We start from the raw sequence: 288,358 nt of genomic DNA on the forward strand, positions 1-288,358 counted from the left end.
GCACTTTTGAGGAACCGCAGCCAGTCAAAATTAATGCTGAGCCCTCCACCGTGACAGGCCGTGGTGTTCTCCTTCAGTGTCAGAATTAAAACCAAGGTGAGGGAGTAGCGCCCGCTCGCCCAAACTGTATAACGGGCTTTCTTGAAAGCAGCTACGGCGTCTATCATAGCCCCAGTGTTGCTTTGGCGTATTAAACATCGTGAATGAATCATTCAAGTAAATAACGTCAAAATTTTCCATCCGTGTCTACGAACACTTGCTGCAATAGTTCTAGCCCCTCCTTCGCTTCGCTCGCTCTATTTTTCGCTGACCCCGTACAAGGCAACAACGAAGCCGTTTCTGGCGATGCCCCCAAAGGGGTCCCAGCATCTCGTTTTCTTCATCGAACCTTCTCTGCCGAAAGCAATCGTCCGCAAGTATCCAAAACGGCGCCACAGTTTCTTTTGTGTGTTTTTGTGTGTTTGTTTTCGGTTCCCATCCCGTCAATGCTGTCGAAGGAATTTGGAGCAGCCAGCGGCCGGTCCCGGCTAAAGACGCACGTCGAACGAACGATGAAGAAGAAGGGGACAGGGAATGGGACGAGGGGGTGGAGTTTAGAATTCAGATCAAAGCTTTGCGAAGAAACAACAGAACTTCACCCCTCCCCCTATCCCTTGCGTGTCAAAGCAGTGAGAAGGAAATGAAAAATGTTTGCAGATACAGAAATACGGCGCCGCGCAACGCTACCCACAGAAGCGAAGTAGCTGGCGGGCGCGACGACGACGCAATGCTGTTGAGAGCACCGAAAGAAACAAATACAAGCCAATAAAAGTTGACTCAGGCTCAGGACGACGACGTGCAGCAGCTCCGATGGAGGAGGAGAAGGAGGAGGGAAGACGCCTAGAAAGAAACAAATGGAGGTCTTAAAAAGAAGCAAGAAAGATGCGAAAGAAAGCTGCGAACGGGTGTGCGAGGGTGAAACCGGTCTTCCTACCTCCTTCTCCCCGCACACACACCGTCCTGTCGGCCGGCTTCTGGCTTGCCCTGCTCGCTACCGCCCACCCCCTTGCAGCCGACCTTCCCCCCCCCTTCCCCCCCGGCATGGACGCGAAGGCGCCCGGAGGAATCTTTCTGGAGAACTAGTCAGGAACCGGCTAGCGGGTGAGACGCCCGGAGAGAGAGGCCGCAGCGGCAGCAGCGGCAGCAACCGACGACCGGCCCTGTCTGTGTTGCGACGAGCGGTTCTGGAAGCCGCGGCGGCGTTGGAGGCATTTGGCTGGTCTTCTGCAACCCGACGAAGCCATACAGCTGCAAACCCAAGCGACGACCAACGGCGTGGCTGCTTTGTTTTGACGCTTGCACCCCCCAAAAAACCGCATGCCCCTCGTGCCGACGAGGTGGTGTCAGGCGGACCGCGCGACTGGTCACTGACCAGTTGTAGAGCCTCCTGGAGTTGTCCCCGTCCTACCGGAAGGTCGCCATCGCTTGAAGAGGCGCACAGGCGCGAAGCGCTGTGGATCACTTCTGCCACCCGTCCCCTCAAAACGTCGTCTGCTCCGAACCGCAAGACGGCGCTTTCTTTTTTTCTTTATTTTTCTCGATGACCGTTTCTGGGCCGCTTCCGAGTGTGCGACGAGTCTTCCATAGCGTCAGTGAGTGAACAAGGTTGAGACACGTTACGCGCACGCACGTGATCTGTTTTCGTGTTCCTTCGAATTTAGAGGTGGGTGTGTGTGCGCGCGTGTATGGTGTCGGTGTGACGTGTGACTTCGATCTCCAGCCTACACTTCGCGAAACCACCGTCGCTGCTTGCATCGCCGTGTGGGGGCAGTAGAACCGTAGGATTTTCGGAACTCTGGTTGCCTCGTGATTCCGTCCGCGCTTCTCCAGTTGTTGCGGGCTGGTCGTGAAAACCTCGTTCTACCCTTTGTTTGTTTATTTTGTTATCGTACCTATATACCTATTCTGTGATAGCGACGTGAACCCTGCTTGCACGCCCACCCCCGTCACCCCCCCTTAGGCCTCATCGGTCATGGGGTCCACAGCGGGATTCAAGCTCGCGGCCGCGGGACAACCGCGGTCTCGCTGGTTCTCGATAGCTTCGGCGCTGGTGGTGTTGTCCATCGCGTCCACGGACGCCTGGCCCGCCCTGGATTCGACCACTCTGGATTCCAACGGCAGTGACGCGGCTGACGCGGCGGTCGTCCGCGGTGCCACAGGTCTACCCCTGGTCTGTGCTTGCGGAGCGGACGTGGCCAAGTGTCCGGCCGGAAGGACGGCCAAGACTCCCAGTCGCTGTCCTCCGTGCGGTCTAGTGTGTGCCCGACAGACCGGGGAAGCCTGTTCGGTCGACGAACCATGCGCCAAGGATTTCGGCCTGTCCTGCGACCCCGTCTCCTTCACTTGCAAAGGTAAGTGAGGAGCGTTGTCATCTTTTCATTTCATCGTTTAACCCTATTTGGCTTGCGTCACAACCAACGGTTGCTCTATGCGCCTGCGTACAGCCTCCGCCATGGCTGCCTGCAACGCTGTGTAACTTTGTGCTGCAAATAAAGGAAGCGCCAATCTCTAAGCGTACTCTAGATTCAAGATACGGTGCCCTAGAATGTGCGGTTTCGAGATTCGCTTGGCCTGTTCCCTAGGCACATACCTTCGAAACCGCAAGTCTGTCATCGAGTATTCGTTCAGCATCACAGCGTTTTATCGCGATCTAGACAGGAATGACGGGGGCTGTATGCATGCAGGAGCAGCCGACTTGATATCTGTGACTATAATCGAGTATGATTCTCAGTTGATCAGATTTAGTGCAGGTCCTGCGGAACATTTTGTGACCTGATGTTATACTATCAGGCCAGGAGGTAACGCGAACGTTTTATTTATGCGTACACGGCAACGTGCAGCCTTTACATGTTCTCTCCTATACACGGACGCCAGCAGCAGGCTTTATGGTGCACGTTCAGACGTTAAGGGCGCATGCGTGATACACGCATGAGAAACAATTTACCGGTGTATGTGACGTCAGTGCGACTCACGCCGGACCAATATTACATGTTCCATGTAGAGACCTTTTTCATGCTTGCAAACAAGCTTTGCAGAAGACTTTCGGTTAAGCCCACTGGAACAACGCAAGTTACAGTAGCCTATATATTTACATAACCCTCCAGCTTGCATCAGTTTTGCTAAGAAGTTGGAATGTTCTACAAGTGCATTTTATTATTCAGTGCGACAAAAAAGCCCATACATGAGGTCGACACATGCTGCACTTTCTTTATATCTGAATACATCAAGAACATGTGCCTACAGTAAACTATGCGCGAAATACTTCCGTTTTCTTGGCTAACTTGACTGTCAGAAATGCATGACCGGAAGTTTTCTGGGGTCATATGAATGGACTGCTGCCACAGCGTAGACAAAAAAGGGTCGATAGACGCAGCACTCGAAAGGTGGCGATCTATATCCTTTCTCCATCGCATCCTTCCTGCCGTAGTCCACGCGCGTACCCGGTATTTCGATATCTCAGTGTTTATGTAGGCGAGGCGTCGCTGTTATGCCGCCATAAGCAAAGCCGACAGCACGCCACATTCCACGTTTTTAATATGACATCCCCATGCTTGATGTCCGCGGGCAAGATTTATTTAGCACGGTTAATCTGCTCGTGCAAACCTGAGTGGAGCACGTTGCCCCGGTGCGTTATTTTTGATCCTGTGAACGAAAGCGTTAAGATTTGACAACGGAAAATATGTACTGGGAGAACGACGTGGTAACTGCATGGACCGTTATCTATATCCAGCAAACCGAAACGCGTAGTGTGCAAATTGACGCTTGGTTGTGGTTTCCAATGGCATCGTATACCGACGCTCGTTGCATTATGACATCGTCAGTGGCATCATGCGTGTAGCAGTGTGCGGGGGGAACACCTATGTTATAGAGGGTTTGCACTGACGCCATCGTGACCGCCATTTCTGAGGCACTTACAGGAGCTGCGCGAACAAGAAACGTGACAGGGCGACAGGCGCCTCTTGCGCCGAGCGACAAATTTCTAACAGCGGTAATCAGGAAATACAATGCGCGCGCCAAAAAAAAAAGAAAAAGAAAAAGCAAAACAATGTCGGCGTAATAGTGCGGCGCCCTGACGTCATCGTGACCGCCATTCTCGGGCGCTAGCACGGCGGGAAGCTGCGTCCGTGACGTCACGTAAGAATGAATCTGTACGGAAGCATGGTGCAATGATGTGTCTATGAAATTCCAGACGTAAAGTCGACGTCACGTATCATTTTCTTGGCGAGTACACGCATACTTGCAACAGATCGCGTGACTCTGATATAAGTGCTCGGTGCACAGCTTCACCCTTGTTGGGGATCTCGGATGATGCACGCTTTGTCGTCGTTATATTTCGTGCGATACGCGGGTTTCACGTCGCGATATGCAGACCTTGCCGTTCACGAATCAAGGTTTCGTCAAAGACGGTTATCTTGGCGCAGGCGTATGGCGCGATATTGGTTTGGTAAACAAGATAGACTACACTTTAAGTCTATTATTCCATGGCGCAGTTACGAAATCGGTTTTCCCTTTGCCCAAGCTATGTGTACACGTACACGCATTTTCAAAGATGCATAACCCTACTCAGCCTGTTCGCAGTTAAACTCGGGTTTGCAACTTGCGCCCGGCAGGCTTACTTCGGGGAGCGCTGAAACTATGCGGACTGTTGCGCAAGTAACTTGTGTTGCCACTTAAATTCCAGGATACAAAATTGACAATAACTTCAGCAGCGAACGAGTCATCAGTGGGTGGTAATGACAGCTGTCATCGTCGCCTGTGATCAACCACAGCCTCCTTTCAGGATAAGAGAAATAGAAAAAGAAGATCCAATGGCGAGAAATTCAGTCTATAAAGCATAACCTGTCGAAGGCATTGTCAGTATCACGGCGTGACCTTTTGAAGCGCAAAATCCACGCATCCTAACTATATTTATCGGCGCACTGTTATTTTCTTCTATTTATTGTCTGCTATTTACCTTGATATTATCGACGTACATTAGTATCAGAGGCTATCGAACACGATGTGACTTACTTACAATTTTTAAGCACTTATATTCTTAAGACTGCTTTTGTTGCTTGTATATTCATTTATAATGTCTCAAGAACATATGCGATCCACTGCATTTGCATGCTGGCATGCATGGTAACATGATTCAGTTTTTTTTAGCTTTTCATAGCTGGTTCACAACACAGTTCTTTCGCTGCGACTATAGAAATCAGGGTGGTGTTAGCTACCGAAATGCGCTACGTCTTATTTTGGGCTTGTGAAGGTATGCACTCAGGTGGGCGTTTTTGGTGCGCGATTTTCGTATGCATTTAGATAAAATCAACGCCCTCGTCCAAACAACGTAAGTAATGTATAAAAGCTAGTAGTACGTGCTTCCCATACCCTAGACCCGTATCGCATTAAAATTGACTTCCTCGAGGGCTGATTGGAATTCCAAGATCTTTAGCAAGAACGGCGAGTGGAAGACGTAGTATTTGTAACGGGATTCTCTCTCTACCCCTCCCCCTATCCCACTTCATATCTTGGGCTGCCACCGTTATCTCAACAAGTCGAGCGTCACCGCTGTGGTGATGACAGGGCGTGAACGCCGTGCTCATTTCGTGAAATCGAAACTATACTTCAGATGCCATTCCTTTTGACTAACAACAACTAGAAGCAGAAGTCAAACGAACAGTATTCCTCTCAAATATGGAAAGTCTGGCGCTGTCCCCACGGCCAGCAGTTCTGGCCTTCTGACAAAAAGAAAGAAAGAAATAAAGAAAGAGAGAAAGGCATTGCAGCCATACATTTTTTCTTCCTTTTTCTCTCCTCCCCCCACCTTTCTTTTTCTTTTTTTGCTAAAACGAGGTATAGTCCCGGAGCAAGCGGTTACTAAAAGCGAGGTTCGCCAACGGATTGCAAAGGCGTGTTCGGACGGAGTCCAGAAGTTATAGTTAGAATGGCTGACCCCAACGGGTCCTGCAATGTATCACCGGCGAAGCAGAACCCCTTTCAGCGCCAACTCGTTCGTCTAATTCCGTCCGCCGGTTAGGTTAAGCTTGGCAGCCGTGGGCAGCGCAGTTGTATGTAGGAGCCTTGCATTAGCAGTCGCACATACTCAAGAACGTGTTGCGTCCACACACGGACGCAACCCTCCAAAAGTCAACGAAGCGCTGCGCAGACACGTCCAACTGACGAGGTGCGCGACATTCTGGCGGCTAGCGGACCAGCTACAATTCGCCCTCTTGTTTCTCGAGGATGGGATAATTGCGAGCTGTCAAATGGTCCGGGTCGGCACGCGCGTAGGGCGAGCCTCGCGGTTAGCGCAATCAGCCCTTCCTTATCGGTGTGTTGCGTGCCATCTCTCCGTGTGCTTCTGTGTGTGTTTCTGCGACCGTGTGCATGTGTCTGCGTCTGCGTGCCTGTGTTCCACACGTGAAAACAGCGCATGAGACGCCGACTATAGTAAGCAGACGACACAATAGCCGGTGTCTTCTGAGCAGACAGCACTGTCGGAAGAGAGCAGATGACGGAAACTCCTGCTTACTCCTCTGTGTCTTCTCTGTTGTTTTCAAGTACGGAAATTGTCAATTTCAATTGTCCGAATTATGCGTACGGTCCCACGTGAGCCGTAAACACACAAGCACTGGCAGTCAGACGTTGGCTTCGGCTACGGTTGATTAGGTGCAGTGCTCAAAAAAGACAAAAAAAACAAAACAGAAAACACCGACTAGTGAGGAGACGACACAACTTCTGAGCAGAGAAATGTGTAGAGTAGACGACACAAAAGTCGGTGCCTACCGACTTTTGTATTGTCTGCTCACTTGTCGGTGTCTCCTTCGCTGTTATCAAGTATAAAGCGCAGGTAAAAGACACGCACATACACAACACAAGCACAAATGCATGGCCGCAGACACACACCACTCAGAGACTTGGGCGATAGCAGGTTAGGTTGAATGCTTGAAAGAGAAAACAAAGCGGCAGAAAACACCGACTAGTTAGTAGACGACACAATCATCAGCGTCTCAGTAGACGACACCCACGGACGAGTGAGCAGACGACGCACCCGTCTGCTCAGTCGTCCGCGTCTTCTGCGCTCTTTTTCAACTATGGAACGCAACCAACAATAGCCCGAGCCAACACCTTACTGTCATTCCCTGTGTGCGTACGACTCACGTGCCACGTTGCATAGTGCAGACGATTGTTCTTGTGTAGCGGGCGTGTTCGCACTTCCGCGTGTTGTCGTATACACGTCGTGGGCTTGTCGAAGCGTTGGGCGTGTGTACAGCCTTGAGACGACGACTAGGACGCGGAATTCCTACATGGAAACCGCGAAGCCAGCCGGATAAGCGAGCTATGCGAAGCAAAGCGCCTTCGTGAGGGTGTGTGACGACGACGCCAACTATAGGCTGGTTAGGTGACCGTTCCGAGCTCGGTAGGTTGGGTAGGCCGGGTGGAGGAAGCTTGAAGCACTCCGTTTCCGGCTACCCAATCACACTTCTGGGCGTGAAGAAGCGGCTCAACAATTCGTGGCACACCACTCGCGACAAAAGAACTATACAGTCAAACCTCAATATAACGAACGCGATTATAAAAATTGTTGGATATAACGAAATAAATATAAAAGCATTCCTCGCCGATATCAGAGTGGAACGAAGTATGTGCTTATAGTGAATGTCGGTTATAACGAAGGTAATTTCGTGTCGGGCGCGACTTCTTATAGCAAACTCCCAGTGTTGATACCACGAGTAAGGGTTCTGAAATATTTTAAACGTTAAAGCACAAAAGCAAAATGCAATACACAATGCAATGCACTGCTTAGAGATGAATCAATATAAGAAGTGCACGTTCCACAATTTCCATGACAGATTCGGTGAATGAGAGCTATAAAGCATAGACACACACAAAGAAATCTCGCTCGTCATGCAAGTCATTTCGCGGAAAGCACTGGTTGCCTTCGCCCAAAGAAATACGAAACCACATTTACATTTCCTTGGCGTAAGACGATAATTCTGTTTTTGAATTAGCGTGCAGGTGACGTCATTACTAGTCACAGTGGTGGCGGTACGCTAGCTAACAAGCTCTCCTGACCGGACACCTGCACTTCGCTCTTGCGTCCTTTCCGATACCTGTTTTGTAGCCTTACCTAACGTGACTTAGCGCGCATTCCATATATGTAATCTGCTACATTTCGATATGAACACCATAGTTTAACCTGTCAGCCCTTAGCCACGTGTGATAAAAAGGTTTTAGCCGCGGTAAAGAGGTTCCTTCCAGTGGGCACGAATCATTCTTTATTGCCGAGTTAGAGTTGTAAACTTGATATTTGTGCTTCTTGAATTTTCGCAATATTCAAAGGTATTTCTAAAAAAGAAACATACAGTGCATAAATCGAAAACCAGCTCTTTTATGGTTGCTATATCATAACTTTCTCTAAAGCAACAAGTCTCATCAAAATTGAAAAACAGAACAGAAAAACGATTTCTGTTGCCATGCGTTCAGATAGGTTGTGGTGGAGGATTGCGTAGATATTCGTAGCTGCTCTCTGTTCGAAAACAGTCTGTAAGCGTGCTTCATCTCACAGGTCGCTTTCTTTCGTGATTGCTCATAAGAACGCAGACATACGTGCGGTGGTTTGCCGAAGTGATTTGTCTTGCGACCGAGCCAGCGCGCCGAGGGTTTTCACCGAAAGACGTCGAACTGAAGGACACTCACGCCGTAGGTTCCGGTTTGCCCGGATCGCGCATATCAAACTCTCCATAACGTCGCGAAGACGGCCTTTCTTTCTTTCTTTCTTTTTTTCTTTCTTTCTTTCTTTCTTTCTTTCTTTCTTTCTTTCTTTCTTTCCTTCTCTTTCATTTGTTTGAACTTTTTTTTTTAATACCGCAAGACATACCGGTAAGGTAGCGGCCGACGGCAACCGTATATGTCGAGATGTACATGCACGGCGTTCTGGACGTATGTATTATATTCACTCGCGCGTGATGGATCGGTGGTGCTTCGGTTGCAACAATTGGGCGATTAGTGGAGTGCGCCTGCATTATGCTTGCTGTAGTAGTCTATACGGTGTGTTGCAAGATTGAACGGATAGAGTTGTCTATACAGAAAATATTAACTAGAGGTAACCCTGGCGCGAGGTGCCGCTGCTGCGCCTTTGGGGGCACGTTAGAAGACCAGGGGCGGTCAAACTTCATTCGGAGCATCACCGCCACTGCGTCCTTGATAAACCATTCTGCGGTTCTGGGTCTTAACGTCTCACGAGTGCTAAAGAGAGAGAGAGAGAGAGAGAGAGAGAGAGAGAAAGATTGTTTGAGCTGTGCTAATAAACTTTTTTCTGTAAAGCGAAAAAAAAAAGCAAGAGCAAGAAAAACCGCCACAGTGGCGTTGATACGCTAGAAAAAGAGGCAAACGCGAAAGACAGATGGCGGCGCTGTCTGCTCTGGCCTAGACAATTTGCTTTTTTTGTCGGTAAAAATGAACTGCATTGTATACTGAAAAAGCCAAAGACTTAACTTAGAGAAAGTTTGAGGAACATTTACTGAGCCACGACGGCTCGCACGTGAAATAATATATACATATTACTTTGGTATCCATGACGCTACGCTCGTATCCACGCTGACGTACCTGCCCTGGGGAGTCGGCGCGAAGTTTGAAAAATGAAACTTCAGTCTTCCTTTTCCGTCATACATTTCAACCCATTGACGCGAGATTTGTGTTCTTCGAAAACACTTTGTTCGATGTAAACTGATTTATTGCTTATCCTTAATGCACCTTTAAATACAGTTTCAATCTAAAGTTACTATCTACGGGAGCTGTGAACATGACGGTTCGGATAGCGTGGGAATGTTGTGTATATTACATGGATTTGTCTAAGCTCCGGCCTACTTGTTCGAATGGATGGGTGATTTTGCAAAAAGATAAACTTCGGCAAAATATTGCGTCATAAATGCAATAATTCGCAGTGAATATGAATGTGCGCAGCGACTTACAATAAACCTTTATGTGTTTAGAAATACGATTCCTTTCAAATTTAGAAAAAAAGTAGACAAACGGTAGGTAACGGCGACAAGGGCATCTGACGCCACAAACGTGAATGTTAGACAAGTACACGCGCTCTAGTCAACATTACCATGCGTTCCCTCTAGTAAATGTTGTAGAAAACTATGTAATACATTCTCTCAAGTGTCGCGCGTCGATGGTACTTCGATTGAAGTCCATAGACAAAACAAAACCACTGTGCTGAAATATATTTAAGGTAATATTAACTAGCGAGTAAGCGAGGAAATTGATTCCGCCGTGTTGTCCAATGCCGCCATGCCTGGAAAGGGTCCTCCAAAGACCGGTGAGCGAATTAGAGGCAGCCAAGCTAGCAAACTCAATGATTTGATGGAATCTGCCTCCGCAAGAGTAAGTCGCCTTATGTTACACACTTTTATACTATCCCCGCTAAGGGGAAATCTGGCGCTGAATTCGTTCAACCTCTAAATGATCGTATAACTTCGATTGCTGCAAGAAGCATGGGCGATTAGAGGAGCGCACCCAACTTGCTGTATACGATATGTTGCAAGTCGGATGCATGTCTTAAGCAATGTTGGTTTGTGTAAGCTCCGTTCGCTTGAGATAGTTATTGCCCTGTTCTGTTGGGTCGCGAATATAAGTGGATAGTACAGTGATGCACAGGATGATATAGAACGAGCTAAATGCTGGGGCTAGAGAGGCATATTGCGTCAGTATTATGGACGTAAGAAATTGGTGATGTGTTGCACCTGGACGTCTTCGCATGCCTCGATGGGTACAGTTTACATGGTTGTGGTATCATTGTTCTTGTTTGGTTGAGCAGTTGTAAACTTGATGTTTAAGTTTTTTGTTTTTCTTTATAATTTTGCGATTTGCGACAATTTTTGTAGAAGAAATTATAGCCTGAATAAAGAAATCTGCTTTCTACAGTCGGTATATTTAATCTTCATTCATTTAAATGCGACGAAGCTCATCAAAATCGGTGATGATGGATACCGAACAAAACGATTCCTACGCTCTCAAGTTCTCCTCTCTGGCTCATCTCTAGTTTAAGTTCTCCTCTCTGGCTGTGGCTATATCAGTATAAGCTGGCGCTTATACTCATATAGATGGCGTCTTTGGCAGTCAGCTATTTAAATATTTGAATCGCACTGCAGAGATCACCTGAAGGAAGCAGGAAGGAGAAACCATCGTGCACTGTCAAACCGCCCATGGCTTCTTTTGGCAACGCGGAAAACCTGCACTAGTGTACAAAGACGGTGCTTGTGGCCGGTTATACCCGTCTGTCAGTGTCTTTAAATCCGTGCAGACGACGCGGAAACCGTCTGTCCCAAGCTGAAGCAGACGACTCGTCGTTGGGGGAAGTGAGATGTATAACTGGGATACCGTTGCACAGTGTGCTACGTTTCCTAGCGCTCGCTCAGTGCTAGGTGACACATTTTGAATTATGGAATGATCAAACAGGAGACGTTGCCACCTCGATGTGACGGCGACGGCTGTTTGTCCCTGGAAGAGAGACATAAGAAGAGTATTAGCTTAAGTTTTATTTACGTATATAGACTTTATGTAGTCAAAAGCACGAAGTTAAAAGAAGGGAAGGCGGTCTGCAAGAAAGCTGTAGGTCCGTTGTCTTTTTGAATTAATTCTTATAAACGATACATTTAAAATGGTATGCTGATTGCGAGTTTGCAGGTTCGAATCACGGCAGTGGAGAAGATCGAATAGAGGCACAATGCAAAAAACGTTCGTGTACCGATCATTGAGGCATGTTAAACAACCCGCGAACAAAATTAAAAGCTTTCCACTATGGCCTCTTGGATAACGCCTCTGTTGGTTCGGAGTATTGACAATCAATCAATGCATCAATCAATCGGGTCTATGGTCCGGGTTGGACTGTTAATTTCATGAGGTGCTTTACAAGCGAGGGAAAAAATCTTCGCGCTTTCAAGGTGCATATTTCCGAGGTCCTTAATATAGCGTAAGTGCAAGGCCAGTGTGGTGTCTGGAATTCAGTTACCCGGGAACTTTCTTGCGTAAGAACCAAAGGGAGAAATCGGGGAAAAGAAATATGTACTTACGCGTAACGGCGCCGGTCCCTACCTCGAGATCACAATCGGAGTCACGTTCACTGGATCGCGCTTCAAGCGCCAGGGGCCCTATTGCAAGCACGCCTCTTTGCGAAAGGCCGAGCTGGCACATTCCTGTACTTTTACTGCGGCAAGGTCGGCGCGTTTCGAAGGGGCCCCGCCGTGGTTTTCAAGCTCGCAAGGCCAAGTCCACGCGTTGCACTCTTTCGAACATTCCCCACCTATCCTGTGGTCTGCAGCGTTACATCCTGATACTTCCGTAAAAGGGACACTGAATATAAAAATAAGTCAAGCTGTAATAGTAACTTCAACTTATGCAATATAGAAAGGAGATAGAGAGAAAAAGAGAAAAATAACTCTTGCCGTGAGAGGATCGAGGCTGTGTAAGCTATAGATAATGACGCAAAAACGAAAACGAAGAACTGCAGGGTGGTGACTCCGCCTGGAGGTTTCCGCACCGTTTGTCGTGACGTCATGTATTTTGACGGGCCTATAGTACCTCCTGCTACTTCAAAATGCACCGTTTTTCCTATGCCACGTTTGATGGGGATCTCAGTGCGCTGATTTAAGCGTGGGAAACTTACTGCGCAGCCTATAGTGATAGTTCTGATAGGCTGGAGCGAGTTTTCCCAGTTGCAGATAATTCGGGACGCCAATTACCAATTAAGTTTTACTCCATGGTCTCCATGGTCAGAAAGTATTCTCCATGGTCAGAAATAAAGGGGAGCAGGTTGTTCTAATTTGTCCTCATGTAGAACTGCGTTTGGGTATTAGAAGGTAAATAGATGGTTTGCTTTGACGTCATCGTGGCCGCCATCTTGGGGTACTAGCACGTCGGTAAGCTGTGCGAACCAGAAACACGAGTGCATGTCAGGCGCATCTTGCGCCGAGTAATAAACCGAAAACGGTGATGATCCGATGAAAAAAAAAGTGGCCACCGTCAAAAAGCAAAACAATGTACGCTTGATAATATAATGCACTATTGTCATCGTGATCGCGATGTTTGGCTACTGTAGCCCGATGAGAAGAGCGTCCGTGAGGTCGTGTGAAAACTACGCTCAAAGAAAAGTTCGCTTCTTGGGAGGCTTACGTTGTCCCAGCACAACGATAACCGCCATCTGTTTTTCCAGCATTTCCTTTCTTTAACTTGATACGGTGGAAGCTTGGGCGAGTTGGTGATTCAGGACTGAAGGAAGAACACAACATAGGCTCTGACCTCAACTGATCTTTATTTGCGAAATCGCCAGAGCTATATACGTCTGCAGAAGTAATGAAAAACAACTTTTGGAATTATGTCACACATGAACCCCTATTGCATCGCAGCCAGATACTTGATTTCGTTTTTGGTGAGGGCAATAGACGGCTTGCCGATGCAAAGGCCACCCAGCCGCTGTGTATTATCAAGCCTCTATGGTTTCACGTGTAAGCTGTTCTCGGTGTGCGGAGATTACGATGCAGTTTTCCAATTCAGGATCACAAGGGCAGTCTCCGCAATGAATGCCAAGATGATCTTGCATGGCGGTGTAAACACTGTAAAAAATGCTCTTTCAATCGCTCTTTAACGCGTAGTCTCCTTGCGCAGACCTCCCGCCTAATATATGCTGGGTACCCCGAGGTTTTGTTAGTTTCAGTAGCAGAAAAGGTATTAAAGAAAATCAAGTTGGGAGTCAAAGCAGCAGCTGACTACGCTGCCAGAGACAATAAGCAAGTCGCAGTGCTCCCTTACTTGCACAAGATATAGCACAGCTTGAAGATAGGCAGTGAAGTAGATGTTAGTTTTTTTTTTTTTTCTGCCTCGGAAAAATTATCAGAGCTTTGTGGGCGTGCGAATGCTCATGCCACACGATGAAATATTTGCACTACTAACCGTAGGAAGCGGTTTGGAGCATGCACCCACGATGTGGTTTACATGATTCCCCCGACTTGCGGAAAGAAATACGTTGGCCAAACAGGCAGATGTTTAAATGCGCGATTGAAAGAGCATTTTTCACCATGTTTACATCGCCGTGCAAGGTCATCTTGGCATTCACTGCAGAGGCTGCTTTGTGACCCTGAACTTGAAAACTGAGTCCTAATCTCCAAACACCGAGAACAGCTTACACGTGAAATATTACAGACTGACAAGATAGAGCGGCTGGGTGACCTTTGCATCAGCAAACCGGCTTGTCTGTTGCCCTAACCAAAAACGAAATCAAGTATCTGGCTGTGATGCAATAGGGGTTCATGTGTGACATAATGCAAGTTGTTTTTTTTTTCATTACTTTTGCTCATGTATACAGCTCTGGCGATTTCGCAAATAAAGATCAGTTGAAGTCAGCGCCTGTGTTGTGTTCTTCCTTCAGTCCTCGTCTTTTGCGCTGTGCACACATATCGACTTCTAGCGCGAAGTGAAACACGGACACAGAAAGGAGCACTTCGCGCTAGAAGCCAAAATCATGCTACCGTACCAACTCGCCCAACTGTCTATCCTTTTGTATCGACTTTCTCTGCGGGCGTGGTACCTTCACGCCACGAAAGGTATGCGCGATATAAGCGTGACAGAGCATTCTTGAGAGGAAAGTAGATAAGCGCTTGGTTTAAAGAAACGAAGCATACCAGCAAGACTGGCGATGACTATCCTTTGGATGCGAGATTAAATGTACCTAGATATCTCAAGGTCGGTGCGCTCTCCTTTACGAGGTCACGTTACTAGGTCCTACCGACATAGGATCTAATGGGAACGCTGCCACGCAAGTCGCTGTCAGTTCGACGTCACCGCTTTCGTCACGCCGAGCTTGGCAATGTAAATTTGGTCCCATCATGTAGCATGACGTCATAAAGCCGAGTGCGCAGTCCTTGTCATATTTGGGTGGCGTTGACAAGATACGCTTAAAAGGGTGTCAACTTGTTAGATTGTATCTGTTGTTTATCGGTAGCCATGCAACGTCAAGGAAGCAGCGAAAAAAAAAAGAAAGCGAGGAAACGACACAGTCGTGAGAAGACAACGCACAGGGCAAACTATTTTCTTGTTGCGTCTCGACATTAGTGCACCAATTTTTTTTTTTTTTTAAGTCGGATGACAGAACAATTCTATTGCATCATGCACTCTGTCTATGCCAGGCAGTCCTCTGCATCAGCTGGACTACTTGAAGAGGCGGACGTTACTTGCACGACTAATCATTGTCACGTTGACTAATCAACAAAGGTTTACTAATCAACGACGTAACCACTCACATTGAGCTATATCGGGGACGGAAGGCATTATTCAAGCAGAAATACCGTGTCGGGCATCGCTTTCGAGAAGTAGGTCCTCAAGGTCTTTGGCGAAATACATTGATGTCCAAGAAAACACACGCTGACATTGCGTTTTCTACAATGGAATTGGGATTGTTACGAGGTCTTGTTGTCGCACTTATGTTCATCTTGTTCTAACGTTCGTTTTGATCTTCCGATCTTGTTGTTATATGCCCATCTTGTTCTCTTCTTATCATTGTTTCTCTTCTTACATTACGTTGACCTTGTCCTTGTTGCTCTCCTTTGTTCTCGTAGATCTTGTGACGTTCTTCTTGTGTTCTTGTTCTAATGTTCATTTTGTTCTTGCTTTCTGGTTGTTCATTTATAGCTTTTTCTACACTGGGAATGGGCGCGGATTGTAAAAAAGAAAAGGGAACACGTTCGTGTACCGTGCCTGAAATGCTCGTTCCCTAGATAGTTTAATTTACCCTAGAACTCACGTATTTAAAAATAAAGAAAAGACTTCTTTTTTTTCTGGTATCGATCGTAAAGATCCCGGATTGAGATATTACTGGGATCTTTCGAAAGCGCTCTCAGGCGAATTAAACTTCCTGGAATCCGCATGCTTTCTTGTACGTGACGCTGTACGTCTCGCGTAGAACTGCGCAGACGCTGCGTTTGTGATGAAGACTTGCTCCTTTTTTTCTGTACCTTTGTCATTCATTTCTGCTGCTGCTAAAGCTGTAGATGTGGGGAATAATTTTTGTTTTGCGGAATTTTTAATGACCGCCTGTGGCTGATAGTATTATCCCTGCCATCGAGCTATTCTAATAGGTGGACTTTGCTAGCACGAGAAATCGAAACACGCATTCAACCAATTAACTTCTTAATTATTTACTTTACTGCACACATTGCAATTTACGAATTGTAACCTGTGAGTTTGCAAGACGATACATCCACTTGAAATGCAGCTCCGCCATGACGCGTACTAGTTTCGAGGTATTGTTTCTCCCCAAAGTGTGGGACGAAATACGTAGTTGTTCCAGTTACTTTTGTGCTTCAATGCACAAAAGAGCGTTTTGCTAAAAAAAAAATGCGAACCAACAGTGTATTTTTGCGGTGAGTTTGATGGCGCATATCTCGTAACTGGTGTCATTCTGGAAATTTGTCTCCAAGTGGATGCGACTGACAATCTCAACCGGCTACAATTGGTAAATTGCAATGTGTGCCGTAAAGTAATTAAGAATTTCATTAGTAAATTTCTGTGAATTCTTTGAGTATGTATTTCGATTTCTCGTGCAAGTCCGCCGTGCTGAGCAATCCAGCTCAAGGACTAGAAGTACGTTATCTGCACCAGGAGATTTAAAAAAAAAATTATAAACGTAGAAGTCATCGCACCCTTACACATCGTCACCCGTATACAGCTGTTACGAAGCCTATATATTTCGCTTATGTTCATCTTGTTCTTGTGACGTTTATCGTATGTTCGTCTCGTTCCTGTGGTCTTGTTCTAGCGTTCATCTTGCTCATGCATTCTTGCTGCTCTTCTTTCGGCGTCTTATTCCTCGCTCTTTAGGGACGCCTGCTGCTTCAGTCTCGTCACTTCTGGTGCCTTCTTTCGTTCTTAGTTTTAGTTTCTCTTTGTTTATTTGTTTCACTGCACGACTTTTCTATGCCACCCGTAAAGATTGCGTCAACCTCATTGCAACATGCCGTGGCCTATCGTGCGGTCGACGGCAGTTTTACTGCGTTCGTAACAGCTTTTTAAGTCGAAGCGTGCGGTGCGTCCTTATCAAGACTCGGCGGAAGAGGTTGCGTGTGCGTGCAGTTCTTGACTTGCGGTAGGCGAAAGGGTCGCGTCTTCGGACGTCGTGTCGGATCCATTATCTGTTATTATCTGCGTCGGTGCGGCGCATTTAATTAAGAGTGACGTTTGGAGGCGAGAAAGGTTAGACTTTTGAAAGCCATAACACTTATTTTATTTTTGCCGCGAGGCTAATTATGCGCTATCTCAGTGGTTACGCCCAGCAATTTTGTGATGCACGAAGCGGCGAGGCGATTCCGGCCAGTGAAATCTGAAACTGGTCTTTTGGAAAGCGGACGCCATTTCACTACATGCATGCAGCTGTGAAGTGGCGGCTCGTTATACGGATACCATAAAAGGCAGCTATAAGAAAAGAAGGAATAGTGCTTGAAACTTAAGTGTATGTCTTAAGTGTAAGTGTATGTCTTAAGTGTATCCTGATTAGAAGTGCAACACTGTCAGTTTACGGGGGAAAAAAGGAGGCTGGAAAATAAACAGTAACAAATTAACACCCTTTGCTTACTGATTGCGTCAACGTGAGGCTACAGTTATACGGGTTGTTTGTCTGAAATGATTACTGCCTTTATCATTGCATAAGTTGGGGACGCCAGTGGATTAGGTGGTATGATGAGATTAAGAAATTTGCAGGTATATAGGCCGGAGTTGGCTGGCTCAGCACAGCCCCAGCACAGGGTAGCCAGCCGGTACTTACACTGGCTAACCTCCCTGTCTTTCCTCCCCTTTGTCTCCTCCTCCTCCTCAAGACAGGGATACCTGTGCATCACTCGGAGATTCCTTCTTTCTGAAGTGCTTAGAAGAGAGAGAGATAGCAAAGAGAGGAAAGACAGGGAGGTCAACCAGACGAGCGTCCGGTTTTCTACCTTACACTGGGGTGAGGGAACGGTGGAAAGAAAGGAGAAAAGAAGGAAGTGATGACTGTGTGTGCAGTGAAGCACCGTGACACCAAAGTGGAGTTCCGTAGCTGGTGATTTGCGTTGATGACATCTGGGACGATCAAAGAGAAGTGCTCAAGAGTTCCGTGATAAAATTACTAGGCGAAACTCTGGCGCCGCGTGTGTGCGTTGATCTACCACGTGAGCAGCGTATTGATGTTTTATTTTCTTGTTTAATCCTGCATTCAGAGGTTACCGTGCCGCCATTTATAAAGGTTCCTCTTTTTTTTTTTTTCCTTCTAGATTCCCGAACATTCACTAATTTTCGAAATGCACGAATGCAATTAGTGTCTGCGCACGCGAATAATTGTAAATTTTTGCGTTTAAGTATATTCTATTGTTGAAATTGAGGGTGAATAAAGTTTAGACAAATTCATGGGCCACGCCTCATTCCCGTGGTGAGTTGTTGTTCTGCACAATGTCAAATTCTGCCGTATTTCCCGGGTAATGGCTGCTCATTGAGCCGTGTTGAGCAGCCCTCTGCGGCAATCAGAGCTGAGAAGCTGGCGAATTCGACAATATGGCGGAACTTGACAATGTTTCCAATAGCATTCCTCGCTGAACCGTCATAAACGTCATACTGGCAGCTTGCGTAGGCACTATAGATCCAGATTTACTTCCAGTGATTTGTGTAAGAAACTGTATGCGGCAGTGGACATGAAATATCATAATGATGACATTGCTACTGATGATGATTATGATGATGATGATTTATACTGTCAAGGCTTCCCCGATCGTGTTCTGTCGCATCAACATGCCGCACAATGTGCCGAGTTTTGCAGCTCCCATAGTGGACTCGCCTTTTCCCTCTTCCCGTATACAGTACTTTTTGGGCCCATTCTTGAAGTGCGCTGCCGAATTGAGTTCAGGCTAAAACGCTATTAAAGTCTGATCGCCTGCCGTCGATTCTCGCTGCAACAGCGTGACCGACTAGCTACCGAAGGAGCGTCGAATATCCCGTGTTGCGAGCATACGGCTCGACATTCAGACTTTCTCCCCTCATCTATCCATACAAGAAGGAGCGACGGAGAAAAAGTGGAGGGGGGTTGGCGTCGCGAAGTGACATCCAGCAGCCTTTATATAAACGCTCTGAGAGGACGCGATATCCGGCTGCCGTGTCGGCAGCACACGCGCTATATGTGCGGAAGCGAGCTGGCTTCTTCGTCGCGCGCTTCCAACGAGCGACGCACAGTAGTGTACACATCCATACGCAGACAGACGACGTTCTTCTGGTACATCAAAGCGTGCCCTCTCGCTTCGTCGTCGTCTGTCTCGGATCAGCCTTGTCGTCTGTTCTTTCTCTACAGCGCTCTTTCACGACGAAGGTCGTAAGCTTGTAGGCTTGTCCGAAGTTACGGCGAACGACAGTTCCTTCTTGGCCACGACACTTGTGCGCGGAAAGAGAGTTCCACCGCGATGCTTTTGTTAGTACAGAGTGCCCGCTCGAGATGGACGTCTTGACTGCCTGTCGTGTGTGTACGTATGACAAGCGGCTTTTTCGCTGTCCTCTCTAGCAGACGACCGACGCGGAACCCTCGACTGTCTCGCGCGTCTTCGAAATGGCCGTCGCGTGCTTGCTGGCTTGTCCTTGCTGCGCGCTTCTCGAGTTGTCATTCCAAGCGAGTGGGATAGTCGCTGCACCTCGTCGGTTGTCATGGTACACTTGCGTGCGTTTCTTAGGGCGACTGTGTAAGCAAGTGTCGGGCGATTAGGTGACGCGTGGAGTCACGTGATTGACTCTCTATATATGGTGGCTATGTCGCGGCACTTCGCTGCGGTGGTACTGCTGGACGTGTACGTTTGCAGGCGGTTTTGGCTTTACTTGATTTGGTATCGGAATTTGTAGCGAACCACTGACATCGACAGTAGGACAGCCAATTATAGTTTTTTTTTTTTACAATAATAGGGGAAAATATGGCGCCATCGTCTCTGCGAGCTTTTCACAGAAAGGTTGGGGGAGGGAGGGGCTCCTTGCTGAGGGAATAACGAGCTATGAACGTTTCCACTTGGCTTGAGGCTAAAGACTCGTCACATCCGAGAAAATTAATGTTCGATTAAACCTCTTTATTAATAACTAAATGAATAAAATAGACCGATGAATGCACACAACGTCAGGGCCTAGGTATGAAATGATTCATTCCTTAAAGATGTGTTGCTCGTTATAAAACCAAGGGGACTAGAGCAGATGAGATGGCCGTTCGATGTGCACCTGTATGTACAGGCCTCGTCGTCTGCGTAATTCGACACCCCTCTAGTATAGCTGCACGAAGCCGGCTCTCCGAGAAAGAAGCCAATCCGAAGCCCGCGCCTGTCGCCAAATTCCTCGTCGTCACCGTCATCATAATCATGCGCTCACTCTCTTCCTTCCGTCGTCACTCTGTGGCGGACGGATTCCTTAGCAAAGATGGTAAGACGAGGCAAGGAAAAACTTTATTATACTTTTTACATTCTTTTTTTGTGTGCGGGGTTGCTGAGAGATGTATGGGGGGAGGGGGGGGGGCAGTCGACGCAGCCGAGTGGGGACGAAGACATGTGTTCGTCGTTATACTATAGCATAAACGTGCCCCCCCCCCGCATCTCGAACGCCGCATCGCTTTGCGAAGGAGTCATTTGCACCAAACCCCCGCCGGCGAGCAACACACGGACCAGCCGTGCGACCCCTTCATCATGCAACAGCCGCGGCATCAGTGGCCAGGTAGTAAGCCCTCCTCTTATAAAGAGTGCGGCTTAGACGGTGGCTGCGAGCAATTTGGTCCTCCGGACACATGGCGCATTATAAGAGAGAGAGAGAAAGTGAATGCGTGTGCGTGTGTGGTGTTTGCCGCTGGTGTCTGTTTCATACCCCCTCCCCCGACATTCTCGAGACCACCGCCTGTACCCTCCGAACCACTTCCTTTACCTGCTATAGTAGATGCCTGGAGCCACCTCTGGTATCTCCTTCACCTTCCCTGCAACACTCCCTGCCGAGAAAACAAAAAAAACAAATAATTAAACAAATAATAAAGACAATGGCCCCGGGGGCGAAGTTCTGTGCACGGCGTCTCGCCCGTGGCGAAGAGCGTTGCAAGATGCTCCCTCCTCCGTCAATCGGCAGAAAGGGGAGAGATGCATGAGAGAGTGAGAGAGCGAAAGAAAAACAGAGAGAGATACGGTCATTTTTCTTTTCTCTTTCCGTTCTCTTCTAGTCTCGCAAATTAACATTCCGCACGCCTATGCAGAAAGGAAACGCTTACCCCTCTCCCTTACTGCCCTCTCTCCAGCCTTACCTACCTTGTTCGCTCTCGAAATAAACAGGAGATAAAAGGGAAAGCAACAAGTTAGCGTCTGTATAGCAAAGTATAGCGGCGTGGTTTGCGTGGTGTTGGACCAACGCTGGGAGAGAGGGGGAGAGGGACAGGTGTTTCGCGTTTTAGAAACGCCCGATGATACAACCTGCCGGCGAAGGAGTCGCCGTGGCATCGCCGTGGCCCGCGTTTGTGGTGGTTCTGTTCGTTGTTCTTGCATACTTTCTTTTTTCTTAAGCCTTGCGCCTTCTGCTACCGTGCCGCGTTTTTCTTTTTCCCTTTTTTTTACGCTATGGCGCGTTCCTGCGGATGGCGTTTTCGGTGTTCGTGAACGCCCCTTTTGTCCACGAACGCAACAGATAGAGAAAGGGCGAGAGAGAGAGGTACGTCGTTTTTTCTTTTTTTTGCTACTTTTCCTTTTCTCTTTGTTTTAGGTTTTGGCTCTACAAATCGCATGCCAGCATATGTCGAGTTGAGAGCTCCGGGGCGAGGGTGTACTAGCTGAGAAAGCGAATGTGGGCGAGGTGATCAAAAATTAGCAGCAGCCGCCGCAGGGTCCAGACGACAACAGAGAGTCGTTAGGAACGAAAACGAAACAAAACTTGAGACATTAAAATTGGCTCCAGCGTAAGCGGTACACGTGTAGACGAAATAAAGTACCGCGAACACGTCTGTACGCGCGGCGCTATCTTGGGAAGGAAAATGCACTAGAAAGGGAAGAGGAGGGGTAAGAGGCGCCCTCTGGCGATGCAAAAAGTGCACTGACTTCGTAACGACGGTCTACAAAGCGGCCGGTAGGGGGGGGGGAGGGTCGAGCGAGGCATTTAGGAAAGCCCGCGTGTCGATACCCCCCTCGCTCCCCCCGCCCGCCTTCCACATACTTGCTCCTTTTTTTCTGTCTTGCTTGGGTTGGCTTCGGTTGGCTCCGCTTGGCTTCTGGTCGTTGGTCAAGTACTTCGTTTACTAGCCCGAGGGCGTATCGAACAGCAACTTCTGCGCGCGCTTACGTAGCCCCTCATCGACGTGCGGAGAGACGGCCATCCACGAAAGCTACAGAACGCGTTCTCTCCCCCCTCCCCCCCCCCCCTCCCAAACCCTTAGTCATGTCCGGCGTGTATCAGACACCACACCTTTTGTGGTGCGCTTATGTAAAAGCGTCCTCCCGAGTTCACCTTCGTTTGATCGTCATCGGATCGCGCGGGGCGGTGAGATAGGGGAAGGGGGGACGGTGAGGGGGGACGTCGTTCTTAATTCTACACTTGGAAGCGCGTCGCAAGCTCCTATTATAAATAGACGCCGGGGGCTTCTTTCGGCTGGAAGCGCACTTGCTTAAGTAAAGAGCGTCGGTTCCCCCGGAACGCCGCAGTGCAAGTCATCGACGACGGTGATCATTTCGCTCCTGTGGCTTGTCTCGGGAGGGGCTACTCTGGACTCCTCCTAAATGGGCGCACGTGAACATCGGCGTGGCAGGGGCTGACGTGGAGCAGGACATTCTGTTGGGTTTTGCCTGTCAGTTATTTTTTTTTTTCATTCCTTCCGTCGTCGTTTTGTAATTTCGGACGTCCTCAGGTTATGTGTGCTTCTGTGTTTGTGTGTGTGCGTGCGTGTGTGTGTCGTGAACACTGAGTGCTCCGACGAGTAAGCGAGGTTGTGATAACAGGTTTTTTTTTTCCTACTCGGATGAAACGAAACAAAAAGAATGACAACCTGCGCGCGTCATTTTTTTTTCGGTGGTGTCGGTGGGCCCTTGTCTCGTCGCTATAATGGTCGCCGCTCTGTCCGGGTTTTCTTTTCCGTCGAAGCGTGGGAAATGTGCCCAAAAGGCGTGCGTGTGTATCACGAGAAACAAAATGTATAGATCAGAGGCAGAAATGCAACGGAACAAAGTCGGGCCCTAGCATGTTTCGAAAGGGTCAAAGATCGCTGCCTGGTTGAGTTCATGTCGAGAGTCTTCAACACAGAAGACAAATACGAAAGAAAGGAAAGAAACGTGTTATGCGTATCAAGCGGACATGTCGGAATCTTCGTGAAACAAAGGCGTTCGCGAAGCGCTTACTTAAGTGCTTCAATGTATTTACTGCCACGCGTACGACTGTCTTTATTGTCATTCGTGCAACGTATACGCTCACGTAAACGTTTGTTTACGCAAACTACTGGTCAAAATTTTTTGTGTCGCAATGTTCACCTGTCCACGCGCTATATACATAGTGTTCAAAGTGTAAGCCGAAGTGCAAAGCGCAGGTCCTGCGAATTGCACTGCGAAACGCATATAGACACAGCAGTGACTCGAGGACGAACTCGTTGTTTGTCGAGAGAGAGAAAAAAAACGATGGTGAAGAATGCCTAGAGAAGTTCGACGCGAAAAACCGAGATAATAATGTTAACCATAATTACTTTTCCCGTCTCATTCCTGCGTTATGGAAGCTGGAGTGCACTCCCACGCGTGATTTAGCGCCAGCGTGCTACACGTGAAGAAGGACATGCGTCTATTCGACAAGGCAGCAGCCACTGTCAGGAAATTACACCGCACTTCGCTAAGGAAGCTTCGCAGGAAAAAAAGAAAGACAGAAACGAAATTGGCGGCTCGTCTGCGTGATTCGCAGCAGATGGCGAGAAATATCGCAGGCGCAGTAGTGCTACATCAGTACACATGGCATATAGGCTATAGCGGCGGCCTCACAGCCATATACCGTAGGGTCATCCTCCGGTTCGGAGCTACGGCTCGAAACTAGGCTACGGCTCGGTGGCTCTGTGGCGTCCTGATGCCGAGCACGGGGTCGCAGCTGGGATTCCCTGCCGTGGCGGGGCCACAGAGACGACGAGAAATACAGGAATTGCGACAGACACCACAATGAGGCGGCTCTGCGCGGATCGTGTCGTTCCGAGCGACAGAAGACGTCAGTGTACAGTTTCACGGTGTCTCGAGAGACTGCAGGTCGGGGAGGGCGGATAACATATGCGTAACAGTGTCTGCAACGACGATTGTCATTTAAACGTGAACGAAGAATCCGAGTACTTGGCAAACGTCGCAGCAGGCATATTCGAAACGACGACGATTGGAAACAATGCGGTGGGTCCGCGGTTGTGCGAACGCCTCATAAAAAAAAAAAAAAAAAGAGAGAGAAGGACGGCATACGAAAGAAACTGTAAATGTCCAGCTAGCCAGCAGCTTTCACCGTCTTCGCGACGATGAAGACGACGACCAGGACGAGGACGACGACAAGGGCGGGCGTCGCACTGTCGCGCCGCGACTCGCATCAGCAACACAAAAGGACGCCGGTGTCCTCACGGTCGTTTGTCGTCGTCGTCGTCTCGAGAGGCGTCCTTCTCTCAAAGGACGCTGGCTACATATTCTAAAGCGCTGGGAAAGGCACCGAATGCCTGCCGAACGATTTGCAACGGGACAGAGCCTATAGACCACAACATTGGTCGGCGAGCGCAAAGTAGCACTGCACTGCTTACAATACATTCCACGAGAGCCACACACGTAGAGAACGCGCCCGAAAAAAGCAAAAAAAAAAAAAGTTAGCCGAGCGTGATCGCAGGTTCTTTGTTGCACGCTCGCCCACCTCTCTTTCACGGTGTGCGGCCTGTCCTTTGAGGGACGTCTTTGTTGTAACCACTGTCTGAAACTCGTGGGCCTTACGCATCATTTCGCAGTAACGTAAAATTTGAGTGTAATTTCGTAGGAGATTTCGAAGGCTTGTCACGTAGCTTATTCTGCGGTGTCCTGATCATCCCACACGGTGGCGCTTTATACATGTGTGAACCAGTGTGAACGGCTGCTCTGTGGAGGCTGCGGCGAGAAGCTGCCGCGCCGCTGTACGTGCGTTCGCTGCAAAGTAACAAATCAGCCCTGGCAGACGCCCGTGTTCCTTCGTCGTGCGGGCACATCTGTTGTAGTGCTCTTCGCTGTAGAGGTGTTCGCAATACACGTGGCAGGTGGGAATAATTCGGCCGGGGCATTGGAAATCCTTCGTTATACAGGTCATTTCGTTGTAGAGGTGTTTGTCTGTATTTGCATAACGCTGCATCTACTGCGGGACTTAGGGCGATTATTGCACTATACAAGCATGTCGCTTCTTGTTTTCCTCACCTTCCGTCGCACTGCTGTCCCCTATCTATCTATCTATCTATCTATCTATCTATCTATCTATCTATCTATCTATCTATCTATCTATCTATCTATCTATCTATCTATCTATCTATCTATCTATCTATCTATCTATCTATCTATTTGTTTATCTGTTTATCTATCTATTTATCTGTTTATCTGTTTATCTATCTATCTGTTTATCTATCTATCTGTTTATTTATTTATTTATCTGTTTATTTATTTATTTATCTGTCTATCTATCTATCTTTCTATCTGTGTCTATCTAATATATATCTTTATCTATCTAATATATATTCTTATAGGACGACTCGGTAGTGCCGCGTACTTTCTGGGAGTCGACTTGGTTTGCTGATTGAAAAAAAAAAAGAACGGTTGAAGAAAACCGAAGTTACGAAGTTATAGCTGGCGAACGACGTAGCGTGAGATAGTCCCAGGAGAAGAACGGACGCATACGGATTCCTGTAGCGCGGCGGGACCGCCGTGCGGCGTGTGTATGGTTCGCGCCGTTCCGCGCCGTGAAGTCGGCCGTGCCTCACGGCTCGCTCTCCACGCCTCGACGACGACGTGTTCGCTCGACCACCTGTGTCGCAACTGAGCGTTGCGTGCAGTATAACGCGGCGTAGCGAAACATCAGATGTTAGACAAACGCGGGACAGTGTCAGCGAGACGGCAATTAGCGAACGCGACGATTGTTTTCTCAGGGAGCGTGTATGTATACACACGTGGTGACGCGGGCTGGCTACCGCATGCGAAAGTTGACGGTGCGAGCCTTGTCTATCCGTTGTCCGCCATTTTCTTTTTCTCCTTTTTTTTTGGCACGTGCAGTATAGAGTAATTATTTTAAATTATAAGGCTCCGTGAACTTCCGGGACATGTACAATGCACACAACTGTGACCGCGTTGTGGCTGTGATCAAAAGCGTGTGCGGTATTATTAGGCTGAGCGTAAACGCAAGGGCAATTGCAGGGGCACTAATAAAGCAACAGTAAAGTTAGTTTAGGTGGGCGTGGTATTGGGAAGAATTACCGTTGCTTCCTTGAGGAGATTCGGAAAACAGTATACCTGCTAGTCCTTGAAGTAATCACATGGGGAATGACTCTCCGTCCCCTCCCAGTTACTCCCCAGAAGGACATATGGTTGTGGCAAGTCAGCTGCTCCCCAAAAGGATTAATATTCACACCCCTTTTATTCCGATTTCATTCACTAAACATTGAAAAGTGGTATCTAGCGAATAATATAAAGGGTAAACTTGCCTGTGTATTTCTAATATCGCGCGTAAACCAGAGCTGCAGTTACGTCGGCGCGACGTCACAAATTCCAAATACTTTATTTTTTTTTTTTTTCGCGTATTCGGGCCGTATTTTCGCAGGAAAGGTTCTAGAACCTTGTTAGGATCCATAGGCTATAGCCCATCAACTCACCAGTTCACCGACTCACTCCACGATGATTTCACGGACGTGGAATGGGCGGAACAGTGTGTGAGTGAGCAACAAAACAAAACAAAACAAAAAAGGCCAGATCGGACTCGGCTGTGAACGGGAATAAGCGCCGATGAGTTTTGAGCATAGACGCGAGTACGAAGAAGAGTGAGCACCGGGTAGCGGGAGTAGCAGCGAAGCGTCAGCGGTCCGTGATTTCTGGTGGACGTTAGAACGAACTTGAGCGACTGTCGGCGAGCGTCACTAGACGCAAGTTACGAATGTGATTGAGTGCTGGTGAGCGTGAGTTAACGAGAGGTAACACGCGTGGCTTGTTCAGTGTGCCTCTATACTTTGCGGTTGTGTCCTTGCGCTACGTCGTGTCACTGAGTTTAACGTGAGTACGGACAGTAGTGAGTGATAGTAAATGTGGACGAAAGCGAGCATGCTCGATTTCATGCACATTTACTTTGCTGTCGTGCGTTGGCGGGAATGTGTGGGTCCGAGCGTGCGAGCATAAATGAGTGCCGATGATTGTCGGTGCACGTTATCATGAGTGTGTATATTTCTATGGCTCTGGTCGCCTCTTTTGGCTAACGAGGACTACTGCCGTGGTCAATGTATACATCCCCTATCACATTTACTTACAGCGAAGATGTATGTACCTAGAGAACTGCCGAAAAGCATTCAAAACACCCAAACCTGTGCAACTGTTGACATTATCTAATGCAGAGAGTGCCGTAAGCTTGCCGAACATGTTACGAGTAGGCTTGGCGTTCGCTCAGTGCTATATACCTACACTTTATTGGCCGCGGTCACAGCCTGGAGTGCGAAATGCCTGATACTATAGAGTACGCGCCTTGCTGTACAAAGACAAATCACTGGTAGAACCTTTGTGCGAGTTCATTGACCAACTTTTGTCTGGAAAGGTTCTACTGGTACTTTGGCCGGACACTGTCGTGGGCGGGATCGCCTAAAGACTCTAATCAAATTCCTGTGAGAGAGTGGTCTGGATTTAAGGCTTTGAAGAGTCTTCGCTTGTTGAGATTCATTAACCACTATTTTCGTCCTAATCATCAACACTCCTTTTTGTCTCTCTCTTTATACTCACGTTTCCCTTTCCCTACGCTGAGCAGCAAGTCACAACTTTGATTCAGGCCGACCACTCAGCTTTTCTATAACTCTAAATCTCTCTCTCTCCCTTTCTCTCTCTCTCTCTCTCTCGACATTCGCCCCTAAATGTGAAAATTTGACCCTCCATAAAAAAAAAAAGACTAACAAGAAGGCTTAGCACCGCTTATACTGTCTTATGCGAATAGCGCATTTCGAGTGCGATGTTTCCTCCCGTCTCCTACAAACCAGCGATTTCGTGCACACTCTATCCATTTCGCGTACTCTCTACACCGCCTCGGGTTTCCCGTTAGCCAAACCACCAAAGTTGGTGAAGTCCGCCTGTAATGTTATAAAACGAATGCGTGACGGATGGCCGGATCGACCCCTCTGTCTTCTATTGCAGCCCTCGGGTTCTAAACATCACATCCCGACCGCACGCGAGCTTCTCGCGTGCCAAAGCCGCTCGTCGAAACACCTCGCGCGCGTGTCACGTGTCAGTTCCTCGCATTCTGTCCTCGTGGCAGCTAGCGCTTTGAAACGTTATGTTAGATTGCACTGCCTTCTGGATCGATTGGCTCGTACTTTCAATCGGATGCCACCAGTGTTGGCGATGTCCGCGTAAATTGTTATCGCGGTAATTTAATGATTGATTGATTGATTGATCGATTGGCTCGCACTTTCTATCAGATGCCACCAGTGTTGGCGTGCAAATTGTTATCGCGTTAAAGATTCCCGCGTTTTGAGCGTGTACGCGAGCGCGCGTATGCTTTGCGGTTTCCCGCGCGTTTCCATGACAACGGTACACGTCGCACTGCTCCCGTCGCGCGCGAAAGAGTCGTCGCCCCGCGCAGGCTGCCTCGAAAGAGGTTTGACGGAAACTAATGATCACGCGAGGTGTACTTGCAGCGACACTGAGTACAGACAGCTTATCGCCCACCGGATGCGTCTCATTCACCCGACGCATTCTCGGGCGACGATGCAAGGGGAAGCGCTTTAAGAAAAAAGTCGGCGAGCACTTTTATGTGCCGAGGCGACGCGCTTCGCTGGAACGGCGCCAAATGACTCGACTTGCGGTGTGTACGCCGCGACACATTAAATGTGCTGTGTAAGCAGGCCACTGCGTGTATAGCTGTATAAACGGGTTTTGGCGAACGCCGCTGTATAGCACTACACAGTAATGCACTACACAGTAAAAAAAAAAAAAAAAAGCGCCTTTTCAAGGTGCACTGAAACGTAATTTACACCCCTAAAAGCAAAAATGGTGAAAATTTATCTTTAACTCTTACCCTTGCACCCAGAAATGGTGTGTTGGTGTGACTTATAGACCGATTTACACCCGTTTTTCGCTTTCAAATGTGTAAATTATTGAACAGTGTGCTTCAGTTTTTTAAATGCAATTTTTATTTTACAGACGCGTAAGTAGTTTCCTAGACTGGTTGGAAACTTCAACCTGCGGGATGTCTCTTTCTACGTTTTCGAATAAAAGTAACGTGCTACGTGTCTTAAGTCCAAATATGCATCAGTTTTTGAGTAACCTGCTGCACAGTTGATAGGTAAAATTGTGCGTAGCTGAAGAGTAACAGTGTTGGAAATCTTGTGGTTCTTTTTCCAGCGTCGAATACGGCGGCATCGCCTGTTGTCTTTTGCCAGCGAGCAGAACCGTACCTTTCCTTGGCTATCTGTAAACAGCAAGATTCATCAAACACCAGATTGTCTAAGACCTGTGTACCTCATTTTTTTTACCGGAGGTTTCCACGAGGGCACATTTGGTATATATGGCCGCGTTCCGTCGAACACGAGGTCGCTCGTTCGACTCCCTTGCGCGGCGGCCGCATCTTGATCGGGGGGGGGGGGGGGGGGCGAAATGCAAGAATGCTAGCCAGGTTAGTTTTAGGCGGCCGTTACAGATAGCCAGGTGTGGTCGAAATTATTCCATAACTCTTTGACACGCTGTTCTAGTTACAGGAAGTTAAGGCTACACTCAAGATAAATGAAGGTTGAACTTTATCAGTAAATTACCCTTCTACAATACTTAAAAAGAAGGAAGAAAGAAAAACTGGTGGCGACGCTGCCTTGAATTTCTCGCAGCAGCTCGCCGTGACGTCACCACTTTGGTCGCTGTCTACTCAGACCTGGTCAACTTTTTTCGCTCATAGGTATGCCGATGAGACTCATTCGTATTCGAACAGAACCAGAGATAACTTAGAAAGTTTAGAAAACCCAACGTTCACAGCGCCACAACGACCGAATTACCAGTGCACCTCAAAATTGTGTGGACACAGCTATCCTATATGCGCCTACGTGGTTGTCTCGTGTCTCGTTCCTACGTCCGTTTTATTTGGCGCCTTCGTTGTAGTTATCCTATATATTCGCCCATGTTTATGGAGCAAAGCAAGACTGAGTAGAATAAAAGAGAGAAAGAGAGAGAGAGAAAGAAAAAAAATAATGAATGAAAGATGTCGAGGCTGCGTTGCCCAGCGGTCGAGGGCGAGAAGTCAGCGGCACTTAGCATACGATGATTGGAATTGCGTTCGCACCCGGGCTATATATACACACACGCTCACTCTCTGTCGCGGCCTTCAGCGCCCCCCTCGTTGGGTGACCTTGCGCCCCCTCTCCCCCGAAGGTTAGGGCACGCAACCCGCCACCTTCGCGAAATGGCTTGCTCTGTACGTCGTGCATTGCAAGGGGCCACGAGGTGCAGTAATGTTTATACTTTTCTACGGAGGAACAGGATCAAGGTAGCTGGTTATAAATCTACACACTTTGTGAACACCTTCCTCCTCATTATTTGTAATCAAGAGATAGATAGATAGATAGATAGATAGATAGATAGATAGATAGATAGATAGATAGATAGATAGATAGATAGATAGATCTTGACATATGAAGATGTGTACATATCTAGACTAATGTATAGATGTGTAGACTAATGTATATATATATATATATATATATATATATATATATATATATAGACTAATGTCTAGATGTTTAGGTATCTAGAATAATGTCTAGAGGTTTAGGTATCTAGATTAATGTCTAGATGGTTGAATGGACATATAGAGTAAGAAGTAAACTCTATTTGAAAACGGCTATTTGCGCGAGCCGTCGGCATTTTTACCGCGTTGTCATGCAACACTTCGAAGTTCGGAAATTGCCTAGAAAAAACTGAGGACGACGTTCCTGACATGGTATGGGGTTTATAACTGTTCATTTTATTGATCCATTTCATTGATTGGTTAAAGGGATTTAGCGTTCCAAGACGAATAAGGAATAAGGATTTTTAACGTGACCCCGATGCGCGGGTCACGGGCGTTTTTGCATTTCATCCCCCATCTAAATGCGGCCCGGATTCGATCCCGCGACCTCGTGCTTGGCAGCGCAACACCATAGCCGCTAAGCCACCGCGGCGGGTGGCATTCAATCCCTGTCACCATTTGTTTATGCGACTGGCATCCTTGAATAGTATTGCACGTGCGCCATCTTTGACATGAGCCATGCCCTCTTGTCCATGCTCAGTGAGATATATATCGGATGGATGGATGGAAATGCTTTACTGACAGCCCTGAGATACGCGATTATCGCGCTCCCACGGTGGGACGGGCAGGCCGAGCCTGGCCGCCGCATGTAGGGGTATCAGGACGGCCCAGATTTGGATCCCGTAGTCCAGGCTTCGCAGTGAGGTATGCCATCTTGACTGGTCTGCTTGATATGTGCTTCGTAACGAGGGTCCTAGCCAGAGCATATGTTCTAAGATGGCTGAATCGCCGCACTAAGGGCAGGTAATGCTAGTATATGTGTCTGGATAGATCGGGTGTAATAATAAATATGGGTAGGGGTATATCCCCGTCTGCAAAAGTCTGAGAGTGATTGTCTGCGATTCGGTCAGTTCCTTGTGTGGGAGCGGGATAGACCCTCCTACTAAGGTAAAAGTGTTGAGTGACGTCGTTGTATACGTGGTGGGAGAATCTCTATTGTAGGTTATCGTGAGCTGGGGGGGGGGGGGGGGGGGATTTTCCATGGGTACGAAACGTGAGTCCTCGTGCCATGGAGTGGGCCAGCTCATTTATATAGAGGCCGTAGACAAATAACTTACGTAAGAGCTAGCATGCGGACTACAAGGTCACTGGAAAAAAAAAAAAATTACTCGTAGTTCTGACCTATACAAGCTGAAATTGACGAGTGAACTGGACAGTTCGCCGATATGCCGAGTTTGTTCTGCGTATCCTCAATTTCAATTTACTCATTAGAGAAGAAAATCGGCCTTATCATGATGTTGCACTAAAGCGGTAAGCGGGGCTAGTTAGTGGAAGTTACCGTGGATGTTACCAGTTCGTGTATTTTTTACTCAGGGGAGTAAAATATCTGTAGATGTAAGAATACAATTAGAATCACATTAGAATTAGAACGAAACACGCAAGCCTTACTTGTCGCTTACACGCGTGGTATTACACGTACCCGCCGTGTCGCAAGCAAAATGCCTCTAGTCTGAGCCCCCCTCCCTCCCCCTCCACCCCCACATATGTAGTTCAGCGCCCCCTTCTCCCTCCCGTTGCTCGTTGCGTTCGGGGCTCGCTCTCGCTGCCCGGCCGGGGCTGCGGCGCGGGGGCGGAGGTGTCGAAGGTCGCGGCACCCCCGGGGGTCGTGACCCCCTCGACCCGCGCCAGTGAGGAAGGAGTGGTGTACCGGGGCAGGGCTGACCTGCCGAGGGGAGGGGTCACGGTCGTGACAGCGCTTATCGCCAGGAATGCGTACTCGCGCGCGAGTGTTGCCCCCCCCCCCCCCTCCTTACCCTCCCCCCTCTCTACACCGGCCTGCGTGTTCTGGAATCGTTGTCCGGAGGGCCGAACTGCGGACGCCTGCGCTCGTGTTTCGTTGTGCCCATAGATCACGAACCGACGTCCTGCATGAACGAAGCGCCACCGGCTGGTGGTGGTGGTGGGGGGGGGGGGAGGACCCCTTGCCACGCGGTTCCCTACCCGGGCCTTCGTTCACAGAACGCGGAGGAATCGCCCGCGAGAGACGACGTACGGACGGTGGAACGACGACGACGGCGCCGATACGTAGCTCGTGCGTGGGGCCGATTTTCGGCGAACGAAATTTACTTGATCGGTGCTCCGTGTTTGTCGTCGCCGCAGCCGTTGCGCGATGGCATGCAGGCCCCGAGCAAAATAGGTGTGCGTGTGCCGCTCTATTTGGCAGGGGAGGGGGAGGGTGGGTACGGTGATGCATTGTTGTGGTTTTTGTCCACGTCATCTCCGTGCCTCTTTCTCGCTATATGCGCTTGCAGGTGATGCGTCTAGCGTGGTGTTCTGGTGTTTTTTAGTTCTTTTTTTGTAAGTTCAGGCTGGGCTGGCCGGCATGTCGAGTATCCTTGATAAGGCTTGTAGATCGCCATCCTGCCCGCACGCGAAATTATATAGGGGAGAGTTGTCCTTTTCCTTTTCGTGACTGCCTGGTACAGTCACGTTTATGAGCAAATGCCGAACTCTCGATGCTTGTATGTAGTGTAGATAACGCTTTTGTTGTTCGTATGTATAGGCACGGACGCGACTTTTCAAGTCTGTCTTGATAGGTGAGATGTGACTGCCGACACCCCCTCTGCTCGAACCGTTCTGTAGACAGGATGCAGGGAATGACGTCGAGAAGCTGCGGTGGCACTGCCGCGAATTTCTGTGCAGACACAAATGGATTTGCCTTATTCCGTGTCCTATAGCTGTGCTTATAGTTGTCCATTAATTTAGCTCTGCTCAGTTATGTGCTAGCCTCCTCTTTTGCCCAGATGGTAGAGCAATAACCCCGGAGAGACGCTGGGCCCCGGGTTAGAACTCCGGACCAGGATGAAGTTTTCTCGAACTGCGAAGCTTTATTTATGAGAAACTCGCATGTATGAGTTTCCTTTGTGGCTTTGTACTGCGGCTGAGTGAATGACAATTTTTTTCCCGCCCAGAAAGAAAAAAAGAGAAAAGAACGAAAGACTAGCGAAAGCCATCGACAAGGCTTATTGCGAAAATTTTCTCGGAAGGCAAAACGAGCAGACGTGGCCAAATTTTTTAACACTTGCTCGTCAAATTTTATTGCTGAAATCGGCCAATACACGAAGCAGAAGTGTCAACATAGCCATCTGCTCTGCTCTTCTTGCATGCATTATGTTTCCTTGCTCATTTATAAATATGAAGAGCTTGTTTACGCGCAGGACATCGTTTTCGATGCGTCTTCGACAAACAAATGTTGTGTAGTCTATGCGCGAACGATCTCCGCTGCCTGGTTGAAAACCTGGGTGAATTATGTCCCCTCTCTGCTTACCGCCTTCACAGTTAGGTCGGAATACTTTCAACACATATTTAGGAGCGAAATTCACTGTCATTTGGCTGAGGGTGTTGTTTCGAGACGCGCAGTTACAGAAAAGTAATGCGATTGAGTGATAAATGAGAGATGAACGCCGTTTCGTATTTCTTTCTTTTTTTTTGCGGTTTCGGCGGCACCAGATGTGCACGTGTATTGATTATAGCCTCCTCCTTCGGGCCCGCGTGTCTGGCCTGGCATCTTGAAGACGATCACTCACCGGTTTGTTCAACTCTTTAAATATACCAAAGACATGAAGCTTACCTTGTTTACGAACAAAAAAAAAATAATGTTGCCGCTGTGATCAGGATGAGACGAAAGATGAGTCATACCAAAGGTCAATAAACCTACTTATTTGATGCTTTCGGAAATGCTGCCAGCTAGCGCTACGGGCGTTTCCAGAACGATTGATTACCCTATAAAGGTATAAATTGACTTGAAATAAATACATACAATAATGACGTTCATGACAAGGTGTTTGTTTTCAACGACGCTTCGTTTAAGGCATGTTTCTTCCCTACTTTAGGTCTTCGTCATCCAAGATGCCTTTTATCGAGACGTTTACCATCGTAAAATGCAGCCATTTTCTTTTCTTGCTTGCCAGGTTCCTCGTCCATCAAGGTTCCTTCACATCAAAGCGCACTTGTTATTGATGCGGGCTGTCAGCGGCACTTTGCTCGGACGTCTTCCACAGCGCGTTCTTGCTTTTCGTACTCTAAAGAGCGTTCGAAACCGCACGCTCCATTTTCGGCTTTCCCTAATTCGTCGTCATTACGCACGACCTTGCGGTACCACCTGATCGATCAGTCTGGGTATCAGACCTCGCGTACTCGGCCACTGTATGTACACTCGGCAAAAAAACAAAAACAAAAAGTGCCGGAAACGTGACGTCAGAGTGATCCGCGAGATTGAGCACGCGGTAAAGCTGTGAGGCAACTCTCGACTAGATTGAGACAGTTTAGCCACGGCCACGTATACATACATATATGCCACGGGCGTTTGTCACGATTTGCCCTCCTTGACATAGCCATAGCCGCATAGCCTGTTGTAGCGTTCTCTTTTGTTTTTTTCCACATGAACTGCAAACTTTATCCACAAACACACACGCGCGCGCTCTACACAAACGTGGCACGGCGTTACTTGCCCCCTTTTGGTGACCTTCTGCATAGGGTGCGCACGCCAAGGTCAACCAGGGAGTGTGCACGTCATTTCGTATGCCCATACTTGGTAGTTTCTTGTCCTATGCTTAGCTTTGTTTACCCAAAGAGGCGTTCTTTCTTCTTTACTTAAAAAAAAAAAGTCTTGATGGAAACGAAGGTATAAGCTATATATGGCGGTATAAGTGGGGGCCTGGAAGTTTGGGGAGGGAGGCGGTAGGCTGGCAGAGAGACGGGGGTGTATAAATTTTTTCTTTGCCCAACCTTGACATTTATGCATTACTCCAGGCGTCGCCATCGCGTTGGAGCTGCGGGTGTACCTAGCGTTGGTGGTCGCTGCCTCGCAGGGCGTGGGTCACTTCTTTTTTTTTCAGAGATCGCTGACACGGGCTTGATGGATTGAGGTGAAACGCCCTCACTCCTTCCTTTCTACTGCGTGCCCTCGTTTTCTTTTTTTTTTTTCTGTCTTCTCGTGCTTCTTGTCGGTGCGATATGTGCGAGGCGTTTCTTGCAGGTTTCGTTCGTGGCTAGACTCTCCGAGCGAGACCTTGCTTTTCAAGGACAATAGGGTAAACGTAAATGCATCTGCTATGGTGACTAGTAAGAGACGGTTAGGATATCGGTGGAACAACAACAACAACAACAAAACGTAAAGTTTAACTGGCGGTGAAGCGAACTTATATGCTTATGCCAAGCGCATATTGAATGATCGAAATGTACCAAAAACGCAAATAACCTTGGTGGTATGTGCAATGAACCTGTTTTGAAACGAGTGGTGATATGGCAATGAGTTTTACTTATGATTGCGCTTGAAGGTATTACTATTGCATGGCTGGCAGTCTCTGTTATCGTAGAAATGTACTATTATGCGGTGCATTCAATGGCTTCGCACGGAGCCTACGCCAAGAAACATTTCTCCATTTTAGAAGTACTTTCCTTAGCGCATTTGAACGAGGCGTATTGTTCCCAAACACAGTACGGTTCAGACTTAAAGGGAACGCTCGGTTGGCATTGGGCCATCGATTACCGCTGATATATGCCATGAATTACTGCCAGGCTATATTTTTCTACTTAAAGGTGTTTGCAATGCTCCACGGCAGCCTATTTGCCCGATAAACTTGAAGAAATACAGCAGTTGTATTGGTTTTATAGCGCGCATTACGGGAACCCCGATATCCGATATGCGCCTTTCGCAGGTGGTAACTGCCAATATATCTGGCAGTATAGCGGTAAGTAATTAGATTCGGGGCAGGCGTTGCTTATCTCGGTGAAGCGGATTTCTTATCAGAAGCTCGGAATTTCGAAGCAGATCTTTCTTATTGGTTTTTATCGTGTGTGATCGTCTAGAATAATTCGCGATTTAATTGAAAGCTGCCGATTCGATTTAGTGAAAGCGCGCCTACATGTTGCGTGACTGCATATCGAACGCATTGGAATCTGTTCAAAACCTCTCCGGGCGTTCTTGATAGTCGGATCGGAAACGGAGGTTTGTGCGATAATGCCAAGTTACTCCGGCGTTCCTCAACGCGAACTTCTCTGTGGTTGCCACAGTTCCGAGCTTTTAAAGCGAAAGCTTTACTGGCCGCGAACTTTCGATTTCGCCGTGGCGGTGCTCCGAAAAGGCACACGACGTCACAACGTGCACTTCGCCGCGGATATTTCTCTCTCTCTCTCTCGCTGCCTAGTCATTACTGCGCATGCGTCACTAGTAGCACCGAGCCACAGGTGTTCAGCCGCTGTGCAGCGCCGCGCCTTTCCGCGGCCGCCGTTTAGTATGACGTCACACCGCGTTCCTCGTCGTTGCGCTCGCCTCCGCTCGATTCACCAGCTGTGTCGCATGTCTGATAAGATGTCGGAGGATTGAAAAGGAGAGCTCGCGTGTGCCGGAAGCACAATTCAGACGGCAGTATGGACGGCGACAATTCTGATAAGCAGGTGGGGGCCTGGAATCGACATCGGAACGAGATGAAGAGGAAACGGATCGCCCAGGAAACAGACGAACAGCGCGCCGAACGACTGGCTAAACGCCGCAACATAGCTAGACAACCAGACTAACCTGGACTTGCAATCAAGATTAACCAAGGCTAACCATGCTATGCCTTAGCTTTCGCTACGTATGTCCTGGCATAGCCGAGCTAAGCCACTGCCAGTTTTTTCTTTGGCTTCATTTATTTTCTTTATTTAACGATATATACTGTCAATATCGTGCGATCGTGGAAGAAAGGACACACTCTGAAGAGCACCGTATGATGTCACACACAAAATGAATGCTCGTACAGTACGCAGTTCATCGTGTATACGGAATAGGCAGGACAATTCTGAAACCCATATGCTTGAATAGTATACGTTAATATCCTCCTTGGTGTACCTAATAGTGCGCGATAGCCACCTAACACAACCTATTTGCCGTAACTACATATCTACAGTCAAATATGAAACAGAAACAAACTCGCTTACTGGAAAAAAAAAAAAAAAACTTTCATTTGCTATTTGGTATTAAAGTCTGGTATTTCATTTGATATTAAAGTCTGCCCTTCAACACTTCAAACGGCGTCATTTGCAAACTGCGTGTAGGCTAGGTTGTGTTACGATCTGTCCTAACAGAGCCTTTTCCCCTTCAACTGATCGTGTAGTACTTTTACTGGATACGATTTGTAAGAATGAATCCGTGTGCGGCCACATTGTCCGTAGGACGATCATCTGCAAGAGAGCGGGGAAGGATGCTATATAGCGTCTGTGGTGCATCTGTCTCTACCTGTGTGTGTCTGTATCCTTTCGTCTGTGTGCATGTACTTGTGTGTGTGTTTGTGCGTGCGTGTGTGATTGGAGGGGAGGGTTTGACGACCACGCGAGACAATATGGCCTCGCCGCCCGCCCCCCTTTCCCCCTCGGCGCTTACGTCGTCTCGCCTGTCGATGCTCCCGTCTCGTTCCCATTCGGCCCGATTGCACCTGCTGTTGCGTCTTCGCACGGAACAGTTAATACACTCGTGGCAGGTCGCTCGCCCGCCCCGACGAAGACGTCGTGACTCAACGAGGACGAGTTCCTTTTCTTCTCTCGCGTCGCCCGCGCTCTTTGTGTAACGGGCTCCCACGCGAATACTGCGTATAGCGTCGCCGGAAGAGGACTGAGTGAAGACCTTGCAGTTGCAAGAGCGTTATATGAAGGATGTTTTCAGCGGCGTACATGGCCCGCTGTACGTATAGCGTAGGCGTACGGGTCGGTCGGATGCCCCTTGTGCATGCACGCGGTGCCAATGACACGTGCACGCCCGCCCATTGTATATAAGGCGGCAAGATGTCTCCTCGGGGGGCAATTATACGGATTGCTCGGAGGACGTCACGCCAGCGACAGCTGCGAGGCCGTGTTGTAGATTACGGAGAGTAGGTGTGCCTTCAAAGCCCTTTCACGAATGTCAGCGCCCTGTGTACGCAGTGCGGTTTGAGGAACCTGTCGCGTCCGGAAGCTCGTTTGAAGTTTGTGCTCCGATGTCTGGGTTACTTTTAACTTCTACACGAGCCACCGGCGACGGTAAAATTGTTTGGCCCGTCGCTGCCACCGACTTTGTCAGCTTCCCAATCTTGTTCCGCTGGCAGTTCGGCGGCCTGTATCTCCGATCACGCTCTCGAGAGCTTTTTTTTGTTGTTGTTGTTGTCATCTAACAAAGGCCACCTGTTCGCCTTTCGTAAAGATTTCCTTTCCTTTCCACTGTACGACGGATGGAATGTTTTTGTTTACATTTCTCTAAGTACGCTGCTACGTACGCAAGTAATGCGCATCCAGGGCAAATATTCATGATTTGATTCGAATCCTTACAGAATGCGCGTGAAGGTACGATATTGCGTGCGAAAACGCCTCCCTTTGCCAAGAGGTCTCTTCTCTGAAGACTTCAAGTGGAGTCCCTTATAGTACGCTTACTGGCGAGAGATAGTTACTGCCATCGTTTCTCAGTTATTGAATTAGTTTGTTTTGCATTCAAGACGTTGAGAAGGTCAAAGAATGTTCGTTTTTTTTTTTATTAAAAGGGTGCAATATCCAACATTCTGGTGCTGAAGCTACAGTGACTTGAATCGAATCGAATGGAACCTAATCGACGCAATGAGTTGCAACTCTACTCATGGATAACTTTCTGCGGCAATGCAGGAAGAGCTACGAAGGCGTAGCGCATGCTTTACAGCGCTGCTGAAAACAGTTCCCCCGGTCTCGTTCGCGTTTAAGCTGTGGAACAGAAAACATAGACATCTTATTTGCTTCAGCGATCATGTTAGTCACTGCAACGCTCGGTGTTCAATTCGAATTTTATTTTCTTACTTCTCTCCCCCGCTTTGCCAAATGCTAATTATGCGAGTATAGCGAGCTCCACGCTGATTAAGTTTCTGCTTCGAGAAACCCGGGGGCAGTACTCTGGATCACACCATACTCTGGACGTTGTCAAAATCCAGCCATGTTTTCCATCTTGTTAGTTTTCATTGGGCCACAGGGCTGCTACGGGTCTCTCTGATTGGCCCAAACTACGTCATTGTAGAATTCGGCAAAACGGTGGAATTTGATTGTCCAAAATAACTTCGCGAAACAGAAAGCGCTGTCAAACTCTGCCGGACTACTTGGCGCAGACACACGTCTGCAGAAGAGCTCCGACCCCGTAGCTTCCCCTTCACTGCCGCAGAGAGAAAGTAGTCCGAGTCGCCATTTGCTCCGCAACGCAACGCTAGCAAAACTTAATTTTCATGTCTTCCGTCGAACGAGCACGTGCGCTTGACGTCCACTCCCAAAAAAGAAGTTTGAGAGACGTGCTTGTGCATACTATATCTACTGTCGGCGACTCGGAAAGTGTGGGCGTTGGTGGCGTTTGGCAGGCGTCGGCATGCACTGTTGCTGGAGGCAGCGGAGGGTGGAGAGTTTGTTGTACGTGGGTGTGCACGGGCCAGGAACGATCGGGCGGTACGGCGGGTATTCCTTTTTCTTTTGCGGCGGCGGTGCCTAAAACAAGACGTCGTCTGCTCGCGCCGTCTGTCCGGGGCATCTGCCGACTTGGCTTCGCTAGGCTTGGCTGCCTGCGTGCCCCCCTTGCAACTCTCCCTCTTTTGCGTTTCTCGCATTACGAATGAATGCCTTCGTTCTTGTTTCTGTTATTGCTAAGCGGCAGTAAAAACACTCGCACAGCGAAACCTTGGTGTTATTCCATCTTATTTCTTACCTCTTTGCTGTTCTGGCGTCTACCAACGCCCAGACTTCGTCGTCTGCGTCTTTTTGCACGAGGCACTGGGAGTGTTTGCATTTGCAGCGGACTTTATCTGACGCCCGTTTTGTTGTAGCGGCAAATAATTAGCATTTCTTTTTCTTCCTCTCTTCTTGAGCTTTTGTTTTCCTTGTCGTCCTCCTCAAGACGTCGCGCTGAGGTTTCACCATGAAACTTTAACATACGTGGGGCGGGGACGTTTGGCCTTTTATCTTTTTGACTATCAATCAGCCACTTTCCAGCCGAATGACTGAAAATTAGATTTTGAAGAAAACCCTTACTATAGCATGAATTTGGTTTCGGTTTTTAGCTGTCCTTACTTGCTTAGTATTTGCTACAACTCTTGTAATTCCTACAACTTTGGCGCTAGTGTCTGCGATAGTTGCAAGCATGACCATTCAGCCAGCACATAAATGGTTGATATAATAAACGAATATGCCTAAGCTGGGTCCTTCTGGCTTTAAGCAACTTTATGAAGTTTGCAAACTAATAATCCTTAGCAAAATATTGCTAAGGAATGCGACAGTTAGCAGTGAATATTTATGTCCTCAGACTTTTTGCTTTCATGAGCTTAAATAGATACGATAACTTGGAAATTCTTGAAAATATCAAGAGTACAAAAAGAATGCCTCAATATCGCACCGATGCGCGTGCCATTGCGATCTCGGAGGCTACGTTTATACAAGAATCCCCGCAGGTTGTCGCACTTAATCCTGAGCGTCCGCTTCGGCGTCTCTCGTAATCCCTGTGTTGCTTTCGGACGCAAGACTCTGTAAACACCGGAGCGCGGAAACGAGAACGATGCGCGGTTACGACAAAGTTGCTCTCCTTTTTGTTCCCATCGTTATGACCGTCTTCTCCACCCCTCACCTTCTCTACATAATCACAGCCGCTGCAGTTTCGCTTCTTCCGCGTGCGTTCCGTTTTGAGCGGCCATTGTTCCGAGTCCATCTGCTCGGATCGCACTGCCAGAAGATACACGTCTGCTGCCATCTGAGCCTTCTGTTCGAAGCAGACGAAGACAGCAACTTTTGTTGAGCCTTTCTGTTGGTCGAGCGACTTGTTCGTCTGCTCCGCTGTGACTCATTATTTCCGACGATTGGTTCAGTTTTGATCTTTCTGCTTTTTTAAACCGCGATCATATTCAGTTCTATACGCGTGCAAAAACCGGTGGCATGCCTCGGTAGTCGTCGACCGTAAAAAAGCGAGAACGGGGCTCCCTTTGTTTCCAAACCTTCTTTCTACGGTTCATGTGTCGCTGTGGGGTTCTTTATAAGCACGGAGAGAATCGCTTTATCTATATAGGGGATCAGGAAGTTTCCCAACCCTTTATCCTTCTCGCACCGAGCATTGCATTGTGGTTCTCTCGCGACTCTTCTCTTCTTTCTGTTTACTATGTGAATCCTTTTATACATTATAGACGTAGAAACAGAACCGCCGCCCCCTTTCTTCTTTGGGCTGGTCGCGTTTGGACCTGTTTCCGCGTTTCGCGTTTTGGTTTTTGTTCGCTTCTGTGAGACTCGAGCACGCCTAAGTGCGTGGAAAGCGAAAACGCCATAAGCCCTTTAAAGCTCCGCTCACCGCTTCATTGCACGCGGACAGGGTGTATTTCAACGGGTTACTGGGACGCTGCAATCTCGTGAAATTTGGTTGGAACTTCGACCGAGGCCTGCAATCGCGACAGTCGCGGTATGTGCGACGACTATTTACGGATGTGTTATTGGGAACAACGTACGCCTTTGGAGAAAACCTATATTACGGTGATGGTGTGCAGGGGAGTTCAACAACGGTTTTCGTGCAGCGATGGCAGCAATGTGTGGTGACGTGGTTTGTGTCGAGGGAGACACATACGGCAGTTTACAGGACGAAGGCGTCGCAGCACACACGAAAACACGTCGGGCATAGCGGACATTGTAAAAGTACAGAGCTCGGATATAATGAACGGTGTGAGAAGACTTGGTTATGCGAATGTATTACACCAGATATAGTGAACGTTCGGAAAGTTTTGAGTACATTTCGTGCAGATGGTAAGCCAGATCCATAATGGAACTCAAAGAGGTGTAAGAACGGCTTTGTGGCTTAGTAAGTATACAGGATCAAATGCCATCTCGTGGTACTCCTCTGTACGTCGTTCACAACGCTCTTAGGTAAGCAAAGCTGAAGTAACTTTTCCCTATAGTTACCGATATCTCTAGAGTTGGATGTTGTAGAAGTGGAAGAAATGGAAATGCCGCCTTTTACAGTTTAATACTGCAGCACAACTCTGGGTAAATCCGCAACACGGTAACAGTGATAGCCGGGGTACATTATCGGGTCCTCGTGTTATTCTTGCGTATTGTGTAGTAAACCTGCGATGGCCTTGCAACGACGATGAATTTACGTGCATCTTGTAAATATACGCACTTGAGCAGCTATTTGGGCGGGTAATCTCGTTTCGGTACATTTAATGCCTGCTACAGCATTTCGAGCGTTCGTCACCGTATTTTTACCTGTTGCACAAAGTGGTTCGGCCCGAAGTTACGCAGAAAACTAACGGAACTGTGGTTGTCGCCTAAAAATACATATATTTTTAGTTGGTCAGTGGACACATCTCTCGATACTTCACATATTCTCGAATATTATTCTGGTTTTGCTGGTTCTTCAGGCGTGGGCATCCATTTTAGTATTGAATATCTTACGCGATACTTACCTTCTTTCTTTATTAACCCTTACACACTGTCGCACATCATTTGTACGCCGCAACTTTCTAGAGCTTGTCCGGTGGCACTAAACAAAATCACCGTTTCAATAGCACAAAAGCCAACCGTAACCTCTCACCTCTCGAATGGAGCAACAAGCGACCGCCAATCGCAAAACGCCGCAATGTACATCCGTGGTGGTCTTTCGTGCCCGAACATGTTTTCCGGCGGTCCTTGGCCTTGGCCGTTTCTTTCTCGCGAAGCGCTCGACAGTACACAAAAGGTTCGTAGAAGACCCCAAGTAAACACAAAGAAAACCTAAGAAAATGGTAGACTGAATTATAGCAGTCATAGTGGTCAGTGACTGGCTGTCGCACAAAGCCAACAAGCACAAAAAGAAAGCGCCAAAAAACAACGCGTGTTGTCTATGTATATATTTCATTCATGTCTGTTTCGCGCTGTAGCCAATCCCAGGAACGAAACGTGGCCGAAAACAAAGCGGACAGAGAGAGCCGTCGGCGGTGACGCGCAACTCCGCCGTCGTCTGCAAGCAATGTCCGCTGCCGACGACGCCTGCAAGAGGGTTCGCGGTGACGCGTGTACGATGATGACCGCGGGTCATCTGCCGCTGTTGCTATCCCTTTAGTTTCGCCCGAGAGGCCGCGCTGCTGCACGGGTACCAGGAGCGGCGACGGAAAGAGCGGTGGTTATTACGCGCCCCAGGTCGTCCTCGCTGCTGCTGTTGTTACCAGGGCTGGCGTGGACGTTCTTCCGAGAACAACACAAAAGACGACGACGCCTCCACGACGGGCTGTCGTCTGCTATACGCTCTCTGGTCTTCGGCGTCCTCTCGTCTGCTCACCCGTGCCTTCTGAACTTCTGCAGCCACTTCTGCTAGTTCTTCTGCTCTTCCTACTCGTTTTTCCTTTTTTCTCGTCTGTTCTCTCCTCGTTCCCTCCTGTGAACGCCCCCAATTTTTCTCGCTCCCTTTTCGATGGAGCCCCTTGTGTTTATGTTTTTTCGTTTTCTTTTGTTTGTCTGTTTGCGTGTTTTCGTTTGTGTCCAGCGTGCTGGGGAAGGCCGTGGCTCGATCTTTTCGCTTCTCTGAAACGCTTCGGCGGAGGAATGCCTTCTATGCCTCTCTCCGGACGTATGTACACCTGCGCCCTCTGGCAGGGGAAGTGGGAGTGAACGACTGCGCCAAATTGAGGGTTGTATTTCCGCCGTGGCGAGGGGACAGGCGTAAGAAGCAGCCTCACTGTGGTGCGAGAGCCTTACGTATTGTTTCTTTTTTTGTTCCATCTTGTTTTCTAGATTCCTTTCTTTCTCTTTCCGTTGCGTGGGGTTTATTTCTGCCTCAGGTTGCGATGCTGTCCAACGTTGCGTTTGTTTGAGTTTTGACTTATTATCTTTCCTTCTTCTTCTTCGCGTATGACGTTACTGTGTGGGTCAGAGGCAACAGCGTTTTGTATTTTCTTCCTTTCTTTCCTGCTTTTGACGCCTACGCAGTGGGACGCTCCTTCTCTCGACCTCGGTGTCTCTGTTCACACATGCCTGCGTCGCGGTCCGCGTTACGCACCTGCTGTCTGCAGTATGTCGTCGGCGCGTTGTAGCGTGGCGTTATAGTTAGTGCGCAGGCGCATAAACGTTCTCCCGGGGAGGTACTTTTTTGTTTAGTTTTTTCTTTTCTCAGCAGTGAAGATTTTCTCTCTTGATGGTCTAATAATTCACCGTGTTATGTCCCCCTGCGCTCGCCATATGCTCCAGCGACTGTAGCGGCGCGACTTCGCGAGCTCTCGGTGAGGGTGTAATTGCGCAAGGACGCTCACACCGCGGCCACCGTTGCTGTAAGAATCGCGGGCTCGCGCGATATGTAAACTTCCACTCAGCATTGTAAACTTTCTCTTTTTAAGGCCACAGTGAATACGTTTTAGGCAAGTTTCATGAGCATATCGTTTGGTAATGTCGCTTGTATAAGCTTTCCCTCTTAAACGGTTGTTTTACCTTTTGGTGCATATTAAGAAACGCACTCATGTGCGTGTGGAATTTAACAAATTAGCGAAGCAACGAGTTAAACTGATTGTTACACGTAATGGTAAATCAGTAAAGACTGGTAAAGCCTTCCTTCGAACCCTTATCCGTGTTCATTTGGCGAGAAAGTGTTGGCCAATAGCGGTGCAAGCCGATATTTGATATCTACTTCTCGAATTTCGCACCTGTATGTAGTAAATCTAGAATGGCGATGCTCTTGTTCCCGTACTATATATACATTTAATCCATGAGATGTTTAGGTTCATGACAGGCGTCTTGGCAATATGTATATAGTGACTGTAAGATGTGCTGTGTCACTGCGATTATTTTGTCTCTCTTCTTTGGGGTACGAGAGGGTGTGATGTGAAGAGCATTTAAGTCCACGCCTACATGCTTGTTCTAGACTGCTGCAATAATTTATTGTAATGGTCTCGCCGACAACCACGTGCCTGCGCCGCGGGTGAGGCGTTGCGGATTGTGCTAAACTCAGTACTGGACGAAAAAAAAAATGAGTTGGCAAAAAGAAGAAAATATGAAAGTCGTACGAAAAGCCACGTTGCAAAATTGTCTCCCCACGTATTTCTCCTTATTCCGCTTTCAGGTAGCATCCAAGTTTTTCACGCACATAAATGTCCCCCGTCGTCTTTGCGGCTGCTGAAGTAGAAAACAAAAAGGAAATGCATGATCCGCGACGCCTAATATGACTTCGGGGAAGCTTAAAAGGCTCTTTAAAGAAAATACTGTGGCATTGTTACCCACCATCGGAATACATGACGCCTCATGCATCTTTTCCTTTTTTTTTCAAGGTTTCGAGGGCTTGTTGGCTAGATGCATACGAAGGGCTCATGAAATGTCCACAAGAGGCCTTGTAGGGCTCTCGCCAGGAATAAAGGCATACATCATATGGTGGTGCGTTAGACGTTATTTGACATGAGTTCCTGTTTAGAAAAAAAGTATATTTCTACTAAACACGATACGAACACTTTGAGTCAATATGACGGCACAATTCCACCAGGACGATAGCATATACAAAGTACGGAACATTGTATACACTGCAGGTTTTCAAGAAGGGTCCGAGTCCACGTGGCCTTACTAACATATATAACCGCATACATACCCACGGAAAGACAGTTACACATAAACTAGTTGTCGCGCTATATAACAGCTATGTTGAATATACACGGTGTACACAATGGTTATGTACAATCATGATGTGACTTCACATAGTTGTGTAGCGACGTTATGAGGTGTGTATATACAAAGATGATCATGCATACGAGAGCACACAGAAATCACATACATATTAAATACATTCAATGAATACTTTTGATGGCCCGGCTAAAAGAACCAGGCTGGTCGAAAATTTAGGCATTCGCGTCCATCAGCCACCGACAGGAAACAGCATGACCACTGCCGAAGGAACTCCTCTTCTACAAGAAAAAAACAACTGCTCTGACAGAAACGACAGTAGCTCGGAGCAGAGTCTCTCCAGAAGTGGAAACAGAGCGCTGCGACGATGTCCCGCATCAACTGCCTCGCACCGGTTACATCATAGACAAAATAAAGGCCCCCACAGCAGCGACCAGATGCAATAAAGTAGTTAACTGAAAGGCCACGCAAACCAGCACGCACGATCCTCCAAGATACCCTAGCAACGACGCATTCCAGCAGCACATGCTTGTTGAATTCTTGAAGAGCGCGATTGGGACACAGCGAAGATGGGAACGTGTCCCACCGCTCTAGTATGTCACGCATTGGCAGCACTTGCCGCTCTATATGCCACATGAAGTCGCGTAGGTTGCCAGGCAGAGGTGACGCCGTTATCGCAGCACACGACAAATTGCTGGAGCGTGCGCGGCGAGCTGGGCGAACTAGAGGAAGCAGTAAGGCCGACATTGTATCCACAACACGGTTTTCGAGAACGTCTACATCAGGACATATACGTGTTGTACGTGGCGATAAAATGACGCGGCCATAGAATAAAATGCGGGTGCGTTTAACACTTGTGGTCCGTGATTTAAGTGTACGCCCGGTAACATGTAGCGAATTTACGTGCCAAGGAAATAGCAAGCGAGTTCACGCGCTGGACACCGATCATGATGTAACAGACGGAGCAGAAATCGCAGGGCAAGCAGCCGGCAGCGGCCAGACACGGATGGGTACGCGAACCCACCGCGAGAGCGTGGTTGCCCAATCGCAGCGCGACAGACAAGTTCTGTGCTGCCGGACCAGAAGGGACTGCAAGGACCTAGTAACCCGTAATGGTGGCTGTACAACGCGACAAACGTACCACACGCGACCACAAAATACAGACCGTGCTAGGGGTAAATCACACTCTTGAACGTCCTCAATATTCCTCCTAGCATCTAGCAGAATCGAAAGCCACACAAAGTCACCCTTACCCCCGTATTCAGAAATGCGTCTTAACTTGAAGCCCATGCTTGACTTGATATGAATGACGCCTTATGCGAACGCGCCGAAGACGGTCATTGCGTTACTTCTGGTGCGTTGACGACAGGTGTCGGGCTTCGAATTAAGATGCATTTCTGCATACGGGGATACATAGATTGCCTGTAGCGCGAATGGAACCGAGCGTAACGTCTTTGTCACCTAGAGGCTACGTTACGCAGCCCCCAAACGTTCCCTGGCTGTCTGCAGGCTTTTCTGTCTAAATGCAACGTGAATTTTTCTCCGAAACAGGCTACACAAGTACATTTGCAAAAACGCCCGTAAATAGCCGGGACCTTTTTATTAAAAAAGATGAGAGGAAAAAAATTTGTCGTGATTTCAATACACATGTCTGAAACATGTCCCGCACCTTTGCACTGTAATTAGCATTGTGGCGTGTCGTGGCTTCCTAGGTTCGCCAACGTACCGCAGCCGCGGAAGCTATGATTGTTGAACTTCAGCTCGAGTTTCTGTGGCTGAACGCGGCAGTACAAAGTGAGATACCACCAGTTTTACGCACGTAAAAAAAAGAAAATGAAGTAAGAACCATACGCCTCCATTCCGGCCTGTCAAAATAGATGTACAGCGAAGCTGCATGGTGCGGACGTTAGACAAGTACGATCACCCCAACTGACGTCAGACGACGTTACAGAAGCACCACCACAATTTACAGAAGTCACATGCGCATGCTCATATGCGGAAGTGCAGCATGCATTCTCATTCTTCTGGGCCGTCCGCCACGCGCAAGTGCGTTACTGAACAAATTGAATTTCTCAAAGCTAAACGCGTCATAAAATTCGTAAAGTACGACTTACACACAGCCTGCAGACACGATAGCATCGGAGTGTAATCCAAATAGACGAGAAAACATAGTTCTGTTACGCGGAAATCCCAACACAAACCCCCTTCTTATGGGGGGGGGGGGGGGGGGGGGGTGAGGATGAGCACACCACGAGAAATCCCGGCAAACTAGACGCTAACAGCTTCGCTGTAAATGTGGACGGCGAAAATATGACTATACTCTAAAATTACCCGCCGTGGTTGCTTAGTGGCTATGGTGTCGGGCTGCTAAGCACGAGGTCTCGCGATTGAATCCCGGCTACGGCGGCCGAATTTCGATGGGGGCGAAAGCACCCGTGTATACTTAGATTAAAGTGCGCGTTAAAGAACCCCTGGTGGTCCAAATTATTCCGGAGCCCCCACTACGGCGTGCCTCACAATCAAGTCGTCGTTTTGACACGTATAGCGCCATAATTCTTTTTTTTTATTACTCTGATATAGCAGTTTCATGCAGCTGGGAGCCGCAGAAACGTGCTTTAGCGGCTTGTTTACCTCGCGACGTGCCAGATAACTGTTACTGGTCGCACGCTCAACGCCCCCGCGCCAGCAAATGGCTCACATATATATATATATACGTCACGGTGCAGGTGCTGCACTCCCCCTCCCTCTCTTTCCCTTCCCGTTCCCCCAGCGGACACGAAAACGAGGACATTACGTGGGGTGGAAGTGAGCCGGGCGGCCACTTCGTATTCGACTCGGAGGCCACTTATGCTTACTTATTCAATGAATTACACGTACGACCGCGCACCAACGCATATGCGGCGGCGAAATGGAAAAAAAAAAAAATGAAGACGAGAGATAACTGTGAGAGTGAGTGTGTGTGCGTACGATACGTTCGCGCATGCGCGCTGACCTTTCCGATCACACTCTCTCGTCCTGTACGTACATTACTCGCCGCGTGCCTGTCGACCGAGGAACCGGGATTTCTACGAGATGGCGTCATTTGCGGGCTTAGTGAACCGAGGGCAAGTGCGACGAAAAAAGAGAAGGTGGGGAAGGTGGTAGCAACGCCAGAAGTGTATGTGTGGCCCGCACGAATAAAGCCGGTCACTTTATGGGCAGGTGCTTTATTATAATGCGCATGCGCGCGAGAATTTAGGGAGCTGAAGATCAAGGGAATACTGATTTAGGTCGGATTCCTCAATTACGCTTCTGGGAAGCACAGCGGGCCAGCTCTGCAGCGCCATCCCGGAGAATTCGCATATAGGAAAAAAAAAAGCTGGTGGCGACGCCACCGTGAATTTTGCGCACTACCCACCCGTGACGTCACGAATTTAGGTGGCGCGTTCCTTACACGAGGTACTAATCTACCGATAAAAAAAATAGATGCAAAGCCTCAGACTAGCAAGCTTTCACGGCTTTCTCTGCATATAAATGGCCCGTGCAGCGGTGGCGTAGAGGTAGAACACCCGCCTCGCGTGCAAGAGGTCCGTGGTTCGAATCCCGGTGCCGGCAATTTTCCACCGGATTAAAAAAACAAAAAAAAAATCCGCGTGTTGATAAAATTGCACAAACAGGCCTGGAGTGTGGCCTGATCCCGGTGACCAGAACCGGTAACGCACTCCCTCACCAGAGCAGGATTGGCCACCCTGGTGCAGCACTTGGCCACAACCTCCTATATGAACACAACAATCAAACCCCGGCCCTCAGTCCCCAGCAGCTGCGAAGCTACTGACCACGGCGGCGGTCAGACCTGCGACGCTGCAGAGGGTGCTAAAAATCACTGGCTCCGGACAGGCCGCCATTGGAATATGAACCTGGCAACGTTTAACGCTAGAACGTTATCTAGTGAGGCGAGTCTAGCAGTGCTATTGGAGGAATTAGAGGGCAGCAAATGGGATATAATAGGGCTCAGTGAAGTTAGGAGGCCAAAAGAAGCATATACAGTGCTAAAAAGCGGGCACGTCCTGTGCTACCGCGGCCTAGAGGAAAGAAGAGAACTAGGAGTCGGATTCCTGATTAATAAGAATATAGCTGGTAACATACAGGAATTCTATAGCATTAACGAGAGGGTGGCAGGTCTTGTTGTTAAACTTAATAAGAGGTACAAAATGAAGATTGTACAGGTCTACGCCCCTACATCCAGTCATGATGACCAGGAAGTCGAATGCTTCTATGAAGACGTGGAATCGGCGATGGGTAGAGTGAAAACCAAATACACTATACTAATGGGCGACCTTAATGCCAAGGTAGGCAAGAAGCAGGCTGGAGACAAGGCAGTGGGGGAATATGGCATAGGCACTAGGAATAGCAGGGGGGAGTTATTAGTCGAGCTTGCGGAACAGAATAATATGAGGATAATGAATACTTTCTTCCGCAAGCGGGATAGCCGAAAGTGGACGTGGAGTAGCCCAAACGGCGAGACTAGAAATGAAATAGACCTCATACTCTGCGCTAACCCTGGCATCATACAAGATGTGGACGTGCTCGGCAAGGTGCGCTGCAGTGACCACAGGATGGTAAGAACTCGAATTAGCCTAGACCTGAGGAGGGAACGGAAGAAACTGGTACATAAGAAGCCGATCAATGAGTTAGCGGTAAGAGGGAAAATAGAGGAATTCCAGATCAAGCTACAGAACAGGTATTCGGCTTTAACTCAGGAAGAGGACCTTAGTGTTGAAGCAATGAACGACAATCTTGTGGGCATCATTAAGAAGTGTGCAATGGAAGTCGGTGGTAACTCGATTAGGCAGGATACCAGTAAACTATCGCAGGCGACGAAAGACCTGATCAAGAAACGCCAATGTATGAAAGCCTCTAACCCTACAGCTAGAATAGAACTGGCAGAACTTTCGAAGTTAATCAACAAGCGTAAGACAGCTGACATAAGGAAGTATAATATGGATAGAATTGAACATGCTCTCAGGAATGGCGGAAGCCTAAAAACAGTGAAGAAGAAACTAGGAATTGGCAAGAATCAGATGTATGCGTTAAGAGACAAAGCCGGCAATATCATTACTAATATGGATGAGATAGTTCAAGTGGCTGAGGAGTTCTATAGAGATTTATACAGTACCAGTGGCACCCACGACGATAATGGAAGAGAAAATAGTGTAGAGGAATTCGAAGTCCCAAAGGTAACGCCGGAAGAAGTAAAGAAAGCCTTGGGAGAAATGCAAAGGGGGAAGGCAGCTGGGGAGGATCAGGTAACAGCAGATTTGTTGAAGGATGGTGGGCAGATTGTTCTAGAGAAACTGGCCACCCTGTATACGCAATGCCTCATGACGTCGAGCGTACCGGAATCTTGGAAGAACGCTAACATAATCCTAATCCATAAGAAAGGGGACGCCAAAGACTTGAAAAATTATAGACCGATCAGCTTACTGTCCGTTGCCTACAAAATATTTACTAAGGTAATCGCAAATAGAATCAGGAACACCTTAGACTTCTGTCAAGCAAAGGACCAGGCAGGATTCCGTAAAGGCTACTCAACAATAGATCATATTCACACTATCAATCAGGTGATAGAGAAATGTGCGGAATATAACGAACCCTTATATATAGCTTTCATTGATTATGAGAAAGCGTTTGATTCTGTCGAAACCTCAGCAGTCATGGAGGCATTAAGGAATCAGGGTGTAGACGAGCCGTATGTAAAAATACTGAAAAATATCTATAGCGGCTCCACAGCCACCGTAGTCCTCCATAAAGAAAGCAACAAAATCCCAATAAAGAAAGGCGTCAGGCAGGGAGATACGATCTCTCCAATGCTATTCACAGCGTGTTTACAGGAGGTATTCAGAGATCTGGATTGGGAAGAATTGGGGATAAAAATTAATGGAGAATACCTTAGTAACTTGCGATTCGCTGATGATATTGCCTTGCTTAGTAACTCAGGGGACCAATTGCAATGCATGCTCACTGACCTGGAGAGGCAAAGCAGAAGAGTGGGTCTAAAAATTAATCTGCAGAAAACTAAAGTAATGTTTAACAGTCTCGGAAGGGAACAGCAGTTTACGATAGGTAGCGAGGCACTGGAAGTGGTAAGAGAATACATCTACTTAGGACAGGTAGTGACTGCTGATCCAGATCATGAGAGTGAAATAATCAGAAGAATAAGAATGGGCTGGGGTGCGTTTGGCAGGCATTCGCAGATCATGAACAGCAGGTTGCCATTATCCCTCAAGAGAAAAGTGTATAATAGCTGTGTCTTACCAGTACTCACGTACGGGGCAGAAACCTGGAGGCTGACGAAAAGGGTTCTACTCAAATTGAGGACGACGCAACGAGCTATGGAAAGAAGAATGATAGGTGTAACGTTAAGGGATAAGAAAAGAGCAGATTGGGTGAGGGAACAAACGCGAGTTAATGACATCTTAGTTGAAATCAAGAAAAAGAAATGGGCATGGGCAGGACATGTAATGAGGAGGGAAGATAACCGATGGTCATTAAGGGTTACGGACTGGATCCCAAGGGAAGGGAAGCGTAGCAGGGGGCGGCAGAAAGTTAGGTGGGCGGATGAGATTAAGAAGTTTGCAGGGACGGCATGGCCGCAATTAGTACATGACCGGGGTTGTTGGAGAAGTATGGGAGAGGCCTTTGCCCTGCAGTGGGCGTAACCAGGCTGATGATGATGATGATGAAATGGCCCAAACGGGTGCATGTACATTCGAATCCGTGACGTCACACTGGCCCACTCGCGCCGCGGTTTCCACGGGATGTTCGAGAAATTTTGCCGACTACAATAAGAAGACAGTGAAGCGCCAAGGTCTTCTCGACGTTTTTTCTGTCTGTCTTTCTTCTGTCCCTTTTCACGAAATGTACTTAGCGGCACAATAAAGTATACCTAGGATATCTAAGCACCAACTTGCCCAAAAAAGAAGTCCTTCCGAGATTAAGATGTTCCACACAGTTAGCACTCCTGCATTCTCTAGCAAGCGAAGTGGAATCGTGCGATATGTGCCTAAATCTGTACACTAAGTTCCACATTTTTAAAGGTAACCGGCGCTTTTACCTTATGGTTCGGTAAAGGACGACTACATTACGTTACAAAAAAAAAAAAGTACCAGTGACTCACGCCTAGCAACTGTCGGGGGCTTTTCAACAGCCATGGCGGCCAAAACGAAGTACGACCGGGGGAAGAGCCGTCACTGAGACCTCTGTTCCGCATATATTCGATATAGTAAATGGAACAACGTTGCAAACACGTTCCACTCGCTCACTTCAACACATGTGGAGCGGTATTAAGAGCGCAAGCTGAGAATGCAAGTCACCCGTACCTGCATTTTTCAGTCGCGAAACCTATATTTCTTTTTCTCGGTCTCCGCGTTCTCCCCGCTATGTCAGTGTATCGAGGTCGACAACAGCAGCAGCGCGTAGAAAGTACACGCAGCGGCGGCGGCGGTGGCGCCCTTTTACAGCTTCATCAACGTGACGAGACGCTGCAGTGTCTTCAGCGTGTTATTCAAGCCGACGCGTAACGCACGTGATTCCGCCTCGCGCGTTACTGTTGCGTCACACTCCCCGCGTCTGCGTCAGTGTCGCTACCGAGGCTGGCGAGAAACGTAGCGTATCTTTCTTTCTTTCTTTCTTTCTTTCTTTCTTCCTTTCTTTCTTTTATCGCCGCACGTGGTGGCAACGTTGACGCGATATACAAAAGATTCGTCGGCACGAAAACTCCCATCGTCGTGGTTGTTCGCAGCCTTTCTCGAGCACCGCTCTTCAGCCCTTGTCCGGCCGACGATGATGATGATGATGATGATGACCTCGAAGACAGTGTCGCGCATGCGTACTAATCGCGATTTCACCAGCAATCAGTGGGGGGGGGGGGGGGCACAGGCAGAAGGAAGGCGGAAAAATAAGTGTTGCTTGAGAAGTTTTCGTTTGCGTTAACATGAATGGAGGAAATGACCGCAATGGCAGATTCAGAAAGAAACTAATAATAATAATAATAATACTAATAATAATAATAATAATAGATTAAGGTCTTGTCGGCCGTCGTGAAGTATGAATACGCTGCCGAAGTTGTCGTTGTTCCATCATTCTGTGACTCAATTCACGGGGGGGGGGGGGGGGGGGCGAAAGGCGGTTGGAATGGCATTTGGGGCATTTGGTCAATAACTCGGGTTGGTCGAGAGCAAAATGACACTGAAAATTAAATTCCAGTTTCGGGTAGCTGAACGAAAAAAAAAAAATTAACGAGAAAAACGAAAACAACAAATTGAATCGGGGGGGGGGGGGGGGAAGTACTGACCATGACTGCTTCTGCAAAGGTTATGGATGCGTGCATATGCCATCCAGCCTCCCGTCTTTTCGTCTCCTCAAGAAGCGAGAGCCGGACAGACCAGTATTTCCCTTCTTTTTCGCTGCAGCGATTGCTGCTGCCGCCACGCGCTCCTTACGCGTTATGCGGCGTCGGCCCTCCTCCTCCCCCTTCCCCCTCCCCCCTCGACGCCACAGACGATACCGCTCTTGCCACCGCTCGCTCGGCGTCCGCGGCGAGATCTCGATTCGCGGCCTGCATGGCCTCACCGCGGCGCCTGCTGGATGGTATTGCCTCGAGCAGCCGAGACGCCAGCGCTTGGCCCACATACGAGCGGTATCCCGTTATAATGTGCCGAGGAGCCCGACGACTGTGTATCACGCGCTAGCGGACACGTACGCCGCGCGTTCTCGCGTGCGCGTGCGTTGGGTAGACGGGTGGGTGAGGCGAATTTGAATCTTCCGAGCGGGTAAGTCTCGGCGGGTTAATTCTTTCCACGCTCGGCGCGTGTCCGCACGTCTCGGCGGCATGTACAAGCACGGTGGCCCTTTGTGTAAAGCTGTAGGTATTTGCATGTTCTAAAGGTATAACTTGCGCTCTTTACCTTAAAAAAAGGATTGGTAAAGGAAAACTACATCGCGTTATAAAAGAGCAAAAGGCTAAGGATATAGCAACTTTCGGGGACTTCTCGCTTGCCATGATAGCCAAAATTAAGAAAGACAACTACTAAGATTATATATATATATATATATATATATATATATATATATATATATATATATATATATATATATATATATAGATAGATAGATAGATAGATAGATAGATAGATAGATAGATAGATAGATAGATAGATAGATAGATAGATAGAAACCTTTACGTAAAAGTGGGCAATATCTAATATTTTGAGGTTGTACCGGTGGTCTACCTTAAACGCTCAGTAAAGGAAGTATCGCATTACAAAAAAAGGCCGAAGGCTCACGCTAACAATTTCGGTAACATTCCCTGGCCATGACGATCTCCCCCTCCCCTCAAAACATCTTAACCTTTATGCAAAGGTGTACATTTTCATAATTTTTAAATATTACCTGCGTTCTTTACCTTAAAGATCTGATAAGGAAATGCAACAATGCAATATAAAAAAAACGCAAGATTCGAACAACCAACTTTAGGGAACATTTCCGAGGTCAAGTCTCCCTCTCCCCCCCCTAGAAAAGACACATTCCTGACAGCACAATGACGTGCGAGCTCTAGGGTTACGGCGCGAGATTCAATAGAGCCATGTTTTGCCTTCATTTACTTCAGTAATAATCAAGTTTCTTCCAGCAAACGAAAATAGCTTAGAACAACAACGATAACGACCACGGCGACAACGAAAGCAACAGCTTGGGCAGCAGCAACAAGAAGAACGTCATAAACACGAAAACAGTGTATAACCCACACCTCCCACCGACTTTATTTGCGCGAGAGATGAACCTCACGAGGAGCACCTCAACGAAATTACATTCACAACGAAGGGGCAGATGTAGCGGAAAAGAACACTCTAAGCTCTGTCACGACCCATTGGTGCCGCCATTGTTTATCTATCGTGCCGGCGCCACATTGCATACTCCCAACGAGTTAAACACGATTCTCCGGACGAGAAGTTCGAAGACAGCCGGTCTACTCCGGCATGCTGCAAAAGCGCGCGTCAGTAGGACAAAAGAACAACAAAAACAAAGACGATTGCTGCCTCTCGATTGCCCTGGAAATTGGCTCCGTGGACGGAGAAAAGTACGTCAGCATTCCACGCGGAGATGACGCGCGGTTCACGATCGCTTTCCACACTTTCTTTCCCACGCCTACAAAGCTCGGAAGAGCGCGTTAGTTCGAAGGGATTTCTGAATCGACGCGGGGATTCGCACACAATGCGCCCTCGAAACGGTTCGATCGACCGAGGCGAATAAAATGAGAACGCGACGGAGAAAGCAGGCTCTTGCGCGGAAGCACGCAAGCCTACCGCAGCGCCCCCTGTTCTTCGCTCCACAGTTCGCGCTCGTCGCCATTAGGCCTAGGAACGGCAACATCGGCGCGAGAACAGACGCCTACGGTGGCGGCGAGTCGATGCTGCTGGCTGCTGCAGAACCTTTTACACTGCCTCGAAGATGCGCGCTGTGACGAATCGGTAACAGAAGTTCTCGAGGACGAAATAATGCAGACAGACGTTCTCTTTTCATTTGTTTGTCGGCCCGTTTTTGAACTTTGTTGCGGTGGTGGCGCTGTCGGCAGTGGTACCTGTATACAGGCGCGAGCTTGACGAATCGGACGTGCACGGATGAGAACGATGAGTGAAAAGCTACGTCCAGTGGAGCGGTCGTCCCATCGGCGCTCGGACGTCATTAGGACGTCCGCGAGTTTGATGGATCGTCTGCGTGGGACAGCGTTTGCTGTTTGTATATTGTTTGGTTGCAGACGGCTCGCAAGCTTCTTGGTAGAGGAGCAGTGACAGTGAACTCGTTGGCCGTCCTACTGCGAAGCTCATTGGGCTTGCATGTATTACGTCTATAGCTCTACGCGGTTCTGCGAAGGCGAAGAATAAAGAAGTCGACTCTGCAAGTGAGAAACGTTCCGAAAAAAGAAAGGATTTTACTTTTCGAAACTTCCTTCTCAGAACGACCGGTATACGCCGTAAAATGAAACATCACACAAAAAACCCAACAGAATAATTCAAACAATAACAATACTTCTGTCCCTCCGTTTGGCGAACTTGCGGCGCAGGCTTGTGCGTTTCCGCCGCCATCGTTTCTGCAGTGAGGGCCACTGGGGAAACGGGCTGCCGTTGATTGCCCCCCCCCCTCCCCCTGTGTGAAAGTGGTGAAAGCGTGGGAACTTTGGGATGCAAAGAAGGAAACGCAATGTTTGCGCTTTCGCGGAAACGACAAGACGAAGTTGACGACGGAGTTTGAACAGGCCACAACACCACCACCCGCATTCCCGACTCCTCGCCTATCCCCCACAGTGTGTTTGCGCTATTTTTGAATGAAACCATCACCAACAGCAGCAACGCGCGAACTAATGGACCAACGAGAGCCAACTTCAGTGTACAATAATAGCTCGAGAATGTGACTATGGATAGCTGTACGTAATTCCGAAGTCGCTTTGGTGAAATAGCCTGGACGTTGCTGCCAGGTATGCAGCTGCACTAAACGCAACCCTTGACGACAGTCAAGTACTGCTACCGCTCCGTCTGTTATATTCGGAAATTTTTTTGCTCCGTCTGACTCGCATATCCACGGGCGCCGCGGTATTGCCCTGACTCGGGAGGTTGAGGTCGATGGCCTCTGAGTAGATACACGCAGAAAAATACCGTCTGATAGTTGTTTTCGTAGGGCTTTCGACAACCCATAAATACGTGCATCGTACAGTGCTATATGCCATTAGGTACACGCACGTCACCGGCAAGCGCGCTTCCATCGATGGATATCACATACGTCCATCTCCCTCCTCCGGCTGTAGCATTCCTCGAATTCCTTATAGGCCGGGCGCGTTCTTTTCTTTCGGTGCGTCCTATTGTTCACCCTTTCTTTTGTTTCCCCTACAGAATGCGAACGAACAAACCCACCAACCAAGCAACAAGCAAGACCAGGAACGAATATGACTCGCACTTTGTGACCCCGCGTATCCGCTGGACAGGTGAACGGACCTCTCCTTTCGCGAACAATGTGCAGCTCGGGGCAGGATATCGTGCGAGGCTTCCGTGTGGGCGCTTCGAGAACGCCGTGCGGCACGTCAGCCAGCTGTAGCCGCGGCCACGAGAGGCGGTGAACGGTAGCGCCATGCAGCGGCCCGTTCGTGAGTGAGTTCAAGGAGGAGGACCGTTCGGGTGTAGTAGAAGCCGGCGGAAGACGCCAGAGATGGAAGGGTAGCTAGGGGAGGGCGTTTATGGAATCGGCACGAGCTGCCGTAATACTGCACGATACGCGAAGAACGCGGGCCGTGTGCCGCGTGGTAGTAGCGTCCACAGTCTTCCGCAAGCCGTAGTACAAAGGACCCGAGCGTTTGCTTCTCGAAAGCTGTTCTCCCCTTTTTCTTTACTTGCGTTCCGTCAGAAGCTTCTGTGTTACGGCGGAGCCACGAACGGGACACGATGCAGCTTCCTCTTCGGCTGTGGAGATGCGCGAGATTGATTTTATTGTGTGGGTGCGTCGGAATTTGGGGGTCGTAATGTAGGTTTCTGCAGTCTAACAAATGGAACAAAGAAATCAGTGACGGGTTTAAACGGGCTTCGGGAAGTACCAACGGCACAGTTCAACTAGGTGAGTTATTTGGTTCATATCTGGTACGTTGTTGGTGCATCGTTCTGCCGTAGTCTGTGTATAAAGCATGGCACCAGTGTGTCACACGGAAATCGCACATCCTTTCTGAGTAGTGTTGTAAGCCCCGAAATGGAAATGCGCTGTCTAGACTTCGTTTGGCTCGTAATCTGCATTTGCCAGTGTGTTTCTGCTTTATTTTTCGTGCTTTTATAAGGTTTATAGCAGATTATATGACACTCTGATGGCTTACGCATACGCTCACATAGACAAAAAATAAACATCAACAAAGAAACAAACAAGAAACGAGTTGCATTCACAGTCAAGGTTTAGTGGAGTAGTCCTCCATGCACTATCGTAACATGGAATGGTCAAAATAGTCATGGCTCATTTCGAACGCAGTTCAGGGCACACAGCATAAACGTAGCATGGTACTTACTTGGCTATCTAAGTGAATGTATAGTATTTACACTTAGAGCCTCCCTTCGCCCCCCCCCCCCCCCCCCCCCGCCGACAAAAAAAAATAATGTAAGGGGGTGTTAGCATTTCGCCGCAGTTGTCTCACCAACCCAGGTGTTTAAATATAGCCCTTAGTAAAGTGACGGTTGTCTACGGGTCCAAGTTTATCCTCTGACGTTCCCGCTGCAGGTCTTGGTGACAGGTAGTAGCACGTGACAGGTCTTTGCAGTAGCACCTATGACGACTGCGAATCTTCCGAGAAAGAATATCCATACTGTGTCGCAAACACATGCCAACAGTCCGCGTTCGATGAGTCTGCTAAGTTCTTTCTATGATCACTAAGAGCCTGTGCTAAGTTCTAAGATCATCCCTGTGAGACTGCGCACTTTTCAAGGCTCATCCCGTTGAGTATGTGCGTAATTAGGATTATTCTTTCAGCCCTTGCTAGGCCTCCATGGCTACGGGTTCAAGTAAGAGTCAACTATGTCTGACTTGCACAATGATGTCAATAAGTTTCAAACTCATCAGGATGAGTCCGCGCTTCTTTGAAAACTTCATCGCGATGAGCACGCGCTTGTTACCAGGCTCGCTCGTATATACCGCAACTGATCCGCATTCTCGGTGCGAGATGCAGCCAATGGCCCCGTCACGACCGTCCAGAACTGACCGTCACGTTTTCCGATTCGTCCTCAAAGCCCCTCACCCCCCTCCCCCCGGCCCCTCTCTCTTTCATAATCTCGAACTCGGCACACAATGTCACTTTTGTTGTGTGCTTCCGCACGCACCGTGCACACGAAGACGACTAGTGGGAAGAGCGAGGCGCCAACGTGAAGAAGGAGGAGGAAGAATGGAGATCGGTTGTTGCTCGTCCTCACACGCATGCATGCGCATCGCGTTAGCTCTCGGGCGTGTTCTATTCAATTAGCGGTACGCCGACGTGGAGCGAGATGTATACACGGACGACCCGCATGGTCGGGGATCATCGCTTTCCTTATCGGCTTCTTCTTTTGCTTTGAGGACTCCCTTGAGGCACACTAAAGAGAAAGAAATACTTCCAGAAACGAATGTAAGTCGCTTCCTGCGGGAAGACCTGTAAGGCTCTGCAATGAGTCATCTTTAATCCACATGCTGAAGTCAGCACGTCGGACACTGCGGAGGCCAGGCCGTCTAAGCGAGGGTTCCCGGATATGCTGCGTGCTTGGGAAAGATCACTTTGTAACAGGTTGTGCACGTCGGTGCCTTGTGCCAGGTTCTACGGTTGGGAGCTGATGCCGTCGCCCTTGTATAGAAGCCTTTTCACTTCTTGGTGACGGTAGGGGGGGTGAAGGCAACTTTAGCCCGTATCCATCCTCAGGGAAACTTCCTCTACTCTTGTTAAGTTGCGGAGGAGGAAGAGAGGTACGAGGTACGAAAGAGAATAAGAGCACGTGCCCACTTTGGCTTGCCCTGTCAAGAGCAGAACGAGTCGGTATTATATATTCTCGCCGTTTTTTTTTAATTATCCGTTCTCTAATGTCTATGGTATTTTGTGTACTCTGCGAATGTAGGCACAAACAGGCGCAACTATAGATAGGGAGAGAGGAACATGAACGGACCCCAGCATAAGCGCTGGAATGACAACTGTACTGGATACGCGGCGTCCTTTATATGGTGTGTGCTTGCGGTGTAAGCCTCTGCAGAAGGGCTGGCGTTTCTTAAATCAAAAAGGCAGTTTGGCGTCGGGGCTTGTCCCATGGTCTATATTTCCTTGTTAAGGCGGACCTTTCTTCGCCGCTTCACCGGAGTTTGGGATTCGTCGTCGTTTCCTCCGCGGACCACTCGGTATGTTCTGCATGCTCTCTGGCTTAGTAGACAACTTGGCTCTTTGGGGCATATGCCATTGTGTATGATACCCATCCCTGGTCAATGCCCCGGAGAGGATATGTCATCTACGACAGAAGTGGAATAACAGCCTTAAATGCTCTTAGATATGCGTCGTACTTCTGTGTACCGTGCACCTCTCGTCAACATTCCTCTCTCAATAAATTTTTATACATCGCCCCCGTCCTAACGGCTACAGATGGGACGAATACAGGAGGTAAGGCCCAATCTCATGATTGAAACCATTAGTTGTCTTCGCCGTTGTTTAGCACTGAATTGAGGAAGTCCAGAGAGAGGAGCGTTCTCAAGCCGTTCTTCCCAAATGTGTTACTATGTAGACACGACATTCGACGGTCTGTGACCGCAGCTTACAGGCGCAAGAGAGGGCGATGCTGTTAAGGGGCTGGCGCGTTTCGGTAAGGGGCTGGCGCGTTTCGTGCAGCCAGCAGCGTCCATACACAAATCCGGGCGATTCCACTGGCGTATCCCAGACCACCATTGCGGCTGCCCAAGTCAGATTGCAGAAACACCCCTCCCCCCTTTCCCCTCCTGCAGGTCACACTATATATAGCTTAGTCAGATTTGGAGAAGCGTGTTGCCATCGCAAAATCGAGTGGTAGACAAACAGCCTTACACAACCAACCACGGCAAGCAAGAAGGCCTAACTCAGCCATTTTGCTTATCATTCTAAAAAGATACCGCTTACACTTGCGCACTGTTAGTTTTTCTGTCCCCGGCGTATTAAAATTGGAAGTTGTCCTTGTATCTGAGAGTTGCCTAAACACGCAGGAAAAAAAAAAAAAAAAATTCCTTACGGGTATTTTAAAGAGTTTCCGTTGTGTTCATGCAGCTTTAAATCATATAGTTTCTTTCAGGAAAGCTATCAAATTTTAGTCTAAGCAATTGTGTAAGGAGATTGTCGAGGCAACACGGCGTATATTAATTCGGTGTCCGTCTCTCCCATAGGAAACGACGATCGTTCGAAACTGGGCCAGTACGATGCCGGACTTCTTGCGCATTCCTTCGATATTCGTAGTGCGCGGCCCCATTAACGTGAGTGTATGTGAGGGCTGCCAAGAATCGCAAATGAACTTGCCGAATTACAAATGAATTACAAATGAACTTGCCGCATTCGTGCATACACGTCTGCTCCCGCAGGGCTTCGATCCCACGTATATATAGCTCGCTTCGCTCGCTCTTGGAAGTGTTCCAAATGTGCGTTCTTGTGGCCGCCGTAATTGAGTCCATTCTGTGTTTCTTTTTTCTCTCTTTATTCTTTTGCCCTTCTATGGGTTGCGGAAGTGTCAAACGAAAAATTTTAAACGACGCTAAAGGTGGTGTTGGTATTAATTACTTTGCGTCCACTCACCTCTCTCTCTCTCTCTCCGTTGTCCGGTGTCAGCTCTCGTGGGTGTGTTTGTGTGTGAGAGATGTCCACGTCACGCACAACTGGTTCGCACTCCTCGTTCTTATACGTTCACTCTTTACACTCCTCCGGTGTAGTGTATAGCCAAGCGGGTAAAATCTCGATGAACCGCCGTGGTTTGTCCACTCCTTCTCCCCTTCTCTCTCTCTCTCTTTCCGTATGAGACTGACGTATTTTGTGCCCGCACGAGCCTGCACTCGAAACTGTGTCGCCCGATAGCATAGTTGAAGGAACGGTTAGTGAGAATGGGTCACGGAGAGAGCAGTTCGTATGTACGGGGACAGGAGGCGTGGCAGGCGACAAACGTTCCTTCGAGGGACATTTGAGCGACGCGTTTCCCTTAAGAAAACGTCGTGTTATGCAACGACCATTACGCCTTGGGTGTACTAGAAGAAAAAAAAAAATCCACAGGCTGCATGCGACGCCTTATCGTGTCGAGGCCTTGTCGTTGCAACAGCGCCATAGCTGTACCAGTGCATAAGTAGGCGCTTGTCTGAAGCTCGCATTATACGTAGTCTTAGTCATCTACGTCGTCTTAGTTATAGTCTTATACGTCGCGTCTTTGATTTCCATTAGGCGCTTTAATATTTCTCTTAGTTAGGCTTTCTTTCTTGAAATGTGTCGCTTTTTCTTTTTGTAACCGTTTTACAGTTTGGCTATAGCGATCAACTATGAGGCGAAACGAATGCCAAGCTAATGAAAAATAAACAAACGCGCAACTCTGCGGAGCGAATAAATTACGCTCGCGCCGATAATTGCTCGATGCGAGAATGTTTTTTTCTCTTTCGCGTGGCAGCTGGCATGCGACGTATTATGTAACGCACTCGCTGTATCGTTTTTTTCCCCCGCAGGTAGATTTATCTTTTCCTTTATTTCCATTTATGTGATTTCCTATCGTCGGAGCCACGTTAGCTTGCCGCTCGCTCCTCTTGCGTTCGGCCAGTTTACATAAGAATGCAAGGGCATATATTTTTTTTTTTTTGCTCCGTCCCGGTCAACAAGTAAGAGTTCAATGAGAGAGAAGGGGATGGGGGGAGTGCTTAGGAGTGATAGGGAAAGAATGCGTTGTTCCAATGTGTCATTAGCGACCACCGCTGTGCGTATTTGACCCAGATAGCGTAGCGACACGCGCCAATTAGCGTTGCGAGATCTGCTGGCTGCTTGCTGCCCACTCCTGTGACTGTTGCTGATGTGCGTTTTTTCAAAGCGGCGCAAATTGTGTTTCTCCTCGTGGTGGATCGACGCGAGCGCCCTCGCGCGGCCAAAAAAAAAAAAAAAAAGTTCGCGACTAACCGTCTTGCAGCGGCGGCGGCGGTGGTGGCTCGACTGGTAAATTGCGGTTAATGTGGTTCGTAAACCCATGCAAGGTCTCCCGCGGATCCGGTACAGCTCGCGCGGCTACGCGCCTTTGAGGCGGCCATGCGCGCGGCCTTGCTTTGTTGGGGTCGCGCGCACGGACGGGGGGGTGTCTGCGGGAGGCAAAGCCGGGTCACGTGGTTATACGCGTGCCGCCTCTGGAATAATGGAGTGCGCGTTCTTTCTTTTTTTTTTTTTTTTTAAACGCTTCTCAATGCGCCATGTAACGCGTTAATATATGCGCTGATGCGGGCGCGTTAATTGAGAGGGTTATTATTACACGGGCAGACGACCACACTTGCTCAGGCCGAGCGACTATGATCCAGTTAACTGGGAATGGCGGCGTTGTATGTGGACTTGAAACTTTTGAGACTCGTGGTCTACGCGTCGGATCTGTTCCTTTCACGTTGGTAACCCGCCTATACAATTGATGGCGCTGTTAAGGTAATTAGGCTGTTACACATTGCACGTTCATCTCGCATTATATATATATATATGTGTGTGTGTGTGTGTTACGATGCTGTGTTTTCGATTTGATTCTTCCAATGCACGTTTGGGAAAAGCATTAGCGTGTGCGCTATAGCCGCCTGTTTGCTGCAGTCTTTGTGCCGTTTGGTGTCTGCAGATGCTGCATACGATTGTCCTACGTACAAAGGACATCTCGTCTTACTGCTTTGATCTCACGCTGTTGCAAACAAGCGCTAGGAATATGCGCGCATCCGTTTTGGACCGTTTGTGAGTACGCGGGTGAGTTATTCCTGAGGTCGGGTGGAAGGCGGGGAGGGTGCGCGGGAGGGGGGCAGTTGTTTATTTATATTTTCGGTAACCAGGCAATGCGCACAGAAGCGATAGGAGCGTCGAAACAATAAAGAAAAATACAACTAAGAGGTAAAATAGAAGCGCCGCCGATAAGAAAGTTTGCCTCACCTGCTTTTCGAGGTCTCTGGAGTTGGGAAGGAGTTATCGACTCTAACCACGACTACCCTGACGTGCCTTTTTAACGTTTACGTGCATCCTCACTACACCTGGTACCGCCTTGTATACGTCGAAGTCCTGCGCAAGAAAACTCACTTCCTCCAGTACCACGAAACGAAGGACGAGATAACGGACATTTCGGTGTTGCCAATACATTGCCGGTTCAGGTCGTATAGTAGTCTGTGTGCCAAGAAAACATATCCGCTCAAAAGAAAAAAAAGTAGAAGAAAACAGAAAACGTTGTCGCCATTAGACGCAGTAAGCACGGAATGGCTGGCCCGATATCTGTCCGAGGCGAGGTCATGCCAGTGGGTTTCCGTTCCTAGAAACGGGCCGTTCAAAGCAGCGGCCATCGCGCCCCTTGCACGAAAGGCTGTGCCTCGGTCGTCAACGGGTCTGCATACTTGATTTATCAATCGGCTCTCGTTCTTGCCGCTTGCGCTATGCGGAGATAAAAGGAAAAAAAGAAAAGAAAAGGAGAAGAACCTGTCCGGCTTCTTTGCGCAACCTGTGGTGTTCGTGCGTTACGTGAGGACTTTACACGTGCGTCAGGTTGGAAACTGCTCGCCGAGGCGCTCGTTCGAAAACGGAGAAGGGAGTCTTTATAAATAAATAAGTAAATAAATAAAGTTAGACCGCGACCGTTTGAAACGATGTGTCGCTATGGTATAAACAACCATTGTCGCCGTTGTGACCATGGCTGTCGCTTTCGCGGACTTGTCCGTTGTTGGGCCGCTCACCGTCCTTCTGGTTGGCACTGAAAGCTCTCCTTTGAGCGGCCGTCTGCACTATTTGTTTAGGGGTTCAACAACCCTACGCAGCATTTAGTTGCGGTCGCATCGTACAGTTTCTTAAAAGAACTACTAGAGAGCGCTATAGTAGCTCTACGTAGCTCTACAAAAAAAAAAAAAAATAAATAAAGTTCCCAATAGGGGTTCAGAAAGTTTGGTTAAGGGAATTGGTCGTGGGTTTTTATTTCCTTTTCTTTTTTTTTTAACATAGGCAAGACATTTGGCAATATAATAAGAGCTCGGTGGCGCAACGCATCGCCCCGTTCCAAAGGGGACGCTCATAGCGTCCATCCATCCATAAGGAGTGGACGCGGAATGGAAGAGGAGGTCGAGAAAGTTGGGAACCAACTACAGGGTAATTAAAAGTGTAAATGGACAACCACGGAGTCATGAAAAAGAAAGGGAGAGGAACAGGGAAGAGAAATTGGATGCAAAAGATGAAAAGAAAAAGGCCAAGGAGATTTATAAGAGAGAGAGAGAGCAAGGACAGGAAAGGCAGGAGGTCAACAAGACGAGCACCTGGAGCACATTTGGGATTGGGGAAAGGGAAATAGAAAGAGGAATAGGGAAATAGAGCAAGCACTGAGTGCGTGTGGGCGGATGCACATGGATGCACAGAAATCAGGAAGAGGAAAAATCCGTGCGATAACGGAAAGGACAGTGACTTGCTACTTGAGGTCGGAGCTGGCTGCCTGAGGACAAAAACGTACCAGGACAAGTATGCGATACAGGATGTGTGTTATTAAAAAAAAAAGCCAGAAATGACTCGGCATATCATATAACTGCGAGTCGGCCTAGTTGGAACAGATTAATCTTCAAAAAGCTTATTGTGCGCAAACAGGGACGAAAAATAGGAGCAACACAAGGACGAGTGATAAGCGCTCGTCCTTGTGTTGCTCCTATTCTTCGTCCCTGTTTGTTTGCGCACAAACAAACAGGGACCCTCAGAGAATGTCCACACTTCCAAAAGCGTCCGGAATAAAAAAAAAAAGAAAAAAACATGCAATGATTAACAGGTCAGCAGTCGAGATAAGTAAGAGACGATTATAGTATTGGGGGAACAAAATCAGGCAATAGATTGACAGAACCGGAATCATTGCAGGTGCAGGTAATGGTACAGTGATAGAGGCGCTGCATGCGACAGTGCTGCATGCGCGTCTGCGGCGTGGGAGAGTGAGAACATCGAACATTTATTGCGCCACTGTCATCGATTTCGGTCGGAAAGACAAACACAATCTGTCGCATTGCGACGACTGGACGATCGGTCATTGTCCGTGTAGACGCTACTTGAAGACCGTCCCCATCGCTCGTCGGCCCACAAAGCTATGAAGGCACTTTTGTAATTCTTGAGGGCGACTGGCCTATGTGAACGCCATTTTGAACGCCTATGTGAACGCCTATGTGAACGCGGAGGGCTCAGGCCCTCCGCGTGCGTGCGCGAGCTCACCGCGGCTTTGCTCCCCCTCCCCTTCCTCTCTCTATCTTATCTTTCTCTTCCCTCTTTCCCGTCCCCCGAGTAGGGTAGCCAACCAGGCGCGCATTTCTGGTTAACATCCCCCATTCTCTCTTTATTTCTTCCTCCTCCTCCTCCTCCTCCTCCTCCTCCTCCTCCTCCTCCACGGTAGTCGAACGATGACATCGCCCGAGTTGCCTCTATAGTCACTTTAGTAGGGAAACTCTACGGGTCGCCCTACGTGCGATCGCCGTTAAACTTTCAAGGTCGATGTGGTGTGGCACGAATTGCTGCAGGCCGAGAGATAAGCGAGGACATGCCCCCTTACGCAAGTCTTCTTATCGCGTACGCGCGCGCGTTTGCTTCGACAATATATAGCACGCGCGTTCGTTATACTTCGCGTGTAGTATATAATCCCACCCTTTGGGACGACTGCAGCCCCAGGCCGCTCGGGCCGGCGTTTGCAGCCGGCCGAAACGCGTCGCGCTGTATCTGGCGCGGTGGATCTGAGTCCGTGACTCGAATGCAGAATCGCTCGGGCGACCCAGCGCTTCCGGGAGTGGTACGCACACTCCGCGATGACCGCCGCGAGACGTCGCGGTTTGGGGTCCCCGCACTGAAAGCCCTGAGCGAGGGAAGTTTCCAGTTTTTTGACAGGACTGACATTGAATATTGGGTTGAAGGGTTAATACACAGAAGACGAAGATAATGATGAATAGACGAGCAAGGAAACGAGAGTTCGGGATCGCCGGTCAGCCTCTAGAGTCTGAAGGAGTACGTTTACTTAGGTTAACTAATCGCAGGGAACCCTGATCAGGAGAAGGAAATTCATAGAACAAAAATGGGTTGGATCGCATGCGGCAGACATTGTCAGCTCCTGACTGGAAGCTTACCGTTGTCATTGAAAAGGAAGGTGTACAATCAGTGCGTTTTGCCGGTGCTGACATATGGGGCAGAGACTTGAAGACTGACAAAGAAGCTTGAGAACAAGTTAAGGACTGCGCAGAGAGCGATGGAACGAAGAATGCTAGGCATAACATTAAGAGGCACAAAGAGAGCGGTTTGGATCAGAGAGCAAACGGGTATAGCCGATTTTCTAATTGACATGAAGAGAAAAAAAAAATGGAACTGGGCAGATCATGTAATACGCAGGTTTGATAACCGTTGGCCCATTAGGGTGACAGAATGGGTGCCAAGAGAAGGGAAACGCAGTCGAGGACGGCAGAAGACTAGGTCCAGCGATTAAATTAGGAAATTCGCGGGCGCTCGTTCGAATCGGATGGCGCAGGACAGGGGTAATTGGAGACCGCAGGGTCCGAATTACCCGTGTATTTTATGCCCCACTGCAGGCCTTCGTCCTGCAGTGGGGCATAAAATAGGCTGAAGAAGAAGAAGAAGACGATGATGATGGTGATGGTGATGATGATGATGATGATGATTCAGCGCAACGCTCGCGTTTATTCCATCAGCTTGTGTGATTCTTCCTATCGAAGCGATATACGTGCTTTCGTCGAATGCGGGCGTCAGGCGCACATATTGCTGCCCGAACGTGAAAGTTAATTAGCATCTGCCAGGTACGAAACGTATACCACTCGCACTTGTTGTGTCATCGTCGGGCTGGCCTTCCTGGCGAACGCTGACTTAGCGGCCATATATATGCGGACCACACCGCAGAGTTTTCCGGAAGCGATTCCTTCGGAGCACGCACAAAAAAAAAAAAAAAGAACCGGTTCTTCTGTCGAGTTCGCGCATTTCGTATGCTAAAAAAAAAAAAAGACACACACATGACCGCTCGCAGAGAATTTTTTGTTCAGAAATTTGTAGACATTATATGGGGGGGGGGGGGGGGGGCGCAGCGAACTCGGCCAGGCATGCCATTTCGAAGAAGCGATATCGTCTTTGCACGGGCACGTTATGGCACTAGCCCATCCAGATCGTCCTGGTCAGAGAAACGAGCCTCTCGATCGCAATACCGAACTTATAGCCCTATTTCTGCAATGTCCTTCACGAGGCCCAAAGGCTCTCATTTTTTCTCAAGCGATCAAAAGATGGTTGAGTAATGCGCAATTTTCTTTCTTCTTTTTTGGCCTATAAGGTCTCCGCGATGCCTTTTTCTAAGAAGTTTCTGAGATCAAACCATATGCAACCACTAATAAAACTCTTTCTTGTCGAATGCACATTGAGATACATTCCTTACCGCAGCGCTTTCACACACCGTCGCCACTTTGCTGTTATGGTATCTGCCGCACAAAGTAAATGTATCCCTTACGAGCCTATTGGCTCGCTTCAACTGAACGCTGAAATGAAAGTACATCACCTAGGAAGCCTACATGGGGATAGTATTCTGAAGAAACTCAACTACGCGGTAAAGCCTTTCGTATTGCTATAGTAACATTTCCTGGCTTGCTGCAGTTACGCTGGACTGACACATAGAAGGACCGACTGATGTAAGCAGCGCGGGTTATGGGTAACCAGGGTCGTAACAATCATAATCACTCATATTATTATCCCTTATTCTGTCAAAGGAGCAATGCCGTTTCCCATTGTCTGCCACAACCCCTGTACTTGGACAGCCGGCGCTGAGGACTGTAGCCGCAAATTTCAAGGTCTGCCACTTCAATGTATCCTCCTCTGCCGTCCTCAAATGCGTTCTCGATCATTCCCTTGGCTCCAGTCGCACTCAGGCCATTGATTAGTTGCTTTACGCATTGCGTAGACCTGTGGAACAACAACTTATTCGCAATCTCGACTGTACTGTGTGTTCCAGTTAATGTTAGCCAAGCGGTTAAAAAAATCAATCAAGCAAAAGAATTAAAAAGACGCGGTGCACGATACAATTATAAATCCTTCAGTGTTCGGTTGTCAGACCACTGACGACTTAACCGTCGTAATGTTCTTTTTTTTTCGTTGGTCAGTTTAACTAACGTTAGCTGGGACACCCCATATAGAATACCAGATTTGCACTAACCCTTCATCCCCTTCGCAGTGCAAGGTGGTTAGTAGGATTGCTCTCTCATTAACCTTACTGTCTTTTATTTGACTGCATTCCCTTTCTCCAACGCAACGGAACACTTAACCCACTAATGCGCACGGTGACTGTGTGCGCCGGGGCATAGTATGTGCGTTAGACTCGAGACGCCGGCACCGCATCGACCCTTCAATCCCGATGGCGAGGCCACTGGGCTAATGACAGGAAGAAGAAAGTCGTCCGCTCGTGCGGGACGCTCGGTTGAGATCAGTCACGCATAAAATAAATAAAAAAAGAGTATTAGAGGGCCGTTTGTCCCCATATGCAGTGCCGTGGGGGCCAACATCATAAAAGGCAAGGTATAACGCGCGAGAACTGTTAAGGAGGTCACAGTGCTGACCGGCGCAGCGACGGAATTAGCGCCCGCTTCCCCCCCTCCAGATGGCTTCTCGGCAGGTCCTCGTGGGAGGTGTCACCTCGATGCGACCGCTAGATATACAGCGCGGTTCCATACCCAGAGCACCCGCTTTCTGTGGCGGAATGACGCTAGAGGGCGAGCCGGAAGGAACGAAGGCTTGTGCGGGTGGGAGGCACGAAGGCGCCGGCTACTCTTTTTTTTCTTTTGCGGCTTGCGAAGATAAGAATGCTAGATAGATGGATGGGTGTGCTGAATGCGGCTCGCTTCAGTAGACGAGAAAGTGAAGGGGTGGAGGGTACTGAAGCTTGATGGCCTCGGGGGGGCGGGGGGGGGAGGGTTGCGATCCGGAAGAAAACTTAAAGTGAACGGTTTGCCAAGCCCGGAATACTTCTTTAGACCGTTACTGTAACGTGTCAAGGAATTGAAGCGTTGCATTGTTTCCAGGAACAGGGTACAGACATACTATTGCATGCACGCTGGAGACGTTTGCTTATGCACGCGCTCAAGCACGCTACTTAAGATGACAAGAGTGGTACTCCAGGAATCGAAACAATCGACCGAGGTTTCACATGTGGAGATCAAGACTTCAAGTGGTCAACAGTGGCCAAATAAGGAATGTCACAGCCTGGAGCCGGCGTTTCGACTAGAAACCTGTCTTCGCCGAAGTACTATAGGCTCCAGGCCGAGGCATCCCTTGTTCCCCCACTCCACGATCTCTCCATGTATAGGAGTGGCGTCACTCAGCTAAATAATTTACGGTCTCTTTATTTTTTTGTCTGGCGTATTCGATTACTGTTTCTCGGCAACTGCCTTGAAATGGGTTCTGGCTCTTCCATCTGGCCACTAAACACTTAAGGTACACGTCAAGCTATTACAACGCCAAGCTTCGCTGCAAACCTCACGTCTCGGTCACTGCCCTGAAACACTGCTCGATGTTTGTGTTTTGTAATAGCATACCACAAGCATCATTTTCAACTCTAGCGATTGCGCTTTGAGACTGGTGTACTGAAGCTGGTAAAGTGATAAAAAGAAAGTCTGTCCCTTGAAACACTTTTTCGTGCTCCTCTCCCGGAACAGTATACGAGAAAGGTTATACTCGCAGCTACGTTTCCCGCTCGAAATTAGTGTATCGAGCGTAGACGCCGAAAACGTCTGAAAAGAAAGTAAAATAAGATACCTTTCCAAACAAGATGTTAGATTAGCGTACTGTCGCAGCCGTTCTACATGGTTTAGTGTGGGCTTGCCATACGGGCCGGCTGGAGAGTTTGCCAGTGCAGCAAGGCTTGACGGAACAGCAAATCGACCGGGTAGAGTGAGAGAGAGAAAGAGAGAGAGAGAGAGAAAGAGAGACTCGTACATGTAACGGCGAGAGATAACGCCAGGCCGATTGTACCGCACATCTCTGACAGCCGCAGCGATCACGGCACAGTCCTGAAGAGACCCGGCGCTTCTATGGCTGGTTTCAAGCTGGTCCATCTCTCCATCTAGCGCTTCGCAACTCCGGAACACCGGTGGATGCCGGTCATTGTTCTCGGTCGAGTGCTGCGTGCTACCTTGACGCCGCTGCACAATGCTGTCGCATCGCGGAAGAGGCGGCGTTTTGCCCAACCGACATCGCGAAGCTCTTTGGGTCGACGCCAGCCAGCCAGCCAGCCAGGTCAGGACGACAACGAAAGTTAACGAGAGGCCACGCGGGGTCGAGAAGATCGTCGCAATCTGCCGGCAATCTTGCGCCGAGTGCCGGACTTGAACGTCTCCGTGTGTGTGTGTATGTGTCCCCCTCATCACTTCGTATATTTTGCCGGCGCAGTGAAGCGGTGGTTCGTATAAAGAACCGGCAGGTGAGGTGGATTGACCCGCTTGAGGAGTGACAACGAGCCGCTGCATGCAACTTGTTTCCTGCGCGTCTGGAATCCGGAACGGTGACATGGTGCCACAATTCTAGATTTTACGGATGCGCAGGAAACACACCCGCACACACACACACACACACACACAAAAAAGAAACAGTAAAGAGAAAGTTTTATTAACGTGGAAGATGTGAAAGGTGTGGTTGAATCCAAGTTCTGACCAGCTACTCGGCATGGGAGAAGGGCACTAATCAAACAGAGATAAAGGTACTGATTGTAAGGACGAAAAATGGTACGTGGTTTGCATGACTACGAACCGCGAAGTCTATTCGAAGCGAATTACAAATCGAAACTACTCTCGCGAAGGAATGTGCTGACAGGCTTCAGAACAACTCACCGCCCAAAGTCTGGCTGAGGTTTCAAGAGAAACTTTCGTGGGTTGACTGTAGAAAACAATTCATATCGTCGCTGTTCCCGGTATGCCACTGCTGCACGTTCTCTGTATGCCAGGCTACAGCTGACATCCGTTTATCAGCTATGGGCCAGAGCTTTACGATCGGCCGTTTTGTAATTATTTTGTAAACCTCTAAGGCGTATATGTAGAGGTCAACAAGCTGTTAAAGATCTCGACTCCCACGTTCTGCACACAAGTCGCTATTCTGAAATGTTCGCACAGTTGTATCGTGAGGAGGAGGTTTGGTAGTTTCCTAGTAGGGGACCTGCCAAGAAAAAGAACGGTATTGCTCTCAATCTAGCGATAGATCTTTGTCGCCAATCTCGCGGTTGATATTTCGTCATGTAGACTCTTTCTTTTGCCCTTTGTAGACACTGAAAAATGTGAGATGACAGCTCGACACAAAGGGCACGAGCATATAACACACACAAAGGCGTCGCCCTGTCACAACCTACCTGTGCTGCAAGACGTTTCGAATGACGCATCCCGAGAGTGTGTCGCCGCTGCATAGAGTGCACAATCGTGGCGAAAAGTGCACGCTGCGCATTCCAAGTGCGAAGCTTCTCAAAAGAACAGCGCCTCGTGAGTGGAGTGGTTCTCTGTTGCGGGGAACTCGACTGCACCGGCAAAAGAGAATGTGACAGTGTTTCGGCATAGGCAGCCCAGAAGAGACGTAACGTGTCGCGTTACGTCAGTCGCTAGATGTGTTACGTCAAGTGTGGGCGATGATTTTGTCCTCACGCGATCAACAACAACAAAAAGAAAGGCCGGGAAGAACAGCACAGACTTCATTTTCAAACAAAAGCGTGAAATGTCTCAGCCACTGAGCTTGCATAGAGCGGCCGAACCAATCTCTGAAAGCTGGCACCCGAAAGCAGTGCACAAGGGGAATAAACATGCGCGGTTACGTTAGAAGAAAAAAAAAAAAGAAGAAACTGCACTTCTTGTCTAACGGGAGAAGCAGAAGAATACGACAAGAGAGAGAGAGAGAGAGAACAGGCGGAAATTAGCCGACCTTCATTTTGAGACAAAACGTCGAAAGGAGACAGAACCATCTGCAGCAACGGCCCAACCTTCGTTCGACAGACAAAAATGGGGGATCGCGAGCTCTTCGCGGGTCGTTGCCTAAACAAACGCGCACGCAGGACAACAAACACGCAATCTTACGTTACGAAAGCGACAACAGTTCTTACGTCAGGGGAGAAGAACAAACTGAAGAACAAGCAGAAGATAACGCCACACGTTTCACACAAAAGCGTGCGAAAAAAAAAAAAAAAAAACTAACAGAAGTTCGGTGCCATGGACTGGCCATTCCATTCACTAGACAAAAGCGCAGAGAGGTTGCTACAGACTTCTACAAGCTCACGCTTCCGTTTCGGTTGTTGCGCCACTGCCCTGCGTCCTAGGCACTCGCAATCCATCCATAGACCGCAGCGCTCACGCGACGCTAGCTCATCGGTTGGGTCACGCTCGAGATAGCGGCGCACCATCGCCTCGGTCGGTGTGTACAGTCCGGGCGACCGTCAAGGACATTCGGACCGTGCCGCTAACGGTGCCTCAGGTGGGCGGGCGGGCGTGGAGGGGGAGAGATTGCGGGGAGTTCGGCGCGGAGCGGAACCGCGTGCGGTGCGGCGAAACCCGCTCGTTCGGCGGGCGTGAAAACAGTCTCATAAACCGGCGTCGCCCGGGTGATCGACTATACTGACGCAGCTGCTGATGCTATGCGGCGCTTCTCTTTAAAGGAGTAGTTGCGCGTATTTTAGAAGTTGTAGAAAATTTGCCGCGCGCAACCTGCACGTAGGAAACCTAGCGAGAAAGAAGGATGACGTTAAGGTAGAAAGGAAGGAAAACAAGAAGTGAAAGGTTTTCAGCACTCATTATTGAAGCATTTTTTTCTCTCTCTTGCCCTTCGGGAGTGTATACGTCCTAATGGCGAGACGTGTTTCTTTTGTTGTTGTTGTTGTTGTTGTGGCTTCTGTATTGATCCCGAGGCGGGCCGCGGAAGATCGCAATTGCTTCGACCACGAGCTCTGAAAAAAAGCTCGCGACGTAATGAGCCGAGAAAACGGCTGTCCCTGCGCACCTCGCCGCGTAATGGGCAACGGGTGCTTTCACGCGCGCTGCTAGCCCCCCCCCCCCCCCCCCCCCCCCCTCGCCCCCCATTGCGTGAGTGTTGCATGCCATCTCGACGAAAGGTGCAGAGGCCGCCGAAACGCATTACGCTGGACGCGGGCGCGGCCGCCATCAGCGAAGTCGACCTGATGACAAATCTGCTCTTTCTTTCTTTCGGGGTCACTCACTCCGTGCGTGAGCACCTCAGCCTCGATCATTGTACCACCTACTTTCTTGTACACCCACGTGGATACAGGAACGTGAGCGTGATCACCGCGTACGCTTTTGCCTCCTACGTTGAAGTGAGCAGATTACATTGGAAAACAATAGAAAACAAAAAAGTACGAGAATTGAGCGAAATATATTGGAAAGCAAGAGAACAAAAGGGACGAATGTACTCGGGAAGTGGGCGTGACGTACTACACCCCGTGTGTGACCTGTAGTTTCCTAATTGCTTTTTTTTTCTTTCGCTCCTGGTCGTAAATGTCACGTGGCCATCGGCACTGTACACACCACGCGCGAAATGCACGTTGAAAGGCACCACCTGTACAGCCCGACCCACTTTGAAGAAAAAGCACCCACCCACATTTGTCGTATAGGCCCAATGTCGCACCAACGTTTTCCAATGTTGTGGCGTTTAGAACCGATGTAGGGCCTACATTGGGCACCGCCTGCTTAGTTGCTATGTGCATCGTATAGCGTACAACCAATTTAGCAGGGCAGACGGTTGGGTGTAGTTGGCAGCGGCTCGTCTTTGGCTTGAGCAGCGGACACAGAAGACGAGAAATAATAAAAAAAACAGACGAGGACGCACCAATGAACTCGCAAGTGAAGTTTACTTAAAGTGAGGATTCATGTATAACCTTCAAAAAAGTTATTCTGCCACATGGGCTTTACTGAGTTTAATAAATGACACTCTGCTCATTGCAAGCCCAAGAGGCTGATAGATTGTGTCGGGTGTTCAACAAGCGATTACACCGTCCAAGTAAGTAAACTATCGACGCTCTCGTGTTCCACTGGGGCGCGAGTGTCAATCATCGTCGCTGTCCCGTTGATGCGTGGGTAACGAAGTTTCTGAGAGATTCCCGACAACGTGGACTTAATGTGACTGTTCATCTTCCTGAACAATGACTTTATTGGCCCATCACACACGCGACTACTGTTACTACTACTAATGACTGAATATATCTGCAGGCATTGAAGATATATAATTGGTTGATGCAGGAAAGCAGTGATTTGGTATGGCTGGTACAGACATTCGTTCTACCAGTGCACGTAAATATACTAAAATGTAGCCCTCGGCGAAGAAAACTATGGCATACACTTGACACGGGGCTTATCGGCGGAGCAATGCCAGGATCACCTTGCGAGGATAATTTCGCCTATAACTCATCCGCACACACAAAAAAGAAAAAAAAGAAACCATGTCACTTCATAGCTCGGTTGATGGAACCACACATTGTAGCACCGTTCTAAGCTTCGATACAGCCGGAGAGCAATGACGATCATTGAATGGAACAAATGGAGTCCCCCACGCACCGTGGTGCGAGGAACTGCGCTGTGCCCTCTCGAAAGTAATCGGTGGACGTGACAAGGCCCCACCGGCTTTTGTAGTTGGCAGCGTCTCACTCCTAGAATGAGCAGGTCCTGCTCTATCGCGGCTGTAACCGGCGTTCCGTAACCTTGTTCACGTCACACGCTACGACTGCAACAGCAGCAGCCTGGTGACAGATGGGCTCGTTTATCATTCTAGGTCACTGCAGCGCTGCACTCTTTCTCGAGCAGCCGTCTTGTTATACGAGAACTGTGGGTGCAGCACTTGAACGTCGCCAACTTCACTTTAGCCTAAACGAAGCCGAAGGTACGCAGTATGGTCTACTTTGAAGGAGAGCAAACAGTTGAGCATTCTGCCATCGATTATGGCTGACACGCGCCATAAAGACCGACAAAGTACGTTTTTTGTAGTGTGCAAGCATACGTCCAATGGATCAGAATGTCCAACGAGCGTGAACGTTCCAAGTCTGAACGTTCCAAGTCTGAACGTTCCAAGTCTGAACGTTCCAAGTCTGAACGTTCCAAGTCTGAACGTTCCAAGTCTGAACGTTCCAAGTCTGAACGTTCCAAGTCTGAACGTTCCGAGTCTGAACGTTCCGAGTCTGAACGTTTCGAGCCTGAATGTCCACTATTGAACATTCCGCCACATCGAACATCCAGGCCGCAAGCGCGGAAGAATATGAAATAGCGTCCATTCCACAAGGGCTGCCACGGGGCTTTTGCAAGCCCCCGGGCGTTTTCCGTGCAAGCGGCACGCTGTGGTCCTCCAGATTCCTGGGACAAAGTGCGACGGGTCGTCGGCGGGAAGCCCTCCGGTGTTGCGCTCGTTGTGTGACCCGGCAGTAGGGGGGTAGGAGGGGGAGGAACGCGGTCACTTTTCCCTTCTTCCAGCACCGCGCCATCATCGCGTGAGACGGACAACTCTCCTCGAAAGGTTCCTCCTCCGGCGGCCGTGCCGGGCCTGGCCTGGCCGGGCCTGGCCTGGCCGGTCCTGGCCCGCGGTGTAATGAGGTTTCCCAGGAGGGGCCCACGGCAAACCGTCCCTCCGCCGGACGGTGGAAGCGATCTGCCGGGAATGCTGCGCGCGTACGCCTGTGTGTGTTTGTATGCTTGTTCGCGTAATAACGCGCATTTTGTCATCGTCCCTGCGCCTCGCCGCTTCAGATGCTGCCTGGTGCGGCCCGGCCTGCGCCGAGCCCGATGATGGCGGCCCTTTCGTTGCCGCTGCCGCCGGCGGTGAAATCGTCGCGCGGGGTCATCGTGCCGTGGCTTTCTCCACGTCCGAACGATGAGCCGACCTGTCCTTCTTTTTGTCTTTTTCTGTCAGCCCCGGCGGGCGTAAAAGTTATCTGCCATAGCCCGGCAGGTCATCGTCTTCTACGGCAACAAAACCCTAGCGGTGGCAACAACAAAAGTTGATGTGAACAGCAGTCGCTGAGTCTTGAACGTGTTGCCCCTTTTTCGATGGCCCAGTGGCTGTGATGTTGTGCAGCTATGCATGCGTAGTCACAGACTGGTTTCGCAGCAGTGCACTCCTCGCAACGGAATAATTTAGATGAGAAAGAGGGAGGGAGAAAAAGTGCGCAGAAACGCTCGCACGCTGAAACTTATAGCGTGTCGCTAGCACATATAGGAAGACGGCAGTGTGGATTGGCTTGCGTCCAAATAATTTGATATTAAGAGGAAGGCACTGAAGTTGGCCAGGTCATGCAAAGCGTGGGAGAGGTAACCGAGGCTCTGTTAGACCAGCAGCAGCAGGCGGAAGAAAGAGGTAAATGTGTAGTTATAGCAGAGCATCAGGTTTAGAGACCATATCAGTAAATAACCAGACATCACTTTTCTTTTTTTTTTCTGATTACGTCGGACACGTATACACATCCGATCGAAATATCAGCGGGATCAGTTTTTTTCGGGCATCCCGCTTAAGCAAGCAAATGGGGCCCCTATTTTTAACAACGCCTGTACGTAATTTCGATAGCTTTCCGCGTTGAAAAATTCGCACCCCCTCCTTCCTTCCCCTTGTATCTTTCTTTTTCCAATGAAATTGTTTTTTCTGTCCACATTTACTGACAAGTAAACGGTATGGTAGCAGCGACATGTAACATGAAAAGCACATGACATAATCTTTCAGCCACGATATCGCTGCCAAAACCTCGTGTCACTTATTTCGGTGCGCGTACAAGTTGTCAGAAATAAAGTTTTTCTTCAAATACGTGGGTCTTCTCTCATCGCAATCTGTACTCGCTGTCGTGTACAATAACTTCTTTTACAGCCTTTTAAGAGTAAGGGTCGTATGTCGTGGGATAAAAACCGGTACCCTTAAGGGTGCCAAACAGTATATTTACTGCGTGGCGCATCTCTGGGCTTGTCCCGGTCTCGGCGTCTTCCCGGCACCCGACGGGTTCTGATGAGTGTCGACACCGCGCCGCGCCTGCGGGGGGGGGGGGGGGGTTAACGCCAGTTCACGGACGACCTGGCCGGGCGACTTCCTCTCTCGGTGTCATCCGGAGTGAACAGCGACTCCCAGTGCGTTTCCGTGGGCCCTCTTTCTTGCTTGTCCGGTTCTGTTTCTGCCCGCTTGCCGTTCCTCGCGCGCGCGCACCCAAAAATAAAATGCGAATCCGAAACAAGCTATGCGTATACAAACACCAGCACAACTGGCGTGCGGATCTTCTCAGACTGAGTGTACGTGCGTGTGTGCGTGGCAGGGAGAGGGCTGTGTATGTCTGTGGGTGTGGGGTGGGGGTAGGGGGGAGCTAGCACACTGATGATGTCGCGAGAAGTTTTTAAATTGGGCGGCTCGTCGCAGAGCTCGAGTTAACGTTGCTCGACGCGGTTGACCCCGGCTGCTCCCTGCGTGGTGTTGGAGCGGCGACCTCTCTGTGGCTCGGCGAGACATTTTTGCTTCTGAGAAAGTTCCTTTGTTGTATCCCGTCGTGACCGACGTTTCTGCGTGTGTGTGTTTATATAGAAGCATGGAGTGTCTCTGTGCTCCGCTGCCGAGTTGCCTTCGCGCTTCCTGCGCGTTGCGTTTTTATGTCAAGCAAGTATTACTCTTGTCTGCAGTCCGTGCCAGAGGTAGAACGCGAGTCGGCAATTTAGACGGAGCCAGCATTAAGCCAACGTTATCCGATGTAGGGGGCGGGCGTGAGTCAGCATTTGGGGCTTCATTGGCAGTGCTTCTTATGGCAGAAACATATAGCGTGCGCTTTAAATTCATGAATTTTAGCACAGGTCAACACCTGCGTGTTCGAGCAATAGCTGATTTTAGATGAAGAAATAACACTCTTTCAAGGGTACGCACCCTGGACATCTGTACACGTGTCACGGCAAACGCGCATTACAACCGACGAAGAAGTTAGGATTAGTATGTATCGTTTACGGCCGACGTGCGTCGGTGAAAACTGTGGTTGTTTTTATATATCATCGTTACATTCTTTCTTTGTTGTTACTTCGGTAGTTTGCCTTGCGGCATAAAACGAGGGAAGCCTGCTTTAAGTACATGACTAGTTATGTTCAACCAATTTCATCAATGATCTATGGTGTGGACTGTAGGTCCACAGACGGTGCACATGTGGGCGCCTTTACGGTAGCCTCACTTTTGACAGGTAGTGGCGCCTTGGTGATAGCAGCATATCCCTCCAGTAATGCAGGTTAGGAGAACAGGCCAATCGCAGATAACCTCCTCGCCGTCACTGCTGTTCCTCTCACTGCCGTTTGACAAAAGCTTAAAAGGTTACATCTCAAATGCAGTTCCTATCTACACGGTGAACCTTCATTGTGGGCAGGCTTGACTAACCTGCATCGGCATTTTTTTTCATTCCATCTCATGAAATAAGAGAGTTGTGGTCGTGAATCGAGCCAGCGTTAGCAGTAGAAAAAAAAACGAATCGCAATAAATGAAAAAAAAAAAAAAAATACGAACCGACGGTTAAGGATACGAGAAAATTCAGACAATGAGACCGACAACGAAATAGACGATTATGATCATTAGGCACGCAGTACACCAGGAAGCACGTACACCAGGAAGCAGACGAACGAACGGACTACAGAGATTAAAGAGGGCGACGGTACAGCATCAAAACATTTGATTACAAAATAGCGAATATCATTCGTCGACCGCTTCTTGCAGGCCGTTTATTCGAATGACGCCAAGCCTATACACACACGGAACGAGTACACACGAATATAGCGTAAGCGCCCACGATATCGGGTGGAAGTGGTCGTTATGGCTCCTGTGGCAGCTGGGCGGCCCTGCCCAGACTTTGTAAGGGCGGGGGAGGGGGGTGCGCGAGTCTGAGTGGCGCGCCACCTTTCAGAAGGTCCGCGTTTTGGTGCATCCCGGAAGTTTCCTTTCTTTCGTTCTTTCTTTTTATTTATCGTTACTATTTTTCGCAATCTCTCCACCGCGATTACCGCAGCCCAAGCGTTTAGTCGAGAGACGGATGGAGGCCCATCGCTCATCCAGGTGTCGCCACCTTCGTTACCGAGATGGGCGTTGCCCGCAGAGTGATCAGTCTGTCATGGACGGCGTTTCTTGCGGGTAGCCTCGGGGTGGGTTGGTTGGGAAGGAAATTAACAGATAGACCACGGAAGTTACCCCCGCAATGCTGATTCTTACTGCGGCTTCTGGCCGAAATGATGTTGGATGTTCTTCTTTTCATCTTCTTCTTCTTCTTCTGACTGCAAGCATAGGCTATGTGTTGCACTGGCAACAGCTTCTGCACTTCGGAAGGACGCTTATAACTACTACATCGTTTTTCTCGGGGCTTGGGGTCATCGCCCTCTTCGCGTGTTCCGCGCGGATCCTCAATCTTCTCATTCAATCTCGCAGTCGGGCTGCGTCTGTGCACTTATTTGTGGGGAAGTGAAAGTTATTTCTCGAATTTCTTTCGGTTGTTTGAGGAGACCTTCGTGCTAGCCACAAACCTTCTACGAATGAGATATTCTGTATATGTATTGTCACTTAGCCGGAGGTTGTTTATCAAACATCGAGTAAGATGTGTGTTCGATACTGTGACTGGATTAACTTCTAATGATGGTGCTTTTAGAAAAATTTTTCAATGGCAGTGACTGCGGAAGGTGGTCTATTTTATTGCTTCACGCATTTGACTTCTCTGTACTTGTATGGTCTAGTTTAGGCGGTCTATCCGGAACCTGTGTCTAATCGCTCAAGCTCCAGAACGGGCCCTTTTCATGGTTGTGTGTGTGTGTCGTTCTTATTCAATCAAATGACAGCACACATTTCCGAGAACTGTAGTTCTCCCCTGAAAGTGCATGAGTTCTTTTGAACGTCCTTTATTGCATGAAGATTGGTTCATTGGGCATGTTATAAATACGCCCAATGACCTAGATATGCCAAATTATTCATAATTTTTCTTGTGTATAATGACACCAAATAAAGTAAAACGAGGACAGAAAAAAAGTAAACACGGGGAACACAGGTTTCACCTGACGGTCCCCGTATGGGCCTAGCCAGGTGACGTTGAGTTTACTCGCGTCTATTGTGGACCAAATGAAGTTGTCTCACTCACTCACTCACTCGCTCGCTCGCTCACTCACTCACTCACTCACTCACTCACTCACTCACTCACTCACTCACTCACTCACTCACTCACTCACTCACTCACTCACTCACTCACTCACTCACTCACTCACTCACTCACTCACTCACTCACTCACTCACTCACTCACTCACTCACTCACTCACTCACTCACTCACTCACTCACTCACTCACTCACTCACTCACTCACTCACTCACTCACTCACTCACTCACTCACTCACTCACTCACTCACTCACTCACTCACTCACTCACTCACTCACTCGGAACTCAAGCGAAGGCGTTCAATTCAAGCTTTACTCAAAAACAGAACACATAGTGACACATGGTCATACTATTGATCAGTCCTGTTTCCATTCACGAACAATACTAAAAAAAAATACTTTTCCTGCAGCGCATTTTGACGGATGACTGATGCACCTGTATTTTTTTTCTTTGTGAATACACGAAGCCTCAATGATGTTTCGTGCTGTCTGGTCACGACGACTAGTTAAAAACGTGAGCCCGGAGCAACGCGGGCGCGCGCAGCCACACTTCTTGTACCGCGGCGCCGCGTGTGATTGAGGCTTACTGCGCAGGCACGATTCGGGCTCCTTCAATCACCTATTTACTGCAGTAACCAGTCACGTGCGATGTAGGCATTACCACAGGACGACGTCCGATCGTATACGCAACCTCAATGGCGCAGCAATGGCCTGTGAACTGCGACCCACTCAACAACGAACCTTTCTTTTTTAAGTCTTTTTAAGGCCTCCGCCTTTTATTCTAACGTTTTCCAAATGTTATGTGGGGAATGCAATTTCACGTATCGGTGATTCTTGAATCGTTCAGCGATGGCGCCCCGCAGTCGTCGTCATCGTTGTTGTTGGATGGACGGGGCAATGTGTCGAGTTTGCGGTGGGCACGCAAGAATGCGACCGTTGACTCGGAACCAACGCCACGTCCTCCCCATACAAAGTTCTGTATTCTCGCCAAGCAAACAGGCCGGAAGACACATCAGGCATGAACGGCGTGTCCCGCCCCTATCTCCCGCTCCTATACACATACCGGCGTCATCTGACCTCGAGTCACAGATCTCTGCTGACCCGTTCGAAGCAGCAGCAGCACTGCCTTAGCTGTCCATTCCTCGTTGTGCTTTATCTAGCGCACATTCCTTTCGGTCTATACGTTCTTCTGCCACGTCTTAGGATTCCGGCGGCACTTGTGTAATTTTCAAGGAAGAAGACACGAGAGAGAGAGAGAGAAAAAAAAAGACGTCTCTGGAATGGAAGCCACGTGAATGAAGGAAAACGAAACAAGCAAAAAGAACGCATGGCTCTGTAAACAGGCCGGTTCCCGAGTTGTTTTCTTCTGGGCGCGTTTTTCGGGGGTAGGGAGGACGAAAAACTCCCATCAAGCCAGATGGACCGAATCTTCACGAGAGCCGCTTTGATTCAGGTTCTTCCGGGATGTTTGTGTGTGTGTGTGTTGCGTTTCCTTGGTTCTGCTCTGCCCCTCTTGCGCAATACCTACGCAATAGGGCTTACATTTCTATATTTGCTCTCTATCAGGTGGTTTACTATTGCAATAGAACGCTGCACGTTCAAGAATGGCTTTTTTTTTTAAAGAATGAATAGGCAAATCGTAACGTTCCTATATGCTTGTGAATGAAACAGTGATTATGACGCAGTGAATCAGTTTTCGCGAATGTGCAATGACAGTTTAAGTGAATAAAAGATCATCATCATCATCATCATCATCATCATCATCATCTTTTATGTCCACTGCAAGGCGAAGGCCTCTCCCAGCTCAGAAACACACAGCTGTGAAAACGGTTCGTTCTGAACTTTGCGCGCTTTCGCGACTTCTTGATTGCGTTTATTAGTCACAAATAGTAATTAATCATTCACGACGTCACGCCAACTAGTGCCACGGAACTTCGAAGAAACTCACCAAGCCTCTCGCTCTTGCGTCGTTCCCGAGCTTAACCTGCAGCTTCCTCAGCAGACGACAAGGGCTTTGCTATTGCAGAAGGAAATCGCTATTTACTATAAGACAGCTTAGCGTAGCTTACTGTTAGCTTTCCAACGACGTCCCCTTCGTGCGGTTTCGAAAGCAGCCCTGGATTCGCATTGCCTTCCGAGTTCTTTGTTAGCCGTAGTTTGTTTCACACGGCAAAAAAGAAAAAAAAATTGCATGCAGTTACCCTGCGTGCCTCCTTGACAACTTTCTCCGCGTTCCCGAATTTCGCGCTTAGCCGAGCGGACAATGCAAACAATGCTCGCGCGAATGAACCGCTTCGTTGCGCTTCCACTGCGAAGAAAAAAAAAAAAAAAAAGCCCCCAGGGAAACGCGTGCTTGCGTGCGCGCGCATAAAGCCGCGCGTGGGACAGTAGTACACTTCTCGGTCGCACACGCATGAAGATGAAGTGCATGTCTTTCTGCTTGGGTGATTGTGGAAGTGTTCCAGAGCCTGTAATTTACCACCCACTATCTCTCTTTTTTTCTTTCGTTAAGCGAGTTGAGTTGCTTTGTTTGCAGTAAATTTGAAGTAGCAGCGTCTGAAGTAGTGTGCCTGCCAAGTTTATCTCGCACATTATAGGAAGAAACGTGTACGTGCTTTCTTGCGTTGCTGAAAAGAAACAAAAAAAAGAAATAATGGTTGTATTGAGAAAAAGACACCGCCGGCGTCACCACCACCATAGGGTAGGCTCGACAGCAGCAACACATATTTCTCTCTCTCTCTCTCTCTCTCTCTCTCTCTCTCTCTCTCTATATATATATATATATATATATATATGAACAACTGAAACAACTACCGCCAGAATCGCACGAACCGAAGCTAGCAATCACGCGGATAACACCAGCAAAAACTACGTGAACAGTAATAGACGGAAGCTATGACAGAAGGGGCCACGAACACCAGCGCAAACTTCAGCAACCACACTCATCGACATTTGTTATGCAACCATATGTACAGCGACCACTCAAGCAAAACGTCAATAACCACAGAAACAAACAATAAAAAAAACGCTTTACTATGTCATACTAAGAAACTTTCCCAGAGCTTAGAGTTCTTAGCTGTCACGTGAACTTGTGAAGCTGCGTAAACTAAAGAAAAAAAAGAGCAGCAGTGTGGTACATTTTAACAAACTCGCATCTTCTTTCTAACTGCTTTTTTAAAATAAAGCAGTCCAAGTCTGTGAGTGGACTAAGCCAACAAAACACCGCCTCTTCGTCTGCGTCGCCGTTATGAAAGAATGTCTGCACGTTGTAACTGGCTGCTTGATTGTTTCCGACGAAATTACGCCTCGTCGTCTGCATGCTAATTTCTGTCCACTTACAAGCCCCCCATTGTTCAGCTACCTGGCACAGTGTTTACTTTGTTGCTTTGCCCAGGTGTCTTTTTTTCCACACGCCCAAGCTTCGCAGTCTTCGCGTCTTTGTCCCCTGTGCTTTCCCCACTTCTTAGTTTCTCGTGTTGTACTTTCTCTCCTCTATACACATCTCGGCCTTCTCTCCTATATGACCCGACTTTCTCTCTTCCGCACTTCCTACTTTCTCTCCGACCGTAATGCAATTGTGGCCCCTTTCGTCCTCTTTGATCCCACCATGTAACGTGCGTATTTACAGTGTGAATCACACTTGTGTAGAGCGGGGTCGAGCGACAGGCTGCGGGCTGCCCGAGCGTAAGCAACAGCTGTAGCTATAGCGGTGGCTTCTGGGTTCCAGACCCGCTTGTTCTTTGGTGCTTGTACCGACAATGAGGCATGATCATGCGTGGTCCTATCGCGGCGTCGGTGACCGAATCGACCGATCGACCACTCCGGACAAGTGTAGCTTACGTACGTATACTTTACGAAGTATCAGGATCGAAATTCACGGAATGCGGGCTACGCGATAAAGTCCAATGTCTGATCAGCTTTAGCTTGAAGCCACTAAAACAGTACAACCCTGTGTCAGCAATTTTATAGGTATACGCACGTACAACAATTGAAATCCGGGCTGCTTGCCTATGGCTCATGATATACTCTGCTTTTTTCTCAAATTCCGCGTCCCGCAAAGTTTTGGCTCTGCCTGTTGTATCCGTATGTGTGGTTTTGCATTCTGCTATACTATCACCCATATCACTTGCTTTTAATGCCTTATGCTAATCTGGCGACTTCTTGATGTATGCATGATCCGTACTTTTCCACAGACTTCGGCAAACATTTTTTTGTTTTGATGCGCAGTTATTTTGGTTTCTTATCCGTCGCTTTATTTTTGTACTTGTTTCAAATGATGGTGCTAATCATTTTAAGTGATGCAATACGTATGAGCAAAGTAAGCTTCCGCGTGACGTACAATAAATGAATATACGTTTCATGCACTTATATTCTAGAAATGATGTGAAGTGACACTGAAACCTTAAATTCTGTTCAGACCATTGAGGTAAATATTTGAATTATGGGACTGAATACACGTAGATGTTACGCCAGGAGATCGGTCAAAAACAACGAATGATCCTATCTCCCACGGTTGCATGAACGAAGTGTCCAATCGCACCATTTGTGTAACTAAACTGACTTCATTTCTCCAACGTTTCGTACAGTCGACCAAAAAACTTTACGGATCAAAAGACTTATCAAAAAGCTGAATCTCCACAGCCTCATAATACAGCCTGGTATTCCCATTTCCAAGCTTTACTGGTGTATGTGAACAACATTGTGATGAATGGTTTTATTGGCAACTTTTAAAAGCTGTTCGTATATTTAGCATCTTCTGAGACCCCGTGGTCCGTAAACGTTTTTGGTCGACTGTACATGCCCATAGCCATTTTTATATTGCTGTCTGCGTCTGGCTGCTGGTATGTATACTTTGCAATTTGTTCTCGAATGGCATGTCACTTCGTACTCGACACAGTTGCTGTCGCTTCGATTTTCCAACCTGTCTTGCATGCGGGTCCTTGGCCCGTTTGATCAGTCACAAAACATACGAAAAGCAGCAACACTAATAAAAAGAAAGAAAGAATGGCAAATGTAGATCGATAGAACTGAACAGCTTCTCTACATAGCTTCAGTACTGTTTTGTTAGGACTAACCATTGTGGGCGGCTGTCAGTTCGCGAAGAAAGACCATTCCTTGGCTCGCTTTGTTTTACTTTTGCTGCTTCCTCGCGCGAGCGTCGAGTTGGATTCCTTTTGGCGGTGCAGGACAGCCCGTCGTTTAGAGACTTCAGAAGGTATTTCTGTACGCGTTTGCGGTCGTTAAGGCCAACAATAGCTTCTTTTGTTCCGGGAGTTCGTGAGACAGGTGCCACCGGACTACATGTTACGGGGCTGTCCCGGTGTGTCTCACAAGTGATCACGTGCTCGGGTACGCCGGCCGAGAAAAGGGGTTGAAGAAAGAATGCAACCTGCCCGGCTCTAAGTATAGAATGACATTTCCCAGCGCACCCTCTTGTTTTCAGTTCACTCCACCAGCCATTGAGTTAAGTGTTCCTGTCGGGGGGGGGGTTCAATGTGCTGACACGTATTTTCGAAGCTCTATATAGAACGACTAACCGCACGTAGAGCAGCAGCAATGCAGGTAGTTAAACAGTCGTAACATATTTCAAACGTAAGTGGATACAGTGAGGGGCCCTCCCTCACTATAATCGCTACACTATAGCGACGGGTCAACAGCGGCCGATAGAGAACCTGTGTATATAGCACCTCTTCCCGTTCGTGATTTCGCGAAGTTGGGTCGCCCTGTCGGTCCCTCGGGGCAAGATTTTCACTTGAACACCTTTCCAACGCAAAAAGAAAGCTTGTTATGAAGAATCTTATTCACAGTGTCCTCCCTGCCCCATTGTATCGGTTAATGTTCCAAAATGGCGTGGCCGAGACATGCTGAAAAGGATTGCCTGTTGAAACGCGGCTAGAGGAAAAAGTTGTCTAGGCGGTCATGGGGAAGAAGGTGCTTTCTGTGTAACAAAGCAGAAACTATTGAACATGTTTTCATTAATTCGGATATTGCCATTTACTCTCTGGACATACTACAGCGAACTTCACAGATAGACCCACCCCTCAAGCCACATGGCATTCGCTTATCTTTTTTTTTTGCCACCTGAACATGATATACAACAATCGGACGTTATTATATGTGTATTCTTTACTCGAGCTGCATGTAGTATGGCGTAGTCTGTTAGCATATAGACACTGTGATGATAAAGACCTATCTGTGCGCGAATACTTTGTGAAAATAGTTGTGAAAGTATAAGTGTGAATAAGACGATTGACTGGCGACGAAGATGCGATGTTAGTATTCGATTCTTTAACACGTATAAAACGAGTGTAAATCTTTGATCGCAATCACTTATTTAGACTTGTAGCCAAGGAGGAAATAAACAAAAAAGCGTCGTGAACTGTTGCTCGCGTGGCTGTTCTCGCGTGAAGATACTGTAGTGACGTCGCGCTAGTGGAGCTAGTCCATCATGACGTCACAATGACGCATGCGCCTCCTGGGTATCTGAACCAAACTGGTTCGCAGAAAGAAGTAATATAGAAAATTATTTAGGGGCGTTTTAGCGCTTGCCGATACCCTCTATACGATTTTGAGCGTTGGCACCTTCATTTAGAGGCAAGAATGAGATGACAAGCAAAAAAAAAATCATGTCATTACAATATTAAGGTCACCTCGTAAACGACACATTTTGAATGGCGGAGGTAGGGAAATCGTAGCGATAACTGAGGAGCGCAGGTGTTATTCCTGGCGGCAATCTGCGTTCGTAAACCCGGGCAGTGATTTATGACAAAGAACCTTTCTATGAACAGAAAGTGCAGCAGAAGCCACATCAACAGGAACGGTAACAAGAAGAATAAATACCGATGGCTCCACCTGAGAGCTTTCGCTTCGGACCAGTTTTTAGTCCGTACGCCCTACTTGGCGGCCACAGACCATCACGAACGTCTTCAATCAGCGATGCATACTGCAAGTCGTTTGCATTTCTAAAGGCGAACGGCACTGCAAACCCGAGCATATATGCGCTGCGATACGGAAACGTGTCGTCTGGTCAGTGCCTCTTCGCACGCGTGCGGGTGGCCAGAACGGTAGAGCAGAGCAGAGCGGAGGGGAAGGTGGTGTTTGAGGGGGTTGGCAGTGCAGCTTTTTTTTTTTTTTTTCAGGGGCTCAGACATAGAAAGCAAAGAAACAATACCGCCAAGCACAAAAACACGCGCGCGCGCATTGTTGGCCTGGATTCTGCGCTTTCGCCCGGGGGTGACGGCTATCGCTGGACGAACCGCTGTCTTCCTCCCCGCAAGGGCGACCGCGCGATGGACCAACGCGAGCGCCGTACCGGTTTCTGAGCGGACGGACCTGGCGGGCTAGCGCGAGCGCAACAGCACTTCTGGGTCGGAGAGGGGGGGGGGGGGAGGGGGGCAGCGCGGGTCAGCTGACTTGCTGCCTCGTGTGAACCCGCACTAACCACCACGTGGTCGTCCGTTGCTTTCGGCGGCCACAACGCTGTATGTTTCGAGAGCCGCGGAGAATTTTAAAGCCCAGTCGCGGAGAGTTTTATGGTTTCCTGTGGGGCGAGGTCGCTCGCTCGCTCGGGTCGGTCCTCCGTTTTCGAACGTTCCCCGTGCAGCGAGCAGCTCGGGGCTGACTTGTCTCGAGAGGCGATTTGGCGGTTCTCGGGAATCCACGTGCGGGATGATGAAACGTGGAGAGCAGCATAAAGATAGAGAGAGAGAGAGATGCTTTTATTTAGGAGGTGACGGAGACGGCAACCGGAAGTAAACTTTTCTTCAGTAGCCTGCTACTCCGCGCAGGGGGAAATAGAAGGGTAAAGTGGCAAAGGTTCATGAAGGGGGCTGACGACGAGGAGTTAGGGTTTGAAGAAAAAGTCACTGGAAAAGGGGATGCATCGCAACTGAGAGAGAGAGAGAGAGCTTAATGGAATCTGAAGATGTCAGCCTTGCTGTACGTTCAGGCCTTTCTACAACTTCTGATATGGCGATTACGATGGCACAAAGAGAATATAAAAAATAATTCAGGTAATTAGCAGGAAGGAAACGTGTGACAAATCAAGACCAGATATTCAATGGTCAAATACTGCCTGTATTACCAGGCGTAAGCAACAGGTGCGCCTTTCTGACTCAGATTGCACCCCAATTTCTCTACAAGGGCCCCAGCAATTTGTCCGTTTGTGCTTGTGTACAGCATAATTTCATCCGAAATTATTGTGTAGAGGCAAACCATCGTCTATGGCAATCTTCTTCATGGACGTGGGACTACATGACAGCGCCAGGGTGCGGAAAGTTAGGCTTGTCTCGAACATTGTATTGACCTAAAATACGGTCACTGCTGAACAAGGAAATCTTTCTTCGAAGTAGCTCCTACTAAAAGGGTCTTGGTTCTCAGGCAAGCCTTGTTCAGTTGGTGTTTTGCTTAATATCATGGCTCCCTTGAGAAAGGTGTCAATCTGAAGCCCTCCATATTCCCGTAGCTCTTATGAATGGAACGGCATCGCCAACTTATAACCCGAGAGATAATTGTAGCAAATACTGGTGCGTACAGCACGTGTTCATAATTACTAACCATAATTTAGGCTAAATTTTCTCTCGAGGGTTTCGATTTTCGAACAATTCGAAAGTTGAACAATTGACGCTCACGCCACAGCCATGCAAGGCCGCGTGGCTGTGAAATTGTTATTTTCACGTCCATTCTCTTGTCTTGCCGTTGCATCCATTTCGTGCATTAATCTCGGATGGCGGGCGAATAGATATGAAAATGAAGGAGAGGATTTGCGTTCATACTGGGAGTGGAGGTTTGTAGTCGTTGTCACAAAGATAACAGGTGGCATGGTGCCAATGGTCTTTGAAAACTGAAAAAACCTTGAGAGAAGAGCCCTGCTTTCTTTTCCACGCTTATCGAAACAATAATATGAACAAAAAAAGCGAACGTATTAACAAAAATTTTACTGGCGCTCACCGAGGGGGCCTGGCGCCTTTGGAGTAGCCTTGCTAAACCCGAGGACGCGGCATGAAATCCTGGTGCGACAGCCGCATTCAATTGGGGGAAAAGAAAAAATAACTCCGCCCGTATACCTTGCATTCGGTGCACGTTATAGGATCTCAGGTGGTCAAGCATTATCCGCACTCTCCCTCTACGGGTTGGCATCATAACATCGTAGTTCCGGCACGCGTAAAACTGGAGCATATATTCATTTAATATTCAGAAAGAAGAACTCCACAGGGAGTCAGTGGGCTGAGGAAACTCAGTCGGGGGTGAATCTTTCCTGGCACTTCTGGATGTTGTCATCATGGAATATTGTTTTTTGGATTACGTAAGTAATGTTTCTTTTCTTGCGCGTTTCGACAAGGACGCGCTCGCTCCATTCCCGCGTCAAATACAGATTCACTCGCACGAGACGTTCATTAAACAATTGCTTGCTCACCTAAGCGGAAATGGGTTGATCAGTTTGCGGAATGGAAATATTTTTTTTTTCGCATCATCTCCGACGGTATGCCGAAAACAATGAACCGGCACGAGCGACTGGCCCAGCGTAGTAATCTGGATCAAAGTGCCATTGCCTTGCGAGTTTCTGTAAACATCTATCCATCTCGTCGTGTGAAGCATGCTTCAAACAGAAGACGTCTCCGGCGCCTATTAGAAGCAATCAGTGCGCGACGGTGTCGTTTTAGCCGCAGCCAGAGCAGGCGTCTTCCGTGTGTGCGCATGCGCGTGTGCCAGATAACATCGCCAAGTTCATTTCAGACCTGGTCACGATTGGCCCGAATCACACGTGCCAGGCGAGATGGTTCGTTGAGCGCTGCTCTCTCTCTCTCTCTCTCTCTCTCTCTATATATATATATATATATATATATATATATATATATATATGTATATATGCATGGACACACGATCCAGCATGATTCCCGTTGATGATGTAGCCGAGTGTGATCGAACGTTGAAGCGTGCGCGTGAATTTTTGTGTGTCTTCATTCATTTTCGTCGTTTTTTAGCTGGTGGGCTATCGTACCGCGTCTAAATACGACTTCGCGTGCGTCGTAATTAGTTCAAAAATCGAGGCGTGTGTCAGGACGAGGGTATCGTGAGACGCAATTCATATTGCTCACTTCGGTCGTGGTAGCGGAATTTCAATCTGGGTGCGTTTAAATCTGGCGGAGAGAAGGCCAGTGGACATCCTTAACTGGCGGTTTCTGCAGCAGCGTGCGTCAGGCTCGAATAATAAACAAAACGGTAACCTTGTAGAAAGGTGCAACGACTGAAGTAATTGTAAAAAGTGGGCACGCTTGTGAAGGCGACGCGTTGACTGACACTGTCGTATGGCTAAACCTGTTGGAATACTCCTGATTGTCTTAAGTAGCATGGCTTCCGGATGTCCCTACTTATATCAGGTGTGGCACCCTGTGTCATTCGGAATTAAGGTCCAGTTATTGTTTTCCTTCACCTCTTTCCTTCCTTATTTCAGTAGCCGCATTCCCTTTGTCAGGAAACCGGACGTGCATCTTATTGATCTCCTGCCACTTACATCCCTGCATTCCTCAACTTGAATCTAGCAGGTGAACAATCTCAATTGAAGGATTAGAAGCTGATGCTGTGCAGGTTATGATTTGAATTTGAAGCTGTGAAGCCGGAACTGTGATGTTAAACTTGGAAAGTTGAACGTCCCGGTATTAGCTGCGTGTCTCACAGCTCGCAAGTACAAGTGCTGGCCTGGGAACACATCTTCAGTGTACATATGTTTCGTGCTTAAAAGATGCGACGACTGTGGCCACGTGATCTACACCCTCGATTACGAATTTCAGTCAGGTTTAAAGATCCTCTCGCTAGCATGCATATACAGATCGGCGAAGTTTATACCACGTGATTGGTTGCGGTGACTCATGGCTGACACCTTGACACACTATCGGCGCAGCGTTTCATAAATGATCGTAAGGTCATACACGAGAAATATGCATCTATGAGACCCAGTTTCTCGACTCGCAACGCTAAGGACACGCGTTATAGACTAGCGATACATCAGCGGTTCATATGCTTATATACCAGTCTTGGCTTGGATAGTGCTCTTTATTTGCAGCTATATATATTCCATCCTCTCAGGCCCGCTAATAAAAAATCAGGAAGATTACAGTGATTACCAATGATACACCGTTTTTGAAAGCATACACCTGGCGTTTTGAGATGTAAATGTTACCGAGACGCATGCATGGCGGGAGTTCACGCTGCTCCGTCAGGTGGCATTTATAAGTTGTTCGGTCTGCATCTACGGCACAGAAGAGCGCAGGCCACCTGCACTGTGACTCTGCCCCAAAACAAGATATCGTCTGCACGCATCTGCCGACAACATCGCGTTTTCCGAGTCGTATAGCAGACGACGCGTCCCGTATACTGTCGACGCTCGCTCGCTGCATGCTCTGCGTCAAGTTCTGACAGCCTGGAGCACGCTGGGCATCGGTCGTTTGCACGTTCACGACGGCCGGTCGATTTTGCGATTTAATCGGCGTAATGTCGTTCCCTTTGCAGACCACCTGTACGCAAGATACTTGTAATATGACTCCGCCCCGAAACAAGATATCCTCTGCACGCATCTGCCGACAACATCGCGTTTTCCGAGTCGTATAGCAGACGACGCGTCCCGTATACTGTCGACGCTCGCTCGCTGCATGCTCGGCGTCAAGTTCTGACAGCCGGGAGCGCGATGGGCATGGGTCGTTTGCACGTTCACGACGGCCGGTCGATCTTGCTGCGATCTTATCGACGTAATGTCCCCCCCCCCCCCCTCTTTCTGCGTTGTTTCCTCCGCAGTGCGTTGCCCGTGGTGGCGCTGCCAGCGATAAGTGGCGATGCATGCAGTGTAAACGTTCGATGGACACATTTTTCCTCGCGGCCTGCGGGCTAGCTGCGGCGTCCCTTTATGACCGCGGTGTGTATGCCGACCCGCTAACCCAGTTCGGCCTGCCCCGCGAGTCGGAGTCGTGCATTCCGTTTTGCGAGCCCGCGTGCGCGAGCGGTCGAAGCCGATACGTTGCGACGGCGTTCGTGCGTTGTTGCTTGCCACGCGCGCTCCCGGTGCTCATTTGTGCCCGTGCATGTGAGGGTACGCGCAAAGAGTGTTGGTGGCGTGCGTTACGTGTGTGCGCCGTTGTGAGCTGGGTGTGTGCAAGTATGCGTGCAGTCGCGAACCGCTATAGCCTGTATCTTGCATGCGGTTTGTAGGAGTGTGCTCGTACGTTGAAAACAGCCGTATTTTTTTTTTTTTTTTGTTTCGGCACGCTACAGAGGGTGGTTGTACGTGCGTGCAAGAGGATGAATCGGTTGTCTCTGGAATCTGGCGCGTGCGGACTCGAGCCGAAGGCGTGGCACGAACTGGCGCGACTGCTTGATGCGGATAGCCAGATTTGAGCTTAGGGCGGGTTCAGATTCCTCGTTCCCGTGGTGAAATGAAGAAGTCATACGAATGAACCTTGGACGAAGGAGTTAACTATGCTGTAGACAGCAGCACGGGTGCCTTTTTCTGATTTGCAGGTTTGCGGATATCGCTATAGTTAAAGCGATTCTTCTCAAAACTCGTGCAAAGCCTTTCTTCTGGCATGTGTTCCACAGTAGCCCGACTCTGAAACACGCGAGCTGCGGTCGGTGGCGCCTGTAACTTTCCACAAACCTAACTGGTGCGCTGATAAAGCGTTAGCCAGCACTTGCTGCTAGAATGTCAGCAAAGGGAGAGCCACGCATTAGAGGTTTCCCTTTTGCAGTGTGCTGGTTATGGTAAACAAAAGAAGAAAGAAAAAGGTGAAAACCAGGCGCTTCTTGCCTACGACGGCAAACTGCATGCCCTTCGTTTTTTATGCGATAGGCTGCGCATAGGCGACTTGTGCATGGTGTACGGCAGTTTTCGCCATGCGGTGGAGGCGCACATTAGGTCAATGGCCTCTCTGGTTGGCTCATACATCGGTTTATATCGCTCTAGTTGCGATACAGTCGCACTCTGCGCATCAATGACAGCCTGATCATGAGGTTGGCTGTGCATGACAGTTCTACACGGTCACTTAAACAGCTTTTATAACCTGCGGTCGAGGATCGCGGGAGAGTTTAACCATCACCCGCGCGAAAAAGTGTAGACACGAGAAGAGATAATATTTTTGAGGCGCGATGGTAGGAATCCTGGAACATGTATGTTCCCCGCACTGTTTTTGATGAATACTGACAGGTAGACGACCACTTTCAAGAAGCATCTCACTAAAACGGAAAGTTGTGATCCGCGAAGAAACTATAGTGCAAGTTGACTTTTGCATCATTTCATTCCCAACTTTCTCAGCAGCTGCAGTTTATTTCTCCTGAAATTCAAATCAAATATGGCAACATGGTCTTGGGTTCGTTAAGAAAGGAGTTGGGTTCGCGTTGTTGTGAATTACTTTCGCGGGGAGTGGAAGAGTCTCCTAAGTATGTCGGAAAATGCTACGTCACTGCACGAGGCGCCCAGTGTCCGTGGTGTCCCATAGAGGAAGTAATAATAATAAAAAAAAAACTTCGCTCAGTGTCAGGACATGCCAAGGTCCTCGGACGACAGCCGGATCTCGTTGACTCCGATAGAAAGAGAACAAAATCAAGCCGGGAGAGGTCGCTACAGCCCGGCGCTGCTACTCAAACAACAAAACGAAAGACGCCTCGAGGCCGGCCGGCTGCCGCCGCTCCGGCAGGAGGGCCTCCATCCAAGCCAAGCCTCTATCTAGCCAAGCCGCTCCCGACTTGTCGCGGGTTGCCTTCAGGTAGCCGCGGCGGCTACCTACGCATGCCTCGTTTAAAGCGATCGAACTGGTGCGCCCCCCCCCCCCCTCACCCCTCCACTTGTTTCTGCGTCCACTGACGGCACTCCCAATGCAAGAAGAGCAGAGGGAAAAACAAAAACAAAAAAACACTGCCGCCTCCGGAACGCAGGGAGTCCGTCGGGGCAAGCCCACGAAGAGATGCGTGCGCGGCTTTAAGAACAACGCCAACAGCAGTCCGCTCTTACAACAACCTGGCAAGTGACTTCGCCCTCTCTCTCCCCCAACCCCGCTCCCATCCGAAGAAGGACGCCTTTTCGCGGGGCTCCTTACAACAGGTCGCATCGCAAGAGGTGTGGCATGCATTCCCCGCGTCTCTTTCCTCTGGCTTCTGCCGCGACGGCCGCGGTGCTTCTGCAGCCCGTCCTGGTAGCCCTAGCCTTCGCTTTGCTCTTTGCTTCGTCCTTCCGGTCCTGTGTGCAGAAAGCTACCCTTCTCTCTTTCCTTCTCTCGGCGCTCTCGCTCTCCTTTGAGCGCGCTTTCTTTATATAACCGCTAGAACACTCGCTCCAGACCCACTCTCTCTCTCTGTCTCTCTTAGTGGTAGGAGGAGGAAGAAAAAGAGTACGGCAATCTGCGACCAGGGGTTGAGTTCGAAGGCTTCTGAGCAGCGGCCGACACCGCCTGACTCTTCAGCTAACTGCCAGCAGCCATAACATTGCGTCTTTTCTTTTTGTCGTCTGCAGTTGTTCTTATTGGCCGCCATTGCCGGCGGCCTAGCAGAAGACGACGTCAAAGTCGTACGCTTCTGATGCTGCTGCAACGCCGGCAATGGCGGCCTCTGGTTCTTCTCTACGGCATTTTCGGGTCGCGCACTTTTTCCGATGTCCGAAGTGGCTTTGCTGCAGCCTCCGCTTTGGCGCCCTCTCACCAAACGCACTGGCCGAGAACGACGGCTGTTGTTTCGGTTTGTTCATCCGCGAAGATTGGCCCGCTCTGTTCTGGTGTTTCCTTTTTCTGCTTGTTTCCAGGCTATGTAGCTCATCACCGTCTGCTTCGGCCCTTTTGTTTAAAGCACCTGTTCTTTCCTGCCGGTCCCGACCAGTCTGCCGGGCCGGCCTGCCAATGTTGCTGACCCCATAGATTGGACGGACGAGAAGGAAGGAAGCGGACCCTCTCGTTCTCGACGCGGCTTCGAGAGAACGTCGTCGAGATTCGGCATGATGCTCGAGAGAGGAGGTGGCGGCGGCTTTGAGAGAAAGGGCGAGCGAACGAGATCCGAAAGTAAAGAGACAAGAAAGCTTCCTCTCCGCGCTTCTGCTGCGGCCCTACCCTCTAAAGAACTATAGATGTGTATACTAAAGAGGGAGAGGAGGGGCCACATGGAGGAGCAGAAGCGTACTACCGGGGGAAGGGGGGGTAACGGCCGGCGGGGTTGGGTTTGCTGGGGGTGGGGAGGGGGGTCGCAGCCAAAAATCCGGTAGCTACGAGTCCTCAAGGACGTGCACCGCCAAATTAAAGTAGCGCGATCATCTCGCGCCGGCCAGCACGCGAAGGAGGAGAGGAGCTGAAGGAACACGCAAGTACGCGAGCCCTGTGGTGTAAGAGAAAGAAGACGAGGGGAAAAATGATGAACCATGGAGAAAGGAAGTGCAGCAGGTGAAGAGCAAGTATAGTAGTATAGTAGCGAGGGGGAGGGCTCACGGTCGAGGCTTTTTTGGCGCATGAGACTGGCCTGGCTCTCTGGAGGGCGCTGCTGCGGGCCCGTCGATGACGTTCTCTCTCTCTCTCTCTCTCTCTCTCGCTCGACTCGTGGTACCCTGTCTCTGCACTACTGGGCTTGCTCGTTGCTTTCGGGTTTCTTGCACGCTTCCTACCTTTGTTGTGTGTTTGTCCATTTGGTCTTGTTTACTGCGCTGTGCGCTCTCTGTTGAACGGCTCTTAGCTTTCTATTTCTTGAGGTTTCATTACTGCGGGGGAAGCCACGCTTCTTTTTTCGTCCTCCGCTCCCATTCATTCTTTTTCTTCCTCTCTTCTTTGCTCCATCTAGCCACCTTCTCATCTTCCACAGTCTCAGCCCTGTCCCCTCAGCGGTGATCGGTTCTGTGTTTGGCTCGGCGTCTGATTTGCGGGCAAAACATTGCGGACGCTCTCGCACGATTTTTCTTTTTTCCCACCCTCTTGGTTTCGCCACGAGCACTCTCGCGTTCTCGTCGACTTCTCGGTCGTCTTCCACTAAACCGACAGAACCAAAACAAAAGCAGCCATGGATCGCGTGAAAGGAAAAAAAAAAATGAAACAGAAAAACGACGGAGACCGGTAGGTCGTCGCCTTCTGCGCCTCATCACCGCCTATTGAGCTTTCAGACACGTCGTGCGTCATGGGAAAAGGCTTGGAATTGTTCGTCTTCGTCGTCGTACCTTGCTTGCATGTCTCCTCGCGTGCAAGCGGCAGTTGGGTGACTTCGCCGGGCTTCATCCGCGATGACGTCGATGATGATGGCTCGGTGGAACAGATGCCGGGACGTCGGTTGTCTTATTACGTTCCGAAAGGTGCCTGATTGAAAGGTGGGTGTCTGGGCGTTTCTCCCCCAACGCGAGAGGGGGCGGTGTGATGTGTGGGTTGTCTCTCCCGTGCTCGGAGAACGGTTGGGCAAGAAAGGTGCCCAGTCAAAGAATTGGTGTCAGAGATAATGGAAGTGGTGGCTGCTGCGAAACACTTCAGAGGGAGTGGGCAATGGGTGTGATCAACGGTGGGAGTTTTTAGGGATCGGGCGACAGCCCAAAAAACTCCATCTGAGATGGGCGCCACACGAATGTGTATATGCTTCCGAAAGAACCAGGTTAAACTCCCCCTCCCGTGTAGGCACATTTTATTTGTCTGCTGTTGCACTTGTCGCACTTGGGCGAGTTATCTCAGCCCTGGAAACTCTTCACTTGCCAGAAAGTTGAGTTAGTGTCCGAAGTTAGTCCTTCTGAAAGATCTCGTAGATTAGGATGACGAAGTTGTCGCAACGACATCTGTATCTCGGTAACAGCTACGCTTGCCTTTGGAACCAGCAGATCTGCAGACTTCCCGTTGTAGTCCAAATATGAGCCTGTATACAGACAGTGCTTTCTTGAGAATGTGAGCGCAGTTGGCAAAGCTTTCGACATTCTGTTACAATACCGATTTGAGATGGCCCAGGTAACAGTGACGTATTTCTGTTGCTCGCTGCTTTCTGAAACTTCAACGCCTCCAGCGCTCCTTCGTATTTATATGAAACGACACCGATTTAAACGTTTTCCGGGCCTTTCAGACACCGAACTTGGGCACCGGGAGCTAGCTTTCCCACGCCCACTGTCACGTTGGCGCAGGAAAACGCAGTAAGCAAGTATTAACCGATATAGATTAAACGTCACGCTTACGCCGGGCGAACGGCATTCGTTCACTTACCTCCATGTGAGACAGGCCGCGTTTTGATGGCGCCAGTGACAGGCGCTATTCGAGAGCGACGATGAATATTGCTTCACGTTGCACGAGGCGTGTTGCGAAAGGTGACCCAAGCGGTAATCCATTCGGCCTCGCTGTGAGGTTTTGTTCCAAGGGTGACAGGTTGCTGTGCACGTTGTTTTGAACGTCAATTCGCGAGTATTAGCGCGTATACCGTTGAAAATGCGCGAGCAACCTGGCCTTGCATTGTGATTTAGCTTTTATCGCAGACAATACCTTCTTACGTCGAGCGCATGAAACTTTGTTCCCTGGTGAAATTGGCAGGCGTTCTTTCTGAGCTGGCGTTTGGAACGACGCTTTTGTCGATCTCGCGCGCGCGGCTAATTGCCACGCATGTCAGGACGTTGCCAAGCTTTTACGGTGTTCACGTCGCTTGTGCTTAACGAGTCGTGTGAGTACGATCACGTGATTTGAAGCGCCACGAGCGTGGCTGGCGCCACGCATTCTAGAGCAGTAATCTGATGGCCTTTTCTTAGCGCGCCTATTAGCAGAAGTGAGTGGATCTGCAAAAAAAAAAAAAAAAAAAAATGCAGGCACGGGCACACAGTTAGACAGCCTAATGTGTATAATATGTCACATAATCTTATGCAACTTGGAAAGCATATTTACCGCCAGCGGACAAGAACAGAAAGGGAGACAACACAATGCGCTATGCTTTGCAAGTCATGCAGTTTACCAGGACGCCCAACAAACGGCAATCCTATACAAATTGAGTATATATCGCATACTTTTTCTTTTTGCAAAATGCGTATATATACAGAGGAATTTTAATGGAAAAGCTTTTAACTATATAGTCTTCAGTAGATATCGCGGTTCGGTCCTACCAACTGGTTCACCGAAGAGGCGGACATTACTTGTATGACAAACTGCACTGTGATGTTAGGTAACGAATGAAATTTAATCGACTAACTTTTGATGTGACGTGCGTTTACATCTCCTGCGCTTGCATCCCATAACGGTCTTAGCAAAATGAATGACACACCAACTAGCTCAACTGTTCACCTTGCTACTTTTATAAGGGGTAGATATTGGGCATTTGTTTATTTTACGCTGAACATAACTTTTTTTTTGTGTGTGTGTGTTGCCAATGGCATGTAGCACAATTGTATTCTTTGAGCTTGATTACTCGAAAAGGGGGACATTACTTGCACAGGAAATCGAAACTCATAATTGGTTCGCTTACAGGATGTCACTATGTTTTTAGCAAAGCGAAAATTACGGTGCGTATCGAAATTTGAGAATTTGTACCCGGCTAGTAAACAGCGCTTCCACACTTGGAAATAATCCTGAGGATGACACCAGTTTCGAGATATGCATCCTCAAAGTGTGCGACGAAAGGCGTTGGTGTTTCAGTTAATTTTGTGCTTCCGTGCGTAAAAATGACGAGTCGAAAAAGATAAGTGGGGCCACGTACGATCAAATTTTATCGCCCGTTTGATGGCTCTTATCTCAAAACAGGTTTCGAAATTTGGCCCAAATGGATGTACCTTGAGAACTCACGGACTTCGATCTGTAAATCGGAAATAAGTGCCCTGAAGTAACTGGTCAGAAAGTTAATAAGTATGTTTTTCTGATGACACATAGAAAATTTGATTTCTTGTGCAAGTAATGGGGGCTGCCTCTTCGAGTAAGCCACATTTGTTCCACATGCCACAGACAATCTTTCTGTAGTTTTTTAGTTCTAAGAAAAAAAAAAAAAAAAAACGCGAGCATGAACTAAGTTTAAGAAAAAGAAAAAAAAAAATACACCGCGCTACGAATTTGCCTGCGCACTGCAGGACCAGCATGTGTGAACCATGGTTCGGTGAATTAAAGATGCAAGAACCGCGTACTATATAAAAGAAATACGCTACCCGTGTAAGTGGCACCTCGCTTCTGTTACATCAACGAGAGACGAGATTGTTCGACCACACGGGTTGTCTCAGTTACTGAGACTACCCTGCGCGTGCGTGCATTTTATTTCTGCGCCGGTCTGCACCCTAAATAAAAATCAGCCCCCCCCCCATGTCGTCGACATTAGAGAGTTTTAGGCTAGGGGACGCAAGGCGCTTGCGTCCCCCGCTCTAAAACTCTCTAACGTGTCTTCCCATTTGTGCGCGTCCTCCTTGTGGCCGATGTGGCCGTCAGCAAATACACCAAGCTCTACAGGTCGAGACGCAGTTCCCTCGAACGCTGGTGTATATATATATATCGTCAAAAGTGTGTAAAAATATATCGCTCTCACGCGCCATCTCGCGCAGCAGCTTCTGGTCATCGCCTCTTGTCGGCCCCAGAGCACCGAAAGTTTCCCGAGGTTCCCACTGGGCACCGTAATGAAGACGCGTACGCATCTCCACCCCCATCCCCCCTCTGTTCTCTGCACACGTGACGGCACGGCGTCTGCCACGCGTGACTGACCCTTCCGCGAGGTGCGGATGTATGCAGTCCGCCGCGGTGCATATTCGTCATGGTCGCGCGCGCGGTGAGGCGAATGAACGATGTGGTCAGGGGAACCCTTCGAGGCTTTGCTGGGATCGTGGCTATGACGTTGTGCGTGCCGTGCACGAGGTCACGGGTTCGAATCCCGACCGCGGCGGCCGCATCGTGATGGGAATCACAAAATCACAAAAGAAGAAAAAGACCCCCCCCCCCCCCCCCAACCCTTCGCACAGACAATCGTCTATCGTTCTTTAGGTGGAAGTTACAGAACTCGATAGGTGGTCATAATGGAATACTAGCTCCGCACCCCACGGCGACCCTCGTCCTTCCCCACGCGCACATTTGGGAGGGTGAACAGTTCAACGTGACCGCTGGGGCCCTTCCTGCAAGCACTTATGTCCCCCCCTCCCACCCTACATTTCGCCACTCGTATACATCTGTGGATGCGTGATCGACGGTTCGAAGTGGCAAGTATGGTTGTAGTTCAATGACGGCCGCTCATCCTGTCTCGGTCGGATAGTTTACTTTCCTCTCGCCCCCGCCAGCGACTCAACCACTCCTCCGGCCAATACTTGCCGTTGTCCATTCGTTTCATTCATCGGTGGGTAAAGATATCCGTCAACTACCGCTGTCTGCGGCGTCTCGTTTACCGTATACTATTCGGTGATCTGCCTGCTGTCTTGTTGGCTGCTCTGTTATAATTGAGCCCGCTTACTGGCTTGTTTCCTGGCCGGAAATATATGGCTTTTGCAATATAGTTTTCGTCAAAAATTGCTAGTGGGCAGTGTGCCTCTGCCATCGCCGTCTGTACACCGCGCCTTGGACGATGGGTAGTACATGGATTTGCCTCATTTTCATGCTTGCCGCTTAGACGTAATAAGTTACGCCACAAGAACGTCTGAAGCCGCAAAGCACGAATATTCACAACGATTCGTGTACTGCCCATCATCTAATGCATGGTACGCAGGCCAAAGATCGCACAGGCAGACTTCCCAATAGTGACAATTCGAAGGAAACTACAAGGCGGCAACGAGGCCTCCGAGATCGCTTAAGTGTGACGACGAAAATCTCGGAGGCCACGGTAGCTATACCTAGGTGTGCGCACGCTGGCCCAACCAACGAGCGAATAGCATAGTTCTTCGCCGTCGTCCTCATCGTCGCGCTGCTTCGGAAAAAAAAAAAAAAAAAAATCTGGGGCGAACGAACGGGCCGGTGCAAAAACCGAGCGGACCCGCTCGTGCGACCCACACGTTCGTTCGTTTCACTCGCCGCACACTTGTGCATGCCGAGTTGTTCTCTCTCTCTCTCCTTTCTCTTTTTTTTGCTTTCCCCTTTCTCTTACCGCGCAAGGCTCGCTCCTCATCCCAGCCTTCACCCTTTAACCCATTGAGCACGCCTGACCCGACGGGCGTCTTGCCAAGCGGGCTTTGGCACGATCGGCCCGACTTGTACGATCCTAAAGAGAGAGAGAAAAAAATAAGATATGGAGAGAATAATCACCAAGCCGCCGGGCCGAGGTGGTGGAGAAGTTGAAGAGGGGGAGCGGGGGGGGGGGGGGGGGGGAGAATCCTCGGTGGCGATTGGGCGCAACGGCCTGCTCGAAGAAGCTCGTTTCTGCCGTATACTAGTAGACGGTGAAGAAGCATCGGTTGATTTTCGCGATTCCTTATTTTTTTGCATAGCTTTCTTTTTGTTTTCTTCACGTGAGGCCGGTTTTTCTCTGCCTGGGTCGCGAAAATAAATAAATAAAGAATACCTATATGTATATTCCGCGCCGCCGCCGACCCTCTTTGAGGTCGTCGTCAGACGTTCGAAAGGCCGCGGCAAGCCGGGCGATCACTCTTAATGCAATTGGACGCTTAGCGGCTCCGTGAGGGAGATACAGAAAACAAAAATGGCTAAGGGAATAGGAAGCGCGAATAAACGAGGTATGTATATAATCCTCGCCATCTGATCATAGAAACTCTACAACGACATCCGCACGTTCCTGCAGCCAGCGTTTAAAGGGACACGGGACGCGTAGATTATGTTAAACGGCGTTAGGAACGTAAGCTCTTGCTATAGCAACTGCTGCGGCGAGCCCGGGAGACAGCAAGAACCGCAGGAGCCCTAGACTCAGGACGCCTCCCCGCACAAGCAAAAAGACACCTGCTTGTCTTTTTTTTTTTTTCAATAAATGTTATTCCTTCTCTTTTGCTATAGCAATAGGGCCGAGCTCTTGCCAGCCGCAGAAAGGACGCACAAATGCAAGGCGGGCGCAGTGACGCCACCTGCGAAGTTCTCGCAATTTCTCGCCGCGACGTCACGGATCCTGAAAGCCTTTATACTCGGCTCTAGCGAATTGTGAATAAAACCACTACGGACACAGGACGGAGGGAGAAAACATAGGGCGATTGTGGACAACATAGGGCGATTGTTGACATTATCGAGCGGTTGTTGACAACATCGGGCGATTGTTGACAACATCGGGCGATTGTTGACAACATCGGGCGATTGTTGACAACATCGGGCGGTTGCTGACAACATCGGGCGGTTGCTGACAACATCGGGCGGTTGCTGACAACATCGGGCGGTTGCTGACAACATCGGGCTGTTGCTGACAACATCGGGCTGTTGCTGACAACATCGGGCGGTTGCTGACAACATCGGGCGGTTGCTGACAACATCGGGCGGTTGCTGACAACATCGGGCGGTTGCTGACAACATAGGGCGTTTGCTGACAACATAGGGCGGTTGTTTAGTTGCAAGTAAAGCCGCCCTACGTTGTCGTCTCCCTCCGTCCTGTGTCTGCAGCAGTTTTAGTCATAATGTCTCACCAACTGGCCTACAACATTACCCTGCTAAATCTAGTGAATCTTTCGTCTAGATAAATAAGACTGCGATGCGTTACAGTTGTGTCACACTCAAACTATCCCGTTTCGGCCACTTATGTGTCCGTCAGGATGGCCTACATACTAAAAAAAAAATAACAAAAAAAAACGAAAGCTGGTACTTTCAGATACGTGACGTCAAACTGGCTTACCGAAACGATTCGTGCGAAAAACGGCATTCCCACAGTGATGCTCCGTTGCATTGGAAACGCTCTAAGCGATTCCTTCCATCCTTTTTTTTTTTTTTTTTGCAATGAGGTTCACTATGTTTGCCTTAAAAACAAATGGTATACGGTATGTTATCACTGATTCACTTATAGGGCCTCATACGCCACGTTGCCGCGCGACTGGCCGCTCGAGGCACTTTGCCTATATTCGCGGGCTTCTTTCACGCTCGGAAAAAAGCACTTTTAGGTATCACATACTGGGCAACAGAGATCTGAGTCGGGAGTTTTTCGTGTTGCTCTACAATTTTCTCATTGACACTTTTCATCGAACTATAATATTTATAATATGTGAAAATTTGATTAATTAATTAATATTTATTGTGTAACTAAGCGGAATGAAAAGAAATAATCTGAGTATCTCCAAGCGACGGCAAACAACATTCTTGGTTCTGTCCAGCTACGTGGCATTTGCATATAATTGAAATCTTGGTGCGCGATAGTTGGGAAACCCTGTATGTATGTTGTAAAGTCAGCTGGTCTTTGCTTGCTGCAGAAATTATTTAAAGGAAAGAGAGCACGATCCAGTCAGATGTTTCTTTACTCAACGTTAGAGCACAAAAACAGCAAACTATATATATATATATATATGTATATGTATATATATATATATATATATATATATATATATATATATATATATATATATATATATATATATATATATATATATATATATATATATATATGGTATGCGGTGTCTATTCTTTCTACTGCACATTTACATTTATATTCTATGCACAACGCGTGCCTTTATAGCCGTACTTATTTTATGCGAAGAAAAAAACATGTATTCGTATTCTATGTCCCCACAATGAGCTAATGTATATTGATGTGTTATGCCAAGTGCGCCAGTACCGAGACTGGCGCGTTGTTCCTGGGCGCTATTATTCTTTTTATTCGATGTGTGTAATGAATACTTGAATATGTGTGAATTTGTCAAAGAACACCAGCCGACAGGTAGCAAATATCGTTACTCGTCATTTTCGTAAATTCATTATAATATCAAAAGTTACCGAAAAGCCGGCGACGAAAGTTGTCGTTTCTGAAATAACAAAACAAATCGAATCAAATCAAGAGTTCAACGTTTATGGCGAACGACTCTAGGTTCCTACAAACGTGTTCTTTTGTTTTGTCTTTCGGTTCATTTCTTTTTCTACTCCTACGAAATGGCGGGTGAAATACTATTTCCGCAGGGAATTCGTCGCACGTCGTGTCTCCGCCTACTTTCAATGCTCGCCCTCTGCAGGTTCTGGCTGGAGTTGGTGTTTATCTGGTCGTTCGTTCGCTGGTGCGCTTGTTTTTTTTTTGTGTGTCGTGCGCACCCCCCCCCCCCCCCACCCTTGCCCCGAAAACCGGGAGCGGGCCTAGCATCGCGTAACAGCGGTCACGTGATCGCGAGAACTTTCCGCATGACTGCCCCGCTTCGCGGCGATGGTAAAAAAGAAAGAAAAAGAAAAGAAAAAAGAGACATGAGCAAGACTAAAGCGAAGCCACACGCATACCAGATGTCGACGATCCCGTCTCTCACCTAGACCCGTCGTGCAGTCGAAGATCGTTCATGGAAGTCAGACGCGATGACACTTGTCAGGCCTAACCGAAAGGAAGGAAGCAAGAAAGCAATCTCAATACAGAATACAAAAATACAAAAGATGGGTGGTTGTAAACGGATACAGATAGGTATAGATATGATGTCCAGATAAGTGCAGGTGTTTAACTGTGAATAGATGGATAGGTAGCTTACGTCTGGGTTATAGACAGGTATAGAGAGATAAAAGAAGCACCTGGAGAAATGCGTAGTAGCGAGCCGTTGCTTACTTGATTTAATTTGGTTTCCTTGTAGGGAGTGGTGCGTATTACCCACTGAGGAGAATTGGTCGTGCATTAGATGACATTAGGAAATTACGCTGGCTAACGAGAACTCTGCAACACAGGGGCAAACAGCAATACTAATAGAAAGAAACAGAAGCGGAAGAAACAAACGCTGTAGAATAAACAATATGGCAATCATCTATTCATCTAGTTGAAATTTCTTTCCAAGAATTTTCAAATTTAATAATCATCGTTTTGTTCCTATAAATATCACTGCGTTAAAACCTCCCGATTCTTGGCCCATCCCCCGCTGTGAGTAAGCGCCATGCCTTGAAGTCTCATCATCACCATGAACAGAAGCCGGAGAAACACGGCAAAGAAACACAAGAAGCAGAAGTAACATAAGCAGAGCAAACTCGATAAACGAATAGCAGAATCACAAAAAGCAGAAGAACGAGATAAAAAAAGAAAAAGAAAACCTCAACAGAAGCCAGAAGGAGCAGACGAACCAGAAGTGAAAAAAACAAAGCAAGAGTAATGGCTGCCGAATAGCATATAGCTGCTGCCGATGGCACGTGGACGGTTGAACTCGTCTGACGGGTTCGCCGTCGCCTCAGCTCTCGCTGCTCCTGCATATCTGCTCGTTTTCAGTCTCGGCCGAGCCATCGGACGCGCGTGCGAGAGAACGTGCTTGTGTTCTTATTTCTTCGTTCCGCACGGTTGGCGTCGAACGGGCTAATTAACGACTGCGTACTTATTTTTTTTTCCTGCTTCTCTTTACTACTTGCAACGACCCGAGAGCAGCGTCGGTGTTTAGATTAGTGAGCGAGGTGTGGTAAACGTTCAGTTAGGCTAAATGCGGCGGAGGGGAGGGGTGATGTAGAACTGTTGTGCTCGAAGTTTAATAGCAAAAGAAAAGTTCGCACCTATGGGCTGTTCGTTGATGGCGTTTCAGGGATATATTTCCTGGAAATGCGCTTATGCTAGACACGAATTCTCGGTGGCTGGTACTGATGTGCGTAGAGGAGGGGCTGAAAGCATTTGTATTCTGGCTGAAATAGCTAAGGGTGCAACATTTTTTAAATATATGTCTTCCGTATATGTAATTATGAACTTCTTTAACTACAGATATTCACCTGGTTAATGCTGGTTGTCTGTCTGACATGAATACCAATGACTTCACAACTCTGCTTATAGTTAACACCGCCACCACACTTTTGTGGAAAGCGTTCTTTTGCGTGAGTAATTACGAATGCACGAAAAACACAAACAACGGAAAGACAGTAAAATGTTAAATTGGACTAGTTGCTTCTGTCCCATTCTTTCAGACAGCCCAAAAGACATATACAAGTGACCATACATCATTATCTCCCATCTGCTCACTTATTCGTGTTTGTGCACTGTAATCTAGCATGAAAAGGCAAGATAAGTGACGAGATATCCTATATACACTGTCCAAATACACATGGCAAGGCAAGCGGCATCGTATTAAGCTACTTTTGTTCTATACTTGAAAACAGAGCAAAAGACATGGACCTGTGAGGAGACAACACGAAGGCTTGTGTCGTCAGGTCACTGGCCCACGCCTCTAGCCCTGTTTTTAAGATAAATAAGACAAAACTCTGTACTGTGTTTTCGCATCGATTATTCTTGACCAGCACGCTCCACGAGAAACCATATACCTGCTCTGGTGGGTTCCTTGCAAACGCGACGAGTTCCTACAGCCGTTGTGTACATTTGCCAGCTTTTCAGTGGTATCTCAAAGCACACTCCAGACAGCCTTTTCCTTTTCTCTACTCGTTAAGGCGGCGTAACTTGACGCGACCCTCCTGGGTGAGTCATCAGTTCATCCCCCCAGGAGATCGTACCGACCGGTTTGTCTCCGGGATGACCCATGCGTAGCTGTCACCATGGCAACTGTAGATAGAGGCGTTTAGACCAAGGGGTACACTAGCACAGCGTGGAGTCTGGATTGAGTCGTAAATATTCTGTGTACTAGGTATCTCACATGGAAATAGATGTTTCCTCTATCCAGTTTTGCTAGCAAAGGAAGGAGTGCTTTGAAATTGCAAAGCCAAGTTCTGTATTTACGGAGGGGAAAGGAGGACATCACTGCTGGAGCGTTTTCTCGCGGGGTTCAATGATTCCTCCTTATTTTTTTTTGTATTATGTAATAAAGAATGACGCTCAATATGTAAAATTTTTCGTATTTTCGAATGCATGAGATACGGTGGGCGCGATGTGTACACCACCCGTTGCTTTTATTTTTTTTTAATTAAAAAGAAATACATCCTGCTAGCATTATATGTAAGGCTGCAGTAGCAGGGTTGGGACACAAATACGGCTATGACAGTGGTTTCAAACATGGTGAAGCTTGTGTTAATAACAGTGCGAAATGTCGTATCAACCTCGTCTCGTATAGCGAGTTCGGAAGCCTAACAGAGCACTCTACGTTTTGTTGTCTTGCAGGCAAGCTGCTCATCCAGAAGATGGCGGTGACGCACAACTCGGTGTCGTTGCAGTGGAGGATGCGACAGTACCCGACCCCGTACCCTGGCGTCTTCTACACACCTCGATACGTCGGGTCTGACACACGGTGGACGAATGCCGAGGTGAGTGAATCGCTCGCCAGTTTTGTTTGTTTGTTTGTTTGTTCATTGATTTCTTTCTTTCTGTACATCAACAGAAATCGAAGCAAAAGCCAAAGGCCATGCAGCCTGACAGAGGCTTTTGCTCCGAGATACAGTTCAGCACGCAGTCATAATACAAGTAGAGAAACAGCATCAATATACAATAATTAACATAAGATAATCATTGAACAATCTAAATTGTATCTGTAGATATATAAAAAAAAACCAAGAAGGACAGAAATATCACAGCGTAAAGAAAACAAGCAGATCGACACACATATATTGTGACAAGCAGCAACAAAAGAAACAATGTGTGCTAAGAAATAAAACGCACAGTGCACATTGAGTAAGATAAATAAAAAAAGTCAATATACATGGAAGTTGTTATCAACATTTAAACATTACTTAAACATATGCCATGCAGTTTTCTAGAAGAATTTGTTTAAACCTATTTTTGGAAATTTGTTTATTTAGGTCTAAAATGTTGCCAAGTTTATTAAGCAGACTGGGTATTTGGTGCAGAATATGCTGCCAACCATAGGTAGTTCTAATTTTTGGTGTTCTTATACTTTGTGTACGGAGGCAGTATTGAACACATCTAGAAGATCTATACGTGGGGTATAGCGTATTATTTTGGATATGCAAAAAAAAAGGTTGAGGTAATAGATGTGGTTAGCTTGCAATATGACATGTTTTGTAAATAGCGGATGCGTGCTGAGACCTTGCGGGTGACCATAATATCCCTCAAATATTCGTAGTACCCTTTTTTTTGGAATGTTAGTAATGTGGTATAATTCTGTGACGTACGGCTTTCCGATGCGACATCGTTTGCGATTATCAGGGATTTGTGCCAATTCTGGCCTGCCCTAGAGGCACTCTAAGAAGACAGCTTCTTGCCCAAATACCCTGTATCCATGTTTATGTTGTTACAAATAACATTCAAACCAGCAACTGAGTATCACATAGCCCGTATTTTTATAGAGTTTTAGTTCGTTGAAGTTGAAGTTCAGGTTTATTTTCCTTCAAAGATGAAAGAGGAAACTGCGACAAAAGGCGGTAAAGCCTGACGAGGTCACAGTTCCCCAAAACAATCGATGCAGAAGTGAGCAACACAGAAATAAATATTAACATAGCATGATAGTGAGCAAAATACATTGCATCAAAACAACATTGCATCAAATACATTGCATCACAGTATGATAGTGAACAAAATACATTTCATGAAACGACAGTATTACCGTGAAAAATATTACTTTTAATACAGACAGTGCACCATAAATCAAAGGGAGTGTATAAACATGGCATGAGGTCGCTAAAGAAAACACACACATAAACAACTTGATACGAAAACAAGAGATGCTTCGCTAAGTAAAAAACTGAAATTATATTGAGTCAATGCTAGTTAGTAACTTCTTTGTCTTTGTTAAATTTGTTCTTAGGGAGATCAAACATGACGCTTAAAGATGGGTTATTGGGAACAACTGGAATCTGGTAATCGAGCTTTTGTTTGCCGTAATTTGTCCTCGTTTTAGGGACCAAGTTTCTGTGTTGCCGAAGGGGAAGGGTTCGTAAACATATTACCGTTTACGGTACACCGGGGTACCGGAGAGGTGTATGGCAGTAACAACGCTGATAGCGACATCGTGTGCCACTTTTTCTAACCACAAAGCATTAGAAAGATATTTATATTGCCTGCACGTTCTGGTCCGAAACAAACCAAAGAGAAAGAAAGGGTGCGCGTGAGTGATTATGTCGTTGCTGACACTTCAAACTTGCAGCTTAATAGAATAAGGCTGGTCACTGTACGAAGATAGCTCTGTGACCTCTCTGGTTAAACACTTCTTCACAAGATCCCGCTACCAACGGTGCCACTGCAGGCCGCATTCTTGGTGCAGCAACACACTTAGGGACATTAAGCTTTCGAAATGTTCATCGCCTCTGTTCGAGTTAAACGACGCCAGATGGCGCCATAATCGCTGCTGATCACGTCTACGTCTTTGTGGCATTCCGTAAATGGGCATGCGCTTACGGGGAAGCTAAGTATATATGATAAATAAGTCTACACAGGTATTCTAACGCGCGGGATCCTCTCAACTTTTGCTTTATGCCTAGGGAAGTATTTGCTGCGAAGTAAATATAAACTCGAGAAAAATAAAAAAAAGGCGGCCGCACGATTCTTCCCCCAACTTCCAATCGCTCACAATCAAAACTGCTTTCTTCCGCAGCTGCGCCTGCGATCTCGGAGGTAATGCTCTGCGGGTTGTTGCCGCCTACTCCGACAAAAACCCAAAGAGGGCGACACGCTCCTGTGAACGTACTTGCTGCGGTAAAGCTAGGGAAATGATGGAGCATGTTTTATTAGAATGTGAAGACGTCTGCCCAGCGGTCGATTTAGGCACCACTGGCATCCTTGAAACCCTTGGGTTCAGCGAGAGCAGGGGAAAAGTAAACATGTCCGCAATAGAGATTAGTAAGAGGCGATTGCAAGATTGGTGGAAGAAAAGCAGGGAAACGAGAAAAAAACGGAGACATACAAAAGCAATGACCACAATTTGGTTGTGGGAGTTCATCGTGTTTTTCTTTTCCTTTTTCTTTTTTTTAAACCTATATAGGACACTAGACAGTATAAAAGCAAGAACTTGGTGGTGCAACCCACCACCCTGTTCCAAAGCGGACGCTCATAACATCCATCCATCCATCCATCCATCCATCGTAAGAAGTTTAGAATTGAGGTTTTTTGGGAACCTTTATTACGTGGTTTCCTACGATTTCGTAGAATTATAAGGGCCGAACGATACTCGTGCGGGCTGTTACCGTTGTTTCACGGTGCCGGCTTCGACCGGGTCTTCGATTTGTACCGTTTTTCCCCCCGTTTGTTTCGAACGACGGCGAATATGCGCCGCATGTGAAAGCTGACGCCACAGTAGGGTACGGTGACGCGCTGGGAGAATGCGACACGCTTCTGTCGCATTCATCTAAGCACTGCTTACGTTTGTGCAATGCACAGGTGAGAAGTATAATGTCGCGTAATGTTTGTTACTACATCGTTCGTAAACTTTACCGAAATGTAAACAGCAGCTCGTGTTTAATGCACAATTGAGACAACGACGACGCGTTGATAGGAGGTCGAAGGCGACATTTGATGTTGGTCCTGGGAAGATTGATAGGAAGAATTAATTGTTGGGCTAGTTGTTGTAATTGTTGGGCAAGTTGGGCTAGACGAAGCGCTTGCCTGTGCCTTTCCTTCCTGCGTACGTTGTCTTTTTGTTGCGCTAATTTTCCTCGTCAGCAAGATTGGTAATTGAGGGGAGGTGCGTGAGTAGAGAAAGAAGTTCTGGCGCTAAACACAATGGAAAAGGGTGACTATTATGAACCAGGCAAAGAAAGCTGCGCTTTAAAGGGACACTGAAACGACAGCCATTTTGATCTGTATTAGTAAGTTACCGTTTTACAGAACAAACAAACGAAAAAGTTCTTGTTTTGTTGAGGGAGGAGGCTGAGCAAACCAGAAAGAAAAAAAAAAAAGAAAAAGATGGGAGACGACGGCGCCTTCAAGCTGCCGTACCAGCCCGCCGTTAAGTTGCGTATTTTAACGGCGTCTCCTCGGTTCTGGGTAGTTTTTTGACTGGTAAAAGTGCCGTTCTAAAGGAGCCAAATACTGAATTCGTCGCGTTTTAAGAACTTTTTTTTTCTGAGCCACAGATCTCGAAATACGAAACAGTACCTCGAAGTCCGTGCCGTCGCATTGATATACCAAATCAGGGATTTTGGCGCGAAATTGAAAAAACAAAAACAACGAAACCTTCACCTTCATTTTTTTTTCTGTCCTAATAACGAACGTATTAAAGCGAAATTTACGAAAACAAAGTTTTGACAGAATACTTTCAGTCTAAACTGATGTATCGCGTCTCTTTTATGTCCCTTAAAGAAAAAGAAAAAAAGAAAACAATGAAAGGGGTTTGGTGTGGCGGAACTTAGCAGTCGGCATTTAAAGCCAAGCCTTTTCTGCCAACCTTCCTGGATTTTCCTGACCGTGGCTGCTGGGTGCTGCTGCTTCTTACCGAATAGCTCATACTTAAAAAAAAAACAAAATAAACATAATTACGTGTGAAATACGAATTTGGAAACGCGAAAACTGGCGTACGCGCGACATCCCTTTACGTCAAAGACTCGGCTAGGAAAACGGCAGATTCGGGGGGACACTCTGCTCAATCACTTCATGAAAGGTTCGCTTCACACCGATTCCAAGATGTGCGTTGGTTCTCCACAGTTTCATTGTCTGTATACTACGTGCTCGTATGTTAAAAGAACAACAACAAAACATACAGCTTATCTAGAGACGCGTTTTTTTTCTTTCTTCCCTCTTTTGTGCATGTTGGAAATCGCAGCCCAACGACCACTCCGTGATGCTGAAGAACCTCAGGCCAAACACGGAATACGTCGTCAGGATCATGCAGGACGGAACGCAAGAAATGATCGTTGTCCGCACGAAGGGTGAGTAGATTCGTTCACAATCCTCGCGTGGACTGATTTGTTTACACTGGCGGAATTTCGGAGCTGGCGAACAAAACAATAGAAGTCTGCACGGAAAGGGAAAGTCAGTGAGCCAAGGACAAAACACGTGAGGTTATTTTCTATGTTGTACTTGATATTTCTCTCTCGCGTCTCTTGATCACGAGATGGGTAGATATAAATATATTGATAGATATAGGTACAGATACAGCTATGTAGATTAAATTGATGGTTAGATAGATATTGGTCGATAAGCGGGTATATAGATAGAGAGGGTGTATTGATAGGCGGGGAGGTTAACCGGAGGTACTTCTGGTTGGTTAGTGGGATGAGCGAGGGAAATTTACAGGTACATAGGGTAGTTGCACAGGAGTGACAGGACAAAAGTACCTGGAGCTCCACATTAAGCAATGCAATAGTCAGAGAGCCGACCAAGGTGGTTGCGGATAAAAAAAGGTTGAAAGACGTTTCGGCTTCTACTGAATACTTGTGGACGCCGAAAGGTCCTTAACCTTTTTAATCACGTGACTTTGGTTGCCATTCTCTTTCTAGTTCCTATTTCTTTCATTTTAATTCCCTGGCGAACCTTAATAACCGAGATGTCGAATTATCGATTTCGCGCAACTTAGAAAGGGAGTCGGCCAACGCACGACTCTGGTGACAGAAGATGACTGGGAGAGCCCTTCGTCGAACTGTAGGCGTTAAATAGAATGACGATAAGGATATTCTGTTCTTTTACGCTGCAGACGGAGACGAGGCAAGAGAGAGAAAAAGAAGGCAGATGGATATAAAGGGCCAGTCTTATATCATCTTAGCATTTTCTCTTCGCCACCGGTTCCCCAGGGAGGCATGGGAGGCAGGGAGGGTTCCCCAGGGAGGGAGCAGATTAATTTCGTCACTCCTTACATATAGAGCGAAGTGTTGCATCGTGTCTGTGGGGAATCGTGTCATGCGGTTTCGTGCGACCAACGCGATGCCTTTGGAGCAAGCAGGAGGCGATTTCGCGAAGCGCCATGCGAACTGCGAGCCTTTTGAAAAGTCTGAAATTCAGTTCCGCACTCCCAAGTACAGCATTACGTCTGTGCGGAACTGTATGTGTGTGCGTGGTGTGGGGTTGAATGCGTCTATATACTGTGTCAGTACGTATAGCTGCGAAAGCACGATGCCGACTCTCAAACGACGCTCCTCTCCTTCTTGAGGTCCGCACGCCGAACTCGTACATCTATCACCGCGCGTACGAGTCCTGCCTGAAAGATAGGGGGCGGGTAGCAACGCAGCCTTGTTCTCGACGGCGCCAGACATAGCGCTGAACGCTCATAACGCCGTCGTTCCTCGTATATTCGTCCAGCACCTGTCGCGAGCGCGTTGCTTCGGCAGCCGCATAGAGAGGTACGGAAGCGCCCCCTCTGCAGGTGCCGGAGAATGTGGCGCCCTCTAGTCAACAGCGCGCAAGCGTTCCGTAGGGCCAAACGCAAGGAAAAAAAAAGCAAAGCAATGCAGAAAGTCGCCCTGGGCCACGCCGATGTCGGCTGCGCGGTGGCTTCAGAAGGCGACGCGAGGAGGAACCCCTCATTCGAGAACAAACGCGCATAATATACAAACGCGCGTTTAAAGCTGCCGAAACAAGAACCGAAACTACCGTGCTGCTCGAGAGAAAAAAAGATCCGAGAGGCCGATCTGGAGCGGCGTGGAGGAAAGTTGAGAGATAGGGAGGGAAGGGGGGCGGACGTTGGAGCGGCGAGGAGGAGAGAAAGTGGAGAAAGAGGGAGAGATGGGAGGGAGGGGGGACGTTGGCATGTCGGCGAGGCCGTCTGTCCCCTTTGTCTTTTGACTGTCCGCGAGGGACCGCGCCGTGGAATGCTCTTCAAACACGCGTTCTCGGCGGCGTTTTATAGACTGCCGCCGCTGTAACTGCCTCCTTGTTCCGTTTAGGTTTGGCGTGATGATGCATTCTCTCCCCTTTCTCCTTCATCGCCTTCTTAACTCTCTTCCCCGCCTCGGGGCGCCACTTTCGTTGCCAGTGCAGGTCTGGTCGTCGGCGCTTTTCGTCCGACATTCTTAGGTGACGGCTATGAATATGGCTTTTTTTTTTACGGCGCAGTAGCCGTAGCTTAGAATGCACGCATGTGTTTCGACGTTTCGGTCTTCAAACCGCGCAGGCACCCGGTTCTGCTAGCTAGAGTTAGCTGCGGTCTGTAATAAATGCAGAAAGTTTTGTCTTGGCCAACGGCTACGCAAACTTTATGCGCAACCTTGGATGTCACTTATATTTAATAACAATTGTGCGAGATTCTTTCAATGTCATGTGGTGATTGTACCATAAAAGAGCTCTGTGTTTCCGGTGCTGATATTCGCGGCACCACATGTTCTTTTGGCGACTTGTGTTATAGCGTGCGTTGTTCTTTTCATATCGTTTCCTCAGTTCTCTTTCTTTTTTAATAGTGTTTGGGAGTTTGGGATAGTTGGTCATTAGGAGGCCTAGCTTGTCATTTTATTTCTTCAAAATATAGAAACAATAGGCGTCGCAACTCAAAGAAAGCCTCGTATGTATCTGATAACTACCGATGGTCACAGAAATTCTATTTATGCGCTCAGAAGTGAGCAACAACGTTTGAAAGTCGGCCCTCCCACCCCCAACCCCCCACTCCCCAAAGAAAAGAAGAAAAATAAACAGATGGAAGCTTCGAGTTTACGAACTATGTAGTTCTCCGAAGGGAAAGAGTTGATGCTGTGCTAAGACACCTCGCAAGTAGTCGTCGCCTATGACGTCATATGTAGTCAATTGAGCGGTATGGTGTTAAATTTTGTACATAATATAAACATCTGTATAAAACTTCTATGGCGTGTCGTTGACTCTCCCCCCTCCCCCCCGCCCCAAAATGAATTAATCTGTGGCAGAAACCATCAATGGTGATTGCGAACGTCAGCGATAGCTTTCTTGTGTGACGTGCTAAACATGTCCCCCATGCCATGCGTGGATCACGAAACGCTATGGGCACATCAGGAGACACACACACACGAAGTAGAGACCTCACTGCCGGCCACAATGCGAATATGGTACCGCGACGTAGTATATCACCGTATACGTTGTTGCAATCATATCATACCAGTTGAAAATGCGCATAGCAACCTCCGCTAACCATAGCATCCTGGCTGCAACTTAGTTGCAATGGCTGTCCATCAAGCGACCGCCCTCGCCGCAAAAGTGCCCGTTGCGGACGGGGCGCTAGCCATTTAATATATTTAACGCTACATGCCCTTTGTGTCACCTTGGCACATTCTTTACTTGCCATTGGCCGAGAATTTGGAACGTACCACTATCCCATACGCAGTGTCGAAGTTGTCTTGTTCGGCCCGACACACTCAGTGATGACCCAAAAGTTGTCTACTGGGCCAGGCAGCAGCTGGCAGCAAGTTGTCTATTCGTGCCCATCGCACCCAGTGGCCCATGTTGTCTAATCGGCAAGGTAGTAGGCAGCCTACACATTGTGACCCAAGTTGGCTCTCCTACTTCAAACTGCCAGAAACGTACAAACCGCCAAGTAGGGGGACCGAGCCAAAGAAAGCTATCGCATTCAACACACGTATTCTGGTTGTTTGAGACGTTAGAGAGAATACCGCTCGCTTTGAGTCTGGGAATGTTGGCGATACTACCGAAATATTTCTTAAACATTCCAGACTTTAGTAGGGATCAGTAGCGAAAAAAATGGCAAGGTGTGTTCTGTTACGAAAGTTAGCGCGGCACCTCGCACTTTATTCACTGCGGGTAGAGATTTTGTGCGCTGCTCTTTGAAAAGAATGCCGTAACGATTTCAGAACGGCGCGGCGGTATCGTAAAAGTGTCAGCCTGTTTTCAGCCCGTTCAGGAATCGAATGTTGTGAGAAAACGACAGGCACGCCGAACACATCTATCCTCTTTTTTTTTTTTCTCTGCTGGCCAGGCCAAAGAAAGGTCACGTCACGTTCACTGTTGACGCGAAGAGTACTCGAAAAGTGCCCGAGAAAGGAGACTCGATTGAGGATCCCCGATGGCTCGTAAAAACACCGCTCGGTGTATCCTTCTTTCTCTTTTTTTCGGCACTGAGCCGCTTTCAATGCAGCAGGAGGCGAAACTGCGGCACAGAAGAAAGCCTTTCTAAGAACTCCTTTCGCCCGAAGGTCACAAGGTGTGTCAGGTTACCGGCGAACGTTCTTCTTTTTTTTTTATTATTCCTCTGTCTCAACTTGCTGGTGAAGGGAGGTGGTAAAACGAATCGGGAGAGGGGACTAAAGAAAGCTGGAATGGAAGAGAGAGAGAGTGAATTAACGAAAGGCAGGGGAATCGAGTGAATGAAAGGAAAGAGGAGCCAGAAAGACAGAATTGAAAAGCTTACGAGCAAATAAAGGAAAGGAAGGCGTTGAAAGAAGGAAATAAAGAGCAAGGGAAAGAATGAAAGAATGAAGGAATGAAACAGAAAGAACGAAAGAAAGAGTGAATGAAGAAAATAGAGAGTGACGCAAGTAATAGGAAAGATAGTGAACGTAAGGGAGCACGGGTGAACGAAAAAAAAAAAAAAAAGAGGCTGATTGAGTGAATTAAGGCAAGCCGGAGAGAATAAGAAAGAGGCAATGGAAGCAACAACAAAGAAGGAAAGAATGAGAGAGAGAAAAAAAGGAAATACTTGTAGCCATGCGAAGCTAGTTTTTTTTTTTTTTTGTATCTTGTACAAGGTGTACGTGGACGCTATATTGGACTTCTTTTTATGGTTCCCCCAGTTTTACGTGCCTTGGGTTGCTTGCATAAATTACAGCTGTCTTTTGTTTTTCGTATCCTTTATCAGCAGCATCAGGGGCCGTGTTAGGTTCCAAAAGAGTGCGTTCTCCCCTTCCTCTCTCTCTACTTTTACGCCGCAGTCTTTTCGTTGCTACCAGGGAAAGCCAGTACAACTCGCTTTTCTTTTTCCCCAGAACGTTGCAGTGCTGCCTTGCTATGAAAGGCAGTCTTGCCGTTTGGAGACTCGTAAAAGAATTTGAGGAGCCGCACTTTGTGTGGCAGCTTGCCAAAGCGAGCGGGCAAGAAAACTAAAATTCCGTAAAAGAAAGAGAAAGAGACAGTGCGTGTTTCTTTTGTGATTCGTAAAGTTGCAGACAGGCACAAGCATTACCTAGGATTCCGTGACGATGAGCTCGATACCGGCGAGTGAATTCCTGCCACAGGAGACGATATATATATATATATATATATATATATATATATATATATATATATATATATATATATATATATATATATATATATATATATATATATAGACGTTTAAGCTTGTTCGTGCCTTCTTCTACTTTACTAACTGTGACGAAATAGCAAGTTTGGCCGCAGATCGGACTAGATATCCCAAAATTACAGGTAGAAAAAGAAAACAAGAAACAAGATAAGGCAATGAAAAAAAAAATCTACCGTTGGAATTCTGTAACAAAAGGGCAAAACGCAAACACGGGCGAAGCCTTGCTCACTTCAATATATATATATATATATATATATATAGAGAGAGAGAGAGAGAGAGAGAGAGATACTCGTGAATTACATCTCTGTCGATAGGCCTCACTTGTCGTCGAGCTACGTGTCTGCAACTGCAAGTACGTGGCCTGAGTAAAAATTTCAAGTGAATGAGCGAATCTCTTTAGGTGACTACTTTAGCATTGTAACTTTTCAAGCATATCTATACCTCTTCCAGTAAACCATCTGTACGGTGTGGAGTCACTGAACGGTGCTGGGTACCCCGTGCGATATTCGAATAATGCAAACTGCAGTGTCGGCGAGAACCCCAAGTGCAACAAGTTCGGCAGTTACAAAATGTAGTTACAGTGAAAACATGTAGTTTTATACAAAAGAACTAGCGCCGTCTCACCGACTGAGAGGGCGTGGGCTGGCGCTATACTGTGATTGGTTTAGTGATTTTTTTATCACGTATTATATATGCTGGCAACAAGCACAACGCGTCGCCGGCTTCTTCGCAAATATAAGTTGTTAAATAAAAGGTAAATAAAAGAAGCGCACTGATTGCCGAAGTGAAACGTTTCGGCTGTTTAGTGTTTCGCAGTCAAGACGAGGGGAAGCCGATTGCAAGAAAAATAAACATGAATGGCAAATGTGCAATGTTCCTCACAGTATGACTCGTGCAACTCTGCTGAAGCGCTCGCTGATTTGTGACACTTCTCGCCCGACTTGGAGCATGATTGGACTCGTGCCGAAGGGAAGCTCAATAGCTCTGGCGTTGCGCTGCTGACCTCGAGGTTCTGGGTTCGATCCCGGCAACGGCGGCCGCATTCCGATGCAGGCGAAATGCAAAAAACAAAAAAAAAAAAAACGCATGTGTATTGTGCGATGGGCGCACGTTACAGGATCTCAGGTGTCCAGAATCGATCCGGAGCCTATCACTACCGCGTTACGCACAAACCTGCCCTGAGCAGCTTCGGGACGTTAGCCCCCACTGCTATACATAAGTTGCAACCGTACAATAGTAATGATTTCAGGCTCCACTTACCCTTCCCAACTAACGCAGCATTCGCATTTTGTCCTTTTGCTCGTCTCTCGTGCGACGCACGCACACACACACAGACATGCCGACGCCCGCTGCCGCCAAGGTGCTGGTCACCCAGGTGACTCCCAGCAGCCTGGGACTGGCCTGGGACGACTTCAAGCTGCCCAGCTACGACTCCGGCTATGTGGTTCAGCACAGGCTACTGACGGCCAACCGCGGAGACGCCCCCTGGGAGAGAGAACAGGTGAGCTCGAGCCATTGAGGACGGTTTGCCTGTCTGGAGTCGTGTGCGCTGACGGTCGGGTAGGCTCTACCGTCAGCTGGATTCACCAACGGAACGAATTGCCGATTAAGTCCACGGGCGTGCATGGTGGCGTAGCCAATTAAGTGTCACCGATTCCCACCGCACACGATGACGTAGCTTTTCTTCGTATTGACAATGACTTTTTTGACTTACATGTTGATCTCATTATTGTTCTTCCCCTCTTGCTGGTTGGGTTAGTTGGTTGATACATTGCTATGCCGTGAAAAAAACTCTAAACAATGCGAGGAAATGAATATGTGCGTAAACATGAAACGAGACGTTTGTATCAGTGGATTCCCCATTGCCCTATTGTTCGCAGTTCGGCAACATACCCCTGGCTACCCTGGACAACCTGAAGCCCCAGACTGGCTACCAGGTGCAGGTGTCTGTCTGGGACGACAAGGAAGCCGGCAAGCTCGGTGCCACCTCTGAGATCCTCACTGTCTTCACGGCTGGTCAGTACTCGCCACCTACATATCAATGCCCTTGTTCCTTCGCATGTCCGAATCTCCGCGGACATTCACGTCGGCTGTTATTTATGCCTCTTTGTAGTTGTTTGATGTGAAGGTTGACCACGAGACAGGAGGCTACTTATCAGCCACATTTAAGAAATTAACTCTGTTTCTTTGATTTATAGCACCCAGAAGGATACCGTCCAGACACATGCATGCTGAGCCTACGCTAAGAAGGGCACTCGAAACCAAGAAACTAAGGTTAACCACAGAGGCTTCCCATACGCGCGCTCTTCAGTGTGATACATAATCTCATAGCACTGTGGAATAAAAGCGCTAGTGTAACGCGTATATTCTTCCATTGCCCATGTAAACCTGGATCAGACACGTTCTTGTAAGTAGAGTTTGTAACGAACTTTGCAAATTAGATCAAAGTAGGTCACTGTTCACAAGGAAATGCCGAAGGACAGTCGAGGCACATCTCTGCTGTGAAGTGCTTGAACGAAGACCTCACTCACTCACTCACTCACTCACTCACTCACTCACTCACTCACTCACTCACTCACTCACTCACTCACTCACTCACTCACTCACTCACTCACTCACTCACTCACTCACTCACTCACTCACTCACTCACTCACTCACTCACTCACTCACTCACTCACTCACTCACTCACTCACTCACTCACTCACTCACTCACTCACTCACTCACTCACTCACTCACTCACTCACTCACTCACTCACTCACTCATCTAACACACTGCAGACAGTCCTTGAGCTAGTGCTCCACTGAAGCGTACGTGCTGTCCCAGTGTCTCACCGTCTCCTTGTTCTCGAGTATTACCATTTTCCTTTGTGTTTCCTAATCGGAGCAGAAATCTGTCACGCACCTTGAAGCTCTCGTCGTCACAATGTGCACAGCCGTCGACACGATGTACAATAGAACTAACAGCTACACACGCATATGACAGTGCTATTAGGACAATGCTACACACTGTGTTATCCTGCATGTAATAGCACTGCTAAATGACATTCAGCGTTCCTATTGTTGTATCGCTAACGGCAAGCTCCACAACCTGTATGTGCTGTAATGTGCAGAAGACTCCCCAGAACTTCTCAAAACCGTGAGTGGCGGTACGGTTACCGTCAACCATTGCGAAAGGCATAGTGATATGCTTGAAGTGCATCCTCACGTAGAAACGATGCAGACGCCTTTGCTAGTTGAAGCAACAAAATGGAGGACAGAACCGGAGGTGGGAAGGTCCGTTAGTAAGCACAGGAGCGTGGAAGCATGAAAGAACGCTCGAAACGAGGTAGCCAACAGTCTCGCGACAAATGCGGCTTGTCATGGCTGGCGGCTTTCCGCGAACAAGTGGCTACCTTGCAAAAGTAAGGCCTTTACGCAACCGCTTTCACACTTCGCGTTGCGCGCATTCACGTCAACTAAAGAGTCACGCCACGCCCACGGGTTCGTCGTCGGTCTTCTCGGTGAGTTGGCGCGACGTTGACGACTTCAGTTGTCAGCGTTTTTTTTCTCGCGAATGTTCCGCCTACCGAGTTCGTACGCCTCCTTTTCAGTGGCGCATTTTGTTCACGCTACACCGTGACATAAAGCCTCTTAAGCGCATGTGTGCGTGCTCATGCAACCCGCAGTGGTACTTCAGCGCATAGGACGTAGGTAGCAGCAAGCATTAATGAATACCACCTCATCCTTCCCAGCATTTTCCTACAGCCAGTACAAGGCAACCAACTACATACCATTTATTGTGCTTAACCTCCCTGTATCTGTTCTTATATTTCCCCATCTCACACGCTCTCACCAAAGCTGCAATCTGTGTCTGTTATGAATGTCTATGTATGTGTTTGCGTGTATGTGCGTATTGTGCCTGTCTAGCCTATCGTGTCTGTGACGTAAATCTGTTGGTCGGGCCCGTTGTGTCTGTCTGTCTGTCTGTCTGTCTGTAGTGCCTGTCTGTCTGTCTGTCTGTAGTGCCTGCCTGTCTGTCTGTCTGTCTGTCTGTCTGTCTGTCTGTCTGTCTGTCTGTCTGTCTGTCTGTCTGTCTGTCTGTCTGTCTGTCTGTCTATCTGTCTGTCTGTCTGTCTGTCTGTCTGTCTGTCTGTCTGTCTGTCTGTCTGTCTGTCTGTCTGTCTGTCTATCTGTCTGTCTGTCTGTCTGTCTGTCTGTCTGTCTGTCTGTCTGTCTGTCTGTAGTGCCTGTCTGTCTGTCTGTCTGTCTGTCTATCTGTCTGTCTGTCTGTCTGTCTGTCTGTCTGTCTGTCTGTCTGTCTGTCTGTCTGTCTGTCTGTCTGTCTGTCTGTCTGTCTGTCTGTCTGTAGTGCCTGTCTGTCTGTCTGTCTGTCTGTCTGTCTGCTATGTCTGTCAATCGACCTGGCAACCTTAAGGGATAGTTTGTTATCGCCGTTCCACTTTTTTCTTGCGTGTTTCTCACGCGTATATTATGCGGTCCCCAACACAAGTCGCGTGCCTGGTATCCGCACTCGCGCGACATTCGCGCTTCAGAAACGCAAGTCCGCGTCCGATGCACGGCGAATTACATGACCGTCATTCACGCCCGAGAGAGCCGGTATCGCAATAGCTGCGGCATGTATCGAACATCCCTTTGTCACGAGAACGTGCGCTTCGCTTGCGACAGGGCACTTTTCGTACGTAACCTTGGAATCGTGCCCGGAAAGGCCAAATCGACCAGAGCGCCGGGGCCGCAAATGCATGTATTTATCGCTAGTCGGAGCCTGCAATTTTCTTCCGAGACTAATTTTACGGTTCGCGATGCTCCATTGGAGGTCACTGATGGCGCATGGAACCGCCATGAATCTTCGATTAAAAGCACCGTCCGTTGTGGAGTCGGTGATGGAGAAGAAAAGGGAAAAAAAGAAAGAAAGCGTTGTGCCGTGGAAAAATGCGCGGAAAACATTTGTCCCATCACGTGCTTTGTAAACGTCGACAAAGGATCCAAAAGTTAGGATATTGCAATTGAGTAAATTAAGAAGAACCATTTAGCTACACTGTTACTTGGGGTACTTGAAGTAAACTTTAAGCATAACGATGTGACTTCATAAGGACTGAAAATCGTGCGACGAGCGAAGGAGCGAAATACGTTACAGGCGTGACGTTAAAACGCAATATAAAGACAGTATTCACTAGAACACTGATATTCTATAATTTAGATTAAGAGAGCAGCAGAATTAAAGGCTTTGGGGGAAGGGAAGCAAAACCAGTCGATCACAGCCGAGAATCGGGTGGTGTGATGAGATGAAGATATGTGCAGGCATAAGACGGATGCAGCTGACGCAACACAGGGTTGCTTTAGATTTCAGGGAGACTCCTGTAATGAATATGATGATGATTACTACGATGACGATGATGACAGTGGTGATGATGCTAACGATGACTGCTCTTAGAGCGTTCGAAAGCGTTGAGCAGCTCGATTCTGCGGGGCTGCCAATCGGTTCTCCGCTCTCTCTACGAGTAGAGTCGTTGTGTAACAAAACCCGTCCCACGGCAACGTATAGAGGCTGCTGTTGCTGCAGCTGCGTGTAGGTGCCTAGAGGTCAACGTTCCAGCATTATCTTTTTTTTAGATGCTGGAGCACGTTCTGCATATTTTGGAGAATTTTACAGCCACACGTTTAATCAGAAGGGTCCCGAGACGTATACGCGGCACGTTCCACACCTTGTTTTCATTATTTGCAGCGCGATATTCAGCGGTTATCTCGGCACGCATACAATCGCTGGATGGAGGAGCGCCCGCAGGGGACGTGTACATATGTAGGTCGTGATCGGTGCGATCAGCGGACGGACGGTGTCGTATGCGACAAGGAATGCGCGACCCACTCACTGGCTGTGAATGGGTACCGTGACTCGCTATTTGTGTTTCGTGCGCGTCCGAAGGGCACGAGAGCTTGGACTACATATCTGCGTGTATATATGCATTGAAGAGCGCGCCGCACTCCCGCACGAGGAAAACTATAAACAGGGGGGTGAGAGCGGCACCCCCCCCCCCCCCCGCCGATGGCGGTCCTGCGCGTTGTCTCCCTGACCTCATTGGCGACCCCGCGTGGGGGAAATAAGAAAAGTCCCAAGATACGTCGGTCGGTCGGTCGGTCGGTGTGCGCAACTCGAGACGTGGCCGAGCGTACCACCATATAGACGCAGGCATTTCGGACTCAAGGTTAGATCACAAAGAACTTGTTTCTTTTTCTTTTTGTTTTGTTTTCTTTCTTTCTGTTTTTCTTTCTTCCTTTCTTTCTTTCTTTCTTTTTTCTTTTTGTTTCTGTTTCAGTCCTGTATTACGTCGCTGTTGCCTTTATGCGTGCATGAACAAATGCTTGTATATTCTATTGTATAGCGTCACCCGGTATGAATGGGCTCTGAATTTCGCTTTGTGGACGCCACGCAACTCTTTGCGCAATACTAATCCCCTTCCTTGTAAGGTTTCCTTTTTCTTCATCGGGGTCATACGCATTCAGTGCTGCGAGCATTTGCTGTGAGCGAGCCGCAGTATATTGATCTCTGGGCACTTCTTTTTTTTTTTTTTTTTTACAACGAAGCTGTAAGAGCCTCTCGGTGGTCGGCATTTTTTGTGTCCGTCCATGAGCAGAAATTATCATCATCATCAATGGCTCATACCCCCCTAATCAAGATAAAATGCAATGACTGAACCCCCTCTATATACAGAGGCTACAAGCACTCGGCAATGCCACGCGAACAGTGCGTACATTCATTGAAATCACGCGTACAACGATACAACGTACCGAACAGCGTACGTTTCAATAAAGAGCAGGCTCAAAACAAACATCTATCATCAGCAGCAGCGGCTCATAAACTCGTAAGCAATGAATGGCTCACTCTCGCAAGCAAGCAAGAAATGCAACGACCCATACTGTCATAAGCAATGGCTCATACCCCCGTAAGGCAGAGGCTACAAGCGCTCAGCGAAGTGTAGCGAACAGTGCATACATTCACTAAAATCACCTATGCAACACACAGAACAGCATGCGTTTCAATCAAGAACAAACTCAAAACAAGCACCATAAATTAAGCATTACATACCCCTCACAGCAGTTGTAGTGGTGGTTATGCAACAGCTTCGCTGGACATCCGCTTCCGCAGGCCGGTATGGCGTGTCAACTTTTACAGCGAAGTTGTTTGTGGCTAGGGCTCCGCGCATTTTTCGCGTCCGTCAACAAACCACTGTGAGCAAAAACTATCATCACCAGCAATGGCTCGTGCCATTGCTCGCGTGTCCGTCGTCGTCGTCTTCTTAGACAGCCGCCTCTGATGACTCTCATCATGCTAGCGTTCCCATACTGCCCTTCCCTCTGCCAAAGCGCTGACGGCGCTAGCCCACTGCCAATCGGTGCGGTGATTTCGGTCTCAAATTCTTTGCTTCAATATATCACGAAATGAAAACGCGAGTGTATATAAGGAATGTATAACACAAATGAACGAGGTCGCATGAAAATAAATGTAGGCGCATACCTTTCGTCACGATGACCACAGATCAAAACAATAAATGTGCCGGTACCTTTGTTTAAAATTATGTGTCACCTCTTTGTCGTGTGCTACACAGCTTCGCCGGCCACCCAACTTCGCAGAGTGGAATGGCTCATGATTATATTTTTATTAGTTCTTCCGCATACTGCGGATCCCACGTGCCCGAATAATAGAGGAGCGTGTGCACGACACAGTGAGTATATAAGGAGAATATATGCACAGGGACCTGTACCTGTACCTTGCGGCCTTCATTAGCTACGCGTTTACACGAACAGACGACAAAGCCGACTTCGGTGCAGTTCTTGTGGGGTCCCAATCCGCAAACATCGGCGTGAGGTGCCCTTCAAAAGAGGCCGCGCCACAATGTAACCCTGCAGTTAGGCCCCGCATTCTCGCCCACGTGACGTGTACGTCACTCTTGTCGACGTCGCTTCCAGACGGCTGCGTCCGCTACAACCGCACGTACCGCGTGGGCGACGAGTTCACTGAGGGCTGCGACCTGCGATGCGTCTGCCGGGGCAACGACGAAGGCGACTGCAAGGAGCGCTGCCAGGAGCCGTACGTGCGAGCGGGCGCCATGGCCTCGGACCCGCTCTGCTACGAGAAGGCGCTGCCCGACGACCCCTGCTGCGTCAGCGTCCGGTGCGCGCACAGCAAGAACCACCCGCACCACGACCCCGCGCGTGAGTCCACCTTCCGTTGCTTGAACAGTGAAAATGACAAGTGTTGAATTTTTTTGAGCCACGCCAATTCTTAGCGATTTCGATGACCTTTCGACTGCAGTATACTACTCTATGAGAAGGAAAGAAATATCTATACATATGTGTGCGGTTTCTTTCTTTCTTTCTTTCTTTCTTTCTTTCTTTCTTTCTTTCTTTCTTTCCTTCTATCTTTCTTTCTTTCTTTCTTTCCTTCTCTCTTTCTTTCTCTCTTTCTTTCCTTCTCTCTTTCTTTCTCTCTTTCTTTCTTTCTTTCTTTCTTTCTTTACTTACTTAAGCCTTGAGGGAGCAGACACACGTAGCTCCGTATTCAAAAATGCAGCTTAACTTGAAGCCCGCGCTTGACTTGATATTTATGTAAATGACTCCTCGCGTGAACGTGCCTACGACGCTCATAGCGTTTCCTTTGTGGCGTTCATGACAGGCGTCCCTTTGATCAAGTCAAGCTTGCGCTTCAAGTTAAGGTGCATTTGTGAATACGAGGGTTAGTGTTCGTACTGGTTCGTGTCATCTTGTCTGAAGCCTTCGGAGTGTCATATATCTAAACACGCAAATAAACAAAGCACGGAAGGTAAGGGAGACGGAACAGAGTAAAGATGTCAGTGTGTCTAAAGCGCTTTCACTGGCAGCTGCAATTCGATACTTCAATTACTATGTAAAATGCATGCAAATAACAACAAGAAAAAAAGACAGGAGGAGGGAAATAAATTGAAAGCTAATGTTTGAGGCAAACGAGGCAGTAGACATGAAAGTAAAAAATAAAATAGCGAAAAATATTAGGCGCACTGTCTGCTTGGTTTCTTGGAGCATGTAATCGGCTAGGAAGAGTAGCTCTTCTCAAGGGCCTTAAACATATAGCACTATTCTTGTGTTTCTTCAGTCTTTCTTCTATTCCTTGATTGAGCAAAGCAAAAAAAGCAAAACAAATTGAAATGCAAGCGCATGACAAACGTTTACAGTGAATGACAGTTTTGGACTCTTGTTTAGCCGTTGTCACGTTCGGCTCGTTTGGATGCTTTGAAGTCCTGGGTGCCGAAAAATAAAAGTGTTCCGATTGTCCATCAGCTTCTCCTTGTTACAATGCTATTTCGCCGTCTTCGCGCAGTGCGGACGTACAGCCAGAAAAGCGGCCACTGTCCCGAGATCGTGGAGGACCAGAGCACGGACCCGGACTCGTGCTCGAACGAGTGCAACAGCGACTTCGAGTGCGCCGGCGTGCTCAAGTGCTGCCCGAGCTCCTGCGGTGGGGCCGTTTGCGTCGAGCCCTTCTCGGGCAAAGGTCAGTCCGGGAACGTACCTTGGCGTTACCGCTTTGCACCTGATGCGCCCGAATAGGGATGAGTCGGTCTCGCGCGAGAGCATCGTGTCGGAGTGACCCGCAGAACTCCGACCCTGAAATGATGTGCTTTATTGTAGGCGGGTGCAATGGCGCGGTAGTGCAGCCCTTTGCCTCTTGCAATTAGTGTCTTACGGACGCGGTGGCCAAAACGTGGCTTCTGGATGTTCTGGATTCTTTTACAAAACATCAGGGCCATAGCCAGGGGAAGGAGAAGGCCCCCTCTCTCCGAAATTTCTGCGTATACCAGCATGCCGTCTGCCGAGCCTCCTCTCCCCTTTCCCGGTCTTGGATAAGTGGGTGCCTCCTTCCCCCATCCCTTCCCCACACTCCTACCCCCGCCCCAAAAATATATTTCTGACTACGCCACTGCAAATCAGTTTCTAGAACGTGTCCACTACGACTACAGTGATTTATCATTGTTTTCATGTACTGGGTGCAGGAAAACACGGTTTCTTTTTTTTGACATATTCGTGTATTGCAACACAGTTTCAAGCTAGTCGACCGCACTGCAGATTTAGTGAGTGGGACAACAAATAGCTGCTCCGGGCCATGTCGAGGCACGAGTCCGGGTGTTGCAACGTCACGTGATCAACGCGTGGCTCGACGCCTACAAATCTGTCAAATGGCCCACTCGACAGGGCGCGTATGTATATCGCGTCGCTGCAGTTGAGCGAAGTCCGCGGAGTGAGCGCTTCATTTTCTCGTGCCGCCCGGACTGCGCGAGTCGCCGACTCTACCGCCTGTGTGTGTGGTGTCACGCAGACCCGTGCGACAACGTGTTCTGCGGACCCAACGCGCTCTGCATGCTGGAGAACGCTTCGCCCGTATGCCGGTGTAGGAGCGGATACAGCGGCGATCCTAACAACGCAACCATGGGATGCTCACAAGGTCGGTCTGCGAACGCGACTAACCCCAATGTTGCCCGCCATCACCATGGCCTCCGAGATCCGATGGCGCATGTAGCACGTGCACCGCGTGCCACCCGATCTCGGGGGGCCGGGCTATATCACCATGGCCTCCGAGATCTGGCGGCGCGCGTGGCTCGTACAACGCGTGTCACCCGATCTTGGGGGCCGTGCTTCTTATCCGCTTGTTCACTTTGCTTGACACCGCAGCCCCTCACTTGCCTTTTTTTTTCATGGCATGCCAACGATGTGTCCCAGATGTTTTGCCCTGGTGTAGTTGAGCGAAGGCTTCCGTGTGTAGACTGGAAAATTGCAGTCAAAAAGCCTTTAACAAAGTGCGCAGGACCTTTTCCTCTTGGCGGGCTTTGAGCAGTAGTCATAGTTTGCGCATTTCTCGGCATTACTTTCTTCAGAATTAATTGCCCTATAAATAATTTCACTTTTCATTTTGATAACTTCAGTGGCTTTCATTACAGTATTATCACTATTTTTTACGTTAGTGTCAAGTTCTTTCACTGGGAACCCGAGAATCGCAGAGGTAACGAGGTTCTCGGCAAAACCTGCCGTTGAAAACCGAAGAAATGAGAACGAATCTGTTTTTCAAGTTGGCGATTAGTGATATGTGGAGCGCATGTTACGGCCATTAAGTAACCTTGAACTTTTTCCTTGGTTTCACATTGGAATTAAATGCAACACGAGAGTAGCCACGGACTACTTATTGCATTTAATAAAAAAACTAATAGACCAGTTGTTTGGAAAGTACAATAATTTTCGTATCTATTCTTAAGTTCATTCATCCTCAAGTTCATACGTAGTGCGACGAAGGGAACATGGAAATTACCTGCATCCCCCGCTCAGCAGTCTTAACTCATTCGCGCAAGAAAATCCGCCCTATTTCACTTTTTTGTTTTGTTCCAGGCACAGTTGTAATGCAGAACTTTTTGTTGGGCTAATTGGTGCATGTTGCTGAAGTACTAAAGCGCCAAACAGACGACACAAGTCCGTGTCGTCCACCGTTGGTGTCGTCTGCTTGGCGCTTTGGTACTTCAGTATCACCGTTATAATTACGTTTCTTTTTGAAGGGAAAGTGTATCGCAATTTTTACGGGCACTTTCTGAGAAAGTAACATATATATTTTTTGTTCGCTCTCTGTCTCTGCTCATCGCAGGCGGCAACGGGGTAGTCCCCGCCGACACTTCATCCGAGCCCGGCACCGGCGACGACGACCACTCGTCGACGCCGCCGCCATCCCCTTCGGACACCTGCGTCTACAAGAACCGGACGTACCCCGTAAACGAGTACTTCTACGACGGCTGCGGGCTGAAGTGCCACTGCACCGACCAGACCGAGGTCGAGTGCCAACAACGGTGCCTGTTCGCGCTCGAGGAACCGCCCACGGGCAACCTCGACCCGGGCTGCGAGATCCTCACGGACCCCAACGACCCGTGCTGCAAGATCCTGGCCTGCGAAGCGTCGCCCAACGGAACCGTGGCGATCCAGAACGTCACGGCGCCCGGACGGAGTTCGGAAGCAGCCGGAAATGAGACCGGTTACGTCAAGAACGACGTCGAGGTATGATATATCTATAGTTCTTGGTTGCTGCCTGAAATTTTGAGCGTATAGACGTGCGTGTCGCCGGGGGGCCGCACGTGGTGATGATGATTGCGCTGGAGCGTTGTGTATATGTGGCGTTCCCGTTTATAGCGACTTCAGTATCGTGTGCGTTCGGGAAATATAGTCTTATTGATTTCCGGAGAACCCCGATTCGCGAGGTATTAAGTGTCTCTCGGATAAAATGAGGAAAAGAAAAATAAAGTAGCGGGAATATTGGCGCTCTTCTATTGTGCATATTGTCTACGCCTACACCCGGGAGTGTAGGTGTAGGTATACGGACCACAGACTCTGCGAAGAATCAAACAAAATATCTGAATTTGTTTTTCCGTGATTCAGACGCGCAAATAGAAATTTGCGGGTGCAATGTAAGGTGTTCGCAATGCCGAATTCGGGCGGCAGATCTCATTTTCTAGTTACATTCACTTTTTCGTGGAATCCTTGGTGCGTATACACTTCTGCTCGTGAGAGTGGAAGTCTAAATGAAATAGCAGCTCCAAACCTGTTTCGCAGAAACTCACACTGCCAGCGTGCCTTGAGAGGGCTAAGGCCTTCCATTTAGGTACTCCGTTGTCTTCTAATGGATTAATGTTCACTAAACCAATGGTTTATGTAACGGCTTATAGAAGTCATCTCATGAGACTTGAATCAAATAGAGCTATATATCTAGACATACATATATAAAAAAAGAGTTGGTGCATATGATCATCATCCGATGGCAGAGTAGCGAGCATACCCTTTTTCCATTTCACCATCGGGCAAAGAGCAGACCTTAAAAAAGTCTCAACTGTCACGTGCAGTGTACGTGGAACTGAAAACGATTTTATCAGTGATTGCGAACTTCGCAGTTAAGGGGCACCAGACTGAACTCGATCTTAAGAAGGATGACGCAGACGGTGTCCGTTTTACCCGTGCCTTTCTCTCAAACATTTTCTCATAAGCTGACAAGGAATTTAGCTAACTCGCAAAGTTCCGTCATAGTTCGGCACGAACAGTTCTAGTCGCACGTGTAATACCCTCGAAATCACTGGAGCGAGATCGCATCGACGCTTCCGTCCAGAGGATCTGCAAGGTAAAATAGGGACACATGCTTTAGCAAACAGCGCAAATAACGGGACACACGAAAGGGGCACACGACGCAGGCGTTGTGTCGCGACTCGCTATAGACATGGGTGCAACACAGAAGGCGAATCCAGAAACCCCGCGCCACGCACCCGTAACGGCTCTAGCGATCACGCATATCTAAAGCAGCAGCGAAACCCTATTGGTACGAGTTGTCTTTAGTGTCGATCGCCAAAAGTGCCGCGCGAGGGTGAAATGGAAATGCACGTGAATGATGCATGCTGGCGACTGCTGTCGCACGCGCACGTTTGAAGGTGACCACTGCGACCGCGCTGCCATCCGCGGCGACAAACGCCACTGTCGCTGGCGCCGACGATGACCCTACGGCGACCACGGTCGTCTACGAGCAGGAGACGGTCACGGAGAAGATGCTCGTGGACACCGGACGCACCACCATTGTGAACGTGCTCGAGCCGGGAGACGCCAACGTCACGGAGAACCCGCTGGGAACCGCGAACGTCACCGCCGCGGGCAACAGCATCGGAAGCGACGGGGCGTCCAACGCGTCTCGACAGGGCGGCTACCCCGGTGAGTGCGTGAAGGCATTGTAAAACGTCCCTCGCCCCTATGTTCCTTGTGCACGTGCCTTTTGTCGATGTTTCCATATGATACAGGCCAAATAAATAATGACGGAACGATGTTGAAAATATAGGCTGCATTACAATGCTAGACCACGTTCAGCATTTGAAAAGCTTTAAATCCGAATGCATATTTAAGATGTAGGAATTAGTCGGCCGTTGGCTCTTTGGGAATCCTGCCCTAGCTTGCCTCCAGTCCCCTTAGTGATAGCGATAGCCGGAGGAAACATTTGCGTTTCAGGCGATAACCACAAGCAGATCCTATAGATCTATTTGGCCACGAGGTTCGAATGACAATATCAGCTAAAGTCCACGGTTAAATTTACTGCAAAATGTATGCTGCTCATAATTAACCGCTGGGTCAGTGAACCTTTGCGAAGTGACGAAACTCCTCTCTTGATGGATTGTGCCGTATCGCAAGTGTTGACGCTGCTTGTTCCACATGCCACCGCTTTGGGAACTATCGGCGCGTCTTTCAGGTGCCGACGTATGTCATTGCGCGGTAATTAGCGTAGCTATTAAGCGACCGCAGTTTTCCGGACGTGACGCATTACCCCGAAGCGCATTGACGTGGGGTCTCGTTTCCGGTTTCGCTGTGCGCAGGCAAGCTCCATCGGTTCGACGGATGCGAGTTCCGCGGCAAGGTGTACCAGGGCGGCGAGACCTTCTTCGACGGCTGCGAAGCCCGGTGTACGTGCAGCGGCAAGGGCCACCTGGCCTGCCTCCCTCGCTGCAACGTCATCAGTGCCAGCGGTGGCGACACCTGCAAGGAGGTCGCCGACCCTAACGACGCCTGCTGCCGCGTTCTGGTGTGCAGCCCGCCCGGAGACACCCAGGCACCGTCTAGCGTAGAAGGTATATAGACATTCACGGCACGCTGTTGACATTGCTCCGACGTCTCGTGATACCGGATGTTATGAATAGAGGCCAGGCTATGCGAAAAGGTTCTAGTGAGTTTAACAGCTCATCGATTGATTGATTCGTTGATAGCATTGAGAGAGAGAGAGAGAGAGAGAAGACAGGAACGGCAGGCAGGTTAACCAAACGCACGTCCGGTTTGCTACCCTCCACTGGGGGAATGGGGTATGGGGATGAAGAGAGAGAAGAGAGAAAGAGCACTGTTTCAGCGCACAGTGGAAGGTTCGCGCCGAGTCTGCACATGGTTGCCAAGACCTGTCGATTAAACGCTCAAAAGCAATACAGCAGCTAGAAAATAGGCTTTCGCGAAGGCCTTCCTATCGATTTCGACCACGGGTGTTCTTTGACGAGCATTCAAAGCGTGCTGCAATAGCGTTTTTTGCATTCAAGTCATATCGGAATGCGGTCTTCGCGGCAAAGAAGCTCACCCCCGTTACGTCCTGCTTGGCAGAGCAACACCATAGCCGCCGAGTTACCTCGGCGGGTTCTTGGACAGTTTCAGTGCGGTCAAGAAACAACCTGAGGGCGAGACGAGAAAGTCATGCATGCGCTCTCTTGCGCCGTCAGCGACGTTCTTGTTCTGTCATGTGCCTCCCTATTTCAGTTTAGCTGGTATATTTGACATATTTGTTATAGAATTAGCTTAGAAGATTAGCATAGAGAAGGACACAATATTTAGTAACGCTATCTTTTTTTAAACATCGCTCTCGTTATTAACAAAACATTTATCCTTGATGGAGTCTTCAATACGAATTGAGTCGGCGAAAGATGCCATATCGTATTTCACTGGGTTAACTATGCGCACGAGGACCAGCCGAATTTAGTCTCGAAATATAATTCGGGTGCCCTTGCAATTCAACCCCTGTCATGGTCTCTTCTGGTTCAGCAACTTCCGAATGACTTGCTTTCGGAAAGCCTACAAGCTTTCTGGAGATACGTAATGTACTATATATTAGCACATGTACAGAGTTACCAGAGGCTATGCGGAAGCAGATTTCTGGCCTCCGCAGCAGAAAATCAAACCTTGTACCGAGACCTCGACAGCAGAAAGCCACAGCTATGATGAGATCCCGGCGGGCTTTCGGATATGCTTTGTAATGGCAGGAGTACTGAGTTTCGGCAGGAGTACGCCGCAGCCTGCACCGTCGAACCAGCATGTCTGACCCGCGAATAGTTAGAACACCGTTCAAGCAGTCCATGCTAAACCTTTCCTTCGCTGTCAATGCTTGGCCCTTCGTGGGAAACCACCAAACATTTATTTATCTGTTGCAAGAACGCGTCCGTTAGAATTCTTGTATTTCTTCCCTTTGCGAGGAAATGCGATTGATTCTATTCGTTTCTGTTTAAGGCCTGAAGTTGCTTATCGAGATGGCTGAACCCGAGAATGGCACCACCGTGAAGATCCGTTGGACCATGCTTCACGACAATAGAACCACCCACATGGCTGGCGACGCTATGATTCAGGTGAGCCTGACGTCATTATGAGGCAAGGGAACTTAGTGTCGTGCATCCGGGCGTCGCCTGCTTCCTGTCGGGACATCAACAGTAACTTACCGCTTTTAGTTTTACGCGTTCAGATTCCTTGCTTAGCCTGCGTAGCTATGTGTAGCCAATGTCACAATAGTGCCGCTGCAAGTCGTAAGCTACCGTTTCTTAGGGTTTTCCGTCTTTTCTAATCTGAATACCAAAAATATATATGCTTCTATTACGGACTTCCTTACTGACGTGGAACACTGCTGTGTTTTGTATACGAAGTGACAAACTTGTTTGTACTGTGGTATAATATTTGTCTCTTATATGAGCCGATTTTGCCATGCATAAGCTGTGGACGTTTAGCTCTTAGTAGTATGCGAACTTTACGAACCAGATAGGGTACATTTTAAACAATGAAGACTGGCGGGAATGATTCAAATAAATGGACTTGAGAAATGTAACTGTCTTTGCTTGCTGCGACTGATCGACGGTGGTCGAGCAATCGGAGCCTGCGCCTGAAACCGACGTTCCGACAAGGGGGCTTGTCTTGGTCGAGGCCAAGGCAAACCCTCAGCGCCCCGACGAAAAGTCTGTTTGTCGAAAAGTTGGTTCCAGGCTGAGGATTTCTTTGTTAGACTGCTCTTTTTCACTTAAAGTCTTCTTGTAACTCTTTTGTATTGTTTGGATTGCTTTCTAAACGTGAAGGAATACATCCATGTCTCTGTTTGTCGCTTTGGAACGACCTCTGCCTGTTGCTGAAACGAACGAGAAATCGACTCGAGTTACGGCAAAATTACGAGCATCCCTTCGACGTGCTGGCGTAGCTCGAATGCGCGTGGCCGTCACAAAAGCGAATTTAGATGCTACTTATACTGGCCATATAATTTTTGTAGAGTGCTTTGCCTTCTTCGGAGTTGTCTTTCTACTTCTGTTAAGTACACAGAACATCTCCATTCAAGACAAGCCTAATTACGTTGGTCTCTTCTGGTTCAGTAACTTCCGAATGACTTGCTTTCGGAAAGCCTACAAGCTTTCTGGAGATGCGTAATCTACTACATAGTAGCACATCTACAGAGTTACCAGATGCTATGCGGAAGCAGATTTCTGTGACGATGAGAAAAAAGAACGACCGAGCGCTCGCGAAACGTTGGCAACTCGGAGCTGCGTCGCCCCTTCTCACTTGGCGATCGTCCCCGCCCAGGTTTGGTACGCCGTGGTCACGAAGGACGGCGGTCCCGTCCAGTGGATGAAGCACAAGTACAAGCTCAGCGACATGCGGTCCGTGCCGACCACCTCGTCGTTCGAGATCCGCCTGGGCGGCCTGCAGCCCGAGACCGAGTACTACCTGCGCCTGGTCAAGCCGCCCAGCGAGGACAGCGACGCCGAGCACGCCGCCGCGTCGAGCAACACGGTCAAGGTCAAGACCTTCGCCCCAGGTACGGACGGGGGGTCATGCTCGAACGCTCGCCGACAACCATGCGTGTGCGCGCGCTTCGCATCGTGGACACGCTTTAAGATAGCCATACGCTTGAGTGGCGCGGCGAAGTGCGATCGTTAAGAAAAAGAAACGAACAAGAACGTGTGGTGAGCAGCTACATTGAACTGCTTTTTCGTCATGGTTCGACATCACGTCTTCTCTTGTGGGCACCTCTTCTGCTTGCGTGCCACTGTGGCTCAGTGGATAAGGTGTCGTGATGACGAGTACGAGGTGGCGGGCTGGAGTCCTGACCGCCGTGCATTGGGTGCACGTTAAAGAACCTCGGCTGATCAAAATAAATATACGAAACACTTTATTACGGCGCCTCTCGTAATAAACCACGCGGTTTCGGAACGTTTATATCTCACATTTTAAAATTATATTTCCTGCTAGTTCTGCCCTTCCCCTCCCTTCCTGTTGTCAACGGTGGTGGATCACAGGCTGGATGTCGCGTTCAAGGTCAAAGCGCTTGGAAATAGGTATTACAATGTGAACGAATGTTAATGGCACTCCAGGTACTAAATTAAATTGGTTTAGAGTGATAAATAATTATTCTCATAACAATTTCCATACAACTGGAGGGTGAAATTATTGCGATAGCTAAAGCAAAGTCCAAGCTTCTCGGTCTGGAATTTCTTGTTCAAACGTAGGCGCTAGTGTGTCTGCGTGACCTCGTGGATTTCATTTTTTTCTTTCCGTGGATTTAGTCCGTTTCCGCTTCCCTACAGGAAGAGTTCTTCAAGCCGGCGAGGTTGAGCGCTTTTAGAATTCAATGCGGTTCTCTACCAATAAACGATTAACCACACCGCAGCAGACCCGGTAAAACATCCGAGATGTCATGGCGTGCTTGTATACTGTGGGAAATTCAGCGCGCCGTTGATTGTCACCCACCTTTTTTTGTTCTTGCGTCTCTTCCGCCCAGCCAAACTTCTTCTTTAGGTTAAGAGTGGTCGCTCTGCAACTGCAGATTACGGCTTCAAACTTACTATTCTTCTGTAGCTGCCCTTCAGCATAGGCCAGCATGACACCACGTTATGTACTTAGAAAAGCCACTCCATTGCATTACTATGCTTGCCTAGCTACTCCCGACTCTACGGGTAAGTCGAATGAATTTTTTTTCTCCTTTTCCTTTTTGAATGCTATCGAACGCATTCAGTAAACTAGATGATCATCTTCTGCGTGAACAGACGATACTAGAACGCCGTCCCCACCAATCATCGGCTCGGAAGGCGGCGAAGGCACTTTTGTGCTTTCTGAGAATGTCTGGCTTGTGCGGGAACCTTTGACTGTAGTGCTGTCCATGCACATCCCTCTACCCGCCTCCCCCTTCCCTTTTTTATTTTTCCCTTCTTCTTTCCCCCAGAGTAGATGGTAGCCAACCGGAGTCTTGACTGGCTAACATCACTGCCTTCGTTTTCTCTCTCTCTCTCCTGCGATCAGCGGTGCGAGCCTCGTTCAACGGGTGCGTTCACCGGAACCGCACGTACGATCCCGGCATGGTGTTCTACGACGGGTGCGACCACAAGTGCGTGTGCCACACCGAGGGGCTCGTCGAGTGCCAGGACAGGTGCGAGGTGTACGTGGACACCGTGGGCTACGAGGACTGCCAGTGGGCGCCGGCGCCCGACGACGCCTGCTGCATGATCCCGTACTGCGACGGAAAGCCGCCCGTGCCGAGAAAGCCCAGTGGTGAGCCAGTGACAACACGCGGGCATTTTCTTAAGGGTGGATTCACACAGCTCGCCCGTATAGTTTGGGTGCCGCCGAGTCACGTGACCACGTGACGCGTCCCCGTGTAAATGAGCCAGGTGGTGCTGCCCCGTTGTGTGAATCCAGCTTACCAGCTGTGCTAAACAGGGACAATGGATAAATTTAGACCGGCATACTATAGCCTTTTAGGGTTACATTAGCGTTCTATTGGCAGGAAAGACGGCTGATCCTTAATTGAAATAGACAGAGAACCGAGTAGATTCTGTCGACATCCATGACACCACAGTGATCGGGGGCGGGAACTTAATAGCGGCGTCGCGACCTGTCTTTTGTCTTTGCACTTCTACGTTGCCAAGTTTCCTGTCACGGTAAAAGAGGGTGTCGTGATGTCGTTGCAGCAGGCGGGGTTAGCTTGATATACGTGGTCAGCAGCTGTTCCGCGTCCGAGAAGGTAATACGTTGTCAGTACGTGTGTGTGTGTTTGCCACCCAAACGTTGATCATCTACGCGTCTCGAGGGAAGGTGATTAACAGCCGTACTACTCCTGTCCCGGTTACTGCGGGCCCTTTAGGGAGCACTGTCTTGAAAGCTCGCGTGTTGAAGACCCCTCTTTCGTATAGGCTGTGAAGCAACGCCTTGGTTTACACGTCGAACTGCGGAATGACCAGATTAGTCTTCACATCCGCGATCTCACTACGTATAACGCACATATCGGGAAAGCGCAGACCATCCAGTCCTGAATTATCAAGCCTATGTGCAGACGGAGCTATAGTTCTAATGCGATAAAGAAGGGCAGTTTCATCGCGATTACATACTTCGGCAACAAAGCAGTCACGTCAAGTTCCGGTATCCTCTTTGCTATCCGCTTAATGCCACAATCAGTTTCGTTAAAAACCCCTGCGGAGGTCTGGGAGAGTCAAGAAACGTAAGGCACTCGGTCCGTCCATGCTTTCTTTTACGGCGAGAATTAACGAGTGCGTCTCCGCGCTGGGCGCCTCGCCACTTCCGCAGACCCGCAGCAGGACGTGTGCCTGGACGAGTCCGGCAAGCCGCACCGCTTGGGAGACGAGTGGGAGACCGGTCAGGGCTGCCTGCGTCGCGTGTGCACGTGCGTGCTTCTGGCCAACGGCTCGGCGCTCGCCGAGTGCGTCGGAGGCTGTCCGCCGCTGTCCGTTACCGTCCGGTCCGCCGACAAGGACTGCCCGCAACCCGTGGTCGTGACACCAGACGACCCGTGCCTCTGCCCTTACGTCATGTGCAACGGTCCGCGAGGCGGTAAGGCTGCGCTCTCGAGAACGGCGTTGTTCGTGGCACGTGACCCGAGACTTGCGATGCCCCCTAACGGGACGCAGAGGGGTGGGGGAATGTGCACTGCCAGCGCATTCTATAACCCGAAAGGCAAAAAAAAAAAAAGCAACTTGAAGTATAACAAAGAACCTCGAGAGGAACCTTAATGATCGCGCAGAGAGCGATGGAACGAGCGATAGACGTGCAACGTTGCGACGTGGGTCCTTCAGTTGTGACCGCGTGACGTTTAGTCGGTGACGTGATCATGTTTTTCGGGCCTAACGGACACAGCCCGGAATGACAGCAGCGCAGCCCCTCGGAGACGAATGATGTGCGCTTTGTGGGTGCCGGCTATACTCGCGAAAGAAGAAAACACAGTGGCTGACTGCACCTCTGGCGCGTATGGACGAGTCAATCTGTGAAAAGTAGCATTTCTGTCCGTGGCCGCGATACTGTGCTCGTCATCCGATGGAGGCTATAGTGGCTTTTCTGAGAGCGAAATTGATGCGCGATTACAAGTGGTGTATCTTTTCCTTCTTTATTCATGTGCATCAGCCTCATCTTTGCTTTCTATTGGTTTCGCACTTCGACATTGAGCAGTTTACTTAAAAAAAAAAAAAAAAGATGGCTCAGTCGCGTCTTTCCGCTTCTCAATTATGTAAAAAAAATACTTCTTTTTCTCTCTCCATTTCCGCTGTTACTTGTTTAGTAGACCACTCTTTACTGCAGCTCTTCATTAATGGGCGATTCAGTAGAATCAGTAAGAATGAATGTACGATGCACTTGCACTGTTGCACCACTACAGCGTCGGCACCCGCGCAGCTCTTTTGCAGTTATTCTGGTCGCCTCCCTACCTTTCCTCTTCCTTCTCCTCTCCCTTGAAAGGAGAGTGGGTTACCGTCTACGGGGTTAATCGCAACTACAAGTTCGAAGTGAAGACAGGGCACTGGGTGGCCCTTCTGTCGTGTTCCTTTCTCTTTGTGCCATGCGTAGTATACGTTCCATCTTTTTTGCCGGGTGAGGAAGACAATCATTAAAGTGAGTGGGGGTGATAACTGCACTGTCACGTGCAGTGTCACTTATTTACCCATTAGACAACACTTGTTGCTGGACAAGTTGGTTCCCCTATCGGGTGCAGCGTTACTAAAAAAATGACACAGACGTCCACATGGCCTTTTGCGATGCATGCAGTTTCGCACTGCTTTGTTTTTGATAGACATTTCATTTTTTCATGGGTGCGTGGCGAGAAAAAAAGAATCAGTAAAATTTGTTTCGAATTGAGGACCAGGAGCCCCGGGAGCATCTTTAATGTCGTTCAGCTGCCTCTAGCTGCTATTTTCTATAGACGACATTTCATTTTGTTTTTCATTTGTGGGCTAACGACCAAAAATGAGTATAGGCGAGTTTGCGAGATACTTACACATGACGTTCCCCCCCTCCCCCCCCCTCTGCAGCGTCAGTACCGGCTCCTCCGCCAAATACCGCCGTGGCCGCTCCCCAGCCTGGCCCGGCCATGTGCAAGTACAACGGGCGGCTGTACAGCGTCAACGAGGAGTTCTACAACGGCTGTCTCGAGGTTTGCCACTGCGGCGCCAACCTCCGCGTCAACTGTGCCATCATCGAGTGTCCGCACCACTTCAACCAGCACTTCAGCGAGTGCCTGGAGTGGGACATCGACCCGGCGTTCCAGCCGTCTCCGCCGAACTGCTGCCCACCGTCCAAGTGCAAGAAAGGTATGGTGTCCCGCTCGTTTTCTTTTTTTGGCTACATACGGCGCACGTTGCTTGAAAAAGAAATACGTGATAGAAGATACTTTGGGAAGTAGTCGGCAGATTGAAAGCTCATGCTAGCGCTGCTTACGTTCGCTCAATCGGGTCGGCAATATTGCGTCTGCTTTGAAGTACAGTTTTTCCACACATAGGCTCTGACAGTCCTTGAATACCGTGTAAGGTATTAAAGGTATTATTAAATGAACGATCTTTCATTTGCCTGTATGATGCTTTGACCTGCTACCTTTGTTTTTCTAAGGTTCAGTGGAGTATTTTAACGAAGCTATTTGTTGGCCTCTTGGTGACAGAAATGACGAAACAGTATCCGATACTTAAGCGACTACTACTGATGAGCTTAACCTGCGAGTGCATCTGAAAACCACGTTGGTAAGAATAAAAAAAAAAGCAATGCTCTTCCTTTTTCGCCAGCACTTAGGTTCTACCTGCACTAAGATCCCTTCCCGCTTTAAGACGCGTCCCTTTTACTTCGTATTGTGTCATGTTAACATGATTTTAGCACGCGTTTTGGTTCTGCTTTCAGCGGTTGGGGCAATATCATAGCACATTGCCAGTGCTTTCTCTTCTCATTTTTTGACTTACACATCCTGGTTGCTTAGTGGTTTTGTCGTTGCGCTGCTAAGCACGCGGTCGGTATCAAATCGCCGCCGCGGCGACTGCATTTCGATTCGGGCCGAATGCAAAAGCGCCCGTGTACTGTGCATCGGGTGCACGGTAAAGAACCCCAGGTGGTCAAAATTAATCTGGACTCCCTCGTTATGGCGTGCCTCAGAATCGCACGTAAGTGGGTCTCAAACTGCTGTACAGCCACTTTCCAGAATGTGTCTGACGTAACTCTCACAGCATAGGTAGCGAGCATGTTGAAGTATGAGTCCGGTGCTTCAGCACAGAAAATGCCTCGTGTTACATGGCTTTGCCGCGAAGGAATGGGCTACACGAAACTCTTACTGCTCGCGATGGCCACCTCAGCCTCAATGAACGATCTTTCATTTTCTAATCTAATCTCTGTTAAGCCACTTGTGTCATTTCAATGGCGTAAGTTTCGCGACTTCTGGCGGATCCCGCAGGAATTGCTGTACAGCAGTTCACGAACGTGTTGAGCCGAACGGCCCTTGGTTCTGACGGAAAAAATTCAGCACTTGGCATTCCTTCGCCACAACAAACAAAAATCTCGCCAGCCCTTATATATACTACTGGGAATCAGCACCCCATAACTCACAGAACGATGTTCTTTCTCTTTTCCCCGCCTAATACCTGGCAGACGGCTCGTGCCTCTTCAACGGCGTCAAGTTCCGCAACTTCCAGCAGATTCCGCAGGAGATGCTCGACTGCGGCAAACGCTGCGTCTGCGTCAACGGCAACGTCTCGTGCGAAAACCGGTGCCCGCCGCTCAACAGCTCGCCGCCCCCGACGCTGCCGTGCCACCCGGCTCAGGCCTACCGCGGTCACCTGCCCGGAGACGAGTGCTGTACCCACTGGATGTGCCGAGAACCCGAGAAGCCCGGTAAGTCGCCGATCTCGGAAACCGTATACAGCGTACAACTTCTGGTCTCAGAACAAGCGTGCACTATGCCTGGTAGTGGTCCCCTCGTAGCGTTACGGACGGGAACGGCCGCCGAGCGGATGGTTTGCGGAACGAGGAGCAGGACTCCTTTTTGTCTAGCTGCGTGCGCATGACGGACGAAAGAAACCACCTCGTTGAGAATGGAGAAAAACGTGGGACATTGATACCAGACGAGTCAGCTTGGGCACTTCGATGTGCCAAGCAGAAGAGGGAGACAAAAAAAAGATATTGTATACAGCACAGAGGCCTTGTGGCTTGCAGTGTGTCTACGTCACCGGCGGGCCAGAAACTGTTTTCCCCGCAGCATTAATCCTCTTTTTACTGAGCAGACGTCGTTGAAAAAGATCTTGCAGAAGTCGTTGCGGAGATTGTTGCAGACGTTGTTGCGGACTTTCCAGAAATGAAGGTGCAGAAGTTGGTACATACGTAACATGCACACTGCAAGACATCAAGTCCTCTTTCTTGATGAGAGTACAGACCAAAACAAAGCAAGTTAAAAGAAAAACGGACGAAAGAGGACAGACATTCTAGCCATCGGCCTCGTCTATACAGTTTTTGTCGTGCTTCGTGTAGCAGTGGTTTCTTTGTGAAGTCATGCCCCTGCGCCGTCGGGATGCAGCTCAGGTTGAGTGAGACAGGGTTCTTTCTTAGCACGAAAGTTTATGTAAAACTGACACCGAGAAAAATTTGATGGACGAAAATTTCCCGGTTGTCTGCGCAGTGTCATATACTGTGCCAGCTATAAATTTGCACTAAATTTCGACTCGCAAGCACGCATTCTGCATGCCTAAAACGCTCTAAACACTCCTTATGGTAAACGTCGCTATACTAAGCCTAAACCATCGAATGAAAATAACGTCTCTGTTCTTAAATGTGCATGCTAAATGGAGAGTCTGCAAGAAAAAAAGAACAGTGCTGCGAACTACCACGTCTCTTGTGACTGTGCATGCCTAAACTACGCGAATCGGCTTCTATAGCAACAAAGAGAGGTTGTAAACTTGCTTTTGAAAGCTGCTTGCCGTCTGTTATAACGCACGCCGCACGATAAATCACGATTATGGCTAGTGAAGACTTCTCAAAAACTAATTCAATTGCTTTTGGCTGAAGCAGTTTTGGTATGGAACTGCATTTGTGAAACATTTCAAAATCGGAAGAAATATTCCAAACTCAACGAACGGTTCTTGGAAAAGGCTGCATTGAGAGATCAATCTGCCGATCCTCCAAACGTGCCGTTCGATGAATGCATGCTCTATAGCTGAGCTGTCGTCACTTCTACAGGAGTGTATTAAACAAAATTAATCGTAACTTCATATGCTGTGGAATAATGAAGTGATCGCCACAATAATTTAATGTGGGAAGCAGCTTTGAAAAGTCTAAATAGTGCACTAAACTTGTCGCAGCTGGTTGAAGCGAGAGATGGAAATGTACCCCTGTCCTTGTGTACCAGCGAACAGGGCCATACGACATGGTTGCCAGAATTCACGCAACACCTTCTTCATAAATACAGAAAAGTAGTCATGGAATCATGATGTACAGACGATAGCTTGCACAAAACGACATTGGTACATTCTAACCTAACCTGCTTTAGAAGGTGCGTCAACTTGAACTGTGCATGATATCGCTTTCAAAATTTTGGAAAATTAATAGGCAGGACGTTGAAAAGCATACACGACCAGAACGAATGACACATTATTAGGCGCACAGAGCAGTTACTAAGCGTTGCGCTACTTTCGTGTGTGTCAGCGGCATTTATCTATTTATTTTTCTCGGTAAGATGTGAAGTCAATTCTTCAGTATTTCAATCAATCAGCAAATCGAACGCTCATCAACTGTTTGGTCATATCAGTGGGCAGATCAGTTGATTACCTTATCAGTCCATTCCGTAGCCTGGATAACTCAATCAATGATACGGTCAGTCGGTCGGTCCAACTGTTGACCGATCAATCACTCAGGCCACCAGTCATACATAGTTACCCAGTTAAGTCACACAGCCGCCCATGAACCTTTCTCTTGGGCTTACTACTACGCCAATATTCATTGCCTCGTAAATTATACAGGAGCTTTGAAACCATCGCCACATTGAGTCCTTACCTACAGGCGCTTTGGGTGTCGATTTCAATAATTCTTGGCCTTAGCTGCTGATGGTTGTCAAAGTTGCACACGGTTAGGCTGATCCGGTCTGTTAGTAAGTCTATAGATGGATGACCGTCCGTCGTCCATCTATAGACTTACTGACAGACTGGATCAGCCTTACCGTGTGCAAAGTCCGTCGATCAATCAACCGATCGGCTGCTCGGTCCACAGACACTCGATCAGTACTGATCGCTCGCAAAGGCGACGAAGCTATCTAGCTATAGATAACAAACGTTATCGCGGAGATGCACGAGCAAAACAAAACAAGCTCGATCGCCATTTTCACTCACGACACGCAAACCAGACCAAACCGATCCAGGCGCTCGGCTTCAACCATCTGCGACAAACCCTCCAGCTTGTTTGTGTCAGCCTAAACCCGGGTGTGTGTGTCTTCTAAACTGCGCCCTCCCGCCGCCGCCGCCTCCGCGGCATGCGCCTCCTCACCCGCACGCGTAGCGGTGCACTGCCTGTTCCACGGCGAGCGCTACAAGCTGCACGAGGAGTGGGAGATGGTCAAGGGCTCCGTGCGCCGCCAGTGCTCGTGCAAGCTGCGCGCCACTGGCGTCGCCGAGGCCGAGTGCACGTCCTCGTGTCCGGCCATCCCCGAGCGGTTCCAAAAGCCGAACCCGCAGTGCCCGCGGCCCGTGGTCGTCACGCCCAACGACCCCGGCGTGTGCCCCTACATTGTGTGTAGCCCCACGCAGCCAGGTAATGACGGTTACCGCGCGGTATCCCACTGTTCGCGGGGGGGATACCGTACAACACAGGTGATTTATGCTAGCCCTCGGTACAAATAAGAGAGAGAGTGAGAAAGGAAAGGCGGGGAGGTTAACTAGGGGCGAGCTTCCGGTTTGCTACCCTGCACAGGGGTGGGGGGAGTTATAGGGGTTGGAAAGAGGGCAAAGAGAGTGGCAGGAAAGCCTGCAGGTAAAATTTCTCAGCGTTAACTTCTTTGCAGCGATTCACTCCTTCAAAGAGTGGTTGTTTGGTCTCTGACCGCGAACGCTGAGAGACGGATTGTGGTACATGTATAACGAATCATTTCTCAAAGTCACCCTTGCAAAGCTCGTTGGAACAAACATACACGTCGAAGTGCTTAATTTCTTTATTAAACTTGAACTTTCTTCGCATTCTTTCTCGGTGATTGGCGCGACTGCTTGATTGGTTCTTTTTTTTTGCCGAGTAAATTAGGCCGATCCCGAAGACGGGTGTATTGAAATCTGAGCCCATCCCAGATAGAGTGTAATCCGTGGTCGCTTTGGGCCACATGATGTGGTCAGGTGGCAGAGTCGCCGCGTATCGCACATCTCCTTCCGCCGCTCTTCCCCGCTTCGTCCTTTAGGTGGTTTACTTTAAAATTCCGTTGAACGGAATTCAAGCGAACTTCAAAGAAGCTAACACGGTCTGTGAAAATCATCATCGACGGTTTCTACCACAATTTGTTTTGTCGGCCTAAACATGTCTCACTTAGGCATTGTATCAGCCGATCTATTACAATTCAGTATATGAAAAGGCCAGTTCACGGAGTCTCAAATACGACTTGTGTGTTGCCGTAAGAGTATACTGTACTGTATACGGTAGACAAACACACGTACATGTATACACTGCATGCGGAACTGCCACTATAAGTGCGAAAGTAGCCTATAGATTGTCTACACACTTCAAATAGACTGTGTCGTCTCAGACGTATTTTGTCATCAAATATGTCCATGCTGACGCGTTGTTTGTAGAAAGTCTGCAGAAAATTGACGTCGGAAGGGTACAGTATAACACAGGCTTTCTACTGACTGGGCGAAAGGAACGCTACCAAAAGTAAAACAGAGGTAGACTTACTGTAATTTCAAGAATTACACGCCCACGCAATTCGTGGACTGCTGTGTAACAGTCCACCTATGCACTTTTGAAGTGCAAGTCTTTCGTAGCAAGATTTATGAGAAGCATTGCTCTTTAAACTGTCATTTATCTAAATTGCACAGGCTTAAGCATCGCGGTAGAGAATGGTATTGTTTCGCGGAATGAAGGGTGGTCAATGTGATGCATGATTGTTTTGTTTATTCACGCTGTAAACATTTCGCAAGTGCTTGGCAGAGAGGAAGAGAGAGCAAACATGCGGTGTAGTGAAACGTACGAATGAACGAACGTGAAGGCTTGACAAATGGGCTAAACATCAACACATTCACCGAAGCTTAAGCATGACTTCAAAGTAATTCTAAGGCAGGTCGTAAGATACGAAAAAATTATCCAAATGACGGCAAGTACATGTATTTGTCGGCACTCTGGTATGGATTCGTCAGTACAATAATTTGGGGCTTCATTTATAGCCCTTTGACGTGCAGACTGTTTGCCTCTTTTACCGGAACATTTGTTTAAAGCAGTTCAGTATTAAACAATTAGAACAAGCTCAGTTTATTACGCATTATTTAGAGTATATAGAGAATTGAGTATTATCAAGGAGGACATGTAACTAAGCCTAAATATTGTGGTTGAAATGCTCACCGCAGGTAAATTCGTTTGAAGACAAGGTCTTCTTAGCTCACTTCACAAGGAGTTGGTCTGTCTGGGATCTTGGTATCTTGCAAGCACTTTTAGCAAAAACATGGCCATTTCGCACCTTCAGAGCGTCGTGTTGAGTTGAAAACGGTATCAAAGTCCAGTGTCAACGAAACAAGAAGAGTGAATTTGTTACAGAATGGGTAAAACTAACGGTACATCGGTACATGCGTAATTACGCCAATATAGTCAAAACTTGCCCACTTGCGCTGTACTCCTGTAAAGGGTGCATGACTGCAGGTATACGCATGTTGAGGCGAAGCCTCCGTATGGCACACTTTTTTTTTCTGAAATGGAGCGAGTTTGCTTGGATTTAGCAGGGCTCACGCGATGCCATGGTGTTCGGAAGCTGGCTTTACCGGTGCCCACACGAAGCGAGCTCAACCTAGGGCAAAATTAATGATATGGGCATATTAGGCCATATGCGTAACCTAAAAGCTCGCTTCTCCACTTATCTTATTCAACGCAGCCAACAAGGCGAACCTCGGGCTAGAATTTTAATTGAAGTGCCAACATACCGGTTAATTATATCACTCCTGGCGCTGTCCGTTCCCTGCAGAGTTCAAGGATTCAAAACGTGTTTTTCAGCTTCATCAATGCTGCTAGCTGGAACGCGGCCATCTTGATTAGGCAAAGTTAGCTCTGTGGGAAACTGAACTTACAGACTTTTTCATATTGTCTATTAGCGCCATTATACCATAAATTGGCCACATTGCACCATAGACTGCACCATCTCTAGCATCGACCCACGTCGTCTCCTGGTCAAAAAAGGGTCAACGAAGTGTCGACACTAAAGAACACAAGGTCGACCTAATTACGCGCGAATTATGCGGATTACGTAAGATACGGAAAAGCGAAGACTGAACATAAAGATAGATTAGAGGCGTGTAATCAGCATTTATTCATACTCATTTCATTCTCCATAGACATCGACCTTATCTTCTTTAGCGTCAACACTTGGTTGACCTTTTCTTTTTGAGTATTTTGTTCGTTTAAACCAAATTTTCCAGTCAGCAGTTTCCCGAAAAAGAAAATGAACCTTGGAACTGAGAAATTTAGTTGAAATAGTTACTGCTATGTAATGGTGTGGCGATGAAAGATCAGCCGAAAAGAAGCTGCACAGTGGAATCTACAAGCACGTCGGACGGCTGAACGTTGTACTAACCGTTACTGACATGCTCTCTAAACGCCATTCGGGCAGTTCGAACAGCGGAGTGTTTCGCTTGGTAATTGTAGTATGAAACTGCGTAGCTTGGAAGACTGCACATTGTTGGGTTGTAGCGTGTAGAGGCAAGGAAGAACGTGTAGCGCAGGCGCTTGCACAAACCAAGAAGACCAATGCAGTGTTGATTGCAAATACAAGATAATTAAAAAAATTCGACACAACGGGATAGATTGCAAATACGTGAATGAATTAATTAATGATAAATGAATGAATCAGCAATAAATGAATGAATAAATAAATAACTAACTAAATAAGTAAATAACTAAATAAATAAATTGAAACAATCAATAAATACAGAAGAAGGCTAAAGCAGGGCACTCTACAGCAAAGACGACAATGTGCGCAAGATTAAGAAAGCACTTAGACTTCAAACTTCCTGCTTTCAATGCTGTGATGAAACTCCTGCAGAGTAATGCGGATGCAGATACGTATCGTGCGTCGGCTGCCAGACGATGGCGAACCCGTTGCAGGACTGTCGTGCGTAAAGCAGCAGAAACGTGGTATGCACGATGCGGCGTCCGGTATGACGTGTGGCAGGTCTGACAGGCGGCTGTTGGAGGCCGCTGCTGTAACCTGCCGCAACCTAATGACACCTGTTGTAATGTTGCTGGATGCGACTGTTGGTATCACAGGACTCATTCGTCCGAACACACAAGAAATCGAAAAACGTGTCTCGTGTAGTTACAAGAATAGCAGCGGAAGATAAGTAGCTGTGCTGTTATACAATGGGTCCTGTTTATAACGGTCGTTAGAGATCAGCACTAAATCAGTGGGGACTGCTCTAGTAATCTTTAAATTCTCTAGCGCTATTATTCGGCGGAGGAAAGTTTGTTACTGTAAGAGAAATCGAAGGCCTAGTATTCTGCTCAAGATTCACGCCAAGAGCGCGGTGCCTGGATGTCGGTGTGACATCATAGATTTCAAAGCACTTTTGCGTATTTGCGCCGCTTTATTCTTGGGGTAAAAAAAAAACATAAACATTTCCAATACTGAGTCTTTCGTTGTTTTGTAATGCTTCGAAATGCTCGCTTATTGACTGATAATTAACCGCACCCGATCAGCCTCTGCAAAATCTTATGACATCACGTCACGACACTAGAACTAGTGCACCAACTTCAAGGTGGCGTCGCCACCTGGTTTCCCGCTCTTTCAGCCTTTTTGCTGCCTTGCCGAGCGTGCACGCGCGTCAAGTCTAGCTTTTTCTTTCTCCGTGTCCAAGCAGTGTAAGACATATCAGTCCAAAGTTTAGCGTGGCATTCCTTCTTCAGTAATTTCTTGTAGCGAGCAACGACCGCCCTGTACTCACTGTGTTGCCACTCTCTTCGGCGACAGGCAAGGAACTGCAGAACGTCAGCGTCGTCGCCGTCAACTCGACCGCGATACGGGTCCGCTTCACGCTGTCCAACATCCTCATCGGCCTCGTGGGGCACGCCGAGCTGCACTTCACCACGGACCCGCTCACGCCACGCGAGACCTGGAGCACGCAGAAGTTCGCTCGGCCCAAGAGGCTGTTCGACACGGCGAACATCGAGTACTACCTGCCCGGCCTGCGTCCGGACACCACGTACTTCTTCCAGATACAGATCATCATCGACTCCCTCCAGTCCGGCCCGGAGAGCCAGGTCTTCAAGCTCACCATGCCGCCCGGTGCGTACACTTTTGGGGTGGACTCTTTGGCGAGGAGACGTTGTTTCCGCGGTTCAGCTGCTGCCTCGTGCTTTGCGAAGATTAAGCTGGTCTCTAAGCTGGATTGACATGACGGGCCGAATGACTGGTTTAGTCTGCCCGCGAGCCTGGTTATGGACCTTAAGGGGGAGGGGTATGGTAAACAGACCACAGTATCTATTTTTAGGTTTTAGTGCCAAAACGTTACGTGCTACCCGAGGAACAGGGTAGTGCAGTGGCGAGCGGGGACGACCAATACAAGTAATTTAAAAATGGCGACAAAGCCGAGCCGTGCACTCTTGTATTTAACTAAGGAAGCCACTGTGAACGCAAACGCCGACTCTCTACTGAAGCTTTATTAAAAACACGTAGGTAAAATACCACAGACGTGAGAAAGAGAAAATGAGAAATGGAGAAATACCATCTAGGTCCAACTTTCCGTATACTTACGAGAAATACTTTTATTGCTTTGCTGCAGAACCTACGACGACGACTACGGTGCCTCCGCTGCTGCTGCTGGACATGATGATGGCCGTGAACAGCATCGACCCGCACACGGCGAAGGTGTCCTGGAGGCCACTGGACAGCCGTGAGAAGAAGTACGTGGACGGCCTGCAGATTCGCTACAAGATGAACGGCCAGGATCACGCGCCATGGAAGACCACGCCCATGATCCACAGGTAAACAGTGTGTATCTATGAATCGCGCGCAAAGAAAACAAAAGGCAAGGAATGACGAAGGCTGTGGAAATACTGATCTTTTTTTTGAAAAATATAAAGCGAGATAAATATTGTAGTTACCGGATTACAGTCCGTGGACTATTGACACGTTTAAATGTAGGATCGTTGCGTATTGCGGACCATCTATCGGACCGGAGAGTACTCGGCTCAAGTTTTTTAGGAGAAACGAGACCTAACTGCGTTTTCGAGATTTTACAGCTCTACATTACGTAGCGCGTAATTACATTAATTAGCGCGTGCGCTGGTAGCCTTGAATTCTTGTCAGAGTGCTTGCCATGCTTTCCTATTGAAGAAACGGACCGTGACAGCATACTGCATACTGCGAACGTGTGTTTCAACAAAATTAACATTTTCCCTCTATTTAGCCTGAATCAAACCACCGTGCTTAAAAAGATTTAATTGCAACTTCAGAAAGACTAAATGGTGAACTATGGCTATAGCGAAGATATTTTCATCGTGAATATTTTTCTCCGTCTCCACAACTTTGCTATAACAAAGTTATACCGCAATCAAGCAACCTTTAGTGTTTACTGTTTCTTTTGTTGAGAGAGAGAGAGAAACATCAAACATAGCCCGCGCAAGGATTCATCGCGCCAGCGACTTCTTCCCAAAATACATTCAGCTCACTCTCATTATGGAGCTTCGGATAAACTGCGAGACTGCTGAATGTCATTTCCACCGGCTGAGACGTGCATTTTCACCGCGTCCGCCTTAATAAAGCTCGACCGGAAAATCGATGCGCACTCTCGAACTCCCCGCATCACCTAACTGTCCAACTGAGAAAACCTTCGACAGCCTATTGCGTCCTGCTGCCCGAGAGACAAACAGCTCCGGGGTATAGCTCCTTCGCGATGATCTATTGACCCTGGCTATCTCATTTACAGCCTGATTGCCTCTTGGGTTTTCTTCCATATCCAGTGCTATGTAGAGCCTTGGCGTACGCAGAAGAGACTCGCTACCGTGTGTATCCGAGTATACCTCAGAGCTTGTCACTACACAGTATTGTAAAAAATCAATCAATCAATCAATCAATCAATCAATCAATCAATCAATCAATCAATCAATCAATCAATCAATCAATCAATCAATCAATCAATCAATCAATCAATCAATCAATGTGGGTTGATCTTTATAGAGTCAAAACAATGCCCACATAAGCCCGATCAATCAAGCCGTGCCTGAAGTCGCTTGGAAATATCGTGCGTCGGAGAAGGTTATGTTGGTCACGGTCATTCTGAGCGTTAACAATTGCCACACTGGAAATAGATTGCTGCTAACTTCATCTCGCCTCCCTGTGATCTGCGAAAACCTGAAAAGAACGTGTACCTTATGAAGTTGAGATCAAGCTGTTGTATTCTATCAGGCTGCCGTAGCGACTGTTTGTCGCGTTCAAATTTTCTTTAGTTTACTCGACGCTTACATGATTTGTCGTGTCTACCATACAGAGAGCTTTGATAGTCGTCGAAATCATACTGGATCGAAAGTTTCGTGTGCCATCTAAGCCCACATCGGTGAAGTCACTCGTGCTTGAACTATATGACTTTTTTGGTGCGGGGACTCGATCTTCGTACGGTATACGATTTGCGTTTAATCAAATGCGGCGCAATGTATCCATAAGCATATTTAACAGGGATAAGCGGGCTAGTTGGTGGTCGTTAATGGAATGCATCATGCAACCGCACTGAAAAACAAGGGACAAGGAAGGAACACACAAGACAGGCGCGGATTGGTTTCCTTCTCCCGTTCTTCGAACATAAGGGGGCTCTGTACATTCGCGAGCAATCTATATGCGAATGAACGCGGTACACTTCGCAGGGACCGGACGTCGTACCTGCTGCAGGACTTGGAGCCCAGCGCGTCGTACCTGATCGATATGCAGTTCGCCGTGCCCGAGGGCCTCCCGACGCGCATCGAGTCGTCGCAGCACGTGGAAATGAGGACCGCTCCGGTGCCCAAAGGTGAGGAGTTGAATCTGCCGTGCCTCTGGTCGAAGCTAGCTCAGGCTAGCGCTGTTGGAACTGGGCATTGCGGAGCCTGGGTTGTGATCCGGGAGAGCTCCATGGGAATCCGCAGAGACCAAAACCGAGAAGATAAAAAAAAAAAAAAAAAGCGGCGTAGTTATTTGTGAAACTAAGCACGAAGTATCGATCCGTGGCATAATTATTGGGTCAATGCCTGTTGCAATCATTATGCAACCTTTTCATTTTCTTTCTTTCTCTCTGTGTCACAAGAAGCAGAAGAAAGTGTAGATATATGTACAATGGTGAAAAACGCGGCATGGTATCCCGTAGATGTACCGATAATATGCCAACTGTCAATCCAAACGAGTATGTATATGAGATGAAAAAAAGAGATCGAAAGGGGTAGGTTAGCCTGCGTTATGCCGACACTTAATGGTTACTCTGTTCATGTTAATGCGCTGTAGGCTATGTGCGTTAACTTATTCTGCAAAACTGCGTGCATAAATGTAAACAACTACAGTCAAGTTCCTACATAATGAATACCCATATGACGGATTATCGGCCATAACAAGGAAAATTTAGACAGCTTATCGCAGATATTCGCGTGTAACCACTCTATGCTTACAATAAATATCGTATATGACGAAGCTATTTTCGTGTCGGTTAAGATTTATCAAGATACGAATCTGAAATTGTACGTGTTTCAGAGACCAGGAGTTGCCGACGTTGTATTTGTGCAAATGTCTATATCTATACCGCGTCAATAATAATAAAAAATAGGACACGTGTAGCACGCAGCGTTCAAGCGCACGCTGTAATGACTGAGACGTTATTGACCGTGTTTGGCGCATAGGCGTCTGTAAGTGTACGTAGCTCACTGTCAGTGGTTTTTGTCATTGCCCGCGTCGTTGTCGTTGCTTTTGTTGTCTTCACTGTGGCTCTTGTTTATTAATTGCGAAAGACGGGAATCTTGGTCGAATTAACAGCTAGCGATCCCAAAATCATAACTACAAAGCTATAAGCAAGATCGATATAGAAGAATGAGGGGCAACGAAAATTTTTCGTACTGGGTCTACGAAAAAAAAAAGGAATCTCTATCACAATACCCAGTCATAAATGTATAATCATCATACGAAATTCAGATCCATGGGGTGGTCAATGACAAGCACCTGCAGCCTCCAACGATGACGTCAGTGCTGAGTTGTGTTCCTATGTGCTTCGTGCAGCTGATATGGTGCGCATGGCCATGTTACAGTTACAGGCTGCCAGCAGATAAAGAGCTGTTCTCCGCAAAATGAAACATTATTAGTGATTTTTGACTGGTACCTCACGTTCAAATAGGAATGTACGAACGGTGATTTGAGAGATGGAAATATAGCCGAATATCGAATACTCTTCGAATACTTTTCGCATAACGAACGGCAGTTGTCGCAGTTAATGTAGAACGATGTTCGCACCATAACATTCGTAACGCTAGCTCGTTTCTGTCATTACATTGGGTGTTATAAAGCGTTGTTCTTTAAAAAACACAAATTGAGCATCAGGAACAAATAAGCTGTTTGTTCGCATACACAGGACTCTTCGCAGAGTGTTAATGATCGCTGTTCACTCGATAGAGTGTGGCTTCCTGGACGCAGCAGCCTGCTTGGCTACGTAGGCTGTCGTGCTACAATACATACGTTTTGCCAGCAAGGACGATATTTATCGCACTTTCACTGCAATTTTATGTTTGATTGCGCACAGTGGCCGTTTTAAGGTAGTCAGAAATCATTAAAAGGAGATGCTCACAGTTACAAATGATGAGCATTCGATTAGAGGACCGAATCGTGCAAGACAGAGTTCTAAAAGTACTTTTTTGAATATTCGCTCGTACGCGCCTAGATTGAAGTCATCGCAGACGGGTTTATTGCAAGCCCTAAAATGAATCGCTGCTTCCTCGCGCAGACGAGTACCAGTTCGAGTTGATCGTGAACGTGAAGAGGACGGAGCAGTACTCGGCTTCGCTCGTGCTGGACGGCATACCGGATCCCATCACCAAGTACGTGCACGTGTTCAACGTCATGTACAAGAGCGAGGCGGCCGCCGAGCACATTCAGCGCTTCATGGTCCTCAAGGAACCCAAGATCTTGCTGGAGGACCTCAAGCCCGGACAGAGGTGATCAATCAATCAATCAATCAATCAATCAATCAATCAATCAATCAATCAATCAATCAATCAATCAATCAATCAATCAATCAATCAATCAATCAATCAATCAATCAATCAATCAATCAATCAATCAATCAATCAATTATGCAATCAATCAATCAATTATGCAATCAAATATGCAATCAGTCAGCCAATCAATTATGCAATCAGTCAGCCAATCAATTATGCAATCAGTCAGCCAGTCAATTATGCAATCAGTCAGCCAATCAATTATGCAATCAGTCAGCCAATCAATTATGCAATCAGTCAGCCAATCAATTATGCAATCAGTCAGTCATTCAGTTAGTCAATCAGTCAGTCATTCAATGAGTCAACCAGTCAGCCAATCAATGAGTCAATCAATCAATCAATCAATCAATGAATCAATCAATCAGTCCGTCAATCAATCAATGAATCAATAAAAGAATCAATCAGTCAGTCAGTCAGTGAATCAATCAATCAAATTTGTAAAAATTTGTTTTTTTCGCGTTTAAACATTTAAAACCATCCTCGACCAGATTAAAGTGCACTTTAGAACTTCCGTTCACTCCGACAGTTGTTTCTGGGATGGTGATAAATGGCATGAAGCTACTTGTGGCGCATTGTTGGTGCGAAAGGGTTTTGTGGCGTAGCTTTTCTCACACGGTGGTGGCCCCGTCGCTCAGGTACAAGGTGTGGGTGGATGCCTACCTGACCAACGGCAAGACGACGACGTCCAACATTCTCGACTTCCACACCAAGCCGGGTCCACCGCCAACCACGACGACGACGTCGACCACGACGAGCACGACAACCGAGTCGAACGAGATCGAAGGTGGGAATCACTTGTGCACGATGGATCCACCGAATGAGATGACAAGAAATTTTTTGGGCTTCCTACTAGTAGAATAGAACACTATCGATTTAGACTGCTGGGCCTGGTGCCAGATGACCGAGTGTAGTCGGTATGTCCAGTACTGTAATTTGAGCAAATAGTGCTGCGCTGCACCCGAACCTTTTCCACTGCTTTCCGTGGGGACTTGCATGACGAGGCAAGATCCGATGCACGATTTGCCCATTCGCAGACGACAGATTCAGGTCGCAGGTGACGTTGGCACCGAGATTTTCAGCTCAGGCGCGACGTGGGCATTGCGAGCGTTTGTGGCTCGCTCGTACACGAAAGCTACAAAGAAGAAGCAGATGCGCTGTTTTCTGCCTTGCACTGGTAGCTAACTTCGGTGCAAGTCACGTGTTTCTTTTTTTTTTAGCATGGGCACGATCTATCTGACAGCGTCCCTTTTTACAAAAGCTGGGCCCCCTTCGCACACCCGCAATTTATTTTCATCTGTTTGTTTACATCATACTGCAGGCCTTGTGGCCCAAGCAAGAGGGGTAAAGTACACTGACAAATGCGCAACACAAAAGACTAGCGCCCTGACCTAGCATTACCAGAAAATGAAAGTGCAAGGAAACAATAAAACAACACAAAACAGCAATTTGACTTCGAAACAGCTATTGAGAACCCGAGATTCGAGTCATTATCCACGGAGTTTAAGACGACGAAAAGGCATGGCATTCCATTCTTCGGTAGGATCACTTATCACGTATAACATCTTTGACAACGCAATGAGGCGCACACTACAGACCACTGCTCCGGACTTGGCTAAACGGGTGCGTAGGCAACGTAAAGGCAACACGCGCATCGCTGCTTGCACGGCGACGACTTACAATAATGGAGACGTCTTGTTTGCACGCTATGCACGAAAACGAGGATTACTGGCCTGCTACTCTCGGAGGACTTAGTTTATTTGCAATATAACATGCGTGCGCATTTGGTTTTGAGGGCTGCGTACAATTCGATGCACTGCCAAAGGGAAAGTGCACTCAATACCCCGCAGCGATGTGGACATTTGGGTGAGTCAGTTGGCAACCATTTTGCTCGCAGCACGGCAAGCGCGTAAGCAGAGAGAGAGGGAGAGTGAGACTGTTTTGTTTCCTTGCTCGGTGTCATTACCTCGCTGTTGTTTTATAGGCCAAATAAATGCCAACAGTCTATGGTCGATGACAGCTCTCATGAGTTGGAAAAAACACGCAAACAAATACATTTATGCATAACTGTACGCCCGAGGAGTATGGGCCTGTTCTTTTCTATATTGACGAAGAAATCTTCAAGTTGTGGTAGCTTTAATACCGTTTAGGCGTTCCCTAGAAAGTAGACCACACTGCACATGCGCAAACGCCGTCGTGTTTGGATCGGAACAGGACAGTGAATGATGACGCGCCGTGCCCTCCTCCTCCTCTTTTCCCTCCTCCTCCTTCGACCCCAACAGACAGCAAAGCCGTGGCCCTACACAGCGTGCACCAGGACAACAGCACGGCCGAGGCGTACTACATCGCCCTCATCGTGGTCGCCATAGTCGCCGCGGTGGCCGGACTCGCGTTCGCCGTCGTGCTGGTGCTGCTGCTGCGGAGGCAGTCCACGGCCAAGGCGCCCATCACGCGGAACCCGTCCGAGTCCGCGTACGACAACCCTACTTACAAGGTGCGCGAGATCCTTACGCTTTTTTTGCTAATGACGCGCGTGTTTTTCTATCCTAGTGAATGTCGCGCGATCGAGTAATGAACAAAAACAACGAGAAAAAAGAAAGAAGATGCGGTAGGCCGAATGAACAAATGAGGGAATCAGCCAGTTAGTCAATCGTTTCTGACCGACTGGTTGTCAGCGAAGGATTGAGCCAGTCAATCAAGCGATTCAACAAATTTTATGAAGATGCCGACCCCGGAATAAGCAAGTGAGTCGGCGAATCAGCGCCATTTGCCGAATAACCGGCACTGATCGACAGAAGTAACCAGTCAACAAATCGATTAATTGGTGAAATTTACCTAATTATGCATATATGACTGAATCATACGTTCAATCAAATGTATCTCATTACCAATGAATGAATGAATGAGCTTCTCAATCAGCCGAATCGCACTGGTTGCACGACTCAGCAGCATAGCAGACGACCGAACCAGCCAGTGTGGGCACGAACGTTCCACAGAAGTCACGTGACTGCCACGTGACGGCGTTCTGTGTCATGACGCCGCTATGCATACACCTCTTGATAAATGAAACCAAAACTTGCTCGTAGAAAGGCTTCAGAGTGAAATAATTAGGGGACGCTTTGAGGCTTGCCAGTATATAATTTGCGGTATTCTGCTCGACAATCTTAAAAAAAAAAAAAAAAAAAAAACACTAGTACAGCCGTGTAATAGCTTCTCTAAACCACGTAGTTCAATTATGGAAATCTAAACGCAGAACGACAATGAACCGAACGTTTGCTGGCAGTGAAATGACTGTTTCGATTATTCTTTTTCCTTACAGACTTACGATGGAGAGAAGCCCGAAGAGAAAAACGGAAATGTGCAAGCATGACTGCGCAACTAGAGAAATAGTCTTCACGCTGAGCGTTATTGTAATATAGCATTAGTACATATATAAATATATATATATACTATAATGTTCATAATTTCCCCCTGACACATGATTGTACATACGATGACAGCAAGAGTGACGTTATAAGCATTCTTGCTTTTTCCCGTGAAAAAGAAAAGAAAGCGCACAACTAACAAAAGGACTGTTGATGTTGCTGGTGGGGTCGTATTTTTTTATAGGTAGGACGACATCTCTTGGCAGTCTTTCGGACAGTACTGCGCTAACTGCATGTGTGTGTACACAACCAGCCAACGTGGAATGCGTCGATAAGAGATTAGATATATTCAGATTGAACGTGTGCTGACTTGCCGACAGTTTGACTGTTGTTGCCTGAGATCGTGCCAACGGAGTGCCCGTATGACGAGATCCGTTAGGATGGCAATTTAGAGCATCTAACGATGTTTAGGAGAGTACCGAACCAGTTCTGTTTAGTCATAGGCGATATTTTTTTTCCCCCTGGGACGCATATTTCTAAATATTTGCTTCGTACGTCTGAGCCCGTGTACCTTCCTATATACCAGTGCGTACAAAAGGTCATGCTGAAGTGCAAAAGCTGACTGCTGCTTACATAACACATCAAACATTGTTAGACGGCAGCTGTATAGTTGCGTATTATTTTTTCTTAGTCTCCTTTTACGCCGACGTTGTGCGCCTGTAGGCTGCAAAAGTTATTGTCACGTGACCCACAACGACTTACGGTAGACTGCTTCGTCCTCGCTTTTGAGGAGCCGCAATTATACCATGACGAAGCAACTTTTGTTGTGTTGTGACCAGTGATGACGTGTATGTTGTACTCGATACTTTGCTGCAACTTTCACGTACTCATATGCACTGAAACGGTCAGTCAGCAGTTCTATTTTAACACAATGGATGTCACTTTCCGAAATGCTTCTGTACATAAAACTATTTGTCCTGATGTTTTTTTTTTTGGAAAGCCGCACGCGGTGCTAGCGGTTTTCGGCTATGTAAAGCCAGCAAAGGAGATTTACATGCATTCCTTCAAATTTGCATAGTTTGTCGAGTCCACGGCTTGCAGACAGTGCACGTGAACAAGCCCCCCGCTTTGACTTAACGCTAACGTTTGCATTGAGCGACGTCTATTAGCAGGCCCGCCCTGCTGACTGCCTGTCAACATCGTTTTATATTACCCTTGAGATCACAGATGAAAGCTTCCCTAGACCTTTGTCACCGGTGACTTTTGTACACTGCCAATTGCAAGCCGCCTCACAAAAAGAGTCGGCAGCTTTCCTTCCACTATGTCGACCGCATTGGCACAATATGTCAGTGTTATAAAAAAAACAAGCCTAACATTTCATATCAGTGTGAAAGGTATATATTTTTTTCTTGGCTGCCATTCTTTCTGTAACCGTTTGCCATTCTAACATTGCTTGAATGAAACTAGCGTTCAATGCGAATGGTCGGTGTGTCCCTTGTTCCTTCGTAACTACCACTTAATTTTATTTGAGACCCAGCCAAGCTTGGGCTCTTGTAATGCCATACAGAGTGTGTTTAGGACTACGCTTAATACGTGTGCTGTGAGCTGTTGCTTGACATTCCGAATGCTGGATGCGTGGTAAAAAAAAAAAAAAAAGGGTGTGCTTGCTTTCGTTTAGTTTATTGTTTTGCTTTTTTTTACGAACAGAGAACGTTGCCGTATCAGTCTGTTTCAATTGTTTGTTTGTTAAGTGGTGAGTCGTGTCGGCTTAGCACGTTGTGCATTTGTGGAGCGCTGTTCTTTACAGCCTAAGATTGAGTGAAGCGTGTGCCTGTGCGTGCGTTGTGATTGTACATATTAAATGTTATCAAAGCTATCGGAGAACAAAGAAGAGTACGTGTCATCACGTGTTTTTTCTTGAAAGAGAAGAAATGTACGTGTGTATTGATGTGTACAATAAATCTATTGTGTGAAAATAAATCTGTATAGCTGTCCAGTTCTTTTTGTTCTTTTCCTTTATCCTCGACAGGTGCGCATTTCCAGAACAACACCCATAATTGTATTCGCGCTATCGCAGTAAGCGAAAGGAGTCATTTTGCCGGACAGTAAAGACAGCGGGAATAACCGTTCACAATGAAGCGGGATGATAATGATCTACAGATCGCAAAAAAGAAGAAAATGTTGAGCCGCGAATATACTTGTACAAATGATTTGCTTTCGACAAGATTTGAAGCTCAATATTAGGTTTGTCGAGGAGATAATTCGATAGTTTTATTACCGGAATGTATTTCTGATTTGTTCTGCAGTGTGCGATTGTGTTCTATGAAAAAGCATATCTCGTTTCCCTAAATAGCACATTCGAAGAAATCGTTGGAATACCGGATGACAAGGTTGTATTGAAGGCGCTCACTTTGTTTTGATTTGAAGGGCATTCTGCTCTCAGAATTTTTTCTTGTAAACCAGTTACAAATATAGGTTTGTCATCTTGTTTCCTAAACGATCAGAAAGTGCCGCGGTATTTTAATATTGCTTAGGTATGACCGTTCTTAACAAGGTAGGTCTTTTTTTCTTGCTGAAAAGAAGAGATTTGATTACCCTTTAATTTTGACGGCTATTTATTTTCATATAATCGTAATATCTCTACGTAACAATATTATTACCAATAAAAAATTAAGTAGCGATGCAGCGGTAAATGCCAGAGAAATGCGTTAGCATGACGTCGTACCTGTTTCAGATATCGCATCCGTGATTGAAACCCCGTTTACCACATCAACTCACTCGACAATATATATATACTTCAAGCTCGTCCACCCCCTTTCTACCACGTGACCGCCTTCCCACGCTCCACACGCATACTTCTTTCGCTTTGCCACTCATAATGCTACGCATTAAAAAAATATGTAAGACAGGAGACGTCACAGGTTCGCGAAATGTAGAGCAAGGTCAAGTAAGGAGAGCAAATTCTGAAGATATTCCTGCAGGCACAGTGGAACACACAGATGCAACAAGCTAAGACTACTCTCCTACTCAAGTTCTGACACATGCGCGTATACCGATTTCCAAACACATATAAGCGGCCGTAACGTGACCCGAGATGAGCAGGTGCATAGATGACGAAAACACAGATGAAAGGAAAATTTTAACGGGGAATGTAGGCAAAGAAAGCCTCACTCGAAAAGCATAACGCAATGTAAGCAATGGGCCGGCATAGAAAAAAGAACATAACATCTGCCGAAGACTCGGAATGTGCGTTTTAGAATGATGCTCACAGAAACAAAAGTCGAAAGTTTAAACAAGTAGACGGATATATTCTAAAAACCACGCAAGAATAAAAGAAACTGCACAGAGACATGGCTTCGGGGTAACAAGAAACCTGTCTGGTACACTTCGGCGAACAGTTTTACCGATTTAGTTTTTGCGAAAGTGGATGCTATGCAGCTGAAAATAAAGGCAGATGGTGCAAACTTTGAGTTGATTTGAATTTAAATGCAGTAAGCTTATGCATCTCCCAGTGAGCACGCGCTGCACATCGCGTTGTGAACGCGTGGCCGTTTTTTTTTTTTTTACGCTTGGGTTGTCACGTGGCATAACGTCATAACGGAGATAAATTTCCCGTGAGTTAAATAAAGAAAAAGGAAAACTTTCTTTCAAGTATATTTCAGCTCGAACAGTGCTGGTAATGACGGCTTTGTCAAGAAGGCGACTTCGAACATAGGATGCCCTGGCACTTTGCTTTGCTTAATTTTACCTTTGGTACTCGGCTGCTGTGACGTTCTGTTGCTGATCAGAACGTCGCCGGTTCGGTTGCCGGAAATGGCGGCTGCATTGAGATTACGGCGGAATGCCAGAAAATAAGTAAGCAAACATAAAGAAAAAAAAACTGTTCCGATGTTTCACGAATAATGGAAGCAGTGACATGACAGCTGGCGCAGTATTACGCGCCGTAAGTCTTGAAAGGGTTCGTGCTGCGTCTGTTGGACTAGACACTCGCAATTGGCCTCGAGAAATCTTTTGAGAACTAAACGTTTTTTCCATGACGATGATGGTCCGAGTCATCTTCGTTTGTTAGATGGCGCTCTCCGATGGCGGACAACTGGAGAAACTGATTCCCCCCCCCCCCCCTTGTTTTTTTGTCTGTCTTTTGTTTGTTACAGCTGGCTTCGTTTTAAGTTCTTTCGCTTTGGTAATGCCTTAAGAGTAAGCTTCGGAGTAAGAGAGTAAGCTTAAGAGTGAGCTTCAGGCAATCATGTCAGCTTGCGGCGCGACCGCATTTTTCGAGCGCACTATTCTTTTTTCTTTCTTTTTTTTCTTTTGTTTTAACGTGGCGTTACGAGGTAAATATTTTTTTTAACAAAAGAGAAAAAGACTAAAGGCAAAATGTTTGGCTCACAGTTCTAGAGAACTGGAGTTCGAAACCTCACGCGATCAAGTGCGGATTAAAAAAAAGTAGATATATATTTCTTTCTCTTTAAACTGGCCGAGCAGAGTGGGATTCTAGACACTGACACCGCCGGCAGCAGCGAATGTCAAAACGACAAAGCGAGCGAACCCACACCAGCTACTGCTATACCGCATTCACTCACATAATGCTCGTACTTTTTTTTACAGCTAAGCTGTATATGACTAGGATCCCGGGATTCTTTCGCGTCCGCCGACAGATAACTATCGTCATCAATGCCTCATACCGCCGTAAGCACTATGCACTCATACCATAGAGAAACATACACCTACGTATACCTACGACACTGGAGCCGGTTCACGGCCGAGCAAGTACGCCGCCTGACCAACCGCCAGGCGGCGTAGCAATGTCCGCTTCCACTTCACCTCAAAGGCTCACAGCTTATCATACATCTACAAGGTTACGTCCGCGTGTTCCGGTTCCACAAAGACGTTGATCCTGCCCCGGTTTTGTGCCGCTGGTTACGCCCACCCCACCGTGCTTTTCAACGCGACGCCTCGCTTTTTTGGTAAGTTATTTCCATGTACCTGCAGAAATCATTTTGCCATCTCTTGCGCTAAGAACATTGCGAGCAAGTCGTTTGTCATGCTGGGTGAACTTATTTTGGGCGTGTAGTATGGAATATGAGTCGCGATGCCCATTTATCGTGCAGCCACCCGTTTTGTATTTGCGCCGTCTTTTGCGGAAGAGCATGTGCGTTATTACATCATGCGCGTAACTTTCCAAAAGTCACTCGCACTAACTCCTTTTTGAAGCACAGAATTTGTTATCTGTGGTTCACCGGTATCATCACACAGACGGTTGATTTGGTGCGGCTCGAGCAGTGTAATGCGCATTTGGGATCGTTTTGTGAAGGCTGTCTACCTCGCTGTATGTGCGTGATGCATGCGCCTGCATGGGCCGGTTCGCAATTGTCAGCTTTACTTGACACGTTGCTTGTCATGGCTAAAACATTCTCGTCGTGGTCTGTGCCTTTGGTCTGTGTCTGCGTTGATCAAGGGTGCGATCCAGTATTTTTTTCCTCGGCGATTCCCAGTGTCAACAAGAAAAAATACTTTTTTCTTATAGAACCACTGCTTCCTATTATGTGAAACTGACAGAACCGGCTGAAGAACGGCAAAAAGAAGAATTGAAATAGCAGCCGCTCTGATGGCATGATTTTTACAATTTGCGTGAGCTAATTTAGCCTTGCTTAGGTTCTTCGAGAAGCTTAGCGGTTCTTCTGGTAAGAAGGCTGCGATTCGCGAGATTATTGCGTCTGTATGAACGACATGCTTAAAAATGAAATATTAAATCTCTTGCACAACACTATTGAAGACGTAGTTGAACATTTTAGCAGCCAAAGGTGAACTAGATTATAAAGCATTGATTGCTACCGACACCAAAACAGAGCTGAACCACGCCTCCAAAATCTCAGAAGACAAAATTAGAGGTCTCAGCAGCCGCTCGTGGCGCTGGCGGCAGTGCATTAGTGACGAGGCACTCGCCATCAGGAACTGGTGGAGAAGACAACAGTTCAATATAGGCTATTAGCTTTGGCGGCAGGCGAATAAACTCGGTGCGGCGTAAGCGACACTGGGGCGTGTCAGAAGGTTCTTCGAGAACCGGCAACTCAAGCAGTCAATAAGAGCAGAATGCTCGGAGAGAAAGTCGAGGCCGAGAATTAGGTCGTGAGGGCAATGAGCAATCACGGTGAAGAGGACGCGAGTGGGGCTGCAGGCGATGCTGACGCGTGCCGTACACATGCCGACGATTGGCACAGTACCGCCATCCGCAACGCGATGACGCGCGCCGACGCTGGGGTGAGGAGCTTGTTCAGTCGACGTCGGAAGGCAGCACTCATAATAGAAAGGTGTGCCCTTGTATCGATGCGTGCAGGGACAGGATAGCCATCAACGTCAACATCAAGAAAGTTTTGGTTGGTACGTAACGTGAGCAGAGGATTTGAGGGCAGGGTCGACAACGCAGCTTCACCTCCAGAAGCTGCAGTGCCTAGTTTTCCGGCTGGGTCCGGGAGGCGATAGGCGGCGAAGAGAAGCGACGGGGTTGGGGCGAACGAGACTGATGGCGTCTAGGTGAGGGCGAGCGGCTGTGGCGAGTCTTGGGAGCAGGAGCATCAGCGGCAGTGGGTTCATGGCGGGTGGCATAGGGAACAGAAGGTCCAACGGTGCGGGAATAAGCGGCGGCGTATGTCCGAGGAGGTGGTGGCCATCGGTTGCGTCAGTGACGATCGACGTGGCCGATGCGACAGCAGTGGAAGCAGATCGGCCTGTCATCAGGGGTACGCCATTCGGACGGGTTGCGGCGAGATCTGGCAGAAAAGGACTGCCGGGGACGAGGAGGGCCGCTAGAGAATTGGGTAACGCTGGGTTGAGAGGTTGAACATACAGAGTTCAGACCCATGTTCCCAAATTCCTGTCTGATGAAGGCCTGAATTATCGCAATCGTCGTTGCAAGTGGCTCGGGGGCCGTCGCGGAGAAAGCTGGCGAACAGGCGGCCTCGAGCTCGCAGCGAACAATACGGGTTACGTCGTGACAGGTGGTGGTCTGACGCGGTCGACCCTCACATGTCGACGTAGCAGCAGTGTTCCTCCGTTTCCTCCTACGTTCCTCAGTCTAGGGTAACAAACCGGATTGTGTGTTCTTGTTGAGCTCCATCTTTTTCCTTGCTATTTAGTCTCTCTCTCTCTCTCTCTCTAAAAGGTACCAGACCATATTGAAGGGTCTCGCCATGAGATTGCAGTTCGACGCGTTGTATAATGGCTATTAACTGCTTCATACTGAAAAAAAAAATCCTAGTGAAAAAGCCGCTATCCCAAAATTGTAGGTAAAACGAAGAGCTAAACAAAATAAAAATTGATTAGAAATGAAAAAATTACTATTTTAGCGATTGTTTAGACGAAGTGAAACTCTATGTATCTAAAGCACATGGCACAAAGATGCAAATATATGCGTATCACTGCGTGATTCAGTAGTCAGTGCATGACCAGTGAAAAGTATGGGAGCATTTAAATGCTGAGTCAAGAAGAAAAAGCGCATACAACATCAATGAGGTGAGAAAGTTATAACATGGCAGACGGGATAAAATTTAAGTAATAAAAATTATGAAGCGCTTTTCAAAAGGTATTATTGAGTTCAACTGCCCACAGTAAAATTGTACAGGGGATTTTATGACTTCTCTCTGCTTATACGGGCACAACGAGGGTCCAAGCACATTCTTTACTGATATAGGACGACTATATCAAAGCCGCCAAGACGACCACGTAGTTCAATACGCTTTACGCATTCATGTTCACAGCCGACAGGATTTTAAGAAAGTTTCCTCAATCACCGATGCACGTTTTCATTTTTCGAAACAGACGATACGTTGGCGCAGGCACCATAGGAGGGCCAGTTGCCATGGCAATTAATTTCTGCGTGATAATAAAGATGAAACTACTGTGTTTGTGTGAAGCAGCGATGGTAGCAACGTTTAAGTAAAGCATTAAACAGAAGTTAACTGTGATTTCTCCTGGCACAATTTTCGATTCGTTACACAACGCTTCGACATGGTATTTAAGAACTGACGGTTCTTCACACGGGGCTCCTAAACCCTACGCTTCGCGGCGTTCTACCGCAGGGTGCTGTAGACCCTATCAGTATATCTGTATTTGCGTGCTTGTTCCACAGCACTTGACCCCCGCCGCAATAGCAAAGTACCTCTGATGTTTTGATTCTGCGCACCATTGGCCTTGGGTTCGAATCCCGGCCGCGGCTGCCGCATTCAGATGGAGGCGGCATGCAAGGGACGCTCGTGGACTGTGCATTAGGTGCGCATTAAAAAGAACGTTGCACGGCCTAAACTAATACGGAGTCCCCCACTACGTCGTGCCTCATAATCAGACCGTATATGGAGTCGTCCTCAACGTCGTGCCTCATAATGAGATCGTACACGGAGTCCCCCACTACGTCGTGCCTCATAATCAGATCGAGGTTTTGGCTCCGTAATTTGACCTGCAGTAATTTAACTTTTATTACTTTTTTGTTTTGTTTACTATGCTCGTTAGCCCAGGTCTTAGAGGGGAGAAAAGTCGCTGGCAAGAATACACGTTATATACGCGTTAAAAAAACATTAATTATGACTAATTTGTGTCATAGCTTCAGAACCGGATCAGGAAAGAAGAGGCGAAAGTGCGTTACAAGCGCCTTCGGGAGTGAAGTTGTCATTTGTTTTTATTAATGAGGCTGGGCTATGGAAAGTCTGCTTTCCCTAAATAAGTGTCGATGCGTCACGATGTTAAGGAGATGTTATATTTCCCGCCTATTAAAGTATGATGTGAGAAAACATCGCTCCCATGGTAATTGTCACTCAAGAGGGACTCAACCAACTTCTAGTCCTCTTCGGAGCTTATTATTTCTGAAACGTTAGCGCTTCTGAGGCAGCAAGTTTCTAGGGTCGTTCCGCCCGAAGTTCAATAAGGAAGAGTGGGACGCGCTCCTGTGAAGTCCCGCCTTTGAAGACCGAATCCTGGCCGTCCAGCACGCCCGCGATAGGGCCCGCAGGCTAGACCTCTCGGTCCCGTCGTGGGATTAGCCGAGTGCGCGTTTTATCACGTTATTCTGGACCCAATAAATATTCACTCACTCACTCACTCACTCACTCACTCACTCACTCACTCACTCACTCACTCACTCACTCACTCACTCACTCACTCACTCACTCACTCACTCACTCACTCACTCACTCACTCACTCACTCACTCACTCACTCACTCACTCACTCACTCACTCACTCACTCACTCACTCACTCACTCACTCACTCACTCAACCACGTGCTCGGAACAGTGCCTTTCTATAGCCTTTCTCTACTCGAGCTGCCTGTCATCCGTCGATGCTTATTTTTGCAACGCCCCGCCCAATACTTCGAAGTCAGCACTGTATGACAGTTAATCAGATGAAAAGCTTGCATGAAAAACACCTTTGCTGTTATCAGCAATATCGTATCCCTAAAAACCAGATAAAGTTTCTTTCCGCAAATTACACCATGTGTCGTATTTTCTTTGTTGAATGCATCCTGCTAAGAATTTATACGGAAACTAACGGAGCCGAACTGTTTGTGAAGCGACTTCCTGGCGCCTACAGTTCTACACGCAGTGGATGACGGAACTACAGGGTTTGTGAAGATGGGGTGGCAGAGTGCTGACAATAAAATAACGCGAATGAATTGCGCAATGCATCGAAATAAAGAGTGCAAACACGGCGCGGAGTGCAGCTGCCTGGGAAGAAAACTAGGCATGATTCGAAAAGAGAAATCCATCAAACAGAACGACATGAATAATAACGTACAAACGTGTAAAGTTCGGTCACTGGACAATAATTAAACTCTCTATGATTGGTGACGCGGGAAGGCAAATGCAAATTTGCCGTGTTAGTGGTGTACGGTTGTTACCGACGGGGTGAGCGAAGTGGCAGTTCTCGGCCTTCGAACGGGTGGGAGCAATTTAGCCCTACGTCTGGGCTCGGGCAGCCCGTTCGCGGCGAGACAGTAGCAGCAAATTTGCCTTCTGGTTGCGGGCCCACCACGCATGCAGCAGAAAGAAACGCACCATGGGGCCGAAATGAACGTACCGTGTCTGTGCTTTGTTCGTTAATTCAGAGACACGTGATCAGTCTTGCCACCGGAAACGTTCCAGATTACGTAGTTATCTGTGTGCCAAGCCTAAGAGGTGTGAAATATTTCCAGTGTATTACACATCTGTAGCCCCTCACACAGATCGGGATCAACACAACTTTTGAGTTCGATTAATTATACCTAAATGGGATAAGAAGCTCTCTAAAACGCGAACATTCCTTGCTCGGATGGACAAATGTATTGCCGAGCTATGCCTCTCTCTCTGAACACGCCACGCGAGGCTAACCCGAAACTTTAGTTCCGATTGTGTCACGCCTGGTAGGACACCAGTGCCATCTGCACCTGCTACGTATGCGTGATTGGGCAGTGGCTCCTTTTCTCAACACAGCGATTACAAAGTACGCTGTGTGGGTAGATATGATTGCAAGGATATGAGCGATGATGCTATACCATGTTTCACGTTACACCGCGGCTTGAGCAAGTGACCCCTTGGATTCATTTTAAGGAGGTTCGATGCCAAAAAGGAATTACGTGTCTTCTGTATTGCCTGATGCATCGCTTACGCTATTATAGCTGGCTTATTAGCTAAATTTCCCTAGGCCTCATGTGCCGCTTAAAGGAAGCAATCAGAAGCGCAAACGTATTAACATATACCAAGCATGGACAGCGATGCCATGTTCACGGAACTTACGTCATTAGTGGTTATTTGTGAAACGATTATGCATACCTCCCGATAACTCCTGTAGGCAAAATAGGTTGTTCGGTTTAGCTTTGCTAATGCGCTGCTTTCCACGTAGTTATTGCCTCCGGCTGCTCAGTGCCATGACGCAATGACTCTAATCGCTCTATTCAGCGGTTGCATGTAGTGTGTTGTTTAATATTCTCATGTGTCCGGACAAGTCACGCAGCGCACACATTTTTTAATGCAAGATATTATCAATAGCACTTTAGTGTAATGAAATCGGGCATGTATAAGATATCGTTTTCAACCAAGACGTGTTTTATAAGACGCGTTTTCAACCAGGCAAGTTTTTAGTAATTTCTTAGTTAAAGGTTAGGTGCTCGCCTCTTAAAACGTCATGTTCTTTCTTTTTTCAATCATTTACTATTTTGTTTCAGCGTGCACCTTTTATGGAATTTACCCAATATACTCATGGTCAAGAGGACATCGAACACACATGCACGTTGAACGAAATGACAAAGGCTTTTGGAATGTTGAGGATGAAATGTGTTATTCAGGAGGCCTAATGGTCTCCGCAGAGCTGAAAAGACTTTTCTGCAGAATTTAGTGGCATGTTACCCACCATATTACTACATGACACTTCATGCATGTTTCTTTAAGGTTTCGTTGGCCTCTTGCCGGAAGCATACGAGGCATTCATGAAATGGCCTTCTTATTTGAAAGATATAGTCCATAGTTTGATGGTTGAGCAGACATTATTGTGTTTAGAAAAAGTTTATTTCGACAAGAGACGATACGAACACTGAGTCATAATCACGACACAATTCCACCGGGACGATAACATGTAAGAAACGAAACACAGCACGTTTTCAACGTAAGTAATGCCCGAGTCCTCACGCACTAACATATAAACACATATACCCACGGAAAGGAACAGTTACACGTAAACTAGATGGAGTCGCACAGACACTGCTGATGGAACCAAACCACTGAACTTCGTCACGTAAAGGCTAGGTTACGCAGCCCCCAATCATTGCCTGACTGACTACTGCTTATTTTGTCTAATGGATACTTCGAATAATATGAAAAGGATGCAACGGAACAAGAATTGTAAAGCCTCCCGTAAATAGCTTGAGCCTTTTTACAAAAAGGAAAAGAACCACAACACCTTTTGTTCTGACAGTTGCATACACATGAAAGATACCTGTACTGCCTTGTGGTAAGCTTTGCGTCGTTTCGTGGCCCCCGATATTCGACAACATACGGCAGCCGCAGAAGCTGCACTTCTCCAACTGCAGCTCGTGTTCTGAGGCTTGAACAGTGCCTTACAAAACGAGCTATCACCAGCTCTACAGAGGTAAAAAAAAAGAGAGAACCACCGTTTCACTTGGATGAAGCATTCAAAACGTAACAAGGTTAGACGTTGCGCTTGAGATGGTAACGCTGTGTTGTAACACTAGGTGACGGCCACATAGCACGACACAGCAGATCACACAGCTGCTGTTGCGCGGAATCAATCGAGTCGTGCAGCGTTGTGACCAGGCTTGTCACAACGCTGGCGTGAAAAACGCCGGCAGTTGTGTTGCACGAGTTGCACTTCGGTGGTGCATAAGACGAGACCGAGGGAAAAAGCGCAAAAGGAAATAACTAGCGATAAGTATCTGGAGATTTACAGTCCATTCCTCGCAGTCCAGTGCATGCATTACAGTGCGTCACGCACACTTACGCCACCAGAAACGCAAATTCCCTAGCGTGCGACACTCATGCCAGCGGCGTAAGACGAATGCTGTAGTGGCTACACGGTAGAGAGGAATGGATGGAGCGTGAGGGCACGGTCCACGGCGGTAGTAATACACTAGAAGGGAGCGTCACGTGACAGTCTTGAATCCTAGTCATAAAAAAAGAACATAGGGGAGAATAAGGCCCTATTCTAGTGGTAGGCAAACTATAGATTCTAGTCGGCTTGCTTTGGTTGCATCTGCGGCGGGCATTTCGGAACAGAATGTTACGTCTGAACACGACCAAGAACCTCAGTTCGACGATTACCACGCGGCAACAGCACCCTTTGATCAGAGTGCATCGCGAAGTCGACACAGAGCTGATACCGACTGTGGACGGGTTCACAAAATGTCCATCTACCATTACCTGACAGCCTGAACTAATGACGAAAAAGGCCAACGTCGAATGGTACTGAAGACCGGCGCAGACCTTGGGTACACAGGTTGCTATACGGTCACATATTCCGTACCATCGAAAGTGGGGTGCGGCGGAAAGATGCCATATAATAGGCGGGATATTGCGACCAATTCGACGATTGTGATTGGCCGCGATACAGTAATCAGATTCCCTAGTCGAGTCACCTAGGGATGATGACGGTATTAAAAGCGGAGGCCTTTCGTACAGTGACGCTGATGTGTGCTAATGTGCACTTAAACGTTTCCTATGCTCCTGCATGGAGTGGTCTTCCGTACCTGAAGCCAGTGAACCTAATGTAAAATTAATCCTACGTATCGTATCGGCTTTTGCGCGCATTTATCTTTGCTTCAGGGCACAAACGTGCCGATGTTTCCTTTCATGATAACCTTCCCTCCCAACGGTATTTTTCCTTTCACACTGACCCCATCGCCCAACGTGGCCTTACATACGATGCAATAAACGATTGCTTGCCTTCATTCTCTCGACACAAACCGTCGGTTTCTACGTCCGTCGACATGACCAAATACACTTTTCCTCCTTCATTCCTACTACTACTACTTCATTCCTACTATCCTGGCTCAAACGACACCTCGAGCCTCAACAAGGCGCCCATGCGAGGCGAGAAAAATACACACCGTGGTTAGTGAAGCTTCAAGCGTGTGGCGTAGTCGAGTCTTTGTTGTGTCATTCAGGTAACGCACCGAACCGCCATCCGATGCGTAGGTGGTTCAAGGTGCAAGACTGTGAGACAAAATTCCAGACTATATGCACCGCAGTTTAAGGTGCGCAACAGCTGATTTGAACGAACATCAGACCACGGGCGCCTGTTCTGCCTGGGTTTCGACGCGAGAGCGCTGTGTTGCGTACTCCAGGGTAGCGTATCGTACTGCGGCCTTGTTGTAGCAGCGCCTGCCTATCGGAGCTCGACCGACGTTACTTATTGGGTAGCGTGGCCTTGTCGGTGGGCTGCAGGCATCCGGTAGACCATGGCGACCAAGCAAGGGCGAGATGATTTCTAGTGCGAAACTCGAATGCTTTATTCAAAAGTTGGTGAAAGAAAATGAGAAGAGCATGAAGTGATCAAAAGTACATTTAGGAGCCCCTTAAATAGGCTCTCTACAATCGTGGGATGGATCTTGCTTCCGTCGACGTCACGTGACCGGCACTGAAAGCCTGCTGAAAGGAGGAGGGCTCTTGCTTCCGTCGACGTCACGTGACCGGCACTGAAAGTCAGCTGCAAGGAGGAGGCCGTCCGGCCTCCTGGAATTGTAGACCCTTGTCCGTCTCCCTTGCGCGTTGCTGGTTCGAAAAGTTCTCCTTTTGGCCGTTCCAGGAACGGGTCCCTCTAAAGTGGCACACACACACACAAAAGAGGCCTGTACACTGCTGGGCTTCCGCCAGACCGGCAGGCACTCGAAATGGTCATGGCAAATTAGGAAGTCACGCTTCATTTCGACGAGGCCTGATGGAAGAAGGTCGGGTCAAAGGAAGTTCTTTCTGCACGAGGTGCGTGACGCCAACCATAGCAGGCGAAGTCACGCCTCATTTCGACGAGGCAGGGTGAGAGATGGTTGGTTGAAATTCCTTTCTGCACGTGGTACCAGACGCCAACCCTAACAGGATCTCCGGCGGGGGAGGAAGATCCCGACGCGTAGGGGCCAGCAGCCGCTGTGCGAGGGATCGGCGTTTCTGTAGCAGAATTCCCCTTAGAGGAGACGAACCCTTAGTTTGTAGCTGGTAGATTCCTGGGAGTGGTCATCAGTCCTCGTGGCGCTCTTGTGACTGTTCTCCCTGGTCCGGTCCGGTGAAATTGGTCTTGCAAGCAGGTCTCGCAACTTTTCGTCTCCTGCGTGGGCAAGCAATCATCCCAGAACAGTGCCGGACCCACAAACACAAAGCAGCGAGCACAAGGCCACCCTCCTCCAAGACACCAGACCTTAAGAAAAAACAAAACCCGCTACATCTTTCACATTCCTTACGCGCGTCCCTCCCCCTTGAACACTAAAAACAGCCATTTCTTGAAAGCGTTAAGACGTGGTTATTAAAATCAGCTAACAATCGGCTAAACGTCGGAAAATAAAACGTGTGAACGAACGTACAAATGCCACGGAAACCCGGGTGAGCATGAGGCTTTCCTTACTCTAGGGGCAACGACTCAAACCGTCGGCATTGCCGGTAAATTTACCCTTCTTGTAGCGAATATCGAAGCTGTACTGTTGAAGAGCCAAGCTCCAGCGCAAAAGACGACCGTTTTTCGTAGAGATGGACTGCAGCCATGTCAGGGGACAGTGGTCAGTCTCTATGGTGAATCTTGAACCAGCGATATAGCAAGCTAGCTTCTGCACCGCCCATACTATGCAGGCGCATTCCTTTTCTGATGCACTGTATGCTTCCTCATGAACTGAAAGCTTTCTACTGGCTGTTAGATACGGGACCTTTTGCTGAGCTTCCTTCGAGTTGACCAGACCACATCGAATCGCGTCATACCTAATTAAGGGGCGCAGAAGCACGTATACCACATTCCCGAGGCGCGGCACATGCAAACGAGTTGGTGTTCCCCACCTCGTGCGCCGCAGGTGGAGCTATTCAATGCTTAGCTCTTCCCGAAAGTGTAGCGGGAGCCTGGCACTGTTCCAGGTAACGTGGGTCCAGAGGCAAGAAGGCTGTAATGCACCGTGAAGCCCTGGCAGCAATCCCCCCCCCCCGTCCGCCTTTGTCACGGTAGTTGCAGACCGGGAAGGCAATGCCGCAGAGAGAGAAGTAAGCACTCGGACAATTGCGGCCCAAGGAGCGACCCTCTCCGCTGGGTGTGACACAATCGCACGGGCGCTTACCATTCGCAGAAAATGACGACACCTGAGCGGGCTCGCCGATTGGCCGAAAATGGCGTCACCTCAGCGGGCTCGCAGATTGGCCGAACGTGACGTGACTTCGAGACACCGAAGGGCTTAAAAGCCAGAGACCGGGAGCAGCAAGAGAGCATTATTTCATTCATCTCTTTCGAGCTTCTTGCCACGGACCGTAGCGTCCGAGTTGCTGCCTGCCCCTAATGACTCTATGACTTAATTTCTTGGTCCTCTCACTGTAAATAATGTAAATAAACCTGCAGTTTTTCATCTCAAAGTCCTCCTCAACCTCGGCCAACTCCCGCACCCAGCGGCAAGGTCCAAATATCTGGGGGACAGCAATAGGGATTGTCCTCCAGATCCTGACATGTACAGAACAGGGTGTTCGTTCTCGTCATCTCTCCATTGACAGAGCACCCCCATACCCCTGTCGCTGAAATCACACTGAAGAATGAATGGCTCAGAGTAGTCGGGCGCGTTTAACACTGGCTGATTCGTTATTGCGTTTTTCAGCATACTAAAAGCCTTTTCTTTTGCGTCATCCCACTTTACCGTTTGTGGTTCTGTTTTTCTGAGAGCATCCGTCAAAGAACTCGCAATCTCGAAATACCGCGGGACATATCTTTGGTAATAACCCGCCAAGCCAAGGAATGGTCTGATGTCCCGCTTGGTGCGTGGTTGCGGGAAGTTGTCTATTGCGGTCAGTTTAACCTCGGAAGGCCGACGATGGCCTTGCCCTATTACATGACCTAGATAAGCTACCTCCGCGCGCCCTAATTGGCATTTGGGAGCCTTAACAGTTAAGTTGGCCTCTCGTAGACGACACAGCACGGTTCGCAGGTGTTGCATATGGTCGGCCCATGACGAAGAAAAGATTGCTATGTCATCGAGATACGGAAGTGCAAAGTCCTCCATTCCTCATAGCACCTTGTCCATAAAGAAGCAATACGGCGCATTCTTCAATCCAAAGCTCAGGACTTTCGGACGTAACGTTCCCATCGGGGAAATAAACGCCGCAAGCCTGCTTGCCCTCTCGGTCAACAGAACCTACCAATACCCTCTGACTAAATCGAGCGTAGAGATGAAATTAGCACTGCTCACTATCTCAAGCCTTTCCTCGATATGCGGTATTGGATATATCTGGTCCTTTGTGATTAAATTGAGCCTGCGTGGTAGCGGCCCCTTTCCTGGGACCTCAACCAAGATAAGAGGCGAGTAATAATCACTCTCTCGTGGCTCGATTACGCCTAGCTCTAACATCTTGTTTATTTCAGCGGTCACGACTTCACGTTGACGAGGCGAAACGCGATAAGCTTTCGAACGAACTGGGTCCGACGAGGTCAACTCGATATCGTGTAAGATCGCAGTGGTCCTGCCCGGTGTGTCTGAAAATACGTGTTTAAATTCAAACTCGAGTTCCCTCAGTTCGGCCCTTTGATTGGAATTCAACTCCACCTGTTCTAATAACTTGTCAATGATCTCGTGAATGTCGTTTGCCTTCGTCACTGCTGTTAACTCTGGAAAGTAGACAGGCATTTCCTCAGGTTGGTTAAGGGACGTGTTCACACTGGCTTTCCTCTGCAGGTAGGGTTTAAGTAGATTGCTATGGTACACTTGGGGGGGGGGGGGGGTCCTTCGTTTTCCCGGTATCGTGATTACGTAGTTTTTTTCAGATAATTTCTGAATTATGTCAACCGGTCCTTTCCATTGAACCTCTAGTTTGTTTTTCAACGAAGGTTTCAGAATCATTAACTTTTCCTCAACTTCAAAGCCTCGCGTGCGAGCCGTCCTGTCATAGTAACGCTCAACATTGCTTTGTGCCTTCCCCATTTCCTGCTCAGCAATTATCGTGGCAGGGCGCACATTCAATAACTTTCTCCTGCATTCCGCCTCGCTAGACATTTCAGGCTCCGCTGCTTTCCTGACCTTTTCCTTAGCTGGTGCACTTTCCGCATTATCCCCTATAGGGCTGTCCTGTTCGGTACTGGTTGACGAATCATCCGTCAAGCCTGTTTCCTCCACCAATGGACATTCGTGCACTGCCTTGGCTGCGAGCTCCCTTGCCTTGGAACAAGTTAAGGCTTGCACTATCCCTTCGCTAAACCCGATTCTCTTGCGTTGTAGCAAATCCTCTGATTTGTTAGAAAACAAGTACGGATACTGCGGCGGGAGATGTGCCGAGACGGCGGCATCAGTGTCCAGTACTGCAAAAGGGCCTTCGATACGAATCTTGGCCACAGAGAGACAAACACTGGAGGCCTCTACAGCTCGCCTTATCGAAGCACAACGGATGCACTACGTCCATCGTGGCTGCCGAGTCGCGATAGCACTCTACACGGTTTGCCGTTTACCACGAGGTCTCGAATGTATGGTCCTAGCAAGTTCAGATTTCCTGCGTTACTACTTAGTGATGTCAATACTAGTTTGGGATTTCTGCACCCCACGGAGTTATGGCCAGTTTGCTGTCAGACTGCCACGTTGACGCTCCCTCCTATTGTATCACTTCAGCCATGGACTGCACCCTCAGGCTCCGTCCATTCGGCTCTACCGTGTTGCCACTGCAGTATTCGTCTCCCATCGCTGACACGAGTGTCGCACGCTAGTAAATTTGCATTTCTGTTGAGGATAAGTGTGTGTGACGAACTGTAACGCATACAATGGACTGAGAGGAACGGCTTGTAAATGTCAAGCTACTTATATCTAGTCATTTCCTCTGGCGCTTTTTCCCTCGGTCTCATCTCATGCCCCACCGAGGTGCAACTCGTGCAACACCGCTGCCGGCGTTCTTCATCACGCCAGTGTTATTACACGGCTGGTAACAACGCTGCACGACTCCATTCATTCCGCGCAACAGCACCTGTACGAGCTGCTTTGTCGCGCTATGTCGCCGCCACCTAGTGTTACAACACAGCGTGACGACCTCAAGCGCAACGTCTAACCTTGCTACGCTTTGAATGCTTAGTCCGAGTGAAACAGCTGTTTTTTTTAGCTGAGTAAAGCCGGATATACCTTACTTTGTATGGCACTGTTCAAGCCTCAGAGCTCGAGCTGCAGTTGTAGAAGTGTAGCTTCTGTGGCTGCCGTATGTTGGCGAATCTCGGAGTCCACAAAACGCCGCAATGCTTACCACAAAGCATTACAGGTATCTATCATGTGTTTGCAAGACTGACATCGAAAGATCTGTTCTTTCTTTTGTTTTCGTAAAAGGGCCCAAGCTATAGGCGGAAAGTTTTATAGTTCTTTTGCGATATCATGCTTTTCGCAATATTTCAAGCAGCCATTAGACAAGCTATCCTGCAATCATCGAGGGAATTCGTGGGGGCTGCGTAAGCTATCCTTAGTTGACGAAGACTTCTTGTTTGGCTCCATCAGCAGTCGAAAGGATAGACACTCGGAGATATTGTCGTCGCAACCATCAAACGGTAGCGATGTGAGCATATTTATAACATGTGCCTTTTTCTCTAAGAACCCTTCGAGCCCTCTTTTGTCCGTTTCATGAATGTCTCGTATGCGTCCGGCAAGAGCCCCTCGAAACCTTAAAAAAGATGCATGAAGTGTCATGTAGTAGTATGATGGGTAAAATGCCACTAAATTCTGCTGAAAAGCCTCTTCAGCTCTACGGAAACCATTAGGCCTCTTGAATAACACATTTAATTTTCAACATCCCTAAAGCCCTTGTCATTTGATTCAACGTGTATGTATGTTCAATGCCCTCTTCACCATGAGTTCATTCGGTAAATTCCATAGAAGGTGCTCGCTAAAACAACATATTGAATGATTGCAAAAAACAAAACAAAAAAAAACATGACGTTTTACGAGGCGAGCACCTAATCGTTAACCAAAAAATTACAAATACTTGCCTGATTGAAAACGCGTGATAAGTTAGCACGACATGTTATAAATTCCAGATTTCATTACACTAAAGTGCTATTGATGAAATTTTACATAAAAAAATGTGTGCGCTGCCTGGCTTGTCCTGACAGATGAGAATATAAAACAACACACTACATGCAACCGGTGAATAGAGCGATTAGAATCATTGCGTCATGGCACGGAACAGCAGGAGCCAATAACTATGCAGTAATCAGGGCATTAGCAAAGCTAAACCAAACAACCTATTTTGCATACAGGAGTTATCGGGAGGCATCCATAAACATTTCACAGTAAACCACTAGTGGCGTAAGTACCGTGAACGCGGCATCGGTGTCCGTGCTCTGCATACTTTAATTCGCTTGCGCTTCTGATTATTTCGTTTAACCGGCACATGAGGCCTAGGGAAATTTAGCTAGCAAGCCAGCTGTAATAGCGTAATCGATGCATCAGGCAATACAGAAGACACGTAATTCTTTTTGGCACCCAACGTCCTTAAAAAAGGTCCAACGGGGTTATTGCTCAAACGGCGGTGAAACGAGAAACATGCTATAGCATTATCTCTGATATTTTGCAATCATAACTACCCACATAGCTTACTTTGGAATTGTTGTGTAGAGCAAAGGAGGCATTACCCGATCGTGCAAGTGTAGCGAGCGCAGATGGCGCTCTTCTGCTACCAGGCGTGACGCAAGCGGAGTTAGCCTCGCGCGGCGTGTTCAGAGAGAGAGGCATAGCTCGACAATACATTTGTCCATCCGAGCCAGGAATGATCGTGGTTTGAGAGAGCTCCCTATCCCATTTAGGTATAAATAATCGAACTCAAAAGTTGGGTAAGTACCGATCTGAGTGACGGGCTAGAAACGTGCAATACGCTGGGAAGATTTCACGCCTGATAGGCTTGGCACACAGATAACTACGTAATGTGGAACGTTTCCTGTGGCAAGTCTGATTACGTTTCCCTGAATTAATGCACAAAGCACAGACACGGTACGTTTATTTCGGCCCCATGGTGCGTTTCTTTCCGCTACATGCGTGGTAGGCCCGCAACCAGAAGGCAAATGTGCTGTTCTTATCTCGTCGCGAACGGGCTGGCCGAGCCTAGACATAGGGCAAAATTTCTCCTGCTCGTTTGAAGGCCGATAACTGTCACTTCGCTCACCCCGTCTGACACAGCCGTACATCACTGCCACGGCAAATTTGCGCGTGCCTTCGCGCGTCACCAATCATAGAGAGTTTAATTATTGTCCAGTGACCGAACTTTACACGTTTGTACGTTATTATTCGTGTCGTTCTCTTTGGTGGATTCGTCTTTTCGAATCATGCCTTGTTCTCTTCCCGGACAGCTGCAACCCGCGCCGTGTTTGCAATCTTTAGTTCGACGCATTGCACAATTCATTCGCGTTATTTTGTCAGCACTCTGCCACTCCATCTTCGCAAACCCTGTAGTTCCGTCATCCACAGCGTGTAGAACTGTAGGCGCCAGAAATTCGCTTCACAAACAGTTCGGCTCGGCTCGTTCCCATAGAAATAATTAGCAGGGCGCATTCGACAAAGAGTATGGTACATTGGGAGTGATTTGCGAAAAAAATTATCCATTTTTTGGGGGGGGATACAATATTGCTGATAACAACAAAGGTGTTTGCCAGGCAAGCTTTTGACCTGATTACCTGGCATAAAGTGCTGACTTCGAAGTATTCGGCGGGACGTTGCGAAAATAAGCATCGACGGATGACAGGCAGCCCGAGTAGAGAGAGACTATAGAAAGGCTCATGTTTAGAGCAAGTGAGTGAGTGAGTGAGTGAGTGAGTGAACATTTATTGTGTCCAGCAAAGCACGATAAAACGCGCACCCGGTTAATCCCACGACGGGACCGACAGGTCTAGCCTGCCGGCCCGATCGCGGGCACACTGGAAGGCCAGGATTTGGTATTCAAAGACGGGAGTTCACAGGAACACGTCCCACTCTTCCTTGGTGAACTTCGGGCCCAACAACGCGATAAACGCGCTAACATTTCACAAATCAGAAGCTCCGAAGGGAACCAGAAGTTGGATGCATCCCGCGTTAGAGACAATTACCATGGCAGCGATGTTTACTCGCGGCATATTTTGATTGGTGGGAAATATAAGATATCGCCCTAAATTCATATCGCGTCGACACCAATTCTGCGAAATTAGACATTCAACAGACCAGCCTGAATACTGAAAACAAATGATAAATTCATTTGCGAAAGCGTTTGAATTGCACTTTTCCCTCTTTCTTCCTGATCCAGTAGTGAAGTTATGGCACAAATTAGTCATTATAATGTTTATTACCGCGTATATATATTACTACTGTTTCTGATTTCTAGCTTCTGTAGGAGAAAACCCCTGAACACCTGCATTCGGTCGTAGCCAGTTTTCGCGCCCGCCAATACAACTAAGCACGAATCTACCCTAAAGCTGTCTTTTTCGCACAAACGGCTGACAATGGCAAAGCACGCTCAACAGGGAGTGAGTTCAGAAATTTACGTGCGTTCCAACAGAGAACCTCGCGGCTCTAAGCGAAAGTATTGTTTATTCGAACCGAGATTTTGTAAACATAATTTTTATTATGCCGTATTCTCGCTGTATAGATATATTTAGACTTCATTGCTTGTGTTCCCTGTGCTTATGTCGATAATCATGGTTAACTCCTTCTTGCGCCCTTCTTGTTTCTTATTTCTTATTTTTCTTATTGATTTCTCTTCCTCGAATTCTTTCGTCTATCATATTTGCATTTTCGTAGATACTGCATTGTGTATTGCATATTTAAGAGCACCTGTATAAATGCTGTGAAGCTGTTCCTGGGCGCTATAAATATTTTATTGATTTATTGTTATTTCTTTATTATTATTATTATTATTATTAATAACGTTTGTAGAAATGCAAGCGCAAGCATGCACAGAGGAACAAACTGAAAATATCAGGCTAGCACGAAACCACGCAAAGGGGCAAAATGCCTGCTAGCTCTGCAGGAAGCGGAGAGCGGGAGAGGGAGGAGAGAGAAAGGAGATAGCCAGACACACCACCAATAAGATGAAGGCCTTTGTCGACAGATGTACGCGGCAGGTAAAGAAGACGGCAGTTCCCCAGGGGGAAATCCGCGCTGTGCAAGCAACGCAGGACAGTACAGTAATCAATTATACGAAAGTGTTTCAGCAAACACACCATCGTCTTAACGACGTCCTTTTTCTCTGCGAACGCTCATGCCCAAAGGCACAACCAACTCATTAGGAGAGTGCCCGTGCAGTGAGGCAACAATCGGCAGCGAACAAAAAAAAATTCTGACTATCCAGCGAGACCTACTGGACGAAGTGCTGCGCCTGGAGTATCATCGAGATCACACAGACTTTCTGGACAGCCGCAGCTTTCGTGGATGCATACCTAGAGGTCCTTCGACCAGGCCGTTCACTTGCATAGGTACATATCGTTTGTTGCTGAAATGGGATCGCCACGTATATACGACTATTCGACTTAATCCACTCGATCGTTCGCGCTGAATTTTAGCACAGAGCCGTAAATTTTTTAATAGGTTTATTTTATTAACACACTTATGCGAATAATTTGCTTGTTTCTTCGAGAATAAAGTCGGTGTGCTCATCGTCGGCAACTACGCGTCTCAAAACGTGTCGATTCCGCCGAAACCGAACGGTGACGCCATCTCTCGGGGCTACAGTGAACATAGTGTGTCTGCCGTAGCGAGGACAGCTGGCGCCGCCGTCGTCATGTGGCGAAATATTTTTTTAAAGGCGTAGCTGCACATAATGCGCGCATCGAACCTATTCTGGACGAGAGACCAAGCGATTCACACTAGCGTGTTAACAAACATAGCCCATTACAAAATTCAAGCTCTGTAGGAATTTGAGCGTGCGCGAGCGAGAATTTAGCTCTAGGAAGCCAGTATACCTGGTATTCCTACTTATTCACCACTTTGTATCTGCGAATATATCCTCCGGAAAGTGAGGGAAACCCCATGAAACTTTATTTTACTTACATTATTATAAATAATACCCATACTTGGGTTGTCAGTGTCACTTCGCTTTAGTCTGCTGAGGGCAGCGCAGGAGTTGGAAGCCATGACAACCTTCGCTGAGGTTAGCTTCTCTTGTAAGTGTTTTATAGCACTATCAATGACTGCCTGCTCCGCACTGGTTAGTGGGCGTGGATGCAGCTCACGAAACACCTGCCGGATTTCAGTCGATGGGGCAGAATAAACATGTAGATCGCTACTACGTAGCCGCAGTCTGGCAGCTTGAACTATGTGCTGCTAGTAACAAACATACACATCATCTCATAGCCACAGGTCCGCTTCGCGTATTACCAAGCCGCGCACAGATAGTCGCAAGTTCTCCATTGAGATGCTCCCTTCATCGGCCAAATAAGTGGGTAAGGGATCCTTCATTCGCTGATTGGATATCACGTTTACTCAGTTTTGAAAACAAGGACTTCTTTAGCGACTTTAAATCGATTTGGGGTTCACAAGATCTAGGTATCTGGCCACGACGTTCTGGCGGTTTCGAGGGGCTCTTGCCGGACGCATACGAGACATTCATGAAATGGACAAAAGAGGGCTCCAAGGGCTCTTAGAGAGAAAGGCATATGTTATAAATATGCTCACATCGCCATCGTTTGATGGTTGCGAAGACAATATTTGAACTAGATTATCTCTCCTTGCCACTGCTAATTGAGCCAAGCAACACATCTTCGTCAACTAAGGATAGCTTTCGCAGCCCCCACGATTTCCCTCGATGATTGCAGGATATCTTGTCTAATGGCTGCTTGAAATATTGTGAAAAGCATGATATCGCAACACAATTATAAAGCTTCCCGTCAATAGCATGGACCCTTTCACGAAAAAGAAAGAAAGAAGAGATCTTTCGATGTCAGTCTTGCAAACGCGGGAAAGATACTTGTACTGCTTTGTGGTAAGCATTGCGGCGTTTTGTGGACTCCGAGATTCGCCAACATACGGCAGCCGCAGAAGGAAGGAAGGAAGGAAGGAAAAAGTGGAGAAGGAAGGCAGGGAGGTTAACCAGTTTTGCCTAACCGGTTTGCTACCCTACACATGGGAGGGGGATGGGGGGGATGAAAGATGGGGAGAAGAGATAGAGGGCACATAACACGGCACACACATCGTTGGTTACAGTCTGTCACTCTTGTGTGGTACGTGACATCACTGTCACAGTCGCTTGTCCAAGCCCGTATCCTTCATAAACCGAAGTAGTCCCTTCGTCGCCTTCAGCTGCGATGTCTTCAGTCGGCGATATGTGAAAATGGTTGCAACTGACAATGGTCTACTGTCAAGGTGCGCTAGAACGGACGCCATGGACTGTCTCTGAACATTATATTCAGGACAGTCGCACAGAATGTGTTCCAGCGTCTCCTCGCAAAGACAGGCATTGCATAGAGCGTTGTCGGCCATTCCAATGCGAAACGAGTAAGATTTCGTGAAGGCCACCCCTAGCCATAAGCGATAAAGCAGGGTGGCCTCACTTCGGCGGAGTCCGGTTGGCATACAGAGATGCATCAAGGAGGGCAGGTCGTGTTGATGATCGCTGTGGTTGGTCTGGCTGCTTGGTGTGCACCATAGAGAGAGCGTGATCTCCTGTGCAAGCACTTGAAGTCTGCTGGCTGCGTCGGAACGTGAAAGTGGTATGGCCTCTTCCTGTGTGTCTTCAAGAGCTGTCCGAGCGGCTTTATCGGCGTCTTCATTTCCGATGACGCCGCAGTGACTTGGCATCCACTGAAACGTCACGTGATGTCCTTTCTCATGTGATGTATGAAGTAGGCATCTAATATCGAATACGAGCTGTTCAGATGGCCCGCGACGCAGAGCTGATAGTACAGATTGTAGGGCTGCCTTTGAGTCGCTGAAAATTGACCATTGTCGAGGTGGTTCCCGATTGACAAAACAAAGTGCAGCTCGAAGAGCAGCTAGTTCCGCAGATGTAGATGTCGTTGGGTGGTCAGTCCTAAAGCTGATGGTAATACCTCTTTCTGGGACGACTGCAGCACCGGACGAACACTGGATGTTTGTGGAACCGTCAGTATAAATATGTGCACTGTCTGCGTACCTCTCGTGCAGAAGAAGCAGAGACAGTTGTTTCAGCACAGGCGACGACAGCTCAGATTTTTTCCCGATTCCTGGCACGTTGAGATGGACTGTGGGGCTGACAAGGCACCAAGGGGGCATCGATGGTTTAGATGCAGCGGTGAAGCCCGAGGGAAGTTTGTCGTTGTACTTGACAATAGTTTTTGAGAATGATGTTTGGTGCCTGTCTGAAGGTAGTGTTGCAAGGTGGTGATAGGGGGCCCGTGCCAAATGTCTGATATGCGTTCTCAGGGTTTCCACCGTGATGTGAGTCTGCATTGGATGGTCCCGAGCAATCGCAATAGTTGCCTCAGTTGACGTGCATCTCGGCAAACCAAGACAAACTCTGAGTGCTTGAGCTTGCGCTGCTTGCAGAACACGAATATTTGTCTTGCAGGTGTTGTTCAGTACAGGTAGACTGTATCTTAAAAAACCGAGAAAGAGAGCTCTGTAGAGTCTCAGCATTGCGTCTACTGACATCCCCCACGTCTTTCCTGTCAGGTATTTAAACAACTGGGAGGTTGCTGTTAGGCGTCGTTTCATGTAAGCCACGTGCGGGCTCCAACAGAGGTCTCGGTCGATAATTACGCCTAGAAATCTGTAGGTTCTGACATAGGAAATGGTCCGCCCGTTGATTGAGATGACATAAGGCGTCATTGGTTTGCGAGTAAACGCCACTAGGGCGCATTTTTCTGGCGATATGCTGAGACCTTGTTCACACAAGTAGCTCGCTGTCAAAGTAGCCGCTCTCTGAAGCCGTGCACGTATCTGAGGACGTGTGACTGCCGAAGTCCAGAGACAGATGTCGTCTGCGTATACTGAAATTTTGGTGGTAGTTGGCAAGTGTTCAGCAAGCCCAATGAGAGCGAGGTTGAATAGCGTCGGGCTGAGAGCACCACCTTGAGGAACGCCCTTGCTGGTATAGCGTCGCGTAGTTGGGCCATCGTCAGTTAATACATAGAATGATCTTGCAGATAGGTAACTTGCAATCCATAAAAATACTCGGCCACCTAGGCCAACCGTCACAAGAGCGTCGAGAATAGCCTCATGCAATACGTTATCGTATGCCCCTTTCACATCTAAGAATAAAGCTGCAGATAAACGTTTACGGGACCTTTCGTGCTGGACATATGAAACGAGATCAACTACATTGTCGATGGAAGAGCGGTCACGTCGGAAACCAGCCATGGAACTCGGATAAATCTTGTAGTGTTCAAGGTACCATTCCAGGCGGCCAAGGATCATCCGTTCCATTATCTTTCCTACACAGCTGGCCAACGCTATCGGGCGGTAAGAGCTGAGCTCTAGTGGGGATTTGCCCTGCTTCAATATTGGCACCAGGCGGCTCACTTTCCATTCGTCAGGAACATTTCCCTCCTGCCATGAGGTGTTGTAGAGACTCAATAGTGCTGTCCGTGCGGATTCTCCGAGATAGCACAAGGCTCGGTATGATATACCATCTGGACCCGGAGATGATGAGCGCCTGCAGAGAGCTAGTGCCGCCTCGAGCTCCTCCATTGTAAAAGGAAGGTCCATGCGGCAATCTCGGGAATGGGGGACATCATCTCGGGCTGGAGGATCTGGGCGTGTCGCTTGGTCTGCCATTCGCACACAAAAGTCTTCTGCGACATCGATGTCTTGCCGCCCTTGGAAAAGCGCGAGTGCCTTGAATGGAAAACGCTGTTCCGGAAGGCAACGCAGACCTTGCACCGTTTTCCAAATGTGAGACAGCGGCTTGCGGGGGTCGAGTGTTTGGCAAAACGTTGCCCAACGTTCCGACGCTAATCTATTCATTCGACGCTGAATCTTCTTTTGTATCCTCCTGGCTGCCCTAAGGTCATGGATTGATGTTGTACGCCGATATCGACGTTCCGCCCGGCGACGAAGTGCGCGAAGTCGCTCTAATTCTATGTCGAAGTCGTTTCGCGTGTGAGAGATCGTCAGTATGCGAGTGGCGTTCCGCATCGTATTTTTAATTGTTTGTTCTAACCCAGAGGGTAGGCCCTCGCTGCAGGCATCTTCCATATCAGATTTGAAATTGGCCCATTGAATCGTCCGAATGGTATTCCGTGGGCCAGATCTAGACATCAAGCCTTTGATGTTCAGATAGGTGGGAATGTGATCACTCCCATGGGTCTCAATATCTGGAAACCACTTCACATATCTGGCGAGAGAGTTGGAGACAAAAGCAAGGTCGAGGCAGCTGCCGTATGTCACGCCTCGAAGAAAGGTGGGGCTACCATCGTTCAAGAGAGTAAGGCCATAGTTGTAGGCGATGCTTGATAATCTTCGTCCTCTTGCATTTGTCTTTGTACTTCCCCATGCTGGATGGTGTGCATTGAAATCTCCTATGATGACCCATGGAGCGGGGCAAACACTCAAGATATCCGCTAATCTTTTAGTGTCGAAATTATTGGAAGGCGATATATACACGCCTATGAGAGTAAACAAGAGTTTGTTCTTTTTAACTGTGACGCATATATACTGATTGTCGTCGTGGGGCGCAATCGGTTGCAAAACATAGGTGAGTTCCCGACGAACAAAAATGATGATTTTGCTGCATGCACTATTTGTTGATGACATGAAACATTCGTACCCTGACAGTCTGATTGGTTTCGACAAGTTGGGCTCACAAATGACGATGAGTGGAAACACATTGGTGTACACATACTGACGGAAATCTGAAATTCGTGATTTTAGCCCTCTGGCGTTCCACTGCATGACGGACGCTGCCTTGACTTCTTTTCGGAAGGATGGGGTATGGGTAGCCATCTTTCTAGTTGAGGGATTCAAGCACTGGGCTTAAGGCGTCCAGCACTTTAAGTGCGCTTCGAGCAGACGGTGTCCCCATCTCAACTAAAATCGTTCGGATGGCCTCCATGAGGGAACGTAGCACCGAGATGACTTGATCTGTTTTAGGTGAATCATCAATGGCCGGAGAAGGCTCCGGTGGCGCCGTGACCTTCTGAGGTTCCTTAGCAAGGGAGCGGCTCGGTAGCGTAGGCCATTCCTCTAAAGAAAGAGTCTTATCTGATGCCCTCGTGGAAGTGGTGGGCCCTATCGCGTCGCGACTAAGTGGTACCGTAGTGGAGCGGGTACTATCGCTTCGCTCATGCGCCTTGTTTGAAGACTTACGACGGTGCCGACGTCGACGCCGACGCCGGACTACTTCGGCTGCCTCCCTGTGGGCCGAATTGTCTCTGGCCATTTGCTTCAGAACCGCGCGCTCCCTCTTGATGCGGGGGCAGTCTTTTGACGAGGCTGCGTGAGGGCCGCTACAGTTGGCGCACTTCAGAACTGTGGCACCGCAGGTCACTTCTGCATGAGGTTCAGCGCAACGGGGACACAGAAGCGAGTTCGGACACACGCCCTTTACGTGTCCTAGCCTGAAGCACTGATGGCATTGAAGCGGCTTCTGGATGAATGGTCGAACTGGATGTCGAAAATGTCCGACTTTAACGTGGGAGGGTATGCAATCCCCCTTGAAGATTACTTTTACGCAGCGCGTATTCCCAAGACGGCGCACTTGCGTAATGATCGTGCCCTCGTTTGCCGGCTTGATGAGGCTAGGTAAATCTTCATTGGGAATGGCAATGTCAACGTCGTAAATTACACCGGCTATCGATGTGTCGTCGATCGGGATGAAGGGGCGCATTTTGATTCCGCCAAGCTCCGTGATTTCTTGAAGTGTTCCAAGCGCACTCGCGTTGTACACGTCTATGGCGAGTATATTCTTGCGTGGGTTTATTCTGATGTCTTTAATTTGATCCGGCACCGCACGTTCCAGAAAAATGGATAGGGCTTGCCTGTTCAGCAACCGTAGGTTGCTTGACGGTTCTTCCGGCATAAAGATGATGACGTGTGGCCAGCGCGCAGGCCTTGACTTCATAGTCGTAGTGCTCGCAGGAGGTGACGGCGCTGTGTTGGCGATCTTTCTCTTCGCCCTCTTACTCCGGACGGGTATGAAGCCGTCGTCGGATGAGTCGTCTTCCGACATAGAGTACAGCTCGGTGTCCTCGGTGTCGCTGGGGGAGCCAACTCGCTTCCTTGCGGTTGACAGCCGTGATGACTTCTGGCCAGGAGGGCCTGTGGCATGCTCCGCGTCCATGGTCGCAAGACGGGGAGGTAAGGCACCCCGAAAGGCAAAGAGTTCACCAAAAATGCAGAGAGCACAGAAACAAGCGTTCTGTCAAGAAGACACTTCGTCGTCTTCCCCTGCAGCCGCAGAAGCTACACTTCTGCTACTGCAGCTCGAGTTCTGAGGCTTGAACAGTGCCATGCAAAGTAAGGTATAACCGGCTTTACACAGCTAAAGAAAACCACCGTTTCACTCGGCCGAAGCATTCGAAGCGTAGCAAGGTTAGACGTTGCGCTTGAGGTCGTCACGGTGTGTTGTAACACTAGGTGGCGGCGACATAGTGCGACAAAGCAGGTCGTACAGCTGCTCTTTCGCGGAATGAATGGAGTCGTGCAGCGTTGTTACCAGGCGTGTAATAACGCTGGCGTGATGAAGAACGCCGGCAGCGGTGTTGCACGAGTTGCACCTCGGTGGGGCATAAGATGAGACCGAGGGAAAAAGCGCAAAAGGAAATGACTGGACATAAGTAGCTTGACCTTTACAATACATTTCTCTCAGTCCATTGTATGCACTACAGTGCGTCACGCACACTTGTCGTCCACAGAAACGCAAATTCACTAGCGTGAGACATTCGTGCCAGCGGTGGAAGACGAACGCTGCAGTGGCAACACGGTAGAGCCGAATGGACGGAGCGTGAGGGTGCAGTCCATGGCTGAAGTGATACAATAGGAGGGAGCGTCGCGTTGCAGTCTTGAAAACTAGTCATAAAGAAGTATATACGGCAGAACGAGGCCCTATTCACGTGATAGGGAAGCGGTAGATTCTAGTCGGCTTGCTTTGGTTGCGTCTCCTGCGGGAGATTTAGGAGCAGGCTGTTACGTCTCAACAAGACCAAAAGCCCTAATGAGACGATTACCACGCGGTAACCCCACTCTTTCATCAGAGCGTATCCCGAAGTCAACGTATGGCTGACACCGACGGTGGACGGGTCCACAAAAGGCGCATCTACCTGTACCTGATAGCCTGAAATAATGATGCAATAGACCAACGTCGAATGATGGCGAAGAACGGCGCCTATCTTGGATTCCCATGTTGCTATACGGCCGCCTCTTGCATACCATCTGAAGAAGAGTGCGGCGGAACGATGCCATATCATGGGTGGAATATTGCGACCAATTCGACGATTGTGATTGGCCGCGATAATATTATCAGATTCTCTGGTCGAGTTGCTTAAGAAAGACGACGGTGTCAAAAGCGGAAACCTGTCGTGCCGTGGCGCTGACACGTCCTGATGTGCACTCAGACGTTGAATATGCTCTTGCATGGGGCTGTCTTCCTTATCCGGAGACAGTGCGACTAATGTAAAATTAATCCTTCGTATCATATCTGCTTGTGCGCGCATTTATCTTTGCTTCCGAGAACAAACGTGCCGACGTTTCCTTTCAAGATAACCTTCCCCGCCAACGGTATTTTTCTTTTCACACTGACCGTATCGCCTAACGTGGCTTTCTATAGAATGCAATAAACGATTACTCGCCTTCATTCCCTCGACACGAACTGGCGTCCGTATTTATGTCCGTCGAGATGACCAATACACCTTTCCTCTTTCATTCCTACTACCGGACGTATTACTGTATGAGCTCGGTGGTATCCTGGACCGAACGCCGCCTCGAGCCTCAACAATGCGCAGATACGAGGCGAGACAAATACACGCCGTGGTTAGTGAAGCTTCAAGTGTGTGACGTAGTCGAGTCTTCGTTGTGTCATTCAGGTAGGGCATCGAACCACTATCCGTTACTTAGGTAGGTGTGTTGGTTCAAGGTGCAAGACGGCAGGACAAAACTTGCTAGAAAATACGCACCGCAGTTTAACGCGCACAACACTTGATTTGAACGGACACTAGACCACGCGCGGGCGTCGTGGCTGGGATTCAAGGCGGTGGTGGCATACTCACGACAACGGTCCAGTAGGCTTAGCGTGCGGCTGCGCCGGTCCCGTCGCACGCTTGTGTAATCGTGTGCAGTCGCCTATCTCCGCACTACACGTGACCCGCCAGTTCAACCATCCACATTACGGTCTCCGGTCTGCTATGTTGCCGACCTTGCGCCCGACCGTAACTACCCGCCGTTCACCTTTTCCACGCCGTCGCTCACTGCCCCCGATGCGACCTCGCCCCATAACTTGGGATGAGGAAAACTAATCGTCGCAGTCCAAGAGGCAAGGGCTGCGACAACGTCGAAATGTGAAAGTCCTCACTGCACTCCGTCGGACGTAATCGAAGTGTTTATTGGCGGTGTTCGCGCATCAGCACCCGTGGACACTGGAGCCGCCGTCGTGTGTTATGAACCCTAAGTTTTGCCGCTTACTTCAGAAAGTCACGACGCACCTTTCTGGGCTGTCCCTCACCAAAGCCAGTGCTCAGCATGTTCACTCCTTGGTGACTTGAACTGCTCGCACTGTCATTGCCGACGTTCCATACGCCATAGAATTCATCATCCTTTCCTCGTGCTCTCATGACGTTATCCTTGGCCGCGAATTTTTCTCGTGCCGCAATGCCTTTGTTCATTACGAACGGGCGAAATAGAACTCTCGCTGCTCTTAGATTTGCCACTCATCGACCATTCTTCACTTTCGAAGAAACTATTTGTCCACCCACATTCCTCCGAACGCCCCAACGGTCGTCCCAAAGTCCACCAGTGGAACCTCAGACGCCGTTGCCCTACTGTCTCCATCTGGCTGCTTTCTCACTCGGAAAGAACTGCTGCTGCATTTTGCTACAGTGGACATTTCGCAGGGTTACAGCACAATTTTCGTTTGCAATCCGTTTTCATACCCTGTGTTGCTGCTTCGAGGGGAATATCTTGGGAGTGTAGACGCGAAGACGTGCAAGTTATAAACGTGCCCAATGCTAACTACTGTGCCAGTTACAGTGCGCTCAGTGCTGTTTCTAAGTGTGACCTTTCGCTCAGTAACGTGGTCGGTTCTTCGACTGCCGATGCCCTTACACCGGTCGAGCGGTCTGAGCTTTTGTGCCTTCTAGAATAATTTCGTCCTTCTTTCGATGTAGGGCAGTCTTCCCTGGGCCAGACCCCAACAGTTACACATCGCATCAATACTAGCCCGCAATACTAACCCCAACTGTTACACATCGCTTCAATACTGGCCCGCAGTCGCCATTGCGGCAAATGTGTGCCGGTAAACGTGGACTACACGGCTGTTTTACAGAGCCAACCACTAAACTTAGCAAGCTTCGATAAATATTACTCCACCAGAACGAAACAAATAAGAACAGGTACTGTATATCCGTGACGTCCCTTTGACGGATCCGCGCTGAGGCTTCGGCGCGCAATTGAAGAAATGCAATATTCACCTTCGGTTGTTTCATCAGGTTATCAACCTGTTAACCACTAAGTTAAAAAATTCCAGAGTTTTGAAACAATACGTTAGCAGTCTACAATGAGTGTGCGTTTCTTTTTAGTGCCCATTTGAGGGCTCAAACCTTCCCGTTTTTGAGCATCACGCACTTTGAGAATATGGTTAGTGCTAAAATTTTACAATTTACATATGTATTTACTTATATACCGGGCGTTCTACTCCGATGGTGGCCGCGTATGGCCCGGCCGCAAGCAGCCCTATCTTGAAAGCGATCTGCGACGAGGGACACAGTGAGCCGATTGCTGATTTCTTAGTGCACACTGTGTTCTCGCCGCTTAGACTCTAAGGAAAGTTTACACCCTCTGAGTCGTATTTTTCCACACAACAGTAAACGTCATCTGTCTTGTCCGCATTTCATTCTTTAACGCTGCGAGCCCGATACTTCCCAGTAACAAACGGCATGCGCGTTATCAGCATGGCATAGCCTTGCCAGCAGGAAAGTAGTGGGCGCGGCGTTTTCAAGAAAGGAAACGCAAGCAAGGCGGATGACAATTATTGTTGTGTGGCAGATATGCACCCCTAAAGGTGTAAACGTTTTTAGAGTGTACACTCTTAGGCAAAGTTACACCCTTTGGAGTGCCCCTTCTCCCACGCAACAATAATCGTTATCTGCCTTGATGAATTTCCTTTCTTGAAAACGCCGCGTTCGCTACTTTTATGTGGGGAATGCTATCATGCTGATAACGCGCATGTCGTTCGTTACTGGAAAGTACCGGGCTCGCAGCGTTAAAGAAAGGAAACGCATCAAGGCAGATGACGATTATTGTTGTGTGGCAGAAGGCGCACTCCAAAGGGTGTAACTTTGCCTAAGAGTGCAGTTCGCGTTGAAGCTTGAGGCAGCACTGAGGTCAGTTGGCTCACACTCTACAGTCTTAAGCAAAATTACACCCTTTTGCCACACAACAATAATCGTCATCTGTCTTGTCGGCATTTCCTTGCTTTAACGCAGCGAGCCCGGCCCTTCCAAGTCACGGACGGCATTCCCTTTATCAGCATGACAGAGCATTCTCGACAGGAAAGTAGCGAGCTCAGCGGTTTAAAGGAAGGAAACACAAGCAAGACAGATGGCGATTATTGTTGAGTGGCAAATATACACACCAAAGGGTGTAAACTTGTTTAAAAGTGCACCCTAAAAAAGTTTACCCGTTTGCCGTTCTTTAAAGCTGATGGTAGTGCTAAAAGGGACGAACACACGGTGAAAAGATGACATGACGACGTGGGGAACGCTACTGACAACTGGTTTATCCCTTAAAACGGTTTCAAATTTAAGACAAGCACAACACATGCGCACAAATGAACTGCGCCAGCCTTCTTTTACAAATAATGATATCGCAGTATCGCAACCAGTCGCGGGAAGTGAAATGATAAAAAACCCAGCAGCAAGAAGTGATACAAATGACCAATAAAAGACAGCAACGGAAGAAAAGCCATATGTTACGGTTTTACGCATCTCTCCAGAAGTGTGCGCTCAGCCGAGTACAAATTTATCGAAACATCGCTGATGCACAGACCCGCCTTTTTTTGAATGTGCAATGCTTCCAGCAAAAGGCTAGCTTTAGCGCTTGCACTTCTGCCCAGAACCTTTGCATCTTTGAACCGCGGCACGCACTGGCAAACCATCGCATGCGAAACTAAATTCGCAAGCTTCTCTTGGTTTGTTAAGTTTTGAGAATGTTCCCTTAAGCGATCATTGAAGCAATGCCCCGTCTGCCCGATATAGCGCTTGCCGCAGGACAGGGGATTAAAGCATACCACTCCTAGGGTGCATCTGACGAAGACATCTTCATGGAGCTTTTTGCAACCGCGCTGACCTTCACCGCAGATGCGGGGGCACTGCTTCACCAAATTGTGTAGCGAAAAAACGAGTGGAATGTTGTGCCTGCTGGCCACTTTCTTGATCTTATGAGAGAGAGAGTGAGAGAGAGAGAGGGCTCTTTATTAGAAAAACAGAGAATTTTGCCGGCGCGTATATAACCGCTGGCATGCTACTCTGTATAGGGGTGGGGAATGGGATTAAAAGATGGCAGAAAAGAGTGGGAGAAAAAAAGGACAAAAGTAAATATGAAATGTCCGAGTGGACCCGATACTAATATTTACAGGTGACATGGCGGGTAAATTTAGGCTTTTGTATAGGAAGGATGCAATTTTTAAAGCTTTCCTATTTGACCAATTTCTGTCAGGTATTTGAACAATAAATCCAAAACCCGTCGCTGTTTTGAAGGGCCGGGCATTGGACCTAAGATGCTCGGTAACGTTAACGGTTCGTGGCAAATCATGTCCATTTGGTGCTCAAGAAATTGTCTCTCGTCGCGGTACGCGGGGCATTCTAGTAATATGTGCTCAATTGTCTCTAAGTTGCGACAGTTATCACAGTATGGGTCAGTGGTAAGTCCTATGCGGTACAGATAATTGTTCGTGTATGCCACGTTCAGTCGAAGACGATGGTACAATGTCTCTAAGTGTCGAGGAAGCGGTAGTGGAATTTTCGGTCTCATTTCTGGGTCAATGTAACGCAGGAAGTTATCTTGGTGAAGCGGCAGATTCAAGATGCGGTCTTTTTCTTGATAGGCATACTTTTTGGCCATGTTTGAAGCTTCGGCTTTTGTAAAATATGTTCTTTTGAACTTGCGGTATTGGAGTTCATTTCTGGCAGCTTCGTCCGCTCTTTCATTTCCCGAAATGCCGGCATGGCCAGGTATCCACTGGAACTTTATGCAATGCCCAGCAATCTTAGCCCTGTGGTGAAGATAAGCAATGTCAAATGCTGCTGGTTGATTATTGCAATTGATCTTATGAGAAACCTTATGAATGTAAGGCATCACCACAGGTTTAGTCTTCAGGCTGCACCTGAACGCGTGAAGACCGAACATGAGGTGATGCCTTACATTCATTAATGCTTCATTATGTAATGCCTCTATGACTGCTGGTATCTACTGAATCAAATGCCTTTTCGCAATCTATGCAAGCCATATAGAGAAGCTTATTGTTCTCTGCGGATTTCTTGATAACCTGAATAATAGCATCGATGTTATTCATTGTAGAGTATCCCTTCCTGAAGCCGACCTGCTCCTTGGTTGACTAAAGATCAGTGTTGCCCTTATTCTACTGTACTTTGTTTTGGTAAAAGCTAAGAGGCCTATAATTTTTCAGTTTTTAACGTCTCCCTTTTTGTGGATTAGTACAATATTTGCATTCTAGTTTTCTTGGACCCTTGCAGTTGATAGACACTTCGTATAAAGAGCGCCAGTTTTCCAAGCATTAGGTCTCCTTAATCTGATTAAATCGACTGTTATTACATCTTCTCCATCCCTTTTCCCCGTTTCATGTCTTGCAAGGCCCTTTTCACCTCATCTCTAGTTATAGGATGAGTTCCTTATTAGTACTCCGAAGTCCTTAGAGTACTGTACAGGTCAATATAGTATAATTGATTTATAGTATTTTATTGTACCTTCGATATTCCTTATGATATTTGCGTACTTATCCTTCATTGCATACATTTTGGTTTGTCCTATGCCAAGTTTCATTCTCACTGATTTCAGGCTGCGTCCATTTTTTACAGCTTCTTCAGGCTTTGTCACGGTATAATTTCGTATATCACTTATTTTCGCCTTGTTGATCAGTTTTGACAGTTCCGCGAATTCTATCTTATCTCTTGAGTTGCATACTATCATCCTTTGTCATTTCTTCTTTAGGCCCTTAGTTACTAGGGAGAGCTTGCCTACTGGTTGCTTGGGTGCCTTGCCTCCCACTTTCATTGCTGCCTCTGAAGCCAGCCTAGTTACAGTTTCATTCATTACCCCGATTTCATCTTCACCTCTTTGTTCTAAGGAATCATATTTGTTTGCAAGTGCCAGCCTAAATTTATCTGCTTTTACCCTTACTGCCTCTAGGTTGACCTATTTCTTCTTGACCAATTTGACTTTTTCTCTCTTCGAATTGAGGTGAATCGTAGCCCTCACTGACCTATGATCACTGCACTTTACCCTACCTAAAACTTCTACATCATGCACAATGCTTGGATCAGCGGAATGTATTATGTTAAAAACACTATTATTGACTAATTTCTACCATTAGTTCACTACTGACCAGGAAGAAAGAGGCGACAGTACGATACAATTGCCTTCGGGAATGAAGTTTTCATTTGCTTTTATTAGTGAGGCTGGGCTACCGAAAGTCTACTTTCCCCAAATAAGTGTCGATGGACACGATTTTAAGGCGATGTTATATTTATCGCTGATTAAAATATAATGCGAGAAAACATCGCTCCCGTGGTAACTGTCACTCAAGCGGGACACAACCGATTTCTAGTACTCTTCGGAGCTTTTGGTTTATCAAACCTTACCGCTTCTAAGACAGCAACTTTCTCAACCACGTGCCCTAAACACTGGCTTTCTTAATTTAGTCATCCGCGGCTCCTGCCACCAGTTATGCGTGCATGCTTATTTTCGCAACGCCCCACCGAAGAATTCGAGGTCAGCAGTTTATGCCAATTAATCACCTGAGAAGTTTGTACGGCAAACACACTTGTTGTTATCAGCAATATGGCATCCTTAAATAATATTCTTTTTCCGAAATCATACGCAGTGTCGCATATTCGGTATTCACTGCACCCTGCTGGGGATCTCTACGCGTCCTCCTGGCGCCTGCAGTTCCACTGGCGGTGGATGATGGAACCACAGGTTTAATGCGCATGGTCGCCCGTTTGCCGAGATAGAGCGGTGGAGTGTAGATAATGAAATAACGCGAATGAACGGCGCAATGCGTTGGAATCTAAAAACCCCAAACACGGCGCGAATTGTAGCTGTCTCTGAAGAGAACAAGAAATGATTGGAAAAGACGAATTAAAAAGAAATAATAATAATGACACGAAGACTAATGTACAAATTCTTCAAGCGCAGTGTACGGACCATAATTAATCTTTTTTGAGTGGTGGCGCGTGAACGCGCGCGCAAATTTGCCGTGGCAGTTATGTGCGGTTGTCTATCTGACGGGGAGGACGACGTGGCAATTCTCGGCCCTCAAACGGGCACGAGTGATTCAGGCCTGCGTCTAGGCGCCCGCCGCCCTTTCGCGGCGAGATAAATGCAGCACACTTGCCTTCTTGTTGCGGGCCTACCACGCATGCAAAATCGAAAGAAAGGGACGCACCAAGGGTCCAAAACGAACGTACCATGTGTGAGTTCTGTGCCTAAATTTAGAGAAACGTGATCAGGCTTGCCACTGGAAAGGTTCCAGATTACGTAATTATCTGCAACGCCTAGCCGAGCAAGGGTGAAATCTTTCCGGCGTATTGCACGTTCGAAGGCCATCACACACATCGTGACCAACACCACTTCTGAGTTCAATAAGTTATACCTGATATGGCATAGTGAGCTCTCTCAAAGGCGACCATGCCTGCTTCAGAGGGACAAATGTACTGCCGAGCTACGCCTCTCTGTCCGAATAACACGCGCGAGGATAACTCCAGGCTTCAGCTCGGCTTGCACCAAGCCTGGTGCGACAAGGGTGCCATCTGCATACGCTATAAATTCCCGATCTGCAATGGCTACTTCTACAGCGAAACAGTTGAGAGGTACTTCCCCCAGTATATTCTCCGTATGTTAACACAAAACTATCATCAGGATTGGCTCCAGCGCTGTCGTCTTCTTCCCCAGCTGGGGCGTTGGCACCCCTCTCAGCTACCGCGTCAACGCGCTCGCACCAGTGCTCCCGCGCTCGTCGTCGTTGTTATAAATTGTTATTTTTACTAATAATTAGTTATTCGATAAGCACGAAGCCGCAATCAAGTTTACAGCGAATTACAGCGAAGCTGTAAAAGGTTATTTCAGCCAGAAACGTCTCCGTGTGTAGACACGAGACTTCCCATACGTGGGCTGATAACGAACATAGGGGAATACCCGACTGACCCGCGGCGGAAGGGACGCGGGCGTTAAGCACTCCCCATAAGTGGGTCGATACCGAAGTTAGTCCAATACCGAGCCGACCTGCGGCGGAGGCGTACAGGCTAAGTACTCCCCATACGTGTGTCGATACCGAAGAAAGTGCAATGCCGGGCTTACCCACGGCGGAGGTGACGCAGGCGTTAAGCACTTCCCATGTGTCAGCCGATCCCGAGGAGAGTGAAATGCCGGGCCAACCCGCGGCGGAGGTGAAGCAGGCGTTAAGCACTCCCCTAGCATGGGCAGATACCAGAGAGAGTGCAATATCGGGCCGACCTGCAGTGGAGCTGAAGCAGGCGTTAAGCCCTCCCCAGAAGTGGTCCGATATTGAAGTGCGTGCAATATCGGGCTGACCCACGGTGAAGCTGACACAGGCATTAAGCAATTCCCATACGACTGCCGATCCCGAAGAGAGTGCAATACCGGGCCGACCCACGGCGGAGGTGCAATTCGCCATTAGGGCCCCTTATTGGCGTACTGCACCCAGGTTCGCTGGTTATCCTTGTTCGCAGAGTGTAAGGGCACTGACGTTTTCTCTAGACGAGGATTCCAAAGTAAGCTGCGTGGGCTGTCGTGGTTGTAAAGATATGTGCCAACATGCTATGGCATGTTTTCTTTACACCACGGTTTCAGGAAGTGACATCTTTTGACCGTTGTTAAAGGCGTTCCACGCTAAAATGAATTCCATGTCTTCTGTACTGCCTGCTTGAAGAATTGAGCGCTACGAAGACACAGTCTTAAGTACGAACAAGTACGACGGACAATGCGCCTTCTCCGTTGTACATGTTCCTATTTTAGTCCGCATCTTCGTAGCGCTCATTTCTTCAAGTATGCAAAACGAACTCGCCCAGACCAAGCTTGCGCTGCTTCTTATTGCCTGATTTATTGATTACGCTATTATAGCTGCTTACTATTTAAAGGTTCCATAGTCCTGAGCGGCTGGTTAAAGGAAATATGAGTAGCCCAAGCGAAACAAAATATGCCGAGTAAGGACACCAATGCCACGTACGCGGCACTTATTTCACTAGTGGATGCTATGGAATGATTATGCATACATCGTGATAACTCCGGTATGCAAAATAACTTTTGTTCAGCATTGCTGTAGCGCTGCTTTTCACATAGTCATTGACTGCTGCGGTCCAGTTCTATGACGCAATGACTCTAATGGTTGTATTCAGCGGTTGCATGTAGTGTGTTGTGCAAAATTCTGATCTATCAGGACAAGTAATACAGCGCACACATTTTTTTCTTATGCAAAACTTTATCTAAAGCTCTTCAGTGTATTGAAATCTGGCAGGCATAGCATATCGTGTAATATTATCACGCGTTTTCAGCCAGCCAAGTGTTTGCTAATTTCAAATTTAAAGAGTAAGTGAACGCCTCGGAAAACGTCCTGTCTTTTTTTTTTCAGGATCACTGAATATTTTGTCTCCCGAGCGCACCATCTGTAGAATTTATGAACTCACGGTCAAGAGGATATTGAACATGCATGCACGTTGTAGCAAATGGGAAGGGCTTGAGTGGTGTTGAAAATGAAATGCATTATTCATCAATCCTTATGGCTTCCGGAGAGCTTAAACGGCTTTTCAGCAGAATTTAGTGCCATCTCATCGTTTCTTAGCTTTCTAGGCTATGTTGCCAGGGGCATACAATGCGTTCCGAAAATTTCCATTGGATGGCTTGTTGGGCTATCTTTAGAGAGAAAAGTATGTGTTAGATATCCATGTATGCGCGTTATTTGGCATCAGTAAGAAGTTCGTGTTCCAGACCTGACTGCCAATGGAGCCAAATACATCATACTCTTTAACTAAAAGCGACGTTACACAGCTCCCAAAGATTCCCCGGCTGTCTACAGGTTATAATGTCTAAAGGCTCTTGAAATCTTAAGCGACGCTGGCGGCAGAAGCAGATCTGTAAAGCCACCCGTCAATAGCTTGGCGCTTTACGCTTAAAATGTACAGAAAGATCGAAATTTTTCGTAGTGACCCTTCCATGCACATGGCAGAAGCCTTTGCCGCGTTGCCGTAAGCATTGTGGCGTTTCGTGGCCTCTGAGATTCGCCAACATACGGCAGCCGTAGAAAATACTCCTTCAACTGCAGCTCAATTTCCCGAAGCTTAACGGTGTCACAAAAAGGGAGATATCGCCAGCTTTACAGAGGCAAATAAAAAATCGAGTTTAAAAAAAAAGGAAGAACCGCTTTTTCGCTTGGGTGAAGCATTCAAAGGGATAGTAAGGTTATCCGCTGCACTTGAGATCCTCACGCTGTGTTCTAACACTAGGCGAGGATGCCAACGGTTGACACAGCAGGTCTTACAACTGCTTTTACGCAGAATGAACGGAGTCGTGCAGCCTTGTGACCAGGCGCGTCACAACGGTTGAGTGCCAAAAGAAATAACTTGATATAAGTAGCTTGACATTTAACAACTTTGTCCACTCAGTACAGTGTATGCAATACGGTGCGTCATGCTCGCTAAAACGCGAGGTGTTCCTAACTCCAAGGACACTCAGCAGCGTTCAATTTGCCATTGGGCCACACCCAATTCGGAAGGCCGCCCACACCAAATTTTCATGTTGGCGCAGACAAAATATTCAAGTTGGCCCATCCCCAAATTTTAGTTCGTGCGTCCCCAAATTTAGGCTGGCCCAGTCCCAAATTTATTTTGCCATACCCCGCATTTCAGGTTGGCCCGCCTCTCAATTTCAATATGACCCAACACCAAATTTTAGGCAGAGCCATCGCCCAATTTTAGTTGGCTCATCCCTACTATAAACATTGCCTTGCATTTTCTAAGGAGCACTATGTATCTCTATGGGTATTCTCTCTTGATTTTATTTTTTGTTTGAATTGTTCCTTATCGCCTAAAGGCTACCAGTCATGTACGTTTAAAATATAATAAAGAGAAAATGTCTGAACTTTGCAAGTTACGCATTTTCACGCAGATACAAGGCATTACAGTTTTTCTCGTTACAGGGCTGAGGAGGTCGCCAAAGAATGCTTACGCATCAAAAGCTTAAAATAAAATAATGAGGGTTTCGCTAGAGGACGTGACTCGCATGCCCGGCATGCTGCGATTGACTGGCACTAAAATTCCGGCGCAGTTCAATCTGCAGCTTTGTCCACTGCCGCGATGAACCGGTCGCTTGTTGTAAGACGGCATGTACGTCAAACAGGCGAAACGAACGCGTCAGCAAAGTAGTAAAAGAAAAGCATTTGAAGAAAAAAAAAGAAAGAAGCAACAATGAGAAAATACAGGGAACATATTGTGAAAAACTCTCTGACGTTGACTGAGAAATTGTTATACAGAACTTCTTATGAAGCCGCTTTCTTATAAGGCGTTAAGATTGGGTTCTTTAAAGGAATTGAAAAAGAAAAAATTTTTCGGCTGAACTGTCTGGTTATGTTTCTGGGATACCAAATAAATCAAAACAATTATAATGTTGTAGTGTGAGAAGGTGCTGGGGCAGCCAGAAAAGACTCAAACGCCAAGGACTGGTGGCGACGCTGCCTTGGAGTGCTGTAACCACTCCTGCCCGCCGTGACGTCAATGATTTTTGCGGCTTGTGTTCGGGCGTTGCCCAATTTTATATCGGTAAAAGCAGACTGCACTGCTGTTCTTACAGCGCCAAACACTAAACTTACAAAGATACCAGAAATATTACTGCGCCGCCACGACCCAAATAGGAAAAAATACTATGAATCCGTGACGTCACGGTTACAGATCAGCGTCTAGACCTTGGCTCGAAATTCAAGAAATGCAGCCTTGACCTTCATTTGCTTCTTGTGATTATCAGCCTATTAACCGTGGAGTTAGCAGCACCACAGTTTTCAAAGAATACGCTGTCAATAAAAAATGAATGGATGTTTTTGTTTAGTCTCCAATTGAGGGCTCAAGCTTTTCCCTTTTTGAGTTTCACGCAAATTCAGAATATGCAAAGCGTTTATGCTTAAACGTTATGCCTCTATATGTACCGGGTGTGCTACTCCGGCGGCGGCAGCATATGGTATCCGCATGTACACCGATACACATGCACAGGGAACACAGGAAATTATTATTATTATTTGTTTTGAACACATATACACATATACACAGGTATCAGGAAAGGGAAAGCGAGGAGCAGGCTAGCAACTGCCACCGGAAGGGGCACAACGCCTGCCTACTCCTCTGAAGGGAGGTGACATCAACACAGAAATGGAAGATAGGAAGGAGGGGAAATGAACTCTGAATATATCAATGCAGCCAGAATACGGAATATTAGAAGAAATATTTAACAAATCTCGGTTCGAATAGAGAATTGTGTGGCTTCAGAATCGTGAGGTTCTTCGTTCGAACCCACCTAAATTCAACAACTCGCTGCCTCTATAGCGTGCTTTGCCGTCACGATGTAGTGTGTGCGAAAAAGACAGCTCTAAATAAAACGCGAGCTTAGTGGTACTGGCGGGGGCGAAAACCAGCTACGACCGAATGCAGGTTTTCAGGGTTCTTTGTCTAATAGAAGTCAGAAATCACAAAAAAGTAATATTGCATATATATATATATATATATATATATAATCTTAAAAACCGTATAATGTCTAATTTATGCCATAATTTCACTACAGGATCAAGAAGAAAGGCGGAAGTGTGACGAACGCCTTCGCAAATGAATTTATCATTTGATTTTATTACAAAGTATTGGCTATCGGAAGTCTGATTTCTCCAAGCCAATGTCGATGCGATGCAAATTTAAGGCGATATTTTATATATCCCTCCAACCAAAATATAAGGTGAGGAAACATCGCTCCCACCGTAATTGTCACTCGAACAATACGCAAACAACTACTGGTCCACTTCGGAGCTTCTGATCCGTGAATCGTTAGCACTTCTGAGAGAGCAAGTTTGTCAACCATGTGCTCTAAACACTGACCTTCTATAGTGTTTCTCTACCGGAGCTGCCCGTCATCCGTCCATGCCTATTTCGCAACGTCCAGCCGAATGCACCGTTTAATCAGGTGACAAGCTTGCATGGCGAAGAACTTTGTTGTTGTCAGCAATCTGAAATCCCAAAAGAACAAATGTTTTTTTCGCAAGTCACACCCAGTGTCACATGTTCGTTATTCAATGCGCCCTGCTGAGGATTTCTATTGAAACCTATGGTGCCAAACTATTTCGTAAGAGTCTACCTGGCGACTGCAGTTTTGCACGTAGTGGATGACGGAACTACATGTTTAATGCGCATGCGCGTCCGTTTCCGAAGATGGAGCGGCAGAGTGCAGACATTCAAATAACACGAATGAATTGCGCAATGCGTCCGAATAAAAATTCTGCAAACACGGCGCGAATTGCGGCTGTCCGGGAAGAGTACAAGGCATGACTCGAAAACAGTAAGCCATCAAAAAGGTCACGACACGACACGACGAATAATGGGCAAACCGCGTTAAGTTCGCTCGCTGGACTATAACTATACTCTCTATTAAGCACGCACTAATTAGCCGTGGTAGCGATGAGCAATTGTCTCGGTTGGCAGAGCGAAGTGGCAGTTCTCGGCCTTCAAACGGGTACGAGCCATTTACTCGTACGTCTATGCTCCAGCAGCCCGTTCGCGTAAAGTAAGAGGGGCACATTAGCCTTCTTGTTCCGGATTGCGTGATTATCTGTATGCCTAGCCGAGTATAAGCGTGAAACTTTCCCAGCGTATTGCTCATTCGTAGCCTGCCATACAGACCGGGACGAACAGCACTTTTCAGTCCAATAAGTTATACCTAATGTGGCATAGTGAGCTCCCTCAAATGCGGCCATTCCTGGTTCTGATGGACAAATGTACTGCTGAGCTACGCCTCTCTCTCCCTGAACCCCCAGCGCGAGGCTAACTCTATAGTTTACCTATGCTTGCGTCATTCTTGGTGCGACAAAGATGGCATCTGTGCACGGCACACACGCACGATCGGGCATTGGCCGCTTTTCTCTGCGCAACAATTAAGTTGCGTGGATGAGTTACGGTTGCAAAGGTATGAGCGATAATGCTATATCACGTTTCTCGTTGCACCGTGGTTTCAGGAAGCCACCACCTTCGAAAGTTTTTAAGGACGTTGGACGCCAAAAAATATTGCATGTCGTTTGTATTGCCTGATCCATCGATTACGTTATTACAGCTGGGTTACTAGTTACATTTCCCGAGCCCCCAAGTGGCGGCTAAAGGAAATAATCAGAAAAAGAAGTGAAATAAAATATACCGAGCACGGACACCCGTGAAGCGTTCACGGAACTTATTTAACTAGTGGCTGGCTGTGAAATTATTATGCATACCTTCCGATAACTGCTCTATGCAAAATAAGTTGTTTCTTTCACCTTAGCTAATGCGTTGCTTTCCACATAGTCATTAACAGCTGCTGTTCACTGCTGGGAAGTAATGACTCTAATAGCTCTATTCAGCGTTTGCATGTTGTACGTTGTTTGATATTCTCAACTCTTTTACAAGTTAGACAGTGCACACATTATTTTAACGCAAAATGTTATCTATAGAACTTCCCTGTAATGAAGTATGGAATCGTGCTATCTTATCACACGTTTTCAACGAGGCAAATTGTTTTCTAATTTGCCAGTTAAAGATTAGGGGCTCGCCCCCGTAAACGTGATGTTTTTTTTTGTTGCAATAATTGAATATTTTGTTTCAGCGAGCACCTTCTAAGGAACTTGCACAATGAACTCACCGTCAACAAGTTTTTACTAATTTTCTCATTAAAGATTAGGTGATCGCCTCCGAAAACGACGTGTTCTTTTTTTGGAATCATTGAATATCTTGTTTAAGCGAGCATCTTCTATGGAACGTACACAATGCACTCACGGTCAAGAGGACATGAACATGCATGCACGTTGAACGAAATGACAAGGGCTTTAGGGATGTTGAAAAGGAAGTGCTGTATTAAGGAGGCCTAATGGCTTCCGGAGAGCTCAAGTCTTTTCAGCAGATTTTAGTAGCCTGTTAGCCACCATCCTAGTACATGGCGCTTCAGGGATTTTCTTTAATTAAGGCTTCGAGGGCCTCTCACGAGAAGCATGCGAGGCGTTCATGGAATGCCCACAAGAGGGCTGGTGGGACTCTTTGTTAGAGAGACATGTATATGTTAAATATGCGGTAATGACCATCATTTCGTGATTCATTCGACGTTATCACTATTACTGCCTACAGAGACCGCCAATGGAGCCAAATGTTACATCTTCCTTACGCAAAGGCGACGTTATCCAGCCGCCAAAGATGCCCTGCTTGAATGCAGGTTATCATTTTAATGGGTGCTTGAAATTTTATGCGGAACAAGCTGCGCAAGCATATTTGTGACACCTCCGGTAAATAGCTTGAGCCTTTTCACCAAAAACAAAAGAAGAAAGAAAATATATTTCGTGGTGATTCTTGCATACACATAACACATACCTATTCTGCGTTGCCTTAAGAATTGTGGCGTTTCGTTGTCTCCGAGATCCGCCAACGTACAGTAATAGCAGAATCTACACTTCAATTGCAGCTGCAGTTTCTGAGGCTGAACGGCGCCATACAAAGAGAGATATCGTCAGTTTACGCAGCTGAAAAAAAGGTTAAAGGAATCAAGTAAAAAAAAAAACAACCGCTGTTTTGCTTGGACGAAGTATTCAAAGCGATAGCAAGAATATGCGTTGCACTTGAGATCCTCACGCTGTGTTCGAACATTAGCTGAAAGCGAGATGGCTCGACACAGCAGGTCGTACAACTGCAGTGGCGCAGAATGAATGGGGTCGCGCAGCGTTGAGACCAGGCGTGTTACAACGCTGGGGTGATGATGAACGCCGGCAATGGTGTTTCACGCGTTGCCCCTCGATGGTGCATGAGACGAGACCGATGGAAAACCATTGGCACTGGTCAGTGCCAAAGGAAACAAGTAGATACATTTAGCTTCACATTTGGCTCTACATTGGCAACACTGTAGAGTCGCCTGAACGGAGCGTGAGGGTGCGGTCCATGGCGGAAGGATTACACTACACTCGCGCACAAGTTTCTGTGGATACGCAGGAAAAACTACGCATGCACATTGTGCACAAGTGAGAACGCTTCTCAAGAGAGTCGCGCGTTTTAATCCATGTTAGTTTAGACTCGGGAAGAGAAACCATTAACAATTATTAGCAACAGTGCAATAAGACAGAACACGCCATTGACTGTAAAGGTTCACTTATTTGGTGGCTCATCCCCTGCGCGTTTGAGCAAATGCGCAATCTTCGCGCTTGGACGCTTCCTCGATTAAGCGTCTGTTCCAAGCAACCAAAAGCACTGTCAAACGCGGCGGGAATACTTGGCGCAGTAACACATGCGCAGCAGGCACGTGCCCTTGATAGCCACGAAAAGTTTTCCGCGACTACAGGAGGGCGCGCCACGTGACTATCTTGAAGGCTACTCATAAAAAAAAAATATTGAGGAGCAGTAGCCCTTACTCACATGATAGGCAAGCGGTAGATTCTAGTTTGCTTGCGTTGCATGCATCTGCGGCGGGCATTTCGGAAGAGAATTTTACGTCTCAACGCGACCAAGGGCCTTAATTAAACGATTGCCACGAGGCAATGCCGCCCATTTTTCCGTGCCTATGTCGAAGTCAGCGCAGCGTTGACAGTCCTGTTCCAGAGTCCACAGAAGGCCCCTCAACCTGTTCCTGACAGCCTGAACTAATGATGAAAAGATCGAACGTCCAATTCTACCGAAAACCGGCGCGGACTTTGGATACTCAGGTTGCTATATGGTCACCTATTCCATACCATCGAAAGTGGAGGGAGGTGGAGCGACTCCGTATCATGGGCGGGATATTGCGACGGAATCAACAATTGTGATTGGCCGCGACAAAGTCATGAGATTCCCTAGTCGAGCCGCCTAGGGAAGACAACGCTATTTAAAGCGGATACCTATCGTGCAGTGGTGCTGACGTGCCCTGATGTGAATTCATACATTTAATATGCTCCTGCATGGAGTGGGCTTCCGTAACTGCTGCCATTGTCACTACTGTAGCAAATAAAGACAGGTATTTGCTTCATGCCTTCTACAGGCCGTATTCATTGTTGGGCTTGGTAGCTTGTTGGCCTTAACGCCACCTCGAGCTGCAACAAGGCGCACATGGCTGCCATGACGAAAGCATACTGAGGTTATCGAAGGTTCAAGCGTGTGACGCAGTCGAGTGTTTGTTATGTCAGTCAGGTAAAGCACCGAATGGGTACACTATATATAGGTGTGCGTGGTGCTTCAAAACGTAAGAAAGCGGCTCCAAAATAGCAAGCAAATTCACACCACAGTTTAAGGTGACACCGGGTGATTTGACCAAGCACGAGACCACGCTCGGGCATTCTGGATGGGTTTAGAAGCGATAGCGCTGGCCACTCATCTAAACGGTGGTGGGTTAAGCGCAAGTGAACGACGCTTTTACTAATTTTACCATGGGTCAGACCCCTTAGACTTCCTCCATGTTCCAAGGCAACGCATTTGAAGCGAACAACGACCCGAGCGGTAGCATAAAACCCATCGTTACTTTCCACGTGCTTCCATGGCTCTGACCACAGGCGCCACGAAAGGTTACCACGTACCAAACCATCTCGAATGGTCTAGCAACCATGCGGGCAGAATACTACACAAGACATAACGGGCGCGCACGAGGTCCCGGAGAGTGGGAGGGGCTGCGTCAGAGAAGGTTCCCTTGCCAAGGCTAGCTGAATCACGTGACGCTCCCTCTTAGTCCATGGTGCGGGTAACCGGCTCCGTCGTCTTTTGCGGCCAGGCGCAATGCACGTCTCTCGCGTCCCTCGAGACCTTCTAACCTTAAAGGGACACTAAAGTGAAAAATCATTTCTTCTGCATCAGTAAATTGCCGTTCTACAACACCAAAAACACCACTCTTACAACGATAAGACGTTTGGTAAGCCAGAAAAAGCACAAGAACAAAATACGGGTGGCGACGCCTACTTATGTTCCAGCACCTGGGGGCTGTGATGTCTTGGATTTTGATGGCATCTTCTAGGGCCTACAAATTATATATAGCGGTACAGATTGACTACATTGTGTTCTAAAGGAACCAAATATTAAACATGGCAAGTTTAGGGAACCTTTATTCAGAGAAAGCGGCCCAAATGCGAAAACATACTTTGGAATCCCTGACGTCACGCTGACGTATTGGCGCTGGGGTTTCGGCGCGAAATTCAAATACTGATACTTCGTCCTTCATTTTCTCATCTAATATTCAAAATATTTTTTTTGAAATAACTACCTGCAGGGTTCTCAAACAATGCTTCATTGGTCTAAACAGATTTATTGTTTCGCTTTAGAGTCCCTTTAAACATCGCGTCCCGCGCATGCGCCGTCGGTAGCATGACGTTATGGCGACGGGGCCGACGGCGCCAAAGGGCTTCCAGCCTCGATATGATTGCTATCGCAATAATATATCATGGACATAAATCCAGCTTAATTCGAACCAAGTAGGATTCATAAAAGCGGACAGCAGGCAAGGGTTCGTGTTGGGGATGCAAGCACTTAAATGCACGATGAAAACAGTGCAACGAGACTCCGAGATGGCGCCATAGTATTGTAATCTGATTGTATGCGCGACGCGAATTGTGTAATTTTTTCTGGAAACCACGCGGTCACCTGCAATCGCATTGGAAATATCGACTAGCCATGCATAAAAGTCGACGCGCTTGACCAACAGATCAGATTTTCGACGATCGCGGACTCTCCTCACACCTATCGTTGTGCTTCATTCTTACTTCTTTTCCAACTCGTCGCTCCGTTTGCAACGTGCCGCATGAGGCAGATTGCCCATGCCAGGAAATATATCGCGAAATGAAAACACGTGCAGAGGTGCGCCAACACATTATATAAGGAAGTATCATAATCATCGGTGAATCTTCTTGATCTTCTAATGCGGGAATTTTCTGATTTATTCAGACTGTGAATTCCTTGCGAGGAAATTATTAAAATAGCACCTTGATACCTTGTTCTGTATTCCAGCTACTAGTTTCTTATTCGTTAGCGATCTTAATGGTACACTAAAGTGAAAAATGATTTCTTCTGCATCGGTAAATTGCCGTTCTACAACACAAAAAACGCCACTCTTACAACAATAAAACGTTCGGTAAGCCAGAAAAAGTGCAAGAACGAAATACGGGTACGAAATACGAAATACGAAATACGCCTACTTGAGTTCCCGCACCTGGGGGCTATGACGTCTTGGATTTTGATGGCATCTTCTAGGGCCTACTAATCATATATAGCGGTACAGACTGACTACATTGTGTTCTAAAGGAACCAAATATTAAACATGGCAAGTTTCGGGAACCTTTATTCAGCCAACGTGGCCCAAATGCGAAAACATACTTTGGAATCCCTGACCTCACGCTGACGTACCAGCGCTGGGGTCTCGGCGCGAAATTCAAATACTGATACTTGGACCTTGATGTTCTCATCTAATAATCAAACAATTTTTTTGAAATGAGTGCCTGCAGGGTTCTCAAACAATGCTCAATTAGTCTAAACTGATTTATTGTTTCACTTTAGTGTCCCTTTAATGTGTGTTACTTCTCAGACGACGTCTCCCAGTGATCTCCTATCACCCCTGTCTTGTGCGAGCTGATTGTATCTTACGCCTCATATTCCGTAAGTTCTTCCCACCAGCTAATTTGTAGCTGTCCTAAAACTGCGTTCCCTTCGTTTGGAAACCGTTCACAAACTCTAATGGACCCCCATTTATATGTCCTACGCATTACTTGGTCTGCCGAGCTCTATCTCTTCCTCTTATTGTGGACAAGAAGATCGGCTACACCCGTTTTCTCTCTCATCCCCGTCGCTGTCTTCTTGTCTCTTAACGTTACGCCTGATATCGCTAGAGAGCTCGGAGACGCCTTCGTCTTAGAGTGGACATGAATACACCGATGATCCTTTAACTTCTTAGACTCCTCTGTTGATATACGTGATGGTATATCGGAAAAGCGATAAGCTTTAGTGCGAAGCTCTGCTTTACATTGTAGGTGGTATTATTTCCCTAGCAATATGTAGAGTTTTAGTGTTCTAATCACTTTATCATTGTAACTCAATTATTATTCGAAAATGCTCTTACAATGTGATTTGTAACCACTGTGAAAAGGACCCTACACCTTTGGTCTAACTTCTCGTTATAAAAATAAATTCATGTTCATTTAGTGGTGTTAACGCGTTGCCTTACATAAAGGAATTACTTTAACACTAGGTACAAATGTTCGACACAGTTTGGGTTTAAAAATACGGTGAATTATATCGGAAGAAGTAACGAAAGAAAAGACGGTCGATATTATTTCTACGACAGAGCTAGGACGATTTTCGAGCGTGCATGCACCACGCAACAAAACGTATGATAACATCAAGTTTTATCACATTTTTTTCTTTGAGCTTCACTTTCTCTTGCCCGCGTAATGACAAAAACTTATGAAGGCTACGTTTCGGATAAATTTAATTTAACCACAGACTTGGACAGATAAGAGAGAGAGACAAAAGGGAAGGAAAGACATGGAATTTAGCCAGTGTATGTACCGGCTGTCTACCCTGTGCTGGGGAAAGAGGTAAAGGGAAAAAAGGTGAAAAAAGAGAAAAACAAAAGAAATAACGAGGTTTGGACAAAGTGCCTGTCACAACCACCAAGACAACCGCATCGATTCACGCTAATAAATCCGCAGTCCTGAAAGATAAACGACATGACGTGTTGACGTTAATGAATGTGGCCTGTCGGAAAGGCGATTTTTTAAAATTGACTTATGAAAACTCTGGCAAGTAACAGAAAAATTGCACCAGACATCCGCCTGTAGGAGAAGGGGAATTGTTAAAACACGGGCAGACGCAAGCGTTCCTCTTTTGTCTCTGACGTAAGCAGGAGAGTGTGTATATCGGACAGAGACAGATAAAGATAGGGAAAAGAACCACAGGAACGAAAAAAATGTCCATGAATCCGTGCCATCTTAGCGACGTGTGATGGAGTACAGCTGCCAAAACGATTCTAATGTATCATCACGCAGATTTATAAAACGTCTGAAATGCTTTCCTTTGACTTGCGGTAAAACATCACGAAACGGAAGACAAGCTAAAAAAAGCACGCCGACAAGTGAAAAAGCTACGGAAATTCTGGGGATTCTCTACTAATGTGTAAACATTGGTTGGCTGGGCTACGAGTTCGTTCTTGCTAAGTTTTGCTTTCTTCATTCACCAACCTTATGCACGTCTAACCAAGGCGTATCCGGTGGCAAACAATGCTTACACTCTAGCAGACAATTGTCAGCTTTTCTCGCCGCATCGAGTCTCTTCAATGCAATCGCACTAATGGAGCAAGAACACCGGGAACGAGCGCGCACCGACGGAGCAGAGAGGTCGAAAGCGAAAACTAGCTGCTGCAATATCACGTGAGGCGTGGCGTGAGGGCACAACGCATTGCCGTGACGCCATGTCATCCTCACTGTCGCTCTCACAAGGATGTGTTATGTGCGCCTTCCTTGTCCACGCAACCTCTCGTCTGCATTCTCATCGCGCCTCGGTAAGGTGCACTAAAAACTCGCCAAGCATATCAACGCGTTCGTTTGCCCACGAGGTGTTTGTAACTCTAAGAACGCTCTGCAACGTTCATAATCAGATGAATGTTTTGGCTCCGTAATTTGACTCGCAATAATTTAACCTTCAATACTTTTTTATGTTCACTCTGTTCGTGAGAACAGACTTCAGGGGGAAGAAATGTCGCTAGCAAGAATGTTCGTTTCGAGGTACCTTGGTACATATACCTTAACACTGCTTGTATATGCGTAACGTATATTACAAAATAATGACATTAATAATGTTATGCTACAGGATAAACTCTCCAGCTTCATACAGGGTTGCTTTTAGGTTTCATATAAACAGTTTACGATAAAGGAGTCATTTTTAATACTCTTTGATGCTGACAAGCACAAAATTGCACTACGCGAAGCGCAGACGCAAATTAGCAATACTAAATATGAGTCAAAAAACAAGGTCACATTACAATGCATGCTTTTGTTTACCGCAATTTTCGTTCCGCATCTTGTTACTGCACCTTAGTTAACACAAATGCCTTTTTTTTCTTTTTTTGATGTGCCACTTTTGAAGTACCCCACCCCTTCCATTTGTGACTACCTCAATTCTTCGGGCCAATCCTCAAAATACGATTTTGTCGGAAAGAAGCTGAAGTCCAAAATGACGAGAAAATAACATAATAGGAAACAGTAATCAAAATAGGAGAATAAATTCGAAAATGCTACCATATGCCAGTTGCCCAACTCACGCCGTTGGGCTCCTGACAAGCGGATATCGAAATGGAGAGATAGAGACACAGATAGATAGATAGATAGATAGATAGATAGATAGATAGATAGATAGATAGATAGATAGATAGATAGATAGATAGATAGATAGATAGATAGATAGATAGATAGATAGATAGATAGATAGATAGATAGATAGATAGATAGATAGATAGATAGATAGATAGATAGATAGATAGATAGATAGATAGATAGATAGATAGATAGATAGATAGATAGATAGATAGATAGATAGATAGATAGATAGATAGATAGATAGATATGGGAACGCAGGAAAGAATTAACACGGCAAGCTGGTCGAGTTGGTGATTGAACGTGGGCCTATGGGTGGGCAGTGCAACCCGGACGAAGGACGAGAGGAAGTACACAATACGTGAGTTGTTAGTCTGCGCTCGTATTGTGTACTTCCTCTCGTCCTCCGTCCGGGTTGCGCTGTCCAACCATAGGAGCAGGCTAGAACCCCCAACAGTTAAGATAAGGAGACGATAAGAGGATTTTTGGCATGGGTGCCAAGCGACCTAGTCATCCGTGAAATATGTATGGCTCTCAACTGCGTAGGTATAACAGCCTTTCGCGCGGAACTTTATCTTTTGTGCTGTGCATACTCCTGGGGATCGTTTTTCATTTAGAAGACGTGTTTAGGTAGAAAGATTTATGCATCACATTTGTTACAGGTGATTTTTTTCACCTTAGCTAGTCTGTTTCTACTGCCTTCGATTGCGTACTAAAAGGAGCATTGAAGCGGAATATTACCAATTCAAGTGCAAACTGGCACTCCGGTGTTCACAAGACTTTCATTGTGAATCTGGACTAAGCGTAATGGTGATCTGCATGCTCATTCTGTGCCTGAAAGAAAAGCCGTGTCAGTGCACAAAGCTTTCGCGGCCTGTACTGACTACTCGGTACTGCATAATAATGGGGAGTTGAAGGGCCTCCTGCTACTTTGAGCATTTTTAACGCAGATACGGCAGTGGCAAGCTTGCACTATCGATTCCTGTACGTGTTTTTCCGGCACCTCACTAATCAAGAGGTCGGTTTCCCGATGTGGCGCCGCATCTCTTGTGGTATCCACGAAGATTTCAACGCCTGCCATCGCTGCTGGCGTTACCGTCCACAACACCATCGAGGTGTAGAGCGCAATAATAGAAAAATAAAGGCCAGTTGGCAGCAGTTTACATTTAAGAAAGACAAGGTCTTCTTGGGCGCACTAATGTACCACGTGGTTTGTTTATACTGCGCTACCTAAGGAGTGGGCCTACGCTTCGAGACTGTACTATCTCCGTAATGGGCCCATATTTTGCGTTGCGTAAAGCCACACTTCTGATTCCTGTTTTAGCCTTCCGGAGTTTCAACGAGTGCACGTGGGTTGAGTTCGCCTTTTTTGCGTTGTTAATTATGCATTACCACCGTCGTTTACATAGCCCTACGCTAATTCACCGCATCATTTTACATGCAAGCTTACGTTTGGTGCCTTTTATTGCGATGGCAATTACATTGCAGTCACTGCAGGCGTCACGTACTCATGTCGCCTCTCGCAGGAAAGGATGTTTCACATCCGCCGCCGAGGTTTGTGAGTGATGACGCTAACACATCAAAGGTTAGTTCTAGTTCTAACAGCAAAACATAAATACCAAGGAAAGCGGATCGGAAAACGGCGCCGCGGTATATGAATTCGTTAGATCCCCGCACGCGTAATGCGAATACGTGTGATCGTTACCCACCTGCGGCAGGTTTCCTTTCGTCCGTTTTCATTGCCGTTAATTTATCATTTCTTTGGCTCAATAAGGAAGTACAAGTAATTTCCCCTATGTTGTGCTATGTTGGCTGTTGACTCCTCATGATCTTGACACTCCAGGCGCATTTGCGTCGTCGCCGTCGGCGTAATGTGATGTTCCGCATAAAGTCCAAGTTCGATAGCATCGTGGCCACGCGCCGTGTGGTGTACGTGCGAGTGATAGCATGCAAGGGAGGAAGGCAGGGACGAAGCGCGCCGTCTTCCATCGAGCACAAGGTACCGCGAGGGTGGGTGGGGTGCTCTACTCCGACGACGGCTGCGACTGGCGCGTCTACGCGGGTACTATCTTGAAAGCGATGTGCGATGGGGGACTGAGTGCGCCGAGGTGCTGATAGCTTAGTGTGCGCTGTGTCCTCTCCGCTTAGTTTTACCTAGAAGCGAGAAGCACCACGGAGCTGAATTGACCCGCTTCTGCTGCTACCGCGCTTCTTCACGCAGGCGTTCTTATGGTGAGTTGCCGCAGTCATCGAGTGAGATGTGCTCATAATTGCTCGTGCCCACCTGACACTATGCTTGTTAATTCAGTTCGTAAGCGAACGTTTAGAAATTCATACGGCCGATAATACTACTATCCTTACGTCGTATAGCTGTCTAAAAATTTGCTATCGCGACGCTTCGCCTTTCGGGCGAAACTGCGACTCATCTTTAGTTGTATGGTTTCGTTTGAGATGTAGTAGTAGCCCTAAATTACGATATTTTGACGAACGTGGTCAGAAACTCGTGGCCAGATACCTACGTTTCGTGAACCCCAAGTCGCTAAAGAAGTCCTTGTTTTCAAAAATGAGTAAACGTGATATCCAATCAGCGAATGAAGGATCCCTTACCCATTTCTTTTTGTTGTTGTTTTGCCGATGAACGGAGCATCTAAGTGTAGAACTTGCGACTATCTGTGCGCGGCTTGGTAATACGGGAAGCGGAGCTGTGGGTATGAGATGATGTACATATTTCTTAGTAGCAGCACATAGTTGAAGCGGCCAGACTGCCGCTACGCAGTAGAGGTCTACATGTTTATTCCGCCCCATCGACTGAAATCCGGCAGGTGTTTCGTAAGCTGCATCCACGCTCACTAACCAGTGCAGAGCAGGCAGCCATTGATAGTGCTATAAAACACTTACAACGGAAAATAACCGCAGCGAACGTTGTCATGGCTTGCAAATCCTGCGCTGCCCACAGCAGACTAAAGTGAAGTGACACGGATAACCCAGGTATGCGTAGTATTTATAATAATGTAAGTAAAATTAAATGTCATGGGGTTTCCCTCACTTGCGGGTGGATATATTCGGAGATACAAAGTGGTGTATAAGTAGGAATACCTGGTATACTGGCTTTCTAGAGCTAAATTCTCGCTCGCGCATGCTCAAACTCCTACAGAGCTTGAATTTTCTGATGGCGTATGTTTGCTAACACGCTAGTGAGAATCGTTTAGTGTTTCGTCCAGAATAGGTTCGATGTGCGCATTGTGTGCAGCTGCGCCTTGAAAAAAAAAATATTTCGCCTGAAGACGACGGCGGCGCCAGCTGTCCTGGCTACGGCAGACACACCGTGTTCACTGTACCCCGTAGAGATAGCGTCGCCGAACGGTGACGCCATGTCTTTATATATGATATATAAATTCAGGAGAAAGAAAAATGTTCGACCTAATTTCTATGACCCAGGTAGGACGGCTTTCGAGAGAAGATGCAACACGCAACTGAAAAATGCGACGACATCGTTGCACATTTTTTTTTTGTTTTAGCTCCCCTTTCCCTCGCGCAAATAACGACAACGATTATTCAAGGCTACGCTTCAGATAAATATTCTTCTTTTTTACCAACATGTTTGGACAAAGCGCCTGTCACCGCCACCGGGACAAACGTGTCGATTCACGCTAATACATCCACAGTATAGAGAGATAAGAGACGACGAATTGACGGTAATAAATCGAGCCCGTCGAAAGCATTTTTCCGATCAATTTATAAGCAGAGTGGCAAATTGTATGGCACTGTGACCCTTGGCGGAGGTGACGCGGGCGTTAAGCACTCTCCGTAGGTGCGCCGATCCATAAGATATTACACTGGTCCGATCCGCGGCCTAGGTGCAGTTCGTAATTAGCACCCCTTAATTGTGAACTGTACACAGCTTCGCTGGTGATCCTTCTTCACAAACTGGTAGGGCACCTAGTGTTTCTCTACATAAGAGAGAGAGAGAGAGTAAAATAGGAAGGCAGGGATGTTAACCAGTGAATAGTCTGGTTGGCTACCCTACGCTGGGGCAAGGGAGAAGGGGATCTCTACACAAGGATTACAAAGTAAGCGGCGCGGGGAGTTTTGGTTGCAAAGATATGTGCGATAATTCTGTAGCATGCTTTATTACGCCCTGTGTCAGGGAGTGGCAACCTTGGAGCGTTCTTAAAGGCGTTCCACGCCAAACGAGAATTACATGCATTGTGTATTGCCTGATTGATCGATTTCGCTATTATAGCTCGCTTACTATTTAAAATTTTCCTAGCTAAAAGGTGCTGGTTAAAGGACAAATTAGAAGCGCAAGCAAAGGAAAATATACCGCGCAGGGAGACCCATACCGCTTACACGGCACTTACTTAACTAGTGTGTTGCTAGAAATGATTTTGCATACTTCCCGATAACTGCTATAAGCAAGGTATGTTGTTTCGTTGAACTTTTCTAATGCGTTGCTTTCCACATCGTTATTGAAACTGATGTTCAGTGCTATGACGCAATGACTTTAACGACTGTTTCGAGGGGTTCCTGATGGTATGTTTAATATTCTGATCTGTCAGGACAAATCATGCAACAGGCTCATTTTGTCTTGCGCAAAATGTTATCTACAGGACTTGAGTGTATAGAAATTGGCACGTAAAACATATCGTGCAACATTATGCGTTTTAAATGAGGGACGTTTTTACGAAGTTCGAACTTAACAGATTATGTGCTCGCCCCCGAAAACGTCCTTTTCATTATTTTGTTGCAATTATTCAATAATTTCTTTCCGAAAGCACCGTCTGTGTAATTTACACAATGAGGACACGCTCAATAGGATATTGGACACACCTTCATGTTGAATCAAACGAAAAGGACTTGAGCGATTTTGAAATACAATATTCGCGAAGTGTTATGGCTTCCGGAGAGCTTAAAATGATTTTCAGCAGAACTTATGGCATTTTACGAACCATCCGGCTAGATGACGGCGCATGCATCTTTTCTTTGTTTTTTTTTGAAGTTTCTGGCGCCTCTTGGCAGAAACATGAGATGACCTTGAAATTCCACAATATATCTTATGCATATGTGTTTAGAAAAAGTTTATTTCGACAGGAGACGATACCAACACTAAGTCATAATCACGGCACAATTCCACCGGTACGATAACATGTAAGAAACAAAACACAGCACGTTTTCAACGTAAGTAATGTCCGAGTCCTCACGCACTAACATATAAACACGTATACCCACGTAAAGGCACAGTTACACATAAACTAAATGCCATATGCACAAAATGATTTTCAATATATACAGTGTACACAATGATTATGTACAATGATAACGTGATAGAACACTTTACACAATTTTGAAGTGATGTGCACGAGATGTGTATATACAAAACGATCATGTATACTGGAGGACACACACACAGAAATCACGGGCACCTGCATTCTATGTGCATTAAATGAATACTTCTGATGGTCTGGCTACAAGAACCAGGCTGGACGAAAATTCAACCATACGCGTCCATCAGCCACCGACAGGAAACGACATGACCACTGTCGAAGGAACTGTTCTTCTCCAAGGAAGAACAACTCCTCCGACAGAAACGACAGTAGCTCAGAGTAGAGCCTTCCCATAAGTGGAAACAGAGCGCGGTGACGACGACGTCCCATGGCAACTGCCTCGCACCGGTTACGCCATAGACAGAAGGACCCCGCATCAATTAAAAGTCGCGCGAAGCGGCCACGTGAGCAGCGACCAGATGTAATAAAGCGGTTAACTCCAAGGCCACGAAATCCAGTATGCGCGGCCCTCCAGAATATCCTGGCAACGACGCATTGCAGCAGTATATGTTTATTGGATTTTTGAAGGGGGCAATTGGGACACTGCGCAGATGAGACAACGCCCCACCGCTCAAGCCTGTCCCGAGTTGGAAGCACTTGCCACCCTAGACACCACATGAAGTCGCGTAGGTGGCCAGGCAAAAATGACGCCGTTATCGCATCCCTCGACACATTACTGGAACGTGCAAGGCGTGCTGGGGGAACTAGATGAAGCAGTAAGGCTGACATAGTATCTACTACACGGTTTTGGAGAACGTCTACATCAGGACATACCTGTTGTATGTGGCGATAAAATGCCACGGCCGTACAGTAATATGTAGGTGCGTTTAACACTTCTGGTCCGTGATTTAAGCGTACGCCCGGTAACATGTAGCGAATTTTCGTGCCAACGAAATAGCAAGCAAGTTCACGCGCTGGACACTGATCATGCTGTAATAGACGGAGCAGAAATCACAGAGCAAGCAGCCGGCAGCGGACAGACACGGATAGGAAGGCGAACCCACCGCGAGAGCGTGGTTGCCCAAGCGCCGCGCGACAGACCAGTTCTGTACGGCCCGACCAGAAGAAGGCTCCAAGAACGGACTGCAAGGACCTAGTAACCCGCAATGGTGGCTGTACGACGTGACAAACGTACCACACTCGGCCGCAAAATACAGACTGCTCTAAGTACCTTCTTTCTGATAGAGGTAACTCATACCCTTGAACATCTTCAATATTTCGCCTTACATCTTCAAGAATTGAGATCCACACAGAGTCTGATATGCCAGTAGAGGTGTAGTCAAGGCCTAAAATGCGAAGAGAATTGCTCTTTTGAAGACGGAAAAGGGGACTTAGGCGTGTCTGTGGCGAACCATTGAACAAATAACGACTTTTCGAAAAATTTAGCGCAGCACCTGAAATATTTCCGTACTCAGTGAAAATTCGAAGGCTACGGGTTAAGCTATCTTCATTCCTGAGATACAATGTGATGTCATCGGGGAAGGCTGTCACCTTCACAACACCGCTACCAGGCAGTGGGAGACCGCATACGCAAGGGTCTCTCACTATTGAGCGCAGAAATGGTTCAAGGCTGAGCACAGAGAGTACTGGGGATAGAGGGCACCCTTGACGAACGCCACGAGTAACGGGAAACGGTGCACTTTCTCGACCATCAAGGAACAATGTACTTCGGATATTTGAATAGGTATTCCTGATAAGTTCAACAAAATTTGACGAGAAGCCGAACGAGGTCAATACATTAAAAATGTAGTTATGTTCAAGGCGATCGAATGCCTTTTCTTGATCTAGTGAAACTAAGAGACCACGTGCCAACCTGGTCAGCGTGTATGTCATTATGCCACGCGTAACGAACGAAAGACTGTGTATCTCTCTGTCAGGTACTGAGCATGCCTGATGGTGTCCTATTAGGGAAGGCATCAGGCTTCTCAAGCGCCGGGTGAGAACAGCTGTGAAGGTTTTGCAGTCAACGTTGAGAAGCGTGATTGGCCTCCATTCCTCTGGACGAACTGATGACGGATCGCGCTTAGGTATTAGTACAATACGACAGTCCCGAAAACTAAACGGGAAATCAAAGTTCTCAAAGCATTGGCTGATAACAGATACGAAAGTGGCACCAATATCTTCCCAGAACGTTAGATAAAACTCAACGGGTAACCCGTCCGGCCCTGGGGCCGAGCCACGCTTCATGGAAGATAATGCTGCCTTCACTTCCTCGGCTGATGGCCGTGCACAAAGAATGTCAGCTACCTCAGGTGGAACCTGAGGCAGCCCACTAAGCAATGTATGGAATCCTCGAGAGCCAGAATCTATTTGCATGGTCTTACGTGCCATGTTTTCAAAATGCGTTACAAAGATCGAATAATCACGCGTGGGAGGTGGTGTAACAGGAAGTGCTCTTGGGGCCACAGAACCGAATGCATTCGGCTGTCTAAAAACCGAGTTTCTTGAATAGCGCAGAACTTCGGGGTGTGCACACGGATTACGTCTGCATCGCCAAGCAGCAGCTGACAAAGACGACGCCGCGATGAGGCGTTGCAAACGCCTCCGTGGCTCACGCTGGCAGGACCGCATCAACGGAGTCAGTTGATTGACCCGAAGGGCGATGCGGAGCTTCGTGGCAGTATCCGCCAGTTCTTCTGACATGCGTCGTCTGAGTGCACGTCCTTCAACTGAACAGTGCTCTCGGTCAGATCTAGAAGCAGAGGCGCCCAAGACTCTTGACAAACAAGAGCGCGACCGCGCGTCATGTAGAACGCGCATGTCCTGACGCCAAGGTTTTACTGATGAGGAAGCAGGGAAGCGAATTTCAAGTGTTACTGGTTTGTGATCGGAAATATAAACAGGGGATGAAGGTAACGTTATCACCGGGTGACATACTGAGCTAAACTGCTTGGCACAAAGGCACGGTCTAACCTGGTTGACGACACACCGCGTCGCCAGGTGCAGGCAAATAAAGAACCATGAAAAAGTCGATATGTATCCAGCAACGAAAAATGCTGGACAGCACTACAAATGGAAGAAGCAGAGAATGCTAGAAAGGCACTGCCCATGGAGCCAGCAGATCATCTTGGTCGCCTAAAGGCTACATTACAAAGCCCTTAACTATTCTCTGGCTGGTTGCAGGTTGTTTTGTTAAATGCACTAAAAATTTTGTGCGAAGAAAGTTGCGCAAGTAGTACTATAAAGCAACCCGTCAATAGCTTAAGCCTTTTTACTTAAAAAAAGAAGAGACAAAGAATATTTCATCGTGACTTTTCCATACGCATGTCAGGAATCTGTTCTGCGTTGTCGTAAGCCTTGTGGCGTTTGGCTCTCTCGGAGATACGCCAACAGACGGCAGTAGCAGAAGCTGCACTTCTCAACTGCAGCTGGAATTTTCGAGGGTGAACGGTGTCGTACATAGCGAGATGTAGCCAGCTTTAAACAGGTGAAGAAATCATCATCCCTTCGTGTCCGTGTAGATGGTCGAACAGGGAAGCTACTAGTTACACCGGGCGTTAAACCACGCCAGTCAAACTTCGCAAGGAGTCTGTATTGTAACTTTTGTTGCCATTCTTTAACGTCATTTTCACTTTTGGGTGCTTCGCGTAGGGAGCAGGCCTTAGGAGTATTTAATATTATTTTTTTTTAGATTCTTCCGGTGTTTTTTTTTAATGCGTGAAGGTTCTGTCTATGTTTTGTCTTTTTTTCATTTTCACGTGGAAGTCGCACCGTCTCTTTTTTTTGCGCGCCAGTGATGAGACCAAGGTGTCGCGTGAAATGAAAACCATCTGATCTGAGCCAGCTGTGGAAGAAAACGACGATGCTCGAGCTTTTGCTGATGATGATAGTTTTAGCGAACTCCAGCATCAATGACACAGAGTCCACATAAACAGCATCGCTGTCCATGGTTATACTGCGCTCAGTTTTACGCAGACGATATTAAGTGAACGACGGGACGTGGACGGACGCCCTTCACTTAATATCGTCTGTGTAAAACTGAGCGCAACATAACCATGAACGTTCACCAACTAGCCCCCTTCATTGCTTTACTAAAAGCATCGCTGTAAACAAAAAGAAGACTGAAGTAGAAAATAGAAATAGAAAAATGGGCGAAAGCCATGGCACGGCTTTGTACTGCTCTTGAGATCCTCTCGCTGTATTTTTACGCCAGGTGAGGGTGACATGGCAGCGTTGTGACAAGGCGTGTCACAACTGTTGTCGGCCCTTGACATTTACTATCCTTTCCATTCAGTTCAGGGCATGCATTACGGTGCGTCATGCACACTTATCCTCAACGGAAACGCAAATTTAGCTGCGTGCGACACTTTGGACGAACGCTGCAGTGGCAACTCTGTATCCATGGCGGAAGGAATACACTAAGAGGGAGCGTCACGTGACAAGCTTGAAGGCTACTCATAAAAAAGGATATAGAGAAGGCCCTAGTCACGTGATAGGCAAGCCGTAGATTCTACATGGTAAAATAATTTGTGCCCTTAAACGTTTTTTTTTATGCTGGAGTTCTTCTTTTTTTTTTTTTTCAGATTCTGATTTCCTCGACATGACATAATTAAAATAGCACCTTCATATTTTGTTCGGTGTCTCAGCTCAACACAACTTTTTTACTGATTAGCGATTTTAATGCGTGCCACTTCTCAAACGGCTTCCCCCAATCATCTCCTATCACCCTTGTTTTGTGCGACCTGATTCCCTCTTACGCCTGCCAATTTCCTAATTTGATCACACTACGTAAACCTTTGCCGTCATAAAACAGCGTTCCCTCCCTTGGCAACCGTTCTAGCTGTAACTCTAATGGTCCGCCGTTTAGATGTCCGACTTATTATATGGACTGTCCCAGCCCCATCTGTTGCTCTTAATTTCGACAAGAACGTCGCCTACGCTCGTTTGCTGTCTAGTCGAAACCTTTGTCTTCTTGTCTCTTACGTTACGCCTGATATCCCTGCATCGCTGGGAGACACATTCGTGCTACAGTGGATTTAAATAAAATAATGATACTTTAACTTCTCCGACTCCCGTGTTTATATACGTGACGGTAGTCAGTTACCACTCCACGAGCGCTGTAATGTGTTACATTTTTTCTCATTCCTCTACCTTAAGTGGTTAGTGCTACCGGATAGAACTGGAGAAGCGAGAAGTTGTACTGAGTAGCTCTGGTTTGCACCATAGGTGCTATTTTTCGCTAGCAAAATGTTGAGCTTTAGTGCCTTAATCACTTGATCATTGTAAGACATTTCTCATGGTAAAATAATCTTAGATTGTAATTTACAGCCACTCTGAAATGGAACTTCCACGTTTCATCAAACTTAGCGTTAAAGAAAAAAAAATCAATGGGAATAAAAAAGTGTGAACGCGTTGCCTTGGAAAAAAATTATTTAGCAGCAAGCGCGAATGACCAACCCAGGTTGGATAATAAAGTTCTGTGAATTACTTCAGAAAAAGAAGATGTTCGACATTCTTTCTACGACACAGCTGGGATGGTTTTAAGCGTCAATGCAAGACGCAACTGCACTTTTTTCAGCTTCCCATTCTCTCCCACACGTAACGACAACGAGTATACAAGGTTACGGTTCCGATAAACCCTTGTTTTGTTTTTTACCGACAAGTTTCGGCATAGCGCCTTGCACAATCACATAGACAAACCCATCTATTCGCCTTAATAAATCCCCCATCGAGGAAGATAACATAGTGACGGTAATAGATGAAGCACGTTGGAAAGATGCTTCCTACTTTTTTGTTGCAATCAATATATAGGCACTATTGCAAATTGAAGAAAAACTTAATCAAACATCCGCTTGTTGGAGAAAGGGAATTGTTAAAATACGGGCAGAAGCAAGGTTTCCTTTTTCGTCTCTGACGTAAGCAGGAGAGTGTGTGTGCGTTGGCTAGAGAAAGAGAAAGATTTATAGTGAGCGGAACGATTAAACAAAGAGTGTACCGTAGATTGTTGAAACGTCTCAAATACTTTTTTCTTACTTGCGTTCAGCAAAGAGAAGAGAGGCAGGAAAAGAGCACGTCGATAATTGAAAAAAACTACAGGAATTCTGACAATTGTCTACTGATGCATAAGCAATGCTTGCCTTGGCTGCGACTTCGTTTTTGCTTAGCTTTGCTCACTTGCCTTTCCTAGCTTTTGCCCGTCTACCAATGGCCTTTCCGGTGGCAAACAATTTTTATGCTTTAGTACACAATTGTCAGATTTTCTCGCCGCATCCGACCTCGTCAAAGCAATCGTACTAATGGAGCCAGAATGCCGGGAACGAGCGCGCCTGGAAGGAGCAGAGGGGTCGAAAGGGAACACCAGCTGCTGCAGTAGCGCGTGAATGCAATGCGTTGCGTGAGGGCAGAGTGCGTTGCCGCATTGCCACGTGACCCTCGCCGTCGCTCTCGCAAGCCTGTGTTGTGCGCGTCTTCTTTGTCCACGCAAGCTCTCGCCTGCGTTTTGACTGTGCCTTGGTGACGCCAAATGAAAACCCTCAAAGCGTCTCAACTCGCCCGCTTACCGGCGAGGTGTTCGCAACTCGAAGGACACTCTTCAGCGTTCAATTGGGCATTGGGCCGCCCCAAAATCTCAAGTTTTCCCACACCCAATTTTGAACTTGACCTACACGAGTTTTCCAGTTGGCCCACACCCAATTTTCAAGCTGGCCGACATCCAAATTTAAGTCGGCCCACCCTCAAATTTAATTTGACCCACCCTCACACTTCAAATTGGCCCACCTCCTAATTTCAATATGACCCAACTCCAAATTTTAAGTAGACACATCCCCAAATTTTAGTTGGCGCAGCTCTACTATAAGCTTGGCCATGCATTTTCTAAGGAGCGCTATGTATCTCTATCGGAATTCCCTTTCGATTTTATTTTTGTGTTTGGATTGTTGCTTATTGCTTAAAGCCTACCAATCATCTACGTTTAAAATATACAAAGACAATGTCTGAACTTTGCAAATTACGCATTTTTGTGCAGATACAAGGCATTACACTTTTTCTCATGACAGGGCTGAGAAGTTCGCCAAAGAATGCTTACACATCAAAAGCTTAAAATAAAATAAAGAGGGTTTCACCAGAGGACGTGACTCACATGCGCGGCATGCTGCTATTGAGGTGCGCTAAAATTTGGGGGGCAGTTGGATCTATAGCTTGGTGCGACGCCGCGATGAAATGCTCGCTTGTTGTAGGACGTTGTGTACGTCTGACAGACGAAGCGTACGCGTAAGCAAAACAGTAAAAAATAAACATTTAAAGAAAAAAAAAAGAACTACACAATAATGAGAAAGCAAGAGGAACGCATTGTAGAAAACTCTGTGGCGGTGATTCAAGAAGTGTTATACGTAATTTCGCATGAAATCGCTATCTTCTAAGGAGTTAAAATTGGGTACTGTAAAGGAATTGAAAAAGTAAAAAATTTTCGGCTGAATTATCAGGTTATGTTTGTGGGACACCAAATGAAACAAAGCAATTAGAATATTTTGGTGAGAAGGTGCTGGGAGCAGCCAGAAAAAGTTCCAACACCAAAGGCTGGTGGCGACGCCGCCTTGGACGCCTCTAACCACTGTGGCCCGCCGTGACGTCACTGATTTTTGCGGCGTGCGCTCAGGCATTGCTTAATTTTATATCGGTATATGCGGGCTACACTGCGGTTATTACAGAGCCAAACACTAAACTTACCCTTATTCCAGAAATATTACTGCACTACAACGACCCACATACGAAGAAATACTTTAAATCCGTGACGTCATTGTCACAGATCCACGCCTAGGCTTCGGAGCGACCTTCATTTGTTTCTTTTGATTATCTGCCTATTAACGGTGACGTTAACAGTATCAGAATTTTTAAGGAATACGTTTTATACAGCTTGAAAGCCAAAACACTTATCATATTCTAAATTTGAGGGAAACTCAAAAACGGGAGAGTTTGAGCCCTCAAATGAAGGCTAAACAGAAACACACAGTAAATTTAAAGTGACATCACTTTAGAGCTACTCTGTGTTTCTGTTTAGTCTCCATTTAAAGGCTCAAACTCTTCTGTTTTTGAGTTTCAGGCACATTTAGAATATGATAAGTGTTTAGGCTTTCAAGCTATATATATCTATATATGGACCAGGGTTTCTACTCCGGCGGCGGCTGCGTATGGCATACACATGTTTAACAATACACAATGTTGTAACTTCTGGGTGGAGGATGAGAGACGAACTCTTTCCGCAGACGAAGAAGAAACGAAAAACTATCTACAATATTTACAGATAGTGGATGATAGCGTTCATCTAGCTGTAGGAGCACATCAGACCGACCGGGTGGCTGGAGGCGACTCTCTCTGCTCACAATTAGTCTGTTCTCTCTTAAATCCCTTTGGCAATGCCTCGTAGGCAGGAACCAGGTGGGGCGGGTGATGACTTCACCCCCGTCGAATTCTTGATTCGTCGCGCAGAACTGGGAGCTCTCGTCGCCTCGATGGTAGGCACGTGCTATGGCACTACAACATGCACAGGGAACATAGGAAATGAGCTTTGAATATATCAATGCAGCCAGAATACGCAATAATACAAAAACATTTAAAAAACTCGGTTTCAACAGAGAATGATGTGGCTTCAGAACCGTGAGGTTTTTCGATTCAACCCATGTAAATTTACGAACTCACTCTCTGCAAACCTTGCTTTGATGTCATAATTTAGTTTGTGCAGAAAAGGCAGCCACTGCTCACTAGTCGGCTTCCTTTGGTCGCATCTGAGTCGGGCATTTCGGAACATCTGTGATGTCTCAACACGACCAAAGCCCCTAATTAAACGATTACCGCGAGGCGAACCCACCCATTCATCGGTGCCTATTTCGAAGACAACGGAACGTTGAAACCTTCTATTGTCGAGTCCACAAAAGGCACATCTACTTGTCCATGACAGCCTGAACTAATGAAGAAAAGGGCCAACGGCAAAATGTACCGAATACCGGCGCGGACCTTTGAAACCCTGGTTCCTATACGGTCACTTATTCCATACAATCGAAAATAGAGGGCGGCGGAACGATACCATATCATGGGTGGGACACTGCGACGTATTCGACGATTCTGATTGGCCGAGAAAGAGTAATCAGATTCATTAGTCGAGTCGCGTAGGGAAGACCACGGTATTAAAAGCGGAGACCTTTCGTGCAGTGACGCTGATGTGTCGTGATGTGAACTCAGACGTTTAATATGCTCCTGCATAAAGTGGGCTTCCGTAACTGGAGGCAGTGCACTAATGTAAAAAAAAAAACTTTTTCCTTCATGCTTACTACCGGGCGTATTCGTCAATGGGCTTGGTGGATTTGTGGCCTAAACGCCACCTCGAGGTGCAACCAGCCGCATATGGCCGGCGTGACGAAAGCATGCTCAGGTTAATGAAGGTTCAAGCGCGTGACGCTGTCGAGTTCTTGGTATGTCAGTCAGATAAACCACTGTGCGAGCACATGTTACAAAGGTGCGCAGAGTGGTTCAAAGCGTAAGACAGCAAATAGCACGCAAATACACACCAGAGTTTATTGTGCCCACCAGTTGATTTGACCAAGCACGTGACCAAGGTCAGACATTCTGGGCGGGTTACTATGCGAGAGCACTGGCGATTCCACTGAACAGTGGTGTGTTAAGCGCAATTGATCGAAGCCTTTAAAAATTTTGCCGTCATGGGTTAGGCGCCCAATACTTCCTGCAGGCTCCAAGGCAATGCATTTGAAGCAAAGAACGACCCGCGCGGTATCAGAAAACCACCATTTACTATCCACGTGCTTCCATGGCTGTGACGACAGGCGCCACTCAAGGATACCACGTATCAAACAATCTCGAATGGTCCGGCAACCATGTGGACAGAATCCTACGCACGAGGCAAATGGTGCCTACGAGGACACGGAGAGTGGGAAGGGTGGTGTCAGAGAAGGTTGGCTTGCCATGGCTAGCGGAATCACGTGACACTCCCTCTTAGTATTTTTTCCCTTCTTGCATGGTGCGTTCAACCGGCTCCGTCTTGTTTTGAGTCCCTCGAATCCTTGTAAGCCTAGACATTACGGCGCATGTATGCACCGTCGGTAGCGTGACCATACACTCTAAGGCAAAGTTACACTCTTTGGATTGCCCCTTCTGCCACACAACGATAATCGTTATCTGCCTTGATGTGTCTCATTTTTTTAACGCTGCGAGCCCGGAACTTTCCAGTAACGAACGGCACGCGCGTTATCAGAAGGGGCGCTTCAAAGGGTGTAAACTGTTCTATGCTGATAACGCGCGTGCCGTTCGTTACTGAAAAGTACCGGACTCGCAGCGTTAAGGAAAGGAAACGCATCAAGGGATTATTGTTGTGTGGCGGAAGGGGCAAGCCAAAGGGTGTAACTTCGCCTAAGAGTGTATGGCGTCGGGGCCGATGGCGCCAACGAGCTTCCAGCCTTGATATGATTCCTATCGCAATAAAATATCATGGACATAAATCCAGCTGAAGTAGAAGCAAGTAGGTTTCATAAAAGCAGAAAGAAGGAAAGGGTGTGTGTTGGGGATGCAAGCACTTAGGTGCACGATTAAAGGAGTGCGACGACACTATCAAACGTTTTATAGCGCCACTTTTAGGCGCCCGTTCCTGCGGCGAGCGTCTGCATTGTCCCTCGTAACCGAGCTGACGAGCCCAGAGAAAATGAAAGCGAACGGGGAGTGCAGCGGGGGGAGATGAAAGCAGAGGGAACGAGGATGAAAGCGGAGGAGGAGGCTACAGTGAAAGCGTGTGCTGGAAAGCGGACAATGAGCGTTTGTCGAAAGCACTAGGATGCAAGTGCTTCGCGCCAGGTAATTTCTTGCCGTCCAAAACCTGTGTTCTCTTCCTTTTGCCACCGTTGACTAACTATAAGGGCCCACTATTTATATGTCCTACGCATAACCTGGACTGCCGAGCGCCATCTCGTCCTCTTATTATCGACAAGATCGGCTACACCCATTTGCTCTCCAATCCTCGCTGCTGTCTTCTTGACTCTTAACGTTGCGCCTGATATCGCTTGGTCGCTGGGAGACGCCTTCGTGGTACTGTGGACATGAACAGACTCATGATACTTCTCAGACTCCTTTGTTGATATATGTAATGGTAATCAGTTAACATTCCACAAGGGCTAAAAGGTGTCCCATTTTTCTTTGTTCCACTACCTTATGTGATTAGTGCTGTTGGAAGCAAATGGAAAAGCGAGAAGTTCTCGGTTGCTATGGTTTGTACGGTAGGTGTTATTTTTCACTAGGAAAATGCTGAGATTTAGTGATGCAATCACTTTATCGTTGTAACTCATTTATTATCGCAAAACTGTCTTACATTATTATGTAAAGCCACTCTAAGCAGGACCATCCACGTTTGATTCAGCTTCGCGTTATGAAAAAAGATTCAGTGCCGAATTAGGAGTGTTATGCGTCGCCTTAGAAAAAGAAAGTGCTTTAACACCAAGCACCAATGTATGGGTAACAATGTTTTGTGAATTACTTCAGAAAAATGAATGGAGAGGTGTTCGACATTATTTCTTTAGGCATAGCTGGGATGCTTTACGAGTGTCGACGAAACATGCAAGAAAAAATACGGCATCAAGTTCTATCTCATTTTTTTTCTTTCAACCACGCTTCCTCTCGTACCCGTAACGACAACGACGAGCCAAGGCTATGCTTCCGATAAATCGCGTTTTTTTTTTTTGTTTACCGACAAGTTTGGACAAAGCGCCTCTCACTACCACCCTGGGAACCAGGTTGGTTTACGCTAGTAAATCCGCAGTCGAGAAATATAAGCGACACGACGAATTGACCGTAAGGAAAGGAGCACGTGGGAAAGATAATTTTAGTTCTTTTTTTGCAATGAATTGATAAGAACTCTGGGAAACAAACGAAAAACTTTACCAGACATTCGCCTGTAGGAGAAAGGGAATTGTTAAGAGAAGGCCCGAAGCATGGATTCCTCTTTTGCCTCTGACCTAAGCTGGAGAGTGTGTGTTGGGTAGAGAGGGAAAGAACCAAGAAGGGAAAACAACCAAGCGAAAGCGAAAGAAGATTTTCATAAATTCATGCCACTCTAGCGACGTGTAATGGAACATCGCAACCAAAAAGAGTAAATACAGACCGTCACGGCAGTGGTTTTGCCTAGGTTGCATCTCGGTAGTGCATGAGACGAGAGCGAGGGAACAAGCGCGAAAGGAAAACACTAGATATAATTAGCTTGACCTATGCTATATTTTCCACTCAGACCAGTGCGGGCATTACGGTGCGTCACAAACACACCCTATCCTCCACAGAAACGCAAATATACTTGCGTACGACGCTCATGACAGCGGCGGAAGACGAACGCTGTAGTGGGGAGACGGCAGAGCCGAGTGCTGTGCATTGCGGAAAAAATACACTAGGAACACTACTCAAGGCATCCACCCTACAAGTGGCCCGCACGATCACGCGCATCTCACACAGACGCCACGGCATGCGAGAGGAGGACACACTCAAGCTGGTCAGAAGCTTGGTTGTCAGCCGAGTGGCATACAGCCTCCCATACTACAATCCCATCAAGAGTGAGGTACAACACGCGGACGCGATTCTACGCAAAGCCTACAAAACCGCACTCCACCTTCCCCAGAACACCTCAACCGAAAAGCTCCTAGCCTTAGGACTACACAACACCTTCGACGAATTGAAAGAGGCGCAACTAGTCTCCCAACAGCGCAGACTACAGCAGACCCCATCTGGCAGGGAGCTCCTGAAAAAACTAGGCTGCGCCGATCAACTTCAAGAGATACAGAGGACTGAAACGATTCCGGACGAGTATCGCAACACTCTAAAAGTAGCACCCATACCCCGGAACATGGATCCCAACCTACACAAAGCACGCAGAGAAGCGAGGGCTGAATACCTACAAAAGACACTAGCACTCCAAGAAACGACGGTATATGTGGACGCAGCCACATACGCCAGAGCAGCGGGGCAGAGCAACAGCAACGCGGTAGCAACGGTGATTGATTCGAACCTACGCGAGATCACCAGCGCATCACTACAAGGCTGTACGATAGTCGAGGCTGAAGAAGCGGCCGTGGCTCTGGCGGCAGCGGAGGGATATCGTTCTAAACGGTCTCTAACAATCCTTACAGACTCGCAAACAGCGTGCCGCAACTACCTACGCGGCAGACTAGGGCACGGAGCGCTCCGCATACTCCGCTCCGGAGACCACATAACACAACGACAAACAAAAGAAGAACCAATTAGGCATACGATAGTATGGACGCCGGGACACACGGGAGTGGCAGGGAACCAAGAGGCGGACAGGATAGCTCGAGGGCACACTTATTACCGAGCACCCAACGTAGGCGACCTCGAGGAGACCGAACCTGTACCCCAAGACTGTTCGGCGATACTAAATTACTACAAGGGCTGCAGAAAGCGGTATCCACCACCGCACAACTCCCTTAGCAGCGAGGACTCTGTCGCGTGGAGGCAGCTACAAACGGGCTCGTACCTGAACCTAAACGTACTCAGCAAAATTCATCCCACACAATACAATGACAAATGCCCCTGGTGCCACGAAACACCCACGCTGTATCACATAACGTGGGCATGCCAGAACATAGACGTGGTACCCGTTATACCAAACACGAGTGCGGAGCAATGGGAGGGAGTGCTCTCCAGCGATCGCCAGGTCGACCAAGAAGGTCTGATTCGGCGAGCACAACTGGCAGCAGCATCCAGCGGAGCCCTGGACTAAGGGCAACCGACCATTGTGCTAAAAGATGGACGATTCCATCTGAAGACCGCAGACGACCAGCGAAGCTAGAGCTGATAAAGTTTTTCACTCACTCACTCACACTAGGAACATGTAGGAAGGAGAAGAAGAGGAGGGAGCGTGGCGTGACAATGTTGAAGCCTAGTCAGAAACGTTTAGAGGAATGGGATGATGGGAAATGGGCTCTCACGTGATAGGCAAGTGGTAGCTTCAGTCGGCGCGCTTTGGTTGCGTCTGCTGCGGCGGTTTTGGAATACGCTCACATAGTCGGCCTGGCAAACGCACACCGAGATTGTGCAAAGGAATTCAAGTGTGTGGAGCGGTCGAGTCTGTGTTATGTCAGTCAGGTAAGGCACCGAACCACCGCACATTACGGCGACGCGGTTCGTCTTCTAAGCAGCAGAAGGGCGCCAATTCTGTATTGAACTAAGGCGTCGGGGAATTAACCGGCATTGTGTCCAACAACCTGCCACAACGACCTAAAGGACGACTGGTCGCGTTTCGGTATGGTTTCAAGCATGCTAGAAAATTTATCGCACTGCAAACGTGTGAAGGCAACCGAGTCGCACTTCCGATGGCGATTTTTCGCGTTTGTGGGCATCTTCTGGGAAGCAATATAATGTCATTCGCTCCACAAACATGTTCAGGCATTCAAGCGAGCGTCCAGGCTCCGCAACGACCGCTTTCCTGTCTGAAAAAAATTGTCCCATCTTTCGCCCAAAGATGGAATGGCGAGACGGGGTCCCTGACCATATTTGAGGTCCACTGTTATGGCAGACGGCCCCAGTCAACGTTGTCGTCTGCCTCAATGCCTTCTGTCTCTCAACAGACCGGCGAGAACTCAATTGGCATGTCGCAACCACGCAAGGACGTCGCTCGACACAATCTTAGAAAATAGTGCATGTAAACCTCAAGGAAAGACGACGACTTCGGCGTTAAAGGGCAGGGTAACGCTATTTATTTATTTGGCAACTAAAGACGCATCACAAAACCTTTTGCTAAGCAAAAACGCGACAAATACCGATCCCGCGAAAGATCTTTACTCATCCTGCGGAACAAAAATTCGCAAGAAAATACGCACGCTAGTTTCAGGAACACAACAGCTGATTTGAGTGAGCGGTCGGCTTTCCGAGGCTACGAGAATCACCTGAGGCTCCCTCAAATGCCCACAAGAGTTCTTGCAGGGCTCTTATTAGAGAGAGGTATACGTTATATATCATCTAATGTCCAACATCCAGTGGGGCACAACCCGTTGTTTCGCATGAGTAAGAATAAGCTCCGCACTATCATTACGAATGGAGGCAACAAAGCGTCTATGTCACCTAAAGGCAACGTTACACAGCCCCCAAAGATATCCTTCCTGTGTGCAGGATATTTTTTTCTAAAGGCTCTTAATATGTCACGCGAAGCGCGCTGCGCAAGTAGATCTGTAAAGCCACCTGCCTATAGTTTTGGCACATTCACCTAAGAAAATAAAAAAAGAAAACCTTATTGTCGCGACTCTTCCATATACACGGCCGCAACCTGTCTTGCGTTGCTGTAAGCGTAGTGTCGTTTTTGTGGCCTCCGAGATTCGCGTTCATAGGACAGCAGCAGAAGCTACACTTCTTCAATTGCAGCTCGAGATTCTGAGGCAGAATGGCGCCGTACGAGGCGAGATATCGCCAGATTTTCCGAGAGAAAAAATAGAGATAAAGAATCAAGTAAAAAAATAAATAACAGCCGTTTCGCTTGGGAGAACATTGAAAGCGATAGCAAAGTTACGCGTAGCGCTTGAGACCCTCACGCAGCGTTCTAACTCTAGGTGAGGGCGATATGGCACGACAGAGCAGGTCGGACAACTGCTTTTGCGCAGTATGAATGCAGTCGTGTAGCGTTGTGGCCAGCCGTGTCATAGCGGTTGTCAGTGCCAAAGGAAATAATTAGATGTAATTAGCTTGTAGTATACAATCCCTTCCACAGAGACCAGTGTATGCATTACGGTGCGTCATGGACAGTTATAATCAACAGAAACGCAAATTTGCATGCGAAGCTCGTGCCATCTGCGAAGGAGGAACGCTGTAGGGGAAACACTGTAGAGCCGACTTTAAGGAGCGTGAGGGTGCGATTCATGGCTGAAGGAATACACGACGGGGGAGCGTCACGTATTTGCTTGAAACCTAGTTATAGAAAAGAATATAGCGGAGAAGTTGGCCCTTGTCACGTGATAGGCAAAAGGTATATTTTTGTCGGCTAGCTTTGCTTGCGTCAGCTACGGGGATTTTAGCAGGGCGTAAATGTTAGCCGTGACAAACGTACGCCCAGGTTTTTGAAGGTTCAAGCGTGCAACAAAGTCGAGTCTTTGTTATGTCTCTCAGGTAACGAACCAAAACCTGACACGTTAAGCAGGTGCGTGTGGGGAATGAAGGTGCAAGACAGCGGGGGAAAAGAGCAAGAAAATAAGCTCCGCATTTTTGGGTGCACGACAGCTGATTTCACCAAGCACCAGACAACGGTTGGGTATTCTGTATGGCTTTCGTGTTGAGAGCGCTAGCTACTCCCCTAACGGTGGTGTTAAGTTCAAGTCACCGACGCTTTTAAAAATTCTGGCGGAATGGGTGAGGCACCCAAGACTTTCTCCAGATTTCAAGGCAACGCATTTGCACCGAAGGACCATGCGTGTGGTAGCAGAAAACTACCCCTTACTTTCCACGGACCTCCAAGGTTACTACGTACCAAACAATCTCGAATAGTCCAGCAACCATGTGCGCAGGACCCTACACAAGAGCCAACGGGCGCGCACAAGGGCCGTGCACTATGCTTGCAAGTTGGCTTCCGAGGCTAGCCGAATCACGTGACGCTCCATCTTCGTTTTCTTTTTTCTTCCCCTTCCTCCATGGTGCGGCAAACCGGCTCCATCGCATTTTGAGGCCGTCTGCAGGGTACGTGTCTCGCGTCCCTCGAGACCTTCTAACACTAAACATCACGACTTGCGCATGCGCGGTCGAAAGCATCACCGCATGGCGACGGTAGCGCCGAGGGCGACAACGGGTTTGTAGCATTCATATGGTTGCTATTGCAATAAATTATGCTCACGAAAGCAGCTGAAGAAGAAGCAAGGATCATACGTAACGGCGGACAGCTGGCAAAGGTGTGTGCTGCGCATTCGAGTATTTAAATGCACAAATCAAACAGTGTGACGTCACTATCAACCGTTTTAGAGCGCAGTTCTGAGGCGCCCGTTCCTACGGCGATCGTCGCAGCGTTGTCCCTCGTAACCGAGTGAACGAGCAAAGCGAAAGATGCAAGCGAACGCGGAGCGCAGCGGGAGATGAAAGCAGAGAGCGCGAGGAGGAAAGCGGTGGAGCAAAGTATGGCGAAAGGGCGAGGAGGAAAGCAGAGTGCCGCACCAGACTGCGAAATGGCGCCCTAGTATTGTTATCTGATCGTATGTGCGACTCTAATTGTGTAGTACTTTCTGGAAGCCATGGGGGCACCAACGATTACACTGGAACCTTCGACAAGCCGCGAAAAAATGCCGACGCGCTTGACCCGCAGACCAGATTTTCGACGATCACCAAAGCTCTGCTCGCCGGTGTTGTTGTGCTTGAGTGTTAGCGGTTTTCAACGGTTCACTTCATTTATAAAGTGCCGCACGAGGCAGATTGTCCGCACCAGCCAGTATAGCACGAAATGAAAGTACGTACAGTTCTTCCAGTTTATTCATACTGTGATTTCTTCGAAGTGAAATTCAGAAGATAGTACTTGGATATTTATTCTGCGTCGAAGAGGAAGAGTAGTTGTTTTACTCACTTGTGATTTTAATGTGTAATATTTCTCAGACGACTTCTCTCGATGACCTCCAATCACCCCTGCTTTGGGCGAGCTGATTCCATCTTACGCCAGGAAATTTCCAAATCTCATCCCGCCTTGGTTCATTACAACCTGGTTTCAGCAAGTGACCCCCTTGGATCATGTATAAGGACGTTCGACGCCTAAAAAGAATTACATGTCTTCTGTATTGCCTGATGCATCGATTACGCTTTTACCGCTGGGTTGCTAGTTAAAATTTCCCTAGCCCTCAAGTGGCGGTTAAAGTAAATGATCAGAAACAGGAGCGAATTAAGATATACCGAGCGCGGACACCGATGCCGCGTTCACGCAACTTTCTTCACTAGTGGTTTGACGTGAAATGATTATGCATACCTCCCGATAACAGCTTTATACAAAAAAGGTTGTTTCGCTTATCTTTGCTAAAGCACTGCTTTCCACATAGTCGTTGACTGCTGCTGTTCACTGTTGTGAAGAAATTGTTCTAATAGCTCTATTCAGCGTTTGCATGTACTACGTTGTGTAATATTCTCATCTCTTTTACAAGTCAGGCAGCGCACACATTTTTTTTAAGCAAAATGGTCTCTATAGCATTTCCGAGTAATGAAGTTTGTCATGTATAGCAGATCACGCCGTTTCAACTTGGCAAGTTGTTTTCAAATTTTCTAGTTAAATATTACGTGCTCGCCTCCGTAAACGCCGTGCTCTTTTTTTATTGCAATAATGGAATATTTTGTTTCAGCGAGCACCTTCTAAGGAGCTAACACGATGGACTCACCGTCAAGAGGACATTGAGAATGCATGCGCGTTGGACGAAATGATAAGGGCTTTACGGATGTTGAAAATGAAGTGATTATTCGGGAGATATAATGGCTTGCGGAGATCTCTAAAGGCTTTTGAGCAGAATTTACAAGCATGTTGCCCACCTTCCGAGTACATGACGCTTCAGGTGTTTTTTTTAATGTTTCGATGGCCTCTGTCGAGAAGCAAACGTTTGAAGGAATGCCAACATTAGGGCTGGCGGGACTTTTATCAGAGAGAAACGTATAGGTTACATAGGATGTAATGTCCATCATTTAGTGGTGCATTATGCCGCGTTCAGACTACAGTCGCATCCGCTATAAGAGGCGTATTTATTGCAATTTACGCAATGCTGGAACGACTGTTTACGCAGCTAGCAAACGCCTATGTTCACATTGAGCCTTTCGATAAGATAGTTTTTTTACGACTGGCCAATCGCCGTTCTGGGACAGCCGCGTTTGGCATTTCTCAACATGGCGCCGATCAGCAAGCAGCTGTTAGAGCAGGTCGAGGCTCTTCAAGCCAAAGTTTTCACGCGCTGGTCAGAGAGTATCGGCCTCCGTCGCACTTCTTCAATTATAATTAACTGCTGCACAGGGAAGAAGCTTCCACACTGAGCATCCTCACTAGGCGCGGGCAGTGTACACAACACAATGAGACCGGAAAATCACACTGCACTCAGGGACACCGCGCGCGTTCGGCGCTAACTCGGGAAAACGCGGATGGCGTCGGCAGCGGCAGCAAGAAACAGCGTTGCAAACGCCGGACGGCTGGGATTGCGGTCACGCAGAGGCTTCATAAGCTAGTATCATCACCAGCCACGAGCACACACTGCACAATAAGACCGTCAAACCACATATACACGCAAAGAACAACGCTGCTACGTCGGATTGCTGGGATGGCGGGCACCGAATGAAAACGCGGAATATGTGGAGGCCGGAAGCTTCGTGACCGGAAGATGCAAACCGAAACTGCTTCGTGCATTGGCGGTGTCGTAACAGTCGCATCTGTGCCTGTCGTAAACGTAGCGGGTACTCCAACATTTACGCCCAGGCTGGTTGCGATTGTTGCGTACTTTCCGCTCAATGCAACAGTATTGTGAACAAACTAGTTGCGCTTTTTGCGTTTACGCTTACGATCCATGCGAACGATTCGTACGTAGCGCACGTAGTCTCAACGCGGACTTAGACGTTATTTTCATGAGCGGATTACCGATTACGGACGCCCACTGCGATTGGAGCCAAACATTCTAGTCTTTACTTAAAGGCCACGTCACACAGCCACAAATGACGCCCTGCCCTATGATAGGTTATCTTATTAACGGGTGCTTTAAGTTTTACGAGCAGTAAGCTGCGCAGGCAAAATTGCAATGCCTCCCGACAATAGCATAGGCCTTTTTACTTAGAAAAAGGTAAAAAGAATTATTTTGACGTGACTTTTGCATGCTCATAACAGATACTCATTGTGTGCTGCCGTAAGCATTGTAGCGTTTTGTCTCAGAGATGCGCCAAAATACGTCAGTACCAGAAGCTACACTTCTTCAACTGCAGCTGAAGTCATTGAGGCTGAAAGCTGCCAAAGAAAGCGAAATATACGCAGCTTTACAAGTTGAAAATAGAATCAAGTAAGAAAATGAGAACCGCTGTTTCGCCTCGGTGAACCATTCAAAGCGATAGCAAGGTTATGCGTTGCACCTTAGATCCTCGCGCTGTCTTCTAACATTAGATGAGGGCGATATCGCTTGACACAGCAGGTCGTGCAACTGCAGTTGCGCAGATTGATTGGAGTCGTGCAGCGTTGAGACGAGGCGTGTCACAACGCTGGCGCGATGATGAACGCCAGCAGTGGTGTTGCATGCGTTGCGCCTCGGTGGTGCATGAGACGAGACCGATGGAAAGCCGTTGGCACTTGTCAGCGCCAAAGGAAACAAGCAAATGTAAGTATCTTGACATTTTGCTCTCCAGTGGCAACGCTCTAGATCCAACTGAACGGAGCGTGAGGGTGTGGTCCATGGCAGAAGGAATGCACAACACTCGCGGGCAACTGTCTGTGGCTATGCGGGAAAAACTACAGAGGCAAACCGCACCCAACTGAGAACGCTTTTGAGAAGAGTCGGGCGTTTTAATCCACGTTAGTTTAGACTCGGGTAGAGAAAACCTTAACACTTTATTAGCAACGGTTAAAGAAGTCAATACACGCCACTGATTCTTAAGGTTCATTTATGTTGCGGCTCCTCCCTGCTGCGTATATCGCGCAAACGCGATATTTCAGCGCATGGAAGCTGCGTCGATTGAGCGTCTGTTACAAGCAACCAAAATGCTGTCAAACGCTGCCGGACTACTTGGCGCTGTCACACACGTCCAGCAGTGACGCGCCCCTAGCTTTCCCTTGATAGCCGAAGAAAGCTTTCAGGGAGCGTCGCGTGACAATCTTGATGCCTAGTGATAAAAAGAATATAGAGGAGCAGTAGGCCTCAGCCACGTGATAGGCGAAGGGTAGATACTGGTCGGCTTGCTTTGGTTGCATCTGTGTCAGGCATTTAGGAACAGACTGTTACGGTCTCAACATGACAAAGGGCCTTAATTAAACATAGCACGAGGCTGCCCCACCCATTCATCAGGGCGTATATCGAAGTCAACGCAGGGTTGACAGCTTCCCTTGACGAGTCCCTCAAAGGCCCCTCTACCTCTCCTTGACAGCCTGAAACAATCATGAAAAGGGCCAACGTCGAATTGCACCAAAGACCGGCGCGGACCTTCGATACCCACATTGCTAAACGGTCACCTATTCCATACCATCGATCGTGGAGGGCGACGGAACGATACGATATCATGGGCGGGATATTGCGACGTATTCCACGGCTTTTATTGGCAGCGATAGTCATCACAGTTCCTAGTCGAGTGGCGTAGGAAAGACCACGCTATTAAAGGTGGAAAGCTATCATGCAGTGGAACTGTCGTGTCTTGATGTCAACTCATACGTTTAATATGCTCCTGCATGGAGTGGGCTTCCGTAAGTGCAACCAATGTCACTAATGTAAAAAAAAAAACCTTTTTCATTCATGCCTACTACCGGGCATATTCGTCGATGGGCTTGATGGTGTTAGATATGGGGCCGTTTCCTGAGGCTACTACGAGTTCTCCAGACCACATCGAATCGCACCACTGCTAAGTAAGGTATGCAGAAACACGGATGCCACATTCCTGACGCACGACAAGTGCAAACAAGTTGGCGGCCCCCACTTCGTGTGCCACCGGGGGAGCTATTCACTGCTTGACTCTTCCAGAAAGCGAGGGGATAGCGTGGCACTGTTGCAAGGAAAGTGGGTCCCGAAGCAGGACGGCTGTGATGTACCGGGAAGGCCCGGTAGCGTAGCCCCCATACGCCTATTGTGCCAAGGCGTTGCAAGCCAGCGAGGCAAGACCAATTCTGCCCGCCTTGGTCCGCCGTCGCCCCACCTGGCTCTTGTGAGGGCGCGTAAGTCCGCAAGGCAAGACAGCAGGGGGACCAAGCGGCGACTCTCTTCGCCGGGTATGACACCATTGCATGGGCGCCTACCGTTGGCCGAAAATGGCGTCATCTGAGCGGACTCTCCCAATGGCCGAACATGACGCGTCTTCCAGACATCGAAGGGCTTAAAAGAGACACCGGGAGCAGCAAGAGGATTCCTGGAGCATTCCCTGATTCACCAATCTCGAACTGCTTGCCGCGGGCCGCAGCGTCCGAGTTGCTGCCGGCCCGTAATGACTGTACGACTGTTCATTGACGTCTCACTGTAAGTAATGTAAAATAAACTCCCAAGTGCTTGCATCCCTAGGTCCGTCCCCAACTCCTACAACTGGTGGCAGCGGTAGGATCGCCTCCAACTCCTACCGTGGATTCGTGGCCTAAACGCCACCTCGAGCCGCAACAAGGTGCACATGGGTGGCGTGGCCAAAGCAACCTCAAGATATTGAAGATTCGAGTGTGTGACGCAGTCGAGTCTTTGTTATGTCAGTCAAGTAAAGTACCGAACCACCAAAAATTCCATAGGTGTGCGTGGTGGTTCAAAGTGAAAGACAGCGGTACCAAAATAGCAAGCAAATACACACCGCAGTATAAGGTGCACAGCAGCTGATTTGATCAAGCACGAGGCCACGCTCGGGCATTTTGCATGGGTTTAGATGCGAGAGCGCCGGTAACTCGACTAAACGGTGGTTGGTTAAGCGCAAGTGAACGACGCTTTTAGCAATTCTGTCGTCATGGATCAGGTGCCCAAGAAATTCTCAGCATTTCAAGGCAACGCAGTTGAAGCGGAGAATGACGCGCGTGGTAGCATTAAACCAGTTGTTACTTTCGACGTGCTACCCGCCGTGGTTGCTCAGTGGCTATGGTGTTGGGCTGCTGAGCACGAGGTCGCGGGATCGAATCCCGGCCACGGCGGCCGCATTTCGATGGGGGCGAAATGCGAAAACACCCGTGTACTTAGATTTAGGTGCACGTTAAAGAACCCCAGGTGGTCAAAATTTCCGGAGTCCTCCACTACGGCGTGCCTCATAATCATAAAGTGGTTTTGGCACGTAAAACCCCAAATATTATACTTTCGACGTGCTTCCATGGATGTGACTACAGGTGCCACTAAAGGGTACCACGTACCAAACAATCTCTAATGGTCCAGCAACAATGTGGGGAGAATCCTACGAAGCTGCCACCGTACGTGCAGAAGGCCCCGGAGAGCGGGAGGGGCGGAATCGGAGAAGGTTGGCTTGCCGAGGCTAGCGGAATCACGTGACCCTCCCTCTTAGTTATTTTTCCCCTGCCTCCATGGTGTGGGCAACCAGGTCCGTCGTCTGTCGTGGCCAAGCGCACTGCACGTCTCTTGCGTCCCTCGAGACCTTCTAACCCTAAACATCCACTAGCCAAGCATAAAAGCCGACGCGCTTGATCCGCTCCGCAGATTTTCGACGATCGCATACTCTGCTCAGACCTATCGTTGTACTTGAGTGTTACTGCTTTTGGAACTCGTCGCTCCGTCTGCAGCGTGCCGTACGAGGGAGATTGTCCGTGCCATGATATATATCACGAAATGAAAACACGTATAAAGTGGTGCGCTCAAATTTTGCATTAGGAAGTATCATAAACATAAGTGAATCTCGTTCATTTTCTTATGCTAGAATTTCCTGGTTTATTAAGATTATGATTTCTTCGCGAAGAAATTATTAAAGTAGCACCTTGATATCTTGTTCTGTATTTCTTCTGAATACTAGTTTCTTAATCGTTAGCGATTTTAATGCGTAGTTCTTTTCAGGCGACCTCTCCCTGTGATCTCTTATCACCACTGTCTTGTGCGAGCTGATTGCATATAACGCAAATTCTTCACACCAGCTGTACTTCCAAAGTACATATACTAAAATTGGAACGATACAGAGAAGATTAGCATGGCCCCTGTGCAAGGATGACACAAAAAATCGTGAAGCGTTCCAGGTTTTTGAAAGGCGCTTACGACAACGTTTCCCATCAATCCATTCTAGACGCACTTTTCACAATTGAACTAGGAGGGCCAGTGTATCGATGGATCAGAAACTACTTGACACAAAGGTCCATGTTCATACGTACGGAAGATGGTCCGACTACCGACCACTACACATGCCGAGGAGTTCCCCAAGGTGGGGTTCTAAGCCCTATTCTTTTCAACCTCGCGCTTCTTGGGCTGGCCGAATCCCTACCGGAAACAGTGAGTGTCTCAATCTACGCCGACGACATCTGCATCTGGTCATCAGCGGTCACTCATCTGCAGTTTCGCGCAAGGCTGCGGAGAGCAGCAACACAGGCATCTCACTATCTTCACACACAAGGCCTTACCATCTCAACAGAAAAATGTGCGTTAGTCGCTTTTACACGAAAACCGATGTCTCGTTACCCAGTATGCATTAATGGCCAGCCTATCTCCTACAAGAGAAATCATCGATTTTTGGGTGCCATTGTGGACCGGGACCTCTCTTGGAGCCCTCATGTTGGCCACTTGAAGAAGAAGCTCACATCTATTGTTCATGTCTTCAAGTTTATCGCCGGGAAAACATGGGGATCGGCAGTGGGCTCCATGCTACAGTTATATCGAGCACTTTTCATCGGATTGCTACGTTACACTTCTCCCGTGCTTGGTAAAACATGCAAGTCAAATCTTCGAGAACTACAGTGCGTGCAAGCACAGGCACTACGTGTTTGCCTAGGACTTCCGCGGAGCGCCTCAACAGCAGGAACCATTATAATGGCTCGAGACCATCTGATCGCGACTTACATAGCGAACATGGGCCCTAAGCTTGTCGATGCTAATGTTTCACGCATGCATTCAAGCTCTCTTGCCTCCCTGCCAGAGCGACGACCACAGGCGTCCTTCTCCAACGAGGTCAGCATCCATCGTGCCTGCCTACCATCGGGCTTCACACCCTCAGCACGTTCAACCTTAGCTTTGTGGTGTTTAGAACAACCTCAAGTGCGTCTCACGGTTCCAGGGATAACAAAGAAGACCGACCTGCCTACCTTGGCCCTGAAGCAAGCAGCTCTGGATTGTTTGAACACTTTCTACTTTGACCGAGTCCACATATATACGGATGGCTCTTCCACTCAGACCAGCCCCACCGGCGCAGTGGTTATACCATCATGATCAATTAGCGTCCGACACAAGATTTCTCACATGACAACATCGACCGGATCGGAGCTTATTCCCCTCCGAGGTGCCGTTGATTACATTAACAACCAACCCGCTAATCGGTGGGCAATATTCTGCGATTCGAAGGCGGCCTTACAATGTCTTTTGTCATCTCTTCGTCGCGGGTCGTGTGAACAACTAGTGTCGGAGATACGAGAACTGCACCATCGTATGATAGCGAAAGGACACGATGTCATGTTTCAGTGGCTGCCTGGCCATTGCGGTATCTCTCCGGCAACGACCTCGCTGACGAAGCTGCTAGGAAAGCCGACGAGGGAGCAACCCTTGTTTCTGTACCTTTATCGAGGACCGACGCAGCCCAACACCTAAGCAAGGGAGCACACCGTATGACATTAGAGAAGTGGCACACACCTGAATTCACCCACGAACGATTGCATTCCCTCGACCCCTCTATGCAACTGCGGCTGTTACCACGGCTTCTGCGAAATGAAGAAACAATGTTGTAGCGCTTACGCTTGGGCGTCGCGTTCACCAATGCATATACGTTTTTGATTGGAATGACTGATAGCGCCGACTGTAATGCCTGCGATCCCGAGGGAACTATAGGACATCTACTGTGCTGCTGCCCATCTTTTGAAAACAAAAGACATGACCTCTGCACAGCTCTCAATCAGATAGATAGAACACCGTTCACCTTGAAGAAGATCTTGGGACCACGGCCTCGCATATTGGAGCTACAAAAGGCCAGAAAAGCTCTGCTGTGATATTTGAAGGCTACTGGATTGAAGGCTACTGAGTGACCGAACGATATACACAGTAGACTTTCTCTTCTTCTTTTAATCTTTCCGTCCCCTTTTCCCTTTCCCCAGTGTAGGGTAGCCAACCGGGCTCAGTCCTGGTTAACCTCCCTACCTTTCCTTTATCATTTGCTCTCTCTCTTTCTCTTCACAGCAGCTAATTTCTTGCCGCCCTAAAACTGCATTCCCTTCGTTTGACAATTTTTCACCAAGTCTAATGGTCCACCGTTTCTATGTCCTGTGGATTATATGGACTGCCGAGCACCATCGCTTCCTCTTATTGTCGACAAGAACTTCGGCTACACCCGTTTGCTGTCCAAACCTCGCCGCTGTCTTCTTGTCTCTTAACCTTACGCCTGATATCGGTGGATCCCTGGGAGACGCCTCCATTGTGCAGTGGACATGAACAGACTGATAATACTTTAACTTCTTAGATTCCTGTGATGATTTATGTGATGGTAGTCAGCTACCATAGCACGGGTGCTACAATGTGTTACATTTTTTTCTTTTTCCACTAACTTAAATGAAAAGGACTGTCGGATGCGAATGGAAAAGCATAAGTTGTACTGGGTAGCTCTGGTTCACACTGTAGGTACTATTGTTCCCTATCAAAATCTTGAGCTTTTGTCTAGTAATAACTTTATCATTGCAACTTATATATCATTCCAGAACCCTCCTACATTGTAATTTGTAGCCACTGAGAACCTTACAGTGACCTTAGACGTCTGATCCACCTTTGCATATAGAAATAAATTAACTGTTAATTTAGCGGTGTTAACGAGTCGTCTTAGAAAAAGGGATTTCCTTAACACCAAGTACAAATGTGCCAGCCAGTTTGGGGGCAACATTTCTGTGAGTTGCATCAAAAAAATTAATAAAAGAAAGATGGCGACATTATTTCTGTGGCCCAGCTAGGACGATTTTCGAGCGTCGATGCAACATGCAACAAAAGATATGATAACATCAAGTTTTATCACATTATTTTTTCTTTGAGCTTGGCTTTCTCATGGACACGTAACGACGACTTTTGAAGCCTACGTTTCGGATAAATCTAATTTAACCACAGGTCGGACAAAGCGCCTGTCACATCTAGCAAGAAAATGGCGTCGATTGATGCTTATAAATCCGGAGTCCAGGAATATAAGCGACACGACGAATTGACGTTAATGAATGGAGCATGTGGGACAAACGATTTTTGTAATGAATTTTTAACAACTGTGGCAAGTAAAATAAAAACTGTACCAGACATCCGCCTGTGGGAGAAAGGGAATTGTTATAGCACGGGCAGAAGCAAGGATTCCTCTTTTGTCTATTACCTACGCTTTCTGTGAGTGTGTATGTCGGACAGAGATAGAGAAAACGAGGGAAAAATGCAAGGGAACGCAAAAACAAATGTTCTTGAATTCCTACCATCCTAGCGACGTATGATGAAACACAGTGACCAAAACGGTTGAAAAGAGACCGTCACGCGCATTTATCAAACGTCTCAAATATTTACCTTTGACTTGCAGTAAAACATCACTAAATTGAAGTCAGGTTAAAGAAGAGCTGGTCAATAAACCCCAATATGCAATCGGAAGGCGTCAATCTAGCCGGATTCGAGACCCTCCTTATGTAATAAACGAGAAGAAAGGGGCTTAACCGAGGGGTCCGTGTCAGCGTTTGTTGGCTTCTTATGATAAGACTAATAAAAATTGGGCCCCTCGGTTAACTCCCTTTCTTCTTGCTAAAATCAAGGAATATGACGTCCATTTCACTATTCTCATCCAGAGTTTCTGCAAATAAAGGAACCACTGTGACTCACTCGGTTGCGGTTGAATAACCCTTTCTAAAGTCATGCTGAAAGTTAGTTAGTATAGCGGTTTGTTCAACAAATTCAGCAATGCGTTTAGCTATTACATGTTCGAGCTTTTTAAGAATTGGTGGTGGTAATGAGGATAGGACGATAATTTTCTAAGAGCAAATTGTTGCCTTTCTTAAAAACCGTGAGAACACGAGCCTTCTTCCAATCACTAGGAAATTTTGCAGTTAACGGTGAACATCTAAAAAGCACAATGACAAAATAAGCGATAATTTCTGCATAACGGTTAATTAAGTTAATAAGCTAATGTTTGCAAGTTCATAAGACCCATAAACTGCTATTCTTATTTTATATAGCTATCTATTAATTTTCATCGCATTCGACGCTTCTCCTTTCGCGCAAACCTGAGACATTTTTTTCAGTTGTCTTAGATGTATTAAAAGACCTCAAAGTACCCTATTTTTGCGAAAGTGGTCAGAAACTCGTGGCGACATAGCCAAACCCCATGAACAAGAAACCGATTTCAAATCGCAAAGAACTCTTTGTTTTCATATTTTAATAAACGTGGTATCCAATCAGCCAATGAAGGATCCCTTAAATCTTTTTTTGGCCGAGCAAAGGATCATCCCAGTTTAGAACTTTCGATTATCTCTGCGTGGCTTGGTAATATGCGAAACCTACCTGTGGGACTCAGATGACCTATACGTTTGTTACTATCAGCACATAGTTCGAGCTGCCAGACTGCCGCTGGGCAGTGAGAATCTGCAGCTTCATTCTGCATTCGACCGAAATGCTGCGTGTGCTTCGTGAACTGTACCCAGGCTCATAAACGAATGCGGAGCAGGCAGCCATTGAGCTTGCACTAAAACACTTTCAAGAGAAGCTAACAACAGTGACGGTTGTCACGGTTTCCAGCTCCCGCCCTGCTCCTCAGCAGAATAAAGTGAACTGACGCTGATAACCTACCTATGCATAACGTTTATGTAATGCGAGTAAAATAAATGTCGTGGAGTTTCCTGCACTTGGCGGTGGATGTATTCGCAGATACGAAGTGGTGCATAAGTGGAATGACCAGGTCTGTCGGATTCTTAGAGCTGGATTTTTCGCTCGTTCACGCTAAGTGTTTTGTACACAGCTGGAATTTTGTGATGAGTTTTCTTTATTAACACGCCAGAGTGAATGACTTGGTGTTTTGTTCAGAAGACGCTTGATGCGCGCATTGTGTGGAGCTACGCCATTAAAAAAAAGCTTTCGCCTTCAGATGAAGGCGGCACGAGCTGTCCTGACTACGGTAGACACACTGTGTTCACTGTAGGCTCGAGAGATGGCGTTACGGTTGCATTTCGGCAGAATCGACTAGTTTCGAGCGGCGTAGTTGCAGACGATGAGCGCATAGACTTTATTCTGAAATAGACAAGCAAGTGATTCACATAAGCTTGTTAATAAACTAAATTCATTAGAAAACGTTCCAGCTCGAAGCTTAACTTTTGCGCGAAGGACGACGTGGATTAGGTAGAAGAGTCGTATATACTTGGCAATCATATTTCAGTTACATAAGGTATGCACCTATGCAAGTGAAAGATCTGATCGACGGGCCTCCAGTTATACACACACAAAGTCTGAGGCTGCACAAAGTCCTGTGTGATGTCGATGACATTCCAAGTGCAGCACTCCGACCTGTGGGTCTGACTGGATGGATGGACGAATGAATATTTTTCATGAGGTCCGTTGGTGCCTACGATCAGCACATAGCGGGCGCTAACCTCTCTGTCCACGTCGGGACAGAGAGGCCATGCCCCTCCGCCGCGTCACAGGCCCGATGGACAGCCCAAAGCTGTGCTTCAAGGTGCGAGCTGCGTAGAGCTCGGCCCCACTCTTCCTTGGCGGTCCTGGTCCCCGGCGCCAGGGGGCAACCCCAGATCACGTGAGCATGGCTAGCTATATCTTTACAAAGGCGACACGCATTGTGAGGGTGCGCGTCGGGAAAAATTTTGTTCAGGAAGGCCGGGCATGGGTAGGTGCCCTGGATCATCTGAATTTTTTGTGTTCGCTGCAGAGCCTTGCCTCACTGCGCTGGCACACTCTTGCCGAGTCGCTTGCGCCTTGATGTCCGAGTGCTCGGAGAGAACAAGGACGTGCGTTATGACGGTCGCGTGTTTGCTGTGACACTTTCGCACACGTGATTACCGAACTGCGCAGCCTTGCTTGCAGAGCGCGGATTTCTCCCCGGGGAAGTGTCGTCGTGTTTACCTGCGGCGTACCAATGTCGATGAATGCCTTCAACTTAATTTTCGTGCGTCTCCGTGCGGATCTCTCTTTATCCCCCCCTTCCCCCTCTCTCAGTTTCCTGTGGAGCTAGCAGGGATTTTGCCACTTACCGTGATTTTGTGCAACCCTGATATTTTCCTTTTGTTGCTCTGTGTGTACATATGTTTGCATTTCTACAACCCTCCCACTAATAATAATAATAATAATAATAATAATAATAATAATAATAAAAATAATAATAATAGTAATAACAACAACAACAACAACAACAATAATAATAATAATAATAATAATAATAATAATTATTATTATTATTTTTTATTAATAATAATTATTAAGTATTCATTATAGTGCCCAGGGGTCGTATTCTGTAAAGCTTCGGTTTGAAAACAGTTCGGTCTGGCTGCTACGTCTGGGTGACATGAAGCGGTGAAAGTGGGGAACGTCGCCGTTCCACGGAGACCAATGAACGAGAGGTGTCCTGCCGTAAAGTGACGTCATCATTTTAGTTTGTACTGTGGGAATCATATAGTAATTAAAGGATGTTGCTAGTTTGGTAAAAAACATATTGCTTTATATACAACACTTGCACATATAATTTTCAGTAATTACGGAGTTTCCGACGCGGACAGGTAGTGGTTTAGTTTTTATCTGCGTTGTTCTATTCATTTTTGTCGCTAGGTGATGCGTCATACGTTAAGCAATAAAAGCGCTTCTCTGCCTGTAGGCCACGGATCCAGTAGGATTTTGTCCAGCCGTGGCTGTTCTTAGGATGGACGATTGCGATTATAGCTCCGTCCACACATCCCACAACTTCGAGAATCTTGCCGCGGTCAAGGAAGCGTTCTTCACTGCGGCTTTCTCCTGCAGCGTGAAGAGAAATGTCGGAACTCTTTTTCCTTTCCCTCCACCGTAATCGCCCTAGCGCCGGTGGTAATGATGCGACTGACTGACGGTTGCGACAACCCAATGGCTTTTACATTCCAGACGCGCTGCTGAAAACAACCCGTAGAAAAAAAAAGATGTAGCGCGCAGAGCACTTAGTTGCAGTGTCAACGCTACTAAATCTTGTGGTCCGCGATAATCTAGTTCGTCGCCAATCCATCGCACTCTGTTTTTGGGGCACCTAAAATGCCTTCGGTACACCGCTTCGCTCATGTCGAATGTCTCGCGCCGTTTCCAGTCCTCAAGTCGTTGTCATTGGCAACGCTCACCAGCAACACAACCAAAAACGCCACTATCGGCGCACCCCTCGTCGGGATGACCAGAGACTAGCAGACGGCCACGGTTGCCCTAGCAACCCTCACGATCACGTTCGCCATTGCGCGCCACCCTCGAGCGAATCACTTCGTCCCGTTTTTTCTCGTGGCAGACGACGGGCTCCTTTCTAGATGATTGGCAACCCGTGTGAGGACAACAAAATTTGTTGTCATGCCAACCAGGGATAACCACAACGAAGCGCTGACCAATGGCGTTCGTGAGAGGGAACCGGTTCCAATGCGAACCGTTACAAAACACGGGCACGGGAACAGCTTCAATGCATTTGAATTAATGCACTTATATATAATACACAAGAAACAATTCACAAAAAATAAAAATATGATAGACTAAAAAATTCGAGGTAGAGACAAATATGGAAAAATAAAGCAAGGAGGAGGGCGTAAAAAATGAGTTAATCGTACAACATGATTATCTACACATGTACAGGGAACGCATGCAATGAACTCTGAATATATCAATAGAATAAAAAAACATTAAAAAAATTGCGGCTTGAACAGAGAATTATGTGGCTTCAGAACCGTGAGGTTCTTCGTTCAAGCCCCCGTAAATTCACGAAGTCACCCCCTCGAAAGCGTGCTTTTCTTCATAATGAAGTTTATGCGGAAAAGACAGCTTTAAATAAGACACGTGCTTAGTGGTTCGGGCGGGTGAGAAAAGCGGCTACTACAGAATGCAGGTGTTCAGGGTTGGTTGACTAAGAGGAGTCGGAAGTCAGAAAAAGTGATATCACATATAAAAAATATAGAAAGGCGAAAGTGGGATGCAAACGCCTTCGCGAATGAATTGATCATTTGTGTTTGTTAGCAAGACTTGGCTATTGGAAGTCTAATTTCCCCAAGCCAGTGTGGATGCGATACAAATTTAAGACGACATTTTATATTTCCTTCCGATCAAAATATGACGCGAGCAAACATCGCACCGATGGTAATTGTCGCTCAAGCAGGGCACAACCAACTTTTGGTACTCTTCTCAACTTTGGATTCCTGAAAAGTTAGCGCTTCTGAGACACCTAGCTTGTCAGCCACTTGCTCTAAACGCTGTCTTTCTATAGTGTTTCTCTACCGGAGCTGCCCATCATTCGTCCATACTTATTTCGCAACGTCCCGCCGAATACATCGTTTATCACGTGAAAAGCTTGCATTGCAAACAACTTTTTTCTTATCAGCAATATGGTATTCCTAGAGAACAAGGAACTTTTTTCTCAAAAGCCATACCCAGTGTCGCATATTGTGTGTTGAATGCAGCCTGCCGAGTATTTCTACGTAAATGAACGGAGCCGAACTGTTTGTTAAGAAACTCCCTGGAGACTGCAGTTCCACACGCACTGGATGACGGAACTGCAGGTTTATTGCGCATGCGCGTCCGTTTGCGAAGAGGGAGCGGCAGAGTACAGACAATAAAATAACGCGAATGAACAGCGCGATGCGTCGGAATAAAAAGGCTCCAAACACGGCGCGAATTGCAGCGGTCCGAGAAGAGAACAAGGCATGATTCGAAAAGGGGAATTCGAAAGTAGTTCGGTTGCCGGACCATTACTATACTCTCTATGATTGATGACGCGGGAAAGCACGTGCTAATTGGCTGTGGTAGGGATGTGCGGTGGTCTCGATTGGCAGGTGGAAGTGGCAGTTCTCGGCCTTTAAACGGGTACGACCCATTTGAGCGTACATCTATGCTCCAGCAGCCCGTTCCCGTGAGATAAGAGGGGTACCTTAGCCTTCTTGTTGCAGGTTTGCCAGGCATTTACAGGAAAGAAACTCCCCTTGAGGCCGAAATAAACGTACCGTGTCGGTGCTTTTTTCATAAATTAAAAAAAAAGAACGTTACCATTCTTCGCACTAGAAACATTCCAGATTGCGTATTTATCGGTATGCCTAGCCGAGTATAAGCGTGAAATCTTTCCAGCATATGGCACATTCGTAGACCCTCACACACACCGGGACGGACACCACTTTTGAGTCCGATCAATTATACCTAGTATGGCATAGTGAGCTCTCTCAAACGCGACCATTGCTGGCTCTCATGGACAAATGTACTGTCAAGCCACGCCTCTCTTTCTAAACACCCTGCGCGAGGCTAACTCTACAGATTACCTCTGCTTGCGTCACGACTGGTGCGACAAAGATTGCATCTGCGCAGGGTGCACATGCACGATCGGGCATTGGCCTCTTTTTCTCTACGCAACGACTAAGCTGCGTGGATAAGTTATGGTTGCAAAGATATGAGCGATAATGCTATAGCACGTTTCTCGTACACCGTCGTTTCAGCAAAGGACCACATCAGATCGTTTTTAAGGGCGTTCGACGTCAAAAAAAGAATTACATGTCTTCTGTATTGCCTGATGCATCGATTACGCTATTACAGGTGGGTTAATAGTTAAAATTCCCCTAGCCCTCAAGTGCTGGTTAAAGGAAATAATCAGAAACACAAGCGAAATAAAATATACCGAGCACGGACACCGATGCAGCGTTCATGGAACTTACTTCACTAGTGGTTTGCTGTTAAATGATTATGCATACCTCCCGATAACTGCTCTATGCAAATTAGGTTGTTTCGTTTAGCTTTGCTAATGCGCTGCTTTCCACGTAGCCATTGGCTGCTGCTGTTCACTGCTGTGAAGCAATGACTCTAATAGCTCTATTCAGCGTTTGCATGTAGTACTTTGTATAGTATTCTTATCTCGTTTACGAGTCAGGCAGCGCACACAATTTTTTAACGCACAATGTTATCTATAGAACTTCCGTGTAATAAACTATGTCATCGTGCTATGTTATCACACGTTTTCAACGAGGCAAGTTGTTTTCTAATTTTTCAGTTCTTTAAGGTGTTCGCCTCCGTAAACGTGGTGTTCTTTTTTTGTTGCTATAATGGAATATTTTGTTTCAGCTACCACCTTCTAAGGAACTTACACAATGAACTCGCCGCCAAGACAACATTGAACATGCATGCCCGTTGCACGAAATGACAAGGGCTTTAGGGATGTTTAAATTGAAGTGCTATATTCGGGAGGCCTAATTACTTCCGGAGAGGTCAAAAGGCTTTTGAGCAGACTTTAGTAGCATGTAACCCACCATCCGAGTACATGACGCTTCAGGGATTTTCTTTTTAATGTTTCGAGGGCCTCTCACGAGAAGCATACGAGGCGTTAATGGAATACCCACAAGAGGGCTGGTGGGCCTCTTTATTAGAGAGGAATGTATATGTTGTATATGTGTAGCATATTGCTGTAGTGACCACCATTTGGTGATTCATAAGACGTTATTTAAAGGACGTCAAAACTTAGAGAGCAAGAGTGAGTGCTGATGGAGCCGAACATTTCTTCTTTTTTTTTCCCAAAGCCTACGTTACACAACCGCCAAAGTTGCCCTCAATGACTGCAGGATATCATTTTTATGGGCGTTTGAAATGTTATGCGGAACATGCCGCACAAGCAGAGTTTTCATACCTTCCGTCAATAGCGTCAGCCTTTTTACGAAAAAAAAAGAAAAAATAGACGGTTTTGTGGTTACTTGCTTACACATGAGGGATACTTATTCTGCGTTGCTGTAAGAATTGTGGTGTTTCGTTGTCTCGGAGATCCGCCTACGTACAACATTATAACTGCAGCTGTAGTTTATGAGGCTGAACGGTGCGATGCAATGAGAGATATCACCAGCTTTGCAAATGCAAAAATGGAGAAAAAGAATCAAGCAAAAAAAAAATGCAGTTTTACTTGGATGAAACATTTAAATTGATAGCAAGATTATGCGTTGGCACTTGAGATCCTCCCGCTGTGTTCTAATACTAGGTGAGGGCCTCATGGCACGACACTGTAGGTCGTACAACTGTAGTTGCGCAGAATGAATTGAGTCTTCCAGCGTGGTGACATGGCTTGTCAGAACGCTTGTCAGTGCCAAAGGAAATAACTAGATACAAGTAGCTTGACATTTACAATCCATTCGACGCAGACAACTGTATGCATTGCGGTGCGTCATCGACACTTATCCTCAACAGAAGTGCAAACTTGTTGCGGGGAAACTACAGCCGCCGGTACAAGACGGACGCTACAGCGTGAGCACTGTGGAGCTGATTGAGCGGAGCGTGAGGGTGTGGCCCATGGCGGAAGGAATACGCTATCAGGGTGCGTCACGTGACATACTTAACGCCTAGTCATTGCAAAGAATGTAGAGGAGAAGTGGGCCCTAGCCACATGATATGCAAGTGGTAGATTCTAGTCGGCTCACTTTGGTTGCGTCTGCTGCGGGGATTTCAGAAGACGCGCAAATATGCGGCTTGGCAAACGCACACCCAGGTTTGTGAAGGTTCAAGCGTGCGACAACGTCGAGTATTTTTTATGTCAGCCAGGTAACGCACCGAACTATTACACGTTACGTATGTGCTTGTGGTGATTCAAGCTTCATGACAGCGGGGAAGACAAGCAAGAAAATATGCACCGCATTTTTAGGTGCAGAACCGCTGATTTCACCAAACACCGGGAATTCTCGATGGCGTTTGAGTTCAGAGCACATGCCACTTCACTAACGGCGGTGTCAAGCTCTAGTGACCGAGGCTCTTAAATATTCTGTCGTCATGGGTCGGTCGCCCAAGACATTCTCCGGGTTTCAAGGCAACGCACGTGAAGCGAAGGTCGTTGCATGAAGAAGAAGAAAACCACCCGTTACTTCCCACGTGGAACATGCCTTTGATGGCAGGCGCCACTAAAGGTTACCACGTACCAAACAATCTCGAATGTTCTGGCAACCATGAGGGCCAAATCCTGCACAAGAGGCACCATGGGTGCACAAGGCACCCCAGAGCGGGAGGAGTGACGTCAGAGAAGGTTGGCTAACCGAGGCTAGCGGAAGCACGTGGAGCTTCCTCTTAGTTCTTCTTATTCTTCCTCCGTGGTGCGTGTAACTGGCTCCGTCGTGTTTTACGGTCAAGTGCACTGCACGTCTCTCGCGTCCATCGAGACCTAACATGGCTTGCGCATGCGCCGTCGAAAGCGTCATCGCACGACGGCGGCGCCAACGGGTTTGTAGCCTCCATATGGTTGCTATTGCAAGAAAATATTACGCACGCGGAATCAGCTGAAATAGAAGCAAGGAACATACATAAAAGCAGACAGCTGGCAAGGGTTTGTGATTTCTATGCCATCATTTAAATGCCCTAATAAAGCAGTGTGACGTTGCTATCGAACGCTTTAGTGCGCAGCTTTGGGCGCCCGTTCTTGCGGCGAGCGTCGCGGCGTTGTCCCTCGTAACCTAGCGAACGAGCAAAGCGTAAGATAAAAACCAACGCGGAGCGCAGCGGGAGATGAGCGCGAGGAGGAAAACGGAAGAGCAAAGTATGGCGAAAGGGTGAGGAGGAAAGGAGAATGTAGCACGGACTACGAGATGGCGCAATAGTATTGTAGTATCATCGCGTTCTCGACGCGATTTGTGTAGTACTTTCTGGAAGCCATGCGGACCCCAACGATTATACTAGAAGATTCGACTAGCCATGCGTGAAAACAGACTCGCTTGACCCGCAGACCAGATTTTCGACGATCGCCAACTTTGCTCGCCGTTATTGTTATGTTTGAGGGTCCTTTGTTTTGAAACGCTTCGCTCAATTTTCGATGTACCGCACGAGGCAGATTGTCCGCGCTAGCCAATATATTGTGAAGTGTAAACACGTATAGCGTTTGCTATTTATTCTGATTGTGGTTTCTTTGAGATGAAATTATTAATGTAGTATCTGGATATTTTATTCTGGTATCTAAGAGGGCAGTAGTTTCTTGCTCATTAGCTATATTGTTGTGTAGTATTTCTGAGACGCCCGCTCCCAATGATCTCCAAGCACCCCTGGTTTGTTGTAGCTGATTCCATCTTACGCCTGCAAGTTTCCTAACTTCAGCACACCACCTGATTCTTTGCCATTTAAAAACTTCGTTCTCTTCCCTTGGCATCCGTTCGAGTTGTAACTCTAATCGTCCACCGTTTAGCTGTCCTACGCATTACATTGACTGCCCAACTCCGTCTATTCCTCCTATTGTCGACAAGAACGTCGGATACAACCGTTTGCTGTCTGTTCCCCGCCGCTGTCTTCTTCTCTCTTAACGTTACGCCTGATATCCCTGGATGGCTGGTAGACGCTTTCGTCCTACAGTGGACATGAATAGACTGATGATACTTTAACTTTGCACACTACTGTGTTGATATACGTGACCGTAGTCAGTTACCATTCCACAAGCGCTATAAGGTGTTACATTTTTTCCTTGTTCCACTACGTTAAGTGATTAGTGTTGTCAGATGCTTCAGAAAAAGCGGGAAGTTGTACTGGGTAGCTGCTCTGCTTTGCAATGTTGTTAATTTTTGCTGGCAAACTCTTGAGCTTTAGTGGTGTACTCTCTTGATCATTATAAGCCATATATGATGGCAAAAGACTCTTACATTGTAATTTACAGCAACTCTGTATAGGAAGTTCCACGTTTCATTCAACTTGGCGCTATAGAAAAAACATTAGTGGAGATCTAAAGGTGTTAGCGCGCCGCCTTAGAAAAAAAAGTGTTTGAACACAAAGCGAAAATGAACCACCCAGTTTGGGTAATAAAGTTCTGTGAATTTCTTCACAAAGACAGATGGAGGACATTATTTTTACGATACAGGTAGGACGGGACTCTATCGTGGATGAAACATCCAACAACCAATACGACGTCACAATATTCTATCACATTTTTTTTTCTTTCAACTTCCCTTGTTCTAGCACACATACATACGTCTATTAAAGGCTGCGTTTCCGAAAAATGATTTTTTTTTTCCGCGACAGGTTTGGACAAAGCGCCTGTCACAATCGCCGACACAAACACATTGATTCACGCTAACAAATCGGATTTCGAGGCAGATTAGCGACACGAGGAATTGACGGCAATAGAAGCCGCACGTCGCAAAGATGTTTTCCGAGTTCTTTTTGCAATCAATTCTTAAGCACTCTGGCAAATTAAAGAAAAAATAACTTAACCAGACATCCGCTTGTTGGCGAAAAGAAATTGTTAGAACACGGACAGGAGCAAGGTTCCTGTTTCCTCTCTCACATAAGCAGGAGAGTGTGTGTGTTGGATAGAGAGAGAGAGAAACAGAGATGGAAAAGAACGGAAGGACAGAAAAATAAATGTCAACGAATCCGTGTGATCCTAGCGACGTGTGATAAAATATAGCGACCAAAAAAAAATATTATAGAATGACCTTCATGAAGATTCATGTAACCTCCCAAATATTCTTTTTGCTTGAAATATACTTTTTGCTTTTTGCTGTTTGCTTTCACGAAAGAGAACAGACGCTAAAGAGCAAGTCGATAAGTGAAAAAGCTACACAAATTATCAGAATTGTTTATTAATTAGAAATCATTTTTTTTGTCTCGTCGGTCCCTTCGTATCTGCTTAGTTTTGCTTGCTTGTTTTCCTGAACTTCTGCGCTTCTAACCATGGCGTTTCTGGTGGCAAAGAATGTTTAGGTCCTAATACACAATTGTCAAATTTTCTCGCCGCATCCGGCCTCATCAATGCAGTCGTAGCAATTGAGCCGTGACAGCGGACACGAGCACACCTCGAAGGAACAGGGCGGACGAACCAGAACAGCAGCAGCTGCCGCAGTATTCCGTGGGGCATTGCGTGAGGGCAGAGTGCATTGCCGCATTGACACGTGTTACACTCGCTGTCGCTCTCGCAAGCCTGCGTTGTGCGCGCGTTCTTTGCCCACGCAACGCCTCGTCTGCGTTCTCACTGCGCCTTCGTTAGGTTCAATGAAAAATCGCCAAGCCTCTCAACCCTCTCGCTGGCCTGCGAGGTGTTCATATTCTGAGGAGTGTTGAATTGCACATTGGGCCAACCCAAAGTATGAAGTTGGCCCTCCCCCAAATTTAAGTAGGCCCACCCCCACATTTGAAGTTGGCCTGCCTCCAAATTTCAAGTTGTCCCAACCCGAAATTTCAGCTCAGCCCATCGCCAAATATCTATTGGCCCACCCCTGCTATAATCATGCCAATGCATATTGTAAGGATACCGAAGTATATCTTGGGGTATTCTTTTAATTTTTGATTTTTCACTTTGTTCTTTTCGCCTATAGGCTACCAGTCATCTACTTCATTAAAACTTCTTTCTGGGCGAGTTCGTGCATACTTGACTTAAAAATGTAACAGCCCAAACACACGCATCCACAAAGTAGCAAGCGCTTGTGTCTCGGCCTTGTTACTCTGTGGATGCATGTGTTCGCGCTTTTACAATTTTTAAGTCAGTCAACTACATTAACAATATCATTACGATTAGATGTCTAAAATTTGCGAATTATGGATTTTTATGCAGATAGAAGACGTTACACTTTTCGAGTGACATGGCTTGGGAGCTGGTCAAAGAATGCTTAGGCATTAAAAGCTTAAAAAAAATAATAAAGGTTTCGCCAGAGGACGTGACTCCCATGCCTGCTACGCTGCGACCTAGGTGCAGTAACGTTAGGGTGCAGTTGGAAGTATAGCTTAGTCCAACGCCGCGATGAAATGCTCACTTGTTGTAAAACGGCATGTACGTCAGACAGATGAAATGGACGCGTCAGCAAAGCAGTATTAGATAAGGATTTGAAGAAAAAAGAAAGAGCGATGAGAAAAAAAAAAAACGTATTGTGAAAAACTCTCTGACGTTCAGAAAGTCTTGAACAAAACTTCGTATGAAGCCGGCATCTTCTAAGGTGCTAACATTGTCCTTTTTAACGCAAATATAAAGAGGAAAGATAAATAAATAGAAAAGCAGAATCGAGAGAGACGTGTTCAGGTTTTCTTGTGCGCGCCTGGCACAATGCTTGTTTGTTTAATCAAAAAGCTAATATTTGCAAGTTCTTAAGGACGATAAAACTGCTGTCCTTTCCTCCCATAGCTGTATTTTAATTAGCTTCGCCTTTCGGTCGAAACTGCGACTGTTTTTTTAGTTGTCTTAGATTTAGTAAAACGCCTCAAATTGTCCTGTTTTAATAAAAGTGGTAACACATTTCTAGCCAGATAGCCAGATTCCGTGAATCCCAAATCAATCTAAAGTCGCAAAAAGTCTTTGTTTTCAAAATGTGGTAAACTGATATGCAATCAGCGAATGAAGGATCTCTTACACATTTTTCTGGCCGAGGAAAGGAGCATCTGAGAGGAGAACTTGGGAGTATCTGTGCATGGCTTGATAATAGGCGAAGCCGACCTGTGGTGCTGAGATGATCTATACGTAAGTTAATAGCAGCACACAGTTCGAGCTGCTAGGCTGCCGCTACGCATTGAAGATATGCAGGTTGACTCTGCACCATCGACTGAAATCTGGCGGGTGTTTCGTGACCTGCATCAGCGATCACTAACGAGTGTGGAGCTGGCAGCCAGTCAGGTTGCATTAGAGCACTTACAAGAGACGCTGACCTCGGCGACGGTTGTCATGGTTTCCAACTCCCACGCTGCCCTCAGCCGATTAAAGTGACGCTGATAACCCAGCTAGGGGCAGTGTATATATTACTGTCATTAAAATTAAATGTCGTGGGGTTTCCTTCACTTTCCGGTGGATATATTCGCAGATACAAATTGCTGGATAAGTAGGATAACCTTGTATATTGGATTAATAGAGCCGAATTACTCGATTGTTCAGGCTGAAGTTTCTTACAGAGCTGGAATTTTGTAATGGCTTTTTTTTATTAACACGCCAGCGTGAATCACTTCGTGTTTCGTCCACAATAGGTGCGATGCGCGCATTGTGTTTAGTTAAGCTAGGAGGAGGAATGAACGTTTATTGTAAGAAACAGCGAGAAAGTGTCCTTTCTTCGCCCTAGGTGGGCGGCTCTCTCAGTCCAGAAAGCCGTTGGCTAATGCTGCAGCCCGGGCCCGGTCCACCAGACTTTGCTGATCTTCCAGGCTCTGTGCCTTTAACATTGCCTCCCACGTTTCTTCGATCGCTTGTAGCGGTTCTGAGGCATCATCTTCACTGTTTTTCTCGCGGTGCGGGCACACCAACACCATGTGTGGGAGCGTGTCTGGTACGTCACAATACCGGCATAGGTATGAGAATTTGGTGGGGTGCATTCGGTGCATGATAATTCCATGTACATACGTATTTGTTTGTAGTCTGCGGAGGGCGGTGGCTTCTTCCTTGCTTAATTTTGGATGAGGTGGAGGATATTGTCTTCTTTCCAGTCGGTAATGTTGCAATATTACGGCGTAGTTGATGGGAATGTCCTCCACCCTCGTCGCTTTCCGGAGACCGTGCGGCAGGAAATCCCGGCTGGTATGCTCTCGGGCGACAGCATGTGCTGCATCGTTTCCTGCCAGGTGTTCGTGGCCTGGGGTCCATGCGACGTAGGTGTCGGGTAGTTCTTGGCGTCTTGTTATTTCTTTGAGAATATTCACTGCTGTGGCAGAAATTCGGCCTTTTCGTAAGTTTCTACATGCCGTTTGCGAGTCGCTCAAGATGATTGCTGTGTCTTTGCATGTGGCGATGCCGAGGACGATGGCCACTTCCTCCGCCGTTTCTGGATTTCTGGCCGGTATGGTGGCAGCGATTAGCTCCTTCCCTTGGTTGTTGGTCACGGTAATTGCGTATGCTCTTCTACCTGGGTATTTTGCCGCATCTGTATATCTCGTGTTGGGGTTCTTTGAGTATTTCTTGCTAAGCGCTCTAACTCTTGCTTGTCTTCTGTCTTTGTGGTATGTTGCATGCATGTTGCGAGGTATTGGAGCGACTGAGATAGAGTCACGAAGAAGTGGCGGCAATCGGGCTTTCGCGTCTGAGTCTGCTATGAAGCTTTCGCAGTATGCGAGCTTGCGAAGTACTGCTCTGCCTGTTTGAGTCAGCTTAAGGCGTTCCAGCTGGCTGGCTCTGTGCGCTTCGCTCATTTCTTCCCAGGTGTTATGGAGGCCAAGTTTGAGGAGTGTCGTGGTTGAGGTCGTACTGGGGAGTCCTAGTGCGCTCTTGATTGCTTTTCTGATGATGATGTTGAGTTTTTCAATTTCAGCTTTCTTGAGGAGTAGATACGGGGTGCCATATGTGATCCGGCTTATAAGGAGTGCTTGGATTAATTGGACGGTTTCTTGCTCTTTCAGTCCTCTTCTTTGGGTGGTTATACGCCGAATGAGATGGGTTACTTGTGTTAGGGTCTTCTGAAGCTTCGGAAGTGTAGCTGCCCCAGAACCGTCTTTATGTATTGTGAGGCCAAGGACGCGGAGGGAGCCAACTTGAGGGATATCGATTCCATTGAGTCTGACGTTGGGATCTGGAGCGACGTAGGCTGGTGGTCTTCCCCGGGTCCTTGCCTTGAGTATAAGCAGCTCTGATTTTTCGGGGGCGCACTGGAGACCGCATTTTGAGAGGTACTGTTCTATTTGATTGATTGCCTCTTGGAGGGTAGTTTGCTGTTGGCCGGTTGTGGACGCTTTTGTCCATAACGTTATATCGTCGGCGTATATTGCATGGCTTAAATCTTCGATGCCATCGAGTCGTTGTGGGAGCTTAATCATTGCGAGATTGAACAGCAAAGGTGAAATGACTGACCCTTGTGGAGTTCCTTTGTTGGGCATTTCGAACTTGTCGCTTCGTATGTTGCCTATACCCACCGTAGCCGTGCGATCTTTGAGAAAGTCGTGTACGTATTGGTAGGTCCGGATTCCGCAGTTTGTATCTTGGAGATTTTGGAGGATTGCTTCATGCTTCACATTATCGAAGGCTCCTTTTACATCTATTGTTAAAATAGAGAACTTTTTGTGGCGTTCTAGGTGGTCCAAGAGGTCTTCCTTGAGCTGTAGTAGTATATCTTGTGCTGAGAGGAGCTGTCGGAAGCCAAACATTGTGTCGGGCATGAGTCCTGAGTCTTCGAGGTATATGGTGAGGCGATCGTGAACCATGTGTTCGAGCAGCTTTCCAGCGCAGGAAGTAAGGGAGATTGGCCGTAGGTTGCTGATTTGTAGTGGCTTGTTGTGTTTTGGGATCATAATTACTTTTGCGTGCTTCCATTCTGCTGGGAGCATACCTTTTTCCCAGCAGTTATTCATGTACTCGAGGAGTCCATTTAGGGCCTTGTCTGGGAGGTTTCGTAGGATCTTGTTGGTCACCTTGTCATTTCCTGGCGATGTGTTACGGGTCAATTTGGCAAGGGCGGCATGGAGTTCAGGAAGCGTGAAAGGGCTATCGAGGGTGAGATTTGGTTCGCCTTTGTACGGTCGGGGATCGGTAACCGTGGGGGCATTGTCTCCGACAAGTTTACGCTTGATTTCTTCCAGAATTTGTTTGTCTGTTCCTGGATGGGAGTTAATGATTTTCTTGAGGTCATGTCTTTGCTGGGTCTTGGTTCTGGTGGTAGCTAGAAGGGCTCGCAGTATATGCCAGGTCTTCTTCGTGCTGAGTGTGCCTTGAAGTTGGTCGCACAGTTTATGCCAATTCTGCCTGCTGAGCTGATCTCCGTATTCTTCTGCTTGCTTTGTTATGTGAGCAATCCGTCTCTGCAGTTTGCGGTTAAGTTTCATCTTTTTCCACCGCCTCAGTAGTCCTCTTCTGGCATCCCAAAGATGTAGGAGGTGAGAGTCTACGGCTGGCGTGTCCATCGTGAGTTGGATGACTTTAGTGTGCTTCTCCGCCGTCTTGACCACTTCGGTGAGCCACTCTTCAATGTTTTCGATGTTTTCTTTTATGTCATGTTCTCGGAAGGCCTTCCAATCCGTCAGCTTTGCCGTTCCTGTTCTACTCGGCTTCTTATGGTGCAGGATTTCAAGCTGAAGGATGTGGTGGTCGCTGCCGAGATTTTCTTCCAGTCGGGTCCATTCCGCCTTGGATATTCCTACTGTAAAGGTGAGGTCGGGATTTGTATCCCTGGACACACTGTTGCCTATTCGGGTCGGTAGTTTAGGATCATTCCAGAGGGTGAGGTGATTTTGTTGCGCCGAATCGTGCACTCGCGCTCCTTTCTTGGTCGTGTGCTGGTAACCCCATGCTGTGTGGGGGGCATTAAAATCCCCCATTATTACGAGTTTATGTCCTTTAGATAGTTTTCTGGCTTGCGTGATGAAGTTTACAAAGTCGGATAACGGATCCTTGGGTGGGCTATATAAGCATAGTACGTATAGTCTTTGGTGTGTCTTCTTCTCAGGTAGCACTTCGACTAGGGTGTGTTCCACGGTTGTTCCCTGAATTGTGTGATCCTGCGTGGTGAGATTTTTCTTCGTCAGGATGGCTGTTCTGTGAGATCCGGTGTGTGTATCATATCCCTGTATGCGCAGATTGGTGAAATAAGTTTCTTGGATAGCGATGATATCTGGTTGTTCCAGTTTGGTCAGTTCTTGGAGGTTTGTTCTTTTGCTTCGGATAGAGCGACAGTTCCATTGCCACGACGGTGGTGCTAGCTGTCGTGGCCAGCGTAGACACACCGTCTTCACTGTAGCCCCGAAAGATGGCGTCACATTTCCGTTGAGGCGGAATCGACATGTTTAGGGCGGCGTAGTTGCAGACGATGAGCGCATCGACTTTATTCTGGTGGAAACAAGCAAGTTATTCGCGTAAGCGAGTTGATAAACTAGACCCATTAGAAAAATTCCAGTTCTATCCTAAACTCAAGCGCGAGCGTTCGACAGGTTTAGGTCGAAGTGTCATTTATACCTCGAAATTCCATTTCTGCTACACACGCTACGCATCTAAGCTAATGAATGTCTGGTCAACCTGCCTCCAGTTAACACCCCTAAATGTTGCGGCTGCTCAGAAGTATTGTGTGACATCGATGACACTCCAAGTGCATCACTCCGAGCAGTGGATCTCGCTGGATCGTCGGAATTTTTTGTGTTCACTGTCTAGTCTTGTCCTTACTGCACTTGCACTCTCCTACCGAATCGGTTGGGCCTTTGTGCCCGAGCGCTTGCTTAGAAAAAAGAAGCGTGCGTTATATGGTCGTGTGTTTGCCCTGACTCTCTTTTGCACATTTGATTATCGAGCTGCACTGCATTGCTTGCACAGCGCGCATTTCTTTCCTCGGAACTGCCGTCTTCTTTGCCTGCCTCGTACCACTCTCGATGAATGCCTCCAACTTATTGGTAGAGCGTCTCGTCTGCCCCTCTAACCACTTCTTGACGCAAAAAGAGGCACTTTGCTCCTGGCCTTGATTTCGTGCCAGCCTGATATTTTCCTTTTGCTCCTCTGTGCGTGTTCAGTGAGAAGTTCATGCTCATTCGGAATGAGTGAGCTCTTCACAGTAAAAGACAATATCTTGTGAAGAACAAGCTCAAAAATCTTCCACAATAACAGGGTTGCCCGAGGTTGCCCATCAACAACCTCGGGGGTCTTAGTGCTGGAGTATTTGTGAACAGCATGCACAGGAAAGCAGTGCACGCCAACGCGCGCGCACATGTATAAAAAGAGAATAACAATTTAGCGAATACAGATTTTAGCAGAGCATAAAATGTGTACACGAAGAGGAAAAAAAAATACAAATGTGGCGAAACTGAAAGGATTACATAATGATGGAAGACACAACAGATAAGAGAGTTTTAGTCCAGGTAATGAACTTGCTCTGCAACTCCTTTCAGGAAAATATTGAGATTAGGCATGAAGGTACCCAGGCACTAGGAATGGGCGTTATATGTTGCCTGCACTCCAGATAGAAGGTATCGAACATCTGAAGATTGAAAGGCACGCTGTTTCCTTGTGCCTATCCGCGGAATGTAGAAGCGCACATTAGAAAGCATGTGCGATCAGCATATTTTTCCATATATTAATTTGTGAAAAAATGAACGTCCAATTTATTGCGGCTAAAGGTGAGGGTAGGTTACGTGAGCGTGTGTGTTAGGTTTATGGTAATGGAATCTTTTGACAGAATCGATGTTCAAATATAGATATGAACTATTTTCGCACATTTTTGATAAGTTCCCATCGCAACAGCCGCCATCGCAAGGTTCCCGCAGTCCATCGACGAGAAGGCAGTGCGTAGATTCCTTGGCATGTGTGTCTACTACAGGCGTTTTGTCAAGGACTTTTCACGCATCGCTGAGCCGCTGCCACAGCTAACTAAATGTGACGTCGAGTTAAAGTGGGAAATGCCGCAGGCCGGCGCATTTCAAGAACTCAAATAACGCCTGCAGTCGCCTCCCGTGCTTGCACACTTCGACGAGCTCGCCGATACCGAAATCCACACTGACGCCAGTAGCCTAGGCCTCGGTGCCGTCCTAGTCCAGAGAAAAGATGGACATGAACACGTGATAGCTTACGCTAGCTGGTCCTTGTCAAAAGCGGAAAGCAATTATTCTACAACCGAAAAGGAATGCCTCACCATCGTTTGGGCTACAGCGAACTTTCGCCCTTACCTATATGGCAGGTAATTCAATGTCGTCAGCGACCATCACGCCTTGTGTTGGCTAGCGAATTTAAAGGAACCTTCAGGACGGCTGGCGTGGTGGAGCCAAATACTGCAAGAATATGATATCACTGTAACCTATAAGCCCGGACGAAAACACTCTGATGCCGATTGCCTATCACGCGCCCCCATTGACTCGCCGCCGCAAGAGGACGAAGATGACTACGCCTTCCTTGACATTTTAAGCGCGGAAGAGTTCGCTGAACAGCAGCGAGCAGACACGGAGTTGAAAAACGTAGTCGAGTATTTGGAAGGGCATACCGACGTTGTACCTAGGGCATTTAGGCGAGGATTGTCTTCGTTCTCATTTCAAAACAGCCTACTCGTAAAGAAGAATCTCTCATCAGTGCGCGCCAACTACCTTCTCGTTGTCCCGTCAGGACTGCGTCCGGAAGTATGGCACGCCCTACATGACGATCCGACCACTGGACACCTCGGATTTTACCGCACACTACCGAGGGTACAGGAAAGGTATTATTGGCCGCGCCTGACCGCCGACATCGCCCGTTATGTCAGAACATGCCGAGACTGTCAGTGACGATAGACACCACCGACAAGGCCAGCCGGATTACTACAGCCAATCGAGCCTCCTTGCCTAGTATTCCAGCAGATCGGGATGGACTTGTTGGGACCCTTTCCAACGTCAACAACCGGAAATAACTGGATCGTCGTGGCGACTAACTACCTCACCCGGCTTCGCTGAAACTAACGCACTGCCGAAAAGTAGCGCAGCCGAAGTGGCGAAATTCTTTGCCGAAAACATCCTGCTGCGACATGGCGTCCCAGAAGTCCTCATCACCGACAGAGGAACGGCCTTTACAGCGCAGCTCACCCAAGCCATTCTGCAATCATCATCATCATCAGCCTGGTTACGCCCACTGCAGGGCAAAGGCCTCTCCCATACTTCTCCAACTACCCCGGTCATGTGCTAATTATGGCCATGTTGTCCCTGCGAACTTCTTAATCTCATCCGCCCACCTAACTTTCTGCCGCCCTCTGCTACGCTTCCCTTCCCTTGGAATCCATTCCGTAACTCTTAATGACCATCGGTTATCTTCCCTCCTCATTGCGTGTCCTGCCCATGCCCATTTCTTTTTCTTGATTTCAACTAAGATATCATTACCTCGCGTTTGTTCCCTCACCCAATCTGCTCTTTTCTTATCCCTTAACGTTACACCTATCATTCTTCTTTCCCTAGCTCGTTGCGTCGTCCTCAATTTAAGTAGAACCCTTTTCGAAAGCCTCCAGGTTTCTGCCCCGTACGTGAGTACTGGTAAGACACAGCTGTTATAAACTTTTCTCTTGAGGGATAATGGCAACCTGCTGTTCATGATCTGAGAATGACTGCCAAACGCACCCCAGCCCATTCTTATTATTCTGATTATTTCAATGTCTTGATCCGGATCCGCAGTCACTACCTGTCCTAAGTAGATGTATTCCCTCACCACTTCCAGTGACTCACTACCTATCGTAAACTGCTGTTCTCTTCCGAGACTGTTAAACATTACTTTATTTTCTGCAGATTAATTTTTAGACCCACCCTTCGGCTTTGCCTCTCCAGGTCAGTGATCATGCATTGCAGTTGGTCGCCTGAGTTACTAAGCAAGGCAATATCATCAGCGAATCGCAAGTTACTAAGGTATTCTCCATTAACTCTTATCTCCAATTCTTCCCAATCCAGGTCTCTGAATACCTCCTGTAAACACACTGTGAATAGCATTGGAGAGATCGTATCTCCCTGCCTGACGCCTTTCTTTATTGGGATTTTATTGCTTTCTTTATGGAGGACTACGGTGGCTGTGGAGCGGCTATAGATATCTTTCAGTATTTTTACATACGGCTCGCCTACACCCTGATTCCGCAATGCGTCCATGACTGCTGAGGTTTCAACTGAATCAAACGCTTTCTCGTAATCAATGAAAGCTATATATAAAGGTTGGTTATATTCCGCACATTTTTCTATCACCTGATTGATAGTGTGAATATGGTCTATTATTGAGTAGCCTTTAGGAATCCTGCCTGGTCCTTTGGTTGACGGAAGTCTAAGGTGTTCCTAATTCTATTTGCAATTACCTTAGTAAATACTTTGTAGGCAACGGACAGTAAGCTGATCGGTCTATAATTTTTCAAGTCCTTGGCGTCCGCTTTCTTATGGATTAGGATTATGTTAGCGTTTTTCCAAGATTCCGGAACGCTCGAAGTCATCAGGCATTGCGTATACAGGGTGGCCAATTTCTCTAGAACAATCTGCCCACCATCCTTCAACAAATCTGCTGTTACCTGATCCTCCCCAGCTGCCTTCCCCCTTCGAATAGCTCCCAAGGCTTTCTTTACTTCTTCCGGCGTTACCTGTGGGATTTGGAATTCCTCTAGACTATTCTCTCTTCCAATATCATCGTGGGTGTCACTGGTACTGTATAAATCTCTATAGAACTCCTCAGCCACTTGAACTATCTCATCCATATTAGTAATGATATTGCCAGCTTTGTCTCTTAGCGCATACATCTGATTCTGCAATACAGTCCGGCAAGGCACAAGAGGACAACGGCCTACCACCCACAGACGAATGGTCTTACGGAGCGGCGGAATAAGACCCTCGCCGACATGCTAGCAATGTACGTCGACGTCGAACACAAGATCTGGGATGCCGTCCAGCCGTACGTAACATTCGCTTACAACACGGCGGCGCAAGAAACAACACAGATCACGCCGTTCAAGCTGGTCTACTGCAGGAAACCGACGACGACAATCGACGCGATGCTGCTGCACGTCACTGACGAGGATAATCTTCACGTCGCTACCTATCTCTAGCGCGCCGAAGAAACCCGGCAGCTCACCCGCCTGCGGATCAAGAAACAGCAGAGGACCGACAGCCGACACTACAACCTCCGACGACGCTTCGTCGAGTACCAGCCCGGCGACCGTGTTTGGGTATGGACCCCGATACGCCGACGAGGACTCAGTGAGAAAATACTGCGACGCTATTTCGCACCCTACAAGGTCATCCGACGTATTGGCGCACTGGACTATGAGGTCGTGCCAGACGGCATTTCGCATTCACTGCGGCGCCGCGCACGATCTGAAGTAGTCCACATGGTGCGTCTTAAACGCTTTTACGGACGCTGACGAACTTGCTTGTTTTGTTGTTTTCGTTGCTACGAGTGCTTTTCTTAATTACTTTCGTTTGTTCGCTGCATCGGGTCGATGCTTTTTTTAAGAGGGGGGTATTGACACGTGTACTTTTCTTCATCCGGCGACACGTTTCATCGCCTAACAAATGTTATCGCAGAGTGCAGGACGCGCTTGCATGTGCCGGAAATTTCTGGAAAGTTATCGATGGTTCCATCCACTGTCTCTGACCGAACCTTGTGTAATCTGATTGCATGTGTGCTCGGCGCGAATAATGTAGAACTTGGTGGAAGCCACGCGGGTCCTAGCGATTAGTCTGGAACATTCGACGATTGATGTATAAAAGCCAAAGCGCTTGACCCGTTGATCAGACTTCGACGACCGCCTATCGTGTTCGCCGCTACCGTTGTTCTCTGAGTGCAGCCTGTTTTTGAGGGCACAAGTTCGCCCAATAAAACGCTCGGTTCGTTAATCAGCTTTGCTGCCTTCTAAACCGTCACTACCACGTGACAATATGAATGACTCTTTCCAACTAGCTCGCACCCAAACCCTTGTAAGACTTCACGAATTCTTTGCTGTGAAATAATTATGCATGCCTCCCGATAACTGGTACATGCTAAATAGGTTGTTTCGTTTAGCTTTCCTAATGCGCCGCTTTCCATATATTTATTGACTGCGCTGTTCAGCGCTATCACACAATGACCCCAATGAGTCTGTTCAGCGGTTGCATGTGGTATGTTGTTCAATAGTCTCATCTGTCGGGACCAGTCATCCTGCACATACATTTTTTTCATCAGCGATCTGTTATCTATAGCACTTCAGCTTGTTGAAGACAGGCATGTTTAAGGTATCGTGCGAACTTATCACGCGTTTTCAACAAGGCAGATTTTTAATAATTTCCAAGTTAAATATACATTGCTTGCCTTTGAAAAGTTCGTGTTCTTTTCTTTTACAATATTTGAATATTTTGTTTCCGAGAACGCCTTCTTCGTAATTTACACAATGAACTCACGCCTAACTGGTAGTTAACATAAATGCACGTTGAACCAAATGGCAAGGGCTTGAGGGATGTTGAAAATGATATGCACTATTCGCGAAGCGCTATTGCTTCAGGAGAGCTTAAAGGGCATTTCAGAAGAATATAGCTGCATGTCTCATGACTCTTCTTTTAAGGTTTAGATGGCATCTTGCCAGAAGCATACGAGCTGTTCCGCAAATATCAACGAGAGGGCTTGTAGGTCTCTTATTGAGAGAAATGTATATGTTATAAACGCTTTTACGTCTATCATTTGGTCTGACGCCGAGGATATATACATGCACCACCATTGGAGCCAATCAAAGGATCTTCGTCACTCAAAGTCTGCGGCGCCAGCCTCTAAAGATTCCCTGCCTGTGTACCGCTTATTTTGTCCAAATGCTGCTTGAAGTTTTATGCGGAGCATGCCGCGAGAATATAATTGCAAAGCCACGAGTTAATAGCTTGGGCCTCTTCACGCAAAAAATAACGAAAGCAAAAATCTCTCATCATGACTCTTTCATACGCATGGCAGGAAAGTGTGCTGTGTTGCAGTTAGCGTTGTGGCGTTTCCTGCAAGATTCGCTAAGATGCGGCAGCCGCATAAGCTACACTTCTCCTACTGCAGCTTTAGTTTCTGAGGCTGAACGGTGCCATACAACGTGAGAGATCGCAGTTTTTATGCAGGCGAAAAAAAATAATCAAGTGAAAAACAAAATAACCGTAGTTTCGTTTGGGTGAAGCATTCAAAGCGATCGCAAGGTTATCCGCTGGGTTTGATATCCTCACCCTGTGTTCTTACATTCGGTGAGGGCGACAAGGGTTCACACAGCAGGTCGTACAACTGCTTTTATGCAGAATGAGTGGAGTCACGCAGCGTTGGGACCCGGCGTGTCACAACGGTTGTGACACCCGTCGTGGTCGCTCAGTCACTGTGGTGTTGAGCTGCTGAGTACGAGGTCCCGGGATCGAATCGCGGCCACGGCGGCCGCTTTGATGATATGGTGACAATGTTGAAGCCTAGTCACAAAAATTTTAGAGCAACGAGATGATGGGAAATGGGCTCTCACGTGATAGGGAAACGGTGGCTTTAGTTGGCTCGCTTTGGTTGCGTCTGCTGCGGCGGTTTTGGAATATGCTCACATAGTCGGCGTGGCAAACGCACGCCGAGATTGAGCGAAGGAATTCAAGTGTGTGAAGCGGTCGAGTCTGTGTTATGTCAGTCAGGTAAGGCACCGAAGCACGACACATTACGTTGGCGCGGCTCGTCTTTTAAATAGGAGACAGGCGCCAATGCTGTATTGAACGAAGGCGTCGGGGAATCGACCGGCGTTGTGCCCAACAACCTGCCATAACGACCTAAAGGACGACTGGTCGCGTTTAGGGCCGGTTTCAGGCATACTAGGAATTTTGTCGCACTGCAAACGTGTGAACGCAACCGAGCCGCCCTTCCTATGGCGATTGTTCGCGTCAGCAAACAACTTCTGGGTAAGAATATAATGTCATTCGCTACGCGAACATGAGCAGGCATTCAAGCGAGCGTCCAGGCTCCGCAAAAACGCTTTTCTGTCTGAAAAAGAAATATTCCCATCTTGCGCCCAACGATGGAATGGCGAGACCGGGACCCTAACCATATTTGAGGTCCACTCTCATGACAGACGGTCCCAGTCGACGCTGTCCTTCGCCGCAATGCCTTGTGCCTCTCAAGATACCGGCGAGAACTCGACTGGAACATCTCACCCGTGCAAGGACGTCGCGCCAGACAATCTTAAAAAAAATAGTGCATGTATTATATCTCGAGGAAAGGCTACGACTTCGGAGTTTAGAGCGCAGGGTAATGCTATTCATTTATTTCGCAACCAAAGACGCACAAACGAACATTTTGCTAAGCAAACACGCGACAAGTACCGATCCCGCGAAAGATCTTTTCCCATCCTGCGGAACAAAAATTAGCAAGAAAATATGCACCCGAGCTTCAGGTGCACAACAGCTGATTTGAGTGAGCGGTCGGCTTTCAGCGGCTACGAGAATCACGTGAGGCTCCTTCAAATGCCCACAAGATGTCTTTTAGGGCTCTTATTAGGGAGAGATATGCGTTATTTATGATGTCCAACATCCAGTGGGGCACAACGCCTTATTGCGGATGAGTAAGAATGAGCGCTGCATTGTCGTTGCGAATGGAGCCAACGAAGCGTCTCCGTCACCTAAAGGCAACGTTGCACAGCCCCCAAAGATACCTTACCTGCGCGCAGGATATTTTTTCTAAAGGCTCTTGTAATTTTATACGAAGCACGCTGCGCAAGGAGATCTGTAAAGCCACCTGCCTATAGTTTTGGCACTTTCACCTAAGAAAAAAAAAAACCTTATTGTCGCGACTCTTCCATATACAAGGTCGCATGGCCGCTACCTGTCTTGCGTTGCTGTAAGCGTTGTGTCGTTTTTGCGGCCTTTAAGATTCGCGTACACAAAACAGCAGCAGAAGCTACACTTCTTCAACGGCAGCTCGAGTTTATGAGGCAGAATGAGGCGAGATATCGCCAGATTTTCAGAGCGAAAGAAAAGAAGGAAAAAGATAAAGTAAAAAAGAAAAGAGCTGCTGTTTTTCTTGGGAGAAGCACTGAAAGCGATGGCAAAGCTACGCGTTGCGCTTGAGATCCTCACGCAGCGTTCTAACACTAGGTGAGGGCGATATGAGACGACAGAGCAGGTCGTACAACTGCTTTTGCGCAGTATGAATGGAGTCGCGTAGCGTTGTGACAAGGCCTGTCATCACAGTTGTCAGCGCCAAAGGAAATAATTAGATGTAACTAGCTTGTAATTTACAATCCCTTCCAAAGAGACCAGTTTATGCATTACGGTGCGTCATGGACAGTTATCCTCAACAGAAACGCAAATTTATTTGCATGCGAAGCTCGTGCAACTGCGAAGGACGAAGGCTGTAGGGGCAACACTGTAGAGCCGACTTTAAGGAGCATGAGGGTGCGGTTCATGGCTGAAGGAATACGCAAGGGGGGAGCGTCACGTGATATGTTTGAAGCCTAGTCATAGAAAAGAATATAGAGAAGTTGACCCTTCTCACGTGCTAGGCAAGCGGTATATTCTTGTCGGCTAGCTTTGGTTGCGTCAGCTTCGGGTATTTTATCAGAGGCGCAAATGTCAGGCGTGACAAACGCACGCCCAGGTTTGTGAAGGTTCAAGCGTGGGACAAAGTCGAGTCTTTGTTATGTCAGTCAGGTAGCGCACCAAACCATGACACGTTACGCAGCTGCGTGCAATAAATGAAGGTGTGAGACAGCGGGGCAAAATAGAAAGAAAATAAGCGCCGCATTTTTGGGTGCACGACAGCTGATTTCACCAAACACCAGGCAACGCTCGGGAATTCTGTATGGCTTTCGAGTTGAGAGCTCTAGCTACTCCAATAACGGTGGTGTTAAGCGCAAGTCACCGAGGCCTTTGAAAATTTTGGCGCAATGTGTGAGGCGCCCATGACTTTCTCCTCATATCAAGGCAACGCATTTGCACTAAAGGACCATGCGTGTGGTAGCTGAAAACCACCCCTTACTTTCCACGTGCCTCCAAGGTTACCACGTACCAAACAATCTCGAATAGTCCAGCAACCATGTTTGCAGAACCCTACGCAAGAGGCAGCAGGCACGCACAAGACCCGCGCACTGGCCTCGGAAATTGGCTTCCGAAGTTAACAGAATCACGTGACGCTCCGCCTTAGTATTCTTTTTTTTTCCTTCCTCCATGGTGCGGGAAGCCACTCCATCGTATTTTGAGGCCTTGTGGAGTGTACGTCTCTCGCGTCCCTCGAGACCTTCTAACCCTAAACATCACGACTTGCGCATGCGCGGTCGAAAGCGTCACCGCATGGCGGCGGCGCCGAGGGCGACAACGGGTTTCCAGCATTCATAAGGTCGCAGTTGCAATAAATTATTCACACGAAAGAAGCTGAAGAAGAAGCAGGGATCATACATCAAGCGGTGGAGCAAAGTATGGCGAAGGGGCGAGGAGAAAAGCAGAATGCCTCACGAGACTACGAGATGGCGCAATAGTATTGCAGTATCATCGCGTGCGCGACCCGAATTTTTGAGTACTTCCTGGAAGCCACGCGGGCACCAACGACTGCACTGGAACCTTGGACTAGCCACGAAACAAAGCCGACGCGCTTGACCCCCAAACCAGATTTTCGACGATCGCAAAATCTCTGTTTGCCGTTCTTGTCGAGGTTGAGTGTTAGCTGTTTTACAACGCTTCACTCCGTTTATAAAGTGCCGCACGAGGCAGATTGTCCGCGGCAGCCGATATAGCGCGAAATGAAAACACGTACGGTCTTTCCAGTTTATTCAGATTGGGGTTTCTTCGAAATGGAATTCAGGAGATAGTACTTCGATATTTTTTTTTCTGCACCGTAGCGGAAGAGTAGTTTTTTTACTTACTAGCGAATTTAATGCGTAATATTTCTCAGACGGCCTCTCCCAAGGACCTGTAATCACCCCTGCTTTGTGCGAGCTGATTCAATCTTACGCCAGCAAACTTCCAAATCTCATCACACCGTGATTCGTTAGACCATGGTTTCAGCAAGCGATCCCCTTGGATCATGTTTAAGGACGTTCGACGCCAAAAAAGAATTACATGTCTTCTGTATTGCATGATGCATCGATTACCCTATTACATCTGGGTTACTAGTTAAAATTTCCCTAGCCCTCAAGTGGTGGTTAAAGAAAGTGATCAGAAACACAAGTGAATTAAAATATACCGAGCACGGACACCGATGTCGCGCTCACGGAAGTTACTGCATACCTCCCGATAACTGCTGTATGCAAAATAGGTTGTTTCGTTTACCTTTGCTAATGCGTTGCTTTCCACATAGTCATTGAATGCTGCTATTCACAGCTGTGAAGAAAGGACTCTAAGAGCTCTATTCAGCGTTTGCAGGTAGTACGTGGTTTAATATTCTCATTTCTTTTATGAGTCAGGCCGCGTACACATTTTTTTACGCAAGATGTTGTCTATAGCATTTCCGAGTAATGAAGTCTGGTATGTATAGAATATCGTGCCATCTTATCATGCCTTTTCAACGAGGCAAGCTTTTTTCCAGTTTTCTAGTTAATGATTAGGTGCTCGCCTTGCTAAACGTCGTGTTCTTTGTTTTTTGCAATAATGTAACGTTTTGTTTCAGCGAGCACCTTCTAAGGAGCTTAAACAATGAACCCACCGTCAAGAGAACATTGAACATGCGTGCGCGTTAGACGAAATCTTAAGGGCTTTAGGTAGGTCTAAAATGAAGTCATTATTCGGCAAATCGCCAGCTCAAAGGGCTTTTGATCAGAATTTAGAGGCATGTTCTCCATCCGAGTACATGACGCCTCAGGGATTTTTTTTAAGCTTTCGACGGCCTCTCGCGAGAAGCGCACGAGGCGTTCATCGAATTCCCACAAGAGGGCTGGTGGGACTCTGGCGAGACAGATATGTAGATGCTCTGTATGCTGCGAGGTCCATCATTTAATGGTGTACTAGGCATTTTTTCCATAAATAAGTACTTTGTTTTCCGGGGGCCAGGCATTGCCTGCGAATGGAGCCAAATATCGCATGTTCTTTACCTAAAGGCTACGCTAATCAGCCTCGCAAGATGCCCTGCTTGAATGCAGTGTATCTTTCAAATGCGTGCTTTAAGTTTTATGTTGAGCATACTGCGTTAGCAGAATTCGAGTTACTTCCGTCGATGGCTTGTACCTTTTTACTAAAGCAAGATAAAAAAAAGAAATATTTTGACGTTACTTTTGCATGCACAAACAGACACCTACTGTGCGTTGCCGTAAGCATTGTGGCGTTTCGTTCTCTTCGAGATCCGCCAACGTAAGCAGTAGCAGAAGCTACACTTCAACTGCAGCTGCAGTTTCTGAGGCTGAACGGTGCCAAATAAAGCGAAATATGTTCAGCTTTAAACGTTAAAAAATAGAATCAAGTAAAAAAAAAAGAACCGCTGTTTCGGTTGGGTGAAGCATTCGAAGCGATAGCAAGGTAACGCGTTGCCCCTCAGATGCTCACGCTGTGTTCTAACATTAGGTGAGGATGACTTGGCTGGAGACAGCAAGTCATGCAATCGCAGTTTCGCAGAATGAATGGAGTCGTGCAGCGTTGAGACCAGACATGTCGCAAAACCAGCAAAGGTGTTGCAGGCGATGCGCCTCGGTGGTGCATGAGACGAGACCACTGGAAAACCATTGGCACTTGTCAGCGCCAAAGTAAACAAGTAAATATAAGTACCTTGACATTTCGCTCTCGAGTGGCAACGCTGTAGATCCTACTGAACGGAGCGTGAGGGTGCGGTCCACGGCCGAAATATGCACAACACTCGCGGGCAAGTGTCTGTGGCTATGCAGGAAAAACTAGAGGCAAATCATGCCCAACTGAGAATGCTCCTGAAAATAGTCGCGCGTTCTAATCCACGTTAGCTTAAACTGGGGAAGAGAAAACTAACAATTATTAGCAACAGTCAAATAAGCCAGCACAGGCCAATGATTGTAAAGGTTCACTTATATTGGGGCTCATCCCCTGCGCGTTTGAGCAAACGCGAAATCTCCGTGCGTGGAACCTTCGTCGATCGAGCGTCTGTTCCAAGCAACAAAAAGTGCTGTCAAACGCTTCCGGACTTCTTGGCGCGGTAACACACATGCAGCAGCCACGCGCCTGTAGCTTTCGCATGATAGCTGCAGAAAGTTTTCCGCGACTATAGTAGGGAGTGTCACGTGACAATCTTGAAGCCTAGTGATAAAAAGAATATAGACGAGCCGTAGGCCTGAGTAACGTGATAGGCAAGCGGTAAATTCTAGTCGGCTTGCTTTGTTTGTATCCGCGGCGAGCAGTTAGGAACAGACTGTTACGTCTCAACACGACCAAGGGCCTTAAACGATTACCACGAGGCAACCCCAGCCATCCATCAGCGCCTAACACAAAGTCAGCGCCGCGTTCATACCTTCTTTTGACGAGTCCTCAAAATCCCATCTAACTGCACCGGACAACTATTGATGAAAAAATTACCGACGATTACGTTACTTCCTAATGCGAAATTTGAGCGCAGCAAATAAGCTGTTTCACCTTTTCGATAGATTGAGGCAAAGAAATCGAGCAACACATGTATGCGCTATCACAGAATTTTTTTTTTATTTTTCACACGTATTCCTTTAACAAAGACTCCACTAACAGTTCTTGACAGTCATGAAGGAAGCTTTGTGGTCGGAGAAATAGACTGATATATGTTCGACTTGGTACACCAATGCTTGATTCTCAAAGACGAGATCTATACAAGTGCCTCGCGAGGTTGTCACAGCCGTGGGACGCGTTACGAGCGAGAGGAACGGGATGTTCTCCCGCATAAGTGTTAGGAAATTGCTGTTTGTCTTTATGTCAACATTAAAGTCCCATCGGTCGTCTCGCTCATGGCTCAGAAAGAACTGGCAGATAATTTCGCAGTGGCGAACGGCAGCGGCAATTTCGGCTCGGGCGGTGCACATATACAGATCCGCCGCCACCGATTTGGCTCTCTGATTGCCACCGCACAGGGCGAACGGCAGCGGCAATTTCGGCTCGGGCGGTGCACATATACAGATCCGCCGCCACCGATCTGGCTCTCTGATTGCCACCGCACAGGGGTTGCATTGGAGGAGGAGCGAAGAAAGGAATTAAGTTCGAGCCGGCGCTTTGACAACCGGAGACTCGCAGGAAGAGGGGGGAGGGGGGCGGCGTGTACACCCAGCGGCAAACGATGGGGGCAGAAGCGCGCGCAGCAAGCGGACAACACGATAAAGGGAGGAGGGAAGAGATAGCAGCGACTGACTGATGCCGCTGACGCCGATAGTGAGTCAACCCCAGCTGCGGAGTTGGTTTCAGGGACAACGCCGCCGATGCCGACACCCTCGCTTCCGCAGCGCTAAGAACCAGGTCTAGCCGTGGGAAGGTGGTCACGTATTCGTCGACGTGCCGGGGCCTACGTGAAATAAGCGGCGCGTCGGCAACTGAAGAGCACCCTATCCGCCACACAAGAACAGGGGGGGGGGGACCCTTTCCTCCTCTTTCTGCATGGCGGCGACGGTGTTCTATGCAGTCACGTTATCTTGACTCTCTAGCGGCGTCAGCGGCATCCAGCGGTATCAGTCGGTCGCTGCTAGCGCTGGGGGGATGAAAGGGGGGCGGAGCTGGTTACGAGGCCGACGACAACGCCGACGACGACGCGAAACCCAGGAACGGACGCCAAAGAGCTGCGCTCTAAAAGGGCCAAGGTCAAATGGCACCGAAGACCGGCGCCGATCTTGGGTGCCCAGGTTGCTCTACGGTCGCCTCTTCCATGCCATCGAAAGTGGAGGGCGACGGAACGATACCATATGATGGGTGGGATATTGCGACGGATTCGAGGGCTGTGATTGGCCGCCATAGAGTCATCACATTCCCTAGTCGAGTCGCGCAGGGAAGACGACGCTATTAACAGCGGAAACCTTTCGTGCAGTGGCGCTGACGTGTCATGATGTGAACTCATACGTTTATTATGCTCCTGCATGGAGTGGGCTTCCGTAACTGCAGACAGTGTTACTAATGTAAAAAAAAAAGCTTGTTCCTTAATGCCTACTACCAGGCGTATTCGTCAATGGGCTTCGTAGATTCGTGGCCTAAAAGCCACCTCCAGCCGCAACAAGGCGCACATGGCCGGCGTGACCAAATCATGCTGAGGTTAGTGAGGGTCCAAGCGTGTGGCGCAGTGGAGTCTTTGTTATGTCAGTCAGGCAAAGCACCGAACCACCACAAATAACATAGGTGCGCGTGGTGGTTCAAAGTGCAAGACAGCGGTACCAAAATAGAAAGAAAATACACACCGCAGTTTAAGGTGCAGAACAGCTGATTTGACCAAAGACGAGACCACGCTCGGGCATTCTGGATGGGTCTCTAGCCGAGAGCGCCGGTAATTCCGCTAACCGGTGGTTGGTTAAGCGCAAGTGAACGACGCTTTTAACAATTCTGTCTTCTTGGATCAGGCGCCCAAGTAATTCTCAAGGTTTCAAGGCAATGCATTTGAAACGAAGAAAGACGCGCGTGGTAGCATAAAAACAATTGTTACTTTCCACGTGCTTCCATGCATGTGACTGCAGGCGCCACTAAAGGTTACCACGTACCAAGCTATCTCGAATGGTCCAGCAACCATGTTGGCAGAATCCTATACAAGAGGCTACGGGCACGCACGAGGCCTTGGAGAGCGGGAGGGGCGGCGTCGGAGAAGCCTGGCTTGCAGAGGCTAGCGGAATCACGTGACACTCCCTGTTAGTTTTTTTTTTTTCCCTGCCTGCATGGTGTGGGCAACCAGGTCCGTCGTCTTTTGTGGCCAAGCGCAATGCACGTCTCTTGCGTCCCTCTAGACCCTCTAACCCTAAACATCGACTACCCAAGCATAAAAGCCGACGCGTTTGACCCGCTGATCAGATTTTCAGTGATCGCAGAGTCTGATTACAACTATCGCTGTACTTGAGTATTACTTCTTTTGGAAGACGTCGCTCCGTCTGCAGCTTGCCGCATGAGGCAGAATGTCCGCGCCAGGAAATATATCGCGAAATAAAAACACGTACAAAGTTGTGTGCTGAAATTTTGCATGAGGAAGTATCATAATCATCGGCGAATCTTGTTCATTTTCTAAGCAAGAATTTCCTGGTTTATTCAGATTATCATTTCTTCGCGTTGCAATTATTGAAATAGCACCTTCATATTTTGTTCTGCATTTCATCTGAATACTAGTTTCTTATTCGTTAGCAATTTTAATGGGTTGTACTTCTCAGACGACCTCTTCCTGTGATCTCCTGTCACCCTCGTCGTATGCGAGCTGATTGCACCTTACACCTGAAAATTCCCTATGTGCGCGGGGTGGTTTCACTCCACATAATTTCTTGCCGCCATAAAACTGCGTTCCCTTCGTTTAGCAACCGTTCCCTAACTCCAATGGTCCACCGTTTATATGTCCTACGCATTACCTGTACTACCAAGCTGCAACTCTTCCTCTTATTGTCGACAAGAACAACTGAGGAAATTATGGCAGGTCAAAAAAGAACCGACTGCTTCGTTTGCGGTGAACAAAACAACTAAACTTTATTTCGATAGGGATGCCCGTTGCCGAGCGAGTTCGGAGGAGCACAGGGTTGCCCGTTGACGAAAGGAATGAGGCTAAAGTTGGCAGTTTCTTCATACTCCCCCCGGAATGAGCTTCAGGTCATTCGTCCATGTATTCCATTGGGTACAACAGTTGAATCGGTCTTCTCAATGTGGTTCCATTAGGCATGCGCACCATGCAAGCTCTGATTCTTCCATCTCGTCCGAGCAGAACTTCTGCCACTTGTCCAGTTTTCCAGAGTTGCCTCGGTAGATAGTGTTCATGGACTAAAACGAGAGTTCCTTTCTTCAGTGCGCTTGACGAATTTGGCACAGCGAAATGTGCTGACCGGAGACTCGTCAGATACTCCTTTTGCCAGCGACGCCAAAATTGGTCGACCATCCTTTGTCGGTAGTGCCAACGACGAGTGAGTTGACCAGGGGGCTGAGCCACCTCTGTAGTGGAGCCACTGTCAGGAAGAGCGGTCAGTCGCTTTCCCACTAGAAAGTGCGATGGTGCTAGCGGTTCGGGTTCGCTCGCCTCCGTGTAGACGTAGGTCAAGGGTCTAGAGTTGATGACAGCTTCGATTTCAGTTAGGATTGTCGTGAGCTCCTCGAAGTTGCAGTAGCTGTTTCCCAATACCTTCTTCAACGATGTTTTTACGGACCGAACCATTCTTTCCCAGAATCCTCCCCACCAAGCAGCTTTCTCAGCTATAAATTTCCAGCGGATCTGGTGGCTTGTGAAGAAGTTGTGAATTTCTTCTCCTCTTATTGTAGTCCATAGTCGCCTTAGATCCTTAGAAGCGCGCTGGATTGTCCTGGCGTTGTCAGAAAAGATCACTCGACAAACTCCTCTTCTCGAGATAAATCTTCGAAACGCCATCAGGAAGTTTGAGGTGGACATGTCGGTCACCAATTCAAGGTGTATTGCCCTGGTCACTGCACATGTGAAAATAACGATGTAAGACTTCCGGTTATTTCCTTGATCCTTTGTGTTCAGTGGGCCAGCAAAATCTACACCGGTAACATCAAAGGGTGGAGCTTGTGTCACCCTCTCACGAGGCAGAGGAGCGACTGGCTCAGTAGCAGCTCGGCTATTGAAACGGTTGCACGTCACACATTTCTTAAGCACCTTTTTCACCATTTGCCTTCCCCGCACGATCCAGTACATTTCCCTCAATTCGGTAAGAGTCTCCAGTGCGCCTGCATGCAGGAGACGGCGGTGGGTTGCGCTGATCGTTAGCTCTGTGAAGGGATGTCTTGACGGTAGGATAACAGGATGCTTCACGTTGTAGGACAACTCGGCTGCACTGAGCCTTCCTCCCACTCTCAGCACTCCATCGTCGTCGTGGATGACGCTGAGATCACGTATCGGAGAATCGCTTGGCATGCGTGTCGAGCGGCGAAGACACTGGAGTTCCTCTTGGAAGGCCTCGAATTGTACTTGAAGAATCGAACAAGTATGTGCCTTTTGAACTTCCTCTGTCGTAATAGGTCCTTCGTATTTTTGGCCGGGGTGTCTGGCGTTGTGGAAAAATCGTAAAACCCAGGCTGTCACTTGAACCAGTCTAGAGAGGGAGCTATATTTCTGCAGAGGCAAGACAGATTCCTTTACAGTCACGTTGTGAACGCGAAGCGTTCTTCTTTCCTCTTCTGCGATGATCATGTCAGCGGCGCCTTCATGCCTTGGCCAGCAAGTAGGTGGCTTCGAAAGCCAAGCAGGTCCATTCCACCAAAGTGAGCTCGACTTGAGTGCCTGAGGTGTGCCTCTCCTTGTCAAAAGGTCGGCGGGATTTTCGATCCCAGAACAGTGATTCCAGATGTCTGGATCCGATCGCTGCTGAATTTCCAACACTCTGTTGGCGACAAAGGGTTTCCATTGTTGGGCGGGACCTCGCACCCAATGCAGCGCAATAGATGAATCAGTCCACAGATACCATTTGGCTATTGGAAGGCTCAGTGACCGCTCCAAATATTCTCTCAGTCGAGCACCTATAACCATGCCCATCAATTCCAGTCTTGGAAGAGAAATTCTCTTAATTGGTGCTACTCGGGACTTTGAGAGGACCAGAGTAACTTTTGCTTCCTTGACCCCGGAGTTGCGCAAATATACAACTGCGCCGTAAGCTTTGGGGCTGGCATCTGTGAAGATGTGTACTTCCTTCCAGCTATCGTTAGGCAAGCTACCATATCGTCTTGGCACTGTTATGTCCGTTAAATGATGTAGCTGGGTGTGCCACTGCGTCCAAGCTGATTTTACTTCTTCAGGCAGAGGGGCGTCCCACTCAATACCCAATTCCCACAGTGTTTGAAACATCAACTTGGCTGTAACTGTGACCGGAGAAATGAGACCAAGTGGGTCATATATACGAGCCGATGCTTGAAGTATGAATCGTTTGGTGTTGCTGTTTCGGTCTAGGAAATCTAAGATGGCCTCCATGGAAAATGCTAGGTGATCTCTGTCCTTATCCCATACAAGTCCGAGGACCCGTGAGACACTTGTTGTTGGACATTCCACGTAGCCAAGGGCGCATCCGGTTCCTTCGTCGTTGAACAGCTGTTGCAGCTTCTTGGAATTCGAGTTCCACTTACGCAGTGTCATGCTTGCTTGATTCATGACATCTAGTGCCCCTCGGTAGAAATCTGTAGCCTCCTCCACTGTGTTCGCTCCTGTTATGAGGTCGTCCACGTAAAGGCTCTCGCTGATGGTTTTTCTTATTTGTGGATGATCTTCTGTCGTGGACAGATGGTGGCGCACGGTGGCTGCGAGGAGGAATGGGCTACTTGTCACGCCAAAAGGGACACGAGTCATTCTCCAGACCTCAATAGGAGGCTCCGGGTCTTCCTTCGTTGGAAGATGTCCATACCAAAGAAATCGGAGGGCATCGCGATCAGCCGGTTGCACCGAAATTTGCAGAAATGCCTTTTCAATGTCTGCACTTAATCCAACACGATGAATTCTGAAGTTCAGCAAAACCTTAAGTAAATCTGGATTCAAGTTCGGTCCTGGTTCTAGGGCTTCGTTCAGAGATATACAACCTGCATCGTGAGAAGATGCGTCAAAGACGACTCTAATCTTGGTCGAAAGGCTGTCAGGTCTAAAAACTGCACGATGAGGCATGTAGTGTAATCTGCTTACATCGTTGTTGCTTTCTTGCGATGGAACTCGTTCTGCGAACCCTTGTTCCAGGTACTGACGGATAGCCTCGTCATACTTGATCAGTGTCGTCTGATCTTTCATTAACTTCTTCCTGAGGTTAGTCAAGCGCTTCTTTGCAACAGCTTTGTTGTCGGCGAGTTGCATGTTCAAGGGTTTCCAGGGCAGTGCTACCTCATAGCGCTTGTCCATTTTCTCCACAGATGCCGAAAATGTGCTCATTACTTCTTCGCTTTCTTCGTTCGTTTGGGCACAAGAGTCGATGATTCCAATGCTCTCAAGTTCCCAGAACGATTTAAGCTCCTTGGACAAGCTGGTTGTGTCGGCGAACACTCCGGCACGAAGCACTGTCACGGTTGAGCAGTAGGCAGCTGAGCTACTGCTGGGAATCGCTCCTTGTAGAGTCCAGCCAAATTCGGTCTTTACCGCAACTAGTGCGCCTTGCAGCTTCTTGACTTCACCACACACCAAAGTCCAATAATAGTCAGCACCGATAAGAATGTCGATCCCGCTTCCCATCAAATGGGCTGGCGCAACAGTCACGTCTGCCAGTTCATCCATGTCCGCTTGCACCTCTTTTAGGATGTCCTCAGGAACATGAAGCCGATCAGAGCAGATCTCAGGTATTTCCAGAGCTTCGATAGAGTGCTCTTTACGGTCGTATTGACTTCTTAGCCAAATTTTTACTCTTCTGCGCTTCTCTTTGATAATGTTTCCTGCTCCTCCGAATGGGTAGATTGTGATGTCCTCTTCACCTACAACCTCTAGTTGCAGTTCCCGTGAAAGTCTTTTAGTGACAAAGCTTCGTTGGCTACCTCCGTCAAAGAGTAGACGAGTGAGCGCTCTTCTTCGTCCCTCTGCCCATACTTGAGCGGTTTGGAGCAGCACAGTTGGTACCTTTTCAGATTTCTTTTCTGTCCAAGAGTGCAACTCTGTGGCTTTATTCTCGGGTGGTTTCCATGTCGGGTCACACATCTGAGTCAGATGTCTTCTGCCACATTCCTTGCATTTTATTCTTTTGTTGCGGCATTCTCTTGAAGTGTGCCCTTTTATGCAGCATCGGAAGCACCGGCCAGCTGCAGTGAGCCTTTTCTTCTTTTCATCCAATGAGATCTTCGCCTGACAATATTGAGTCGCATGATCTTTTGCAGCACAGAATGCACATGGATTGGACTGCTTCGAAGCACCCGCAGAAAAGAGAGAAGCTGCTGACCCTTTCTGAGGTTTGCTCTTTTCTTTGTCTCGATGTTTTGATTCTCTGGCTGCGAGATTACCAGGTTGCAGTGCCTTTTCCCGGCTCTCTACTTCTGTTTTAAGAAAAGCTTGCAAACTCTTGATGCTGATCGTGTCATCTTTGCTTGCAGCGGAAAGTCCCTTATGGTATCCGACAACAAGATCCGTTGGCAGCATTCGCAGGAGTGCGGAGGAGAGCAGGGCGCCGTAACTGTCTGTCTTGACTCCGAGCGCCGTGAGACCAGCAATATTGCGTTGCAGGTGGTCATAGAGTCGACGTAGGCCGATGTGCTCCTTTTCGTTCTGTACCGGTGGCAATTCGAGTAACTGAGTCAGGTGGTCTTGAATCAGCACGTCTCGTCGACCGAAGCGTTCTTTCAGAAGTTCGATGACAGTGGTGTAATTTGCCCCAGTCACTTGAATGCCGGCAATGGCCGCTGCGGCTTTTCCCGAAAGCACCGATCGCAAGTACAAAAACTTCTCTGCGTTGGAGAGGCCGTCGTTTCCGTGCACCGCTTGCTCGAACTGCTCCCAGAAGGACTGCCACTCCGTGGCGGCGCCGCTAAATCGTTGTAACTCGAGCTTCGGCAGTTTCACTTTGCACTTTGCCCCCGCCGGAGGGTCGTCGGTCTGCGCCCGCGTCGCCGCCATTTCTGCTTGTTTTGTTAGCAGGTCTTTTTCTGCTTCTTGGCGGAGTTTTGCCATGTGTGCGACGATACGGTCGTTGTATTCTATGGTCCGCACATAATTTAGCTCTGCGTCTTGGTCTTGTACTAAGGGCTCGATGGCGGCGTCCACCTCGTTTAGCTGTATTTGGAGGGCGCTAAGCCTCGCAGACAATACATTAAGAGCTCCTTCGTCTGCATGACTCTCCAAGAATAAGTCCGCTTCAGAAATCAGTTTAGTGACTTGAGCTCTCAATGCACTTCTTTTCAGTTTGAGCCGTTCCATCGTGGCATCAATGTTTAGAGTTCGCTTACCGCGATGGGGCTTGAGTCGTGGTGTCGGTTTCAGTTGGGTGTGGCGTCGTTAGGCCTTGTTGTTGAAGGCGCGCCTCGTCGACCGTTTTCTGCCCGAGGATCGTTGTTGGTTTTCCCCGAGCTCGTTGTGGTGTCGACGTCTGTTGACCTCGTTGCCTCAATGGTAAGTTCGATCGTTTCTCCCGGGTTTCGGCACCAAATATTGAGGAAATTATGGCAGGTCAAAAAAGAACCGACTGCTTCGTTTGCGGTGAACAAAACAACTAAACTTTATTTCGATAGGGATGCCCGTTGCCGAGCGAGTTCGGAGGAGCACAGGGTTGCCCGTTGACGAAAGGAATGAGGCTAAAGTTGGCAGTTTCTTCAACAACGTTACGCCTGATATCGCTGATTGATTGCTCGGAGACGCCTTCGTCGCACATTGGCCATGAATAGACTGATGTTGTTTTTACTTCTTGGACTCCTCTGTTGATATATGGGATGGTAGTCAGTTACCATTGCATGAGTGCTAAAAGGTATTACATTTTTCCTTGTTCCTCTACCTTAAGATAAGAAGGATATCGGATGCGAATGGTAAAGCATAAGTTGTACTGAATAGCTATAGTTTACACTGAAGGTATTGATTTTACCTAGCAAATTGTTGAGCTTTAGTGTTGCAATAACTCTATCATTGCAACTCTTATATAATTCCAAAACGCTCTTACATTGCGATTTGTAGCCACTGTGAACATTACAGTGACCGCACACGTCTTATACAACTTCGTGTTGTAGAAATACTTTCACCGTTAATTTAGTGGTGTTAACAAGTCGTTTTAGAAAAAGGGATTGCTTTGACACCAAGTACAGATGTGGCAGCCAGTTTGGGTGCAAAATTTCTGTGAATTGCATCAGAAAAATTAAAAAAAAAAGATGCCGACATTATTTTTGCGACCCAGCTAGGATGATTTGCGAGTGTCGATGCAACATACAACAAAAAATATGATAACATCGAGTTTTATCACATTTTTTTCTTCGAGCTTATCTTTCTCACGCAGACGTAACGATGTCTTTTGGAGCCTACGTTTCGGATTAATCTAATTTAACCACAGGTTTGCACAAAGCGCCTGTCACAACCACCAAGACAACGGCTTCGATTCATGTTTTTAAATCCGCGGTCCAGGAAGATAAGCGACACTACGAATTGACGTTAATGAATGGACCATATCGGAAAGATGATTTTTTTAATCAATTTGTAAGAACTCTGGCAATTAAAAGAAAAGCTGTACCAGACATCCGCCTGTAGGAGAAAAGGAATTCTTAAAACACGGGCAGAAGCAAGGATTCCTCTTGTGTCTCTGACCAAATCTTTCTCTTAGTGTGTATGTCGGACAGAGATAGACAAAACGAGGGAAAAAATTCAAGGAAACTCAAAAACAAATGTTCTTGAATTCCTACCATCCTTGCGACGTATGATGAAACACAGCGACCAAAATGATTGAAAAAAAAACGTCACGCACATTAATCAAACGTCTCAAACATTTACCTTTGAGTTGCGTTAAAACATCACTAAATGGAAGTCAAGCTAAAAACGAGCACGCCGAGAAGTAAAAAAAACCAGAGGAATTCTCAGAATTGTGGAATAATGCGTAAGCAATATTTGGCTGGCCTATGAGTTTGGTTTTGCGTAGTCTTGCGTAGTTTTGCTTAGTTTTGCTTAGTTTTGCTTACTTCATTCACCAATATCTACCCGGGGCAATATCTACCCATGGCGTATCCGGTGGCGAAGAATGCTGAGGCTTTAATAAACAATCGTGAGATTTTCTCGGCCCAACCGGCCTCTTCAATGCAATTGTACGAATTGACACCGAACACCGGGAACGAGCGCGCCTCGAGGGAGCAGAGTGGCTGAAAGGGAACACCAGTTGGAGGGGGGGAGGGGAGGGGGGGGGGCGCAGAATCGCGCGAGGCGTTGTGTGTGTCGAGAGTTCATCTCCGTTATGCCATCTCATCCTCGCTGTCGCCATCGCCGGCATTTTCACTGCGCCGTGGTAAGGTCCACAGAAAACGCGCCACGTGTCTCAACGCGCTCGCTTGCCCGCGAGGTGTTCGTAACTCGAAGGACGCACAGCGACGTTCAGTTGGGCATCGAGCTTTCCCAAAATCTCAGATTGTCCCACACTTAAATTTAATGTCGGCCAATCGGCAAATTTATGTTGCCCCTCCCCGAAAATTTCAGTTGGTCCACTCCCAAACTTCATGTAGACCCCCCCCCCCCCCTACCATTAGGTTGGCCACTCGCAAATTCAGATTGGGCCACCCTCAAATTTCAAGTTGGCCCACACATTAATTCTAGTTGGCCCACACCTGATGTAAGTTTCCCCTTCTATTTTCTAGGGAGCCCTATGTATCCTTTTCAGTATTCTGTTGTTATTTTTTCTCTTTAGATTCTTCGTCATCGCTTGAAAGCTAGCACTCGCCTACATTTACAATATCAGAACGTATAAATGTCTAAACTTTGCAAATTACGCATTTTTTATACCGGCACAAGGAATTACACTATTCGCGTGACAGGGCTGGGAAGCTCGCGAAAGAATGCTTACACATTAAAGCTTAAAATAAAATAATAAAGGTTTATCCAGTGGACGTCACTCACATGCCCGGCATGCTGTTATTGAGGTGCTCTCAATTCAAGGCACCGTTGCAACTAGAGCTTTGTCCAACACCGCGATGAAATACTCGCTTTCTGTAAGACGGCCTGTATGACAGAGAGACGAAACGAACGCGTCAGCAAAGGAGTAACATATGAGCATTTAAAGAAAAAAAAATAGAAAAAAATACAATGGGAAAACACCAGGAACGTATTGCGCAGAAACTTTCGCACATTGACTGAGAAAGTCTTATTCAGAATTTGGTACGAAGCCGGCAACTTGTAAGCCGTGAAGATTGGGTGCTTTAAAGGGATTTTCAAAAGAACAAGCTTTTCTGCGTTAATAAAAGGGTATGTGTCTGGGATAGGATATAAAACAAAATAAAATCCACTGTTTTGGTGAGATGGTGCTCGATGAGCCTGAATAGGCTAAAACGTCAAGGACTGGAGGTGAGTCCTTGGAGTCCTCTACCTAGCCCGACGTGACGTCACTGACTTTTCCAGTCTGTGCTCAGGCGTATCTTAATTTCAAATCGGTGAAAGTGGACCACACTTCGGTTCTTACAGAGCGAAACAATAAAATTAGCACGTTTGAACAAGTATTACACCACCAAATACGAAGAAATACTCTAAATCCGTATGGTAAGTAAGTATTAAGGCTAATATGGTAAGCGTTTATGCCCTCAAGTTATACATATATATATATATATATATATATCTATATATATATATATATATATATATATATATATATATAAATATATATATATATATATATATATATATATATATATATATATATTGACTTTGAGCCCTCTCGAGGTGAGGGCTCAAAGTTTTCCGTTATTGAGTTTCAGACAAATTCAGAATATGGTAAGTGTGTATGCTCTCAAACTATATATATATATATATATATATATATATATATATATATATATATATATATATATATATATATATATATATATATGCAGCGTTTATTCTACTGCGGCGGCGGCTGCGTATGGCACGGCCGCGCAGCCATGTCATAGCCTTGAAAGCGATATGCGATGAGTCAAGTGTGCTGCTAGCATAGTTTGCGCTGTGTTGTCGCCGCTTAGTTCGCGTTGAAGCGAGAGGCAGCACTGAGTTCAATTGGCTCGCTGCTGCTGCTTGCCCGCTTCGTCACGCCAGTGTTTCTGACGGCGAGTTTCCGCGGCCATCGAGTGAGATGCGTTCATGTTTGCTTATCAGTGCCTGGCACAGTGCTTGTTAATTTAGTTAATAAGCAACTGTTTACAACTTCATGCGGCCAATAAAACAACTATCATTATTTCGTACAGCTGTCTATTAATTTGAGATCGCGATAAACGCCTTCGCCTTTCGGGCGCAACTGCAA

General features: G+C 47.6%; 1 protein-coding gene and 1 non-coding gene across 6 annotated transcripts; both read left to right on the plus strand.

Moving 5' to 3' along the window:
• The first annotated feature begins 1,156 nt into the window (after positions 1-1,156).
• LOC126533874 (uncharacterized) lies at positions 1,157-161,289 on the plus strand. 5 transcript variants are annotated; one of them, XM_050181067.2, is made up of 25 exons: positions 1,157-2,390; positions 109,501-109,643; positions 114,050-114,155; positions 120,772-120,938; positions 121,318-121,453; positions 127,403-127,648; positions 128,790-128,963; positions 129,786-129,911; positions 131,097-131,500; positions 132,916-133,189; positions 133,843-134,094; positions 135,506-135,621; positions 136,832-137,066; positions 138,548-138,796; positions 139,829-140,092; positions 141,559-141,837; positions 143,153-143,395; positions 146,045-146,296; positions 150,696-151,010; positions 151,507-151,708; positions 153,584-153,726; positions 155,674-155,884; positions 156,583-156,731; positions 158,227-158,438; positions 159,264-161,289. In XM_050181067.2, the coding sequence occupies exons 1-25, from the start codon at positions 2,012-2,014 to the stop codon at positions 159,312-159,314; spliced, it is 5,328 nt and encodes a 1,775-aa protein (XP_050037024.1). In that variant the 5' UTR covers positions 1,157-2,011; the 3' UTR covers positions 159,315-161,289. The 5 variants fall into 5 exon arrangements, with proteins under 5 accessions (XP_050037024.1, XP_050037025.1, XP_050037027.1 ...); XM_050181068.2 differs by having other exon boundaries at positions 133,012-133,189; XM_050181070.2 differs by lacking the exon at positions 146,045-146,296.
• Positions 161,290-241,917: 80,628 nt separating this feature from the next.
• LOC126534984 (U6 spliceosomal RNA) lies at positions 241,918-242,020 on the plus strand. Its single transcript, XR_007600438.1, has one exon. It is a non-coding gene; the product is annotated as a U6 spliceosomal RNA (small nuclear RNA).
• Positions 242,021-288,358: the final 46,338 nt, after the last annotated feature.

Source organism: Dermacentor andersoni, chromosome 7 (assembly GCF_023375885.2).
Source record: "Dermacentor andersoni chromosome 7, qqDerAnde1_hic_scaffold, whole genome shotgun sequence".
NCBI lineage: Eukaryota > Metazoa > Arthropoda > Arachnida > Ixodida > Ixodidae > Dermacentor > Dermacentor andersoni.

Coding starts and splice junctions, on each gene's coding strand:
- LOC126533874 (XM_050181067.2), top strand. CDS start 2,012: ATGGGGTCCACAGCGGGATTCAAGCTCGCGGCCGCGGGACAACCGCGG. Junction 140,093..141,558: donor GTGCAACGGTCCGCGAGGCG/GTAAGGCTGCGC, acceptor CCCCCTCTGCAG/CGTCAGTACCGGCTCCTCCG. Junction 153,727..155,673: donor GACCGCTCCGGTGCCCAAAG/GTGAGGAGTTGA, acceptor TTCCTCGCGCAG/ACGAGTACCAGTTCGAGTTG.